The sequence below is a fragment of the Clytia hemisphaerica genome, unplaced genomic scaffold (genome assembly GCF_902728285.1).
Source record: "Clytia hemisphaerica strain Z4C2 unplaced genomic scaffold, Clytia hemisphaerica genome assembly, whole genome shotgun sequence".
In the NCBI taxonomy this organism is placed as follows: Eukaryota; Metazoa; Cnidaria; class Hydrozoa; order Leptothecata; family Clytiidae; genus Clytia; species Clytia hemisphaerica.
The window spans coordinates 514,615-780,097 of NW_027104146.1; the positions used below are offsets into that span (position 1 = coordinate 514,615).

At 36.2% G+C, this 265,483-nt stretch overlaps 19 protein-coding genes, 1 long non-coding RNA gene and 1 pseudogene across 24 annotated transcripts; 11 read left to right on the forward strand and 10 right to left on the reverse strand.

Moving 5' to 3' along the window:
* Positions 1-689: 689 nt before the first annotated feature.
* Positions 690-9,847, reverse strand: LOC136813843 (GPI mannosyltransferase 1-like). The gene is made up of 5 exons (XM_067070333.1): positions 9,342-9,847; positions 7,389-7,608; positions 6,119-6,377; positions 4,168-4,296; positions 690-918 (listed from the first exon to the last, which is right to left on the reverse strand). Exons 1-5 carry the CDS (start codon positions 9,811-9,813, stop codon positions 748-750), a joined length of 1,251 nt encoding a protein of 416 aa, XP_066926434.1. The 5' UTR covers positions 9,814-9,847; the 3' UTR covers positions 690-747.
* Positions 9,848-10,800: 953 nt separating this feature from the next.
* On the reverse strand, positions 10,801-28,515 carry LOC136813844 (tudor domain-containing protein 7B-like). Its single transcript, XM_067070334.1, has 24 exons — positions 27,498-28,515; positions 26,489-26,663; positions 25,920-25,956; positions 24,399-24,564; positions 24,049-24,112; positions 23,514-23,625; positions 22,983-23,105; positions 22,392-22,547; positions 21,963-22,050; positions 21,613-21,733; positions 21,317-21,378; positions 20,139-20,320; positions 19,571-19,747; positions 19,102-19,211; positions 18,314-18,455; positions 17,418-17,549; positions 16,797-16,919; positions 16,222-16,326; positions 15,777-15,809; positions 14,835-15,398; positions 14,300-14,365; positions 12,885-13,001; positions 12,139-12,259; positions 10,801-11,712 (listed from the first exon to the last, which is right to left on the reverse strand). The coding sequence occupies exons 1-24, from the start codon at positions 28,198-28,200 to the stop codon at positions 11,492-11,494; spliced, it is 3,900 nt and encodes a 1,299-aa protein (XP_066926435.1). The 5' UTR covers positions 28,201-28,515; the 3' UTR covers positions 10,801-11,491.
* Positions 28,516-28,774: 259 nt separating this feature from the next.
* On the forward strand, positions 28,775-32,878 carry LOC136813850 (ubiquinol-cytochrome c reductase complex assembly factor 2-like). Its single transcript, XM_067070343.1, has 4 exons — positions 28,775-28,982; positions 31,730-31,795; positions 32,036-32,105; positions 32,689-32,878. Exons 1-4 carry the CDS (start codon positions 28,833-28,835, stop codon positions 32,775-32,777), a joined length of 375 nt encoding a protein of 124 aa, XP_066926444.1. The 5' UTR covers positions 28,775-28,832; the 3' UTR covers positions 32,778-32,878.
* LOC136813847 (myotubularin-related protein 9-like) lies at positions 30,738-100,137 on the reverse strand. 4 transcript variants are annotated; one of them, XM_067070338.1, is made up of 13 exons: positions 99,959-100,137; positions 99,041-99,200; positions 98,327-98,472; positions 97,643-97,768; positions 96,896-97,052; positions 95,684-95,905; positions 95,004-95,106; positions 94,292-94,430; positions 93,682-93,766; positions 92,657-92,826; positions 92,086-92,219; positions 91,298-91,364; positions 30,738-30,804 (listed from the first exon to the last, which is right to left on the reverse strand). In XM_067070338.1, the coding sequence occupies exons 1-12, from the start codon at positions 100,112-100,114 to the stop codon at positions 91,331-91,333; spliced, it is 1,632 nt and encodes a 543-aa protein (XP_066926439.1). In that variant the 5' UTR covers positions 100,115-100,137; the 3' UTR covers positions 30,738-30,804; positions 91,298-91,330. The 4 variants fall into 4 exon arrangements, with proteins under 4 accessions (XP_066926439.1, XP_066926438.1, XP_066926440.1 ...); XM_067070337.1 differs by lacking the exon at positions 30,738-30,804 and adding an exon at positions 44,223-44,309; XM_067070339.1 differs by lacking the exon at positions 30,738-30,804 and adding an exon at positions 82,990-82,999.
* Positions 42,867-44,096, reverse strand: LOC136813849 (cephalotocin receptor 2-like). Its single transcript, XM_067070342.1, has one exon. The coding sequence runs from the start codon at positions 43,997-43,999 to the stop codon at positions 43,073-43,075; it is 927 nt and encodes a 308-aa protein (XP_066926443.1). The 5' UTR covers positions 44,000-44,096; the 3' UTR covers positions 42,867-43,072.
* Positions 49,145-76,834, forward strand: LOC136813845 (cytadherence high molecular weight protein 2-like). Its single transcript, XM_067070335.1, has 26 exons — positions 49,145-49,203; positions 50,077-50,187; positions 51,176-51,319; positions 51,615-51,757; positions 52,257-52,575; positions 53,150-53,630; positions 54,169-54,429; positions 54,973-55,645; positions 56,006-56,167; positions 56,898-57,222; positions 57,778-57,902; positions 58,459-58,982; positions 59,769-60,527; positions 61,058-61,268; positions 61,939-62,046; positions 62,277-62,519; positions 63,137-63,343; positions 64,112-64,239; positions 64,687-64,898; positions 68,580-68,835; positions 69,559-69,709; positions 70,900-71,007; positions 71,373-71,508; positions 72,213-73,745; positions 74,381-75,595; positions 76,433-76,834. Exons 2-26 carry the CDS (start codon positions 50,142-50,144, stop codon positions 76,771-76,773), a joined length of 8,811 nt encoding a protein of 2,936 aa, XP_066926436.1. The 5' UTR covers positions 49,145-49,203; positions 50,077-50,141; the 3' UTR covers positions 76,774-76,834.
* LOC136813977 (5S ribosomal RNA) lies at positions 54,779-54,897 on the reverse strand (annotated as a pseudogene).
* On the reverse strand, positions 78,001-87,398 carry LOC136813848 (uncharacterized). Its single transcript, XM_067070341.1, has 4 exons — positions 87,197-87,398; positions 81,093-81,178; positions 79,928-80,090; positions 78,001-79,164 (listed from the first exon to the last, which is right to left on the reverse strand). Exons 1-4 carry the CDS (start codon positions 87,334-87,336, stop codon positions 78,342-78,344), a joined length of 1,212 nt encoding a protein of 403 aa, XP_066926442.1. The 5' UTR covers positions 87,337-87,398; the 3' UTR covers positions 78,001-78,341.
* A 4,546-nt stretch (positions 100,138-104,683) lies between the features above and the next one.
* Positions 104,684-106,707, forward strand: LOC136813949 (uncharacterized). Its single transcript, XM_067070461.1, has 3 exons — positions 104,684-104,798; positions 105,096-105,668; positions 105,845-106,707. The coding sequence occupies exons 1-3, from the start codon at positions 104,684-104,686 to the stop codon at positions 106,705-106,707; spliced, it is 1,551 nt and encodes a 516-aa protein (XP_066926562.1).
* Positions 106,708-108,314: 1,607 nt separating this feature from the next.
* On the forward strand, positions 108,315-115,589 carry LOC136813854 (translation machinery-associated protein 16-like). The gene is made up of 7 exons (XM_067070347.1): positions 108,315-108,476; positions 112,549-112,670; positions 113,080-113,117; positions 113,953-114,037; positions 114,559-114,716; positions 115,057-115,099; positions 115,438-115,589. The coding sequence occupies exons 1-7, from the start codon at positions 108,474-108,476 to the stop codon at positions 115,538-115,540; spliced, it is 552 nt and encodes a 183-aa protein (XP_066926448.1). The 5' UTR covers positions 108,315-108,473; the 3' UTR covers positions 115,541-115,589.
* Positions 115,590-116,132: 543 nt separating this feature from the next.
* LOC136813851 (proton-coupled folate transporter-like) lies at positions 116,133-145,646 on the forward strand. Of its 2 annotated transcripts, XM_067070345.1 has the most exons (10): positions 116,134-116,636; positions 117,222-117,435; positions 118,229-118,771; positions 119,322-119,405; positions 126,493-126,655; positions 127,942-127,987; positions 128,534-128,596; positions 134,764-134,926; positions 135,864-135,909; positions 136,566-136,609. In XM_067070345.1, exons 1-7 carry the CDS (start codon positions 116,163-116,165, stop codon positions 128,552-128,554), a joined length of 1,545 nt encoding a protein of 514 aa, XP_066926446.1. In that variant the 5' UTR covers positions 116,134-116,162; the 3' UTR covers positions 128,555-128,596; positions 134,764-134,926; positions 135,864-135,909; positions 136,566-136,609. The 2 variants fall into 2 exon arrangements, with proteins under 2 accessions (XP_066926445.1, XP_066926446.1); XM_067070344.1 differs by lacking the exons at positions 127,942-127,987; positions 128,534-128,596; positions 134,764-134,926 and adding exons at positions 143,534-143,631; positions 144,581-145,646 and having other exon boundaries at positions 116,133-116,636; positions 136,566-136,612.
* LOC136813853 (uncharacterized) lies at positions 122,424-124,618 on the forward strand. Its single transcript, XM_067070346.1, has 2 exons — positions 122,424-124,211; positions 124,481-124,618. Exons 1-2 carry the CDS (start codon positions 122,915-122,917, stop codon positions 124,558-124,560), a joined length of 1,377 nt encoding a protein of 458 aa, XP_066926447.1. The 5' UTR covers positions 122,424-122,914; the 3' UTR covers positions 124,561-124,618.
* Positions 129,117-130,129, forward strand: LOC136813934 (uncharacterized). Its single transcript, XM_067070448.1, has one exon. It carries the CDS (start codon positions 129,266-129,268, stop codon positions 130,127-130,129), a length of 864 nt encoding a protein of 287 aa, XP_066926549.1. The 5' UTR covers positions 129,117-129,265.
* Positions 145,647-161,139: 15,493 nt separating the features above from the next.
* On the reverse strand, positions 161,140-162,350 carry LOC136813950 (uncharacterized). The gene is made up of 2 exons (XM_067070462.1): positions 162,312-162,350; positions 161,140-161,866 (listed from the first exon to the last, which is right to left on the reverse strand). Exons 1-2 carry the CDS (start codon positions 162,326-162,328, stop codon positions 161,140-161,142), a joined length of 744 nt encoding a protein of 247 aa, XP_066926563.1. The 5' UTR covers positions 162,329-162,350.
* Positions 162,351-187,696: 25,346 nt separating this feature from the next.
* LOC136813799 (uncharacterized) lies at positions 187,697-189,088 on the forward strand. The gene is made up of 2 exons (XR_010847553.1): positions 187,697-187,836; positions 188,219-189,088. It is a non-coding gene; the product is annotated as an uncharacterized lncRNA (long non-coding RNA).
* A 9,849-nt stretch (positions 189,089-198,937) lies between these two features.
* Positions 198,938-200,752, reverse strand: LOC136813951 (uncharacterized). The gene has a single exon (XM_067070463.1). The coding sequence runs from the start codon at positions 200,750-200,752 to the stop codon at positions 198,938-198,940; it is 1,815 nt and encodes a 604-aa protein (XP_066926564.1).
* A 522-nt stretch (positions 200,753-201,274) lies between these two features.
* LOC136813952 (uncharacterized) lies at positions 201,275-201,925 on the forward strand. The gene has a single exon (XM_067070465.1). The coding sequence runs from the start codon at positions 201,275-201,277 to the stop codon at positions 201,923-201,925; it is 651 nt and encodes a 216-aa protein (XP_066926566.1).
* Positions 201,926-213,560: 11,635 nt separating this feature from the next.
* Positions 213,561-227,301, reverse strand: LOC136813855 (LETM1 domain-containing protein 1-like). Its single transcript, XM_067070349.1, has 8 exons — positions 226,932-227,301; positions 226,270-226,419; positions 225,366-225,448; positions 222,216-222,390; positions 221,543-221,647; positions 216,196-216,354; positions 215,463-215,559; positions 213,561-214,354 (listed from the first exon to the last, which is right to left on the reverse strand). Exons 1-8 carry the CDS (start codon positions 227,265-227,267, stop codon positions 214,248-214,250), a joined length of 1,212 nt encoding a protein of 403 aa, XP_066926450.1. The 5' UTR covers positions 227,268-227,301; the 3' UTR covers positions 213,561-214,247.
* A 103-nt stretch (positions 227,302-227,404) lies between these two features.
* LOC136813856 (GTP cyclohydrolase 1 feedback regulatory protein-like) lies at positions 227,405-228,240 on the reverse strand. Its single transcript, XM_067070350.1, has 2 exons — positions 228,041-228,240; positions 227,405-227,756 (listed from the first exon to the last, which is right to left on the reverse strand). The coding sequence occupies exons 1-2, from the start codon at positions 228,150-228,152 to the stop codon at positions 227,614-227,616; spliced, it is 255 nt and encodes an 84-aa protein (XP_066926451.1). The 5' UTR covers positions 228,153-228,240; the 3' UTR covers positions 227,405-227,613.
* A 12,941-nt stretch (positions 228,241-241,181) lies between these two features.
* On the forward strand, positions 241,182-246,225 carry LOC136813857 (small ribosomal subunit protein eS8-like). The gene is made up of 7 exons (XM_067070351.1): positions 241,182-241,268; positions 241,462-241,568; positions 242,141-242,240; positions 242,517-242,640; positions 243,984-244,035; positions 245,425-245,554; positions 246,100-246,225. Exons 1-7 carry the CDS (start codon positions 241,265-241,267, stop codon positions 246,207-246,209), a joined length of 627 nt encoding a protein of 208 aa, XP_066926452.1. The 5' UTR covers positions 241,182-241,264; the 3' UTR covers positions 246,210-246,225.
* A 7,714-nt stretch (positions 246,226-253,939) lies between these two features.
* Positions 253,940-255,953, forward strand: LOC136813858 (syndecan-2-like). The gene has a single exon (XM_067070352.1). The coding sequence runs from the start codon at positions 254,168-254,170 to the stop codon at positions 254,894-254,896; it is 729 nt and encodes a 242-aa protein (XP_066926453.1). The 5' UTR covers positions 253,940-254,167; the 3' UTR covers positions 254,897-255,953.
* The last annotated feature ends 9,530 nt before the right edge of the window (positions 255,954-265,483 follow it).

Genomic DNA, 265,483 nt, shown 5'->3' on the forward strand with positions numbered 1-265,483 from the left:
TATATTTTGGCTTAAAATTTCGTAGTTTATAATTATTTAAATGAAACATACTCAACCAGTCTTTTAACATCTTTTGCGATCGAAAAACTTTGGTTACCTTTAGCATGAATTTCATTTAGCGACAGTTGGCTAAAGTGAGAGTTTTAACGTATGCTCGATTTTCTAAAATTTAGCAGATACAGTAAGAACAGTGTACAATCCTGGCCAAAATATATTGAGAATTTAGCTTATTTCCTCGTTTTTCAAAATTTGGAATTCGGGCGAGAAAGTCGTTTTTGGGCTAATTGATAAATTTATTCGAGTATTTTGATTTGGGTGGGGTTAATTGACTACCAGGCTATATTCTGAGCCCTGTTGGACCATTCTGGGACTTTTGGATCCTCAGATTCTAAGGTCCTAACTCAGAGTTAAAACTCTATTCGTTTAACCTAATTTAGAGCGCTTTCCAAAATACTTGTGGTTATAAGATTTCGTGGGAATTTCCCTTTTGTCTCAAATATTATGGCCAGGATTGTAGACCTCTGATAAACTAAATAGATACGTGGTATTTCTTACACAAAAAAACATTAAATCCATAAAATTCTATCTTAAAAAGACTTTGTTAAATTTGACGTATCATTGATTTGGCATTTTTTGCCGAATCCACTTAAAAGTATAACAGTATAAAAGTTTAACCATTTTCGTCCATATTTATGTTACTGACCCTTCAAATCTCTGTACAAGTATATAAGTATGAATAAAAGTATTTCAATCTTCTTTCTCCATTTCTTCATCACCCTTGATGATTGCAAAACTTCCCATCATGCTTTTCAACAAATATATATTCGCTCCCAGGAATACAAGAGATGCCAGCCAGACATACACTAAAACATCCAACTTTCGAAATTCGTACAAATAAGCCAACCCTAACCAAACAGCCTATAGATGAAAGAGAAAACAATCAAAATTAAAGATGCTGCAATGCACCTTTTCGACCGTAGCCGCCAATTTACGATGGCCCAGAAGGCTCAAATCACGCACTTCTAGTTTTCACGCACTTCCAGCTCTTATAAAATTTGTGAACTACTGTCTAGGGTCAATGGCTCAGAAGGCTCAAGTGACACTGCGCACTTCTTACTTTTTGTCACGGCCGGAAATTTCCATGCGAGCGGCCCGCGCAATGAAATTTTTTTTGGTCTATAAAATGAATGTCGAGTTGCGCAAAACGAGTTAATACTTCCGAGTTGTTCATTTCCGAGTTAAGTGCTAGTCAGCAAAACTTCCCCTCAGTGGCAAAAATCGGGGAATTTTTCGAGCTTAAATCGGGGAAGAAAAAAGTGACCAAATATCAATTTTGTGAAAACTAGAAGTGCGTGTTTTCGAGCCTTCTGCTGGGAACGCCAAAATAACTCGAAAATCTAAAAGAACGAAAATTGAAGTTAAGTTAAACGAGCTAGATGCTGATTGGACCTACCTGATGATGAAAGTTAGATAGCAATGCGAAAAGAAAAATGAAAAAAATCAGTCAGAAAATACAGCATTTAGCGAAAATACACAACGCAATGAATTCATCATTGATTGTTGATGGGAGGGAAGGGTTGTAGAAATAAATAAATAGGAAGTTCTGGTTGCAAAAATCAGTTTTATTGACAATTGAATCATGCTTGATGGTGAGCATTGTTATCAATAACGTTTCTCTGTGAAGAAACAAAGAAATATTAGGAAAAAGTCAAATGAAAATCTGCAAAAACGGCGATTTCCGGGATTTTTCCGGCATTTTCAGCCGGAATAGAATTTTATCAAAAATCGGACTAGGCCATGTTTTAGACATTGTTAATACGCATCTTTGTGCAAAAAATCAGAAAAAACTAATGATGAAAACTCGAGAAAATGCCAAAAAACCGGTTTTTCCGGCATTTTCGGCCGGAAAAGTACGTTAATTGAAAATCAGGCTCTGTCATATTTTAGGTATTGCCATTTTGCATCAGTGTGCAAAATTTCATGAAAAAATATAAAGTACAGCTCGAGAAATTCAAGAAATACCGTTTTTCCGGCGAAAATAGGCTGTTCCGGCGATTTTTAGAAAGTTCCGGCTTCAAAAATCACTTTTATTGACAATTAAACCATGTTAGATGGTGGGCATTGCTACAAATAATGTTTTTGTGTGAAAAAACAACGAAATATAAGGAAAAAGTCCAATGAAAATCTGCAAAAACGGCGATTTCCGGGATATCTCCGGCATTTTCAGCCTGAATAGAATTTTTCTCAAAAATCGGACTAGGCCATGTTTTAGACATTGTTAATACGCATCTTTGTGCAAAAAATCAGAAAAAACTAATGATGAAATCTCGAGAAAATGCTAATTTATAGGACCTCCACCCCACCGGGGTAGGTCCAAAAACCGAGTTACGAAATTTAGAATGACGACTTCATGAGGTAGATATAAAATGACGTCAATATTTATTTCCGAAAATAACGTCATAACTCGTTTTTTTCGTAACTCGGTTCTTTAACTCGGGATTTCCGATCCTCTTCGTTATATTATCATCAACCCATTTATTAAAACTCGGTATCTATTTTGCTGACCATTACGGATATCTTTCGAGAGGGACTTTTGCGTCTCTAAAATATTTTTAGAAGTGCGCAGTGTCGTCACAAAAAAAGTCGGAAGTGCGCAGTGTCTCGTGAGCCTTCTGGGCCATGACCCTAGACAGTTCTAGTTCACAAATTTTATAAGAACTGGAAGTGTGTGGCGAGCCTTAGGGGCCATCGTACCAATTGCCGCGCGGACATTTTTTTGTCCGTTTTACCACCCTAAAACCTGCCCAGTCATTTCTTCGCACATGTAGACAATAGAAAAAAGTGTTAAAAAAGGATTGGATCGAGTTTAGGGTGTTTCAACGGAAAAACGATTTCGATTAAAAGTAAATATTCCAGAAATTTCGCTAACAGGGGCCCTCCTAGTGGTACACACTTCTTTTTTTTTGTTGAAAAGATAATACCTTATCAGGGGAAAAAGTGACGAAAATTTTGAGGGGTTGACGAAATTTTCGCCCGACGAGTTTTTCCCCTATATTTTATCATTTTACCCGATGGGGAAAAGTGACGAAAATGCTTCTAGGTCACGAATTTTTTCCCCGACTAAATAAAACTCCGACATTATTTTCCCCGATAAGGTATAGCTCTTATACTTTTTTTATAAGAACAAGTGAATTATGACTGGACCTATGTTTTCACATCATTCACATCATACTTTAGGCGTACAGACTTTCGCGAGCAGAAACTTTCGCGAGGACGAAAAATCGCGAAATTCACGACATTTACTTTCGTGAATTTAAACGGAAAAATATTTTTCGCGAGCATAAACTTTCGCGAATTAAGACACGAAATAAGAATTTTCACATGAAAAAATGGCTTAGAGGGACAAATACTTCTTGGATTGGCTTGAAACACTTATTAGTCTTTTAGCAGACTTAAAAGTGACATAAAAGTAACATCTTATTCAAAGTTTGAAGTTTTACAGATTTTCTATTTTGTCGAGAATTTTTCGTGAGCATCAACTTTCGCGAATGACCCTTCTTAGAATTTTTAAAGACATTTACTTTCGCGGAAAGGGTCAAAATTCGTGAAAATCGCAAAAGTTTGTACGCCTAAAGTCCCCAGCGGTTTGCGTGAATTGAAGGTCTGCTGGGGGGAAGGGGTGAGCTCATAACACTTTTCTTTGAACTCTTTTAGAAAGAATTGAAATATAGATAGAGCCAAGAAGTGGATGATATTTTTTCCATATACCATAAGCAAATCCAATTTTCGGGTCCATGCTGGGGTTTCTTAGCATTATGTTGTAGCTTATTTTCTTAAAGATTGCTCTGACCACCCCTAATATTATACCCTATTATGCTTATTGGACCAAGGGATACCTTTTATATTACGAGGTAGTGCAAAAAATGGCTAATTTGAGGGAGCCTTAGCAACAACATGTACACGCTTCTTTTTCATTTTCATTATTGCTTTTCACTATCTTTGGCAGACGATAGCCCTTGACCCAATAAGCATAAATATGGCATAATATCAGAGGTGGTCAAAGCGACTTTTTCAGAAAATTAGTTAGACTGCTAAGAAAACCCAACCCTGACCCAAAAATTGGAGTTGCTTACAAAAAATCTGTATTGCTAAATAGCACTTAAATACCTGTGGCATAAGCCATATTGCAAGTTGCACAACATTCGTACGAGCAGTTCGCTTGATGTTCTTCTTTGGATCAACAATGTGCAGGTAAGGATAAGCCATTGGTAGAAGACCAATGTACCAGATGAAATACTGAAAAATGAAATTGACACTTTACAAAACATAGGTAGTGGAAATGAGGAGTAAAAAAAAAACGTTAAAAGATGGTTTAAAGTCATTTGGTTGAAAAGCCAAGTGGAAAATTCATGTGCTTTTAAAAACGTTTGGAAAATAACCTCTCCTTCTTTTGAGGTATCACAACAAAGGGAATTCAAAACATGACAAAACTGCTGGAAAGTTGCAAATACCATAGAGGTATAAAGAAAACAGGAGTTGAATGTGTCGGTAATTGGTCGTTAAAGTCTTTTGATTTCTTTTATAAAATGTATCAAAAGAAATTCTAAGCTCGCCCGATGAAATAAGACTTTTTAGTAGAACTCAAGTTTGCTCTGAACATTCTAATAATCAGTATTGAAGATTCTAGCCTTTTAATATACGAAAATTAGATAAAACTTCGTCCACGAAACAAATTTATGTTCCATTTCGCTATCCGTTCAATTTTGTTTTGAAAAGATATTTTCTCAAGCCAGAAAATGAAAAGTTCTTTATAAGCACACACGATTTCAGACTCAATTTGTAGACATAAAGTCGCTGGAGAATTTTGGAGGAAAGTATCAAGCAATAGAGTTCACCTGAAAGAAAACATTGATCGAAAAATCTTATCATTTGATGAAGGATTGCCAAGTTTACAGGCCTTTTTTTAGTCCAAATATTTTCTTACACTGATGTCAGAAACAATGAATCTCGTCTCATCTAATTTCTAAAGCTTAAATGAGCCAATAAGATTTAACCTATGGATAAAAGAGCTCATTAAAAATGCACGATATATGAGATTATGAGCATGCATACATCGTAACTTTTTTAATCGTAGGGCGAGCTTGGTTACAATAGCATACTTCTCCTGTCTTTCTTTATACCTCCATGCAAATACTGAGAAACATAAATAATAGACTACCTTAAGGGAACTTATTTTGGCGGGAACTAGTTTTGGCGAGCGGCGAAAATCTTGAAATATTTTAACTTTGGCGGGGACTTATTTTGGCGAATAGTGATTTTTTTTAATTTTGGTGGGAACTAATTTTGGCGAATGACAGCGTAAATCTGTTCCATTTTGCCTTATTTTGAGCAAATTTGATGAATTTCAGGGGTATTTAGGCAAGGGAACAAAAAATTTAATTTTGGCGGGAACTTATTTTGGCGAGTGAGCAGATTTTTTCCAACCACCCCCCCCCGCTTATTCCAAACGCCCCGGCTATTAAGTACCCGAGAGTACTTAAACTTTGATATCTATCGTCTTCGTAAACTCTCACCAGTCGTATTGTTAAGAATCTTCAAAGATATTAACTTTCGAGTAAAAATTAAAATCTGAAAGTTTGTACACCGGGGGAGGGTGTACTTAGGTAAAATGGGTGTCAGGTATGGTAAGGGTCCCTTTTTCACACCCTCAAAAGTCCCTCAAAAGGGTACAAAAACCATTAAAAAGCAAATTGAGTCTCTGAAGGGTTCCAAAATTACGAAAATCAAAATTCAACTCTCTCACAGGGTTGAAATTTGGACTAAATTTGAAAATTTTGGCTGAAATTTCAAGGAAATAGTCAAAAAATTGACAAAATTTTCGAAATTCAGTCTCAAACTTTGGCTCGGACATACCCGTCATCTTGCATCTCCCGGGTTCGTACACCTAAAGCGATTTGATAAATTAAATCGACACTAAAAAATAGCCTCCAAACGCCAAATTTCATCTTTCTAGCCACTCGCCATTACCTCTGAAAATCTTTTTCGACCATCCGCTAAAATTAAATTCCCGCCAAATTTTCTCCCTTTTAGGCAAACAACAAATTTAGTATTAGCATACCTGTGATGTACAAACTTTATTAAACGTGACAAATGCAAAAGTCTGCAAGAACAATGCCAGCGGTAATCGGTCATAAAATTTAGCCCCTATCCATAACACTGTCCCCATCTGCGGTATAAAGGCTAAGCGATTGATGACGTCACCGACCCACAATCCTTGAGTGGTCTTTAGGACGTAGAAGTACGGGGAGAAGTTGTGTTGCATATCGATACGCGAGAGATGGAAAAGATAAGTGTTCTCGATAAAGTCAAAACCATATCTGAAGAGGAAAATTACAAAATCGTGATAAGCACAAATACAATGAATCTTTCGAAGAAACTACGAAAATTAATAATTAATAACACCTTATTTAATGTAAGCAAGTGAAGGAGCGCACCATCTTAAGAGAACTATTAGCCTAATAGCCGGGGGGCCTGCTAATTAAATTTTCGAAAATTTTCCACCCAGGACATTCTTATTCCAACCCCCCCGCTTATTGATTTTTGGGAATTTTTTTTTGAAAGTTCCCTCTTTTGCCCTAATTCTGCTGTATCAGCCTCCTTTTCGAACATTTTCCACCCAGGACATTTTTATTCCAACCCCCCTGCTTATTCCAAACCCCCCGGCTATTAGGTACCCGAGAGTAGTAACGGCTAACGAACAACCAAAACTTCACAGGAAATACCTTAAAGGCTTGGGGACACAAGAAGTTTTTTTCGCGTTGATGCAATTCAACATGCTCCATACCACCAACACAAGAAAGAAAGTGCGCGTCTCATGGTTTCTTTTTTTGTTTCATGGGACAAAAAGTGAGGGAAATACCCAAAAGACACGCTGATTTTGTCCCTGGGACAAAAGTGAGAGAAGCACAAATGTTATTAAAAGAAAAATGGGGTGGAGACACGAGAAAGCGTTTCAGGTTGGTGGGATGATGCATGTTGCATTGCACCAACGCGAAAAAAACTTCTCGTGTCCCCAAGCCTATAAGTGTATATATTTTTGCGGTTATTAAATTTTAGCAAACCGCGAATTTTTTTCCGAGAAACGTGTTTTCGCGAGTACTAAATTTCGCGATCGTTTCTCTTTGGAATTTTTCGCATTTATTAAATTTCACAATTCGCTAAGTTGGATATTTTTTAAGAAGGGTTAAACGAATTTATGAAAAGCGTATTTATTTTCGCGATTTTGTGTTTTTGAAAAATACCGTAGTAAATTTCGCGAAAATTTAGTACCCGCGAAAATATATACACTTAAGGAAAACAAATTAAACAGTCGTAAAAATCAAACTAACAATGAAAACATGAATGCTCCCATTCCAAAGAAAGTTGCCAGGGAGACCAAACCAAACAAGATATTTTGCAGTGAAGTTACCATCTTGATTGTGAATTGTAAAATAGTGACGTTCCGTTGTCTTGTTTCGTCTAACGATTTTTTGGTTAAATAAAAGAGGAATGGCGCGCCATAGATGAAAGGATAGATCTTGAAGTGAACAGATAACCCAAAGAAGAAACCTGGAAGAGAAGAGAAAATAAATTCAATAAAAATCTGGAAGAGAACTTTCGATAGTGCGGTAAGGGGTCTGATACCCCTTTCTTAAATGATCTATCCTTCTTGGCATCCCCCCAACCTTTAAAAATACCTGTCCCCCAATAGTCCAGTAGAATTTAGGGTCAACCTAGAAAAAATTATTATAAAAGGGTATATACCGTTGGAAAGATACTTTTATCAGCTTTCAAATGAGGGGTAGAGTCAATTTTTTTGTCATGGGGAAAAAAAGTTATGGACCAAAGAGTGAAAGGGGGTTTTCTAAGCAAAAAGCAGTGACCCATTAAAAATGTCAATTTTAAAAGTTTTTAAACAGCTAATTTTGATGGTTCCATCTGATAGAGCTGGAAGAGTAGATGTCCAAAATGGGGTCATTTGTAAAATTTGGTCAATCAGACCCTGAAAAAATAGCCATAATGGCTGAAAAAAAGTCATTTTTAATGCTGACGTCAACACTTTAAAAATTAATTTCAGCACTCAAAACCACTTTCAACGGATGCGTCTCGAAGAGTATTATCGAATACAGGTATAGTTTGTTGAGGTACCATTGCTAGATCTTGAGATATTTGCATTTCAAATTTTGCTGATTCAGCATATTTGAGCGAGTTTGATGGTTTTTTGAAAAAGTTTCGTCCATTATTAGGGAAAACCAAATTATATAAATGAACCCAGATGACCCCTTCCTGGAGAACTATTCTTTAAGCTCTATTAGATGGAGCAACGAGTTTTGTTCAATAGGGGACTTCAAAAATTGACTTACTAAGGGACTCTAGGCCAAAATGACCTTTACCTCATTCAATGCTTCATGGAAAACTTTCTAAAGCTTTTCAAAAACTGTTCTTGGAGTCAAGATAAGAAAATAATATAAAAACCCATGTATACTACTTGCAAGGCTCAACAAAAGCCGCCTCCAGACTAAGAAGACTGAATAATTTAGCGAAAAGGGCAAAATTCGTGAAAGTTAGGCCGTTTAACTCACGTAAAATTTAATCCACTTTAATCAAATACTGTCAACCTGGCTCTAAGAGCGCATCAATACAATGACTTCAGATATCTGACGTCATATGAACAACGCCAATGTAACAAGTTTAGGACACGTCATAATGGGTTATTCCATAACAAAATTTGTGCCCCCTATGTTGAGGAGGGAAAGGTGACCCCTGGATTTATTTTTCAATCATTCAGGACCCTGTTGGATTTTTTTCTTTGACCCCATTTTATTGACCATCCCAGATTTTTACATGAAAAAATAACAGACCACCCTGGACTTTTATTTTTAAGACCACCCTGGACGTCTCACCTCCTCAACACAGTGGGGTTAAGACTATTTCTTGAATATCCCAATTAATACTTAATATCTGATATTCCGATGGCGGATTGACGGCCGCCCACGCTAAGGTTGTAAAGGAGCGGGCAAATTTCCAATCGGAGAGGAATGACAGTCGGCCTTTGATGTGCCGCATCGCATATCAGGTTCAACAACCATTGTGCGTAAGCCAGAAAATACTTCACTTAGAACCGCCAATCCCCGAAAACGAGGGCTTGGTTACCAGACCTCCCGTTGCAAAGTCCTTGACACGGCCTTACAAAATTCCGTAATGTAAACCTTCCAGATGTTGAAAGTTTTCCCGACCTTCAGAGCTTTTACTTGTCGGATGAAAACTTCACCATTTGGGTGCCAGATAAAATTAATTAATACCTGAGAGTAAGGTGTGATCACTCATCATGAAATACAGAGTCAGGACCACCAAAAGAATTTGAATAGCTTCTGCGTTTCCTCGCGAAGAAATGGTAATTGTGAACGGGTTAAAAAGCCAACAAAAACATATCACTTCGTCTACTTTCGTTGCAAAGTCTCCTTTCACGGAACCAAGTTTCATGACTTCACTCATCACCATCGCAACCACGATATCAACAATACAAAAGAGTATTTTACCGAATAGTAAGTGTAAACTAATGTTCGGGAGAAGTATGAGTGCCAATAAGGGCGTGTATTTGTAGGTGGGTGTTTGGTAGGGTGTACCGCCCATCAAGGTATGATTTGCTGCTTCTGTGAAGACTGTGTAATCAATGTCGGTGTATTTGACTTCAAAATACCGATCGTGGTGCGTCCCATAAAATATTAATAACATTCTAACAAGTAATGCCATGCAAAGGAGTTTGAAATCCATGATTATTCTGTTTGTTTTTTTAGTTTTTGCGTTAATTTCTGAAAAGAAAACATATAAAGATATGTGCATACACAAGTAGGGCATGAAAAAATAAGCGGTCGGATCTGACAGAAGTACGATCGATCTTGTCGGTAATTTAAAACATTTAATCAGAATCTCTGAAAATAAATCGATCTTTAGCATGAGCTTAAAATAGAAAATGCACGTATGTTATATCCAAATAACTCTGTTGATCTTAATATGCAAATGGAAGGTACTTCAAAATACCTTGAAAAAAGAAACGAAAACAATTGTGCGAGTTGTTATAAGAGGAGGATTATTGAATTTGGCAAATTTCCTCTAACTCCTCACCAGGATTAATCATGCCCAGCTGGCACATAACGTTGTTTCAACGTTCACTTAACGTTATGAACGTTGTGAACGTTGAAACAACGTTGTGTGCCAGCTGGGTGGGTCTTCCAGAAAAAAATCCATTCTTTTTTAATTATCTGTCTCTGAGCATTTCCATTTTCAGCTCCCCTGGACTTAAGTATTTCACCTCTACACGAGAATCAAATCCCCGGAGACTAAAATTTACCTCTGCAAATTGCAAATTCACTAAAAGGATATGGCAGTTTTTTGCATTTCCTGGTCTATAAATACCAAGTTTATGTATTTGCACTTTTGATGACGGTAGAGTGACTGAAACGTTTTGGAATAACCCGCAGTTCTGACCCGCAATATCGAGGACGGTAAAAGTGCTGATTTACCGTCTTCCTCAGTTCTTCAGGATCTGTTCAAATTAGAATCTTACCGTCTCCGTCGCTGAAAAACACACATACATAAACTCGGTAATAATCCAGCCACCCGCACCCTTTCAAAGTTTTTTTTCCTGGAAATGCCCATTAATATATCATATCATATAAAAGACTATGGAAAAACAACATCCAAACAAAAGTTTAACCAATTAAAATATTTGTTTCTAAAGAGAAATTTCAAGAAAAAGGGTTACAAAAATGTGTTTTTTGTATTTTTACCTAGATAGCCTAAAGTTTTATAACAAAAGAAAATATACAAGAATTTACATGGATTTTACATAAAGTAGTAGTAAATTTAATCTCTTTTTTCTATTTATTTGTTTGTAAAATTATACTTTAATATAGTTTATAGATGTCTTATAGACCTGACTTTCTGTAACACAAGAAAAAAACACACCTTAAAACTTTAGTCACCAGTCTCTTGATCAGACCAATTTCCGCTTATTTTCAATGGACAGATTCCGCAAATTCTTATTCATCAAGTAGTTAGCAAATTTTATAATCTTTTTTTTTCCATAAAGGTTTCACTAATACGAATTTATACTAAAATATTTAAGTATCTTTTTTTTCTCAAATAATTCCCTTTGCGCATGCGCGAAAGACAACGGAAAAGGAAACTAGAACGCAATAACAAAGTCCTCAAATCATTAATAGATCTCCAACAGATGTTAATTTGTATCATTGAATGTGTGCAATAGCTGATGCATTGTGGGCCATTCAGAGATAATACGAGCCCTCCCAAGATTCCACTCGAAGAGATTCGAATACATTGCTAGGACACGCACGTAAACTCTTTCTTTCAAAAGAAAACCATACCAAGAATAGCGACTTGCCATCTTTTTCAACAACAAATTCTCTTACAATCGCCAACTCGGTTCATCTCACACTTTCTGCTTAGCAAAACCCAGTTCAACCAGTTGGTCGTTTACCATCGAACATTTCCCGTTAATTTCACAATGTAAACGCACTTGAACCGGTTGACTTTTGTCCAAGAAATCTAAATCCTCCATAAACTCAACTTGATAGGTTTGATCGACAACCACACTTTGGAATTTCTCGACAACATTGCCATCCCATGTATCACCTCGTAAAGGCTCAATACCTAAAAAAGAGTTTAACAATGAAGTAAAAGGCCGAAGGGCTAGAAGCGAATCTCCTACGTAGGGTTTGAAGCCGCTAAAGTTGCGCGGCCTTGAGTGGCCCGCGTGGTTTTTATACAAATCCCAAACTTTGGGCTTATACTTCATTGGATTTGAAGCTTTAACTTCAACTACTTTTAATATGAGAAATTTTCACGGCAAGAAAATTTCGCGAGTGAAGCCATTCGCGAATCTTTTTGTAACAAAAAAACAAAAAACGATTACCCGTGCCTTGTTTCATTATAATTGTTCTTAAATCTCAAATCAATCTTGCAACCAAATTTGTAAATGTAAGTTAAGAGCAAGTTTAAAAATCTTACCATTTTTACCATAAAATTGACAAACGATTTTAGAAGAAAAAGACAAAAAAAACGATTATACATCCATACCGAAGAGAGAACAACAAATCGCATAAAACGGTTTCGTCTTGAATTGATCCATCAAAATACGAATATTGTTGACCGGGATGAATTCGGGTGAATTGGAAATATCGGGAAACTTGACAACCATCTAAAAATATATATTTATCAATTTAACCCATTAGAAGGACAGCCTTGGTGTTTCGAGTTACACGTTTTTTTTTAAGAAACACTTTTAAGAAACATGAGGCTCAGAATGCCTAAAAACTAAGAAACATCTAAGAAACATGCTGAGGCTGAGAATGAAAAAATAACATTTTTTAACTCGTTTTTTTTTAGAACCTTCCAATCTTTGCATGAAAAATAGGCTGATTATGTCAAAAAATTTAGAAACATGTAAGAAACATTTAAGGCTCAAAAGGCCGATTTCTTAAGAAACATTGAGGCTGCTTGGTAAAACTAGTTTCTTAAAAAAAAAACAGGCGTGTTATCAGAGTCTCAGACAGTCCATGAAATTTACATAGCGAAGTAGCTAAGAGTCTTCAAATATGACACAATCTAGGAGAATTTCGTGACGGAAGAAAGTCTTTTTAATATAATTTGCAGACACTGACGAATTTTGAACAATGTATTTGTTATCCACGCACGACTTAAGTGAATCGGAAAGGATAATTATCTTTACAATTTCTTAGAGTAATTTTTGTTTTATGACGCTTTATGTTTCAAACCATTTTGGTATCCGTTTTCAAGGAAAGACCTTCGTAATATCACGTTACCTTATTTTCGACGACGGCATAAACGACAGCTCGGTACCAGATTCCGTCAAACAAAGCGACGCAGACGTCACCGATAGCCAGGTCCGATACTTCGCGTAATGTCACGTTCGTGTTGTGCTGTAAAGGAGAAAAGAGACGGTAATTCATGAGCCCCCAGCGGTTTTCGTGATGGCGTTTTTTTCAAGTTCATGATATCGTGATTTAAGATTTTAAAGTGCGTGATTGCGTGATCGGAGGAACCAACTTGATCATCGTGATCGTGATAGAATCAAAAATTTAACTCGGGATAACGTGATTTGGAATTTTTTCTTGTGTGATTATGTGATTTGAAAGGAGACTGGGAGGGGGGCCTCATTCATGATATTTGAGCCTTGAAGCATAGTGTGCACCCCCCCCCCTAAATTAAGCGGGGTTTGTTGATTTGGGTTCAAATCTTTAGGTGGGACTTCCGATTTTTAGGATTTCAGGGGGTGAAAACAGGATTAGGTGGGACCTGATTTTTTAAGGTGGGACTAAGGTGGTTTGGTTGTAAAATTGAAACATCTCATCAACATCAATCAATGATATATAACTTTAGTAGTTACCTTTTACTATTGAAACCTAGTGGATAATCTTGTACATATGACCTGTATTATACTTGAAAGACTTAGGTTTTGCTTCCTAAATTCTGCTGCGAATTCAAATTTTTCAAAATCTTGGTGGGGGATATACTTAGTGGTGGGACCATGCATGATTGATTCTAGGTGGGGGTTTTAATGTGTGCTGGGACCTTATTTTCTTGGTGGGACATGGACCCCCCTTGCACACTATGCCTTGCAATGATTGATTTCAAAGTACCCGAAGAGGATAGACCCGAAACTCTTGAATAGGAAATGAAGCCTCTTGTTTCCCATCCAAAACGCCTGACCGGTGTGTGGTTTTCACACAAACGCTAGATTGAAAGTAAAAACCTTTTAGTAGGGGACGAAACCGCATGTGACTGGTTCGAATGAAGATGAATATTGAAGCTTTTCTGAGAGGGGACCCGCGAATTAGGCCTGGCAAAAGTTTTTATGAATAGAAAACTGACGTTGTAGGCAAAACTCCTAATCCCCAAAATGGGAAAAAAATTGACGATTTTGCAAAATTAGTCCAACAAGAAATACAGGCTTTCGAAGTTCAAAATTATGTTGGTTAGAGTACGATTGACGTCAAATTTAGTATAAAATGTAACAGATTTCACAGGATTTCGAACTTTAAATGGTCATATCTTTTTATGTTTGAGTAAAAGAGTTGTTGTAATATTTTGTATAAATTTTAGGAAAAATCTTCTCGGCTATATGTACCTATACACCGGAAATTTGCTCAGTAGGACGGGGACGACAGATAAAATCAATAACATCGACCAATAAAACAGCGCTTTTCATTTAACTTACATTATAAAACAGTTGCATACTACTGAACATGTTCATGAGCTCTTCCCAACAATCGTATGGAATAATCTGAAAAATAAATAGCCACGGAAAAGTACTGTATGTAATAAATGAATTTTATCATTAACAAAAGTCGATTGAAGCGTTGGACATATTACCAAAATCAATACATGAAGAACTCTTTGACAGAACTACCTTCAAAGGGTAGGGACAGCAATTGATTGGATAATACACGCAGTAATATAGAAACATATGCAGTTAACTCTCGAGATTCTATTTTTTGAATCTTTTATAATTCGAACTTGTTTCCGGTCCCCGTCAAGGAGAAACCCTCTTTAAAAACTTCGAATTCGAATCTCTCTGTAATTCGAACAATTTCCCGTTCGAGTTCGAATTAGCGAGAGTCAACTGTATTTGAATTCTTAGTCTTGCATAAACACCAAATAAGCAGATTCGAAACAGCTTCAATTTCTCGTTCCAGCTTCATTAGCAAGAGTTTCAGTAATAGACTCCGTAATAGACTAAAGAGAAAAGTTACCGAAAATTTGCTTGGATCGTGTACGTCTTGTACTAGCCCAGGAATGGTTCGGTCGGATATCTTCAAATCCGGAATACCCCACCGTTGAGAGAAAGTGATAGCGGGCGTGGCATGACGCGGTGAAGTAAATGTGATCGAATCGGATGACGACACACCACTGGATGATTTCTCTTCGTTGATATGACTTAAACTGGGTTTAACGGGCGAATTACCAGGCGAGATGACATCCCATTCCGAAAGAGTATTATTAGAAGCGTGTTCGGTCAAAGTGTTATTGAGAGACGAGATATTTACAAACGTCGAGTTGACAGTATCGTTAGTATTTAAATTTTCCGACGTTTCGTTCAACCCATCACCGTTATCCGCAAAATCGTCAACTGTGATAAATTCCTGGAAACCTTCTAACAAGTCTATGCTACGTCCTTGTTCCAGAACAGGTATAGAGATACGGACGACAGGTGTTCCGTTTTCAGTTCCGATGTTTTTGATTTGTAGCGGAACTTCGTCCAAACTGTATATGAATTCTCTCAATTTTGCACGCATGTTCTCATCTTCGAGTTGGAGCTAGTTAGAAAACAAATATCACTTTACTTTATAGTAGTAAGTCCGCGGCCGCAATCGGAGGCGACCCGGACTCCTCTTTCGATAGCTATATCTACCCGAAGGTGGGGGAGGTTGCCAGTCTTCCTCCCTGGATCCTTCTCTTAATTGCTGAACATCAAGCAAAGGGGCATCAAGTACCATTTGAAATAAGTACGAATTCTTTGGTATGACCTGGTCATAGGTTGAACCCACGAGCTTGCGCACCTTGGCCGGATGCTCTACCACTGCACTATGGTCGTCTTTACTTTATAAGAACCAGTAACTTTAGACTGAGGTTCGACATAAGAACTTTTAACATTAGGATAAACACGTCGATAAAAGCAACTCAAAATGAACTACCTGTTGCACACCATCCAATTTGACTTTGATCGCCTGTAAAAAAGCGAAGCGAAGACAAGTGTTAAAGCTAGGCTAGGCAAAAATGATTCTTTCAAATTGTTGTTGGTCTCTTTACCCCGCCCATCAACATTACTGTCTACTTTCAAGCATCCCGTCTAACTTAAAAATAACTTTTCTGAGACTGATTGGGCACGTATCATAATTTTGACATTGAGAAGAAACCAACAAGGATAAAAGTAGACGATTGGAATATTAACAGACGACAGAATATTTGCAGTAAATGATGCATAAAATAATAAAATAAAATTTCATCTCCAATGGCGCTTTTCAGGGGAGAAGGAAGAAGAGGGTCTAAAATTTCAAAATGATTTTCGAACTAGGGCGGAAGGGGCACCATTTAGGTACTAAAGGGGGCGGTTATGATCTCACTATGATTGTTTTATACCTGAAAAGGTAGTGTGACCACAGACTGACTGACGGCCAGCGGCTTTCTGATCAATACCATGTGGATAACTTCTGTATTCCCGTAATCAATAAACTCCACTTCCACCTACAAACGCGAAATACAGAAAAATTATTGGCGAAAAAACGTAATAGTTATCAGACAGTTGCGAGTGCAATATAAGGAATATTTTACGAGTTCCAAGATTTTTCCGTTAATTATTTTCCGAGCCTTTAGGTTAGGAAAATATTCGGAAGAAAGCCGGACCAGTTTAACACCTTCCTTGTCAGATAAGAAGTCCATCTAAAAATCTTGTAATGTATCCATTTACATTTTATCGGTAAAAAATCTAACTGGAAATTTGATAGCTTTAGGAAAAACGGGAAAGAGAGAAACCTGCTGAGGATATAAAAATGTTTATAAGAAGACTTTTTTTTCAGCGATCGCATCATCCTATTACACTTCAACAAAAGTATTAATGGTCAAAGACATCTGACGTTAGTCTAAAATTTGCAGTTTTTTGGCGAAATAAAACTGACGTCAAAAATTGTCAATAAGATAAAATATCATCCCATCACCTTTCGTTGAGGGTAGAAGATTTGTGTAACACGTGCCCGATACCAATTGGAAGCTTTGGGCCACTTGGCACAACATAATTGTCCGATATCTGGTGTAGCGATGATCTCCGCTGCACGAGAATGCTGGAAAGAGAACGAGAATGAAAATTATGAGAGAGCAAAGTAAGAGGGAATGAGAAAAGTAGAATATATGCGTGCATTGTGAGGGGAGGGGGGTCGGATCTCCTTCTTTGGGGATCTCCTTCTTTGGGGTTTTCCTGCTTTGCAGTATTGACTGCTTAAACTGGGAGCAAACCATCAAACATGGTTCTCCAAACGTCACGATGTTTGAAGAACAATGTTTGTTGGTTTGCTCCCAGCTTTACTAATCGCATACCAAACAGACATTACAATTGCATCACAAAAATATCAAGCTCCTTTTGTTAAAAATAAGAAGATTTAAAGAAGTTCAGACGGTAATTTGACAAAATTCTTCATTGTTTACAAGAGTCTATCTGCGAGTACTGCTCTCATTTTAAAATAACCTGTGAGAAATGGCCTAACCTGGACACTACACTCATCACAACAAACCTGTGAGAAATGGCCTAACCTGGCCCGACACTTCACTTATCACAAACAAACCTGTGAGAAATGGCTGCTAATGTCCTTGGTGATAGTATCCAAACGTTCCAAACCGTGTCCCATGATTTGTATAAAGAAGTCGTTGTCTTCATTAATGTGGGTCAAGAAACCTGCACATGCTTCTTCTTCAATCTGTAGAAGAAAAGTAACAAAAGTAAGTAAGTCTACGACCGTAGTCAAGGGTGACCCGTAGGCTCCCTTTTCTCTAGCTGTCTACACGAAGGTAGGGGAGGGCGTCGCTCCTTTCCCTGGATTTCTCCACTTACCCTTGATCCGTCTCTTTAGCTGCTAAGCATCAAGCAGAGAGGAATCAAGTACCATTTTGAGAATCTTTGGTATGACCCGGTTGGGGTTCGAACCCACACTGCGCACCGTAGCTGGATGCTCTACCTTAATGCTACGGTCGCTAAATTAACAAGATTTTAAAGATTTTGTTTTTTAAATTAGAGTGATATCGTTTGCTTATTCGTCAATTTTAATTTACAAGTTTTTTCATATTGAATAGACACGGATGTGAAGCAAGATTGGTCAGAAAATGGAAAAGAAAATTTTTTTGCTTATTTAGCACAATATAACAATAGGGAAACACCGTTCTTATATAAGATATGTGTTTGATGTGAAACGGGAGCAATAATCCAAAACTAAAACCTTTAACAGAAAAACTTTAAAATTTGATATTTTCACCCTGCTAAAAGTTTTAAACAGCTCCTGGCCCAATCAATTATTCTCTGTAGACAGACAAGAGTCTCAGTTATTCATTTTTGTAATTGTATCTGATTTAAAATTTTGCCTTTATGATATTAATCTGACATCTAAATGTTTTTAAATTGCTTGAAAATAAGAGTGAACTGTAAACAAAAACAAACGAAATTCTAAGCAGATAACAAAAACTTTACCTCTGGCAGCCTGGGTACTAATTTATTTTCCTCTTCGATTTTCTCGATGAGGACAGTATTGATCTCAAGTCCATCTTGCGAAAAGTCGTCATAAATACATAGGACGACTTTAGATACTGTTTCCGATGAGGTATCGACATTTCTGAAAAACAAAAAATCAAGTTGAAGGCTTCTTTATCTTGGCGTAATAATCAGAGCAAGTTTCTTTGTCTAAATTTTTTCCAAAGTCGAGATATCACAATTTTAGATTTCTAAACATGGGTTTTCTTATTGAAAGTCAAAATCTTGTTAGTAAATCCTCGAATAAGCGGCCCTTATTTGAATATTGTTATTGATTGAATAAGATATTGAGTAGATATTTGTGTCTTAAAAAGAAAGAAAGCGATTTAGAATAAAATGATAGAAATTGTCAATTGGATTATTCCAATTTTTCTTTTATTCATCCTTTTTTGAAAAATCAATCCTTTGAAACAGTTAAGTTTAAGCAGATTCCGAATTTGTTGATATACAAATTTCTGGAATAAAAAAATAAGCGCCCTGCTTGAATAAGCGCCCCCCCCCTTAGAGCCTGAGAAATTAAATAAGCGCCCGGGCGCTTATTCAAGGATTTACGGTACTTGAATATGCTGGAATATGTCGACTTTGGAAAATAGTTATGCAAAAGTATTTTGGATTTTTGAACAAAACAAGAACAAAAGAAGGAATCAACATCCTAAATATTTCAAAAATAAAAAAAAATGCGGCAAAACAATCCACGTATTACAAATTAAAAGTTATAGTAGAAGTACTTCTCGTAGATGCAACCAAGATTTGCTTTCCCCAATAATACTGCAGTCATGTATGATAAAATCTCGATATCAGATCGCTCTGGAACGTCTTTTAAATTACATTTGATTGCCTGCAAGAAAGTCAAGAGAAAATAAATCACTTAGAAAAAAGAAACAAAACTGCCAGTCTAGAAATTAGCAGATAAGGTTCTTCTATTTTCCCAATCATACAAATTTCAAAAGCAAACGGCAAACCTCTGAAACAGAATTTTGGAGTTAAAAGAACTGTTGAAAACAAGGTTTTCAAAGAGGCAGCCTCAAACAGTAGTTGTCTTACGTGTCAACTTTGGATTAGAATGAAGTACCAGTTCAAAATATATTTTCATGTTCATTCTTATACGATTAAAGAATACGTAATATCCTTGGTACTAAAATACTTGGAGAGTCAGTAAAAGAACTTTTCAGACATCTTGAATTAATTGTTTCTTACTTGGAATGGCAGCCTGAGAAATTTGGGTTGGATATTTTTGATTTCTTCTTTAGATACTATAGTCTCTTTACCACTGTCCACCAAAAACATTGTGTAATCATCATTTTCTTCATCAATAGAGAGGAGTTGAGCACGAAACCATTCATCATCATGCAGGGCTACGTAGTATTGACCAGTCTGAAGTGAAAGAAAAACAGTGAAGGGGTATACCTATAAATCATCGAGTTAAAAGCCCATCAGGCAGGCCTACATAAAATTGCCCTATCTGAAGTGAAAGAAAAGTGGAGGGGGAGGCCCATTATGCAGAGCTATGCAGTATTGCCCGATGTGGAGTGAAAGAAAAACATTGAGTTTAAAGCCCATTATGCAGAGCAATGCCCAATCTGGAGTGCAAGAAAAAATGGTGGGCGTCTGATCGTTTATTCAATTTTTTGGATTTTAAGAGGAGAGTTTTTTCTAGGGGGTGTTTATTCAAAGTAATATTAAATGTATTAGATATATTTAAAAGGTATTATTTAATGCTTGTTGGCAATAACAAGTCAGGCGAAGGCCGACAAAATAATCCTACCTCTAAAATTGCAGCTGGTTTGACAGAAGCGTTCTCAAAACTGTTATTGATGGCTGTCTCTAAGAGGTCTAATTTCTCGTGATATTCTGTGCCGACTAATTTGGCATACACAGTACAGGAGGAGACGATGTGTGTAACGCAGAGGTCAACGAATTCCTCACTAGGTGGTTTGACCCAACTTGCTAGAATGAAAACATGAAGAAATTATCATAGTGAAAGCAAATCTTTGGGATTCTTTTTGGAGTTTCAGACAGGTTTTAAGTCTGACAAAAATTAATGGCTTAAAATTTGAGCTTTGATATAGTATTTGCATAAATGTAAGTAAAACTGGGTGAAACATAAAATGTCATAAGATCTGTAACCAAATCAAAATAAAATATAACACATTTTTATACGTAGTATTTAGTGGGGTCGTTTAGCATAATTTACGGGAAAACAATAAGATCTAGCTGAAACTTTCTCCAGACCTTCTCTATAGGATGGTTATGCCTCAGGAAAAATTCCCCTAAAATCCCACTGGTGGAACATCCCTTTTTTGGGACATTTCTTTTTTCCCCAGGCAAAACCCTAAGGGCGAAATTTTTTGAAAATTTCAAACTCATTTTCAGACATTATCAAGTATACCATTCGAAAGCTCTCGAAAAACTATATAGAAGACTTTAAAACGGGTATAGCCGATTTCATTACCTAACTCAAGATAATTCACGCAGAAGATGCTATTTATAGTCAATTTAGACCAAAATGTGGCGAAAAGTGGAACTTGCACATGAAATATCTCGAGTCAGGTAAGGAAATCAGCTATAACCGTTTAAAAGTCTTTTATATAGATTTTCGAGAGCTTTCGAATGGTATACATGATATTGTCTGGAAATAAGTTTGAAATTTTCAAAAAATTTTGCACTTAGGGTTTTGCCTGGGGAAAATAGAAATGTCCCAAAAAAGGGATGTTCCACCAGTGGGATTTTAGGGGAATTTTTCCTGAGATATAAGCATCCTATAGAGAAGGTCTGGAGAAAGTATCAGCTAGATCATATTTTTTTCCTACAAACAGCCTGTATTTTTGTAACACGACCACACTAATTGAGTTCCTTTGTCATGAACTCCATTTGCAAATGTTATACTTCAGAAAATTAAAAAAACACTGAAAATCTCCACAAAATCTATAAAATCAACATTACCTTTGATTAATACATCAGTAGGTTCAAGTGAAAGGCTTCTACTTAGACGAGTCGGTAAAGTTCTAAAAAATAAAAACGATAAATTAACCTTAATGTCAGACACCTACTCAATCAACTAACTACACCATGCAATATACTGTACATAGTTCACTACTCTAGTCTATTTGAAATAAGTCAGCTTGCTCTCAAAAATCTCATTTTTATGACAAATTTGCCCTAATTCTTAGAGTTTTAGAATTTTGAGATGGTAATGACATTATTAATAATTTATTAACAAGAGCCTTGGTCATATATACCTTGTTTCAGATGGTGAGTTAGGCGCAGTTGGTTGAATTTCTTTAGCATATTCCTGTGTACATAAGTGTTGGCAAACACTTTTACCATCCCCATCAGATAAATCTACTGATAATACCGTACCTAGAAAAATTTGAGAATTTCGATATAAGAGTAATGCTAACTTATTCCTTGATTTGACTCAGCTCAGAATTTTATCAAGAATTGAGTTTCATGCAGAAAGCAAGCTTATTAAGAAGAAATAGAGTAACAATGGTTAAAATTATGTCTCACGAAAAAGATGACTGAATTTTTAACAAAATAACAACAAAATACAAATTATTCGCAAATCAAAAGCATAATGTTTCAGTACCGAGATTTTCAATAACTTTGAGATTCAATTCAATATCATCAACAAGTTCTTTGAAGTAGTTAATTGCATTTTCGTTCCAATCTGTCCCCTATTTAAATCAAGTATGAACACTTCAATTCATAATTATCAGTTTCCTTTCAAAAGATTTTAATGGAACGTGTCAAGGCTTTGTCAGAAATAATGCTACCAGTACAACTAAAATTCACATTCTAAAAATCCTACCAGCTTGCAGAGAGGATTAGAGTGTCATTCATTTTTGATTGCCTTGAAAATTTCTGTGACCCAAAGAATTTACCAGACTAACTTTCAAAAAAAAATGATGAGATTCAAAAGCTTGACTTAAAAGTGTTTTCCGCCTTGCATGGTTTTCAAGTCTAAGGTGAAAGCTCCTTTACTTCTTTAATAAACTGAAATCATTAAAATACTTACCTCTATTGGAATAATGTTATTGAGACAACATTGAATAGCTTGACATGGTAAATCACAAAAATCTTTTGTCAAGCTTTTCAATTCAGTGCTCAGTACATATTCGTCATTCCCATAATCTGGGTAGAAAACATGACAACGATATGACTTGTTGATAGTCTAAAATAAGAACAAAACTCTTGTTGTTATCAATTGAAAACTTACACAAGTAAAAAAAGCCACTCCAGAGGAAGGGGGTACACTACATCACACTGAATTTTAACACCAGTAAAGGACTAGAAGGGCCATAACACATGCACCATTTGAAAGCACTCATATAGGGGCGGCTCAATTTGGCATAGACAATTTCCACAATCTCCAGTGGTTGAAATTTTCCCAGAAAGGCCCTTGGCCCTAATGGCTTAAGGCAGTAATAGACTTGGAAAAAACTGTAACAGTTGGTTTTTATTTTTTGAAAAATAGACTTTCCTGATTGAAAAATTTATCAAATGGAAATGTTATGTATACGAACCATACTGGTCATTTACCAAAATAACAATTTTGAATAGAACCATTAAAACTTTATAAAATAAAAAGTTTGAAAAAAGCTCTTACATTGAATTGCTCTTTAACACTCAATATCTTTGCACGAAACCATGACTTATCTTGCGTAAATCGTGACACACAATATTCACCCACTTTGGGTTTTGCAATGCAGTATTGGTCTGCTGCTATTTTCTATGATAGATTATTGAGAAAAAAAAAACTGAAAACCTTGAAAACATAATTAATAATGGGGGTTAAAATAAGCAGAACAGATTTACCCTTAAATACTTCTCAACTAAAACTAAACTTAAATATGTTATAACAGGTTCTAAGGATTTTATCAGACTGAACTGTTCAGGCGTACAATAGTATGTGCACACCTCTAAGTCTCACAATAAAATTTAGACTTTACTATTAAAAATGGTTGGGAGCACACTTTAATCACACATCTAAATCAGCTGAGATTTGTGAAGTGTGATTGACAACAGGCCTAGAATTTTCAGACGACGAAGCATGTTCTATGCTTACATTGGCATTGGTATTTTTTTCTAAGAATGATAGAAAAACTTTAATATTGTAATATAATCTCATCCTACTTACATTATAGAAGTCCTGCATTTCTTGAACCAATATATGAATCGTTGAGTTTTCCAGTTGCACAAAAAATCGATTCATATCCTCAATGTGACAAACATAAACTTTCAGCTGATCTCTATGGCAAGAAAGTGTGCTAGATAATTACATTGACAATGAGTGTAGTAATAGCATACCACGATAAATCTAATAATAGTAACAAATCTGCACAAATCTACGACTTGCAATCCTATCCTCCTTTGTTCTTGCAAGTTATAAATCACTTATGATATCAAAAGAAAGGTAAACTTTCACTGTTTTTCAATCATTTCAAAATGAACTGTGGGATTGGAACTTGTACCAATTTGAATTGAAATAATTATGACCTATGCAATGGAGAGTGCTATTTAAAGTCAGTAGAATTTAGGTGACTCTTGGTTAGGGTGGATTGATCAGCCATGTTTTTTCTCAAAATTAAAGCTACCTAGTGATTTAAAATGAATTCATAATTTCTCTTGATGTATGTCTTGTTAAAAATTAGTAAAGACAGACTGTAACCTACTCTGCTTCTGGAAGTATAAGTGAGCTCATCTGCAGGACAACAGCTGGTGATGAAATATTTTGTGCTGAAAAAGTGATAAACCATTTAATCATTAAAATACAGTGCTACAGTAACCATCATAGGGGGAATACAGACAAAATGACTGTAATTATACCGTAACTTTAATAGTTTTTGCTTCATTATGACGAAAGGCTTACAATTATGGAAAGGGAATCTTTAAAACAATTTCCAATGAGACACATTTCCACGAGACTGATTTATCCATAAAAAAATGACTAAATTTTAAATCTTTTAAGACATTAGGAATAGCTATAGGAAGCTATTATTTGAACAAATCAAAGATTTCATACCGCTGATATTTTTTTCTTCAACTTGTGATGTTGGTATAGGGTGTGTGAGTGTTGAAGATGCAAAAGAATTGCGCTCTCCATTAGTTGATGATAATGATAATTGTGTGATGTTCTTCTGATTATCATCTTGTATTGGAGTCAAAGAGGGAGAGGGAAGTGGTTTATCCTGAAAATAACAAGACTCCTCATGTAATATTGCATGTCCCAAAATGCCCTATGAAAAGCGCAAAAAATGGGGGCCTCAGGCATTTATATTTACATGCCATAAATTATGCGAGTCAGGATAAAATAATGTAATTTTTAGAACCATATTGGCATTTTAGATTTAGAGAGAGACTTTCCTCTCAAAATATCAATCTCAATTTTCCAAATTCAACTCAGAACCATTATAAATGTCATATTATAGTAAAAGAAAAGGTTGAAGCAAGACTATATTATACTGGTAGAAAGAACAGGGCACTTCCTGCTGTTAATTTTCCAATTAGCCTTTATTTTACAAATGCATTCGAAGAAACAAGCAGACAGTTCTTCATGAAAACTAGCCCCATTGATTTCCTATGCATAGGATCCACCCCCCCAGAGATTTGGGGGTACCTAAAAAAGTGTTAAAAAAGCCAGGTACCTGGAAGTATTCTTAAATTTAGGGGGTACCTGATATGTTTAGGGGTACCTGATATGTTTAGGGGTACCTGCATTTTCATTAGTGGGGGCGGGGGCTGTTGTTTTTGTATGAAGTCATCACCCTTGAATTCCTTGAAACACCCTTAAAAAGTCAATATTATTTTGGGGACCCTTAAAAAGTCAATATTATTTTGGGGACCCTTGAAATGCAAGATTTATACCCTTGAAACCCTTGAAATGCCAAATTTTGTGGCCATTTTCAGGCCTTTTAACTTTCAGAAATACAAAATTTTTCCCATTGCGTGGGATACAAACATTGCAGTAACTTAAAAATGAGAAAACATACTTTTGGAATCCCTGAGACTCAAGGGTATATACCACGCTCATTCTTAGGGGGTTTACCTTTTAACCTGTTAAGTGCCACTGAAATTATATGAGATTAGCAGGTCTGGGTGATAGAATGGGTGGTTGTAAAATTATCAATTATTAGCCAATTTAAGGGCCCTCCTTTACACAAAAATTGAAAATTCAACCTTGAATTAGAAGTGCTTGCCGCCATGGAAGTATTTTCCCAGGAATGACAAAAGAGCAAAAAATCCCTTTTTGTATTTTTAGCAATAAAAAATTAAAAAGGGGGAACTCAAAGTTTGGGGGTTACTTTAGAATTCTAAAAATTTTGGGGGTACCAAAATGATTGGGGGTACCTAAATTTTTTGGGGGTACCTGAACCCTGGAGGACCCTATGCTATGGCAGAAACCTCTTAATTTGCAATCTTTAAATTTAAGAGGCTTTGTCTTCCATTGTTGAGACAAACCCAGGACTGGTTGTGTTTCACTTGGGTCAGAGACTCAAGTAGGAGTGACCAGTCTTTGTACAGAATCAGAGAGTATCAAAATTACCTGTTTATAATATAAAATTTCTTGATTTGGCATGGGACTATAAAAGCAAAAAAGAAAAAATGTTGTCAACCTCGAAAACATCTTCAAAATGTGATGTTCCTAGTCAGGCTACAAAGTATTTAGACTGTATATATTTGATGATGAAAAGGATCTGACACTGCTTTTTTTACTGTGCTGTTTTTTGTATATTTTTTAAAAATCTAGGTCATCTTAAGTTGTTGTTTGTGTTGGTGTTGTGCTTCCAAGAATAAGCCATGGGCAAGGTAAGCATTTTAACAGCAGAGAACTAATTGCCAACCTCATGTGTTTTCTATTTGACTTGAGGCTGTTTTTGCAACTGATTTTTTGCCTTTAAAAGTTTGATAAAGAGCATTTTGATGTAGCAAAAGATAACGAGGCAAAAATTACTGAATTCCCAGAACTGCATGCAAGCATAAATTTTTTTGTTAATTCTGTTTTGTCAGCATAAGAGGTTTGCCTCTAGGAAAAGTAATGAAATTAACTTAACGACCAACCAAATTACATAAGAGCTTGTAAAAACTCCAGCTTGTCCCCTAATTTTAGCTTACCTATCAATTTGAATAAAATGACTAAGGCTTTGTTGTATGGTTTGTTTGATATCAGCCGGGAGATCTTCATTGAACTTCTGTTTGTATTCTGGTCTCAATCTTGTTGCAAAAAGACCATTAGGCTTTCCTTGCAGTAACTTCTTCAAATTCTGCTCTAAACTTGCAATACTTGTAACTAAAAATGAACGTACAAACAGAAATCAAGAAATGGTTTTCCCGCCAAAATTTCATTTTTCAAAATTAATATTTTTTTCTGTCATCCCCCAAATTAAATTCCTGTCAAATTTAAATTGCTCTATTTATTTCCCAAAATGTGTGCTATTTAAGGCTTTAAAACAGGTTTTTCCTTTTTTAATGGCGTTTTTTGGACAAAAATGTCCTTTATCCACCAAATTAAATTTTTCAAGTCAACCACCATGCACCAAATTAAATTCCCTCTGAAAAAACTTTTTCAGCCATCCACCAAATCAAATTCCCTCCAAAATTTCTTCATTTAAGGTACTCTTTTTTTATAAGAAACATTAAATTTTGAATGAGGCTCTGCTTTGTCTCCTAAATTGCTTGAAATTTAGTTACCTTAAAGGAAGAAATTTTGGCGGAAATACGCCAAATTAAGTTCCCGCCAAAATTTATTTTTTCCGCCAACCGCCAAATTAAATTCCCGCCAAATTAAACATTTTGAAAATATGATCTCTTTTAAGGTGTTTTTGCTATTTTTTCGCTGTTTTGACGCCATCTTAAGGTTAATTTTTTTAAGCGACCGCCAAATTAAATTCCCGCCAAATTTAGTTTTTTCGTCCATCTGCCAAATTAAATTCCCTCTGAAAAAACTTTTGTGGCCATCCGCCAAATTAAATTCCCGCCAAAATTTCTTCCTTTAAGGTATTCTAGGCTGATCATTGTTCTTGAAAATTTTTTTTTATTTTTTGGCAATTTTGAGGACAACGGTTCTTGTAAAATTGTTCTTATATATATAAAAAAAGTGTTTTACAATTCAAAATGAAAATACCTTTCAGTGGTGCACTTGAAACTATTGGTGAACTTGCTGCAGGTTGTGTAAAAGATGATGAAAATGATGTGTTTTGTTTATGATGTGATGGTTGCATAAAAGTATTGATGGGTGGCGGCTTTATTTTCATCTGATTATCGATAACTCTTTGAAGACGAGGTGGTAAATTGTTTGTTTTTTCTTTATTCATAAATGTGTTAAAAGTCTTTGTAGGAGGCCTATTTGCTATAGCAGGACTTTTTGAAAAGAATGGTTTTGATGAGCCTACTGCACTTTGTTGAAAGTTCCTGTTGAATGTAAAACCTCCTCGACCACCACGAGTAGAAGGACGAGCAACACGAGGCCCTGAAAATCTTCGGACTGGAAAAACAACTGCTTTTCTTTTTTTCTTTCTTGTCTTTTTCTTCTGACCAGCCACTAGTCTATGAATGTGGGCTGTTTCATCTGTTGGTATAGCCTTTACATATAAATGTCCACCCATTCCTGGGCTCATCGTAAAAACATTTGAATAGTCTGTTATAAATTGTTGAATGGTTCCATATCCCATCTCCTTGATTTTTAGCTTCTCAAATACAGTCTCTTCATATTCATATGCGAGAGAATGCAAAGGTATTCCAACTTTTGCTTGAGCCGTTAAAATAGAACTTAACAAGCTAACAGTGCTTTTACGAAGCTTTTCAACATCAGGTGTTACTCCAGCCATTTTTAGCTTTGATGAAAGCGAAAGTTCTGTTCAACAGTCCAAGCCCACACACAAAGGTCAGGCAAATGCAATCCAATGCCAATCTCAAATCAAATCTCAAGGAACAAACGTCTTATAATATCTTCCCAGTTCTTATTAAAAAACAAACGAAAGGATGGAATGAAAGAAAACAACTTACTAACGATGCTTGACAGTTAAATAACCCCTACAAAAACTTTTGATCTTTTAAACAATGCAGACAATGCAAGGAATTTTCTTTCGTGTTCGCCATCGCAGAATTTCTTTCCGTCTAAACTTTTTTCATGCACGTTGGTCGGCTCCATCTGGTCTGTAATTTATTTACAAGTTTTTGGCTCATTATTTTCTTCTTCGTATGCCAAAAAGATTTTATAATTTAGGGGATAAAGTGTTTTAATCATATATAACATGTTATCCATCCTTAAAACAAGGTTTACTCTCATACTTTACATGCCTTTAAAGTTTAATAAGATTAAGTATAAAGGTTTATTCTCAAATAATTGGTCTGTGTTTTATCCTTTTTTGTTTACAGAAATTTTAAAGCTGACGCCTGCAGAAAAACACTTTCGATTTCAAAGTTCACCAAAAGTTCGAACAGAAAAAATTTAAAAAACATGAGTTCCAAAGAAGGGCTCACAAGATTCTACAGAGACTTTCAAAGAATTTGTAAACAATGGCCTGTAGATGCATCAAAGACTGGAAGAGACTTCGGGGAACATTTGAGGAATTCATTTGATCCTAAATTCAAACAAGGTGCTTTTGAGGTAGATTACGTTGGTTTTATACCAGACGATCTCAATCGAACGGAATCGACGATCGAACCAGTTGAACCAAATCGAACGCAATCGACCGATTGAAATTCGATTGTCGAACGCAATCGAATCACAATCGAATGTCAAAATTCTGGGTAATATTTGATTGGTTCGATTGTTGTTCGACTGCTGGTTTGATCGTCGATTTCGTTCGATTGAAATCGTCTGGCTTTATTCTTGCAGCTTCCCAACATCCAAGCTCTCAAACATCACAAGCCAAATGAAATTACTTTCGATTTCCAGTAGAAATTATGCGATGAACAATCTCAGAGTCAATGAATCGACGGTCGAACGCAATCGAACATAAATCGAACGCAATTGAATATCAATCGAATCTGAAAATTGCGGTAATATTCGGAGATTGAGATTTGATTGCGTTCGACAATCGAATTTCAATCGGTCGATTGCATTTGATTTGGTTCGACCGGTTCGATCATCGATTCCGTTCGATTGAGATCGTCTGGTTTATACTATTATGATATGCTTCACCAGCTAAAAATATTTTGCACAGTTGAGGCTGATATTTTTTTGGGCATAAAGAGAGGGTTAAACTCAGTGGATTGTTTCGGATTGAAATGGCAAGTATCAAATTTCTTAGCAATAAAATGTTAGTAAATCAGCTGCTTGGAAAAATCTAGCTGAGTCCCATCTTTCTTTTTCTAGCCATGACCCTGCCAACGCAATAGACTTTACGAACACCAGACTCACAAAGTCCGGTGTTGGATGAGGATACTTGACGAGACTTGAGTCCCGTGTGTCCGGTGTGCATTATTTTTGTTTTGAAGCAAACTTTGTCCGGTGCCCAGACACAGAACGTAAAAAAATTATCACCGGAACTATAACACCGGACAAAACGGTGGACGCGGTGTGGCTGAGGGATATCTTTTGGCCCCAGCAGTTTGGCTGATAGTATAAACATCATACCGTGAGTGGTCCTAAATCCGACAGCCCTGCCTAAATCCGATGGGGTCTTTCAAAGATACAAACTAAAATAAAAATAAACTTTTTGCTATAACGCAATGAAGATACCAAAGTGTCAACTAAACTGAGAGATTTGATACACTGAACCAATTGAACCAAAACATTAATTGCTTCTTATACAAAGGATAATTTTTATTACAAAATTGTCAACGTTTTAAACACGAGCAACGGATTCAGAATAATAGTTTTAATTATTTTTACAACTCATACTTTTTCTATCACATTAATTGACATCTGACATTTTAGTCATCTTGTTAGATGTTTTGTTTCAAGAGTTCTTGCAATATAGTTTATTGTTCAACTTGGAGAGGGAATGTTTGTAAACATAGAATTTTTTTTCATAGCAGTTATTTGGGGGGTCGGATTTAGGCAGGGCTGTCGGATTTAGGACCACTCATGGTATTGGGAACAAAGTTGTACAACTTTAAAAAGATCATTAGGCGAAGGGAAGCTAGGTATTAGTTTATTGTTACAATGAATTCAAAATTGGATGCGGCAAAATTTCATTATTCATTATTTTACCATAAACTCTCCCACGCAAACGATTGAATGTAAACAACAGTAGAACGTCTTCATTCTGTACCAGCGTGCGCTTGTATCCTTTATTTCACATTGGGCGCGCAAGTTGCAATGATAATCGTATCTTTTGTTTCACATTGGGCGCTTGAGTGGCGATGATACAAAGTGTGTGGATGAAATCAGTTGCGTGAAGGCTTCGGGAGACGATAACGTCACAGCTTCATGCTGTTCAGAGCCATTGGTAAGTCATGTATTGATGTTTTTCATATTTGAACTGAAAAAAATAGAAATAATGAAAAATTTTAAGCGGTAGCTCTAACACACGCGGGCGGGTAACGGTAAACTAATACCTGACTTCCCTTCGCCTTATGAAAAAAATATATATTTTGAAATTTTGCTGACGTCAACACTTTATTGCAAAATTTCGTATTTTGCTGATTTCTGTTGACGTTAGCAAGATTTGAAAAAACATTTGATTCAAAAATGATCTATTTAATGATATGCAACTTTGGTCCAGATTTCATGTTTATACCATCAGCCAAACCGGTGTTATTCAAAAAACAAGTCAGCATTTTTTAATTTTTCTTAATATCTTTTTTTGGGTGTAAAAATTAATATGACACAGCCAGTTAAGTGATCTCCACTCCAATATGCTTCTTTCAGTGTACAGGCTATCTCTAAAGCTCTAACAGCATCTAATAACATGAAAACCAGAATATGAAAGATGTTTTGGCGGATGCAACAGTCTTTTGAATAACTAATTACTCCACATACATTACTTTCCCTCAGCCAATAAAAACACAATAAATTATCTTGTCTCTAGGTAACTGCTGTGGAGTAATTAGTTATCAAAAGACCTTTGCATTTGCCAAAACAACCATTCTTCAATGGGAATCAAAGTGCACTTTAAAAACATCAATATGTCAGATCCAACAAAATTTAAAATGGCACTGTCATCATTGACTTGACAATAAAACGAAGGATTTTCTGTCAAGAGAGCCTTGCAAACATTCCAACAACTTCCATCAAAATGATCTGCCACAGCTAAGTCTACCACTTTAGCGCGGTCTTAGAATTGAGCCGAGAACGCTTGCATTTTCTAAAGCGAAGTGTACACAAAGTGATTCTAGCTTTACGATAGTGCCATCTATTCAAAATTTGCTTTTTTTAAATAAGTGAGTGCCTTGTTTTTATTTTAGGAGCTTCAAGCTGAACGAACGTTGAATGCTTTGATGAAAATCAGTACAAACTATTATAGAAACAAGGTAACTTTCTGAGAAGATAATTTATGGATGGCATATTCTTTAGATTAAATTCTAGTTCGGATTGTTAGTAGGCTGTTTCTTGGCTTTTCTTATTTTTTCAATGAATAGCAATCATAACAACTTACTGATATTATCAGGCTGTTTATATTTAATGTAGGAGAAGATTTAAAGTGATAAGTTGATAAAACCTTCATATATTTTTTAGACAAATGAAAAATATAATCTTAAATATTTCTTTAGTATCCTAGAAAAAGAGAGATTGCATATTCAGGAGAAAATCCAGATGCATACAAAGACACCCTCTCCAGCAGTAAGAGCAATATGAATAATTTTTTTTAGTGAAAATTAGCTCCCTTTTAAAACAAAGCACAAACATCCCTGTCTCAGTGATTGTATGAGAATATCTTTTGTTTTGGTAGGTAATGAAATTTCAATCACTGGGTCTGTGATACAGGGATGTTTATAAAACTAACCTTGGTTTTATGGAAGAACTATCTTGTTCACAGATTCTAATCAATCATGTCAGTCATGTTTTTTTGCCAAAGATCCATTTTATTCTTATCTTGATTTATACTGAACTAGGGAGAACAGTCAGACGTGTAAAATAAATAGTCGATTTGTTTAATTGCCTTGTGAGAAACAGATACTTAATATTTTTAAAGATGGTGTCAGCGCCTCAAAACAGTGGTTTCAAATTCCTGATTATAAAGTGCCTTCAACAAAGGGGGTTAATGTGTTATATCGTTTTGTTTTTTTCTAAGACCCTGTGAAAATAATTGAAGGACTATCTGAAACCCTAGATTGGGCTATCCACATATAAAATACCGTCTCTATTTTTGCTTGAGTGTCATCATCAGTAAAAGTGGAATTACCGTTGATAATATTTATTATAGAATATCAGTCAAATGTGGAGCCAAAGAAAACTTTATTGGAACGGTTGTTAGGAGCAAAGAAGATAGCTGAACGTGGACGAGACCAGTGAAATACAGTGTGTCCCAAAATTTCTTCTTTGTAACTTAGAAAGATGGTTTTCATGGCACAATATGTATTTATATGAGTTTGGTTTGCTGTGTGAATTAAATGAATGAGTTGTTCGTTGGCTTGAGGCATGATATTTGAATATGGCACCATGTCGGAAGAATATTTTCATTCATAAAGATGTATATATAATGGATCTTTTATTGTCTTGGATAGAACGGTCTAAACATATGCACAATATTGCATATGGTGGACTGAGGATGATCACGTGTCCAAAAAAGATTATGTTATTTTTATAAATTTTATACAATATAGTTTATGAAACTGAGCTGAACTGAGATGTATTTTGTATTATGTTTTCATTTTCCCCTCATAAAATCAACTACTTTAGGCGTACAAACTTTCGCGAGCAGAAACTTTCGCGATTTTCGCGAATTTTGGCCCTTTTCGCGAAAGTAAATGTCTTAAAAAATTCTAGAAAGGGCCATTCGCGAAAGTTTATGCTCGCAAAAAATTCTTGACAAAATAAAAAATCTGTAAAACTTCAAACTTTGAATAAAATGTAACTTTTTTGGCACTTTTTAGCCTGCTAAAAGACTAATAAGGCGAGACCAATTAAATTTGTTGTTCTACGGGCAGATCGTTAGCAAAATATGAGTCGGTCGGTCGGTAAAATAAAAATAAGATTTTCATTAATCAAGAAAGATTGTAAGTAATACTTTCAAATAATCTTGGTCGAAAATTCATCATTCATCTTTGATGGAGTTTATAATAAAATCTTTCGATTTCATGATTCTAGATTCTTTTTTCAACTTTTTTTTTAAGTGTAATTTTTTTCAATGACTACTTATTATTGGAAATTTGTGGCACAGGAAATTCAATATTATTATTTTTTCGTTTGCAGCAAATAATGTGTCGGTCGCGCCCGTAGAACAACAAATTAAATTGGTCTCGCCTAAGTCAAAGAACAAATGTTTCAAATGGATTGCCAAGAAGTATTTGTCCCTCTAAGCCGATTTTTCATGTGAGAATTCTCAATTTTACGTCTTGATTCGCGAAAGTTTATGCTCGCGAAAAATATTTTTCTGTTAAATTCGTGAAAGTAAATTTCGTGAATTTCGCGATTTTTCGTCCTCGCGAAAGTTTCTGCTCGCGAAAGTTTGTACGCCTAAAGTAGATACTAGCTAGTATTTTAGGTTCATAATTTATTCAAGCTTTTTAAATAATCGCTAATAATATTATGGCAATTGTAGGTTATGGATCGGTATCAGCAGCTTCACAACTAGCACCTATTACTGAAGGTCTTTTTAAGGTGCAATTTAAAGCCAATTCAAGAAGTAGTGCAAATTCTCAATTTTACGTCTTGATTCGCGAAAGTTTATGCTCGCGAAAGTTTGTACGCCTAAAGTAGATGGTAAACAACAAGTATTCCTTTTTTTTTTGGAAAATGTCTCCTAGAGTTTCACGTTTGATCTATTTCAGTGTTTTATATTTTCAGAGGATAACAAAGAAAAAAAGAAATAAAGAAAAAATGATTGTATGGTTAACTGGTTCAACTTCAGCCGGCAAGACATGGTTAGGAGATTTTCTGAAACATTATCATAATTTCATTCATCTTGATGGTGATGTCAAGATTGTTTTGGAGGGGGAATCAGATGCTGTCAAAGGATTGATTGATGCTTTTTACAAGTACTGGTTTGATAGCAAAGAAGCTCCTTTAGAATTATGGGTTCCTTATTACCAAGAATTATGTGAGAGAGTTATCAAGCAGTATAAAGAAACACCTGAGACAGATATTGTTTTATCTTTCTCCACTTATCCGCGCGTCGTTCGCGATTACGTGCGAGCGGAGATTAAACGTGGTACAGGTCAAGATTTAGTAATGGTTTTGTTGGATATGTCAAAAGATGATTACGCGCGGCGACAAAAAGATAAGCTCTTTGAATGGGCAAAAGCACATAATAAAACTGTACAGGAAATTTGGGAAGATCACGAGAAATTAAAAGCAATGGGCGAATATGATATGTCGAAATTAGAGGCTTACTATCGAGAGGCCAAAGAAATGAGGGGTGTGGAGCCCATACAAGAAGACGAAGAAAATAGTTTTACCATCGATACAAATGGTTTTCACGTGAAAGTTGTTCCAGAGATAACGAGAATCTTGAAATTGAAAGAATGTCCTGATCTGGATAATGACGTCATTATGAAAATGCGTAGCGAGCGATTGGAAGGGTATGCGCGTTTGAAAGAAGAGATGAAAAAGGGGAAATCCTAAACTGATTTGTGTGTTTTGTTGGAGAGTTTTATGATACTTATGATGATTTCAATGACTTCTTATTATTCATAGATAAACTATTTTGTTTTGTTATTTAGTTGTTAGTTAATCTTTATTCTTTTTTTGGGATAGCTTTTACGTTACAATAGACTCTCTCTTATTCGAACTTCCAGTATTCGAATCCTTCTATAATTCGAATCTTTCCATAATACGAACTTATTCCCAGTCCCCGTCAAAGAGAACCCTTGTAAAATGCTTTTTTACAATTCGAATATCTTTGTAATTCGAATAAATTTGATTCCCCGTTCGAGTTCGAATTAGCGAGAGTATACAATTTCGCGGTTTTGCTGATTTCATTTTTTCCTAAAATGATTTTTTGGGTAAAAACTGCTGTCTTCCATTTTTCAGTCGATTTCACACTCATTTCGTGATGATTATTTTTTGAAAAGTAATTACAAATTTCGTGCTTTAGTTATAAGGGATTCAGATTGGCTGTCATTTATCTTCTTGTGTTTTTGTTTTTAGAATCTAAACAGCCAGATAATTAGGTTTCATAATTAGGTTTCTTTCAAATCAAAATAAAAGTTTTAGCAATAAAAAACCTAAAATGAGGTTGTTGGGGGGGGGAGTTACTGTAGGTAGATTTGTAAACCGATTTTTATTATTTTCATAGATTTTTAAAAAGATATATTTTTTATAACACGCATTCTTATGATATTTGGAAAAATTTATGATAAAATCAGACACCAAAAGAATATATTCGATAAACCTTCTTGGAATAATTCTCTCGTGTGATTAGAAGGCTTTTTCTAACCAAAATGTCACTTTAAGAAGAGCTTTTGTAAAAGATAATTCTTGATGTGTAAATCAGAAAGCCCCGAAAAAAGCAGGGATTTGACCTCTCTCTGTCTCACTAAAAAAATTTTTTCGGATGCTTCCTTACACCCCCTTCTCACAGACTGACTCGGACTCCTTCCCACTGGAAAATTTGGCCAAAATATCTTTCCCGATGGAAAACTATCCTCCAATTTTTGTTCCCGTTAAAAATAATCAGATAAGCCAATCCTCACTGCAAAATATTGTGTAATTTCTTCCATCAACACTGAATTTCTGACTGAAAACAAAAGAATTGAAATCCCCAGCCATAAAGAATTTGTGTATATCAATTCCAATCGAGCTTCAGTTCGTTATTTCTATCCCGGGTGGCTGTAAAAAAATTTATCGGGTCTGTGAGAAGGGGGTGTATCCCACAGATATCTGTAAAGCCCGAAAGGCTAGATAGGCAACTTTAAGCTTTCTCCAGCAAAAATGGGCTTTTCCAGAAGTAGTCCGTGTCCCCCCTGTTGAGGATATTGGATATCCTGGGGGTTAACGATTTTTATTCAAAAGTGGATATCCAGGGGGTTAAATATCTACAAGGGAGCGGATATCCAGGGGGTTAAGTGTCTTTTCAAATAAAAAATACGATATCCAGGGGTAAGCATCTTTATAAGAGAGAATATCCAGGGGTTGAGCATATTGTTAAGAGTGTATATCCAGGGGTCTTTACTATTAAAATAGGCTATCCAGGGCGTTCGATATTTCGAAAAATCAATATCCTCAACAGTGGGGGTAAATTTTTTTCTGGAAATGGGTAGGATCTACAATACTGGCCAAAAGTAATGGAATTCCTCACCTTTTGGTATGAATTCACAAGTTCCCCTCTTTACGGGGGGGGGGGGGTTTCACTTTTACGGTATGACGGTATTGGGCCTTTTTACCCCCGGTAAATCGGTATTACGAGAAAAAAACGACGGGATTACGGTATTTCATTTTCTACCGGTATCGGTAAATTGCCTGTTTTTTTGTCGGTATTTCGATATTTTTATCAATAAAAAACGGTATTTCGGTATAAAATTATTTACCTTTTAGTTTTTTCATCAGTTTCATGCAGAAAAATTTTCAAAAAAGATAAGTCTATTCCGCTATTTTAACCAGTAAAATTTTCTTGCTCACTTCGCTCGCACAATCTTGGATTACCTATTGACATTATTGTCATGGTGAGGTTATTCAAAATAAGGAAAACTTTACGATATCTAAATAAATATTTTCGTTATTTTTCTGCGGGCGCATTTTTTTAATGACAACTTTTGTGATGCAAATACTGCATCCAACGAATGAGTCTAGCTAAAATTTCCGTCAGCACTAAATGATATGGTCGTCTCGCTCTCCGTATTCATTTATATTGCTACTACAATACAATACACTGATACTGCAGTAATTTAGAGACAGTAAAGGCGGTATTTACTCCTTCAATAATTAGTAAAAGTAGGTAGTTCTAAAAACATCTCGTGCAGCATCGAACGATAAAAAATTATTCACATCATGATGCACATGATGCGTTTTCAGGCAATCTAGGCATTCTAAATTTTAATTTTTTTCTTGGGCAAAACTCTTGGAACGCCGCACCGGGTACGGCAGGTACGTCGCTCGCCGTACCATATTTTTGCCAACAAATGGTCAGTGTTAAATAAAATCAAAAATTGTGTGACCAAACAAGGCATACTTGGCTAACAATAGCGTATTAAGGCCGTTTTTCAATAACAAAGGAGAGCAAAAATTATCGAAAAATTTTCGCGCTCGTTTCGCTCGCGTTTTTATTTTCCATTTATTTTCTTTCCTCCGATACATTTTTTTTTATAAGCATACAAAAATCCGAAAACAGGCTCAGAGATGCTTAGTTCGAAAGCTTAATAAGGCTCAAAAATGCTTGAGGGGATGAATAAATAATGGATAAATGGATAAATCCAAAGCATAAATTCAGGGAAATACTGAAATTCCAGCCAAAAAAAGCCAAAATCAGGAAAAAAACATTTTTCGTAGGCTCAAGTAATGCTTGCCATATGCTTAAATTTTCCCCATATCTGAGCCTAGATATGCTTATAAGTGCAATGCTTATAAAAAAAACATGTAGGGGGGGGGGTTCAACTTTACAATTCGCGTCCTCTAGTTGCACCACAGCAACCACTTCTATGAAGCCTGTGTTGAAGTCTACGGCAAAGCAAAATTGGTGTGTGAACGTGAAAATGTTTTTTTTCGCGCGTGAATACGTGAATTGGCAAAAATTTGTGCGTGAATACCTGAAAAAGGGTTGACTGGGGGGCCTCTTAAAGTACAATACTTGTTTGCACAGTTTTTAATTTGTTACTACACAATAGATTTGATAACTGAAAATTCATTATTTTCGAAAAAAAACATAAGTATAATATCGGTATCGGTATTAGGCTTCCTTCACCGACGGTATTACGGTATTTGACCCAAAATTTTGTCGGTATGACGGTATTTAAGACCCCTGAAAACCCCCCCCTTTACCCCCCTTATACAATGTTGAATTTCAGTCCAACTTGACTCAGCATCATTGTAGAGAAGGGGAGGGGGAGAGGAGCCATAAAAACAGTAGAATAGGTGGAATTCCATTTACTTTTGGCCAGGATTGTAGCATTTTAATTGTTTTCGGACCTCGAGATCAAAAAAAGTAGGCGGCAAACGCTATTTCGCATCTCTCAAACCAGTGAAATTGCTTGTTGTCACGTGATTTCTTTGGTAGGAAATCCTACTAAAACTTGCTTCACTTTTCGATAAAGGTAGCGGATCTAGCCCTTTGGGCTTTAAATATCTGTGGTGTATCCTTTAAAAAACATGGCGTCGTCCTGACTTACGCATGTCAAAAATTGACGCTCTCTGCGATTCCAGAGGAGAAGAATTCTGCTTTATTTTTCATTTCATTTCTCACTAACAACCGGTAATTATTGTATCAGTAGGAATTATATCCCTAATCTGAAAATCACCTTTCCTTCGTGAATCTTCTACTTTAAGGGAGAAAAATTACATAGCTTTCACAAATTTTAGATACATGCATGAAAAGATTCTTATCAACCAAAGTCTGTTTCAAAAGTTCGTGGATATTTTAGTTTTTTGGACCTACCCCGGTGGGGTAGAGGTCCTATAAATTAACCGATGTCCGTCTGTCCGTTCGTTCGTCCGTTCGTTCGTCCGTTCGTCCGTCTGTTACCAGCTTTTCTCAGGATTGGCTCATTAGTTTTTTCTGATTTTTGGCACAATGATGCAAAATGGCAATGCCCAAAATGTGACGGAGCCCGATTTTGGGAAAAAAATTTTCTCCGTCGAAAATGCCGGAAATATGCCGGAAAAACTGGTTTTTTGGCATTTTCTCGAGATTTTATCATTAGTTTTTTCTGATTTTTTGCTCAAAGATGCGTATTAACAATGCCCAAAACATGGCCGAGTCCGATTTTTGAGAAAAATTTTTTTCCGGCTTAAAATGCCGGAAATATGCCGGAAATCGCCGTTTTTGCAGATTTTCATTGGCTTTTTTCCTTATAATTGATTGTTTTTTCATTCAAAAACATTATTAATAGCTAGCAATGCCCACCATCAAGCATGTTTTAATTTTCAATAAAATTGATTTTTGAAGCCGGAACTATTTAAAAAATCGCCGGACGGACAGCCTATTTTCGCCGGAAATACAGTATTTTTTGAATTTCTCGAGCTGTACTTTATATTTTTTTATGAAATTTTGCACATTGATGCAAAATGACAATACCTAAAATGTGACGGAGCCCGATTTTCGAAAAACATTTTTTCCGGCCGAAAATGCCGGAAATATGCCGGAAAAACCGTTTTTTTGGCAATTTCTCGAGATTTCATCATTAGTTTTTTCTGATTTTTTGCACATAGATGCGTAATAGCAATGCTCAAAACATGGCTGAGTTCGATTTTTGAGAAAAATTCTATTCTTTCCGAAAATGCCAGAAATATACCGGAAATCGCCGTTTTTGCAGATTTTCATTGGACTTTTTCCTAATATTTCTTTGTTTTTGCACGCAAAATTATTATTGATAACAATGCCAACCATCAAGCATGGTTCAATTGTCAATAAAACTGATTTTTGATGCCGGACTTTCTAAAAATCGCCGGAACAGCCGAATATCGCCGGAAAAACGATTTTTCTTGAATTTCTCGAGCTGTACTTTATATTTTTTCATGAAATTTTGCAGACTGATGAAAAATGGCAATACCTAAAATGTGACGGAGTCTGATTTTTGAAGGAAAAAAATTTCGGCCAAAAATGCCGATAATATGCCGTCAAAACTGGTTTGTTGCCATTTTCTCGAGATTTCATTAATCGTTTTCCGATTTTTGCATGAAGATGTGTCCTAAGTGTGGCCGATTCGGATTTTTGAGAATCATGTTTTTCCACCTGAAAATTCCGGAAGTGTGCCGGAAGTGTGCCGGAAATCGCCGTTTTCGCAGATTTGAATTGGGCTTTTTCCATATATTTCTTTGTTTTTTCACTTAAAAAAATTATTGATAACAATGACACCATCAAGCATGATTCAATTGTCAACAAAACTTTTGCAAATTTGCAACCGGAACTTTCTATTTCTTTTTTCCCTAAACCCCTCCCCCCATCAAATATCAATGATGAAATTTAATGCATTTTCGCTAACTGCTATATTTTCTTAATGATTGTTTTTCTCCTTATTGCTATCTAAGTTTCATCATCAGGTAGGTCCATTCAGCATATTGCTTGTTGACAATTTCTTAGCACATATCAATGCTATGTTAACAGGTGATACTTTTATGAACCTACCTGGTTATGCATTTAACACATTTATAATTGATATCTACGTGACGTGACCATTAAATAATCATTCAGAACACAAATAGTGACGATCTATTAAAATTAGTCGTTTGTTTCTTATAAAAAAACGTTTAGAAACCAAAATTTCATGCTCTTGAAATATTCTTTCATATTAAAGACTTTGTGAGCAAAAGCCCGGGGGGGGGGCAGCTGGGCAAAAGAACCGACGGGTATGTGCGGGTCCTAAGGGTACCTTTTCCAATATGTTTAAAATGCACTGTAAGGGTCGGAAAAACTAGAGATGCACTGTAAGGGTAGAAATTTCAGAAAATTCTTGAAAAATCTAGATATTTTGACCAAAAATGCTATAATTTTGACCATTTTTTGCACGAAAGGGATCGAAAATTTGGGGGAAAATGCACTCTAAGGGTATGATTTTCACTGATTTTTGCTGCACTGTAAGGGTGCAATTTTAAAAGCCAATTTTTGGCCCGCACATACCGTCAGTCCGCAAACCTAGTGCCCCCCCGGGGCAAAAGCAAACATCTATCTCATCAAAAAATTTAGTAATTTGACTAAGAACATTGATGTATGCTTATTAATAGTGATTCTTATAGATAAAGATGCGTTTTTTGAGCTGAAAAATTCTTTTTTTACAAAAATCTGCTTGAGCCATCTTTTACCTACTTTCATGAAAAAAATCAGAAAAAAACAATGATCCAATATTTCACAAAGTCCAAAAAACCCTTTTTTTAGCCGTATTTTGGCCCAAATTTGCCCAAAAACATTTTTTTTCGAAAATCGGGCTCCGTCACATTTTGCCCACCACCATTTTGCACCTTTGTACCAAAAATCAAAAGATTCCTATGATTGAATCCCGAGAAAAGTTGGTAACAGACGGACGGACGAACACAGGTAAATTTACAGGAACTCCAGGTAGGTATACAGTATTTCCCAAAAAAAGAAATTTTTATATGAATAGTAAAATCCTCAAAACTCTCTAAACTGTGCTTAGAATATTGAAAGAAGATTACAATTCTCTGTTCAATCAATGGAAGGTTTTTGAAACTGAAAGATTAGGTATACGAGTCATAAAATTGGCAAAAATTATGAGGATTATGTCTGCTTTTTTTGGGACACACTGTACACCATTGCAAAGATACTTCCAAGGAGGACACATGGTTTTTTTCATAAGCATACTAAAATTCGAAAACAGGCTCCGAGATGCTTAGGTCAAAGGCTTGACAAGGCTAAAAAATGCTTCTAAGAATGCTTATATGTCTTATATCTCAAGCAAACTTTTAGGGAAATTCCGAAAATCCGTAAAATCCTAGCCAAAATCAGGAAAATTCATTTTTAGAAGGCTCAATGTAATTTCATAGATGGGCCTGTGAAATTTGATTTAGATTTAGACTTAGATTTTTTGCCAGATCTGAGCCTAGATATGCTTATAAAGGAAAAAACATCTAAAAGAAAGACTGGAGTAACTCTCGTGAAAAAAACACATTCTCTCAAAATCTACCAAATGGTCATCAGAATGTCTGTCTGTCCCCTTAAAACTTTGGGGCAGCCTGGGGAGACTTCAAAAATGGTTGGATTTGGCTGAAATTTAGCACAATTTTTATCTTTTATTTTTACAATTGGGCCTACGAGTAATTTAAAAGATAATGTTAAGATGTATAGTTGAGCCAGTGCGGTTAACACGTTCGACCACCCTCGACATCTTCGAAGGTTTCGTTTTGGGTAAAGCCACATGGTTCTGTATCCAAGGAGACAGAATCCCAAAGAAACATATGAAGAGGTTCAAACCTGACCAGACTTCCAAGTAAAGTGAAAGAATCTGTATTTTTAATGATTATACATGGAAGACAACAAAAAATGAAAATATGGTACAAAAATTACAAATGATTGCTAAAATTCTTACATCTAAAAAGATTCCATTTTTTCAATTTGAAGAAGGGTGCATTATTAAAAGTCAAGGGAATGCTAAAATTTTTATGGGATGAATGACCAAAGACTTCGAAGCAAATTGATTCTTTTCTTTCAATATCGTTTGAACCTGGAGGAGGGGAGGGGGTACTAGGTTTTGCACTGACGGGTATGTCTGAGCCAAAAATCGAAAATCGACCCTTTGAGAGACTGAATTTCGACGCTTTTGCTACCTTTTGAGAGTCTTTTGCGTCAAAAACTAGAGGAACTCGCAAAATTTGCTTCTCGCCAAAATACCCTGAAAAAGTAAGGGTAAAATTTTCAAGCCGTTTAATGAAAGACCTAGTGAGTAGTTGAAATATTCAAATCAGTATCCATAGTCACTCGTAGTGGCGAAATTAACTGTCCATGAGGTTAATCTTGAAGGTAGACTGCACTATAATGTGTATTTTCAGTAAACAACGACCGCATATTTCTTCATAAGTTCTCTCTGTCGTTTCTTTCGTTCCATCCTTTGCTTTAGCCTGTGTTTTTTCAACGTATAAACCCAAGGGTTGATGCAAGAATTCACACAGGCTAAAAAGTCCGCCACGATAAAGAAAATTTGTAAACCCGGGGGTCGTTTCAAATCCAGGCACAAATAAAACAAATTAACGACAAGCATAACGGCTATCGGTGAAAAACAAACGATATAACAGATAATAAATCCGGCAACTTTCTGTCCAACTTTGAAACGGGCTTGAGATTTACGACATGTGTGATTCGTCGATAACGTCTTTTTCACTTTATAAATCGCACGTATAATAATGACGTAGGATACGCAAACAATACCCAACGTAAGAAGATAGACCAACGCTAACATGGGTACGTAATAACGTAACGCGATTGAATACGTTGTGACGCAGAGTAACGGAGGAATAACCCACCAGCAAATAATCAATGAGTTTACGCTAACGGTCTCCAAATATTGTTCGGCGTCACATTCTTTCATCAAGATACGGCATCGGTAGAACGCGATGTACGCAATATTTATGGAAGCGACGAAATAAAAAGTACTTATCACCATAGCTTGAGCGTGGCATACGAAAAAATAATACTCGAAAAATTGTTCAAAGCCCATCATCGGGCACACAAAAAAACCAATTATCAAGTCATTTATCACTAATGATAACAAAATTTTATCCGATTTTAATTTCGCTTCTTTTTTAGGTGGTTTGACCAGGTAATATAAAGCTAAGATATTTCCACAAATAGCGGTCACACCGACGATGATGAATAAGACTCCGAACACATCACGAACAGGTTGCGGTGATCTTCTAAAGTCTAGTTCACACTTGCGCCATGTATGGTTGAAATACAATAGGTAGCGTTTCATCATATTGATATCAAGAAATCCTTCAAATAATTATCTCCTGTTTTTATTGCTTTCGGATTGTCTCGAGGCCACAATTTATTCTAACATCAGCTTCTAAATCACATTCAGAAAGGTTCAAATCTTAGTCTTGAAGCCAACTTATTTTTCTCTTCTATTTCCTTTTCTTTCAATAGGAATTTCTGTTTCGACGATAATTTGTATGGTTGACCTTTTCTATTTTTTTCGTTGACAGTTTTTCAGCACTCTGTCGATTACAGGGTGTCAAGATCTTTTGGGAGGTGATTCGTAAGATTTTAACAGTGCATTTTGAATACTGAAAGGAAAGAGAGAATGATTATGTGTCACAGATATCATAATCTTTTGCACACTAGATATTCCCCCCCCCCATTTTATGGATTTTCTTCCAGAGTACAACCCACCTGCTTATTCCACCCGCCCTACAATTACGCACAGAAGAGTAGTACTTCCACCCTACAGTAAATGTGGACCAATTCTTTTTCATAAGATTTTTTCAAAAAAAACTCATAAAACTCGAACCAATGCAAACACCAGTTTTTATCAATTTGTCCTTACCAAAACAGATGTTTCCGTTAGTCCACAAGGACAAGGACATGGTTATCATAACTTGAATGTATACTTAACTCGAACAAGTTTTATCGTCCGTATAGTTAATATTGCTTTATAAACTTTATTTCATAACTCGAAATTTCCTTAACTCGAAGAAATTTCATTTCCCCGTTCCAGTTATCGAGACTTCACTAAAGAATCAAGGGTAAAACAAAACAGAAAAGGATGAAAAGCCGAGAAACCAAACATCAGACAAAAAAACACCAAGAGATCATTACTGACTTCATACCACAGAGTCGTGACAAAAACACACTTTTGCTCTTTGCAAAAAAAATGATGGAACTCCAAACGTGAATAGAGCGAAACAGGCTTTTTGTTATGAAATCTGACCTCTCTTCCATAACGTTCTTGTATGCTGTCTAATAATGCCCTTTTACAAAAGCTTGTATGCATAGAAGATGATGATGCAAAAATTGACACTTCATATACGTTTTTTATGACAACAAACTATATAAGAACATAAGGCTTCTATGACAAAAATATTAAGAACAACTTTAAGAACATTCTAAGATTTTTCGGACTCTAAAACACCTAATTTCTTAGGGGGAATATACAAAAATTCTCACGGAAAAATGCAAATAAGAACATTTTTTGGGTTAAAAGTTCAAAACGTTAAGAACATCCATAGGACGTTCTTATAATGATCGATACTTCATACAAGCCTTCTTATACTCTGTTTCTATATTTGTCTTAACATGACTATTTCACGTGAAAGTCGTCGAATAACCTGACTGACCTAAAAACAAAATTTGAGTCACGCAATATGTAGAACTTATCGGAGTTTTAGATTTTTCTAAAAAAGCGATGCATTGTGGGGTTGTTTCTAGTGTGTTACAATAGAATTCCCTTGAGGAATTCCTATGAGATTTCTATTGTAATACACTCGAAACAATCACACAATGCATCGCTTTTTTAGAAAAATCAAAAACTCCGATAAGGTCTATTACACATGGTACCGAGAAAACCGATTAGAAACAAGGGCGTAAAAGCAACGGTCATGTACACGTTTTATTTTATAAGAACGAACTATAGTTTGGCTATGGCTAATTCGAACTTGATCGGGGGGTTAATCTTATTTGTTCAAATTTGTAGAATCCTTGACGAGGGCTGAGAAAAAATTCGAATTATAGAAAGATTCGAATGATAATAATAAGTTGTAATAAAATAGCCAGAAAATTAAAGTTATGATTCAAAAAACATTTTGACAAATATTTTTCAGTACAGGGTGTCCCTAATTAAAGTATCGAGTCGAAACACAACTATGAGTAGAAAGTTTTATGTGCGTGTTCACAAAATTGTATTTTAAGCTCTCCCTCTTTTTTCTTTGTCATTACGATTAATTTATACGTTGTAACTACCTTTTGTAATAAGCCTGTGTGATGGAGAACGTTCTTATATTTTAGCGATAACACACACAAACTTTTCTACTCAATCGCATGTTCAAACTCGATACTTTAATTAGGGACACCCTGTATAAGCTTTTCGTTTTATTAAAAAACATCATCAGTGCATATACAAGTAAAACGTTCAAAATAAAATGTTATCAAATTTATATGAAAAAGCTAAAAGTAGAGATAATTGCACTAATACTCATGAGAGTATAATAAGAACATGACGCTTCGATGGCCGAAATGTTAAGAACAATTTGTTATTGAAAATTTGTGGAGAGTATGTCTCACAATACTCAAAGTATAGTCATTAAGCAATTGCAAAATAATTATTTTGAGTTTTTTAAGGTAAGTGATTACCAAATTAAAATGGTTGCGTCGTTTGCTAATGTAGCATTTTTGGAAGTTGTCTTATAAGCTCTTAACTTTTTTGGTTTTAAGCCTAAAGAGTGTTCTTAACATATTCTTATTTTCAACATTGTGTGAGCATTTTAGATTCTAGTGTTATAAAATAAATCACCATTATATTGAGGTCAACATATTAGTGTGGAATCTAAAATGCTCACACAATGTTGAAAATAAGAATATGTTAAGAACACTCTTTAGGCTTAAAACCAAAAAAGTTAAGAGCATTCGAAAGGCTTCAAAATTTTTGGATGTTCTTATAAAATAACATACAACTTGTTTTTTTCGCTAGCCTTGTCCAGTTAACTGATTACTGTCCCAAACGACAGCCCCCCCCCCCATCACGACATCACACCAAACGCCGTGCTTTTACCACGATGAAAAAATGGTCAAGATTGGTTCAAATGAATGAAAAAAAACAAAATTTCACTCAAAAACCTCTTCTTCTCTAATAAAAAATAAAAGCCTGTTTTTCTATAGTTATGATTGCAAACTCTTCACATGTGGGATTTGCTAACTGGGTATCACTTTTCATTAAGATGATGGAACACATGTGACACGTGAATAATATACCAAAGGAATCGGAGAAAGTTACATGTTTTTTATAAGAACATCAAAAACTACTGAAGCCTTCCAATGATTTTAAAGTCTGGAGTTTTCAGCTTAATGATGTTCTTAAAATATTCGGGAAATATTCCTAATTTCACTATATTGTGATCATTTTTGTGCAATAAAGCTAAAGCCTTAGATTCCCTTAACTTGTTCGTAACATTCCGGCCATTGAAGCCCAAATAGTTTGTTTGTGTAAAAAACGTGTATTGCAATCTATCGCATTGCCTTCCACAGAAATGTCAAAATGTCAAAATCGTCATCCCTGAATTTTAATATGGAGGTACATAGAAAATCACCAGATTGAATTAAGGTGTATAAACTGGGGAGACGATTTTCAAAAGTTGGGATTTTGGCGTCTCCTATCATAAAGAAAATGTTTTTGGAAAAACTACGCGACCGAAGCGACCACAAAAATGTTGACAATAAACTGCTAATTCTATGGTGTAAAAAATGCAAGAGCGCTGAAATTAGTAACAAAGGCGCCTTTTTGCGCCCCTTGTCTGTCAGCGCTCCTCGGAAAATTGCTCGCTGGTAGGAAGGGGCAGCTGTCCCCTGTCATTATGATACTGCAATAACCGAGAAATACGATGGGGACTGTCTTCCAATCTTATAAATCAAATTGTTTTAGGGTATAAAACACCTTATTGTTTACATCAACTTGAGACTAGAGGTAGAACGCTAGGCTAGACCGTCAAATTTCATCATCAGTAATCTACTGAAGTATAAGACAAATCACGTGGTCAAAAGCAAACAGTCATGGGTTTCGATGAGGACTAACAACAGTTCAAGTGAGTTCACAAACGTGCAATCGATCACGCATTCAACAAAAATTACCTACCAACTAATGAGTATGCTTAAAAAAGTAAGACATTTTAGTATTGGAAAATTTCTCCATTTGTTTCAAGTGTTATGACGCTCTGCGAATTTCGGCATTGAGTCAGTTGTACAACTGCAAGAAAATTACCGACACCCTTGGCAGATGAACACCTGAAACCTTTTAATGATCTACTCTCGCTTATTTGAACTCTATTATTCGAATCGTTTTTTATAATTATTCGAACTTGTCTCCGTTTTGGAGAAACCCCCTTTTAATATAATTTATATAATTCGGATCTCTCTGTTATTCGAACATATAAAACGGGAAGTTCGAATTAGCGAGGTTCAACTGTAACTACTTGTTTAGAATGAGAGGCTTTTAAAGCCACCAATTTATTTTTCAATTTATGTTCAGGGTCTGAATTGACATTCATCCTACAGTGTGGTTCTTCACGTGGCCCTTACCTCGAAACCACCCACGCCCACACCCCTCACATAAGGCCTAAACTTTAGGATATTATGACCAAATAACAACAAGAAGCAGAAGCGGCATGGAGCCCAATGATATGGCAATAGTCAGCGTTTGCTACAAGGCGCCGTTTCTTCCAATATATACTTGAATGGACAATTTTTTGACCTTCTTTTTTTACTTGAATGGACAAAGGCTGCTTCTTTAACAACGGATATACAGCACCACCGACAGCAACATGCTAATAAAAGCCTCGATGGTCCGCCAAAAAGGGATGTGGGCCAAGTATTTTCAAAACAGAAAATTTTACTGAATTGTAAATTGAGCCGCATCGACCAGTGCTACCATTGGAACCACTTTTTCTAAAAACTGCAATCAAAGATGATGGATAGGATATAGTTTTGTTTGGGGTGCTAAGTGTAAGGTTTGTTTAGCTGTAGAAGATCAACATAGAAATGAATACTGTTAAGTGTAAAGCTGTAGAAAACCTTTGCTCTTGTGGTTTGGAAGTTTGTGTCCGAGGGGAATCGAAAAAAGTGTGCGATAACTTTTGACTTTTTGAATTTCTATTTACTTTTTGAAATTTCAAATCGTGTACGAAAACCTGAGTGGTTTAGCCCTCGGCTGTGTCGGGGTCAGTGTTATAGCTAAATTGTGGCAAAATGACTTTGAATCGAAAACGACGATAATAAAACAGATAAGATTTACATAGCAGAAAACTCCCTTAATATTCAGATGAAGAAAAAATCAAAGCGGTGAAAGAAGAAATTTGCGCGTCTTCAAGAGACAGGTGTGTTACAAGCGTTGAAAAAGTTTCGACATAAAAAAAGCAGCATTCAAAAAATCAAGCATTTTGGGAAGGCAACAAAGATTTTTGCTTTGAATGCAAGGTAAGATATTTATCATATTTTATGAAACTCAAGATACTTCCTGGCATTGGGAAAATCTCATTTTAGGAAGACTCATAAAAGAATTGAATGGGTTAAAGGACATTATTTCAAGTATCTCCTACCATTCGCTTACAGATCATTTTTTGAAATCTATCCCCTTTCGGCGCCGCACGAGCACAATTTTTGAGAAATTCTTTTGTATATTTTACGGTGTCAGCATCAGAGCCCGGGGAGGGGGGCACTGGGTTGGCAGACTGACGGTATGAACAAGCCAAAAATTGGCTTTTAAAATTGCACCCTTACAGTGCAGCAAAAATCGGTGAAAATCGTACCCTTATAGTGCATTTTCCCCCAAATTTTCAATCCTTTTCGTGCAAAAAATGGTCAAAATTCTAGCATTTTTGGGCAAAATATCTAGATTTTTCAAGAATTTTCTGAAATTTTTACCCTTACAGTGCATTTTAAACATCTTGGTAAAGGTACCCTTAGGGCCCACACATACCCGTCGGTCATTTTGCCCCCCCCCTCCGGTATCAGAGTCGCGCCTCTTTTCTATAATATCATGTAATAGGTATTTCAACGGGAATTTAAATGAATCTGTGAATAATCTATACTTGCGCCGAAATTCTAACAATAAAAAAATACAGCAAGAATTAAAAAGGAAAACATTATGATATCGTAAAGTGTAGACAGCACTTCCCAAAAATGTAGCGTGTTCAAATGTAAACCGACCTTTAAAAACGTTCGAAATTTCTAATTTCTAATTATGCTCAATAAGAGATAAACAATGAATTGTAAAAATCGTTTGAATGCGGTTAAGCAGCACTTTGTTTACATAATTAAGAATTAGTATTTTTCCATTGTATCTTGCAGAATATTTTGCAGACCGAACCTTCTTTTGTTTTTGTTTTCAACCTGCGGGATGATGGATTGAAAATATGTCATTGAGAAGTGGTGTGACATCACACGAAAGTTGGTGGCAAGGTATGTTGATATAGCAATGGATTTCCTGCAAAGCTCTTTGCACACAGATTTCTTGTCATAGCAGATTCTGGGGGTCAGCTTCTTTTGTGTAAAAGCTGCGTGAAAAAACTAATGTGCTACATGTTCATAATATTCATGACGTATGTAATGTTTTATATGGAAGCACTCAAAGAAGCTCGGGCGTTTTGTCACTAGTTTTATTGTTTAACCCTTTAAGTACCAATGACGAGTATACTAGACATGGGCTATATTGTCATTTTTGGTCTAACTCGTAGGAATTGGATTGGGTTTCACGGTCAAGCAAAAAAAATCAAAAGTGAGTCTTTCGAGCGAGATTTTAAGCTAAAAAGTAAAAAAAAGGTGCAAACGAGTGATTCGAGAACCTCCAAAATTGGCCCTGTTTTACTTGATTCTGTCCTCTAGCGAATTAATTTGAAGTTTTACTACTGGGCACCTTTCTATCATTCAGGCAGGTCCACGCAGCCTTTAAAGTTTGAACTAGCGATTTTTTTTTTAAACTTAGAAATAAATGACCGCGGTACTTAAAGGGTTAAATTTAAAATTAGTGGCAAACACACCGTCATTTTGGGTTCTTCCTCATAAAACATTACGTCATGTCATGAATATCACGAATTGAAACAAATATTTCTTCTCATCTTACCAATTAGAGAAAGGTCCCATTCCGAAGAGTTAAAATATCAGACTGCATTAACACGCATGCGTAACTACCACATGTAGTTAATTCCCGTAATAGGGGTTCAGTCACTTTTCGGCCGGGGTTGTGGATGGCCGAAAGTGACTTTTTCGATTTTTCCTTTTTGAACTTTTCAATATTTTCGATCTTTGATTATTTCGATCTTATCAGTTAGGTCAGGGTTGGAGCTCGAAACATTACGTCATTATTTAGCGGATCTGTAAATTGTAGAAGAGGCTTTCTAGGGAAAATTGTATACTCTTCGGAATAGGACCTTTCTCCCTCATCTTACAGAGCCATGTATGGCATACACGACCACGGACAATTATTACAACCATGGCCTCACACAACAACAAGCACAAAACCATGGACAAACATACTACAATCAAAATGGTGGATTGTACGCTCAAAGTGATTGCTACTCTAGTTCTCATTCAGGTAAGGTTAACTAGCTAACACACAACGTTGTTTCAACGTTCATCTAACGTTATTTGGACGTTATAAACGTTAGATGAACGTTGTTTGAGCGTTAGTAGCGAGTCCATGTATTTACTCTTTTGATGTCGGTGAAGATTTGGAGGAACCAAGAGTTTCGATTTAAATGTCATACAAAATACTCTCTGTAATTCGAATCTTTCTTTAATTCGAATTCACTTATTGGTCCAAATATCCTCAAACCTTGTAGGATCAGTTAAAGAAACGCTTTCTCAAACCTGAAATATTTCTTCAACAGGCTACAATGCGGTCAATTCACCACGTTCGAAGACCGAATCATCAGAAGCACCAAGGAATTGTGGATTTATTGAATTCTTTGGAGAAGAATTTGCTGGAATGGAAGAAACATTCCGGTCCGCTCTTCTTCAATACTTCTCACAGGTTTGTCATACTATTTCTGAAAAAAAATTGTACCCCCTGTGTTGAGGAGGTATTTTTGGGGTGACCCCCTTGATTTTTTTATAATTTTTTAGGACCCACTTTGGATTTTTTTTCTCATTTTTTGGACCACCCTTGATTTTCGACCCTTTTTTACTGACCACCCAGGACTTTTACACTAGAAAAACTTATTTCCCATCCAAAACGTGTGACCCGCGTGGTTTTCAAACAAACTCTAGATTGAAAGTGAAAACATATCGCCAGATTCGAAAAATATGCCGCGTGAAAACAAAGAAAGGGCTAGATTTAATCCGTCATTCTAAATACGGCGCAAATCTTAAGGCTTCGCTTTTTCTTGCTTGTGAAAGGTTAAGGATTCCTCTCTAGCCCCTTCGGAGCTTTAAACTCAATGGGTACAGACTGTTTCACGATATTTTTGGCTTGTGAAAAACAAATCGATTAAAGTATATTTTCTCCATATTTTCGAATTTCTGATTGACAGGTGGACAAAGAACGACAAGATTTAGCGGACGAGTTAGAAAAAATCCGAACAGATTTTTGTCAATATCAACGAGAAACACAAGAAAAAATCGAATCGAAAGATAAAATCATTCGGCAACTAAATGAGAAAGGTCGATCACTTGCCACACAATTCGATCAACTCAAGGACGAGTTAAACGATGGCGAGTTAACTCGACAACAACTCATTTCGGAAAATAACGAGTTACAGAAACAAGTTATGCAAGAGAATATCGTGATTCCACAACTTGAAAGTGAATTAAAAACACTGACACAGGAAAATGATTATCTTAAGCTGCTTGGTAAGGCTCTATCTACACTTTATATCATGAAAGGCTCGATATACATTAACGAGAAATTTGCAGTCATGTAAGGGGCTTCACCTTTATATTCAGTCTTTTACGGTGGTCACATAGCAAGATTTTTCGTATGACACGGAAAATAGATTCTAAATAGCGAATAGTACATATTCTTGAAATTTTGGTGGAATATGCAGAATTTTGAGACTTCTAAACCATTGACTTCCAAGCCCGAAGGACTAGACTCGAGACTCCTGAATGGAAAATGAAAATATTTATTTCTCATCCAGAATGCCCGAGCGTGGTTTTTACACAAACGCCGGATTTAAACTAAAATCTATCGCTAGATTTAAAAAAATGCAGTCCTCAAAATCAAAAGAACCGCTAGATACAATCCGTGGTCATGATTACGGCGCGTTCTAGGCTCGTTCTGGATGGGAAATAAGTGGCTTCACTTTTTCTTGTCTGGGAAAGGTTAGAAATTCTACTCTAGCCCTTCGGGCTTTAAACTCAATGACATCAACCCTCTCACAAAAATTCCACCTTCACTTACATCTTCACACAAATCACTTTTCAGCGGATGATACGAAAAAGCTGAGTCAGCAAGAAAACGAGATACGCCAATACGCAAACGATCTTTACAAACAGAAGAAAATATGTCAACAACAAAGCGAAAAGATCTCAAAACAAGCTCAAGCCTTCCAAAATTTGTCCAAAATCAACGACGAATTGTGTATTAAAATTAACCAGTTGGCACACCTACAAAATGCAGACCGGAAACTAGATGACACAACTAAACAATACAATGCTTTGGCGGGAGAATTTCACTCGCTACAATCAAAACATTCGAATTTGAGCAACAATTTTGAGGAATTAAAACAACTTGTTGATTCACTTGAGACCGAGAAAAATGACGCACGAAGAGGTGAGAAAGAAATGAAAGATCAATATGATGGATTGAATGTAGAATTTGGAAAGAAATGTAGAGAATTGGAAATTGTTTCGTTGAAACACCAAGATAAAGAGAGAACAAATAGTGACACTCAAGAACAAATCAGGTAAGTTTTCCAAATATCCATTCGTTTTCTACGCTGCGCGCATCCCCTTTGATATGTTTTGATATAGGGGATGCACATCGTGTATAAAATTCTCGTCTGAGAGTTACATCCGTCTTTGTGTTTTTGAATTTTACAAACTTCATAAGCTTGATTAGTAAGTTTTATATGGGAGATCGTTAATAACGTTTACTAATGCCCATTATGTTCAATCATTTTTGGATAAGGTTTCTAACTCTGATCTAAGACCGTCTTCACTCAAACCCGCACGCGGAAAACGCGTTAAGGAAATTTCAAGATATGAAGTAAGGGGATTGTTGTCTGAAGGGACAAGAAATCTTGTTCGAGTTAAGGAGACTTTGGAATCGAAGTGGTTCGAGCTAAGGGAACTCTACTGTAACCCTTTTCTCGATTTTTCAACTAAATTTTCCAGCCTTGTCTGAGGTTTCATGAAGTTCTTAACTTGATCGCATCTATCTTTCTCCTGGGGCTGCTAGAGAGAGTGTTTTCAATGTTCTTTTCTATTTCCAATCTATCACAGGAGACTTGAAGAGGACAACAATGAGTTACGAAAAGACAAAGAGCATTTGCATCGGGAAATCAAGAACTTACGAGGTGACTTGGACGAGTTGGTTTACGAAGATAACGCCCGTAACGAGGATTTCGATGAATTACGAGACCATAACAACGTTTTACGAATGCGATGTGAAGAGTTTACGAGCAAAGTGAAAGAACTTACGAGGGAAAATGAAGAAAATGCGGAAAGATTTGAAAGTTTGCGACTGAAAGAAGAAGGTTATAAGTAAGTCATTCGGAAAGGACTTTTTGATGAGGCTAAGTTTTCAAGACAGTATTCAGAGAGCAATTTCGACTGTTAGGAAGTCTCTCTCTCTAATCAAGTTGGAATAATCCATAACTTTTTTTACCTATTCGAAATTATCAGGACTAGATTGATCCATTGTTGACCCTTTCAGGAAAAAAAACCGAGAAGTAAAGTAATTAAACTTGAGGTTCAATTGTCGAGAATCCAGTCTTTAAGAGATCACCTTGAAACTCTGTGTTCGAAATCAGAATGAAAAACTCTCATTATAAAACTGCTCTATTAACTTACCGAAAGCTTCCAGTCTAACATGACTGAGAAATCTCACTGCGCTCCACGACACCGGGAGTTCCCAGGCGGTCCCCCATCCAAGTACTATCCCGGCCCGACGATACTTAACATCCGTGATCGGACGAGAACGGGTGTTTTCATCTAAGAAAAAAGATAAAAACTTTCAAAGGGTGTTCACCTTATAAGTTTTCCAAGCATAAACAACCTCATATTGTATAACCTCGTTTTCAACAGGCACAAGATCAAATGTATGGAATCTCATTCCACTGGATGTGACGATTCAGTTCAACGGATGCAAATCAAAGTGGATCGCTTGGTTGAACGAGAGAAGAAACTGGAGGATGAAATATTGAGTTACGTCAAAAAAGAAACTGAAAGCGAACAAAAATGCACATTGATGTATCATAACCTAGAGACCTTGAAGCGAAACAACGAGACTTGCAACCAACAGCGTGCACAACTCCAACAAGAAATCAGAAGCCTGGAATCTAAGCTACGTGAATACGAGAGGTTGGATATAGAGCGTAAAACAGAAGTCGAGTTACGTCAAGAAATTGACGTAATACGTAAGCAGTACGAGGAAAGTGAGTCGCGTAGGCTGATGTTACAAGATGAGATATTCACATTAGAAAGAGGGGGTCCGTCAACAAATCAATACAAAAATCAGTTATATCAATCAACCTCATCTATAATTTACGGTGCAAGCCAATCAAATGGCGTTTTCAATGGTACAAGCCAATCAAATGAGATCTTCAATACGAATTCAATGGAGGTATTCAACAATGGGAAACAGAGCATTGAGAATGAGGAATTTAAGATTTTTGCACAGAAAAAAGATGAAGAAATTGAGTTGTTGATTGATCAGAAACATCGTTATCAAGAAGAATGCAGACTGCTTTTGGAAGAGGTATTCCGTTTTTTGTCTTGCTTACTGTTAGGCTATTGGTGCCTTTTCATTAAGGCCGGTCTCCACTTGCGCGCGCTTTGGTCGCACCTTTTGCTTCAATCTATTTTTCTTGGAAAAAGATTACGTCATAAAAATGTAGCCCGCGCTCGAAAAAAAAGTTGATCACATTTCAACTTTTTTCAACTGTTACGTCAGATCACACCAATGGAATTGCTTAATTTTCCTTTTGACCAATAGCGTGGAAGATTTGTTCGAACAAGTGCGATCGTGGCTAGTTTTTTGTTCAAATTAGAAATTTAGCAAGAAACCTGCTGTAGCCAAATACTCCCTCAAATGAAAACTCTACCCTGTTTCCCTTAGGTACAATGTTTGAAGGGGAACTATGAGTCGATTGAAAACAAACTAGACGAACACAATTTATACATTGACGATTTAACAGCACAGTGTTCCACATTACAAGATCAAATCGCCACAAGAAACCGTTTGATTCATGAACAAGAAGAGAATATTGAGGAGCTGAAGGTATGCTTTTTCAACGTCTATATAACGTTACAAAGACGTCATGAATGGGCTTCCCCTATAGCGAAGAGGTCTTTTTTAGGGGCGATTTACTGACGATTTTTCACTTCATTTTACTGACTACCCCTGGATTTTTACACTCGAAAAACCAGACCCACTTGGATTTTTTATTTTCCAGATCACCCTGGACGTCACACCTCCTCAACATAGGGGTTGCATGAATAGCCCAATGTATCGGGACAGCCCTGTTGATCTCTAGCTACTTGACTGGGTCAGACTCCCAATATAAAAGGAAACGTGTCCAGTTTAAGAGTCCGCCATCTTGATTTTTGTTGCAGGTCTTCTAATTTGGTATGGTGTTTCCCCTCCCTCACTCTTATGCTAAATAGATCGAATAGACGATATCGGATTTAGATAAATGCAATGCATTTTGGTTTCTAGGGACTCTCAAAGGAATTATAATAGATCAATTATAATAGATTATAATTCCTTTGAGAGTCCCTAGAAACCAGAATGCATTGCATTTATCTAAATCCGATATCGTCTATTGCTGGTTATGATGCGATTGAATATATACCACGGATACGGTGATTATAGACGAGGTTTAGTACCCAGTTCAGAGGTCGAAAAAATTATAAACGGAGCATAGAGGAGCACATAAGGGTATGCTACATAAATCAAAATACTAAATCAATTATATGCGATTGACGATATATTCTTTCTGTACCCAAAGGTTGAATTAGACCAACATCAGGAGAACGGCGACTCCATCATTCTAAATCAAGAGCTTTCAACAAAAGAAGGCGAAATCAACGAACTAAAGGAACACTGCAAGAACCTTCAACAAGTTTGCAAATCACAACAAACCGAATTGATTGACATCAAAACGAGGCTGGTATCAAGTGAAGGTTGTGAAGAAACACAGAATGAGTTACTCGAGGAATTCAACTTTCTTCAACAACGTTTAGAGCAACTCGAGGAAGAGAATTTTGAGTTACAACAACAGAGGAGTACCAACAATAAAGCCGTCACAAGCTCCATTGATCCAGAGTTAAATGGTAAGGAGAAATGACTGAGTGATCTAAGGCTTATGCGCCATGAACCATAGACTAGCAAACTAGTCTGTTAATTAATCATATTAGGGGGCAGGAACATCAACAGGAAAGCGAACGTTTGTTAAAATAGAAGCAACGTAAGAGAAAAAGCAACAGTTGTTGAAAGGGTGCTGCTCAACATCCGCAGATAAAGTCTCTTCCTACGCTTACCTAACTCCTAAGCTCACTTTTCCCGCGTGATATTGTTCAAACCCGAATGGCGTGCTGCCAGTCTACATCAACCAGGGATTCTCGTTCTCATGTTCCGATCAATTCATAGATATTCGAGTCGGCTGGCTTCAGATCTCATGATGACAATCTAACCACTGTCTAATAGCCTTAGATTTGAATTATCAAGTCTACTTATCTTCTATTTAGATTCATCATTAGATTCATCATTAGATTCATATACCCTTTCAATGTTCCCATTTATTAGTCGAGTCGGCTGACTGTAAACCCCTTAATAAAAACCTAAAGAGCCATCCACGTGCATTATCAAGCCCTTTATCTTCTACTTAGATTCATTGGGCTCTCAGCCAATCACTGGAAGCCTTCAACCACTATCACGACAAAGTGAGGAATTGAAATATCGCATCAGAGAACTTGAAGACCAAATAGAGGGCTATCAAGGACAGATAAGACAGGTACAATACGCATAAAATTAACAGTCTATTCGGAAAGGGCCACATAACTTCGAGAGAAGAGATCGAAAATATAATTGTGGAACCTACAAATATTACACCTGTATGTACAGGTCAAAAAAGAGGTAGAATGAAGGACAGATAAGACATGTACAATACGCATAATATTAACAGTCTATTTGGAAAGGGCCAGTCGAAAGGCCACATAACTTCCGAGAGAAGTTGAAGCGGTTGAAGCTCTTTAGGGGATTGGATTTTCATCGAATAATAGAGGGTATTGAATAGTAAAACGTTGAATTAGAGAGCGTCATTTGTATCACATACAGGTCAGAAAATAACGAGATTCGAATGTCCAAACCTTGGCGGTTGGTATCCTGATATGGTTTTATGGCTCCTCCATTTATGATTGTTATTTGATACTGTTAGTTATACATTTAGCTAATACTCTATACCCTTAGAGGTTTGCGTAACGAGGCATTCGTGGCCGCTGGGAAGCTCCCATACGGAAAATTGCATTTCTTTATTAAGCTTAGAGTTTTACTTTCTATTTTCATTTCAGCTTCAAGGGAACCAACAACAACATCAACAATCAATCGATTATTCGTTCGAAAACGATCAAGTTATCAACAAAGAGAAATATCTAGATCTGTTGGACTGTATGAGAAACAAGGAGCTTATTATCACTGATCTACAAGAGCACATCAATCTGCTGGAACAGGAAAACTACAAGTTCAACTCGCAGGGTCGAATTGATAGCTCTGTTAAAAATGAGATGGAGCTATCCCCTGTGAAGGTGCTTAGCCTGAGGCTACCTAGCCCTGACCTAGCCGCAGCTCGCAAGGAGCCATTCAGCTTCAAGCAGAAACGAAGCTCCCTACCACCACTCCCTTCGAAGAGCAATGGAGATCAGAGCGTAAACGCGAAGGAAAAGAGAGCTCGGGACAGTGTGGGAGAAAGTGAGATTAGAGGCAAGGTTATCAAGTTGAATGCAGAGCTACTAGAGAAGAAGATGTTGATCACCAAATATGAAGAGGAATTGAAGATCTTGAAGCGAAGATATGACAGACTTCAAGAAACACACAAGTGAGTAATTGAATAAAACTAATTAATCTTCCCATAAATTCAATCAAGTGTCGTTAAGCATTTTTTATAAGAACCAATAAATTTTGGCTCAGGCTGGGCTGTTCTTATTTCTTGAAATTTTTAGGCCTAAATAAATGTTCTTACGATGTTCTTAATACGCTTAGTTTCTTTAATTAAAATCTGTTAAAATCAGTATTCTAAAGTAACTTCTGAAATCTGAAGCTTACGATTGTTCTTAATTCGTTCTTAGGTTTTACCCAATTTTCAGCTTTTATTCTTATAAAACTATGAGAGGAGGGTGCGAGAGTCAAAGAAATACTCAAAACCAAACGAGTGGTATATTCATACACCCGTGACACAGACCTGGTTGGACCCCGCCCCACTTGAAAATTTGGCCCAGACTTCGTCCCTGTTGGGAAAAATACCCTACAATATCATTCCAATTTAAATTTCAATGGAAAAAGCTGCATTCCAAAAGCCATCCCCATTAGATTTTGGTGTTTTTATAGAGCTTCTTCTTGAAGCATTTTTTTATAAGCAACCAGGTTGCTCAGGCTGATCGAGGGCTCGAAGTTGCCAAATTATTTTTAACTCGTAAGGTAAAAGCTTTTCAGATGTTCTAACAATTGCAAACGAAAGCTTGGTTCAATAATCATAAATATGGTATGATATCAGAGGTGGACAAAGCTAAATTTTCAGAAAATGAGCTAGAATTCTAAGCAGCCCCGAGGCTGACCCGAGAATTGGAGTTTTGTGAATATTATAAAGCCCTTACTTTGTTCAAAGAAGTACTATCGATAAAAACGAAACAATCGAGAACGAGATTATCGAGAATCGAAAACGAATCACAGACGTCCAAACGAAACAAAGTAAAACGAATGCAGAAAATGAATCGCAGTATCGAAAAGAGATACAAACGTATCGAGAAAGTTCGGAAAAATTACAAGACCAATGTAAGAGTTTACGACGCGAGAAAGATGATTTACTAGAGCGGTTGAGTGAGCAGAAATCGGAATGCAGAATGTTGGAAAGCAATTTTGAGCAATCTGAAAGACAACTCTCGCAATGGGATAAAAATAATAAAGTCTTAGAGGAAGAATGTTCAAGAGGAGCTTCAAAATGCGAAAAATTACAAGAGGAGATTGTCAGTTATCGAGATCAAATTTACGAGTTGAATCGCGAAAATGATATTTTACGACGTGATAACGAAACGATGCGGTTGAATTGTGAGACTCGATTGCAGAAGATAGAAGAGTTGAATGAGATTATCGATCGATTGAAACGCGAGATTAATGATCGAGTCAAATCGAATGAAGAAGCATTCGATCAGATACGAGCTATCGAACAAGATCGAAACATGCTCGAGAATAAAGTCAACAATCAATCGATAACAATCGAGAAATTAAACGATAAATGCCGATCACAACACGAAGAGATCAATCGACTGAACTCGAAACTGAAAGATTGGCGATTGCGAATCGAGAACGAATCGATGGAAAACAAAGAGTTGTTAGCAGTTAAAGAAATCAATGACCAAAACACAAAGTAAGATCCTCTATATATTTTTACTCTAAAAATACAAACCGTCAATTAATCGAGTCTCAAAAAAAGTTTAGCGTGAAATTTTCCGAATTGATCATTTATTTTGTAACCCATCGAACCTCCATAACCCGAACGATTTCTTATTCCTTTTGACACTCGAGTTATGGAAACTCAAGGAGCTAACAGGAGCTCCCACACTTCAAGTTTGCTGAAAAATCACCAGAGCTTGTTTCTCCTCCCATCTTGACTAAGCTATACCCACCTTCCTTGATAGGAGTTCTTTTGAAAGTGGTACCCGCGAAGAAGCCTTACTTTGCCTAACTCCGAACGGCGCGTTCAAGGAAAAGTAGATCTAGCGCTTTCGATGCATTACATCGCTATTGAGTAGTGATACTATTAGGGTACCACATAAAAACTTCGATAAAAGATTTTGGTTAGGCGGGATTGAGAAACTCCATGGTTTATGGAAAGTTCAGTGCTTGCACCTGCTTAAATCCGAATAAATAACTATCCCACACATCCTTCATTCACAGGTATTTAGAATCGAAGCTTGAAGAAAGCCGCTCACAACTGAAAGAGAATCACGAAGCGAACATCCATTTAAAGGATACGAACGAATCTTTACAGAACGAGATACGAAAACTGAACGAAGAATTGAGATACGCCAATATTGATGTGGACAATATCAAGGAACAATATACTAACGAAAACAAGAACGTAGAAAATCTTGAAAAATTAAACAAGGTTGGATTTCAATTTTCATATTGTTCTTCATGATTGAACCCCCAGGCCAAGCCTCATTGAAGGGTTCCACGAATTCAACCCAGCTGGCACACAACGTTGTTTCAATGTTCATTTAACATTATATGGACGTTGTGAATGTTAGATAAACGTTGAAACAACGTTATGTGTCAGCTGGGAAGATATTAAAGTCCATTCCTCGCTTTAAACATAAATTTTTCTTTGCTCCCTTCTCAAGGGAATCACTTTAATTACACGCGGACACGGTTTCCACATTACAGCCATTCCGTAAGAAAGTCACGCTCATTTTTGACTGGATACCACCAGTAGGGTCCTAGGAGCGCCGCAACCCATGTACCATTTGATAGCACGCATAGAAGCGGTTCAATCGGGCATAGATCACCTCCAATTTCACGGGATGGCCCATTATAGCAAAAAAGAGTACATAATTATGGACTATAGGATACCTTATCGGGGAAAACTTCGTCGGGGAAAATTTTCGTCGGGGAAAAATATTCGTCACTTGCTGGTAGTTGGTAAACGCATTAAGGCTTGGGAAAATTTTCGTCGGGGAAAAATATTCGTCACTTGGCCAAAATTTCGTCACTTTTCCCCGACGAAGTTAGTACTGTAGTTGTACGAAATTGAGCATGAGACGTTCTTCTTTACACAGGATATTAACCGTGAAAATAAGAAACTGATGATCGAGGTTGTGGAGTTGAAACAGAAGTTTGGCGCGTCCACTGAAGAAAGCCAGTGTTACAAACAAGTCATTGTCAAGGTGAGAATTCAACGTCCGAAAAATCTCAATCTAATTTTCAGGCAATCAATATAACTTTGAAGAGAGGTTCAGCGATCTCAAACCTTGTCCTTTCGTTGAAAAACAATCGTCTACCATTCAACCCCGTGTCACAAACTCACTTACTCATCATAGAGGCGCGTCTCCTTTCTATAATCACGAGAAAGAATCTGCGAGGTTAATTTTCTAAGGCTTAAATCTTTTTTTCGCAGGTGGAAAATGAGCAAAAAACATTGGAAAAGATGCTTGCAAATACACAACAATCAAACAGCGAGTTGTTAAACAACAACAAAACAATAAAAGACGAGTTGCGAGTTGCCAACACTCGAATTATCGAGTTGCAAGAAGAGTTAGAGGGAGGTGAAAAAGACCGAGTTGTGGCGGAGAATAAATTGTTGAGCTTGGAGAAAGAGTTTGAACATGCAACACGAGATTTACATGAAGAAAATAAAGAGGTTTGTCATATAAATAATTTGCCGTTTTCGAATTGGAATCAAGATTTATAAGAGGCTTTTCGTTCTTAGATTTCGGAAAGAAACAGAACATCGAGTTTAGCGTCTGTTATCCTTATACTACAACTGAGTTCTGAAATTTCTATCTTACCCCTATCAAAATCAAATTCAAACAGCGCACAATGTATTAAATTTTTGAAGGGTTCAAAAATTATTAAGTTATTTTCAAGTGGCTTTGAAAAGAACTCCATAAAAGTCATTATTTGAGGGAAAGTTGTGGGTGGTACTCTTAGGTGCCAAATAAACGCCCCCCCCCGCTTGTTAATTTTTATAAAAAATTTTAAACCCCAAAGGACCATATTAGGACACCCCGTTTATTAATTTTTAAGAATATTTTCAGTTAGGAAAAAGAAGTCGCCTTATTTTGCTCCAAAAACCCGATTTTAGCCTATATTTACCTTATTTTTGGTTTTTCAGAAGTACAATCTCCCCCCCCCCGGCAATAAGCCCCCACTCGTTTATTAAAATTTTCCAACCCCCCCCCGTTTATTTGGCACCTAAGAGTAAACGCCCACTTGGGAATGGAATTAAATCTCAAAAAAAATTTTCCTTTTTTTTAGTTACGTGGGGACTTGGAGAAATCACAACTTATGATCAGCGAGTTTGAAGCCATCTTGGATCAAGGACAACTTGATTTCGATGAGTTGGATAGTCAGTTGGAAAGATATCGTGTCGAAAATGTGGAATTAGACCAAAGACTGCACGATGCATTGAAATTACAAATACGTTTGCAGAGTGAAAGAGAGGAGCTTGATCGAAAAGTAGAGGTACGCTGAGGAAGATATCATTTTAAAATATGTTATTCTTTTGAAAGATCGAACCCCATGCATATCTTAATCATCTCTGAACACACATCTAGACTTCGCTGAACTATTTTCCATCATTTGATTTTTACCATTGGTTTTGTCGTTTTCCTTGGATTGATTTGGCTAGTTTTTTGTGTTCAGCTGTCATACATTTTCTTTTGAAAAAGTGGATTTTGGTCTTCATCAACACATCTGTATTGCTTTTTCATTATTATTATACAGATTTACAAGCTAGGCTCACAGTGGTCATCTAACCGATCTTATTTTATTACACTATTCTTGAATCGTATTTTGAGGGATGGTTTTCCCATGAATTGTTGAGGTTTTCTTTGAAGGTCTTGATTCGTATCACAACGAAAACAGAAGATTCTCACTAAAATGGCCAATCCAGAAGTCATGCAACTTTTATCCATGTTAAACCAAATGTTTCACTTTTCAGTGAACTTTGAACGCTTCTACCCTTTTTTAACGTACCGTTTTTTTTTCCTTTACTACAAGTCCCTCCTTGGCACGATTAATTCACTTTGTTCGCTGATTCATTTACCACGAGCAGGCTGCGATGGGAGATAGAGAAGACCTCTAGATTTCCCTTTATTAAAATCAGGACTAATGCAGAACTTTAGCATAGCCTTTCATGTGTAATAGCAACAAAGAGATAGCTTAGTTGGTTAGTCAGAACAAGCTTCTCCTCGGCACAAATCAGTTTCTCTATTTGTTTCTCACGAACAGGTTGTGATGGAAGACATGACATTGATGAAAGAGAATTTGGACAACGAACGCAAATTTTCACATAACTGGAACAAAGAAAAAGAAACGCTGGAAATTTTGGTCGATGAATTCAAAAGCAAGGAAGAACGGTAAGATGAAATAAGGCTGGAACAACCTCGCGCCCGTGTATGCCAGGTTTTATTTATGTTACTGATGGACGCCAGAAAATAATATCTGGCGCTTTTAATAAACATCAAAAAGCCAATAATACGCAGGGAACGAGGTTAGGTCCTTCCGTAAGGACCGTGGTGTAGTGGTAGAATATCCGGCTACGGTGCACTAGGTCGTGGGTTCAATCCTCGGCCGGCTCATATCAAAGACATTGCACTTAATACTAAGATGGTACTCAATGCCTCTATGCTTGATGCTCAGCAACTAAGAGAAGGGTTAATGGTAGCTTGAGCAATCCAGGGAGAAAGAGTGGCGCCTTTCTCTACCTTCGGTTAGAAAGAGGAGCCTTCTTCTTACTACTACTAGATCCTACCTAGAATTTTGCTAACGAGAATTTCTAATACGCGACTATTTCATTCTAACAGTTATGAGCAACAGATCACAAACCTACGTGAAGAATCGAACACTAAACTAGATCTGTTAGAAGATAAAGATCTGAAGATCGAAAAACTTGAAGCCAACATCGAAATCTTGACAACAGAGCTGGGTGAAGTTAAACAGAAACTGGAAACCAGTAGACGACTTTCAGATGCGGAGCTGAAGGAATCATGTGTTGATTGTGGACATGCAAATGAAGGTAGACCTCATGACATTCATGATAGTAGGGGGCCAATCCTTAGGATCCGTGACATCTTTTATGCAACGCAACCACATGTAGTTAGTTCGAAAGTAGGAAGGTTTTTAAGACTTTTTTGAGAGGAGTCCCGCAAATTAGGCCCGGCAAAAGTTTTTATGACTAAAAAACTGACGTCTACAGGCAAAACTGTGAGGGAAAAAATGAGTAAAAATTGACGTTTTTCAAAAATCAAATCCGAAAGAAATGAATGAGACCATCGGAAAGAGCATGAAATTCTGAGCAAAAAAGTATACTACAACAAGTCTCTTACTCGAACACACAAAGAAATACGGCCACTTAAAGTTCAAAATTCTGTCAGACTCCGTACGGTTTAGACAAAAGTTGACATCAATCGTACTCTAACTACATGCGGTTGCGTCGCATAAAAGATGTCACGGATCGTAAGGATCGTCCCCTACTATGACACAATGTTTTCTAATTGAAATACCAAGGTTTTTGCTAGTAGTGGTAAATTTTAAGAAATCGGGGGCACCCGATCTGAAAAAGACCACCCGGGCGGTCCAAAATCAGGCCTTTTTACTGGCGTAAACCGAGGTGTTTAAGTGAAAACATTACGACATGAACATTACGAATTTGAAAAATCTCGATACAGTAGAGTCTCTTTAACTCGAACCTTTGTAACTCGTATGTCTTCTTAACGTGAACAAATTTTCTTCGTTTGTGCCCCCCCCCCCCTGAGTACTACGTAAAATTTTCCTTTCCAAAATACAGTAGAGTCTCTTCAACTCGAACCTCTATAACTCGAATGTCTTCTTGAATCGATTAAGTTTTCTCGTCTCTTCAGTTAACAATGCCCTATAAATCTCACTCATAACTCGACATAACTCGAAATTCCTTAACTCAAACAAACTTGTGGAGACTCCACTGTACTTCCATTACATATGACTCTTTCACCCTATGTCTCCTGAACGCGAACAACTTTTCTCGTCCCTTTTGTTAATAATGCCTTATAAACCATACTCCATAACTCGAAATTCCTTAACCCAAACAAATTTGTGGAGACTCCACTGTACTTCCATTACATATGACTCTTTCACCCTATGTCTCCTGAACGCGAACAACTTTTCTCGTCCCTTTTGTTAATAATGCCTTATAAACCATACTACATAACTCGAAATTCCTTAAATCAAACAAATTTGTGGAGACTCCACTGTACTTCCATTACATATGACTCTTTTCACCCTATGTCTCCTGAACGCGAACAACTTTTCTCGTCCCTTTGTTAATAATGCCTTATAAACCATACTACATAACTCGAAATTCCTTAAATCAAACAAATTTGTGGAGACTCCACTGTACTTCCATTACATATGACTCTTTCATCCTATGTCACCTGAACGCGAACAACTTTTCTTGTCCCTTTTGTTAATAATCCTTATAAACCATACTCCATAACTCGAAATTCCTTAAATCAAACAAACTTGTGGAGACTCCACTGTACTTCCATTACATATGACTCTTTCACCCTATGTCTCCTGAACGCGAACAACTTTTCTTGTCCCTTTTGTTAATAATGCCTTATAAACCATACTCCATAACTCGAAATTCCTTAATTCAAACAAATTTGTGGAGACTCCACTGTACTTCCATTACATATGACTCTTTCACCCTATGTCTCCTGAACGCGAACAACTTTTCTCGTCCCTTTTGTTAATAATGCCTTATAAACCATACTCCATAACTCGAAATTCCTTAAATCAAACAAATTTGTGGAGACTCCACTGTACTTCCATTACATATGACTCTTTCACCCTATGTCTCCTGAACGCGAACAACTTTTCTCGTCCCTTTGTTAATAATGCCTTATAAACCATACTCCATAACTCGAAATTCCTTAAATCAAACAAATTTGTGGAGACTCCACTGTACTTCCATTACATATGACTCTTTCACCCTATGTCTCCTGAACGCGAACAACTTTTCTTGTCCCTTTTGTTAATAATGCCTTATAAACCTTACTCCATAACTCGAAATTCCTTAATTCAAACAAATTTGTGGAGACTCCACTGTACTTCCATTACATATGACTCTTTCACCCTATGTCTCCTGAACGCGAACAACTTTTCTCGTCCCTTTTGTTAATAATGCCTTATAAACCATACTCCATAACTCGAAATTCCTTAACCCAAACAAATTTGTGGAGACTCCACTGTACTTCCATTACATATGACTCTTTCACCCTATGTCTCCTGAACGCGAACAACTTTTCTTGTCCCTTTTGTTAATAATGCCTTATAAACCATACTCCATAACTCGAAATTCCTTAAATCAAACAAATTTGTGGAGACTCCACTGTACTTCCATTACATATGACTCTTTCACCCTATGTCTCCTGAACGCGAACAACTTTTCTCGTCCCTTTTGTTAATAATGCCTTATAAACCATACTACATAACTCGAAATTCCTTAAATCAAACAAATTTGTGGAGACTCCACTGTACTTCCATTACATATGACTCTTTCATCCTATGTCACCTGAACGCGAACAACTTTTCTTGTCCCTTTTGTTAATAATGCCTTATAAACCATACTCCATAACTCGAAATTCCTTAAATCAAACAAATTTGTGGAGACTCCACTGTACTTCCATTACATATGACTCTTTCACCCTATGTCTCCTGAACGCGAACAACTTTTCTCGTCCCTTTTGTTAATAATGCCTTATAAACCATACTACATAACTCGAAATTCCTTAAATCAAACAAATTTGTGGAGACTCCACTGTACTTCCATTACATATGACTCTTTCATCCTATGTCACCTGAACGCGAACAACTTTTCTTGTCCCTTTTGTTAATAATGCCTTATAAACCATACTCCATAACTCGAAATTCCTTAAATCAAACAAACTTGTGGAGACTCCACTGTACTTCCATTACATATGACTCTTTCACCCTATGTCTCCTGAACGCGAACAACTTTTCTCGTCCCTTTTGTTAATAATGCCTTATAAACCATACTACATAACTCGAAATTCCTTAAATCAAACAAATTTGTGGAGACTCCACTGTACTTCCATTACATATGACTCTTTCATCCTATGTCACCTGAACGCGAACAACTTTTCTTGTCCCTTTTGTTAATAATGCCTTATAAACCATACTCCATAACTCGAAATTCCTTAAATCAAACAAACTTGTGGAGACTCCACTGTACTTCCATTACATATGACTCTTTTCACCCTATGTCTCCTGAACGCGAACAACTTTTCTTGTCCCTTTTGTTAATAATGCCTTATAAAACCATACTCCATAACTCGAAATTCCTTAAATCAAACAAATTTGTGGAGACTCCACTGTACTTCCATTACATATGACTCTTTCACCCTATGTCTCCTGAACGCGAACAACTTTTCTTGTCCCTTTTGTTAATAATGCCTTATAAACCATACTCCATAACTCGAAATTCCTTAAATCAAACAAATTTGTGGAGACTCCACTGTACTTCCATTACATACTCTTTTCACCCTATGTCTCCTGAACGCGAACAACTTTTCTTGTCCCTTTTGTTAATAATGCCTTTATAAACCATACTCCATAACTCGAAATTCCTTAATTCAAACAAATTTGTGGAGACTCCACTGTACTTCCATTACATATGACTCTTTCACCCTATGTACAGGTTTAGAAGAGTCATGCGTTGATTGTGGTGGAAACGCATCTACCGCTACGCTCAAAGAATCATGCGTCGACTGTGGTGTTCAAGATGAGGAGATCTCTGCACTCAGGAAGCGAGCGGACGATTTGAAGAGACAATTAAAGGAAAAAGAGGAACAGGTTGACGAGTGTGTGGAGATTATGAGGAAAATGGAAGGACAGAAAGAGTTGGCGGATGACCATAAGACGGATCTGTTGATACAAATGGAATCCATAGAAAGGTTTGTTTGAGCTGTGGTTTAAAGGCCGGTCTCCACTTGCACGCGCTGCGATATCACGCTATTGGTCAACATACAAATGAAGCAATTCCATTGGCGCGATCTGACGTAACGGTTGAAAAAAATCAGAAATGTGTTCAACTTTTTTTTCGAGCGCGCACTTAATTTTTATGACGTAATCGTAAGCCAAAAAGTGCGATCGCAGCGCGCGCAAGTGTAGACCGGCCTTAAATTGCCCACTTTTTACCCTGTCTATCCTACAGTTGACTCTCGCTAATCCGAACTCGAACGGGGAATCTTATTTTTTCGAATTACAGAGAGATTTGAGTTATAGAAAGTATTTTAAGAAGGTTTCTCCTTAACGGGGACTGGAAACAAGTTCGATAATAGAAGTTCGAATTGAATTGAAGTGAGCAGAGTTAATCAATGGACTGCCCTCTTTTGATGTCAATGCGATAACATTTTTGTTCAAGCAAATATTTTAACTGTCACAACTTTCTGCCCACTTTTTACCAGGGCAGGGAAAAAAGACTTTCAGAGGCTGCTGTGGCCTTAAGTTTTGCTTCAAATTCCTACAAATTGTTCACACCAATCGACACAGAGTTTCACGTAGTATAAACCAATAAGATAGCATTATTTCGCTTATGACACAATATAAAAATAGCGTTTTCGCATGGTTTCCACCCCCTCTCAAAATATTTTATTCATTTTTTTTCAACCTCAAAGGGAACTAGAAGACGAAAAGATCAACCATGAAAAAGATGTGGAAGATTGTTTGAGAGAGATATCAGAACTTCGTGACCACATCACAGATCAAGAAGTTGCCAATGAGAAAATGGCTTTCGATAATCGAAAATATGGACACGAAATGAAAGAGGTATGGAATCTTCCATGTAATATACAAACAGGGGGTGAACGAAACTTTTCAAGCCAAAAAATACTCTTGAAAATGTGTGGATACCTTGAAAAATAGCAAAATTTGAAAAAAATCTCTTGGAAAATTCTTCTTCATATACCTTAAAGCGAGGGAAGACGAACTAAAATCTTTTTGTCCAGCCCCTGTATGAATAAAAATGGAGTCACCCATCTTCTTTTAGGAAATTCTGATACCCTATACAAATAGTTAAACTAAAAGACGCCCAACAAAGTAAAGATTACACCTCGAGGATGAGTTTCCTTTAACATCGAACTCAAAATTGTTGAAGCGATGGTTAAGGGTTTTCTAATAGCAAGCTCGTTAACAACAAACTAACAATTTTACATTCGAATTAGAGAAATATTCGAATTACAGAGAGTAATTTAGACCACTTTTTAGTTGAAGGGACCAATATTTTAGTTCGAAATACAGAAATATTCGAATAATAGAGGTTCAAATTAGAGATAGTTGATTGTACTAAAAACAAATATCGACTGAAGTACGTACGGGTTAGAGTAGACTATGCTATAGTCTAAGACGAATCACTATCTAAGAAAAATGCCCAAAGCCGAAGAAGAAAATTCGCAAACGGTTTTTTTTGCCGAAAAGAGTTTACAGTCGGTAGAGTTGCCAGTCTTATTCGAAACTCCCCCGCCGATTTTTTTTCCGTATACCGCCATAACGCCATACCGCCATTTTTCCCGCCTTAACGGACGATAACATTGTCTAGGGTTAGAGTAACGGTTAGAGCTTTTATATCAGTCATTGATAAAATTCTACTTTCTACACTGCGCTAACATTTGGCTAACACATACTTCTAGTTTTAAGGGTAGCTTATAGACGAGTACTAGTCTGTACCAGAGTGTATCTCACGTTTATCGTTTCGTAGTACACTCTGTGCGCATTGTCTACTTGATAAAAAATTACCGTACGGAGACCTCTGCGATGAGGTATGATTTATAAATAGCAAAACTTCTCTCGTCGTCTCTCCTTTCTCACCCGCACTCCATCACAGCAGTCTTTTTGAAAAATCTCAAATGAGAAAAGACAATGACAACAGACCCTCTACGAAAATGAAGTTTGAAATTAGCCGTAGATATCAGGTCTGTGTACAGACTAATAGACGAGCTTCCTACTCTTTTTTTCTTCAGGTGATCGAAAGGAACGAGTATCTCGAAGAACGTTTAGAGAACATTTTAAACGAAACAGATCTCGAACGAAATGCTATGATAGAAACCATCGCAATGCTTGAAGAAAAGGTAAGACCCTTTTTTGTAGTATTTACATTACATATCGTTTGAATGGAAAAGTTTAAAGACCATATCTTATGACCTGTAATGTTTTCAACTTTTTCGTGCTTTCCTCTAGTGCTCTAGGCTACGCGATATTTTCCTTCCTTCCTTTTAAGTGTAAAAATCCTAGGCCTAGAGGCATGACGTTTGTCTTTTATTAGTAAATGTGTTTTAGGGGACATCATTTAATTCAAAAAAACACAAACTGTATTGGAATATCAACACTTGAGTGTGTACAGAAAAGTCTGATCGCTGGCAATCTCCGACACAGCTTAAAGCTTTAATTAGGCATTTTAACAGGAATCCAACTCCAAATTCTTTCTTTTTGTTAGGTAAACAACTTCGAAGACGGCGAAGTAGACGAGCTGCAACATTTGCGATCTGCTGTTCGACAATTGGAAGGTTTGAGAGACCAAGAAGAGAAAGATTTCGAAAAAGCACTTGAAGCTTCACAAAAGTTAATTCATAGTAAGTCGGTACATGTCACCGGGAGTGATGGTTAAATGTTCAAAGGCGTCTTCGTCACAAACTCGATGTTCTCTGTTCCAATCCTTTTTCTTTCCATGTTCCGTTTAGTTCATAGAGAGCCGAGTCCGACTGGTTGAAGATTTTGTTGAAACGACCAAAAAAAAAGAAAAGAGATGAGCGAGCAGCTAGCGTATTACGAGACTAAAGTCTACTCCTGACTGAACTTTGCTTTCTGATGATTTTAATGGCGCTGAGTCCAGTGAAGTAGACTAGAGGATTTCTCCATCTTGAATCTTTTCATTTTCGTTTTCAAAAATTATATGAAAACATCAAATAATAAAATGTTTTCTAAATTTCCATCAAAATTTATGAAATTATAATAAAAACAAGAAAATACCTCTAAAATTTGAAAAAAATTGGTCTATTGGTCATGGTTTTCTGTTTTTTTTTTCTTCAAAAAGGGACTGGATCTACAAAAATTACACCGGGCCACTTTTCAGCGCCATCCAGTCTATCAAAAAGCTATAATTGCTCCCCCCCCCCCGCGGTGGGTGAAAAGTGAAAAGTTAGAAAAAGTTAAAAAGTTAGAAAATTATTCAAAGTGAAAGCTTTCCAGTATACTCAAATAAAGAACTCACTAAAAATGAAATTTTCGGGATTCTCTTCCGCCGTATACTGAAGATTTTATTGTTCATTGCATTTAGGTAAAGATATCGAGATTCAAGATTTGAGGGCTGACGTTCTACAACTGAAGACTTCATTGGATGAACACGAAAACAAAAACACGGAGCTGACCAAATCGATGACATCTCTGGAGAACCAGGAGAAGATGTCCAAAGCCAAATTACTACAAGATTTAAGGGAACAGGAACAATCATTTATGATGTTACAGGAGCGAAGTAGTATGGAAGGCGAACAGAAGAACAGCTTGAAGGTCGATGTAGAGAGACTGACTAGAGAAGTTGAAGATTACCGAGAAGAGAATAAAATGATGTTTCAAGAACATTCGAAGGAGAAACAACAAATGCAGTTGCGGATTGAGGAACTGTTGAAACATCAATACCAATGTGAGAATCTTCAACAAGAGAATGAGAATCTGAAATCTGATATCGAGTATTTCTTGAGTGACCGTAAAGACTATCAAGGAAGATACCAAGAGATTTCACAGCTCAGAGCTGAGATTGCCAACTTGAGGTTTAAGCAGAGGCGAATGGAGGAGTTGAATAGTGAGAATCTGAAGTTGAAACAAGAGGTGAAGAATTTGGCGCCCGATGTGATGGACCAATCAAAGAATGATTTCCAATTGGTGTCTGAGAATCGAAAATTGAAGCTAGATATTGAGAAATTGAGATATGAGTCTCCGAACACGGAGTTGTTGAAGGAAAATGAGAAACTGAAGATTCAATTGGAAGCTGGTAAACAGAATATGAGTGAAGTGTCCGGTAATCAACTTGTGTCCGAGAATCAGAGACTGAAGGATAGGATTTCGACTTTGGAGTCAGTTTCCGGTGGATATCCTTCGGTGAATGAGTTGATGGATGAAAATCAAGCACTGAAAGATGAATTGAAACAACGTAAAGGTCTGGAGATGAGACAAGAATCTGGCAACCAGCATTTGGTGGTTGAAAACCAACGTTTGTTGAAAGAGCTTGAAGACGCTAAAAGACATCAAGATACACCAAGAGTACCAGGAGGAGGAAGTGATTCTGGATATCAGCATCTGATAAAGGAGAACCAACGTTTGACTAGAGAGTTGGATGAATTGAAACGATCACAAAATACCCAAGGTTCTAGTCAACAAAATTTGCTTCGTGAGAACCAGAGATTGACAAGGGAACTAGAAGAAGCCAGACGGCATCAAGACACACCAAGGGCTGCGGGAGCTGACAAAAACTACCAGAATATCATCCAAGAGAACCAACGGTTGACAAGGGAACTGGAAAACGCAAAGAGATACCAAGACACACCAAGGCTTGCTGGAGGTGATTCAAACCAACAACACTTAGTGAAGGAAAACCAGAAACTGAAAAGAGACTTGGAGAATATCAAACAACAATTGGAATCCAAATCACCGTACGAATCTCAGATTCTGAACACGTTGACTAGAGAGAATCAGATTCTGAAGAATGACGTCCAGGCGTTGGAAATGTTGAGATCGGAGAATCTGAAATTGAAATCCGATTTGGATTCGGTGAACCAAAGACATCCATCAATGATGATGGGCAGACAAAACTCAGGTAGATTATATATTTCACTATCAAGTCATAACCCCTTATAAACCTCTAGTCTACTATGACAGACGATTTAACTAAGTAAGTTTGCGACCACAGTCGAGGGCGACCCCAAGGCTCCCTTTTCGTATAGCTGTCTACCCGAAGGAAGGGAAGGGCACCACTACTTTCCCTGGATTTCTCCACTTACCCTTGATCCGTCTCTTTAGTTGCTGAGTATCAAGGAGAGAGGCATCAAGTACCATTTTGGGAATCTTTGGTATAACCCGGCTGGGGATAGAGCCACAACCTTGCGCACCGTAGCTGGATGTTCTACCTTTATGATATGGTCGATACAGACGATTTAGCTTAAGACAAAAGTAGAGCTTTTAGAGGAGGCATAGAAGTAGGTCCGAAGTTATCGAGCTTTTAAAGAAATCCCTATAAGAGGTGCCCTTCCTTTCCGGTTATCGTACCCCTTTAAGTATCTGGGGATTACTGCACGTTTTTTTTTTGTTTACAAGCATAACACTTTTAAGCATAATCAGGCTAAGATTTTGGCCTAAGATAATATCATATGCCCAGCCTCAGTTCAAATGAACCCTTTGCTTGAACAAAAGAATCGTGTATTCATATATGTTCATTCTTTCTCCTCTCAACAGGCGATAATCAAGAGTTAGAAAGATTAAGACGTGAAAATCAAACAAGAAATCAAAGAGAGAGCGAGTTATCAAACGAAAACAAAATGTTGAAACAAGAACTCCGAGAAATCGAAAGTAAACATATCACAGAGAACGAGAAATTGAGAACAGAGAACAAAACATTACGTAAACAAGTCGATGATCTCTTCAAGAAGAATCAGGATTTAGAACTTTCGAATATCAGTCCAGTACCAACAAACGTCCAAAGAAATGGTTCTCTTTCCTTTAAACAAAAAGCAGCATCCTTCGACAATCTAGCACAAGCTTCATGGAATGCAAGTTCGTTGAAATCATCTCTCAGCCAATCAGCTTCCGTCGAACGTTTATCGCCAGCCAATCAGCAGAAAAGTCAACAACCGCTCAGCCAATCAAATTCATTCGAACGTCTTTCTCCAAATCCAAACAATCAGAAACCAAAACAACAGCCTCTTAGCCAATCAAATTCGTTTGATAGACCGCCATTGGTCAACATTCAACAACGTCAACAACCGCTCAGCCAATCAAATTCGTTCGAACGTCTTTCTCAAAATCCAACCAATCAGAAACCAAAACAACAGCCTCTTAACCAATCAAATTCGTTCGATAGACCGCCATTGGTCAACATTCAGCAACGTCAACAAACACTCAACCAATCAGGAATCTTTGATCGTTTCACAAAAACCACTGAGAAACTACAACAACAAAACTCTCTTAGCCAATCAAATTCATTCGAACGTCCCTCATCATCCAATCAGCAAAAACCTCAACAAACAAACAACCAATGGCAATCGTTTGATCATCTCTTACCAACCAATCAAAACACACGAAACACTAGCCCTAGTCCCCGCTTGGATTCATCTTTCTCAAGTCAAACAGGCACTCTGAAACCTATGAAAGTAAGATTCGCAAGTCAACAGGACAACAAAGATATCCAAACTTCACCACAAATAAAATCCATCTTGAATCCTTTCAATGGAACCTCAGAGCCAACTAATCAAAATAACTGGAAATCATTTCCGCCCCAATCATCGCATGATCCTTGGGAGAAAAACACCCCCCGCCAGCCATCCAAATCACCTAAGAAAAGTCCTTCTTCTAATGTGCTCAACGAGCGGCCAGACGTCAGCCAATTTTCTTTGATCGCGTTTGATGATGAGGAAATTGTTCGAGAGAATCCGAAAAGAGATATACCCTCAGGTAAGGTGACAAACCCAAATTGAAGTATACACGATTCATAGAAAATCAAAGCAAATTGATTCATTTAAAATAATTGACAAGATTGGTGAGCATACCTTATTACACAATATTACAAGGCAAGTATTCAACGGCCTTGAAATTAACACGCAAAAAAACAATTTTATTTTATTTTTCAAGGACACCACGGCTGGTTTTAATTAAGGGGGTTTTTATTAACACAAAATTTTTCAATTCGTGTTAATAAAATGACTAGTAATATTCGTGTAATAAGGTAACAGATATCTCGCTCCCAAAAGAACAATCGTGGGCGCGATAGGGCTTTTCAGTTTAACGTACCATTATGGAAAAAAAACATTCAATAAGCGCATCGATTTTAAAGCCTGAAGAGGGCTAGAGAGGAATCTTTAACCTTTCTCAATCAAGAAAAAGTGTTAAGATGTGTGCGACTTTTACAATAATGGATTGAATCTAGTGTTTTCTTTGTTTTTAAGCGGCATATTTGTCAAACTCTGGCGATGGATTTTACTTTCAATCTGCCTTTCGTGTAAAAACCACGCAGGTTTCGCGTTTTGAGTGGCTGCATTTTCCATTTAAGAGTTTCAAATCCGGGGGCCTTAAAGTCAATGAATCAGCGAAAGTTATCGCCTCTTGAAATACGAATAATGATTATTTTAATAATGTCGCAAAAAACAACACGAAGACCTCTAGAATCGCGGTAAAGTTTGAAACAAAAAAACTGATCACGACTTCGGAGAAACAAGAACGAGGGTAATGAAAAAGCTTGAATTCGAAATAATTTAGAAATTTACATGAATTCAATTTTTTATTTCGTTATAGGTACCTCGTCACTTGATGTCCCTTCCTCAAGAAGCGGAGTAAAGCGAACACCTTCCATCAAAGATAACCCGTTTTTCGAAATGGACCGATCGAATAGTCAATCAAAATCCGATCGGATTCAAAGATCCCAATCTGCAAACAGTTCGCCGACAAAATCATCGTACCAGGAGACTAGACTGCCAAAAGATATGTTGAAATTTGACATGCGCCCACAGTCTACGGAACCCACTGTTGTACCGCGTAGAGGTCTGGATACGACTGACGAAAAAGAGCGGGAAAAAGAGATAGGAAATGCGTTCGTGAAACGTTTGAAAGGGATTTTCGAGAGCAGTGGAAGGTGAATGGAAGGTGAACTGATCTATGACTATACACACCTTTTCCCCAATTGTCGCGCGGGTATTTTTTTCCGCTTTATCCCACTAAAACTGTCCCAGTCCTTTTTTCGCAACTATAGACAATAGAAAAATGTGCCAAAAAAGGACTGGGACGGTTTTAGTGGGATAAAGCGGACAAAAAATGCCCGCGCGGCAATTGGCGGCTAAGGTCGAAAAGGTGTATTGGCTACAAATTATCGATTAATCGAAATAAGTTTGAGGACTGACAGAAAAATGAAGCGATACAGAAAAAGTTGCATCAAAGAATCAAATTTTCATCATTTCAAAAAACTGTCAAATTCGCAAATTGAAAACAGAAAACAAAACGGTAGAGCTTTCGTGGAAAAATCTGTCCCCTAAGCAAAACAAACCAAATCTCAGCGTATAGCAAAAAAAAAAAATGAAGAAGCACATTTAACCAAAAAAATTATTATTAAATAATGTAAATATTAAAAAAAGAAAGAAATATATTTTAGTTCGTTTTACAAGGGGTTTTGTCAATTTATTTTGATACCCAGAGCTTACCTCATATAATTACCTTATAAACATCACGGCTGGTTGAAATTAAGAATAGCTTTTCTCATTTATCATTGTAGCGTTATTATTTATTTGATGAACCACAACACTATGTATTAGTTATCGCAAAGTGCAGAACCAAATATGAGATTTATTTTTCGAGTTCTTTTATTTTCACAAGCCTTTCAGGCGATTAAAACTCCCCACTGGATTTAAGTGATAGAATTTTCCGCTTGTATTCGCACCGTTTTCGCTTATTATTCGCACCATTTTCCTTCAATATTTGCACTCCTTTTGGTGAATAACACGTTTATGCATTCCTTCCACGTAAAGCAGGTAGTTCCGTTAAATTTCCATACATGGGAGGGGGAGTTGGACGAACCTTTTCCGACCAAAAATGATTAGAAATGTGTCGATACCCCCTGGAAAATTGCAACGTTTGCAGAAAAACTCTTGGAAAAATTCTTTACCAACTTCAAAAGTGAGGCAGAACGAATTAAAATCAGTATTTTACCATCCCCTGGAAATTTTAGCATAAACTTTACCGCCTGGAAAATGAAAATAATGTTCCTTTGTACCCCCTGGAAATGCTATGCCAATCTTTTCGCCTCATATACCGTCAGTTGGTAGACCGCTGCCCTCCCCTGGGGACTAGCACTAAAAAAATACACATTATTTTGATTAAAAACATGACCCGTAGTAGAATCTTTGCAAAATGAAGAGAAGAAGAATACAATAAACATTGTAAAAGCTTTTGTTGTAAAAATGGTGTGTAAAAAAATCCCTAAAAATATTTTAAAATAATGTCCATTGTTTAAAATTGTTCTTTTTCCTAACATTTTGGCTTCTTGAATTAGCATTTGCGGTGATGTGCAATCATGGAAAAAATATTATCAACAATGTTTTAACGGTAGCTTTCCGAAAAAAAGGTACCCAAATTGATTTGATCTTTGTTAAAGTTATCAAAAATTGGCATAAGAAAAAAAATGGTGTGTAGCTGTGAACGTGTTCTTTAAAATTTAAAAACCTGAATCCTTAACTTCTTCTCCTTTTTCCGTCACGGGATCGATTTCAAATCGCTGCTTGTGAAGCGCGCGGATAATGGAACCATACGCGACCACGTTTTTACGTCGGATGAAATTAAGATATTCACCTTCCCGTACGGACAACGCGTTATACACACGTTGGGCGGCAATTTCCTCGTTGGCGAAGAATCGGGCTCGTAAGATATGTAGCGCGACGTGATGAATGATCCCAACGATACTGAGGACAAGCCCGATGATGATTAAGAACCAGATAGCCATTAAGACGTAATGGTATAGAACGTGTTGAGAGATCTCACAAACAAGGGAGTATTCGTTAAACAAGTTATGTTTGATATCCATCCCAAGCTCCAAGACGTCGCACATTCCGAACACGGGTAAGAGACGTTGACCAGCGTGTGGCGATCGTAATCCCATATAGACGTGTTTGTCTTGGTTCTCCTGCTGGCTCCATTTCATCCATCGAGATCCGAAATTCATAAATTGGTCATTTAACAAGCTGTTCGTGAAAGTCAACACTAAGACATTCGCAATCATGTAACAAATCTTAACCAGAATATTGAGTAAAACACGCAGGGTTTGTCGTGTAGGTTGGTTGGTCTCTATGTTGAAATAATTTTTCACGATAGCGTCAACATCACATTTTTGTTTCGCGATATCCTTTTTGAGGGAACTGAGATCGTTGTTGATGATCGAGAACATGATATAAGGGATGTAATAAAACATTGCAACAAAAGCCATGTAGAAAGGAAACCATTGATATTGTAAGAAGAACAATTTCTCCATCGGTTGGCAAATGCTACGAGGGAGAAAAAATATAAAAGTATTTCTTCATTTTTTACAGTGCTCGATACATAAGTAGAGCGATTTCAGTCAGGAAGAGAAGACACTGGCAGTTTCATGCCACTAAAACTTTTTTGGTAAATTTACAGAAGCAGTGTGAGGATTTAGCGCCAGAAAGGAGACACTGGATTTTCAAAATTTTCAGCCAGGGGTTTTATTAGACCGCGTGCATGATTTAAGGGTTGCGAGAAAAAAAGGGACGAACGATCTTAATAACTAGGAAAAAACATACGGAAAACACATACCTAACATCGCACATACCTGACACTCATTTTAAAAAGGGACCCTGATTTCCGAGCTCTAGTTTAGACGGTCAACTTTCTGCCCTGCCTATTCTATTTGTTAGAGTAGGCGAAAAGTGGGCGCAAAGTTGGCAGTTAAAATCTTTGCTTCAAAAAGATTGAAAGAAGACATTGCATGGACGTCAAGAGAGGGCAATGCATTGACTTTAGACAGCCAACTCCCTGCCGACTTGAATTTTTAATTTTTTTACGCCGGCCCTAATTGGCGTAAGCCCAAAATTAGGCTGTGGCGGAATAAGGGCCGGCGTAAAAGGGACCGGCGCGTAAAAAGGCCGATAAGGTAACAATTAGAATAAGCAGGGCGAAAAGTGGGCCGTCTAAACTAGAGCTGATGGCTCGCACATACCCGAAACCTATTTTCCCTAAGTAACCCCCTCCCAGGTGTACACCAATACGATCAAACCATAAGTCACCTACCTATCAGTATCAGCTTGACTTGATGCGACACATGTGGTATATTTTTCACCGTTGGTAGACGCATAATTATCTTGATAGGTGCCATTATGACCCAATCTGTTTGGAATACCATAGTAACCATCAATATTCGGTTGGTTCATCAACTGCTTGTACACGTAAAACCCTGAGAAGAATTAAAAGATTGTAAAGTTTAGAATATACACGGCTTTTTAGAAGAACAATTTTAAAATTAAATGAAAGAGAAAGAAAGATTTATTTTTAATTTGAACAAGCTCTGATATCATCAAGCACTCTCGACAGATAGATGAAAACAGGCTTGTAAGAACAATTCTATAAGAACACGAGGTTGAAAATTAGCCGAAAACTAAGAACAAATTAAGAGCTTTCATCCTGAGCCTAGCTGAACAGTTTCAAAAATTCAGTACTACGTGTGAGATATTTTTGAAGGCTTACACAAAACTGTCACATAGAAACAGAGCACATTGTGTCTATATTTTTGATATGGTTAAGCCAGATATATTCCCTAAATAATGCATTATTTTTAACCTAAATTGACTTACTATATCTCAAGTTATACCCAGAAGTAAAGCGTGACAAAAAATGACTTATTTTAAGGATGACATATTTCAGTTTTTTTACCCATGAAGTTAGTCATTTATTGGCATAATCAACACCGAAAGTTGTTCATATTTAACTACTGGATGATATAGGAGGTATGAAAACATGGATTTATGTTTAAATTATTTTCAACAGTTGATTGTGACAGAGAATGACATACTTTGAACATAATTCATTTAGTAAGTCATTTATTGTCACAAAGAATGACTTCATAAATATATTTTTGAAAAGCTGATAAAATTTCCTATTACCTGTCAAAATTTCAAGGCTTGTAATTAATTTGAGTAGATTTTATTAACTTTAAAGATTTTTGTGTATTTTTGTGTTCTAAAAAATGTCACACAATTTTTGAAACTGTTCAGCTGAGCCTCAGATTTCAGATATTACCAAGAAAGTAGAGATATCAAGGAATCATTTAATATATTTGTATTCAAAATCTACAATGAGTTTTCCCAAAATACTTAAAAAAATAGTGCCCGCTAAAATAAGTTGATTCCCTTGATAGAAAAAAGTATTGGTTTAAGGAATTGCAATAAATCACTCTTACCGTTAATCCAGCATGACTTGGGTCCAAACCCATCAACTGATCCACTGAAAGCTTTGGGAATAATGCATTTGATCTCATCTTTATACCTGTGTGAAAAAGTAAAATCAATTGAGTTTGGCCTAGTCTTGATTCCTTAGATTTAAGTTTCAATCTGGTTGACTACTTTAAAGGTACAGTGGAACCTCTAATTAGCGGACATCATTGGGGGATCGGATTAGTGTCCAGTAATTAGAGGTGTCCGCCTTTTGGAGGGTTTTGAGTTTCAGGCTCAAATTTCGAAATTAAACCGTATTTGGGGGTCGCAAACATGAAATTATGGTTTTAGGCATTTCCCTAAAGACATGAAAAGACTCGAGAAAAGTTATTTAAACACAACAAACTACTTGTTTCAAGAAAAGTCTAAAAATACTAAAGTCAACTTCAGGGTTGGGAAAGAGCTTGAAGAGCTGTAATCGTTACTTCCATTATCTAAAAAAATGCTTGATTGTTTTTTGTTTTTTGTCTTTAATTCTAACAACCTCAAGTCTGTTTTTTTAGCGAAGATAGAGAAAACCTTTCGTCATTATTAAGTTAAGTCATTTACTATTTTACTGGCCCAGGAAAGTTTGTCAACTGGGTAAAGGAAAAACTGAATCTTGTAAACAAAATTTGGAAAAAAACAACACAACATTGCTTGAAAAAAAACAGGTTTTTGACCATTCCGTGCAAAAACTTTTGTCCGCTAAATGGAGGTGTCCGCTAATTGAGTGTCCGCCTTTTGGAGACTTTTTTATAAGGATTTGACTAGAAAACGGCCGGGGAAAAATATTTTGTCCGCTAATCAGAGGTGTCCGCCTTTTAGAGTGTCCGCTAATTGGAGGTTCTACTGTAGAAACTTTGAAAGAAGAAACTTTCACTAGGCGAAAAAGTCGCAACATTTTTGGAATTGACGAATGGCTCATTCAACTATATTTCACTCAGGCTCAAAACTCTAAAAAAAAAAGAATAATTTATTGACAATTCTTAGCCAGTCTCAGTTATTTAATTGAGGAATTTACAAAGCCTGAAATATCTGAATTCAACCTAAAGAACATAGACACCCCCTTCTCACAGACCCGTTAGGATTTTTCCAGCCAGTTCAAGTCAGAAAATTTAGTAGGGGTTGAAAAAATAGCACAATATTTTGCACTGAGGATTTGTTTATTTGATTATTTTCAGTGGGGACAAAAATTGGATTCTAATTTTCCACTGGAGACGATATTTTGACCAATTTTTGCAATGAGAGGGGGTCCTACCGGGTCTGTGAGTGGGGGTGTGCATAGGAACAATTTGAGCTCCAACTGCCAAAAAATAAGAACTTCAAAAGCTTTTGTATTTTTCTGGTATAAATATTAAATCGTTTAAAAGGAAAAACAATATCCAAAAGGAGGGATTCACGAAAACAAAATATATTTTGTCAACATATATGCTCTCGTAAAGTGGACACTTTTAATATTGTCTTTAGACTTCTAGAATCATTAAAAATAGAGCTTGGACATCCATTTCACGTTCGTTGCATGCCGTCATTAGAATGTCATTAAATGTAATTTTAAATGAGTCGGTCTGAAAGATGATTAATGGATTTCCGACAGTCTGTCAGAAAGTTAATTACGAAGAAAATGGATGTTTTGATTCAAAATTACACACAATATGTCACTTAAAAAGTAGTTTTGAAATTAGACTTTTTTGAATTTTAAACCTTGAAGATTATATCTTAAAATTAGAGGTCTGGTTTTATTTATTCACAAGACGGTCTTAAACGTAAAATAGATCTTACAAAATATGTTACCAAGATTGTCATTAGCTACAGTGATTAGTTTTTGATGACTTATTCAAAAGGGATACCACTTAAAGACGGAAATCAGTCTGAGATGGTAGAATTTTGAATACTGATTGAGTGCCTTGGTCTATCATTTTTCATTTTATTTTTTGTTTGGGAGTGGGTACATGTTTTTTTTTTATAAGCATAACGCTTATAAGCATATGAAGGCTCAGATTTGCAGAATTCCTAAGCATAACATGAGCATATATGTCAGCCTAAAATATTGTTGAAGTGGTAATTTTTATCTGATTTTGTTTCATTTTTAACTGGTTTGGTAGAGGTCAAGTAAAAAATAAGACATTCCACGGCTAGCTACATTCCACTGCTCCCAAAATCTGAACAAATTTTTTACAAAATTTCTGAAATTTCATTAAAAAACTTTGCTCGGGGTGAATCATAGAGCATAATTCTTAAGCATATAATAAGCATAAACTATGCCTGGATGCTTTGAGAACTTAAGCATACACGAGCCTGACCAAGGGGCGTACACTTGCTTATAAAAAAAAAAACATGTAGCCACAGTCCTCGAGAGAGAGTATTATTGTATATACAGTTGTAAGGTACGAGTATCAGGATTTCTGGCAATTACTCAAAAAAGGCTCAATTTTGCTTTATTTAACGAGCGGAGGAAATTATCGGTCAAACGAGGAATAATGACATTGATGACAAATTAAAAAAATTTCAAACGACCTAATTGTAAAATACCACAAAAATTTGAATCGGAAAATAATGAATAGCGAAAAATTAAGTTTTGCAAAAGGGATTTTAGGCAGGTGTACTAAATGAGCTTTAAATATATATATTAGTAGCATGAAAAAGATTTTCAAAAATTTCGAGAAAAGGTTTACTCTTTCATTTAATGACAAAGATTGCACGAAAGTTGAATGAATCATTGCAAGTCTACGTCCTTCCAAAGAAATCAATCAATTATTAAAAGAATGACAGTATTCCAACCAAGTCATGCTGACTAAGCAAAAAAGATTTTCTTAAAAAGAACAGTTTGCCATTGTAAAAAGAGCGATGAAAAACAGCACAGTATTACAATATAGATGGATTATAATGTAAATCACAGTTGTCAAAGCAAGGTTTTCATCTGAGACGTAAAATGGACTAAACATGATAAGATAGCCAAGCTTTTCAATATTTTGCTAAATTCTAAGGTGGAAATCCTTCTTAAGCATTCTTAACTTGTTCTTAACATTTTGGCAATCAAAACCTTATGTTCTTATATAGTTTGTTCTTATTAAAAACAAGTGATACTTTTTTGGTCCATTTTCCTAAGAAATTGGGTGTTTTAAGGTCCGTAAAGCCTTAAAATGTTCTTAACTTGTTCTTAAAATTTCGGCCATCAAAACCTTATGTTCTTATATAGTTTGTTCTTATTAAAAAAGAAAACGTGTATTCGCGATGAATTGGAAAAACACCCTTCTCATAAAAAGAAAGCGTGCAAATGCTCATTCAAAATCAGTTGGCAGTTGGAATATTCTTTATAAGGCTGCAAGCATATAAATACGTAAATGCAGACAAATTAGTATAAACATCTTAAAATGAGACTTTTAAGAACAAGTTAAGAACATTTAAGGCTTTGCGCACTCTAAAACACCCAATTTCTTAGGAAAATGGACCAAAATATGACTTTGGTACAGGAAATCTTTTCCCCACTAATATACCATAATTTAATCTGATTTTTTATTTTCATACAAATTAGAAAAGTAAATTTTGAATTCGATCAAATATTTGACCAGTAGGTTTCGTCTGTAATCAACGAAAAGGAATTGTTAAACTTTTCAAGGGAATTCAAGCGGGCATATTTCTCGTTGAGATAAGAATCAAAAGTGAGACATTATCTATGGGAAAGAAAAAAGACAATGTTTAAGTTTGCAGACATATTCAATACAAGCTCATTCTTTTAATATTCAATTACATGATAATCACCAAATCTACAAAAGTTGATTAAAGTTGTTGTTGTATTTTTAACAGGATTTAAGTCATCATTACTCAATTAAAGTCTAAGTTTGTGAAGTTCTAATAACATCATGTTAATTTTTATAAGCATTGCACTTATTAGCATAAACGTTTTTTTATAAGAACATCCAAAATTTTTGAAGCCTTCGGATGTTTTTAACTTTTTAAGTCTTAAGCCTAAAATTGTTCTTAATATGTTCTTATTTTCACCATTTTTTGAGCATTTTTGTACATTTTCCTAAGAAATTGGGTGTTTTAGAGTATGCGAAGCATAAAAATATTCTTACCTTGTTCTTAACATTTTGGTCATCGAAGCCTTATGTTCTTATATAGTTTGTTCTTATTAAAAAAACGTCTATCTAGGCCTCAGATATGGCGAAAAATTCAAGCATATACTAAGCATTACCTTGAGCCTTTGTTTTCCTGACTTTGGCTGTTTATAGCTTTTATGGATTTTTGGAATTTCCCTAAATTTTGCTTAGTTTATGAGTATCGTCCAAACATTTTTAAGCCTTGTCAATCTATTGGTCTAGGCCTCTCTGAACCAGTTTTTGGATTTTTGTATGCTTATAAAAACATGTGCATCGTTTGAAGACAATAATTCTAGGAAATGAAAGATTTTCAAGAAAAAAACTTTAAGACTAAAACTAAAGATAAGACATTAAGTTCGGATCGTTTTATTCACTGAAACGTAAGAGAGAGAAAATGAATGGATTTCTATTATATTTTGTTCTCTTTCGTTTTGATGTTTTCAACGATAGAGAAAAATGATTTATCTTAAGTTTAGGGAATCAGGATTATTCTTAGAAATAAGGCTGAATCATTCGACATGAAAGTTTATAAATTGCTGATGAATTAATGACATAGACATTTCTTGAAGGTTTTGTTTTTAAATAAGAGTGATAAATGAAAGTGTTTGCTTACTCATCAATTTTAATTCACAAATTTTTTCACATTGGATTGACACGGATGTGGAGCAAGATTGGTTAGAAAGAGGAAAAGAAAAACATTTTTAGCTTATATCAGCATAATATAACAATAGGCAGACACTGTCCCGATAAGGAAGATGTGTCTGATATGAAACGGGAACACTTATGTAAAAATAAAACCTTTTTAACCTTAATGACATACATAGCGAAAGTAAAAGCTCATTAGATAAAGATAAATGACAAGATTTATCTTTTTCTCTCTTCAAGTTTTTAATTTGCGGCATCAACTTGACATATAAAGGGAAGGCTTTAATGATAAAATACTTTTACTTTTATAATATGTGTTTTATTTTTAGCATTTCATCATTTTAATACCAGGTATAAATATCAATTACTTTTCAATTGAATGAGCGGAGGATAATCGCTCTTACAGAATCAAAATGATCAATGAAACGAGCTTAACTTTAATGATATGGCTCAATGTCTACCTCAAAGACAAAATAGCATGGTATATCACCACACAATAAAAAGTAAAATACAAAAAAGTCAAAATACCTGATGTAATACATGTTTTTTTTTATAAGCAAGTGTATGCCCCTTGGTCAGGCTCGTGTATGCTTAAGTTCTCAAAGCATCCAGGCATAGTTTATGCTTATTAATATGCTTAAGAATTAGGCTTATGATTCACCCCGAGCCAAGTTTTTTAATGAATTCAGAAATTTTGTAAAAAATTTGTTCCGATTTTGGGAGCAGTGGAATGTATCTAGCCGTGGAATGTCTTATTTTTTACTTGGCCTCTACCAAACCAGATAAAAATGAAACAAAAACAGATAAAAATGACCACTTGAAAAAAATTTTAGGCTGACATATATGCTCATGTTATGCTTAGGAATTCTGCAAATCTGAGCCTTCGTATGCTTATAAGCGTTATGCTTATAAAAAAAACATGTACACGTTTTTTTTTATAAGAACAAAAGGGCCAAAATCTTAGGAACAATATATTTTAAGGCTTTGTTGACTCTAGAACGCTGAATTTCATAGGAAAATGGACAATAGTACTAGAAAATGGCAAAAATAAGAACATGTTGAACATTTTAAGGCTTAAAACTCAAAAAGTTAAGAACATCCTAAGGTTTCAAAAATTTTGAATGTTCTTATAAAAAAAACGTGTAAAAAGAAATTCAAAAAAATGAAGGATAAACTGGAAAAAAAACAAAAGACTTCAAGGTAACAATAATACAACTTTTTGGGTTTAACCTTAAAATGTTCTTGTATTGTTCTAAATATTTGGCAATCGATACTTATATAGTTTATTCTCATAAAAAACGTGAAGCATCAGAATATAAGAAATAAATGAAAACGAGACTCACCATTTCATGCCAGTGAGGAAACATCCAACCAAAAGAGCTCTGGTCATAAACAATCGATGATATTGATCAGTGAAAGAATCAGACCGACTCTTGTATTTGAATTTGAATAACTTCTTGACATCTCCAATAAGCCCAGACATCTTTGCTCAATGATTGAGTGTCAGGAAAGTTAAATTGTTAGTATCTTTATAAAACAAAAATACCAAAGTCTTTATTGAAATCCCCGAATTTCTTAACTAATTAATAACAACAATACTAATTTTCCAACTATAATATATAAACAAAAACGCACACTTCAAGTTGCAGTCATTTCAATTCAAAAACTTTCTTCAATAACTTTGAACATAATAACAATTTGATAACGTTTCATCTTTTTCTGAACACACTGTACAGTACATATCAATGTCTATAATCTAAATTATAAAATTCCACTGAAGATTGCCATCCTGGATGGCATGAAACTTTGAGTATGAAATTAACTTAAATCGTTTTCTTCACTCAAACTGGTAATCTAAATTTCAAGAAGAAAGAATTATTCGCAACACTAAAAAGAAATCTTGATAACAATGCGTCGAAACTCAATACAGCCTCTTCAAAAATTCAAATATTTCAAGCATAATTAATGATCCATGTTAAGTTTTTTTCTGAACACACTGTAGATAAATCTAATATCTAAAAATTTCAAAAACCACAAAATTTCTTTACACAACATTAGAAAAAGTTGAAAACCTCTTGTTGAAAGCCTCTTCTTTCTCTTGTATGCACATCAAAACATTCTACAAATCGTGTGTTTGAACAGGCGAAACGTATAATCCAATCAAATCACAGGAGCTCTCTTCGACATCACACACAAAATGATGGAATCTACTCTCAAAAAAATCTATTTGCTGAATAAAAATTTAAATACTTTTCTGTAAATACACTCTCTCTCACTACCATACTACCATTTTTTTTCGTCGTTTGAAAAAATTGATTTAGAAATTCGTGATTGTTGGATTTGTTCAGTTGTTGTCGAGTGAATACAAATCCAGACGCACGCATATAAGGTTACGAAATAGAACAAAAGAACTTCATAATTAAATCAATTGTTCTTTTACTGAGTAGATCATTTAATTGATAAATTGACTTCTATTAAATTTCGAACAATAAAAAAGCAATTTGCTCGCTCCATAGCAACTGAATGGTTTCCAGGCCTTTTTGTTTTATCTCACTCAACAATCTATTTTTTTTAATTAATAGAAACAATTAAATCTATTGCGCTATTTTCCTTTGTGGCTTTCAGTGTAAGATCGCTGCTATTTCCTGCATAAATTGCCGAACCGTTCTGTAAACTATACTGACGCTGATGAGCGACTGCTAAGCTATAAAGTATGTAACCGTCAAGTAGGGTTGTATACACGCTTTTTTTAATAAGAATATATACAATCACGGACAAAAGGTTGTATGAAAATGCATAAAAAATTTCAAAATAAGCTCCTGAAAAGCCATTTTTACCAGAGCCAATGTTGTTTTTAATGGATTTGGAGAGTTTGGGTGACCATATTAGACCATACTTGAGATGGTCTAATCAATCATAAACAACCTTTCAGAGCTCTCTGGTGCACCCACCACATATGTGGCTGAAATTCACCCATTTTCAGTCAGTCTTTGGAAGTCCGAAAATCACAAGGACTAAAGCCACAAGAACTGCTAGCAAGCCTGTAGGTGTCTTCTGCCAAATAGCCACTTGTGGTTCATTTGGGGAATTTCCCAAGTGCCAAAAAGGCTTTTTTTGGTACTGTTGATGATTTTTTAAAAGTCTTCAGACCTTTTTTCATGATTGTACTTTATAAGAATTTTTTATGATGAAATTGGCCAAAAAATTAAGAATATGATAAGAATATATCACCATCATAAAATTTAGCAACAGAACCAAAGAATGTCATTTTTAGAGCAATTTTCAATTATTCCCCAGTAAGGGTCAAAACCTTTGAAAAAAACTGCCATTTAATGCTTCAGGTGTGTATAACATGTTAAATTCAGGTATAATTTCGATTCTAACCTAAGAATGCTGTAAGAATAATTTGAGATGATTTTTCCCAAAAAGTTAAGAATATACATCATGAAATGAAAAACACCATTCTTATAAAAAAAAACGTGTATCTAGACTGAAGTCTACTTCTGGCTTAATTTTGCTTTTTGTAATTTTTTGATGACGCTGAGTCTAAGAAATAAATTCTCGCCAAATTTAATTCTTTCAATTTAGTCTCTATTTCTCCTAAAAACCCTTTCTTTCCTTATTTTTTCAGCTAAAATATTGAGCGAAAATGGCTCGTTCGCAAAAATTAATTCTAGCAAAATTTAGAAATTTTATTAAATCGCCAAAATAAATTTCGCCAAATTGACTGCACTAAAATTGACGCATGGGCTCATTCGCCAAAATTTCCTCTCTTGGGGTATCTTGCTAAAATCTTTTATCTCAAAAGCAAATATGTGGCAAGAGAGAGAATTTGAAGAAAAAGTAAACGATTTTCTCGCAACTAATGCCATTTCAAAGGGAAGAATTTTGGATTCATTTGAATTTGATAAGGTGTGAAATTTTGATTCAAAGAAAAAAAAAGATTCTGATAAAAAAACTTGTAAAAATTTTGAAAATGATTTAATGCCTAGAAAAAATAACAACAAAAGTATAATTTTGTTTGGATTTTCATTATTATAAGATTATTCTACTACTTTTTATAAAAAGCACTTATCAATAAATTTAATTTAATAAATTCGCAAAAAATATTTACACAAAAAAAACAAAAACAATAACGAGAAAAAAAAACAATTAAATTATAAAAAATATTACCATGAAATAATTATAATAAAAAAAATTATTAAAATGGTAACCGCGTTGTAGTGTCAAGATGGCGGATGCATAGATTTATAAAGCCCGAAGGGCTAGATGGAGTGCTTTAAGCTCTTCCAAGCAACAAAAAGTAAACATCGCAAAAAAATCGCTGCTATTGTTTTCGAAAACTCGCGAAGCTTCTGATTGATTGGTCAAGCGCTGAAATTCTATTGTAATGTCACATGACTTAGGTAGGATTTTCTACCTAACCTCGTCACACTTTTCAGCAAAAGCACGACATCTAGCCCTTCGGGCTTTAAGTCTATGGGCGGATGAAGTGATTGATTGGAGTGATGATAATACATGAATGAATGAATGGGTAAATGGAATGGATGAAAAATGACCACAATCATAACAAACATTATCATATGGAAACCAGGCTCCCTGAAAGGTGTGAAAATAATGTGTCAAAATTGAAATGAAGTCAGATAAGGCTAATGAAAAACGCCAAAGTGGCATATCCCACAGGAGATCCGGTCTGGTGCCAGATGCGGTTTTCGGTCAGATCTTGATTATGAGATTTTGAGTTGAAATTTGAAGGAAATTAGAAGTGAAAAGTGTGACGTCATTTTAATCCACAATGAGCCACTTTTCAAAGAAATGGTAGACAAAATATGTACAGGGTAATTTAGTAACACCTTGATAACTCAAAATCTTCAAATATTTCTTGTTTGGACCTACGCATAGTCTTGAGCCCAACCAAAACGAGATTAGAAGACCAATGTGAAAAAACCCGCCTCCGGCGGTCGATAAAAAAAGTCGCGAGCGACAGTATAATCTTTATAAGGTTTTTGTGATGGGAAAGTCAAAGCAAGAAACCGTGTCCAGAGCACACAGGTGTATATTCAGTTGTGGCAAGGAGCCTTGCACATGTTATTTGATGTGTCCTGACATCTTAAAAGTACGTATTAATGTAAATTATCTCAAAAGCTAACCATCTCTGTCGCTGAAACACACACATTTATAAACTCGTTTGTGACACGGCGTATACGGACAGTTCGTGATATGCACCACTTTAAAAATTTTCCACCCAATACGTCACTTAAAAAATAGAAAAAGAGACGCATTGGGTAGAATTTTGTGAAAATTCTTGGAAGGCTCTCCAGTGGTGTATATCATTAATTTATCAGACACAAGACGTTGATACCAAAGAGGTTACAGGTGTGTACAGTACCTAAGCACCATATCGAAAATATATACAAGAAATCCATTGACAAATTGTAGCATACCTTTCTTCTTGATCTTCTCTTTTTAAACCCTAATCATGCTTGTTGTTTGAGCAGCTCCTCATATCTCCTGTAAGACCAAAAAATTGTGATTAGAAATACGAGAGTCAAACGAAAGAAACGGGAGATAAGAAATATTTCTTTTTCGTAGTTTGCCGAAGTTTCAACAATAATCCTTCAAAAAAATGTATTGATCACTCTTTAATCCTGCTCTTTGCCAAACAATCCAGAGATTGTCAGTATCTGACTGTCGCAAATCCTAACGATGGTTAAGGGGTGACTTTAATAATAGCTGAAGACTAGCGTTAAATCTTCTACCGGGTGCACCATAAAAAGAAATTTCAAGATATCACTATTTCTTGCTTTGGAAAGGTTGAACATTCACCTCTAGCCTTCTGTTTGAAACAAAAAAATGCATCATTCTCTGTAACCAAAAAAGGAAAACAAATCGACCAAAATCGATACAATTCCACTACTCTTAGGTTCCAAATAAACGCCCCCCCCCGCTTGTTAATTTTTCAAAAATTTTCCAACCCCCCCCCCCCGGACCTTATTAGGACCCCCCTTCCCGTTTATTAATTTTTAAGAATATTTTCAGTTGGCAAAAAGAAGTCCGCTTATTTTGCTCCAAAAAGCCTGACTTTAGCCTATATTTGCCTTATTTTTAGGTTTTCAGAAGTACAATCTCCAACTCCTCCGGCAATTAGCCCCTCCCCCGTTTAATAAAATTTCGAAAATTTTCCAACTCCCCCTTTATTTGGAACCTAAGGGTAAACGTTTTATCAACTTACTCTTTGAGCATTCTGGCTTTAATTTTCAGTTCTTCATTTTCTTTTTTGGTTTCTGTGATCACTATGTCCAATTCATTCTTTGAATCAGGACCTCTGGATAAAGTGGATTTGGCAAACATCGAGTACCATAATTGCTAGAGGATGGTGAATAAAAAAACAAATAGATGTTTACCTGACATATTTTTCCTGAAGTAACCCAGCAGAACACTCGTTAGTTACGGCTCCTTGCTTTTAAAACTGGAAAGGGACAGATATTTTGAGTAAACTGACCTTATCAGGCCCGGCGGAACAACCGTAAAAGTGGGGAGGCTGAAGGCTCAAAATGAGATGAAATTCGCTAAGAATTTGAGAAAAAAATCTCATTTGCTCAGATTCTTCCCGCTTCCGCCGGGCCTGCTTATTACCATGACTGGAAAACAAAGAATATTCTTGATTTTTAGGAATGACGCATTCCAAGTGAATTTGTGAAGTGAAACTTTTTTATGAAAGTCATAGAAAAACTATCAAAAATCTTTATTGCCAAAAACTGAGGAAACCCCCTTCACGAGGGTCTGTAAAACGCTTAACTTACCATACTTTGAGGTGCTACAGAAGGCCATAAAACCTGTTCATTGTGTTCATACAGAGGGTTTCGATATTTGGCGAGAACTCCTTCGTCGTTGAGGTATGACCATAGGGAAGTGGTCTTTTGTCGAAGTTTGCTTTGTTCACGCTGGAGCTCACAGTCGAATAAGAAAGTACCTGTGAAAAGGAGAAATAGATTTCACGGTTATATTCTTTTTCATATGTCTTGTCCCAAAACACTCGAAAAACGAAAATTCCTAGTCCTGAAAGGGTCAAAATACCGACCATCGGCCATTTAATCCAAAGCGACATAAGCTTTGTCTTTCTATAGCTTTGTTTTTTTCTTCAAAAAGTACCAAAAACGTTAGTCAAACTCTATAAAAACCTCAACCTTTAAACCCAGTTCGAAGTTAAAAATTGAAACTTCGTTTCTAAATTCTTTCTTTCAAAGACCGTATTGCAGTGGTAGAGCATCCGGCTGCGGTGCACAAGGTTATGGGTTCAACCCCCAGCCGGGTCATACCAACGATTTCCAAAATGGTACTTGATGCCTCTCTGTTTGATGCTCAGCAATTAAGATAAGAATCAAGGGTAAGTGGAGCAATCCAGGGAGAAAGAGTGGCGCCCTCCCCTACCTTCGGGTAGATAACTATCAAAAGATGAGCCTTCGGGTCGCCTCCGACTGCGGTCGCAGACTTACTTACTTACTTTTAAAGAGTCAACGTGCTAAAAAGACTAAAAGATTCGTAACCTGAGTTGTCATCACTTAAAGAAAAGTTTTCTTTCATTCATCAAAAGCTCAACTTGAATCGAAAGCATCTTTATTTTCGGCGAATTATTAAGTTAAAAGATTCTAAACTTGCCAAAAAAAGCTTCTTTGAAAGCTTGGTTGAAAGTGACGTATTGACTGATTTTACGTCACTTACACCCAATCATCTATTAGGTCCGCGATGTAATGTCAGAAGACATTTCAGTGGTGTATATCATGAATAAAAGAACGTACATTTCTAACTAAACGTCCTTTATACGTACCATATTGGGAATAATATGAATGTTCAAATAGAACCAGTAAGAAATTTTCGTTGAATTCAAACGTGGATCCATACTGGTTCATGATCTGAAAGTGAAGAGCAAATTAAAAATTAATTATTGTTGAAACATCAGAGCTATCCCCGAAAAGACTCATAATAACATTCCTTATACTTAACTTCCTTCTTCTTCTGGTTGCCAGAATATCTTTCCTATCGTAATTTTTTAACAACAAGACTTTGGTTACATATTTGACAATTAAACTTCAGTCAGTCACTTAGCTGCTTGTTATTTTCTAGGATTTCCGAATATAGAGTTTCAAAGTATTTTTAGTCGGTGTTTCGGATAGATTAAAAGGGATGATATTGCAACAGGTACATTTCGCCAAAGATGAGAAAGTTTATAGATATCTATAAATATTTAACTGGGTAGCTAAATAATTGAGGACTTTTAGACAGTCATTCGATTGTTTTACGGGGTCCACGGCCAGCCGGCTCAGCTATCTATGAACTGAACGGAACATGAGAAGGAGTGTGGATTCGAACCACCAACCCATGGTCTCAGACGCTGATGCCCTAACCATTCGGCCATCGCTCCTTATATATACCGGTACCTGGTGGACACAATCCAGAAAGAGGAGGAACGTTGCCGAGTTCTCTTTCCGTTTGTTCGTTGCAAAGCCAACACGTTGATGTCGCTTAGTGAAAGGATAACCAGCCCATATCCAATCTCGCATGATTAAACTCTCGAACCTATGAGAAAGAAAAAAGCTGTGAGAAAATAGATCGTGGCAGACTGACGTTAAAGTATTATCTGCCCAAGTTATCGGAAGTCCACAGAAGCTGCGGACAGTTCACAGAAATGTTTAGAATACCCTATCGGCCAAAACTTAGTTGGCCTTAATTATTAGTCGGTCCTAATTTTAGTCACCTCGTCAAAATTTAGTCACTAAGGGCCGACAAATAATTAAGTTTTGGCCATTTCTAAATTTTTAGTCGGCCCAAATTTTAGTCAGCCCAAATTTTTAGTCGACCCAAAATTTAGTCACTTAAGGCTATAAGGTATAGGAGAAACTCAAACTTAACCCGCCATCCTCAAGGTGCGTGATTGATTTTCCTTAACACCATTTCTGAAATACATTATTTAGAGCTTCATGTCTATTCGAACAATGGGTGACATTTTATACCACTGCATAGAGAAAAAATTCAATTTTTCCGATCAAAACGGTGGTAAGAAAAGTGCTTGAAAAATAAAAAATACCCTCATTAAAATTCCAAAATAGAGAAAAGAAAACCAATAACTAAAACAGTTCTTAACGAACTCACCCTAAAACAGTTCTGGAAGAAGGGTCCAGAAGAACTTGTGCTAATGACGTCACAACAAGAGTCATATCCTGGCCATTCTCTCCGTGCACTAATACTGGCGAATCTGAAAGAAGAGAGAAAAGAAAGATTTATAGCGAGCACCTCACCAGAAACCGGGATTTTCATTCTATTTCTTGGCGAGTTTCACTTTGACGATTTTCGAAAAAGAGAAAAAGCCTATTAAGTGTATTGATGTAAATTCGATTTTTTTGCTACTTTTGTTTAAAATGACATCAAAAAATAAAATGTTTAGAGCTCAAAAGTTAGGGCTCCAAACATTCTAAAAAGTCGCAAAATAGAATATACGTTAATTGTGTAGAAAAACTCAGTTGACGTCTAGTAGGCTAAAAGAGTTACTGATCTGACAATTTCCATAAAAATGTGGCGACGCTTAATTGAAGGCAATGATATCACAGTAATTTCAAAATTGTCTAAAATTTAGTTCTCAAAATATTTGTCAAAAAAAAAAGACCTGAGGGTTATTTTTTTAACTTTCAAAGACACTTTACGAGGCTTGCTTCAAACAGAGACGTTCCATATCGTACACCTTTCACTAGAGAAAAGCCGAAAAGAAGAATCAAAAGATAGAGAAGTCTATTTTTATTTCAAAACACAGAACAAGTTATTTTGATAGAACTTACTATCTTTGCAGACATAAACGGCAACTTTGAGTGCGGCAGTCAAACAGCTTTCAATATATCTCATCCAGCCACTGGCCTCCAGTTTAGATAACCAATTAGGTGCTTTAGTATCAGAGCATGCTTCATATAAACGAGCAATGGTGTCTGCAAGATGAGTTGCTTTTTCAATGTTATGCATGGTACGCCTCCAGTGCGTGTAATAGTCTGTTTCTATACCACCACCTGTTAGAAAGATAATACATTACTCTCGGGTACCTAATAGCCGCCCCCCCCCCCACTAATTAATTTTTGGGAAAATGTTCCTTCTTTTGTCCTAATTCAGCTGTATTAGCCTCCTTTTCAAAAATTTTCCACCCAGGACATTTTTATTCCAACCCCCTGCTTATTAAGTTTTGAGATTTTTTTTCAACCCCCCCCCCCCCGCTTATTCCAATCCCCCCGCCGGCTATTAGGTACCCGAGAGTAGAAACTCTTTTACTCGAATCTCTATAACTCGAATGTTTCCTTAACTTGAACAAGCTTGCTCGCCCCTTCAGTTAACAATGCCTTATGAATCCGCATCTCGAAATTTTCACAACACTATATACCGGGTGTGCCACGAATAAGTTACCCTCTTTGATTTGATATTGTAGGCAGTAGAAAAGAGATTTTTCAAAGATTATTTCGAAATCATTCAGAGGAAAGCGTAACTTAAAATTTGGTGTATTACTTGTTAAGCTTACTTCATTAGTTCAAAAGTTATGTTCAAAAACCTAAAAATATGTCAATATTTCTATATTTCTACAAAATCTTTTTTGATGGTGACAGAAAAGGGCATAACTTGAAATTTGATTTCAAAAAAGTCAAGCTTAGGGCTTTGCTAAATGCGAAATCAAAATTGTTTAACTCTGATAGCAGACGCACCCAATAGTAGAAAATTGAAGCAAGTTGTTACATTGACTTTAGGCGTTAACTTTTGATCAACGTTAACGAAGATGAGTCAGCAGTATGATGCTGTCACCAGCCGTTCTAATTCAGATTTATCTCAGATTTATTTCAGATTCTGGGTTCTATAGTACAGTAAGCACTTTGACGTCGGCAAAAGCCAAATTTACGTCGGCATTTATGTCGGCATAAGCCGAATCCCGACGCGAATTAGAATGGCTGCAGACCTGAGTTAGGTTAGAAAGTCAAAATTTTTAAGACAACTAAAATATTTGAAAGTACTAGTACCTTTCTTGCTTTTGTTTGAGCTGACCACCATAGAGGATCTGGTATCGACAATTGTTCCCTTATGACCAGTTGCAATAACACTGAGAAGCTTCTCATCATCTTTGCACCTTCGACCACCACTGCCTGTTAACGGTTGACTGCTTCGTAGTATGGGAATCTGAAATGGTAAGGAGTCAAACAAGTTTGTATATTTGCACTTTTGAGGACGGCGGAGTGACTGAAGCGATTTTGAATAAGTGGGTTATTCAGATTATTTTTTGACCCGCAAAATTGATTGGTAAAAAAGAGCAATCAACTGACGCTAATTTGTTTTAATGTTTTCGCAAGCTCAGTATTTTTTTCATTTGCGGCCAAGACCGAAATAGATTAATATCCTTAATCTAGCTTTTAAAGATCTCTTCAAAAAAACTTTTACTTTATCAAAATTTCAATTGCAGAGAAAAATTTGAAAGTATAGGTTCAAATCTCTTTGTCGCACTCCGCAATGCAGGGAAATTTGTAGTGTGTGATTGTCTGAAGATCGAAATACAGTATCTCAATACAGAGTCTCTTTAATTTGAACCTCTATAAAACGCGAATGTCTACACAACTTGAACAACTTTTATGGTCCCTTCAGTCAACAATGCCTTATAAACCTTAATCCACAACTCGAAATTTCCTTAAAACTTCCCTGTGCCTATGGAGACTCCATTGTAATCATATTCAATTGTTATTGACAGAAAGTAGACATTAGAAAACTATTGATACCTTATTTGTATGGAGATAAGCCAGGATTGGAAATCTTTGTATTTGTCGGAAACCTGCACTAGCTCTCAACATATCATCAGTGCAATTTGATGGAACAATCACCAAACTTGGATAGCTGCGACAAACCTAAAAAGTTGAATAGGATCTTCATTTTTCAATGTACATATCAAACCCCTCTATTATTTTAGACGAGAGCCGTTTCATACTATACATACCACACAGGTAACAATCAATGTGTAGTAACACCAGTCTGAATTCAAAAGACTACAATGTGGTGTGTCAAATGAAATACTATAGTGTGAAATTTGGTGACCTGTGACCTGCTTTTCGAACTAGCCGGAGAATCAGATGGTTTCAGATATTCGTCATACAGATTTCTTTCATAGTCCTACGTAAGCACAATTTTTAAAATCTTTTTGTCTAACTATTTTCCAAAGTTGAGATATTTATAAAGTTAGAAGTTTTTGACTTTCAGCAAAAACACAATAGAACTTTAACGTAAGTTTCGTGTAAGAGCCCACTATTAGAGATTTCAATTATCATATCTCAACTTTAAAAAAAGTTAGACAAAAATATTTGGAGGGCTTCACTCAGGACCATTGGAGGTTTCAATAAGCCATATATATCTCGTACAATCTGATTGTCATTTTAAACATTGCAAGAATAAATATCATGATGGCTTACCTTATAATCTTGGTTAACAGAAGATATTCTCCAATCAGTGGAAGCACCGATTATTTTGTTATATTCTTCTTGCATTCGAAACCTCTCCCATCCATCATCGAGTATTTCCACATTCAAGAAGAACGGGTAATAAGATGTTGCACTGCCTGAAATATTGAACAAAATAAAAATGAGAATTTCATATCCTAGTATTTTGGAAGCTGGGGGAGGTCAATTATTGACAGTCTTAGTGGCACATGTAAAAATACTTATATTCTAATTCATTTTTCATATTTTTCATATTTTTTTAGCACTCTGTCTAAAAAAGATACAAAATTTATCTTTTAGTTGTCCGAAATTGTCCTAGGTACGTTTTTTACGAACTAAAATTATAAAATCATTAACCCGTGAAGAGTAAAATGCCACTAGCATCATACGAGATTGTCTATTTTATGGGTGTTGTACGGGTAGACCTGGACCTAAAAGCTTTGTAACCTATGCTGCCCTGTTTTTTGGTCACACTCAAATAAAAGTAAAGAAAGCCATTTTTCTTTAGCTGGGGTCTGTGCTCTCATTTTAAATCAAAAAGTATTTGAAAATTTGAAGTTTAAAGTGAAGACATTCGATGGGTTGATAAAGTCTAGTACCAGATTTCTTTCTTTATTGAATAAACCCCCCTACGCGTCCCTCTACTCCTTTTTGTATTTCTGGAAATATATGCAAACCCTGGCTAACCTAGTGAAGAGAGCTTTTCCACTGAGTCTGCTACATTCAAAGCATCTTCTTGACTTGGAATTTTGAATTTGAGAAGAGTGAAATCTTTCAGCCTCAATGTAACATCTCCTGCAATTCCAGATACTTTCTTCTCCAAACATTCAATTGATGTGTATAAAATCTGAGATGAAAGGAACCTCATCATATAATACATATAATGTGGGAAAAAGAATCAAAAGTATAAAAGATCAAAATTAATAAAATCAAAAATTATAAATAATTTGATAAATTCTAAGATAAAATATGAAATATGGAGCCAGACTTATTAGTAATGTGCCTGATTTTTATCATTATAATTATAACATAAAATTTGAAATAAGAAATAGTTGTTTTGGAGAATGCGACAGCCTATTGAATAACTAATTACTCCACATCAGTTACCTAGGGACAAGATAATTTATCACGTTTTTATTGGCTGGAGGGAAAGTAATGTTTGTGGAGTAATTTATTATTCAATAGGCCCTCGCATTCTCCAAAACAACTATAGAGGTGAGACTTAATTAAAAATCACTTTATTAACGTAAAAAAAGTATGTAGTGATAAAATGGAAACATTAATTCCTGTACTTAAGCATAAAAGGAAATCAAGCTTGACTGATTCAGTTCTATTAATTAATCACATAATATGCTAACGTACATTATCATGATATTGAAAACAAAATAATTAAAAATACCTGATCAAATTAAAACAACTAAAGCTAAAAGGGGCTGCAATGGGAGTGGTTAATGCAGAGGTAAAAGTAGCAAGATATGACTGGAGCAATAAGGATCAATAATGTGCCTGTTAGGGATGTTTTTTGCTTTGAGTTTTTATTATGCAAATTGAGAATTAAAAACTAAAACTTATTAAAAATCACTTTCAATGTAAAAAAATTCATACCATAAGTTCTTCTTCAGGAGAAATTGAAGATCGATCAACAAACAAAAGATGATGGCTGGTCAAACAAAGGGTTCCTGTCACTTTCTTACGGTTAAACGAACGTACAAATACCACATTATCCACTTTTGGTGTCTTAATCAGTTCCATAAACTCCATTTTGTTATTTTTAGATACTAATAGTCTTAAAAAGGAGGTTATGAAAACATAGCATATTATAGGGAGTCAAATTGAACTCAAGAAACAAGAAGTTTTCCAATTGACAATATCTATCTTGCCTTAGGAGACAAAAGTTTTCTTTAAAAAACCTCATAAATGTGTCTCAGGAATATTTTGCAACTAAAATGAGAAAGCTTTGAGGCTGTATATACGTTACAGTAGGATACAAAAGTTTATTTTCAAAATCACATAAATTCTATCAGTATATTTGTTTGATTAATCAAACATAAAAAGCCAAAGATTGTGTGAACCAAGAAATTAAACCGTAAAAACACATTTCCTTTTATATTTTAATCTTTGCAGTTTTTTATCAACTTTATTAATAATATGTAATAGTTATCGGACAGTTGCGAGTACAATATGAGAAATATTTTACGAGTTCCGAGATTTTTCCGTACAATATTTTCCGAGCCTTTAGGCGAGGAAAATATACGGAAAATATGGAACGAGTAAAATATTTCCATATTGTACGAGCAAATGTCTGATACAAAAGTTTATTTTCAAAATCACATAAATTCTATCAGTATATTTGTTTGATTAATCAAACATAAAAAGCCAAAGATTGTGTGAACCAAGAAATTAAACCGTAAAAACACATTTCCTTTTATATTTTAATCTTTGCAGATTTTTATCAACTTTATTAATAATATGTAATAGTTATCGGACAGTTGCGAGTACAATATGAGAAATATTTTACGAGTTCCGAGATTTTTCCGTACAATATTTTCCGAGCCTTTAGGCGAGGAAAATATACGGAAAATATGGAACGAGTAAAATATTTCCATATTGTACGAGCAAATGTCTGATAACTGGTTTATCGGTGACCCAAAAAATGCACTTTTTGTGTTGGAAAAAAGCGCAGGGCACTTTTGTAGCAAAGTGACGTTAGATTGCTGCTACCGCTACAATGCAACAACATCTTTTCGTCAATTTATATTTTTACATGTAAAATACAAGATATATTGTACTCTTTTTAACCAATCAGATTGCAGATATTTTTTGGATCGCCGATAACAGATAATAACAGACCACCCATTCTGCCCATACCAGCACCAAGCCAAGTTCGCAGAGTGCAGCACGTTTGCTTGAGATCTTGAGTGCACAACTCGGAAAAAGTCGAGTGCAGGTGCAAAATCTGAGGTTTTCCAGATGCAAGTGCAGACAGTTTTTTAACTCCAAGTGCAGAGTTTCGCTATTTTCTCCTCAAGTCTAAAGGGATGTGAATAAGATCATTCCTTAGGAATCGCAACAAGTTGCGGTCAATGGTAAAACATCAAAGTTTGCTGAAGTCAAAACAGGAGTCCCACAAGGAACAGTCTATAATAATGGGTCCTAGGACCTTTTAGTATGAAATATATAGATAGATAGAACAACCCTGCTGACGCACCGTACAGTCCGGTGCCAAAAAGTATCCCTCAGCCACACCTGAAACCTTTTGTCCGGTGTTAATTTTTCGAACTTCTGGACACCATCGGGCACGTGTGTCTCAAAAATAATGCGCACCGGATGGACGACAGTCTGATGTTGAGATTTTCGGTGTTAAAAAGTATTCTCATCCGACATCGGAACTTTGCTGGTCCCGTGTTTGTCAGGCTAGCTCTAAAGCTCTGAAACAGCATTTAATAACATGAAAACCAGAATATGATTCTTCAATGGGAATCATAGTAAAGTCCGGTGTGTCAGCACGGTCGTTAGATAGATAGATGTAGCGAATATGAAGATATGACCTAGTTGTTCAGCCAAAACAATCACAGTAGTACTGGACAATCACTTGTCTGGCCTAATTTAATGATACTTTTCCAGCAACGCTAGATAAAAAATCGATGGACAGTCTGGTCAGCGGTCAGTTCGTATGTATAATAAGGAGAGAACCCCCTGGCAAACTTGGGCAAACCCTTCAATGAACCCCTTGGAAAGTCTGAAAATTGAACTAAAATCCCCTTGAGAAATCAAGGATTTACCCCTGTCCTTCTGAGCTTTGCTTAGCTAGATAAACTCCTGTTTTCTATATGTGCATCATAGTCATAAGATAGAACGGAATAAATTAAATGATTCTTTAGGCGGCAATCACAAATATCTTCGTTTCGCGTCGCCCGACCGACTCTCGAAAATTGATTAGAATTGAATCGGTAAATTTGTCGGACTTTTTCTGTCAATGACCTTTCCTTCGTTCAAAAATTTTATTAAATGCCGATTTTTTGCGAGCTATTTTTACCTACCTTTGATTACCTTTGATGTGTTTCAGCAAATTCTCTGCTCACTCAACCCGTGGGGTCCGGTGTTTGACCATTTCAACAATTGAATTCAAGTCAGCCATCCTGTAAGGGAGATAGGCAGGGAGCAGTGGCTGGTCGGGAACATCTTGCAGAAATTGATCAAGTTGTTTTTTGAAGGAATTTTTGGAACATTTGGTCATGTCACGTATTTTTGATGGTAACACATTGAATAGTCTTGGACCGGTGTCTGAAAGGCAGCTCTTCCAAATGTTCTTGTTCGTTGTATTCACTGGTTTGAGGTGGCATTTTCTTCCCAGGCGTTGGTTCGTATATGAATAAATACCGCCTTCCCCTTCACCATAGTTAAAATTTGGCACCAGTTGTTCGATTATACACCATGTATATATAATTGGTATCTTTCGCGTCTTCTCTCGAGACTGTACATATTGAGGTGTTTGAGCTTCTCCCAATAATTCAAATTGGGTGGAAGTTGGATCCCTTTTATAAAGGATTTTTGCAGATACTCCAGTTCTTGCATCAGGGATCGCTTTGTATGAGACCATAGCTGGGAGCAGTATTCCAGATGTTGAAGTACCAATGTCTTCCAAAGAGTGATCATTACTGATTTATCTCTGGACTTGAAGGTTCTGTATATCCAGGCACTTATACCCTCGACTCTGTCAGTTATCGTTTGAATGTGCATTTCATATGACAGGTTGTTTGAGAGCAGGATACCCAGGTCTTTCACTGCACTTTTTATTTCGACTGGCTGCTGTACATCTGATTTGTAGACTGAGTGTACTTTCAGTTGTTCATTTTTTCCGTATGCAATGTGTTCAAACTTTTTTCCATTGAGCTCCATATTGTTGATGGATGTCCAGTCATAGACAACGTCTAGATCATCTTGAAGCAGACTCACATCTGCAGCGCAAGATATTGACTTCATAAGTCTTGTGTCGTCAGCAAAAGATGAGAGGATGGAATGTTTAATCTTTTCGTTTATGTCACTGATCATTACCAGAAACAAGAGGGGGCCCAGAACTGAGCCTTGTGGAACTCCGCTTGTAACTTTCGCTTCATCTGATTTTTCGTGTTTATGGAAACTTTTTGGTATCTCTCAGTAAGGATAAGGATTGTATCCAGTTCAATAGTTGTCCTTTGATTCCATTGATTTTTAGCTTGTGTAGCAAGATGTGATGGTCCACCTTGTCAAAGGCGTTGCTGAAGTCAAGGTAGATTACATCAACATTTTCATTGTTTTGTAGGTGAGATATCAGTCTTTCTACATGAGCCAATAGTTGACTCAAGCAAGATCGCCCTGGTCTGAAACCATGTTGTGTTGGATTGTATAGGTTGTTTTCTTCAAGGTGGATTTGCAATTTCTCTCTGACTATTTTCTCAAATATTTTAGTGGTAATTGATGTCAGGGCAACAGGTCGATAATTCTCTGGTAAACCTTGATCTCCTTTCTTGAATATTGGTGTAATGTGGCTTGTTTTGAGAATTTCAAGTGTGATTCCTTTGTCAAAGTTATTTTGCCATATCATCTTAAGTGGCTTAGAAAGTGATTTCTTGCACATTTTGAAAAACTTTGCTGGCAAGCCATCTGGTCCGGCTGACGAGTTGGCTGGAATAGTGTCAATTTGTTGGATGAAATCATCTTCTGTGAAAGTAATGTGCTCAAGGGTTGAGGAGTCTTTTGTTTCATTTGAATTCAGAAAACTGTAGTCTGTTTTGGGAGTGGTAAATACTGAACAGTATTGCTTTTGTAAGATGTTTGCCATCTCTTGCGAGTCAGTTGTTAATTTGTTGGTGGTTGGATTTTTCAGTGGGCCAACTTTAGGTTTAGTTTTTGTGAATCTTTTTGCATAGGAGTAGAAGTATTTAGGATTGCTTTTGATTTTCAGTGAGGCATCCAGCTCTGCTTTACACGCTTTTTTTTTTTTATAAGAATAGTGTACTTTGACTAGGGTAAAGTATTCTTAAGAAATTGCCAAAATTGAGGGTGAAATATTCTTAACGTATTCTTATTATCTCAGAGAAAAACTTCTTTCCTGGACAGCTTATGTGAGTAATTCTAAAAAAAATATCAGCTGCATATTTAACTGAATCCTCATTTGCAGCACTGCCAAAACAAATATAACGGGTGGTTTTATTATCAAAGTCCTTCGTGTTTTAAAAGTCACAGTGAAAAATCTCAACTCTCTCGTTCTGGCATGTGTTTGTTTCAGTGCTGTATATGTTATAAAAATCGTTTGATGTTCAGTTGTGTAACAGAGATCACGCGTGTGTGATGGCATCTCCACCAAAGAAACAAAAAACTCTTGGGTTTTTTGGTGTGACCAAGTCAATCAAACACCGAGGAAAGTTCGCAAAAGTTCACATTCCCGACAAGCCAACGGAAACAAGTTTATTGTGTGACTACTGTGGGAAAAAACTTAAAAACCAACAAGGTCTTAGCACTCACTTGTTGACTCATGGAAAGACAAAATCCAAGTCAGCCGTTCCAAAGCAAAGCGCCCAGGACTTGTCAGAAAAACTTCGCAGAGATTTGGTTAAAAGTGTTGTTGATGGATAATTGGTTACCCAGGTTGAGAAAAACCTCAACCAAAAAGGAAAAGGAAAGGGAGCTAGGAAATCTTATTTGGCGTCGCAAAAAGCCGACATCATAACTGAAATTCGGTACACTAAATCCTCTCAAGTAGACATCTCAGAGAAGTACAAGATTTCGCAATCATTGCTGTCTAAATGGGTAAAAAACAAGGAGAAGATCTTTCAAGAAGCTGCTGAATCTCATCGAAAATTGTACAAGAAGAGTCGTCCATCAACAAAGTATAAAATTCTCTACCATCATCTATGGGATAAATTCATCAACGCACAATCAAAGGGTCATCGCGTCAACTTTCAATGGCTTATGACTAAAGCAACTTCCATCCAAAGGGAACTAACCAACGACAAGGATGCTGTCATCGGAAAACACGTCATTGTGGCCTTTCTAAATCGCCGAAACATCAAAATGAGGGCCAAACAAAGAAGCAAGAAGAAGAGCAAAAAGGAGAAAGTAAAACCGTTACAAAAATGGCACGCCACCTTTCGAGAACGATGTCTCCGCACACAGCCAAATGATCGATATGACGAAAAGTGGGGACGGTTTCTACCTTCAGAAAGACTCAACGTCGATCAGTCACCTTTGCCGTTTGTCATAGATTCAAAGAAAACGTATGAGTTCGTTGAGCCTGGTAAAGGGCATGAGCACAACACATGGATTAGCCAACCAGGTAAGCGTTTTCCCTTGCTCTTACTTTTATATCATTTATTAGACAGTATTATTATTATCATTCTGTACATGATGAAGAACTCTCCTTGTTCCTCTATTCCTTCTCTACTGTATTACCTTACTCTGAAATGTTATTTTTGTATGACTTCAAACATTGTTCTCCTCTTATCTTCATAGGAAGTGGGCTTGAGAAACGGCAGTGCTCCCTACAAGTCATGTTCCGTCCAAAAGGCAAGCAACCACCCCTTGGAATCATTTTCAGAGGGAAAGGAATTCGAATCAGTGTAGATGAGCAAAAAGCATGGCATCCAAGCACTCACGTGTTTTTCCAACCGAACGCCTGGATGGATATCAATGTCGGCGAAAAGTGGGTAGATAAAACTTTGAAGGGCTTTATCGAAAGTGAAAAACTTGAACGATTCGTTCTTCTCCTTGAAGAAAGCTTTAAGAAATCTGTTAGCGATTTAAAAGGTCTTGTGTGGTTTGGCCTAGCTGATGCCACTGATCTGTGGCAGCCCGTTGACGCCGGCTACGCACAAGTGCTGAAAAGCCTCATTGCTAAAGAGCAGCAAAATTGGCTTGACGTCGAAGAAAATTCAGATCGCTGGTTTGGCAATGAGAAGTCTTTTACCGCTAAAGAGAGAAGAATCTTGATCGCCCAATGGGCAGGAGAAGCTTGGGATAAGCTTTCGGATGAGAAATATGACAAATTCCGAGAGAATATTTGGCAGAAAACCGGATGCCTAATGACGGCTGATGGATCAGAAGATAGCAAGATCTTGCCCGAAGGTCTCGAAGAATATAGCGTACCACAACCATCCATCCTTGAGCCAGCACAACTTACTCCTAGCACTATTAATCCAGAAAGTGCTACCTCACTTGCCGAGTTCGATGCTCAACAAGACTCTGTGAAAGATATCACAGAGGACGAAGAAGTCGAATTCGTTGATCACTTGGAATCTTCTCCCGAGCAACAGGAACCACAAGAAATTGAGAACCTTAGAGAAGGAATCTTTGATATTTTTCATTTACTAGTTTAGGGTAGCATTATTTTGTAGCATTTGTTTATCTTTCATCCATCTTTCAGTTAGTCACACTAGGAAATCTAGCTTTCAGAAAAAACAACATCAGTCATCTACAGGATGTATTTGCACAACAAGGATGAGAGTTACCTGAATCAAGTTCCCAAGACAATTAATTAAAACTTGAAAGTTTGAAACAAAATAAAACGTGCAGCAGCCAAAATCAACCAACCAAAATTTGTCATTCAATTCCCGAGACAGCGCTTCGATTTTTAAGGCCTTGTTTATACGCTAAAGTAAAAATAATTCCGCACATGTAAATGGGTCATTGTTTGAGGTCTGGTAAAATTTCCGGGAAACAGTATCCGTTGGTGCGCGGATCTAGGTGGGTTCCGCCTCCCCCGTAGATCTTTTTCTTGGGAAGTTGATCTTCAAATTAGTTTTCAAGGTTGGCTTGGCTCAAATTTTTTCATCTATGGCTCAAATTTTACGCAATTTCTCAAAGTTTTTGAAAATGTTAATTTCATTAAAAAGCGCCGGGTTATTTTTTCATGAATCCCTTAAGAAGTTTTGCGGCGCATTTTTTTGCTTGAGAGTCAAGTAATCGATATAGCCCTTTCGTAGCATTAATCTTTGATGTGCATTTTGGCGGGACGCTAGTGTGACTAACTGTCTTTATTTTCACACGAAACGTAACACACACGAAAGAAAGTACAATATCTCTTTTGTTAAATTATCTGTGTCACTTTTGTTTTACCATTTTCTGAAAAATGACAGTCTTATTCTTATCAATTGACTAAAACTCACCCTGGAGGGTATTCTTAGGGTATTCTTACGATTTGGCCAATTTTCACCCTAATATTCTTATAAAAGGTATTCTTATAAAAAAAAAAGCGTGTATCGCGTTCATTTTTGTGGGATTGCTGTAGCATCAGTACAATGTCAATTAGTTCCTGATTTGTTTTATTGGTTTTGAGATTCTTTTTGGAGAGTCTTTTACGTTTTCTCATAAGAATTTCTAGCGCATTTGCAGCATCTTGACTTTGTTTATCAGTACATGCGCCATTTTGGGGTTGGAGGTCACAGTCAGTGTTCAAAGGTCATAATTTTAAACCTCCCATTACACATGGTTGTTTTGGCTGCTGGCTGGCTGGCAGTTTCCTCCAAGAATGCACTCCAAAAATGGATGGAAAAATGGAAACCCGGAAACTTTTACGACCGACCGACCGACCGACCGACCGACCGACCGACCGACCGACCGACCGACCGACCGACTCACTTTTTAGACCCAAAACGACCCAAAGAGGACGCGAAATGAAGATATTTGTGATTGCCGCCTTGAAAAATTCACATGCATAGCACTTGAAAACTTTCCTTTTAAAAAACAAGATATCTTATCTATGGCACGTCCCAGTATAACCAATATTTCATAACCATCAAAAGTAAGGTACATATGTTTAGAAGAGACAGGGCTTTACTTACCTGACTCTTCTGCTCTGCTGACTGTCAATTTATCAAATTTACATTCTTTTGAGTCTACCATTTTTGTTATGGTAAAGACATAAATACAGGGCTGTACACGTTTATAGTGACAACATTTAAGGTGACCCGTAAAGACCTGTACATAAAAAAATGAAAAATTTCCCACGAGAAAATTGAAAGCGAGCACACAAAATCGACAATATTGACAATATTAAAAATCCATCCACTGACCTTGATCAAGTCAGCTCATCAACCACCAACGTGCACAAGTCAAGAGATTATAACCTGATCCTCAAGTCATCATGGTAAAGATTTTATAATGATAATATCCCCCTCCATTGAAATGGTAACTTTCTTGTAGAGAAAGGGAAGTTTTCTCAAACGTGTTTTGAAAAAAGTATTTTTCAGTCAAAAGTGTTATGCAAACCAAAAAAACAAAAAAGCATTTTTCAGTCAAAAGTGATATGTAAACCAAAAGGTTGCCATTGTAAGTATTCAGCGCACAACATAGGTTAGGTGCTCTCAAGGACCACCTTGTATAAGGTAAACAAACATTCTTGGTGTTGAAAGGGGAACATTCTTTTGATCTGAAAACAACATTGATACTATTCAGGCCATGTTCTGGCCACAAGATTTTGGATTTTTGCCCTTGAAAAGCTGGTTCAAACATGCCCCCCCCCAAAAAAAAAAGTTCATACCATTCTGTGGGTTGTGCAAGGGCTCAGTCATCAGTTTGGAGTTTGAGAAACAGGATGGAGGTCATTAAGCTGGCTCTCCTAGTGCAACTCCACTGGTTGTCAGTTGGGTGTTTAAGATAAGAACAGCAATTATTTCTCTTTTCGGCAACTATTGCCGAAGACGGCAATTTTTTCAACGATAACATGCTGAATCAGCAAAAAAATAGACCTTTTTTCAAAGAGGCCACCCTGTTGAATAATTATGTAGTCCAGCAAAAAACAATGATAAAACCATGCATAATTATTACAATATGCATGATACATTAATCATGCATGGCTCTATCATTGTTTTTATGGCTGGACTACATAATTATTCAACAGGACGTCCTCTTTGAAAAAAGGTCTATAAAAAAAGTAAATATAAATGAAAATTGCTGTTTTTGCCAATTTTTGCCGTTTTTGGAAAGAAAAGTTGATTATTATTGAACACATGGTATTATTCGACACCCTCGCGACTAGTAGGGCCACTTTGCCTCGTTTATTTTTGTTTTCAACTGGTTTTCTGTCAGAATATAGACTAGCAAAATCGAGTCATATGTAAACGAACTTACAATACAACGGGGGTTCTGTTTCAATGAAAAATTGAAAAAATCACTTTTAAAGATCCGAAAAACCTTTCTCTCAATATAATTTTACATTTTTCAAACACCTCTGACATCTTTGCCCTTATAAGGACATCACATTTCTGCTGACTCAACATTTCATCTTTAAAAAATTGTTGTTTTCGGCAATAGTTGCCAAAAAGAGCAATAATTGCCCTTTTTATCTTAAACACCCAACTGAACTGACCCAACTGGTTGTGACAAAAGTGCCAGGATTCTCAAATTCATTCAGCTTGGCAAAAAATTCATCCCCTGGGAAATATTTAGATTGTTTAATTTTGTTCAATCACAAACACTCATGAAAGTGCCAAGAAATTGCCGTGCGATTGTTTAAAAAGAAGCATCCGATTAAATGAAGGTAAAGCACTTTCATCCAATCAGAAAGGATTCTTTGAAGAAATAACATTCACATCAAATTCCCGCTTTCATTTGAGAGCTAAAGATAAGGTTAAACAAATAAGGTTATATGACTGCTTGTCATCCAAGGAGCCAAAAAGCCATTAGCATTAGGGCAATCCAATATGTTAACCTTCATCATACATATGGCAGGCATCGAAATAAAGGACAGAAAGTGCATCGCAATTTTTTGATAAGCATGATTTTGCATCCTAAAATGGATCAATTTTCAATTTTTAGCTTGTAAGTAATCCAAAAACGCATCGCGAATTGCGAAATGCGATACGTTAATTCGATCCCTGCATGGCAATCTCAAATTGAAGTTTTTAAGAAAGACTTTCCAATGTAGTGACTTACACGGAAGCCATTGAGAAGAAGAGACCACTTTAGTTTTTATTGCAGATTTTGATATAAACCTTGCATGGGGAATACTTTTCTCAATGTGTATTATATATGTCAACTATGCGTAAGCATTCTATTGTTGGAATAGGAAAGAGTAAAGATAAGTCGAGCCTAGCCTAGTTGTCAGATGTCAGGGGGTGCGTAAAAAGAACATGAGAGCTTATTTCATATCAAAAACAAAAAACACAGATTTTGTCAAGCTGAAAGTAGCGCAAGTGTCAAGTGTCACTATCAGGATTAGAATCTAGGCTAGTATTACCCCTGTTATCTTTGCCTTTGTATAAAAATACAATGCTGACATGTTGACACAACACATTGACAAAAAATCCCTGTGTTTATATTATAGTTTATATCAAAATCTGCAACAAAAATGAAAATGGTCTCTTCTACTGATTGCTTTGCAGCGCTCCTTCACGGACTATTTGTTTAATTTCCACCAATAAGATTGCCGCATTTCACACAGCCCTTCTTTTTGGCACCTGTGGCCTTTCAGTGCCTTGCCCGCCAAGCGGCTACAAGACCCGAAATAAGGATTTCAATTGGGTCAGACAATATGTCCGATCTGGTCCGATCAGGGTTGCTTTAGCTTGAAAATAATGATTTTTAGGTCTGACATGAAGCTATTTGGGTCGGACAATGTCCAATGTCCAGAATATTTTCATTTTGGCTTTAAGAATTGGTGCAAAAAAGTGGAACATGGAAAAGTTTCATTTTTTATTGCTTTAATTGAAATGAGGGATTTGGAAAAAATTTTTACGGTATGTTTAGTTTTTTGCACAAACTCCTGTAACTATGATGGGCAAGCCCCCCCCCCCCATTGCTAAAATGTTGGCTTGAAATCGAATATGAAACTCCAATGCACTCCAAGTCCTGTAATCTTGATATAAGAGTTTTAAGTCTATACTGTCTGAACAAATGAGACCTATCAAACCCATGCTCACCAGTGCTCACAGAATGATTGAGTAAATTTAACAATTTTGCCAGCTGTCCACAATTATTAAAGGAAGAATCTACTTAAGACGTACAAACAGCAGTAACTTTTTAACAATTATTGGGAATTTTTAGCCCTTTTTGTGAAAGTAAATGTCTTTGAAAATTCTTGAATGGGTCACAAAAGATTCTCGACAAAATCGAAAATCTTTCAAACTTTTATTTTAAAATGAAATATAATAATAAATATATATCTTCAAAGTAAAATGTCCTATGTCCTTACGCAATTTTATGCCTTCTCAAAAGTTTCTGCTCACAAAAGTTTGTATATACACCTCAAGTATATAAAGAGTTGACTCAATATCTACCTTATTACACTATCTACACTTTTCAATTACTTAAGACAAAACACTTAAGCTTCTGTCTAATTTCCTAATTTCCAGTCATGTCTATAATCTACCTAGCGACAAACTTTTGCAAATTTTTGCCTTCGTTAAATTCCTAACTACTGTTAGTTTTTCTGGAAATAGTATTTTTAACTTACTATTTAAACTTACTTATCAATTATTTATTATTTACTATTTTAATATTTTAACCATTATATGTATATACATTTTAAATAAACTTTTAATTTAATAGACTTAAATTTTTTTATTTTCCTAAAATTTTTTTTGTTAAAATATAGAAAAATTTTGTGTTAAATAAAAACCCCCTTAATTAAAACCAGCCATGGTGTCCTTGAAAAAGCAATATTTTTGACGTCTCATCTCTTTTTCAGTAAATTCTTGCCTGGATAGTTAGCGATCTCAAATTTTTCAGCACAAATTGCATTGTATGGTTTCTGGAGTGAATGCTTTTGCAGCCGGTTTGCCAGGATACGGTTGGTTGACCATTTAAGTCTTTGATACGCCATACTTCAGCAGATAATGTTGTGTTATTGTGGTACCTTTCTAGTACACCTCAAGTATAACAGACCTTTCCTGTAATTTGCAAAACAGTTACTCTCATTGGTCTCTGGATGTAAACAAATATCTGTTTGACTGCATTTCCTTAGGGAAAGTTAAAGTTCTTGAGCTTTTCTTAACCCTTTGAGCATCTTGTTGGTATCATGTAATTTCCGCTTGAAATTACCCTTTTTACCAAAATCAGCCCTAGAATACTGTATCTAGTGATTGAGAAATGCTTTTAACTTCTGCTCTTAATTTTCACAAAAATGAAAGTGAAAAGTACTGAAAATGAAAGTACTGGCACTCAGACAATTACTTCAGTTAGGGAATCCAGTGGTTGATGATTTTTTTTTTATACTTCAGCCCAAAACAGAGAAGGCCAAGAAAAAGTCCACATCAGCCAAGCAGGAGAAACAGATCCACCCAAAGTCAAGAAAAGCCTCGCAACTAGCAAAAACCATTCACCACTCAGAGAAAATACAACAGTAAGTAATGCGTTTACTGGGTGGATAGTAAAAGCAAATTTCCTGAATAATTATTTTGTGTAATGAAAATTCATCTCTGTAATAATTATTTGTTGTATAATATTATAGTACCTATGATTGAAGTATCCTGCATTGCCTGAGTACAACTTTAAAAGATGAGGAAACTGGAATTGATTTTTTTTACCAGGAAGAATTACTTTAGAATGTTGTTACATTTATAAGATAACATCTCTATATACCTCTATATACCCATCCACCCTTCTGAACAAAGAATCTTTCAAGTCATTTACTTGTAAATTGATTATACCTTACTCCTCAAAACCTGACCACACTGAATGTGTATAGTAATTTTAAGTCTTCTTTCCACCATAAAAACTGTTCTCTAATTTTATTTTTACTTTCACTTTAGGCGAAAAGAAGATTTAAATTCAAAACAAAGCATACTTAGTGAGTAGGCTACTTTCATTCTTCATCAGAGATTTACCACCTAGGACTGAACTAGAGTCTGCTTGTGGCTGAACATTGCTTTTTGATAATTTTTTATGACGCTTAGTCCAGTGAAGTAGACTAGGAGCATTTGATGAGGTGGCCATTTTGAAAGAAAATGTTAAACAAATATTGAGAAACAAACATCAATAATAGATTCTCAATCCCTTCCTTATTTTCAAATAAAATATACTGCAAATTAATTAAATGCACCACTTAATTGCACCATCTGGTCTATAAAAATAGCTTTTAGTGGACCCTGGGCTATCTAGGACTGGTTACCAGTACAGTGCTCTGTGTAGCATATGTTTTTCTAATTGCTATAAAAATGAAATAAGTATTTTACCGACCTTATTTTCGTTGCCTCGTGACACTCCATATCGTGACACTATTTATCCACAAACTTTTTCATCCCCCCTGGGATTTTAAGGATTTTTAGCAATACTTTTCACATGTTTAGTTAAAACAACGAGAATTAGTGACCGTAAAGAAATGGTTAAGAGAATAATCAGAAGCTTTTACTAAACTCTTATGATGACCTCTTGTGAGTGAGGTCGAAAAATATTGTTTTTGATAAACAAAACCAAGCTTCTCGTCATTCTCTTTACCATTAAACTGTTCGCCCAAGGAAACATTTTTCTATATTGGTTGTCTTTGTATTGAATTATATTATCTTATATTATTATTATTTATGTTCTCAACTTCAGTTGAGCTAGAATCTGAGAATGCCTGTCTGTCCGTCTGTCTGTGTGTCCCAGATACTTTGTTATCTCATATTATTAATTTTTTTCTTTAGAGGAAAAGATATTATGGTTTAAAGATATTTTGGAAGAGGACAAAGATAGATATTCTCTTGCTGAAGTTTCCAATATTGTTGCACAGTAAGCTCAAATGTTTTTCAAATCGGTCAAAATTTCAAGCATGCGTAAATGAATTAAATGCAAGAATCAACCTTTAAAGAAACTTGGTTCAGAAAAAAAAGAAAAAGAAATACAATGATATTAACCTATAACCATTCAAATTTAGTGTCATTTAATAAAGTTATCTCATAAGAGCTAATCAAGTTTCTAAAACTCATAAACTCACAAAGACGGGGGAAACTTCGTCTGTATAAGTATAGTGAAAACTTTGTAAATGGATCACCCCTAGCACTCTGGCTCTAGGTGTATTTGAATTACTGAACTTTTTAAAAGTTTTATTATGTCCTAAAACCTAGGAACCTAGCTAAACAAGGTTAGTTCCTGGTACCAATTTTAAAGCAGAAGGTTTAATTCTTTTACTTGATGTTAAATCTAGACGTTTTCTGTGATCTAAAATAGCTGTTCCGTATCATATATTCAGATTAGATTTTGCACAATGCTCTTATTGTATTATGTAAAGTAAAATCTCCATTACTTCACAGATACATAAATCGATTTGATGAGCGGCTAAATGAGATAAATGAACAAAATGAATTGAATAAAGCGCGCAGCCGCCACGGACGTTATCACGCGGCTGAAGAAGAAGCCATCAAAATGGTAAAAACGAAGGAACAAGAATTATTCAGTGCTGGAAGATTTGGTAAGACTCGTTTCGTAGGATTGTACACCTCACTTCTCAATCACTTGTTTGTTTAAGGGTAGTCACAGCCAATGGGCTTAGGTCATGCAGTGTAAGGGTGGAAATTTCAGCAATTCTAGAAAAAATCGCAAGTTTTTTGCCCGAGAATTCAGATTTTTTGCTCTAAAAAAATGCACTGTAAGGGTAAGGGAATTTCACGATTTTTTTGCTGCACCTCCTCGCCCGGGTCGTCTTTAACCGAATGAATGATCGAATGAGTTGATAAAGGAAACCAATACCGTTTTACTGAGTGAGATTGATTTTATGATTTTGTAACATGTGTTTTTGTTCTTTTTTTCAGAAGCACCCGATTTAACAAACACAGCAAATGTTACATATCTCAGGTATGATTAGTTCTTCGTTTTATTTCTTAATTTTGGCTTAAAACACTACAAAAAACGTCTTTGAAAAGTCCTTGAGTCATTTTTATTTGGAACTCCGTAAAAATGTTTTCATTTTCAGCATTTTTGGTGTAGTCAGTAGATCCTTGAATTATTTTTTTAATGCTCTTGATTTACCCTGTACTCTTTCGATTCTCTACAATTTCTGAAAGTGGACGTATTGACTGATTTTACGTCACTTGCAACCAATCAGCAGTTGGATCCATGATGTAATGTCAGAAGACATTGCAATGGTGCATATCATGAATATAATTTCTGAAACCGTGTTCTTTTCTTTTTAGGAAATGGGATTGCCAAACGAAGACACTGCCGAATATCAAATTGAAAAATATAAGGGAGATAAAAGAATCGACGGAAAGTAGTAAAAATGTGATGGAGGAATGATATGATAATCAAAACTTTTTTTCACAATAAAATTTTATTAAACATCTAATGGAAATCTCTCTCGTTACATTTTTCTGCTCACTTCAGTTAACAATGCCTTATCAACCTTACTCCAAAACTCGAGATTTCTTTCTCCCACAAATTTGTATTCCCCGTACGTATTCGAGTTATAGAGACTCCACTGTTTATTATAGCTAAGCGCAGTTCAACATTTCTCCATGCTCTCGAGGGCGTTTTCTTGGCATTCGTGCTAGTGGTAATTGTTTCATGTTTTGAAATCCTCTTTTTTTTGCAACAGCTTCTATTATGATACTTTCATTCTCAAAAGATTTTTTTGCTCATCTTGTGCATTTTTGTCTTATTGAAAAAAAGATAATTGCTTTTTGAATGAATAACAATATTAGATTTAGACTGATCCATTTTGATTCGAAGTTGCATGTTTATTTCTTTGAGGTCAAACTTTCTTTTAGTCGGTCAATATTTTTTAAGTAGTAGAGTTTTGCTTTAGATAAAAAAACCTTGACTAATTCTTTCTAGAGAGTTTTTTAGGGTTCTGAGTTTTTGTTCTTGATTGAATTTTGCACTTTCTTTTTTGTTTAGAGAATAATTGAAATTCAAATAAATGAATTGTACAACCAATATGGTATCCCTCACTGCGACATCATTCAGTGATTCATTCAACGAGTATAACCAAATAAGGCAATCGTCGTTGCTCAGCCGTTCCTTCATACACGAGGAACCAACAACAGAAAAGACAAACAGAAGAAAAACAACACGTCAAGTTGCCAAACAAATCTTTAAATCAATCACCATAGAACCTGTCACGTTCTTTTACGCATGCGCACTTATCCTTCACGCACCTTTGATTCAGCAATATATTTATCATCGTCTAAGTGAAGATTTCGGTCTCCCTTCAAACATCAAAGTTGACAAAAGTTCGTGCAATGTTGACACAGAGTCTGAAACTGATTTATCAATCATTGATAAACGAAAACAAGTGCAATCGATGACGTCATATATTTATTTGGGAATTATCCTCGCAGCTGCACTACCATCTTTCTTTATGGCTTTATTATTGGGTTCCTGGTCTGACAAGGTAACTACTTCATCCAATCTTTTTCATATCCTTATTGTATAGCCTCCAGTAGCGTAGACAAGAGGGGCCCAAAATTTGTGTAGGAGAGCAGATTTTTATGACACTAATTATCTATTCATGGTATTAAAAGATTAATATAATGGCATAAAAATCTGCTCTCCCACACAAATTTTACGCCCCTCTTGGCTACACTACTGAACCCTAAACACGCTAAAAAGACTGGTTTGAGTTTACACGGGCCATTTGGAGTGGGGGGGGTCCAAATTTTTGAAATATATGTCGGCCACCATGGTTGGGTGACGAAGAAAATTTTTCACTCTTTACATCCTCAAAACACCCTAAAACGTTATTTAATTGGGGAGAAAAACAGTTTTTATGATTTGATTATGTTCTGTTTGATGTTTTTCTAATATACATAAGTATGTTCTGCAAAAACGTAAGGGGGCCATGGTTTACCAGGAATGGACGATTCCAAATGCTTTGTCTATTATGGAAATCAGTGCAACGATTTCATACATAGTGCCACCAATCCTACCTGATATGAAATATGTGTCTGATATGAAACGGGAACACTTATCTTTCTAGGTTGGTCGCAAGATTATCATCCTTCTACCAGTGATCGGTGGTTTGTTAGATTCTGTTTGTATCCTTATTACCATGGCAACTCGTGGTTCACTGTATTTATTATTCATCGGAAGTTTTTGTAATGGTGTATGTGGATTTTTCACGACTATGATTTTGGCCGTTTTTTCGTACATGGCGGATACAACGACTGAGGAAGAAAGAGCTCTACGATTAGGTGAAGAATGAACACTGATTTTTTTATCCTTGTTGATTCAATTTTGTTTGTATTTCAAGTAGAAGTAAGTCGCCAAATACAGCCGAAGGCCGGCGAAATTCTGCCGACCTAGGCTTGTTTTTAGGTCGGCAATGCCGATCTGAGATTTATTATAGGTCGGCAAAGTTGTTTAAAGGCTACGGTAATGTTGTTTTTCTATTTGAAAGCTACAATTTTCGGTTCAAAGGTCGGCTTTGCTGACCAAAAAGATCACTTATGGTCTGTTGCCGAGACAATTAATGATTATGGTCGGCAATGAGCTGCCGAATGCCGGCCTGAAATTCTAGGGCTGAAAAATGGTGATTGATGGGTGGCTCATTTTGCATTTATGTCAGCTTCTGGAGCAACTGCAGATTTTTTTCCGTCAGCGGGTGCAGACCTGAATTAACGGTTGCAGACCTGATTTAGTAGCCGAAGACCTGGAGAAAATGAACGAGTTAAACAGTGACTGTGTAGGGTTTGGTCTACGAAGTGAACTGTTATTGAGTGGGGCTTAGGCCATGAAGTGAATAGTGAATAAAAGATTTCACCTATTATAAATGTACCGCGTTAACCCGGCCTAAACCTTATTCCCTAAACGTAATATAGCCCAGTTTTCGAAGAAACATCATTTCTGAGCGCCAGATCCAAAAATGTTCCGAAAAAGTGGTTTTCGACGAATTGCTCGAGATTTTCTCATTAGCTTTTCCTGAATTTTTGTCTATTTTGAATTCATTTTTGAATGTTGTCCATAAAAGTATCACTTGTTTTGTAGGGATTGTTGAAGCGGTGGCGTTCACCAGTGGGATGATTTCTCACATTTCAAGCGGTTGGTGGATCCAACACCTTGGTTTCAAAGCACCTTATATCTTCATCACTACGCTACATCTCATCTCTCTAACATACATCATTACATATCTACCCGAATCATCAACAGTACAATTGTCGCCCAAACGGATTGCAGATTTATTTCATTATTCACATTTCCAGAAAATTTTCATTGTTTTTAAAGAGAGCTCTGAATCGATACAACTTTACGGACTTCTAGTGACGTCAGCGTTTTTGATGCTCGCATCCATTGGATTTGGTTCAGTTATCGTTCTTTATTCACTGGATGCTCCTTTTTGCCTCTCACCGATCCTGATTGGTTACTTTCTAGCTGACTGTATGTTTATGCAAGCTTTGGGTGCCATCTTTGCGTTAACTTGTTTACAAAAAGTTCTATCTGAGATTTGGTTGACACAAATGGGTATCGCTTCTATTATTTCATCGCTTATCACTATAGCGTTCATCACGAAGAAGTGGCATATGTTTATAGGTAAGACTATGCCAATTTAGTGTTATTATACCGTTCTCCGTTTCCTGGGCTGAAATTCATCAAGCTGTAAGGTCTATGAAGTTTATAATATTTTATTCACAATGCATCAGATGTTTCAATTCTCTTAATGCCAAAATTTCTACCTTTAAAAAGCCTTATCTTCTTCAAAAAAAACATTTCTTAAACCAAATATTGAACTACGTATACTAAGTCCGGGGTTACTATGGTCGGCAGATGAGGGGTATGTGCGGGTGGGAGAGAGAATAACTTTTTTACAATTTTTCACTCTAAATCAAAAAAAATTCTTAAAAGTCGTGAATTTTCTGACCTTGAGAGAGACTAATTTAAATTTTTCTGATGACCCTTACCGTCCTCACATATCCAACACCCATTTTTGCTTAAGTACCCCCCCCCCCACAGGGATGCTAGTATTCGCAAAATGGATAAAATAAATTTGCTTAATGCTAGAATCAAACCATAATTCGTTTTGAATCGATCAAATTTCAAATATAATCCAATCCAGCGTAAAATCTTGTTTCTCTTTTTTTAGTACCGATCGTCGGGTGTTTTGGCGGAGTATGCATGCCTGTCATCAGAGCTAGAATGTCCAAACTAGTCAGCGCCGATCATCAAGGTACTAAAAGTTTTTTTTAATTAAGATTCTAAATTCTTTTGCAAATTTTAGTAACGATAAATTTAATTGATATAATCAAATGGCCGTTACAGTTTGTATTATATACATATCATATGTAGAAAAATGCAGTTAAGGAATTTTGTATATCCTAACAAAAAATAACTTTCCCGCGGAACCGTTTTTCACCCTATTTTCTTTTGAAATAAAAAGATTTTGTATCCTACTGGATTGTAACTTGCCTGTGTAATTAGCGAGGATTTAAAAATAATTGTAGATGTATACGTATGAATGATTTGAATCAAATATTAGTGTGATATACGTATGAATGATTTGAATCAAATATTAGTGTGATCACACCCTTTTACAACACTTTATTCGGATAACTTTTTGCAAGTCCGTTTTTTGAATACTTTAAGGGCAGAAAGTTTCGCGGGCAGAAAGTTTTGCGAAGTCAAAAAGTCGCGAAATTTAACGAATTTAAGTTTCGCGAATTATGGTTTTAGCCGAAATTTTACAGATAGAACTTTCGCGAATTCATATAAAATTCACCTTTTTTGGTAACAAAAAGTCATAAAACACGCAAAAATTTAGCAAACAGTGCAAAACTGAGTACGAAAGTTTCTGCCCTCAAAAGTTTCTGCCCTGAAAGTAATGCTAGTGAAACTTCGGCCGTAGCTGTCGATAATCGTAATAGGATATTTTGTAATGATTCGATTGATATGCTCAACACGTCAGTGGTCGAAATAAGTTTTTTTATTCTGGTCGGTTATTTTAGTGAAGACGAAGGAATAAAGTTCGAAGTAACGAAGAAGTTATAGAGAAGAAAGTTATGTATTAGTTATCGCGTAGTACAGAGTGTAATATGAGATTTATTTTTCGAGTTCTTTTATTTTTGCTCTTTGTTTTCACGAGCCTCTTTAGTCGAGTGAAAATAACAGCAAGAATAAAAAACGAGAAATTTGAGCAGAACACAATTTTTTTTCGGACGTCCGCAGATAACAGGAAACAACGCTTTCGCTAGGCGAAATTAATAACGGTCTTAGTATAGCCTATACGAATTCGTTTTTTGTGCCAGAACATTCATCGTCTAGAATAAACTGCCGGCCAAATTTAATTGAGATATAGGTGTCCGGGTTCCAGTACCAAAAAGGGCCCAAATGATGACGTGATCACCAAAATTGACAAAATCAAATTAGGTTAATTTCTAGGCATTATTGTCAAGGTGTCACATGCCAAATTTGAAAGGAAACGGACAAGCCAATCACGAGATATAGGTGCCTGAAAAAAATCTAGAAATGACGTCATCAATCCTAAAACAATTAACTGGTGACCATAGCAAGACAATGGAGCGTCATTTTCTTGACTAAAGTACTCGTTACTTAGGTTTCCATTCAAGCACTTGTTACTTCTCGTTACTTCTTGTTACCTACCCGTTACTTCTCGTTACTTCTCGTTACTTCTCGTTACTTCTTGTTACTTCTCGTTACTTCTTGTTACTTCTCGTTACTTCTCGTTACTTCTTGTTCCTCGTTATAGTAACAACCCAAAAAATTAAGTTTAAAACATGTTTTTTTGAAAACGTTTGTCGGTAGGAGTGGAAAAAAAAGTGAAACTTTTGCATAATCACCAGGAAATGAAAAAAAAGGGTAGGGACACAGCAATGTTTTTGCTATTGAAAGTTAGCCCTATTTATCAGTAACAGATTGGCAAAGTTTCGTTTGAATTCCATATCGCTATTCTTGCATTCTGGTCCGACATCTACAAGAAAATTTCGTACAGCAAACAAGTAAATTCGGAAATTTCAGACATAGTGGGTGCTACATGATTATATATGTTTGCACGTGCCTCTACGACTGTCATAGTTAACCTCCCCCAGCTCCCGGACTATATACAAAACCGAAAGTTGTTGAGAAAACCGGGAAGTCATAGGTACTCGGGAAAGATTTGAAAAATGACTACGTGGCACAAACAGTAAATATTTGTATGGTAGTCTTCCTACTAGTTTCTTCCTTCCTTAATATTTGTCTTTCTTGTTCGCACAGACATACAAGTTGTTTAAACCTGTTATAAATTTTGTGAAATAATGAAATACGCATTAATATTCTTTCTCAAGAAGATTTGTTTTTTTCTGATATCAAGAATTTCAATGCCTTAAGCCTTTTTTATGCTTAGAAATTATGTATTTCGCTTGGAATGTAATCCGTCGTAATTTTTTTAAAGTTGATTTTTTTCTCACTATAATACTTTCAAGAGGTGAAGATTTATTAGATGTTTGAAACTCTAACCTGTATTTAATATGATTTCTAGTTTAACACACTAATGAAATTTGTCTTCGCTAACAAGTTACAGTATTGTGTATTTACTTACTTAGGGCTCTTGCTTTTTTTCGCTAGGCCGATCAAGTCTACGAAATCTTTTTGGGACTGTTTTCTATGGAATTGAATTTTTGGATGAAATATTTTTGTCTATTTTTGTCGGCCATTCATTGCTAAAGTAGGGCTGTGTGTCTGCTAGTTCTGCTTTTTTCTCTAATTATTATAGTTTCGTTTTCTAATTTTGTTCTTTTAAAAGATGACTTTAAGCTGCTTGCTCCACAAATGTGTTAAAACAAACCTGCCGCGTTTTATCTCTATTGATAGATCCTGGGTTAAATTGAAACCATCCTTTGCTTTAGCCAGAGTGAACGAACGAACGAAATATCTTTTAAGATAAGACAAATAAATGAAAAAGACAAAAAGAAAATATATCGAAAAAAATAGAGGCAAAATCTTCTGCCAAGAATATGATTATTAGAGATTTTTCTGTTATCGGAAGCAACAATCTCCTTCTCTACTTCAACTTCATGTATTTTTCTTTTGAGATACGAAAAAGAGTTTCTTGCTTTCTATGTACATCTTCAATATATTTATTTATGATAAGGCGAGCGAAATGAGGAAAAACGCATCCAGTACGCTGAAACGGTTAGTTATTTTACACGATTCAAACGATATTGCAGCCGCCCAAATATGACATACAAGTGTTTGCAATGTTCCTTAAAATTATAATATCTTATTTCTGATGTGCAAATTTTTATAGTGCGTGTAATAAACAGACGTATGCAGTTATCATATGAATCACCAAAATAACTTTATGAAACTTCATCTATTTTCTGTGGCGTTGTGGTTTAGTAATAAAATGTGCCGAGAAGCTTATTAACAGCGCAAGAGAAAAATACTATATTGATTGTTATTGAAAGTGATAACCTTTTTAATGTTCATTGTGGCTACAATTTATTGGAGATGTTCGATTCACCGCTTGATTTTTTTGTAAAGTGGATTAAATAGATAAAATCAATATTCTACGTGGATAACCTAATGATCTTGGTCTTAAAGACGATTCTTTACACGGGGTCTACGGCTAACCGTATAGGCTGTCTATGAACTTAACGTGATATTGAACGGAGTAGGAATTCGAACCGGACGCTCTGTTTTGTGGTCGTGACACCACAGACCAATCAACAATCGCCTACAATGAATTCTAAGCGGCATCTCTTATTTTTTCTGTTGGTACTTGTCTCCTATGGACTTTTGTACTTGTTCTCCGCTTACACGAATGGTGATGTAACTTTCGATCCAGTAAGGTTGAAATTCTTTATTAAACCGAAATTGTCTGGCATGCGATTGAGCAATGCAAGTGAAGTCGAAGACCCGAGTAATAATTCTTCAATTTTAAAAATCACCCGTGAACCAGCGTTGACAGTTACAGCAACATCAAAACCTTCAACACAAAGACTAAAATCGTCAACAATGTTTTCAAAAACAACAGTCAACGCTCATTCTACAACACCCGCCACGCCAACAAAAAACAAGTCCACGCCCGAAAATCCAACATCTTTGTCAACGCCCAAACCAACCACCACTGGACCGCCCGATCTTTGTCCCCATCCAACACTCCCACACAAAATTGAAATCCAAGCCAAAGACCAAATCAGTTGCAAACCTTACATGCTGACCCCAAAATCTTGTAAATACGTAGCAAAGGAATATGTTTATAAATACAAAGACCACAAATGCGGGTCACAGAATGACGGGATAGAAAACGTCAATATTTGCCAATTCGTTGAAAAAGATGTTAAATTTAAATGTAACTTTGAAGCATGCGGTGGTAACAAGGATCAACAAATTTACTTACACGTGTTTAAAGACGATACGGGGTGGTATGAAGCTGTCAAACCTGGATTGAACAACTCCAAATCACTCGAAAATGCTTTACTAGAACACGTCAACAAATTGAGAATAGCAAAAGATTTTGTATTCTTAAGTTGTGGTGAAAATAAGACTAGAACACAACTGGTACACTTTGACTCAGTGCATTTTAAAGAAACCAAGCCACAAAAAGAACGTAAAAACACGAACAGATCTGATCGTACCGCTAAAATTAACATAAATGTTGTTTGGTTAGATTCACTATCGCGTCGGCATTTCTATCGTTCATTGCCGAAGACGATACAAAGAATCACCGACATAAACAGCGACCAATCAACCAAAACTGAAATATTAGATTTTGAAATGATGCAAGCTGTCCATGGGCACACTCACGAGAATTTAATCGCATTCTTTGAAGGACATGTTTTACCTAAAAAACAGAGGAGTAGACAACCACACCTTGACAATCTTTTGAACTTCACGAGACAATCTGGATATCGGAATGTGTACCAGGAAGACATGTGTTATAAGGGAGGATGGGGATTCAACGGGATAGCAAAAGCTGGTGGAAAATGGACAAATATTGTGAAAGGGATTAGTAAATTTGCCATAGACGATACAGGTACATAATTTAGCTCTGTAAAATTAGTTGAGTCCGCTTAAACCCTTTTTCTGTCTTTCTTGTCTTCAGTATTCATCATATCCGTGCACTCTCAGCATCAATCTTATGCAATTTCAAAAAGTGGTCATTTCGGGGTTATCATAACAATATTTGAAAGTATTTAGACTGTATCCATCGTTTTCTACACCAGTACCAACCCGGATGCTGTTACCTTTAGCCAACATTCGATATTGGAACATGCTAAAATTTTCGTTGTTTTTCTGTTTCAGGTTTGACGTTCGCTTCATGCAAAATGATCGAGTCTTATTCTGATAGTCTGAACATTTTCAACGATGATAAAGACTTATAACGGGCTCAACTACAATACGTACTACGTACGTCATATCGCTAAAAAGCTGAAAACTACGGCATCGAATTTATTCTTGTTTTCAATGCTGTGTATCCCGCACGATTACGGCGGTTACCGTGTACAAGGAGCTGATCACGGTCTCGCGGACTTTATCACGGAAATGAGCCAACTTGAAAACACAATTACGTTCTTATTCGCGGATCACGGTAACACGTATACGGGATACGCTAGTACGTTAGACGGGCGTCATGAACAATATAATCCTCATTTCTTTACGATTGTACCGGGAAACGTTGTCGGGAAAATCGGGAAATCATCAATGGATGCTCTACGTCGAAATCATCTTCGAATGGTGACTTTGATAGACCTTCACCACACTGTTAAACATCTAGCTAATACCAATTACCAAAACAAAGGTCTTTTAACAGAAGTTCCTGTCAACCGAACGTGTAGTACTGTCGAGTTATCGACTCCCAGTTATTGTATATGTAAAGGTTGGCGTAAAACTGAGCAAAATGTAACCTTATTTTGGCCTTTCGTTGAATTTGCAGTTGGACAGTTGAATAATATTATTTCAGATGCGTCACCCAAGGGGCGTTGTAAACGGTTAGTCCCGTCCAGTTTCGAGAGCTTAAGTACTATTTTAGCTGGTTCGAATATAGACTTGTCTTTCGATGTGTTAGCAAAACCAGGGCCTGGATCTAGTAATACGGAAGATAAATTCTCCTTCCAAATCTTATACCAAAGAAAAATGAAACTGAAAACATTCAACACTAAACTCGTTTCTTACTCACGTATATCTCCTTACGGCGGTTGTGTATATGTGATTTGAATTTACCGTCCAATAAAAGTGCACCTAAATTATTAACACCTTACAATCTGTTACCAGCAAGGATAGACTATGTTCCCACAATCAAGCGTAAAGACTTCTTTTCAAATGAAAGCATTTCAATTATACAAAAAGAATACTTGAGTCTCATAAAGAGGGATATTTACGAGAAACCGAACCAGAAATCAAGGACTTCAACAACTTTCGAAGTTGTCAATTATTCGTCTCACAGAACCTATGAAGTTAGCATCAATGTTACCAGACTGGATAACATAAAACCGATGAGTGACCACAAATGTAAAAACACTGTTAAACCAAACTCCATCAGATATTTATGCACTTTGGGTAGAATTGAATTTTCAGGTCATGGGACATATGACTATAAAGTGAAATACAAGCTAGTTAAAATGGTCTTGAACTGACATTTTGATTTAAATTATTTTTTTTTTATATCCAAGCTTTTTTCACGATCTCCCGAAATCCGTTTTTTATTATAAAACACTTACTTATTATACCTCTCTAATATTTTTAAATAAAACTTTTTTTTTACATGCTTAACACTTTGTTGCTTTATACTAATTCTTCTTTTATAAGCATGAAATCTTTAATCCTCAGTAAGCTGAATGCAGAAACCAAGTTGTTAATAACAAAATCCACAATGGGTCAAAGGTGGTCTAACAGATTACAACGCCCCCTCCCCCCCAAACAAAAACAACATCACAACTGCTCCAATAACGGGTTTTTAAAACCCTATTTTGAAAATAAGAAAACATTATCCAATCCATTTATTACTTCTCCAAAACAATGGGAATCTGGTAGGTTGCTTTAAGATTCGCAAACAATAAAGAGTGTGACTTTACACCGGGCAACTTATCAGCGCCAACTAGTTATAAAAAAGTAATGGACCAAAGGATCCCTCAACTAAAAACGTCCGCCCTAATAGAGTGCGGAAACAACTAGGTCCCTAACAAAATAGTTTTAATTTTTGGTCAATTTTCTCCCCATTTTAAGATAGAAAACTACACTAACTAATAAATTAAATCTTCCAGACGCTTTGTTTACGTCATATTACTAATTCTCTCATTCTTTTTTACTGTTTTTAGGAGCGCTTTTCTCAGCCGTAGCAACATTGGAAACATTATGTACCCTTCTCGGTGCTGGCATTTTTAATTCGCTCTACCCGTACACTGAAAAGACGTTCAAGTTTCGTGGCTTGTGTTTTCTTCTCATGGCTACCATCTTGATTGTGCCAGCCCTTATCTTATGGTAATTATACTTTTTTCTCAACTTTAAGACCAACTAATTGTCAGCTCTACTGTGATTTGACGTCAAATCTTGTGTCTTGATCGTACTGACGTCGGTATGTTTCTGAACTTCAAGCGGCTGTATTTCTTTGTGTGTTTTAGTCAGAGAGTTGCTGTAATATATTTTTTTTGCTCAGAATTTCATGCTCTTTTAGATGGTACCAATCATTTTCGTTTATTTTGACTTTTGAAAATAAGCTATTTTCCTAACCCTTTTTTTCCCTTGCAGTTTTGCCTATGGCGTCACTATTTTCGTCACAAAAAGTTTTCCTGGGCCTAATCCGCGCCCTCTCTCTCTCAAAAATATCTAGTAATATACTATTCTTTGGAATAAACTAAAACTGGTTAGGTCGTAAAAAAGATGTCACGGGATACCGGGCTTGGCCCCCTACTATTGGGTGAATATCTGGGGGTGTTTTTTCATTTTTCAAAAATTTTGATTTTCGGGGCCTGGGGACGAGTTTTTTCGCCAAAACGAGGCTAAAACTTTGGAGCAGCTTGGAGACTTCGAAAATTGTTGGATTTAGCTGAAATTTGGCACACTTTTACCTTGGGTTAATATCTTGGGGTCTACAATTGGGCCTATGAATAATTTGAAGCCACTGGAGTTGAGCCCAGTGCGTTGCGCACGTTCGACTATATTTTGAACCACAGATATCTTATATAAAACACTAGATAGAGCTGCTCTGTATTTCCCAAGCAACGACAAATAAAGCAAAATAATGCGCCATCTTTGCTGAAAGTAGGTCACAGTAGAAACCTTGTTTTTCACTGTTGAAACTTTTTTGACACTGCGATGACTTCAAAATTTCAAGGATCTGGGAAGCTAAATTACGACGTCACTTCGTTCAAAATGGCGGTTTATTTTGCTTCAGCTAGGGACGGAGTAGCTCTATCTAGTGTTTTGTATAAGATATCTGTGACTTTGTCCACAAAAATGGAAATAATGAGAGTTGTGATTTTCCAACGTCAATACACGACTTGAAAAAGAGAGGGAGTTTGATGACTCAGTTTTGGTGGGAATTTCGCCCGAAATTGATCCTTTCCGCAAACGGTTGAAACTTGGTCACGTAAAAACTGGAAGTTTAAGTGTTCAAATATGTCCAGTAAAGCCCGTTGAGCCCATTTTGACCATCAAAAGGTAACATAAAGGTAAAATGTTGAGATGGCTTAAACTTTGGTATTTTGTAGAGGGTATTTCATTTTCTATTTATACCCTCTGGTAAAACTATTTAATTTCTTTTTCAGCTTCATTAGTTTTCAAGAGAATTCACAAAAAAGACTGCACAACAAGGTAAGCTGGGTCATTCCATTTCATATCCATACAAGAGGGTGTCCGGGCGGTGGGAGGGTGGACGAACATTTATTTCCAGGTGGTAATCGGAAAGAATTGCCTTTGGGGTATAAAGGAGTATTTTTTTCATTTTTCCAGGGGTTAAAATGGTTACTATAAAACTTCCAGGGGTTAAAATGGTTACTTTAAAACTTCCAGGGGTTAAAATGGTTACTTTAAAATTTCCAGGGGTTAAAATGGTTACTTTAAAACTTCCAGGGGGTAAAAGTCTATTTTTAGCTCATCCACCCTCACTTTTAAAGCATGAAAATAACTTTCCAAGAATTTTTTTTGCAAATTATGCCATTTTCCAGGGGGTATCCACACATTTCTAAGAATCATTTTATGCCTTGAGAAGGTTCGTCTATCCGTCTATCGTCTCACTGCATGGATTTAGTAGTGGTTCTTATGGCTTCCTTCGTCATCAAAACGAAGGGCTATATGAACTGTTTCTGATTGATAGGGATTTCTCCATGAATAGCGATCAACTTCAACAATTTCTCTTAGTTAAACACACCGTTAAAGTGATACAGACGGACGGATGGATGATGGGTTGGACAAGTTTTGTTGGTAAGTTATTAATCTAAACGAAGAAGAAAAAAACTTTTGGTACAACCAGAATCATCAATCTGAAAAGATGCGAACAAATATTTTTGTAATTTTTTTTACAGCTCTCAACTTCAGTTGAGCTAGAATCTGATAATGTCTGTATGTCACCTCAAGACTTTGGGGCAGGCTGGAGACCTCAAAAATGGTCAGACGAATCCCTTGGGGTCTTTTTTTATCTTTTCCAAATTTGCATTTTTTAGAACGCTAAACGAAAACGAGGCTAACATTTTTTGGTGGGAAATTGGCTTTTTTTATCAATTTTACAATTAGACTTTAAACATACTGAAGTTGAGCCAAAGCGGTATGCACGTTCAACAATAATGATGATTATTCTAATTGTGCTATGGTTTTACCAATAGTCATTTCTAATTTTTCTGAAACAATTTTTACATGATAATCATCTCGAGGTAGACAACTCAAAAATTAAGTAATTTAGGAAATTATTAAAGTAATTAAGGCTCATTTCCTGCCCAAAGCCAACTTGAAAACACGATCACGTTCTTATTCGCGGATCACGGTAACACGTATACGGGATACGCTAGTACGTTAGACGGACGTCATGAGCAATTTAATCCTCATTTCTTTACGATCGTACCGGGAAACGTCGTCGGGAAAATCGGGAAATCATCAATGGACGCTCTACGTCGAAATCGTCTTCGAATGGTGACTTTGATAGACCTTCATCACACTGTTAAACATCTCGCTAATACCAATTACCAAAACAAAGGTCTTTTAACAGAGGTTCCTACCAATCGAACGTGTAGTACTGTCGAGTTATCGACTCCCAGTTATTGTATTTGTAAAGGTTGGCGTAAAACTGAGCAAAATAAAACCTTATTTTGGCCTTTCGTTGAATTCGCAGTTGGACAGTTGAATAATATTATTTCAGATGCGTCACCCAAGGGGCGCTGTAAACGGTTAGTCCCGTCCGGTTTCGAGAGCTTAAGTACTATTTTAGCTGGTTCGAATATAGACTTATCTTTCGATGTGTTAGCAAAACCTGGGCCTGGATCTAGTAATGCGGAAGATAAATTCTCCTTCCAAATCTTGTACCAAAGAAAAATGAAACTGAAAACATTCAACACTAAACTCGTTTCTTACTCACGTATATCTCCTTACGGCGGATATAAAAAATGTAGTGATACTAAACCAAATGATCTTAGGTTGTGTATATGTGATTTGAATTTACCGTCCAATAAAAGTGCACCTAAATTATTAACACCTTACAATCTGTTACCAGCAAGGATAGACTATGTTCCCACAATCAAGCGTAAAGACTTCTTTTCAAATGAAAGCATTTCAATTATACAAAAAGAATACTTGAGTCTCATAAAGAGGGATATTTACGAGAAACCGAACCAGAAATCAAGGACTTCAACAACTTTCGAAGTTGTCAATTATTCGTCTCACAGAACCTATGAAGTTAGCATCAATGTTATCAGACTGGATAACATAAAACCGATGAGTGACCACAAATGTAAAAACACTGTTTAATTTCCAAATTCGTTCATCTGTTTGGAGGGGAGTAGAATAGATTGAGATATTTTCCAATTAAGTTTGGCGTTCACATATTTGGCTAACCCATAATCAGTTTTGGGGAAAATTTAGTCCCCTGCTAGTGATAAACTAACATAAACTAGAAATAGGGTTGCCGGCAACCAATATCTGTAGGGCGGGAGGGAGGTAAAAAATTTCTGAGACTTGAACACCGCCATCTTAAACGTTGTTTGTGCTTTGAGAGTATAGCCAATATCGCACGGAACCAAGTGAGAAGTAAGGCTACTTGCAGGCGGGACGCCCCGGTAGTACCGCGGGCGGAATAAGTGATTTAGACGATTTAAAATTAAACTACGATTTAACTACTTATTGTTAAATAAACATTTAATTTCCAAATTCGTTCATCTGTTTGGAGGGGAGTAGAATAGATTGAGATATTTTCCAATTAAGTTTGGCGTTCACATATTTGGCTAACCCATAATCAGTTTTGGGGAAAATTTAGTCCCAACCGAAGGTATCCCCAAAACAAGACAATGGTTGCAGACTGACCAGACAACATAACAATAAAAGGGAGGAAATAACCAATAAAAAATAAACAGTTTTAAATATGATAAATCCTAAATATGATGAAATCTAAATTGATTAAACGACTATATACAACTATCTAGCCACTGGTAGTTCTATTGATATTCTTACTTGCCAATAACCTAGTACCATTAAAAATGAAGAAGTTACAGAAAAAGAAAAACACAAAAAATAAATAACTTGTGCCTGCATCACGCCACCGAAGCACTGAGCGTTGTGAGAGGTAGTGACGAAAAACTTGCCCTGTACCACGTGAGCCAAGCAACTACCTTTCATAGTCTATTAGAAAACGAACTCAGCCTGCGATAATACAAACTATGATGATCTTGCCAGCTTTCCAGCCCACCATATTGATGACTGAAACCCAACTACCACCTAGCTATCTGGGAACCAGGTACCCCTAAATTCCTATAAAATTTCAATTAAATAATTCCAGTCTAAAGTACTACAATGAATGTAACTTAAAAAGCTTAGAAAAATCCCTAGGAAACGATAAAACATTCATCACACAATACACTCACACATCGATCTCAGAGTCACTTTTAGGGTTGAAACCAGACCGCCGTCAAGGTTTCTGAGAGAACCGAACCGCCGTTCGAAATTCCCTCAAAGAAGTGACTCCCCTTGAGTAGGACCCGACCTGAGACACTTTTAGGGTTGAAACCAGACCGCCGTCAAGGTTTCTGAGAGAACCGAACCGCCGTTCGAAATTCCCTCAAAGAAGTGACTCCCCTTGAGTAGGACCCGACCTGAGACACTTTTAGGGTTGAAACCAGACCGCCGTCAAGGTTTCTGAGAGAACCGAACCGCCGTTCGAAATTCCCTCAAAGAAGTGACTCCCCTTGAGTAGGACCCGACCTGAGACACTTTTTGGGTTGAAACCAGACCGCCGTCAAGGTTTCTGAGAGAACCGAACCGCCGTTCGAAATTCCCTCAAAGAAGTGACTCCCCTTGAGTAGGACCCGACCTGAGACACTTTTAGGGTTGAAACCAAGCCGCCGTCGAGGTAACCAGACGGCCGTCGAGGTTACCAGACGGCCGTCGAGGTTTCTGAGAGAACCGAACCGCCGTTCGAAATTCCCTCAAGAAGTGACTCCCCTTAATAGGACCCGACCTGAGACACTTTTAGGGTTGAAACCAAGCCGCCGTCGAGGTAACCAGACCACCGTCGAGGTTACCAGACGGCTGTCGAAGTTTCTGAGAGAACCGAACCGCCGTTCGAAATTCCCTCAAAGAAGTGACTCCCCTTAACGAGGACCCGGCCTGTGACATAAACCCACATAACACACTCACAAAGCTCTCGTATTTATTGTAACATCTGGAGTTCCACTGGCCTAGCCTTTGAATTAACCAAGAACTAATTTCATGATTTTCCAAGATTTAATTTTACTGCAGAAAGAAGACTGATTTTGCAGGATGCGTAAATAAACGGAACTTTCCCTTAAACTTTCATTTTATGCCTGTTAATGTTGTGTATACTTTGGTCTGGAATATTTCCAGAAAATTGTTAGCTCATCTTCTATGCCCAAGCTTTATTCAACTAAATTGTCACCCTTTAAAACAAAAACACTGATTTCCTGGTTTTCCATATATTATTCTACTTGAGTTGTATTGGCTTTTGTCAATCTTCTGCCTTGACTCGCCTTCTGTCCATTTAAACCAGCCTCTTCTGAAGAAGAAAAATCTAGTTGATCAACAAATACTCTAGATACACTACTTGTCTGTACAAAATTTTGATTACTTGTTGCTGACCCTTTATGTTAACTGGCTCTTCATTCTTGCCTCTAGATAGAAATTCATGACTATGCTATACACTCAGTCAATATAGTTAGATATAAATATAAATCAGAAACTAGCTAATATATAATCAAATAACTATAATAGTATAATATAAGTATAGTTTAACCTCTTAATGACCTTAATCCAAACCAAAAGGGGGCCTCAGTGCAAGATTATATTGTAAAATAGATGTAAAGGAGAGTATTTGAGCTCTGCCTGAGCCATGAATTCTTATCCTCTTGTCGAATCTCATAATAAAATCCACCCAGCTGAATTTGAAGTTTCAAACATGTGTTGTTTTTTTATGAGTACTTTGAAATATCTATCTCTCCTTACACAAGAACATTTGTCAAAATGTCAAAGTGAACATGCCATGCAATATTTGAGAATAAGTTAAGTGGTCAGGTGTGATAAGTTTTAGTTAGACCAAACTAAAATGTAGTTCATCAGTTCCGTCTTCAAGACAGCTATTTCTAAGTATACTCTCTCGAAACACCACCCCAGCGGCAATCACCTTGGCCAACATCCCAGCATATCCAGCGGCAATCACCTTGGCCAACATCCCAGCATATCCAGCGGCAATCACCTTGGCCAACATCCCAGCATATCCAGCGGTAATCACCTTGGCCAACATCTCAGCATCTCCAGCGACAATCTCCTAGGCCAACATCCCACCATGCCCAGCAGCGGCAATCTCCCTACTAGCCATTTCAGCATGTCATTTGGCATCTCATTGGTTGGTGTCTCATGTATTTCTAACAAAATTCCTTCTGTAACGCTTTGACAAAAGATCCGTTACAACAGGACACCACAAAGCTCATACTCAACTCGTTTCAACATGAATACGAGATTGTTAAATGCCCATTATACTGCACTACAAAACAGTGTCTTATTTTGCAAAGTAAACGGTCCAATGCACAAAATACTTTACTCTCTACGAACTTCCATGCTCAAAGTATCCACTGCTCTCAATTACATGATGTTTTCGAATCGATAGCGAAGGATATAATACGATTCTTGAAGCACAATAAAAAATTTCTGAGACTTGAACACCGCCATCTTAAACGTTGTTTGTGCTTTGAGAGTATAGCCAATATCGCACGGAACCAAGTGAGAAGTAAGGCTACTTGCAGGCGGGACGCCCCGGTAGTACCGCGGGCGGAATAAGTGATTTAGACGATTTAAAATTAAACTACGATTTAACTACTTATTGTTAAATAAACATCAAACCAAACTCCATCAGATATTTATGCACTTTGGGTAGAATTGAATTTTCAGGTCATGGGACATATGACTATAAAGTGAAATACAAGCTTGTTAAAATGGTCAACTTGAACTGACATTTTGATTTAAATTATTTATTTTTTATATCCAAGCTTTCTTCACGATCTCCCGAAATCCGCTTTTTATTATAAAACACTTACTTATTATACCTTTCTAATATTTTTAAATAAAACGTTTTTTTTACATGCTTAGCACTTTTGTTGCTTTATACTAATTCTTCTTTTTTAAGCATGAAATTCTTTAATCCTCAGTAAGCTGTATGCACCCGGGGGGGGGGGGGGGGGGGCGAAAAAATTGATTTTTAGAATCGCACCCTTACAGTGCAGAAAAAAATCAGTGAATTTCATACCCTTACAGTGCATTTTTTCAAATTTTAAACTCTTTTAGAGCAAATAAAATCAACATTTTCGAGCAAAAATTTGCAATTTTTCCCAGATTTGCTGAAATTTCCACCCTTACAGTGCATTTTTCAAAAGTCCACCCTTACAGTGCATCTCTGATATTTTGAAAAACATACCTTAACCGCCGCACATACCCGTCGGTCAATTTGCCTGACTGCCCCCCCCTCCGGGTGTATGCAGAAACCAAGTTGTTAATAACAAAATCCACAATGGGCAAAGGTAGTCTAACAGAGTACAACGTCCCCCCCCCAAAAAAAAACAAACAACATCACAGCTGCTCTAATAACGGGTTTTTAAAACCCTATTTTGAAAATAAGAAAACATTATCCAATCCATTTTTTACTTCTCCAAAACAATGGGAATCTGGTAGGTTGCTTTAAGATTCGCAAACAATGAAGAGTGTGACTTTACACCGGTCAACTTATCAACGCCAACTAGTTATCAAAAAGTAATGGACCAAAGGATCCCTCAACTAAAAACGTCCGCCCTAATAGAGTGCGGAAACAACTAATAATTTAAATCTTCCAGACGCTTTGATAACGTCATATTACTAATTCTCTCATTCTTTTTAACTGTTTTTAGGAGCGCTTTTCTCAGCCGTAGCAACATTGGAAACATTATGTACCCTTCTCGGTGCCGGCATTTTTAACTCACTCTACCCGTACACTGAAAAGACGTTCAAGTTTCGTGGCTTGTGTTTTCTTCTCATGGCTACCATCTTGATTGTGCCAGCACTTATCTTATGGTAACTATACTTTCTTCTCAACTTCAGTTGAACTAGAATCTGAGAATGTCTGAGTGTCTGTGTGTCTGGCTGTGTGTGTATGTCTCAAAACTTTGGGGCAGCCTGGAGACTTCAAAAATTGTCGGATCCTTGGGCGAATATCTGGGGTTTTATTTTTCATTTTTCAAAAATTTTGATTTTTGGGGCCTGGGGACGAGTTTTTCGCCAAAACGAGGCTAAAAATTTGGGGCAGCTTGCAGACTTCGAAAATTGTTGGATTTGGCTGAAATTTGGCACACTTTTACCTTGGGTCAATATCTTGGGGTCTACAATTGGGCCTATGAATAATTTGAAGCCACTGAAGTTGAGCCCAGTGCGTTGCGCACGTTCGACTATATTTTGAACCACAGATATCTTATATAAAACACTATTATATAAAACACTAGATAGAGCTGCTCTGTATTTCCCAAGCAACGACAGGTAAAGCAAAATAATGCGCCATCCTTGCTGAAAGTAGGTCACAGTAGAAACCTTGTTTTTTCACTGTTAAAAGAAGTTTTTTGACACTACAATGTTTTCAAAATTTAAAGGATCGCACAAGCTAAATTACAACGTCACTTCTTTCAAAATTGCGGTTTATTTTTGCTTCAGCTAGGGACGGAGTAGCTCTAGTGTTTTTTATAAGATATCTGTGATTTTGAGCACTGAGTTCGATGACTCAGTTTTGGCGGGAATTTCGCCCGAAATTGTTCCCTTCCGCACACAGTTGAAACTTGGTCATGTGAAAATTGGAAGTTTAAGTGTTCAAGTATGTCCAGTAAAGCCCGTTGAGCCCATTTTGACCATCACAAGTATAATAAAGGTAAAATTTTAAGATGGCTTAAACTTTGGTATTTTGTAGAGGGTATTTCATTTTCTATTTATACCCTCTGGTAAAACTACTTAATTTCTTTTTAAGCTTCATTAGTTTCCAAGAGAATTCACAAAAAAGACTGCACAACAAGGTAAGCTGTTATGATGGGTCATTCCATTTTATATCAATACAAGAGGGTGGCCGGGCGGTGGGAGGGGTGGACATATATTTCCAGGTGGTAATTGAAGATTACATCTTATACAGAGGAATTTTTATACCTGTTGATCGCATTAAGCGTGAAACTGGCAGTAGTGTGTTTTTAAATTTCTAAACGAATTGAAATATATATTAAATTTGTTCTTATAAAAAAAAAAAAAAACGTGTAGTGGATTTGGTGCTTCCTCTGTCATCAAAACGAAGAGACATAATATGAACTGTTTCTAAGAACTTCTTCATAGTTTCATCCCTCCTTTTTTTAGGGGGTCTTCAATTTCTCAGACAACCCTGTAGAGGGGGGTCGAAAAAATCTCAATTATTAGGGTGTTGCCCTTAGGGGGGTTTAGTCATACAGGGGGGGAGTGTTTTAAAACTTTTTTACCAAATTAATTTATAATTTTTTGTGTTTTTTGTTTGCTTCTTTTGTTTCTAGTTATTTGTTCTTTGAAGAGAAAATTCCTGTCAAAAGTTTATCCAAGGGTTTACGACCTTGGTTATAAAGGGGTGTCTGAGAATTTTATAGATAAGGGGGGGTTCGATTATACAGAGGGTTGAACCAGCCAGGAAATGTTCTTCAATTATTTCTCTTAGTTAAACACCACTTTGAAGTGATGCGGGATGTATGGATGGCAGGTTGGGTAAGTTAATCTAAATTCTTTTACAGTTCTCATCTTCAGTTGAGCTAGAATCTGAGAATGTGATGTCAGTCAGTCTGTATGTATGTCAGTCACCTCAAAACTTTTGGGCAGGCTAGAGACCTCAAAAATGGTCGGATCAATTTGGCTGAAATTTTTTTTATCAATTTTACAATTGGGCCTGCAAGTGACTTTAAAGATACTTAAGCTGAGCCAAAGCGGTATGCACGTTCGACAATAATGATATTATTCTATAAGTTTCTATGGTTTTACCAATAGTCATTTCTTATTTTGAATTTTTCTGAAACAATTTTTACATGATAATCATCTCGAGGTAGACAACTCAAAAATTAAGTAATTTAGGAAATGAAAATGCAATTAAGGCTCATTTCCTGCCCAAAGTGGATACACAAAATGGTGCTAGTTAGAAGTAGAGAAACCGCAAAACAAGCGGTGTACCATTAAATAGCATCGAGACCTTAATACACACTCGTGTGTGATAAAAGTATGAACAAAATTCTAAACAAAATGCTACAGAACGGCTCACTACACCCACAGACTAATTAATCAATTTTCGATTGGGAGAATCGAAAATTGATGGGAATAGAACTTTTTGTTATATTTAGTATTTAAAGATCAGAGCGTTGTGCCAACCTGGGCAGATTCTTTTACGGAGCCATGGCCTTTAGAATGAATACATGCCATGCGCGGAATATCAGAATCTGCTCGGAGATTAGGTTCTCACTAGTTAAAAGTATGCTAACGAGGTAGGGTTGAAAGTTTGTATTATGCAAAAGACAGCTTTGATGGGAGCCTTCAAGAATCTTCAACCTTTCATAAAAGCAAGAAAAAGTGAAGCCTTAGGGTTTGCGCTACTTATTGGGTGACGGATTGAACCTAGCCCTTTTTGTTTTTACACAGTTCATTTTTCCAGAGATAAATTCTTTTTTGAATCTGGTGTTTCCTTAAAAAACTAGCAGGTCACATGTTTTGGATGCGGAATAAGTGGTGTATTCATTTACCATTCAAGAGTTTCCTCTTTGGCTCCTCCGGGGCTTTTAAACTCAACGCGAAGCATACTCCCTTACATCGTTTGTTTCAATATAGCCTTCTTCATTTCCGTATCTAAAAGACTTGAAGCTGTGTAACCTATTCAAACGAGTAAATAATGATTTAATAGATTACCATCAGAAACCATTTTTTCCAATCCCTCAAACGGATGTTCCTGAGTATTAAGTTTCAAAAGATTTCTGATTTCCTGTTAGCACTGTGAGGCGATTTGTTCGAAGTTTTTTTGCATTAAGGGAACAGTTAATGGGTTAATAGATTGGATGATGTTTGGGACTTTAATGGCCGCTGTGTAGATGAAAGTGTGTAATTTGGCTGGTGATAATTTCTTTCTAGAAATTAGATATGGGGTTACAGTGGAGTCTCTTTTTTAGCTTGAGTCTCCATAACTCAAATGTCTCCTCAACTTGAACAAGTTTTATGGTCCCTTCAGTCAACATTAGCGAGGTTAAGCATGGGTTTATTTTGACTGTAAAGTGTGATACCCCAGGCCTGTACCCCAGGGGGGGGGGGCAGTCAGGCAAATTGACCGACGAGTATGTGCGGCGGTTAAGGGTATGTTTTTCAAAACATCAGGAATGCACTGTAAGGGTGGAAATATCAGCAAATCTGGGAAAAATTGCAAATTTTTGCTCGAAAATCTTGATTTTTTTGTGCTCTAAAAGAGTTTAAAATTTGAAAAAATGCATTGTAAGGGTATGAATTTTTTCTGCACTGTAAGGGTGCGATTCTAAAAGCCAATTTTTTCGCCGCACATACCGTCAGTTGGTAAACCCACTGCCCCCCCCCCGGGGCCTGTACATTTGCCAAAACAAACTATGCAAGTGAAATCTTATGTACAGGCCTACGATATCGCTTTGAATGGTCTAAATAAACACTTGCTTAACCTCGCTAATGCCTTATAAACCTAACTCTGTAACTCGAAATTTCCTTATAACTCGCACAAATTTGTGTCTCGCATGTGCGTTTGAGTTATGGAGACTCCACTGTATTTATTCTAGAACTTGTTTTTTTTCAGAACATTAAAAGTTCTTTGGATGTCAAAATGGTATTCGTAAAACCCAACTACTCCTAAGAATAGGACATTCAAGGAAATTTAAAGGAGTGAAAAGCAACAAGTTTTTTTATTTTAATCAGTGTGGTTGACTTTCCGAAGAAGACTTTCCACTACCGCTAATAAAAGACTTTAGAAAATAAAGCTATTTAGATTATTCTGTTTCTTTTTTAAAAGCAAATGAAACGTGTTACATTTCTCCTTGATTTCTAAGCCTCTTAAAATCAAACAGTGTGAAGCTAAGCTAATCAAAATAATTCTCCAGTGTGAATCAGTTTAGTCTAGCCCCAGGACTGCACAACACGAACGATTGTGGTTGGTTAACAGGCTTACAGGCTAATTCCATTTTCACATTCTCTGATATGCGCTTGTTTATCAAACTTGATAGCAAATTCGTGATGAATTATTTGAAGCGGTTGTCGTTACAGAGAAAGGAGTTTGGGAGCGAATTTGGAAGTTCTTGAGTATCCTTTATAGCTTAGACTTATTTAAATGAAGGGTAAAAATCAATTAGTTTGATACCATTGTATTTTACAAGTGTCCCATTTCCGCAGAAAGATTCCTTTGCTACTTTACTAGCGGAAAAAGACCAGGACTTCGGGTAGTTGAAAAATGAGCTTCGGAAAGTTAAGCAGTTTCGTGAGTAAACACAAGATTTTCCGTACCATTAGATACAAACCCTTCCCAATCTCATGCCGTTCGTCCCTGGAAAAATAGCGGAAAGATTCCAGAAAAGTGATAAGAGTGAAATGGGAAAATTATAAAAAAGATTCATGATGAAATATTTGCGAACGGTTGTCGTTACAGAGAAAAGAATTTGGGAAGTTCTTGAACATCCTTTACAAGATGTTTAGTTACGGTGCCTTGTTAATTCGTGATAGTCTGTTATATGATATAACTTAATCATATAACTCACATTGGCATAGCTCGGTTCCTTTTTTTTTCGAAACGAAATGAGGCCATTTTAATGGTTATATTTAATTTTTACGTCATTTCTAACCATTAGAATGTCTTTATTTCGTTTCGCAGTGAAACGTGCGAAGATGGTGTTTTCTCCATACTGTAACTATACCCCTGTGTCACAGACCCACTGAGAGTCCAGCCACACTAGGAAGATTGACAAAAATTTCGTCCCTGGTGGGAGAATACCTTAGAATTTCAGCCCCACTTGGAAATTAATTATTTCATTTCCATTCGAAATTCAATGTTTAAAAATTGCACTTCAAAACCATTGCCATTGAATTTTTCAACCTTGGAACAAAGGAATTCCTATATCCATTGGGATTTCAAAAGGAATTTTTATCCCCACTGAGAAAAAAAGTTCCACCGGGGCTGTGAGACAGGGGTGTGTAACTTAACTTTGGAAATGCTTTGCTGAAACACTATCATTTGACCTCTGTAAAACTGCATTTAGAGCAAATATAGACGATGTTATCGTCCGTTACAGTGATAGTAAAACTCCTTTCGGCAAATAAACCCGTTTGAGAATTTTCTTCGGCTTTGGGCTTTTTTCTTACCCAGCTGGCACACAACGTTGTTTTAACGTTCAAATAACGTTATTTGAACGTTATGAATGTCAAATGGACGTTGTTTTGACGTTGTGTGCCGGCTGGGTAGATAGTCATTTGTCTTTGTAAATATAAAATGGAAATCTTTGGAGGATGCCAGGAGCCTTTGGAAATGCTTATAAAAAGGAAAGCCGAAAAGAGGTCAAGACTTGTAGTTAGGACTCAAAAGTATGAAGGATTAAAATCAATTAGAATGATATTTTCGCAAATTCTTGTTTGATATTCCAAAACGTGGGTTTATGAATCAGAAAGGTCAACTTTGATCAGTAGCGTTCATTTTCGATGAAGAGAATCATTTAATCGCTTTTCGTTTATGATGGTTCTAAATAGCCGACCCGTGGTTATATTCATAGATTTATAAAGCCCGAAGGGCTAGATGGCGTACTTTTGCTGAAAAGTGTGCCATGGTTAGGTAGGATTCTAGCTCACGTGACATTACAATAGAATTTCAGCGCTTGACCAATCAGAAGATTTGCGGGTTTTTGAAAACAATAGTATAACAATATTTTTTCCGATATTCACTTTTTTTTGGCTGCTTTATAAATCTATGGTTATATTCAGTTTAATTATTGTTAATGGTATTCATATAAAAGGAAACAGCTTTTTGGATTTCGTCGATGAACACAGGGACAAGTGGAAGAAATCCACTTTGACCCAGCCGGCACACAACGTTGTTTCAACGTTCATCTAACGTTATATGGACGTTATGAACATTAGATAAACGTTGAAACAATGTTGTGTGCCAGCTGGGGTCATTTTTTTGGGTTGAATCCACAGTAAAAAGATGCAGACAGTCTTTCAAAAATTTGTTGTGAATTATTTTGATTTTTTTTTCGAGAAAGAAAGTCGTCTGTTCTTCTTCGAGAAAGGGTCATAGAACAGAGGCGGTGCTGAAAGTTTTGAAAATGGTAGCGTGACTCACATAACTCTTTCGTCTACAATGGTGGTCAGAATTTATGTTGGCATTTCTGGGTATTTTAGCGTTTTGCAGAATTTAAAGTTCCGGCGATAATGACGTTTTTAAGCTTTCTACTTGATTTGATCGTATTTTTTATTTGGAGGGGTACAATGGCTATATTTTCAGCCTAGTTTGGCCATTCGCAAGCTTTTTGATCCTCAGCTCCTCAGCTCCTAACTCTACTTTCCGACCCCAAGTTAAGATAAAAATTGAGATGTCCCTCTTCATTAGCCTGTCAGACCACTTTTTTATCATAAAAAAAAGAAAATTTGGTTTGTACCTCTTCATCGGACAGTTTGAAAATCGAACTACTCGGAAAGGAGAGGTGACTGTACCGGAACTTTAACAAATTCTCAAAAAAATTGCGACGAGTCAGTTCTTGCAAACTTCACTAAAAAAAGGGTTCGAAAAATTTCACATCTTGGGGTCCTTTAAGATGATATAGAAGTAATTGTCTCCATAGTTTAAAATCACCGACTCGATGAGATTGTTAAAACCTCACCATGTTGCTCTTAATGAAGTATAAATCAGACACTTTCAGTTCAATACAATTTCTATCATATACTCGAAAAGTCTTCTGGTATTAAGGAAGATATGAAATGTGTTGTTCATAAATGCGAACAAGGAAGTCAGCATTCAATAACTTCATATTATATTCTCTTAAAAGTTAAAGCTTTGATAAATAATTTTTAAGAGCAGGATGTCCTTTGAGTTTAAACTCTCTACGTCACGTTTATTTTGCAAATGACAGTTCCTGATGTTCATGATATACATTACATCATAGACCCAACAGCTGATTGGTTGTAAGTGACGTAAAATCAGTCAATACGTCACTTTCAACCAATCAGCTGTTGGGCCCCTTGATGTAATGATGCTTTTTTATAAGAACGTGACGATCAATCTCGGCTAAAACCTAAGGAAAACATTAAAAACATCCCAAGCATCAGAATTCACAAGAAAAAGTTGATTTTAAGTCAAAAGATCAAAGTGAGCATAATTAATACTTTTAGGCCTGAAAATCATGAACAATTAGAACAATATTATCAGCCAATCTTATTGGTTCTTACGAAAGAAAACGTATGACGTTATCAGGTGACCGCCGGTAGAAATTTTCATCTTTGCTGAAATATGCGGTAAAATTAAAAAGATCCCGGTATCTGTACATTTCAGATCTACCCTACGGTGCTTTTACGCATTATAGAGAAATCTTCCGTTTTATTATTCAGTTTTAGACTTGAGCAGTATAAAAATACTATATTAAGAAGTATTTTGCACAATATTTGAATTATAATTTATGTTTCATAGAGGGTGGTACACAACGTTGTTTCAACTAACGTTATATGGACTTTGTGAACATTAGATGAACGTTGAAACGACGTTGTTTGCCAGCTGGGTAAAGGGTGGTATAGGTATCTAGAGAAGTTTTCAAGTTTTTTTTTTTTTCATGTCAGCGAGTTAATTAATGAATGGATTGTTTTTGACGGCGAGAGAAAGTTTTGATCAATTAAAGACTTTGCGAAGGGTTCACTTGACTAAGCCAATTTTCATAGTTCTGATGTTTTAGATATGATTACAAAGTGACAAATAGATCAAATATAACATTTTTTCTTGTGTCTTCTTGATTTACTCCGCTTTTTGAAATGATGATTATATGAGCTAGACAGATAGCAGCTAGCCTAGTTTTATGATCTGAATTTGTTTTTGAGACCTATATCTTGCTGAGGATGAGAGCTAACTTTAACTTTACGGATTACTGCAATTTGGAATTTCATTTTAACGAAAACTTGCCTCATGGCAACTACATTTGCGAATTTCATCCTAAAAAAGTCATTTAAAAGAGATCAGTATTAAAATAGTCAAGAAGATTGGTGTCTGGGGCTTAGTTATGAAAATTCTGACAGTATGGTCAAACATATATAATCTTATAGGACTATGGCTGAACTTTTGTGATTTACTTATTTGCCGTTTGAATCTTTCTCGTTTCAATGTTTATTTTACGGGTGAGTCAGCTCATCTAAAGATTAATCGACAATCAAAGATCGAATTAGAAAGCACGCGTAGTTTGTCGTTTTAACCATATTTTAGTTATTTAGCGCAATATAAGTGGACCAAAAAAACATTATTTCGTTTTTAATGGTCAGGGATAGGAATGGCAAAATTTGCCGTTCTTTATTTGTTATTTGTCGTTCTTTAGGTGGCCTGGAATTGTTAGACAAACACTCTCTACAGACCTAAATGCAAATATTTGCGATTAAATATTTTGTTTTCTTTTCCAGCACAACAAAACACAGAAATGAAGAGCTCAATTTTGTTCGTCTTGTTGGTGGTCATTTTTGTAAACACGCTCCCCGTGGAAAATAAACCTAAAAAATCCGTGAGTATCTGTTGAAATACTTGTACGCTTGACTCTCTTCAATTCGATCTTCAAGGGACCATAGATTTTATTCGAATTAGAGAAAGATTGGAATTACAGAGAGTTTTAAACCACTTTTCAGCTGAAGGGACCAATATTTAAGCATAGTCATTATAAAAAACCCCGGTCTGGCAATGTATTTTTAGCTTTTTGTTTAGTTTTCTTTTGTTACAAACAAAAGACAAGTTGCGATTTGCATACTTTTTGATCACGTTACCAAAATCCCATCTTGGGATTGGTCTATTTTCTAATCACATGATCAAAAAGTTTGCAATATAAATCGATTTTGGTACGTAAGCTCCATCGTTTAACAATAAAAAGAGACAAAAGCCTTCCAGACCAGTGTTTTTATAATGACTATGATTCAAGAGTTCGAATTACAGAAAGATCCGAGGAATAAAGATTCGAACTAGAGAGAATTGACTGTAGTACCTTATCGGTGGAGATTTCGACGAACACTAATTTAGTCGGCCAATAATATATTCATCGGCTAGTAAAAATTTCGTCAATAAGCAGTTTATTCGTCATTTTTGTCCGACGTATTTTCCGCCAATAAGATAAATCGCTTGTAAAGTAAAAAAAGATAATTTTCAGTGGATGATTTTAAGGCTTTTCAATAAATTCAGTAAGTTTTAAGATTTCGAATCAATCCACAATCCATATATTATTCATGGTGTGATTATTTGTACGGAAGCACCCGAAATAGCCTGGGCGTTTGTTAAATTTCAAAATAATTGGCTAATAACTGGTCTTTTTTGGGTGCTTCCGTATAAAACATTATGTCATGAACATCATGAATTAAACGAAGCTTTACATAAACTGAAAATCAAAAACGAAGGGAAAAATGAAGATTTCTACTGATAGTTGAAAAAATCTTGAATAAGCCTTCCAAAAACTTTCTTATTTTCAGTGTCGCCTTATCCGGAAAAATTCCTTTTACACAGTCGCATGTGAACATCCACGAAAAATCACCAAACGTCACGAACGTACCAAAAAACGACAAAAATTCAAAATGCGGGTTGAGAAATGTGAAATCTTAAAAGGAGAAGCTGTCCGAAAATCCAACATTTTGTCCGAATTACCGACCCTGTTCAACATGAAATGTCCGAAAGCTTTTTTCATGCAGGAGATGAAGATGGTAACAGTTTTAACGGACGGTGACGAGCCTCGTCTTCAGGTCCAGTCTCAATGCTGTGCTTACACTGCTGTTGTCAAAAGTTGAAGTCGTTTTGTGTTGATGGTATTATGTATGGGAACATTTTAATGGCTTGACTTTGATGATAACATGTATTAGACTTTTGGAAGTTGGCGATGACACGCCCTCGTTTCACAGCAGACCAAGGAGGTGTGATCCATTCAAAAATACCCTAATCTCCTAATCCCCATATAAAGTCACTATAATTTTGAAAATCACTAGAGGAAACTTTGAAAAATCTTCTCCAGCGCGGTCAGATCTCTCAACAAAAGTTAAGTGGTAGGAGAAAAGGCCCTATCCTTAAAACAGCAATCAGTATATTAGATATTGAAAATATTTTTAGCGTGTCACTGAAACAGGGGTGTGGTTGCTCGCCAACTTAAAAGGAGTGCGACGTTTAGTATTTGGCATGACAAGATATTAATGACGCCATCTTAACACAGAGTATCCTACCAAGTAGACGATCCTATCGTCTACACAATATCACTAAAAAGGGAATAATTCAGGAGGCGGGCTAAATTTGAAAACGGAGTTTAGTTCGGGGTGGAGTAAGCAGTGGTGGAGGTATACCTACAAAGCTAACAGTTGCCTAATAAAATTCCAATTTCCAAGCACTGATTGATTTATTTTTCGAAAAATCACGGGTAAAGAGAATTCAGGAAAATCAATAAAGTCTTCTTTTATTTAATGAAGAAGAAAATGAAATTGTTATTTTTATGCTATATTTTATAATTTATATATAACAAATATTTATGTAGAAGAATTATTCGCTTAAAATTCACTTTTCACGGCTGTTCTTTTCATTGCAATTGTGCAGTTGAAGATTTGTAAGACAGAATGTAGCCTGGTTAAAAAGCCTTTCGGTTATATTAATTATATGTTATTTAAAGATATTTCTCTGTGTTTACGGTTTTTTAAGTCTGCCTCGGAAACTAATATAGAGAAAGAGTCAAATTCTCGTTTATTCGTCGAACTTCATGCAAGTAATCAATAAAAGACTGTGTTATAATGAAAGAAATATAATTTCGTTTTTCTTTTACGTCATTCGTTACAGTTTATGTATACCAAATATTTTACGGAAAATGAGATAATCACTTAAACGAGGGGTAAACCACTCACCGAATTCTCGTCAACTTTTTCAAAGTCAAACAGAAGTAAAAAAAAAAGTCGAAAAGTCTCTCCAATCAGTGGAAGGCGGCGGAGGAATATTCGTGGACGATAAGCGTTATAAAAACTATTTGGGGCGTAAATCTTTTTTTGACGCCCGATCAGAGCTCGGAAAAAGTCTAAATAAAATTCAAAAAAATAGGAGTGGGGCGACGATTTGCACACTTACTTCGGCGCTGCGCGTGGCTTACGCAGTTAGCGCACATATTTTACGTGTGCAAGCTTTTCGCGTGTGATGGGGGCTATTCTAAGTCTGAAATGACCTTCGCGACTTCGGCGCAGCGACGAAACATATTGCGCAGCGCGAGTCTTTCGCATATGGTATAAGTTATTTTATGTCTGGAACAGCCTTCGCGACTTTCGGCGCAGCGACGAAACATAGCGCGCAGCGCGAGTCTTTCGCATATGGTATGAGTTATTTTATGTCTGGAACAGCCTTCGCGACTTTCGGCGCAGCGACGAAACATAGCGCGCAGCGCGAGTCTTTCGCATATGGTATGAGTTATTTTATGTCTGGAACAGCCTTCGTGACTTCGGCGCAGCGACGAAACATATCGCGCAGCACGAGTCTTTCGCATATGGTATAAGTTATTTTATGTCTGGAACAGCCTTCGCGACTTCGGCGCAGCGACGAAACATATTGCGCAGCGCGAGTCTTTCGCATATGGTACGAGTTATTTTATGTCTGGATAGCCTTCGCGGCTTCGGCGCAGCGACGAAACATATCGCGCAGCACGAGTCTTTCGCATATGGTATGAGTTATTTTATGTCTGGAACAGCCTTCGCAGCTTCGGCGCAGCGGCGAAACATATTGCGCAGCACGAGTCTTTCGCATATGGTATGAGTTATTTTATATCCAGTTCAAATGTTGTCACGGAAGAAGTGTAATCATGCGAAAACTTGCGCTGCGCAATATATTTCGCCGCTGCGCCGAAGTCACGAAGCAGTATTATCCATGCTAAAATATCATTTTATATGATTAGTTTTACATCAGAAATGGCCTTCACAGCTTCGGCGCTGCGGCGAAAGATATTGCGCAGCGCAAGTCTTTTGCGTTTATAAAGAGTTATATTGTGTACTGAAATGACCTTCGCGGATTCGGCGCAGCGGCGAAACATATCGCGCAGCGCAAATCTTTGTTAACAGCAACTGAAGCTCATGCAGAGTTTCTGAGAATGAAAGTGACGTCAGATCAAATGTCGTCAGAAAAGAAAGTGTAATCAAGCGAAAGGTTGCGCTGCGCAATATGTTTCGCCGTTGCGCCGAAGCCGCGAAGGTAGACATTTTAAAGAATAAATAGGTTTATATCATGCAAAAGGGTGCGCTGCGCGTTGGGTTTTGCCGCTGCGCCGAAGTCGCGAAAGTAAAAATTTTGAATAAGAAAACACTATATCTTGCGAAAGGCTGCGCAGCGGCGAAGTAATTGTGCAAATCGCCGGCCCTTTGAAAAATAGTGGAGTCAGTTAGGTGTCAGATAGGTAACAATTGTGCAAATCATGACAAAATCGTGAAATTATGCACAGTGGTCCAGGATGGTCTATAGATGAAAATTTTAAGGGGAGACAAGTGTCAAATGTCACCTGTCACTCCCTGTCAGCATTTTTTTTTTTTTTCTTTATTGAAACAAAGACACGTGTACGCTACGAACATATATTACAAAACATTACTTAAACAAAAAATATAGTCCCTCCCCCCGCTAGGAACTTAACGTTATATCGCCAGAGGTACTAGACTATGTAAAAAATAAATAAATAAGTAAATAAAGAAAATAAAAAGAAAAAATCTTGGAGAAGGAAGCTACAGTTGTTAGGTAAAAGCCTAAAATAAAGCACCGCTAAACCTTCCAGTTTCGTTAAGAAATTCAACAACAGAACAAAGAATAGATTTATTTAGATTTGAAGTCAAACTTTCATCCCCATATAATAAAAGCCGACAGAAAAAAGGAGGGTTAAGTGGCGGATGAAAAATAATGCCTAGGATCTGAAGTTTGTCGAAAAAAGATTGTCTTGCATGGGAATATATAGAGCAGTGCAGAAGAAAGTGTTGAGTGTTTTCAACAGAGTTAGTTCGGCAACCACAGAAAGGGTCTAAAGTGTCGCGGAAGCCATGTCTAAATTTATGCTCGTTGAGATGGCTGAAACCGACCCGAAGTCGATTAAGAAAGATCACTCCTTGAATGTCAGGAACATCAAAAACATGGGATTGCTTGGGTCTCAAAAATTCATAGATTGCTTTTTTGAAAGTTTTAATTGAAGGTAGATCTCGTATATTACCTCCCAGAACATTCCACTGAGATATGCAGTACGGAAAAAAGGTGCTACGGAAACGTTCAGTTCGTATATTAAGAGGATAAATAGGATTTCTTGTTCTAAGGCCACCTGGTGCTGTAAGTCTTACTGGCAGGTAGTTACGTAAATACGAAGGGGCTAAATTGTTAATAATTCCATAGAAGAATGTCATTCTTCTAGCAAAGCGCCTGTCAGCAAGACTTTCAAGACCAAGTTCTGAATATAGTTTTTCTTGAGACGTTCCGCGAAAACAGCCTGTTATAGCAAGGCAGGCATTATATTGAATAGATTCAAGCTTCTGCACAAAGGTAGCATTTCCTGGGCGGTCATATACGATATCACCATAATCAAGATGAGGCCTAATGAAAGATTTATAAATGGTTAGTAGAGATCTCTAGGCACATGCTTGCGAAGTCGGTTAATAAGACCAATTCCTTTATTGGCCTTTTGTATCTTCTCATCTAGATGGCGATCAAAAGAAAGTTTTGAATCTAAGATTAAACCAAGATGTTTCTGGTACTCACTGGTCGCGATATTAGAGTTATTAAAGGATATTACTGGAGCATTAGGAGGAGTGAGTCTACAGGTAAAATAGACTTCAACAGCTTGCTTAGATGGGTCAGGGTTAAAAGACATCTTCCATTGGTGAGCCCAATCAGTTATCCTGGAGAGATCTCTATTAAGTACATCAAGGCTCAAGAGTTGATCAATCACAAGAGAGAATAAAGCATTTGTTGACAAACAAATATGTCACTCCAAAACATGTCATATTGTATACCATTGGAAAGATAATTGAAAACTGAACAACTTTTTTGGTTACACTAAATTCCGAAAATGTACTCAAAAAGAGTAAAATCAAAATAAAATTGGAGAAATGACGTCATCGTTTGAAATAAAATTTTGTCAAAACCGAAAGTGTTTTAAACTCCTACATATTATATATCGTTAGAAAGATAATTAAAATCTGAACAATTTTCTTCCTTACAGAAAGTACTGAAAATATACTCAATAAGAGTAAAAATAAAAATAAGTTAAAAAATTTACGTCATCGTTCTTGGTATAATTTGTTAAATTAACTGGAGTTTTGAGTTTCTAGTTTTTGTTTAAAAGTCTTACTGACAAAGACTTCCCTATTAGGCTGGTGCGAGGTGTATAATCTAAAGTTTGCACTACTTTTGCTATCACAATTTCATGGGAATTAGTCAAATTACGCTGACATGTCTTCAATTATTAAATATTTCCTATCTATATAGGAAATATTTGTTAAAACGGTAATTTTTCTTCTCCTTCTTCTCCTTCTTCTCCTCCAAGTCTAACGCTCGGTTTTGGTCAATTTCGTGAGTTTGTACATAAGTCTCTTTTTAAATCAAGCTCCGGCGGTAAAAACAGTAGGATGTTCTTTTTTCGAGGCGGAAGACGTCATTTTTTCGAGAAACGTCTGTGGTAAATATCCGTACGAAGCTGTAAAGTCGGCCGTTTCAGAAGCGTATTGTTGATCGGACCATAAAAGATGGCAGAAAATAGGCGACAACAACTTTTGCTCTTTACTTTTCTTTGCTTTGCCTTTGGTTTATATGCTTTGATGAGTTGAATTGGATCATGATTTGTGTACGATGTCACAAGGAATGGTCGATAGTGAACTTTTCTTAATATTCCTTTCTGGATTTGATGTTTCGTTTATATTCTGTTGGTTTGGCTGGAATGAGAGATGATAGTCTACAATCTCTGGGGAAAAACAGGACATTTTATCAACTATCACAACAAACTAACTTCAATTTTGTTTGTATATTTACATAAATCGTACGAAGGCAAGGAATGTTTGCACTCAACGAATGCAATGCTGACTATGCAACAATGGGAATGGTTTGGTGAACTGATTTTAGCTAAAAATTTAAACATGGAGCAAAATTGACTGGTTAATGATTGCATTTCCCTTGGTTTTTTTATCTACAATAATGAATTAACTGCTGGGGTTAGTGACAGTTAGTGAAAACTCGTTGCCGTTATAAATTTCAAATTTTAAAGCTGATAACGGGATCCGAAACACCATGGCCCCAATATGAAGAATGTTATTTTATAGAATGTTATGTTATACTGTACTTCTTAAAAGGTTTATTGCATTGAATATGGATGTAAATAATTTGAAATCACCTCACATGTACAGTTAAAATTTTTCTTGAACTTGGATATTTTCTTACCCACGTGCATTTTAAAACGTGGAAAACTTTAGTTGTGAATTTAGAGATCTTTTGCAACTTGTGCTTGTGTTTTAAACATGGAAACTTTTGTCGTGAATTTGGAGATTTTCTTACAGTCAACTGCTCCAACTTGGGACTATCTGATAAAACATGGGACGGCAATTTGGCCACCATTTCACCGAACCTCCAAAGTCATTTGATTTGAGTTAATGAACGGCATATTAAAAAATGGCAAAACGATGGAAAGTTTTACGTAACTTGCGGCAAGTTACACAGGCGTTATTTGTTAATCCCATCGGGCGATAGGCGGTTAGGCAGCGGGCGTTCTCTAATTCTCCAATCGGCGCTATCAGTGAAAGTTATCGTGACATGTTATGAAAGGAAGTATGATTGATAAACTTGGTGGAGTTATCGAAAAAAATTTGTTGTCAAAGAGATTTAACAAGTTAGTGAAAATACAGACCAGATATCAAACAGTCCCATGTTTCAACCAATCGTCCCAAGTTAAAGCAGTTGACGGTACCGTAGGTCGGGGAAACTTCGGAATGAAGGAAACTTCGGACTAAAATCTTTAACAAGTGATTACTTCGCGAGGATTTAACATTTTATCGTACTCTTTTCTTTCACAGTTCAGAAATGAAGTACACTCGACGATACATATCAAGCGACGGAACGCCGAAAGAAAAACGAAGAAGAAATTGAAGAAAACCACGATATTTTACCATCTTCCATTGTAAAGAGATTTGTTGGATATCTAAAGCGGCGACATCATAATTTTATTTACGTGATGAAAAGAGGAGACATTGAATGTCACGTTAAAAGTTATTTGGGCTAAAAATATGCATTCCTCAATCTTCAATAGCTCTTCAAAGTTGCTCCATAAATTCGCCGAGAAAGTCACTGCGAGAATAGCTTTACCGTCAGCCGAGAAAGATCTTCTTTAAAACGAATCCCAAGAGAAACATAATGTGATTTCGAAGCAATTATAAGAACTTTGTTCTGACGTCACCAGGCATTGATGATAAACGTGCAGATAATTTGGTGCTTTATTAGTATAAAGTAAGGTAAAGGGAAAACCCTTTTTTATTAGAAGTCGATGATGGTGGATTTTCTTCATTAGAACATTAGAATATGTCAAACAATTCTTGGAAAATGCTTGCTTGTAAGTCACCATCTGATCCACATAATATGTTGGATGCAAATTCTAATGATTTAAATCTAAGATTATGGTAACTAATTAAAGAGCCTCCGGTACACTTGAAGACGCGTTTGTCATGCTCTTTCCATGGTGGTGTGACAGTAGTGTATGTATTTTAGGCGTACAAACTTTCGCGAGCAGAAACTTTCACGAATCGTTGGATATAAATGAGAACTTTTGAATGAAAATTGCCTTAAAATGGAAAAATATACCTTAAATCCGATAAAGACTGTTGCTCTTCGACTATAACAGGCATTAAACTATAAAATGATGTCGAAAATTTGATATTTATTACGATTTTGAGGTTCTATAGATTTCTAATTCTTTTGAGAAATTTTTACGAGCATAAACTTGGCCTGTTCAGAATTTTCAAAGACATTTACTTTCGCCAAAAAGGCCAAAATTTGCAAAAGTCGCGAAAAATTCTGCTGGCGAAAGTTTATGCAGAAAAGAAATTTCTCTTTCAGGCCATTCGCGAAAGTTTATGCAGACGAAAAGTTTTTGACGCAATAGAAAATCTGTAAAAAGCTGTAATAAATATAAGATTCGCACGGATTCATTGCACTTTTAGCCTGAAAAAGCCTCATTCACAAGTCAAAAGACAAAGGTTGCAATCTAATTCATTCAAGAATTGTCTGTTCCTTTAATAAGCCATCATTTGTTTAAAAATTTTAAAATTAACGATTCGTGAAAGTTTGTCGTAAACTTTGCGCTATTTCGGCCTCGCAAAACTTTGCGCTCGTTTGTACGCCTAAAGTGATCAGTGATTTCGCCAGATCCAGGTGCCGAATTTCTCCAAAATAAATATAATCAATTTATTGTGGCTTTGATGTGAAAACTACCCCTAAGTTATCATCATTCAGCCCCTTAACAATAGCTAAAATAGTTTAAACATTTTTATCATCTCGGTAGTCAAGACAGGGGTGTTTCCACTTAAACATTTTGTATTGAATGGTTGTGATAGAACCTGTTTACCTGTTCCTTTTTTGCCTAATGTTAATGAATGTGTCCCCGGTGAAAAAAATACTGCAAATTGACAATCGAAATATCATTAGCAAAAAGGCCGCTTTGGTGATATGACAGCCGATGGTTCTTACAGCTGCTGGCTTACAAATCATTTTGACTCAAGAAACCTCTGTATCACTATGTTACTGGAGGGTTATAGGCGGTTATAGACCCTGTCGAACTTATTAGATCAAGAGATTTGTAATTGTAATTTCATTGTCTTTAACTATTGTTGCACTCCTTCGTATGCTTCCGACATACTTGCTCTATCGTCTTAAATCCGTAAGTGGGTGTATATAGTCGATATAATTAACAAACTAAATTTCGTAATCGTAACATTTAACCTTTAACTCAAATCAAAAGACGATAAGTTCAAAAATTTCAAAGCCGTCAAATGGTATGTGCTTATTACACCCCTGTGTCACAGATCCTCCAGCCCCACTGGAAAATTTGGCAAAAATATCAATGGGAATTTTTATCCTCTCTGTTGGAAAAAACTCCACCGGGGCCACTGTGAGATAGGGGTGTCTTATTTAAAGTAAGGTAAGACATATACAGCTGTAATGAAGCAGAATGAGATACAATATTATGTTTCTAGTCTACCATTAAAGTTCTTACTTACTCGGTAGGTATTTTGTATTTATTTCTTTTCATCTCTTTTTAATCTAATCTATAAAACCTGCATCGACGAACTTGTGAACCGCCCGTAGTCCCACTGGTAACAAAACATTTAATTAGTATTTAATGCGTGATTTACAGTACGGCGTTTCGTTCCAATTTCTTTCACTACTAAAAATTAGGCAAGCCTTGTGTAGTATATTGGGTTACTTTTAACCATGATCTTGATCGCGCTAACTTCCTCGCACGTCCACCTGGTCCATCGTCGAACAATTATCTAAATCAAAATTGTAGTCTACTGTTGAATATAAAGTCAATTTTCTATCTCTTGATAAATCGGAAACCTCATCAAAGACTGGGTTTTATTATTCCGCTGGCTGTGTAGAAAAAAGCCGTGACCTCCTAGTATATTCAAGTTGAATATGAATAAAGTCAACAGTAACTCAAGTTATTTAAAGCGATATTTTTAGCGAACATCAAATTTCACTTGAAACAGCCATTTGTCCACAGCGATGGCGATGGCTTTTTGCTGATTTGATCCTGATTTCATTGAAACCACTAAAGTGCATGTATACGTAATACGGGAATGTATAATGTAATACGGGAATCAAAACTAAATTCTCATATTGCAAAAAATAAAACTTGAAACAGTTTTTTCACAATGAACATTTAGCTCTCTCGCTTATCTCTATAATACCCATGTTTCACACTCAAAACAACACTAAAATAGGGTTGAAATTTTTATCAAAATCTATTGGGGTTGTTTTGAAGTACTTTTTTCAATTTTCTAATGCGAGGTTGAAATTGAAAAGATGTTTCCCCACCGGGTACGAAATCTCGGCCCAATTTTTCAAGTGGAGCGGGAGTCGACACAGGGGTGTTTTAAAAAGACCGTTGCTACTTTATTTGAAAGTCGGTAAAGTTTATGGGCTTCCGAAAAAAATAATACTTAGAACTTAGCATCCGAAAGTCCTGCGAAAAATAAGAAAAATATCTAATGAAATATAACGATATGATAGTAACCATAAGGAAACGAGACAGTCTAATCGAAAAAGTTCTTATAAAACGTGTTTGTTTCACCAATTCACTCTGAGGAAGACCCTCTCATCACGTGTTTAGCGTCCATAAAAAATTACGTGCAAAAACTAATGATTGGTTGATGAGTTTTATTATTCACACTTCCATCGCACGCCCAGAAAATTAATGACCAATTAAGCGCAATCCGTATCTTTATGTCGTTAATTTCTCGGCTCACGCAAATTTGTCTCTTGGTATTTTTTAACAAATAGCACTTCAAATTCAATGTTTTTGTTTTGAAATGGCGCAGCATCCAGTCATGATGGTAGATCGTTGGAGTGACGGCAATTCATTCCGAAGTTTAACATTTTACGAAGTTAACCTTTCTGAACTTGAGATGGTGTTTCTTTCATAATGACCTGGCGGATTTACTTGTAACGTTTGTTTTCTGAAAGACAATAACACAAATGTTATGTACAGTAAGTTTGGTTGATCTTTTTTTCATATTCCAGGAGAAATAAAGAAAAAACTTGAAAATCTGTCCGAAGTTTCCCCGACCTACGGTATGTACATTTAAAACGTGGAAACTTTTGTGATAAATTTGGAGATTTTCTTACACGTGCATTCAAAACGTAGAAACTTTTTTCGTGAACTTGACATTTTCTTCCACATGCATTTAAAAAATGAAGAAAACTCAAGTGATTTCCTTGCATGACAATTTATTTTATTTTATGACATTTTTTTGGAAATTTTGATTGTTTCCAAGTATGTGACATTTTTTGCTCTTGCAGCATGCTTTTGGAAATCAAAAAATGGCTTCTGTTAGGGGAATTTTTTCCTATCGACATTCTTTCAGATTATGAAATGTTTCCCAGTATATATATAAAAATGAGATTTTTTTTTTTGCATTCTGTCGGAAAATATGAAATTGTTTCCCTGTTTTGAAAGATTTTTACTTTTTAGCACGTACATTATTTCAAAAAACTCCAAAAGTTACTTTAAATTTTTACGTTTTTTACAATATTTTATACGGCAGGTACAAAATGCATAAAACGTAATGCATATTGCATAATGCATAATAGTATTGTGTAATTTACAGAACGATTTTATATTTTCTAAAACTCTCCTTTGCAGAGGCTAAAACCACGAAAACCTCTTTAGAAGAGTTTCTTGTAAACATTCCAATCAGAGGGATTTCCCCAGACATAATATTTACTTTTCGAATCCGAACGATAACAACAAAGGGTTTTCCGTCAGCATAAATAATAAGAAGATACAACAGATCAGAAAGGTTCCCCCCTTCTTCTTTCTCAAAGAAAACATAAACATTCGAATGTATAAATATTCGAAGTCTGTTTTCTTTGATCTAGCTTCCGGAAGCTCTTTAATTTATATTGGCTGGATATTGGCTTATCTAACAAAAAGCATTCACATCATGGTTAATGCTTTGTAAAAGGGAAAACCCGTTGAAATTTATTAGCAATTGTTCGAAAAGAATAAAGATCTTGCTATAAAATTTACGTTTTCGAGTTAGAAAAGTAATATACGGAGGAGATATTTTCGTTTTTTTTTCTACATTATACTACGTTCTGTAAAATACAACTAAGAAAATCAAAATGGCGACAAGCATTTTCAGTGGATCATGGATTTTCTTCATCATCCAAAATTCAAATTTACAGCTTTCTACCCTTTATTTTCTGGTAGAAAATGGTATATTTGTTTTGTTGAAAGTATTATCTTTCAAATTCTCCTTATTATAGCCTCTAAAATTGACATTTTCTAAATATTATGCATTATGCATTATGCAATATGCATTATGTTTTATGCATTTTGGACCTGCCGATATTTTATATATGAAAGTATAATGCAAAATATTTCATCTCATTTTGAAAATATATAAAATTTTCTTTGGTTTTATTACTGTGAAATATTCTCCTTTTTGTCATTCTTTCATTTTAAATATTTGCCCTTTTTGGCTATATAATATTTCTGGAAATCAGCGCTTAAAATAATAATTATATAATCAGGTCTTTTGATGTGTTCAACAACACTCTAATTGGCGGTGCGCACCTAACGAAAATTAAAGTTCCAGCCTATTTGATTACTGCATTGTTGTTCTCAGTCGGGTTCAGCTTGGATATATTCCGTGATCCGTAGCTTTGAACCTACAGTCATCTTATGAATAATCCTGTAAATACTGGCAATAACATAAATGAAATTTTGAAATTCTTAGGGACTTGTGTTGCTTGATGTTATCTGAGATTTAAAGCACTTTGAAATCTTTTGAGGACATAAATTATTATTTTAACATTTGTAAAGGAAATATTTATCCGCATCTTTGCGGCTCTTGTTTTTAATCAAAAGAATTTGCTTTGAATGAGGTGCTCCATTCACCTAAGAATTTCTTTCACATCCACGCTTTTTGCAGTAGCGTGTTGACTTGACCAAGACTGGTGAAGAAAATAGGAAAAATATTGTTTTTTTCTCTTAATGAGAGCGGACAGTAAATTGTTTCAGATATTTTTTCTCTTTTTGACTCAAAAATTTGCTATTTTGAACAAGAAAGGAAATTTTGAAAATACGGATAAAAACTGCCAGAGCCTTAAGAAAGGTTAGTACCCCAATTTGAACAGACAATACCATGATTTGTCAAACCTTAGCACCTGACCCCGACTGTCCATGATAGAGAAAGTTTCTCAACATAAGCAAATAGTCTTACTCTTCAATCAGTAAGTGAATTTACTTTTATGTAAAAAATGTATACTCCTTTTTTTACAAACTTCTCTGAAAAACTGCACCAAATTCTCAGTTTTGCAACTTTTTCGACTGAAGCAGCTAGGAGGTTAAGGCTTAAAGTATGGTATTTTTAGCCGACTGGAGTATACTTACCTGCATCATATGCTACTGACATCTTTAGATTCTGTGATTCAGACTAACTGCTAGTTTGCAACATCTTCAAGTCTTTTCCTGCAAAATATGCTTTTCTTTCGCTATTTTTCATCAAATTTCTCGAGTTTCAACTCAATATCTAACAAAAATCTCTGAAATCAAGATAAAATTCAGAAGTGACGAAATTTCATTGCGCCGGTTAATCTTGACTCTCCCTCAACAAATATTTTTCAATTTTACTATTGGGAGTTCTAAGGCTGACGATGTCCTGATAGTGCTTTTAGACTTAGTCAGTAATTCAATTACACCCCCTTCTCAAAGACATGTTAGGATATTTTTCAGCCAATGGGCTTTAAAAAAAGGGACTGAAACTCGATGGGATCGATATTTCCTTGCTTTTTATGGCTGGGAGCTGCTGGGAGACGATATCGGGCCAATTTTTCCACCGGGTCTGCGAGAACGGGGTGTAGAATTAGTTGCTATAGTATTGTAGCTACCTGGAGGGTACTAGGTTTGCGAGGTAAAGGGTATGTCTGAGCCAAAGTTGAACTCGTTGAACTCTTTGAGAGACTGATTTCGACGTTTTTGCGACCCTTTAAAGATTATTTTTCCAATATTTAGCTCAGATGACCAGATTTTAAGACCTTTTGAGGGACTCAATTTTTGATATTTTGTAAGTTTGGGACCCCTTCAGAGAACCAATTTCTAATTTATCGTTTTTTGTACCCCTTTTAGAGACTTTCGAGAAGGGATCCTTATGGCTCACACATACCTGATATCCATTTCGCCCAAGTAGTAATTTGAGGCGACTTTGCAAAATATCTAATTGTAAATAAAGTTGTAAATGAGGCTTAGTTAAAGCACCTAATCCAAACATTTTGTTGGTATTTCAAAAGATACGAGGTAGAAAGCCATCGCGTAGGCTATTCTAATAAAACGAATCCTACTTACTTTCATAACGGAACAGAACATCAACAGCTACTGTGTAAATGTCAATATACTAATAAAGCCCTGCCAACAAGTTTACGATATTTTCCCCAATACATCATAACTATGCTGGTCCAATAATAGCAGGGGTCGATTTTCGGAGGCTTAAATCCTACATTACCATCATTTTAGGATAATAGCCTTTTGTTGTGCCGATGTTGGAAAACTTTCTCTATTGTGACAGTTTCTAGTGAAAAACGATCTTTCTTCTTGGCTATTTTGTCTTGTAATCAATTTATTCACTTCTAGAAAGTGCAAATACAGGCTTTTTTACATTGAAGTCGGCTAATTAGGGAAATCATTGTCAGTAAGACTATTAAAGTCTATTCACGATAAGTGCGCACTCTTTTTTCTTTTACCTATAACTTTTGAAGGAATTCTTCAATCTTTACAAATTTGGTATCATCGGAAAGATATAAGTGAGTGGAACAATTTGAAATAAAAAAATATTTAAAAAAATTCTAAAAATGAAGATGAAAACGCAAAAGAAAAAAATGAAGATCTAGTAGAAAAGTGCTATAACTATCATTTTCACTGAAGTAAATCCTTGATTATCGAACGTTATCACTGTGAAAAAATATTTCAAAAATAATCATTCAGTCAAAAGATATCAAACAAAGTTATAAGCTGATTGACGTCTAAAAACGCTGTTTTCTGCTGTTTTTTGCTGTTTTTTGGGGTCAATCACTTATCAACTTTATATCATAACTTTATATTGAATAAACATTTTAATGAAATTTTTTCAAAGTGATGACCTCCTAAGATCAAAAAATCTCTCCAGTGAAAATGAAAGTTATAGCATTTATCTACAAGATCTTCATTTTTTTCTTCTTCATTTTCATCTTCATTTTTAGAATTGTTTTAAATATTTTTTATTTCAAATTGTTCCACTCACTAATATCTTTCCGATGATACCAAATTTGTAAAGATTGAAGAATTCCTTCAAAAGTTATAGGTAAATGAAAAAAGAGTGCACACTTATCGCGAATAGACTTTAAATACTTTTAGGGGCCGTCGACAAACGATTTTCCTTTTTTTTAACGGCTTCTGGCCGTAAGGGGTGGGAGGGGGTCACTGCAATGCTGTTAAAAAAGTTTAAAAAAAAAGGAAAGTCTCACTTACAAATTTCATCAGTCTAAAATGTAGAAACATGTAAAGAAAGGCTAAGACCAAAGCAACCACACGACATTCACCTTATTCCCGGTCACCAATTAATGCTTCGACAAGAAAAATGACTGGTCACGTGACGAAAGTCGGCAATTTTTCCCTCCGCCTCAGTTGACTCCTTGCTCCACCCATCCCGCCCTGACTTGCTGCGGGGCTTGGAGTTTCAAAATTGAAAGGTCACGGCTCAAAACCACATGTTTTTCCGTGCGAAAAGAAGAACTTTGAGGATTACGAATTGAAAGAACATGGCGGCCATGGACCAGTGAAAGTATTTACTTTTGAAGAATTTTCTTGGCCGCTAAGACGTAGGGGGGGAGGGGGTCTGAACCTTAACGGCCTCAGGCCGTTAAGAAAAAGGAAAATCGTTTGTCGACGGCCCCTTAAATCAACATCTGTGAACTCAAGACACCAGCTAATTTAACAAATTATACCAAGAATGATGACGTCAATTTTTTCACTTATTTTTATTTTACTCTTATTGAGTATATTTTCAGTAATTTTTGTAAGCAAGAAAGTTGTTCAGAATTTTAATTATCTTTTCAACGATATATAATATGTAGGAGTTTGAAACACTTTTGGTTTTGAAAAAATTTTATTTCAAACGATGACGTCATTTTTCCAACTTTATTTTGATTTTACTCTTATTGAGTACATTTTCGGAAGTTAGTGTAGGCAAAAAAGTTGTTCAGTTTTCAATTATCTTTCCAATGGTATATAATATGACATGTTTTGGAGTGACATATTTGTTTGTCAACAAATGCTGACAGGGAGTGACAGGTGACATTTGACACTTGTCTCCCCTTAAAATTTTCATCTATAGACCATTTTGGACCACTGTGCAAAATTTTACGATTTTGTCACGATTTGCACAATTGTTATCCTAACTGACTCCACAAATTATGGTACACTTTTGTTCGAGTAGTTTACTAGTACCCCTCATTCTTAAATTCTACCCCCCGCCAACACAAAAAGTTACAATCCCCATTGCACAAGTTGAAGAGTTGGAAACAAAGGGTAGAATCTTCCCAATCTACCCAACAAATTCTCTTTTCTCTTCTGCATTGTTCGAGGCACTGTTCTTCTAGTGGGTTTGAATCTACACTTTGGTGGAATGAGGGCGTTGAAAGGCGTGGTGTTGCTGTGGATGATCTTTCTTCATTTTCTGAGGTAGCTGTACTTATTGGTGATTTCGAGGACCGCCCTTTTCTTTTTGTTAACCATTCAACAAGGTTGAGCGATCGCAGTGATCCTAGCTTCTCTTGTCGGGTGTCAGATACGGAGGTAGAGATTTTTAATCGTGGAAGCTTGCCGGAAGATTGTAACGCGAGTCCCCTGACTACGGAACTAGTTCGTTTCAACATGGTAGTCGCTCGGTTACATTTTTCTTTGCAGAGATTTGAAGCTCTTACACAAATAATGGGGTCGCGATATTCAACTTCTAGACAAGAAACCTGCTCCTTTTTACACTCTGTCAAACACGTACTAAGGATTCTTTTTGTAGTCGGCTTCACGGCTGGAATTTTTTTCGCTTTACAATGATGCAAGCAAGTGTCTGAACAAGCTTGCATACACAGGAGAGTTTCTTGGAAATCTTCAGTTTTGATGTTTGTGAAGCAAATACGTTGTTTGACTTTACATCCGGTAAAACATAATTCGTCAGTTGTTTGCACATACTCATCTCCTGGAGTTGTACTTTCGTGTTCATCTGTGGTCAACGGATTATTCGTGGTGAATTTGTTCTCAAAGCCATCTCCTTTGAAATGTACCAAACAAGTTCTTTTTACATAATCTATCTTCCTCTTCACAATCGACCAATAATTCAGTTTCTGGGCCAGGGTTTTCACACCTTTTTCTTTCTACCTTACATTCTGATTCACACTTGTCAAAATCTGTTGGTTTGGGACTGGGAACGAATCTATGTGAACATTCGTATTTACATGCTTGAGCAGTCTTTCGGTTTGATGTTTTTCGAAGAATAAGACAAAATGCGACACATTCAAGCTCGTCCCTGGGAACCATCCCAGCGATTATATTTTCGGTTGTCGTCTCATTGGATGTGACTTCAGTTGATGTTATTTCAGTATATGTATTTATTTCAGTGGTAATCACTGATAAGGGTGGTGATATCGTTCCAGTGGATACATTTTCGGTAGACATCATTTCACTGGTTGTGACTTCAGTTGTTGTTGTTTCAGTAGATGCTTTTCGAGCAGGGCTTGCTTCACTGGATGTAGTTTCGGTTCTTTTGCCATCATCAATTTCGAATTCAGTTGTCATAACTCGTGTTGAGTAAGGTATAGGGACAATTTGTGATTGTGTTGGGGTTGGCATGATTCTCGACGCCATTGGGTCAGGTACATACTCTGACTTGGATGGAAGTGTCGAAGTCGAAGATGAGGGGGCTGGAACGAGTCTGCATGATATATGCTGAATCAGCAAATATGCCACCAGTAACGATGCTAAAATACTAAACGTTTGAATAGTACATTAAGAACATGGAGTTTTATTTGCAGGTTTCTTTAAGAGCCCAGTTGGCACACAACGTTGTTTCAACGTTAATCTAACGTTATATGGACGTTGTGAACGTTAGATGAACGTCGAAAAAACGTTGTGTGCCAGCTGGGAGAGCAAAAACTCAATACTCTCGCCCTTAAAGAAGAATAGAACCTTTCCCTAATCAAGATGTCTGGCGGTAAACATTTTACCATCCTATTGAGTTTTTTCACGTCATTAAAAGTAAGTACCCGATGAAATTCTTTTATTTTCCTTCACTGAGACAGGGGTGTTTCCCTTCTTCAACGAGTTCTTCAATACAGAATTTATACCGTATAAAATAGATAAAAGGCTCTAAGTCGAAGGTAGGTCGAAGTTTTGAAAATTTTTCTAAGACTGAAATATAGTAGACTCATTACCTTAGCTTGAGTGCCATTTTTTTCTTCTCCTTGGTCCCAGCAACAGTAGTACTTTTTGTAAAATAGGGTGTAAAATCATAGAAATTTATATCCTAAAGACCTGTTTACACGGTAAACGAAAGTGTGGAGAATAATGTTATTTTTCTTTGTTTATAAAGAGCCTTAAAAAAATCATGAAATGCGTCACGGACTGTGAACTAACAACATTCCAAGTTTTCCAACAGAGTCAAAAATTTGCAAGAAAACGAAAAAATTTCCGCGTATGCGCTTTTTTATACGAACAATTTTATAAGAACAAAAGCCTGAAAATTGACCAAAACCTATGAACAAATTAAGAACAATCTTGAGCCCCAGATTTCAGAAATTACTAAGGGAGTACCGATTTTAATTCAACAGAATTTAAACCCATGTTAAGTTTTTAAATAAAGAAATTAAGAACATTGTAAGAAGTCTGAAAATTTTCAAAAAATTAAACCAGCTCGGCCTCAACCAAAATTTACTGGTTCTTATAAAAAAGGCGTGTATGATAATATAAATATAGAAAAATCTAGGGAACAAAAAATAAAAGGTCAATCTTTTTCCAAAAATGAAATTTTAAGAAAATTATATCCAACAAAGTTTACACCGAAAGATGAAGTGAAGCATTTATTATGATTCATGGCTAAAAGTTTTTGTAATTTTTACACTTCTGTGTTGAAAGTTTCCTCCACTTTTTGCTGAAATTCTTTAATTGTGTCGAAATCTTAGGTTAAAACTTCGTCTTACATTGGGATTGACACCGAGCGCGTCCTTTCTAAACATGATTCCATCTCAGCAACAAGAAGGTGGTTCTTATTGATGTGTATTTTCGTGCATTGCTGATCACAATTTTACCTTCTCCACCGGGGGGGGGGGAGGGGTTGGGGCGGTACTCAACAAATCAATGTGAGGAAACTTGTAAAGGAAAGAAACAGAACGCAAATACCAGAATTAGGAGCGAATTAATCTCAGTGAATAGATTCCATTCTTGAAATTCGAAAACTTTGCTTCTGCAAAATAGAAAAATGTTATCTTAAAGATTCAAAAAAGCCTCAAGTCGTCACTCTCTAACAGTGGATTTTTCATTTTTTTGTTGCAATTTTTCGATATAGTTCAATATATTTCAAAATTCTTAATACATACATTTAACATTTTTACTATAAGTAAAAACCATAAAAATTAAGCAGAACAAAAAACTTCTATAGAAAAATTACAAAAGTTAAACTGTTAAAGATATTCTTTTTCATGCTGAAAAAGCAGAATTATCAAAAGAAATTTTGCATTGAGTCTTTTTGAAAGTGGTACCCGCATCGAGAGCGCTAGATCTACTTTGCTCTTGCAGACTACTGATTTAGCCCCGTTTGTCAACGGGCAAAGTTTCAACATTACAATGGCTTTACGGGTATGACTTAAAAAATTCCAAAGATGGCGGATATAGCTTGGTCAGGGGCACTGAAGGGCACTGATCTAACTACTTGATTGGATTGGGCTACCCGTATATAGGAAGCTTGCCCGAATTTAGAGCTAACTAGTCTGCCATTATGTTTTCAATTTTGGTCGTCAACAGCACAATTCAAATGTTTGAAATTCTTACGTTCGAAAATCCAAGATAAATTTGAAAACAACATGTTGAACTAGTCGACTTCAAAACTGGACACACTTCCACGAGAAATCTGTAAGTAGTGTAGTCATTTCTAGTGTGTAAAAGGGTATGATATCTGAGGTCCGGTGTTTTTAATGGTCAGTGATTTTAACCCAGACTTAAACCCAGTCGTTTTACTTCGCTGTTTTATGATTTTGATAACGCTTATCAAAAGTACGGTATCACGCAATGAAGATAAGCCCAAAGGGCTAGAAGCGAATCTCTAACCTTTCTCAAGTAAGAAAAAGTGAAGCCTTAAAATATGAATCGTATCTTTGACAACGGATTGAATCTAACCATTTCTTTGTTTTGGAGTGATATTTTTTTTCGAAATTATGGACTAGGTCCGAGTTATGGACCATGAGCCATTCTGGTCTGTAAAATACTCCCATGGCTTATAACTCGAACCCAGTCCATTTTGAGATGCGTGTTGTGATGTTTTTTGGAATCAGTGTAAAAATACCTTTCCAATGGTATATGGTATGCCATGGTTTGGAGATAAAAATATTTTTTTGTATGCGCGGGAGCCGTTCTGGTCTGTAAATTACTCCTATGGCTTATTTCACGGACCCAGTCCATTTTGAGATACATATCATGATGATTTTTATAATCAGTGTGAAAAAACCTTTCCAACGGTATATGATATGAAATGTTTTGGAACAAAAATAAAAAATTTTTTCGGGCATGCAGACTGGTCTGTAAATTACTTCAGTAGCCCATAACTCGGACCCAGTCCATTTGTTTTTTAGAATCAGTGTGAGAAAAACCTTTCCAACGATATATCATATGACATGCTTTGAAGATAAAAATTTTTTTTCTTCCCTGGGAGGCATTCTGGTCTGTAAAATACACAAACAGGTGTTCCCGAAGTGGGTCAGAGGCTTAAAATATTTCTTACCCCCTAAGGTACCACTGTACCAAATTTCATGCTTTCTAGTCAAAAATGCACAATTGTATTCATTTTTAGCACACTCTCCCCCTGGACTATTCGGAAACATAAACTTCTGTTTTGAAAACAAGAATATTCCAATATTGGAATTGACACTTTTTTTAAAAATGTTGATGGCATTGTAAAATATAATGGTTCTCAGGTCATTTTATTAAGAATTATATTTATACTCAATGTGATGCAGGAAATCTAAATGGATATGAATTGACGGTGGAAATGGCTTTTCATGCTCTCAGCGCACGTGTTTAAGGGAAATAAGGTGTTATATGTATTATATGTGTTATATGTGTTATACATTACTCTCATATTACATTTACTTTCAAAATCGTACTTTTGATGTATGTTTATTCTTTTTTCGGTTGCCAGTAATTTTTTCAATATCTCAACTAAAGCTACTTGCCACTTCCCAACTCCAACGAAGCAAGTAACAACTCCTCGACCAGAATTGTTCCCTAACTCCTTCCCCTTCAAGTGCTTTTTACCAACATTCCAACGGATCGAATTTTTTCTGATATTTGACCCTTTTTTCATCAAGATCGCGCGTCTTTTAGATGACGGTGTCGGCGTCGGCGTCGGTGTCAGAATTTGATCAAACACTTTAGGGCATTCATCTTTACATTTACCGAAAGCATTCCAACATTTCGAATTTCTCTCACTTTCATCTTGAAAGGGACCAGTAGTACATTTCACTTGAGCGTCGTTGCACTTTTTTATACATTTGTTGATGTTTGCTGATGATACAATGTGCTGAGTCAGCAGTATGAAGAATACCAGTAATAAGGCACTATAACACAAAAAGATGACAATCATTAGAACTTAAGCTAAATGAGAGCATTCCCCTCCTCCCTTTGCCAAGATGACTGCCGTTTAAGCATGTAAAATTAAAAGACTGTCATTCCAATGGCTATCATATGGGCAACCGGCAATGACCCATTGTCCACAAATACAGCAAATTTTCAATGTGAAAGCAGTGACTTACGGTAAGTTCTAGCCTGGATACCCAGACCGTAAACTATTTCATCATCTAGTTTTTTTATAATCTTGTCTCTGGTTTACGGTCTGGTCCAACCAACTCCTCTGCAGGGATATTTGTCCCTGCATATGCGAGTGTATCTAATTGGTCAGTACGCGCCCAGTCACTGAGCGGAATTTTTGCAGGGTTTTCGATATTTCTCGATGCGCGCGCATAATTTATGGAAAAAGCTGACAAAAAAAAAAGATAAACAAATGAAATTGAAAACACAGGTTTATTTCTAAACAAAATGGCTGATGGAATGAGCCTTTATGATTGTGGCTGACGTTTGGATATAGTTTAAGTAGTTTTGAAAGTTTATTGAGTTTGTAAAAGGTTTTATGGTAAGTTATTATGTGTGTCTGCCTGGGTTTCCAAAGTTTTGAGATTCTGTCAACAAGGGTTCACTCACAGACTGTGTCATTCAAAATTGTATCAGACTTTTTTAGTTGCACCAGACTCTAAAATTTTAGAATAAACTTTGTATGTTGAGGTAAGAGTTTTTTTCTGAAATTTTGAGTCTGGGATACCCAGGCTAGGTAAGTTAAGGTAAGTTCCCAAGTCAAAAAGCTCTTCACGTTAATTGAAACAGGGATATGTAATAGCGGAGCTGGATAACGCACATTTGAAAAAGCCTTGTTCTGTCTCTGTACCCTGACATCAAAATTTGAAATGAAAATTAACTTTTTCAATTACAAACTCGTGAAATTTGGATTTTGCTTCTGTATTTATCCTTCACGATTAAAAACTTTTGATTATCAAGAGGGTCTGTAAAACATTGGCGAATGACAGTTAAAAAAAAAATAATATTGTTTTCATTAGTAAAGTTATAAGAAATTTCTTCTGTAAGATTATAAATATCACTTTTTCATTTGAAATACCGCGCTACACCGCGGGGTGCATCACTTTCTAGCTGATATTTTCAGATAGCGAGTCGGTATGTCTGATTATGGAAAAAAGTCAATTGAAACAATATTTGTAAAAATATTTACATCCAAAATTTTAAAGAGGAATCATGAAAGCTTCTCAAATTTATAACACACACTGATAAAATTAGATTTCATTTACAAGGAAGCTTTTGGGGTATCTTCTGCAAATATTATTTTGATGAAAAGTGGGAACATCATAGCAAAATATGTACAGACGTACTGCATGAATACTTTGTCTGCTTCATTTTTCTTATAAAATTTTCTTATAAACACTCAAGGGGACAGAGATGGATTTCTATTATGAACAGTTTACAATAGAAAAGACAAAGAAGCAATCCGCTAAGGAATTCTCGTCCTTCATCCAGCTTCGCTATTACATATCCTGATTGAAATAAGTATTCTTACCTGCTTTTCGAGATCATTTTAACCTTATCAACACGCGTGCTTTATATAAAAATCATATAAATCAACCACTACATCTCATACCTTCACTAGTTTAACATGTCGATAATCAAGTCAATTCGTATATTCGTAAACTTTCTTATTATCACAACAACCAAGACCAAACAAAGGCTTTATACTATTTATTTGGACTCGATGGAGATGTCGACCAAAGGAAATGCGTAACAGACAAAATACACACGGAAAATGAAACATTATGAGACATTATATCATGTAGGCTTGAAAGTCTTTTGCCAACAGTGCCGAAAGACCTAGATTACACCACATGATCCTTTCTCATACAAGCGAGCATGTATTCGAAATAAATCGAAGGAGACGGTGTAGAGCAAAGTTGACATGCCGTCCAAATCACCGTCCACTTTTCTTGACGACGGCAAAAACATCAAAATAGCGAGGTTAAGCAAGTGTTTATTTAACCGTTCAATGTGATATCGTAGGCCTGTACATAACTTGACAAAGCAAACCATGCAAGTGAAATCTTATGTACAGGCCAACGATATCGCATTGAACGGTCTAGATAAACACTTGCTTAACCTCGCTAATACCGTCGTCTGTGTAGGTGAGCAAAGGCGAGTCATACATCAAGTATCGACTTTGCTTTGCGTCGAATTCTCCTACCGTTGCCTTTGATATCCTCCGGTATATAAACTCAAATTTGTCTGGAAAAGGGTTAAAGAATTTGTTTTTAGATAAAAGTGATATCATTTTTAATTTACAAGCTTTTTAATTTTCAAAAATTACAACAAAGATACGATAAAATGTGGCACAGTATAGTAGTGTTCTCGTCGGGGGAGGACAATCATCTTAAACCTCTCCTCTCCAAAAAGAGAAAATATACAGTTGATTCTCGCTAATCCAAACTCAAACGGGAAATTGTTTGTTCGAATCTCAGAGAGAACCGAGTTATGGAATGTACATTATAAAAGTTTCTCCTTTACGAGGACTGGGAATAAGTTCGAATTATAGAAAGATTCGAATATAATAAAAGTCCTACAATGAGTGTAAAGGTGGGAAAATATGGCGGGGTGGTGTTATGGCGGTATACGGAAAAAAAACGGGGGAGAGTTTCGACTGGCAAACTCTACCGACTGTAAACTCTTTTCGGCAAAAAGCCCGTTTGCGAAATTTCTTTGGCTTTGGGCTTATTTCTTAGATGGTGATTTGTCTTAGACTATAGCATATTCTATTTGAGTAAAAAAAGGTAAAGATTTTCAGAAGAAAGAAGAACAGGTGTTAGCATTTTCTTGAATTAGACAAGATTGACCATTGGTTAACTTCATTAGACATAATACAACCCGTATCACACAACAAGTGGGACCCCCACCCCCACCTAAAATGAAAAATTTTTGCCAAAACTTAGTCCCCGGTGAGAAACTAACTTCAAAACTCAAGGAAAAGAATTGCATTTTAAAACAATCGCCATTGAGATTTCGAAAGAAATTTTCATCCCAACTGTGAGAAAAAGCCCCTCTTAGCGGGGCTGTGAGACAGAGGCGTCAAAATGAACCCTTTTCGAGGGTAAATGGTATAGTAGGAAAAAGACCTATTGACCTACAATGCAAAGCTCTTCGAAACCATCTCACTTCGCGTCAAACTCAACCTATGACACCTAGACTGGGTATAGAATACACCTAAACTGGGCGGATTACAATTTCTTTGTATTGTCAATAGATATTCAATTCCCAAGATTATTGAGTAGGTTTTTGAGATAAAAATATTAAGTATACAAGTCATAAAATTTGGCATAAATGATAAGGATTTTACTTTATACAAAAATTTGTCCGCTTTTTTCGGGATAGACTGTATTTTTTTAAACAATTACAATCAATCAAGCAGAGCAGAAAAGCATCTACAAAAATTATATTAAGTTAAACAGTTTTTTCATACTCTTTTTCGACCGTAGTCTACTTAATTATTTAATTTTTTTTGACACATTTTTCTATTGTCTATAGGTGGGGAAAAAGGACTGGGACGGTTTTAGTGGGATAAAGTGGACAAAAAAATGCCCGCGTGGCAATTGGTGGCTACGGTCGAAAAGGTGTATTGGTTTCCATGTCTGTCAAATTTATTAACAAAAATATTAGTGGAGTCTCCATAACTCGAACATTGATAGGAGTATGGTTTATACGGCATTTCAAACTTCCAGCCCAGAAATCTTGTTCGAATTAAGGAGACATTCGAATTATCGAGGTTCGATTTAAAGAGACTCCACTGTAACAAGACTATTTGAAAAAAAACTGGACTCCGATGTTTTGAATATCGTATTTTCTTTCAAGATTCATTATTTTTAGTCAATCCCAGCCAGCGCCTCATTCAAAAGCTTAATAAAAATATTCAATGTTTTCAAAATTGTACCTTTTCAACTTTTCAATTCGTCATTCTCTGCATCCCATTAGCCCCTAGAGCCGGGATACTTGCAAAATGGGCGACCTGTTATGAGATTTATGATATCACAACTTTTGATATAATTTGGGATTTTACATTTTCTGAAACAAAATCTTCTCCTTCGAAAACAAGACATGCGATCACCGAATGATTGTGAGAAGGCTAGACATTGATCTTGATTTGCGCTACATTTCTTTCGACAAGGATTGTTTCGTTTCAATGATTTACCCCAAAAACTGAACGGACTACTGTTTCTAATATCGTACCATTTGAACATAGGCGGGAGTCTTCTTAGTGTCGTTGACGGCGTCGGCGTCGGTGTCGGAATTTGATCAAACACTTTAGGACATTCGTCTTTACATTTACAGAAAGCATTCCAACATTTCGAATTTCTCTCATTTTCATCTTCAAAGAGACCAGTGGTACATTTTACTTGAGCGTCATTGCACCTTTTTATACATTTGTTGATGTTGGCTGATGACGTAATGTGCTGAGTCAGCAGAACGAAGAATACCAGTAAAAATGCACTATATAAAACAATAAAGAAAATTTCTTATTTCTATTTCAAACTTTGTAGTAGGTACACGTTCCGGGGTACTACCCTTGCCGACTGACGGGATCACACCCCTGTGCCCCTTTTTGCCCAAGTACCTACGGACTCTAAGAAAAATACTCACAAAGCAGTGAAAATAAGAACATCTTAAGAACATTTTAACCTTCAAAAATCGATGTTTTTGCTAAAAATGTCCCTATTCCCTTTGCAAAGATGATACCTTAATCAAATTAAAAGAATGTCATGGCTATTACATCCTTAATTATACGACCTCTATGATTATAATACCTACTACTAAAATCTCGCAAAAAAACTCTAGATGTAAAATGAAAAAAATTATTTTTACCCGCTTTTCAGCATCATTTTAACCTTATTACCACGCGTGCTTTATAAATATTCAAATCAAAAATTTATTTTTCATCAAATCATTACGCTACCTTCGCTACATAGTGTTACAAGATGATAATCAAGCCAATTTATATTAATAAACTTTCTTATTTTCTCAACAAACAAGACCAAACAAAAGCTCTTTCCTATTTTATTTGGACTCGATGGATGTCGATCAAAGGAAATGCGTAAGAGACAAAATATACACGGAAACTGAAATAAAACGAGACAGTAATTTTTAGTTCTGGCAATTGTTTGCCAACAGGCCAGATTCAGTGTGTCCGGGAAAAAGGAGAAAATAATTCATATAATATTGGAAGGTAATGTCTAAGACAAAGCTATCTCACTTCCAGGCAAAGGTAGCTATTAGGTTCCATTGGCTTGAATTTCTTTCCCGAAATGGAAACAATGTTTACTGTCAGTCATTTTACACCCAGTTAGTTTAAGGAATGGTTGGGAGACATTTATTCGAGGTGCTGGCATAGCATGAAGGTAGAGCATCCAGCTACGGTGGACGAGCTCGTGTGTTCAATTCCCAAGCCGATCAAAACCAAAAACTTCGTACTTAAAGTATGTCTCAAAAGTATGTGGACACTTAATAGTTTTTGAGCTTTTCTCAGCACCCATCCATGCTATGTTAGATAGTTAAACACCGTTGGAAAGATATATGCAAGTAGACTAATCTAAAAGATAAAAGATTTTTTAAAAATTGAAAAATGAAGAAGAAGAAGATAAACAAAATGAAGATTTTTCCTATTTTTTTTTAAATCATGACATGAATTTTTTTACATATTTAAACCTAGAGCATCCAGCTACGGTGCACGAGCTCGTGTGTTCAATTCCCAAGCCGATCAAAACCAAAAATTTCTTACTTAAAGTCTTTCTCAAAAGTATGTGGACGCTTAATAGTTTTTGACATTTTCTCAGCACCCATCCAGGCTTTGTTAGATAATTAAACACCGTTGGAAAGATATATGCAAGTAGAGTAATGGCGAATCTCGCAAGGAAAATGGAGGAAAAAATCGATGAAAATGACCAAGAATTGCCGCTTGAAAATGAGGTTTGCACCCCAACAAAATGCATTATTAGAGGAGAAACAACACCAAAAGACACTCTGACCTGCAGGAAGTGCCATAGAGATGTTCATTATAACTGTTCCCCAGCTACCAATCTACCAAATACAGATTTGCTTAACGTTTAAATCTAGAAGTTTCCAATGTCAAAGTTGCGTTAAGATCTCACCAGAGCTGATGGAACGAGTTGAAACATGCAGAAACACCAAAATCGAAGGACTTCAAACGGAAATTAAAGCATGTGAAAACATCATGAAAGCTCAAAATGAAGAAATCTCCCAACTGAAATCAAATGACCTCAACGTTATTACAAAAGAAATCAAAAAAAACCTGGGAACAAAGATGAGCATACTCGAGAAGAAGATAGAAACAAAGATCGAGAACATCATAATCGAAAAGAAGCAAGAGCTGAAAGAGGTTAGTTATGCTGAAGCTGTATCCAAACAGATGAATCAACAATCAAATAAGGTGGAGAAAATGGCTCGAAGTGAAACAGTCGGCAAACAACGATCCACAGCATGCAATCTAATTCTCCATGGAATCAAAGAAAATTTGGAGGATCCCGAAAATACAACGAAAATCTACGACGAGAAATTCATAAAGTACAGAATCCTTGGATTACAACTGGGTATCAAGGACATAAAAATTGTAAACACACAGAGGATTGGAGTATTCACGAAAGAGAGAGAGGAGGAAGGGAGGTATCGACCAATCAAGGTAGTTTTCGAAAATGAAGAAGACAAGAACAAAGTCTTGAGAACCATCACGACATAAAAAGGCCCTCCTTCATCCTATCGAGCAACAGAAGACCTTACAATTATTGAACGATTGACAATCAAAGAATTTAGCAAGAGAGCACGCGAGCTTAATGCTCAAATGAAAGACAAAACTATTCAATTTAAAGTCAGGGGAAGCCCCAGAACAAAATTATACTTAAAGAAAACTGTAACAACAAGCGTTTGTAAAAAGATAGGTTCTTAGAGGCCCACGGCGCGCCTTGAACCTCAATCCTTTGATAAATAAATAAATAAATAATCTAAAAGATGAAAGATTTTTTAAAAATTGAAAAATGAAGAAGAAGATAAACAAAGATTTTTCCTTCCTATTTTTTTAAAAATCATGACATGAATTTTTTTACATATTTAAACCTACCTTGCTGATTTCAAATATGTGTTCAGATTTTTCGTATCTTTTTTTAGATAAAAACTTACAGCCGGGGGGGGAGGGGGTACTTAGGCAAAAATGGATGATGGGTATGTGCGGACGGTAAGGGTCGGTTTGTCAACTTTCAAAGTCTCTCTAAGGGTCGGAAAAAACAGAAAGTTTTAAATTAGTCTCTTTAAGGGTCGGAAAATTCAGGATTTTTAGGAAATGTTTTGATTTCCAGAGAAAAAATTGTAATAAAGTCTCTCTAAGGGTATGACTTTTTTCAAAAATCGAAAAAAACATTTCAAAAAGTCTCTCTAAGGGTCACCTTTTCAGCAAAAATCAGTCTCTCTAAGGGTCGGTTTTCGGAGGTTCCGTCCGCACATACCCCTCATTATTCGCCAACCCTAGTACCCCCCCCCCCGGGAGCTCCTAAAAATAAATTTTCTAACACCCCTGTTTCACACAAAAAATGTAAACATTACAAAAGCAGTTGAGGGATAATACGAGTGATGAAAGTCAAAAAGGCTGCAGCCAAAGAACAGATAAGTGCTTGAGAAGAAATTGGTCGAATGATATTTTGTATTGTCTTCAGCAGCAAAGAGCATACATTGAACAGTGCAGGAAATAAAATTTCTCCTCTATCTCACAAAACGATTCTTTCTCTGTGGTAACAGGAATGAAAAAGGGGAGCTAGTAGGTGTGAACACCAGAGCTGCCAGGGAAAACAAGTTACGTGTTCGAAAAACAAGAAACAAATATGACTCTAAAACGTTTCTTCATAATGGTACTGAAGTCTGGAATAATCTACCCAACGATCTCCGTCAATCCCAATCTATCGTTATTTTCAAGTCTAAAGCTAAATGTCATTTCTTTCAATAATTAAATATTATCTTTCTGTTTTTCATTCTCGTTTCGAATTTTGTTAAGTTACCATTCTGTTTTGTTTGTGGCCCTTTGTGGAAACAATTCCTCAGTTGTCTAAAAGCAGTTGAATTTTTCGGAGCATGCCACGTCAAAAAATAATTTCTGAGAGCGCGCGCGAATAGATTGTATCACGTCCATATATCAGTAAATTCACAAAAAGTGTTGCAAGTGGCTTTGGGAATTAGACTCCAGAATAGCATTAGAATTCGAGTAATTGATTATTAGAGTACAAGGTACAAAATTTATTTCCGAATGGCTAAACCTATTCTTCTCTCAACGTTTGTGAAAACCCAGCTGGCACATAACGTTGTTTCAACGTTTATCTAATGTTCACAACGTCCATATAACGTTAGAAGAACGTTGAAGCAACGTTTGTGAAAGTGCATAGCTCTGGATGTTTTATTGGTCAAGACAGATTCAATAATGTTGAAAAAGAAAACAAATGATGTTATGGGAGTGACAAATCAAAACAACTTAAAAATTTGAAAATATCTTGCTTGTTATCGTCAATTTATCTTCAAAAACATAATGTTTCTTATAACACAGTGTCTTATCCTGTTTTCAAAGCTATTTGGAGCATCTTTTAGGTCAAATGTTTCAAATATAGTTCAATATTGCGTATATAAAACGTCAATGTATATCTTTAATAGATTGCAAACGTCTTTGCTGCAAAAACACCTGGAAAACTTTTTTTCGACGTTTTTCAAAGAGTTCATAACTCTTGAAAATGACATTTGCCTGGTCATTTTGCCAGTGACGCCTTTGTCAAAATTCAAACTTTCTTCTTCTCGAAAACTGGTCCATATCATGACTCCAATAGAAGTATCCAACACCTTAGCCAAGGAATAGATATTGGTCATATTAGTCACTATTTCCATTTCGATCATGTCTTATGTTTGAATTATAATTCAAAATCATGCAAAAGACGAGATCAATCAAGGGCTTTTAGATCTCTTCGTATTGTACCACTAGTGAGGATCCATGGTCATTGTAATGTTACGTTTGATAAACCTGATGTGGGTCATTTTCTCTTCGTATTTGTACCACCACTGAGGATCCATGGTCATTGTAATATTACGTTTGATAAACCTGATGTGGGTCATTTTCACGGTCCATTTCTCGTGCAGTACAACTATGCTGACACAGCGAATTTTGTTGCATACATAAAATCATTTGCTGGTTACTCTTGTGCGAAGTCTCCATACATTGATTATCGGCTATTTCACACTTTCGCATACAGCACAGGTAGTCTTTACATTTTAAAGCTTCACAGAAAGTCCTTTTCTGGACGCATTCGTCCAGCTTCTTAGCTCGATATACGGGATTGAAAGCAGCGCGATATTTTATAACGCATTGTTCGTAATATGTTCCGCATTCTTTGAAGCACGGAAAGGTCCGATCGATGACCGGTTTCTCGTAATGATGCCCGCTGGATGGGAAAGCAGAAACGAAAGATCCGGCGATTGCCATCAACAACATAAACTTGCAGAATCTATAAAAGGAAATATACGAGAAATGTTTACAAGTTGTGCCAGACAAAACTAGGTTCCCATCACTTTTTGTTATACAGCTTTTTTTACAAAGCTTTAAACACACGTCTACTCTAAAACTGGACGTTTGATTAACAGACCCTATTACCCCATTATGTCCTATTTAGTAATAAGCAGACTAACCTTTTCTTTTATATTATTTTTCAAAAGAGTATTATATAGGAAATTCTTAGAGTACTGTTGCCTCTCTAATTCGATCTTCAAGGAACAAAATTCGAGTTATTGAGAGCATTTCGATCTACTTTCAAGCTCAGAGGAGCAATACTTTGGTTATTATAGAGGTTCAAGTTGAGAGAGTTTATTGCATGCATATTGAAATGTGTGGACCTATAAGTTGTAGTACAGTTAGGAAAATAATCCTAATGCCCTAATGCAATGAAAAAGCAGTTGATGCAGACTTTGTAAAAGACTGAAGCTAACCGATCTAAGCAAGTAACTAAAAGCATTTTTCTCATAAGATATTGTTTAAAATTTACGCATATATTTACCTCGTGAAACAAGCCATTCTAAAGTACAATCACAAAGCTCGACGTATATATCCAATCTCTATTAAAAACCACTAAACAAGTTGTACAATTTGCAAAACCCTTGACACAACTCCTCTTATATAGGTGTTTACCCCTCAAATTCCGTCATATTTGTCAACAAAATAATCTCCTACCAAGCAACAACAATATGTTGAAAAAACGTTCAAAAAACGTTGAAAAGACCTTAACAACAATAATGAATTATTTTCTCAACAAATAGTACCTTTACTCATTCAAAATCCTTTCGTGATAGATACAGCATTCCCTGATGAAGGAAAATACTTCAAATGTGTACGACTTTAAAAGGTTTCTGTCTAATAAGAAAGCAAGCTATAAGTCAAATTCCCAGAGCTCACCCACTCTCCTTGACCGTAGTGCAAAGGTAGAGCATTCGGCTGCGGTTCGCAAGGTCGTGGGTTCAATCCCTGACCAAGACATACCAAAGACTTCGTAATTAGTACGAAATTGGTACTTGATACTACTCAGCTTGATACCCAACAACCAACAGCAGACACACAAGAGATGATAAACTTTGTTATTGTTAAGAATTTGCTTATGAACATAATAAAGATGTTATTGGCGTGTCTTATCTCGCGTTCCCCTAACAAGCTGGCACACAACGTTTTTTCAACGTTCATTTAACGTTGTATGGACATTGTGAACATTAGATGAACGTTGAAACAACGTTGTGTGCCAGCTGGGTAACCAGCAATAGAATCCGTTATTCAAATATTATCTCCGTGGAATTCTTACTGAGATTCAAAATATTTGCATTTTGGAAAATATTTGCCATTACATAATCATAAGAAAATAAGTTTTGCGCTGGTGCTAGTACTCATCAGCGGTTTGCGTGAATGCGTGATTGGGCTTTTTCAGAAAAAAATTTTACACCCATTGTTGAGGATATTGATTTTCCGAAGTATCGAATCCCCTGCGGGATATCCTACTTTATTAGTAAAGACTAAAGACTCCACTTTTTAAAAATATGCTCAACCCCCTGGATATCCTCTCTTATAAAGATGCTTACCCCTGGATATCGTATTTTTTACTTGAAAAGACACTTTACCCCCTGGATACATATCCGCTCCCTTGTAGATATTTAACCCCCTTGATATCCACTTTTGAACAAAAATCGTTAACCCCCTGGATATACGATATCCTCAACAGGGGGGGGGGCACGAACTATTTCTGGAAAAGCCCAATGGGATAGAATGAGTTTGGAGGGTTTTGCTTTATACGAATCTGTAGACTAAATAGACTTTCTATTGCGTTATTTCACACACTTTCAACCGTCATTCAAAATTCACTGATTTAGGACCTAGAAACACTTGAAAATTTTAGGCTTAAACGCGTCATCGATTAATTCATAAGCCTTAGTTTCAACTTCAAAGTCTCTTAAAAGATTATCCCTTTTAAACAAATTTCCTTCCTAGCGATTGAGTTGTAGCAAAATAATTCAGATATCTTAGATTGACATTTTGTCATTACGGTTCGTTTTGCATATGAATGTGACTATATTTCCCGGCTGTTAAGCATTCATAAAATGGGAACCACAACTCGAACCTCGTAGCTACAACTACCATTTCTAATACACATTTTCGACCCTAACCGCCAATTGCTGCGCGGGTGTTTTTGTCCGTTTTACCACCCTAAAACCGTCCCAGTCCTTTTTTCGCACCTAAAGATAATAGAAAAAAGTGTAAAAAAAAGGATTGGATCGAGTTTAGGGTGGTAAATTAAATAAAAGTGGCACGCGCCTGACCGTGCGACTACGGTCGAAAAGGTGTATAGCCCGGTGAAAGTTTTTCCTACCGTGGGTCGAAATTCCAATGGAGTTAGAAATTTTATTGTTCTTAAACTCGAAAAACCCAGTGGGGATGGTTTTAGAAATTTTTTCCTTGAATTTCAAATAGGGATGAACTTAAAGTTATCATGGCCCTGAAATTGTAGGGTATTACCATTGGGCTTTTCCAAAAGAAAACCGTATACCCCTGCTGAGGAGATTCGACCCTTTGTTGCTGGAAATGCTGTAACCCCCTAGGATTCTAGGTAATTCTAGGTTTAAATACCTCTGGAATTTTTGTAGGATTTTAAAAAGTTACCCCCCCCCCATGGAATTCCAGTTACTTTTGACAGATTTTCGTATCATCCTATGGAATTTCACGACATACTTAAACCTTATCTTCTTGGAACGGAAATTGACCTCCTCAACAGGGATATATGTTTTTTTTCTGGAAAAGCTCATTTTCCTTTTGATGAGATATACTGAATTCTCGAACATTTTAAGGTGGCTAGTACTAAAGACTAAATGAGGGGTAAATGAAAGTAACGGAGAAAAAAATCACTATCCACTGGGCTAAAAGAATTGGTTTCTATCATGATGTTCTAAGATGTGGTTTCTATTGATATTATGATAGAATTATCTTCTAGAGAGAAACATTTAAGCCAACCTTGTCCCCCATATATGAGGCCCCACAGCGGTAACTCTGATCATGATATCACGCAATTTTTTGTTTTCAATCACGATCACGAAAATCAGCCAAAAAATGGCTAATCACACACCCTGTGAAAAAGTCCAAATTTTGTATCACGGCTCAAAATGTTTTCAAATCACGATTACGTTTCAACTTCTCATCACGCAATTACGGAAAAAAATTCCAAATCACGTAATCACGCTTCAAAAAAGTCCCTATCACGTCATTACGCAAACCGCTTAGGGGGCCTCATACATCCTTGGCTTAAATTATGCGACTGATGGAAGCAATTGAAAAAAGGAAATCTCAGGGTAATATCTGGTTCTATCAGTAAGCAGAAAAAAACCGTTAGTAGACCGCCATTTTCACCCATGATCAGCCATTTTTCTAAGAGATGGCAGAAATAATATGTACAGGATGGTTTAGTATCATCTTGCTTAGCTCCAAGGCTTTTGGTGGTCCCGTTTGGACCAGTGTATAGTTTCAAGCTTGTTTTTGTTTCGTGGGTTAAAGTGAGTTAAAATTATGTGAGTTAGGAGCAGGCAGCTTGCTTGAGATTTGGTTGAAGATAGTGTCTGACTGGATTTTGCTGAATCAGTCTATACGCAGGAAATGAGGCTTATTTTAAGCAAAAATAGCGGTAAACAAATACATCTATGTAGTAGGAGGGGGGATTTTTTAAACCCAAGCATCATTCGCAAATAGGGGGAATAAACTTAAGAGCATTGCTGTGGGGAGGGGGTGAATTTTTGGCCAATCTTACAGGAGATTAGGAGCCCCATCTGACACATGTCATATTTACTAGACTACAATCCCCACCGTAATATTTGGCACAAAAGCGGAAATTCCCTCACATTTGAAAACCACAAGTGATTTTTAAGTGCTTCAAAGTACGGTTGGAAAGCAGAGTTTTAATATGAAATATAACACTTAGGACCTTTTAGGATCTCAGGATCTAAAAGCTCAAAAATGTTCCAATAAGGCTGAGAATATAGCCTAGAAGCCACTTAACCCCTCCCAAATCGAAAAAACCAATGAAACAAAGTGGAAGTACTGAAACTGCAATTCTCGCCCGATCTTTAAATTCTGAAAAACGTTAAAATACCCAAAAATGCCCATATATTTCGGCGCCAATTGTAGTCGCATCAAGGGTTAATTTTTCATATTTGTTTTCTGCAAAAAAAACCACGAGGAGGTGACTCAATATGATCATCCTTTAGAATCAAAACACACAGTGATTAAGTATTGCACAATCACCAGACATGATCGGTGATTTGGTTTTCTAACGTTGATGGAATATTGTTCTTAGAGAAGAGAGGCGCTAACACACCCGGAAAGTTTGTTTTTCAATTAGAGAAGGGATTTTCTAATATTTAGAGGTCAAGTTTGTAAGAGTTAAAACTAGCCGAGAGATAATAGCTCGATCTTGTACCCATAACTAAGGGACTGGATATGAGCTTAACTTACTTGTCCTGTAGAGGAACGAGGCCTATATAGAATAGGAGGCACCACAATATATGAGGATTTTTAGAATCCAGACGTTAATATTTTCTAAAGTAATCTTGAAAATAATAAACTTTGTGTGTCCTGATTTTTTCTTTCTTATAATTTCTTTGCTGTGGTGTGGGAGGTCCAAGGCCAACCAATACCTGTGTCAAATATCGATCACCAATACACCGATACTTTCATCTTATCTAGACCGTGGACAAGATGAAACTGTAATGACCCCGTTCCCATACTCAGTTGACCATATTGAAGCTTATCGGTGACTGGAGTAGGATTTTTATCCGACACGCTAAAGCTCTGAAGAATGGGAAATTTTAAACATCTGGAAAGTTTGAGTTATGGAATTTTGCCAGACTGCGTCAAGAAACTAGAATCGGGAGGCCTGAACTTAGCCCTTGTTTTTGGGATTGTCAGGTCGAATCACAGAATCTTCTTGCTTACGCACAAGAAAAATTGGGCCGAATGGGGATGTGGCACATCAAAAGCTCAACAATCCCTCTCCAATAAGCCCACTCTGAGCAAGGGTGGCCGCCAATCCACCACTAGAATATTAGATAGCATTAAATACATATACTGTGCGCCAGTGATTAAACTAATGGTTCTAATAATTGAGTTTAAAGTCCCGAAGGGGGTGTAGAGGAATCTACAACCTTTCTCAAGCAAGAAAAAAAGAAAATTTGAAATTTGCACCGCATTTAAAATGACGGATTGAATCTAGTACTTTCATATTTTTCAGAATCTGGCGAAGGGTTTTACTTTCAGATTGGCGTTTGTGTGGCGTTTGGATGGAAAATAAGTGGCTTCATTTCCAACCCAACACTGGGCGAAATAAGAGATTTCCAATCCTGGAAATATCTTGAAAATATGATATTTCCATATACTTTTGTAGATATGGAAATATGACTTTTTTATATTTCCAAAGTTGTGGAAATACCATATTTCATGATATTTCCAATTCTAAAACTTGAAAATATGATATCTCAGATTTGGAAATATCATGAAATATGGTATTTCCACAACTTTGGAAATATAGAAAAGTCATATTTCCATATTTACATCACATTTTCAAGATATTTCCAGGATTGGAAATCTCTTATTTCACCCAGTGCAAGAATTTCAAATCTAACCCTGCTCAATGACTCTAATCCAAGGGGAAGGAAGTTGAAAGTAGTGACTCAAGAAGATTCCAAAAAAGTATTACGTCATGTCCAAAAAAGTTTTTTATTACAGATTAACTGAAAATTTGAAACCAAAATAAAAGTTTATTTCCTTATTATGAATTCAAATAACAATAAATTTTGAAGCAAAATATTGCGTGTTTTGTATACTAATTGACCAAAACATATGTCAAATTATATTCCTTAAATGGAAAATTGCGATGAAAAGAATCATCAACGAATGAAATTTCTAGTAGCTTATATCAGCAGAAATATTGAGTAATGAATGAAAAGGGAAGGGCTAACATAGGTAGCTTGAAGCTGTAAAGGGGAAGGGCTATACAATGGAGTTTTTATAAGTCAAACACGCACAGGGAACACAAATTTGTTCGAGTTATGGAAATTTGAGTTACCGGGTGGGCAAAAAAAAACAAGTCCATATTTCATTCTTAATTGACGATAGATCGAAAAAAGATGTGCAATCACGATTTTGCACTTTTATTCTATAAGTATTTTCCCGATTTTTTGCCAAGTTTTAGCATCGAAAAATTTCATGGTATTGTTTAGTTTCTCCCCTGTTCTGATAATATTTTCACTTGACGTCAATTTTTAAACAATTTAAAAATAGATAGGTCCCTGAAATATCTTCTAACTCTCTTTTGAATGCGTGAAACTTTCTCAAACTTTCACAGAATTAATATAATATCTTTATTTTTTTCTATCCAAAGATGCCAGCTAAAAAAACGAATAGTGCGTCAAACATCCTAATTTGAAATTTGGACTTGTTTTTTTTAGCCCACCCGGTATAGAGTAAAATTAACTGAAAGGACCTGAAAACTTGTTCGAGTTAAGGAGTTATTCAAGTAACAGAGAGGTTCGAGTTAGACTCCTCTGTATTAGCTAATTACTGACTGGTTGTCATCGAGTTTTTTTGTAAAACCTAGATTGAATTACGATAAGGCTACTTTTCCTGGCGGCGAAGCATTGCATTGTACTCAGTTTTATTGAGATCGAATATTCTATTTTTCGGCCTATTTGGAGCAGAACATATAGTGGCAATAAAAACGCCGGACGATAGTGATCGTTAGCTTGATAGCGCTATGTGGGCGGTACTAAAAGGCAAATGATGTTTGAACAGGCAGCCAATAGCTTTGGTGAACAGGTTGACTATGTTATAGTCTAAGACGAACCACTATCTAAGAAAAAATCCCAAAACCGAAGAAAATTCACAAACGGTTTTTTGCCAAAAAAGGTTTACAGCCGGTAAAGTTTGCCAGTCGTCTCTTCGAACCTCTACCACCGATTTTTTCTGTATGCCACCATAACGGCTGTAAACTATACCGCGCGTATAATATTTTAAAGTCTTTACTATCAATGTACGGACGATAACATCGTCTAGTGATGAGTAGGTTGAGAGCGAACGGCCAGGCAGATGGGCGGAAGAAAGTGTGACAGAAATGGAAAATTCCGAAATACAAAGCTTAAGCGTATCTGCAACTGGTGCTGGATTTGCTCTTGACTTAATTTGAACTGAATGACTCATAGTCGAGTAAATACATTTAAAACATCACGAAGGAGGTACCATAGCTACTGAATATCTCAATATTCACCAACTTGGCACGCGTTGGCCTCGATATGCCAGTATACATAAAAGCGAAATCAAAAGAATAAACGGGATATACAAACAGAAAAAAGGATGAACTACAGATTCTATTTACGTGACCGTCAAGGAAGTAGAACTATTTGCTGATAAAAGACAGGCCCGCCTTACAAGCTTAAAGTTACGGTCCCTTACTAACTTAAAAACGGATTTTTCGGATTAAAAAGAATACCCCTCCTTCTAGTTATTGATTATTCAATTCATTAATCAATTTAATTTTTTTAGAGTCGATATTTTACGTGGATAACCCAGTAATTTAGGACTTTTAGACAGTTTTTCGATTGTTTTCACGGGGTCTAAGGCCAGCCGACTCGGCTATCTATGAACTGAACGGAACATTGAAAAAAGTGGGGATTCGAACCAAGAATCCCTGTTTTGAGGCGCTGAAGCCTTTGACCGCTTGGCCTTCTGCCCCTTCTTTTCAACGACCTTATTTTTTGTCCATTTTAAGGCAAAAAAAAGGGCTTTTCCGTGTCCATGTCAAATATACTTGACATGGGCACGCAAAGGGTTAAGATATAGGAATACAAAGTCGCAACATTCAGTTCGCCCTTAACCCCTTATTAGTACGAATTTAGCACGGCGAGTCAGAACCCTTATCATCAAGTAGACTAGCAAGCTCATCGTCTGCGTTTCCTTGAACAGCTTATAAAATGTTTGGAAAGTTTTATTCAGTGAACGTAGTGAGTTCATTGAATAGGTAAGCTGTAGCGAAATACAACGACGTGGTTTACTACCGTAGTCTAATCATCAAGTGAATTTCAAGCTGATATAGCCTCAACTCTATCCTACACAAGCCTTTCTCTTTTGTGCTTAATTGTAGGGGTAGGTGGAATAAGCAGGGGGGGCTGATACACCGGGAGAAAATCCATAAAATGGGGGCGGGTCAATATTAAGTGATTTCGGGGTGACTTCCCCCAAAAAACCCTAGGAAAATGAAGGTTTTGGCACTTTTTGGCACTTTTTCAGGAAAATTTCATAAAATGGGTGAGGTTATTATAAAATGCTATTGGGGTGATTTTTTCCGAAAAACTACAAAGTTAAGCACAAAAGTGTAGTCTACATTCTTATATGGTTTTCAAGCTAAGTAACGTATGACGGACCCTAGAGAGCCTACCTATTTCCATAAAAGGCTTTCTCATAAAATAAGGAGGTTACAACAGCCATAATTATAATTTAATTCAAGGATTAAAAATTGAAAGAATGAGAAACTACAATCCAATACTCCTTTTATGAAAGATGCCCGCCTTCCCGACATAACGGAGTGGTCGTTAAAATAGCGGATTATGCAATTCTCGAAAACCTAAATTATTTTAACCAAGCAACTCAAAGAGAACTATAGCTTCATAGAGCGTTAAGGCGTACCCGAGGGAGAAAAAATGTCTGGTAATGAAAATCTATTTTATCTCTGAGTCGTCAGGCCGACTAAAATAAACGCTTTGGTTTGAGCCAACCCCTAGAACATACCGTATCTAATAGGTAACGGTCCCCTTAATAAAACAGATTTTACAACGACATTTAAGCAAAGCACGAGACCAGCATTGAAAAGAAAAACAAATGAGTGGGCTTGAGTACATCCTACTTTCGACACATTTTTTTTATAAGCAACCAAGTCGTTAAATGCTCCAGGGCTCAAATTAGCCAATTTTTTCACCATCTCGTAAAGTAAAAGCTTTTTGGATATTATAACCATGGCAAACGATAGCTATTGTTCCAATAAGAATATATGGTATAAAATCAAGAGTGGTCAAAGCAAATTTTTCACAAAATGAGCTAGAATGCTAAGTAACCCCAGCCCTGGCCCAAAAACTGGAGTTGCTTATAAAACAAAATGTGCGCCGTACAGCAAGCTCATTTTCATTCATTTGTTCAATTTTTAATCGTCCGTCCTTTTTTTGCTGCCATAACTAGCCTACATAATAGAAAGCTTCAGGATTTTAACCCTTACACGCAACAAGTGTTTTACGCTCGAATCGAAGTTAGATATGGCGTAGCCAATTCAAAACTAGTCAAATATCTTAAGGCATCTAAGTCCTTAAAACAAATTGAAGCAACATTAAAGGTCGTAAAGAAGGCGATATTTGGGCGAAGGACATTCGGCTACGGCGGGTAAGATTGTGGGTTCAACCCTTCTTTAGTCTGAATCACAGAACCTCTGTGAACCACAGGTAAGTAAGTCTGCGACCGCAGTCGGAGGCGACCCGAAGGCTCCTCTTTCGATAGCTATCTACCCGAAGGTAGGGGAGAGCGTCACTCTTTCTCCCTGGATTTCTCCACTTACCCTTGATCCTTCTCTTAGTTGCTGGGCATCAAGCAAAGAGGCATCAAGTACCATTTTGGGAATCTTTGGTATGACCCGGCTGGGGGTTGAACCCACAACCTTGCGAACCGTAGCCGGATGCTCTACCACTGTACTACGGTCGCTATTAACCACAGATAGTATGGGAGCACAAATCTGAATGTCAGCACCTAACCCTAATTTGGGTCTTACAAAGAAAAGTAAGTGCAGAAATCAGTACCGTGGTGGCTGGAGAATCAGAGGGGGAACTGTCCCCTCCAATAAGCGGCCGATTTTTTGGGTGGCACCGAAAAGCAAGGGGTGGAATAAGGCGCCTTCGACAAATAATTTCGGCACCTTTTGCTTTTTGCACCTTAGTAATAGCAGTTTTTAGCCAAATAGAGAAAAATATCCAACAATTTTCCTTTTCGTATCGCTTGCATCATTTTTAAAAAGATACTTTACTTTTAAAAGGGGGGGCAAAAATCCCAACTTTCAAAAAGTGCTTCCTCAGTTTCGGTAGACCTATGCAACACTACTATACTAAATCTACCATTGGATAGACAACTACTCTCGGGTACCTAATAGCCGGGGGATTGGAATAAGCGGGGGGGGGGGGGGGGTTTGGAAAAAATCTCAAAACTTAATAAGCGAAAATTTTTGAAAAGGAGGCTAATACAGCAGAATTAGGGCAAAAGAAGGAACTTTCAAAAACATTTTCCCAAAAATTAATAAGCAGGGGGAGGGGGTTGGAATAAGAATGTCCTGGAAAAATTAATTAGCGGGGGGGGGCGGCTATTAGGTACCCGAGAGTAATGAAAGAGAGTGCCTTCGGGTCGCCTTCGAATACAGTCGCAAATTGGAAGGACTATATTTTCCTTTGCATACGTGTCAAATAAATCTGATTAATCAAATACTTTGTATCCTTGTATGGAAGTGTAACAAGCGTTATTTATTCCAGTGGTAAAGACTTAAGTGATAAGAAATCCCTAGAAGAACAATGTCGGCTTTTATTGAGACTAATAAAGGTTAGATAAATCTTTCGAAAATGGTAGAAAACACACCAATTTGCATGACATTTTGATAAGGTCATAGTACTGTTTTAGACCAATTTCTCAAAAGATAGTAAAATTTATGTACATTGATGACGTAGGAGACCAATTAGCATAACATAACTTTTCAATAAGGTCATCCATCCCTAAAATACAAATTCTTGTATCATCTTTGGAAATGTTTTTTGAACCAGATGCCATCGATGAGAATGGAGTTTGGTCAATACGAGTCACATGACCAAATATGGAACAATCAAAGCATCTCTTCCTAAAGGTCAAACTGATTCTACTAAAATACAAACTTGCAAATATATACCTTATTAAGCCTGCATAGAACTCGAACTCGAAGCAACCTAATCCGTCAGATTATCACTTTGATGCTAATTCGACATTCTGTGAGATCTCCCGTCTGTAACTTTTAATCCCTTTTAATGTGTTGACTATAAGAACAGTTGTGCTTATGCTTAATTCGAATGTCGCCAAAAGAAAAGCAAATAAAAGTCAGTACCCAGCTGGCACACAACGTTGTTTCAACGTTAATCTAACGTTCACAACGTCCATCTAACGTTAGATTAACGTTGAAACAAGGTTGTGTGCCAGCTGGGTATCAATTAAAATGTACATCAACAATGCTAACAAAAACGCTATCAGCGATTGATAACAATGATAGTGCTCAAAAATCTATACTATCTTGTTTATATAGTGCAGTCTCTTTAACTGGAACCTCTATAACTCGAATATCTCCTTAACTGGTGGAACATTTTTTTCGTTCTTTCAAGTCAATGCCATAAACCTTACTCGATAACTCGAAATTTCCTTAACTCGGACAATTTTGTGCCCCCTCCCTGAGTGGAGATTATGAGAATTATTGTACTATACTATTATGAGAAGCAGGTAAATCAAAGTACAGCCGAAAAAAAGTTTCAAAGCCACCTTAACACGCTCAAGGGACTATCACTTATTACCTCTAGTTGGAAAGGATCATTGTACATATACCATATCAATACTACATCCTTCTAAAAATTTATAAGGAAGTAGTACAGTAGGTTTACGTCCGCGTTCGAGGGTTAACTTCTATTTAGATGTCTACACGAAGGTAGGAGTCACTTCTTTCCCTGGATTTCTCCACTTACTCTTGCTCCGTAATCTTTAGTTTTAGAGATACATCAAATGACATTTTAAAATTTTTGATATGACGTGGTTGGGGGTCTAGTATAGGCTACGCACGGAATATAATGAAAGAAATTTAGAATGCATCGCAAGATCGATTCCTCGATTCCTTTGATCGATTTCTTTGGTGAGATCCACTTTCATGATTTTCGGAAAATAGAAGCCTTTGAAGCAAATTCGATTTTCTTGCTACTGCGGGAGCTTCGAAAGTTTAAGTGATGTCAAAAAATTGAATGTTTGGAGCTCAAAAACCTGGGCTCAAAACATTCGAAAAAGTCGCAAAGTGGAATAGACGTTAGTTGCGTAGAAAAACGCGGGTGACGTCTAATATAGGCTACGTACGGAGTATAATGAAAGAAATTTGGAATGAATCGCAAGACACTTCGATTTCTTATAAACTCAACCCTTTGCCTTATCAAGTTATCTCCTTAATATCCAGCTTAGTAATATCCATTGTCTCTCTGATTAAGTACTTTATGACTTTTATCTATACCTTTTATCTTTTACCTATACATGGGGTAGCGAGAGGGGAGATTGTTATAAAAGAGAGCTGAGACCTGAGATTGCTATTCATTTACTAGAAACTCTCTACTGCGCACAGTGTTAACCAAAGGACGAACAAGAGAAAACTGAGAGAACGGAACTTTGCAACATAACAATTTCGCAAGGTAAGGATATGTCAATCTTCAATATTGTGAGAAAGGAAACATCTTCAAAGGAGACAAGTTTTTTTCGATTCAACGTGACATTTTGACGGAGCGCTCTTTGTTATAGTAGGAAATAATGAGAATCCATTTAACCTACATAGCTATATCAGAGGAATTCCTCTGGCTATATGAAATGTTTTCTTGTGTATGGTCTGAGCCTAAAACTCTAACACCTCTAAGAGATTCTTCTTTTATTCTTCTCTTGATGCTTTGGGAATTATGTCGACGATTCCTTGCGTAGAAAACATTCAGGGTGACTAAAGTCAAAGTAGCTTTCTCATTTCCCCTTGGTATTAGTATCAAATACAAATCTTCTAAATATTTCTCATTTTCCATTTTCCAGAATCAACAAACAAACACGCCAACAAGATGAACACGTATACAACAATCTCAATCCTGGCCACCATATGCTGTATGGTCACACTCACTCAATCAAAACCCATGATGGATGATTCACTTTTCCTATTGGAAGAAACATACCCACAATGCTTTGGGGAGCAAGGAGCTAAAGATTGTCAATGTATCTGTCAAGGTGCTTTCACTAAGTGTCTGGCAAAGAAAGCGAAAGGCACAAAAGAATTTATCCCGAACGCTTTGTTTTGCGTGCGAAATCAAATGGTATGTAATCAACCGAACGTTTGTAAACCAGTCGAATTACTGAAGCTCAAAAGATGGGCACAAAATGTTAGCAAATCACTGATCTAAAGAAAAATGGGCTGGATATGTCACGCTGGAGTCTAAACCCCTCGATTGCTATGAAGCAGAGAAATGTCACGAAACGTCAGACAGTATCCTGGATGACTCCAAAACACACTATTGACAAATGTTTGAAGATCAGATAAAACTCCAATAAAAACTATAATGATATCGTGCTGCACATGCGTGCCAAAGGAGCGTAAAATCACAAACGATCAACTTTCTAAAGTCAGTCAAAAGTGGTAAAAATGCAAGAACTGTAAAAATATCTTTCTGTCCTACGTCCTCTCGGATCTAGATTGACGAGGTGATGATGATGAAAAATATCGTATCTAATTTAATAGATAGCTAATTATTATTCTACAATAGTTGATTTAAATTCAATTTTTCCTTTGTAAATAACAAAATTCAAATTTTATATATCATAGTTTAACAATGTAAATAGACCCTAAAAACGAAAAGTTTATATCTATGAGCCAAAAAAAAGATGAAAAATAAATAAATACTATAATTACAACCTAAAAAGTTTTAGACTGTTGATTTGAATTTAACCTAAGATGAACCCAATGTGTAGAAAGGTAGTTTTATACTACATCAACAAAAACAATCGAGAAACTCGAATCTAACCTAAAAGTCCCGGCCAAAGTCAAACAGCTTCGATCATTGTCAAACATTAGGAAATTCTTCGCAACACAGAACTATTCGAGAAAAAGGAAATCTGCCAGAGCGAATAAGGAAAAGCGGAAAATGGTAAGGGCTTAGATTGTAGTTAAATGAAATTTTGAGTAACAGGGAACTCTATAGAGTGAGCTTTCTGTATTTCTAGGTTATGTGATTTAGATAAACAGGATATTTGCCCACGATTAGTTAGCCTGTACCAACCCTCACACCGCATATTTGCTTTTTTGAGTTACTGTGGGATTTCTTCCTGCGAAGAAGAGTTTGGTACAGGCTAACGATTACTCCCGGGTACCTAATAAACGGGGGGCTTGGAACTTAGTAAGCAAAACTTAAAGTGTTCTGGGTGAAACATTTTTGAAAATAAGGCTAATACAGAGCATAATTTGGGCAAAAGCATTTTCCTAAAAATTGATAAGGGGGGTGTCTGGAATAAGAATGTCCTTTGTTGACGTCAAATGCACGTGAGAAAAACGTTAAATGAACGTTAAAAAGATCTGTTTTGGATGTTGTTATGGACGTTCGGTCGTTGGTTGATGAATAGAATAAACGTATACACATAATTATTGACTCTCTAATGAGTGCAACAAAAGATATCTGGAATGACGTCAATATCACTGGTAAATGACGTCATCAGATGTGAAGTTTTCCCATGATTCAAAGTAACATAAAAGGAACTGACGTCATCTGAAATACCTCGAGCATTTGAGCATGCATTACTGAACATTGCAGTTTAGCATAGCTTCAGAGGCCAGTGGATGGGTCCATCAAATGCAAAGCCTTAAATTTTAAGCACCCCTGTCTGTATATGACGTGGCAGTTGATTTTCAACGTTCACTTGGGCAAGTCATAAATAATAATTTTAGTTGTCTATTTCAGTTCAAACGAGATGATCAAATTGATCGCCCAGTATGCTAGACTTATTTCCTGAAAGCCTCGTTAAGGTCTCGTGAATGATTTTATGCCCGAGGTTCAAAGACGAATGGATTATTTTTCAATGAAGTAGGTCTGCATGTACTGAGCAAAGATACAAAAAAGTTTTCGAGAGCAGAGTATCAACTCGATTGACTTTAGATGGGCGATTAGATGGGTGAAGTATCGCTGGTCTATATTGGGGCTAGGTTATTCGAGAGCTGAACATCAAATCAATTAACGTTAGATGGACAAACATATCAAGGCACAGTTTTCAATTACTTCTGACTGCGAAAGAAAATTCCTGAAACAGTGCTCCAGCTGATCACAGGTGGTTGAAACTTGTTATTTACAATTCATGAAATGGATATAACAGTTTCTCGCTCAGTCAGTTTAGGAGCGAATGGAATAGTTTCATAGAGATGGCAGGAAAACTTCTAGATACAGTTACTCTGAGATCTCTAGCTTAGAGATGTCTGCTTTGAATACAATGCATTATTTATGCCCAATTTCTAAACGACGGCATGTGCCGCTAAAAAATGGCGTTCAAAATCGGACCCGTGCAGTACAGCTCTTGAGTAGTGAAAAGGTACTCTTCAAGTGCATTTTACCGAACGTTTCTGACCCCCTTTCTGAAAATGTAGTTTGGTTGCATGACTTATTTTGCTAGAGCCATCTGAAAATGAGCCTGAGAAGTGGACACAATGTGAAAAACAAATCAAAAACAAATCAAGATTTTTACTACCAGAATTGCGATAAAAACCGTAAAAAATGGTGTCACCGGAAAAACCTTTTTGAGAATATTTGTAATGGTAGTTGAATTTGAAATGACATAATTCTGCAAGTTTATCAGTAAGCAGTGATAAGAGTTTGAGTCAGATTTTGAATTGAGATCTTAAATTGAGATTTGGATATAAGATTTTGAATTCAGATTATCATTTTTTGATCAGCTCTATTGGTCATGAACAGAAAATGGAAAATGAAGAAATCATTCGATCGATAAGAGGTATAATGATTTCACAGTGATAATGACAGAAAATGGAAAATGACCAACGCCAGCATCAAGCATGAAGTCGGTATAATCAAGGACTTTTGGACAGTCTTTCGATATCATTAATTAGCAGGTTTCACGGCCAGTCGATTCATACCACCCTCATTAGTCTGGTATAGAATTAGTTGAAATTTCGCTTAAATCTGGTCAAAATTCCGAACAACTTGAAGTTGTTAATGAAATTGAAAAATATGCTTGTTGGGGTCGAAAAAGGGAGAGTCATCCTCAAATATCACCACATCAACTAAATAAGCGTTCTGACATCAGTACTATGCACTTATCTTAGCCTCCATGGCTACCCTTCATGGATAGACGGAGCGTATGTTGATTTTGAAGACTTTGAATAGCTTTGAAAATGTCAGAATTAGCAAAAAGGCTTTTTCTTATTCACGTATCCCCTGATTTGAGGCATTGCTCCACCACTCTCAAAGAAAGCGGGTGTAGAAAGATACTCAGCAGCTTATCTTATGGCAAGGAAACTAAACCTCACAAACTCCATAGGAAATCGAAGGTAGTTTTTTATAAAATCCTTCCATGCGGAAATCTTAAAAAAGTAGAAAAAAACATCAACAGAATTAACAAGATCAATCAAAAGCATTTAAATGAAGGTATAAGATGTAAGGAAAAGACTAATACATAAATAAATAGGTTATTAGCTACCAATTATAAACATCAGTTATATTTTCCGACCTTTGTAGACAGCAATTGCACAGTCAAAGCGGTAAACTTGAACCAAACCTCTCCACGGAGGAGATACTTTATGTCCTTTTAAGGAGATTCGAGAGGTTTTAGATCTCTTCTTCTCAGGAGTTGGGAAGATTGTCCTGCTGGTTTTAAGGTGCGACTGGCGACATGATACGTGAAAGTGCCTCAATATCAAAACAAATTTTTTCCTTCTTTCCAGAATGAATTCATTGACCAAAGATATACCAATGAACAGTCTATTGTATGTCCCCAGCGGGCACAAAACGTTGTTTCAACGTTCATCTAACGTAGTGAACGTTAGATAAACGTTGAAACAACGTTGTGTGTCATTTGGGTCGGTATAATGGAGAAATCGACTAATCTAGGTGGGAAAGTGGATTTTGACTTTTAAAAAACCACTAATTTGCATACACAATAGGCTTCAAAGAGCGGTATTTTGAATAGAAGTAGATGGATGGTAGATTATTGGCAATTGGCCATACACGACGTAAACAAGGCCTCAGCTCACGTGCAGAAATCTTTAGCAGAGCAAATTTTTGAATGACAGAGGATTGACTTGAGACATAAAATCAATTATGACAAGGAGATCTCCCAAGCTCCCCAAAAATGTAGACAAAGAAGCTTTTTTCATGATTCCTTAACCATGATAAGAATTTTTCACTTGTGACGAGTCTGTTATTTTAGGATATAATTTGAGTGAATACATATGAGGTGAGAGTGCGTTGACCCATAGTGGCTCACATCGGATTACCGCACTTGATCTAAAAACTGTTAGTGTTGTTAGTGTCTCGCAATCTAGCAGGCAGTATAAACTACAGCGTAAGATGGTTTTAACGAGACGACTCCTAGACCACTTACAAAACCGGGCATCCTCTGTAAGGAGAAGCCAGTCCTCATCATAAGGTATAAGATTATGGCTGCTAAATAAACAACAACAACAACAACAACAACAACAAAGAAATTGACAAAAATGACTGAATTCAAGATCACAATACGGTCCATTTTTGAATATCGTAGGAAGATCATATAATTCAAGACTGATGGTATCTATTTTCAGGACGTCAGGATTGGTTACCAAGCAACGAAATCGATGATGTCATCATGTTCGGACGAAGTGGTGGGAACGGAAATACCAAGACTTAATAAAAAAGGCTGCTTTACAGACTAAAGAACAAGGAAATGCCATGCCAGATTCATCAACAATAAGTATCTAGAGGCAATACCTCATTGCATTTACATGAGGGCAAACAAGGCTTTACTAACCAATATCCAACTTGAATATTATTTACACTCTGAATATCCAGGCTAGTTAACACATCCAAATCTTTAGGTTTGTTTAGCATTCCCATAATAGCGAGTTTTGACCCACAAAGTTGAGGACAATAAGAGTATTATTTATTGCTAACATTCGGCAGTAATGATCTAGCCCAAATCAAAGCCTCAGTAAACAGAGCACACATACATAATGAGCTCGACTAGCAAACTAGTCTGTTAATTAATCATGTCAGAGGGCGGGAACATAAAAGCGGCGGGCGTTTGCTTACTTTTCCCGCGTGATACCATTCCAGCCCGACTGGCGTGCCAGTCTAATAATGAGCTCTCTAATATCGTTTAAAAAACAAGGGAATAAGTTCTAAAAATGTGACGTAACGTTCAGACCATGTTGTTCTCACAGAAATATCACAAAAACGAGTACAAATAAAAAGCCGAAAGCCGAAGCACAGTAGTAGTAAACAATACTAAAGAATAACCAAAATAAAAACCCCCATAGGGCCAAGGGAGACAGACACGTGTGGATTATACAATTGTCGGTGAAAACTTACACATGATTCAGGAAATGGATCAACTTCCTGAACCAGGGTTTGTATTTTATAGGTGATTTTAAAATCAATGGTTGACTTGAACGGCTAATTACTACTTGCCGAGCTTTGTCGGTGTTGATTTTAAATAGAATATTGATTGTTAAAACCATTTAATAAACTTTTCAGTATTATAACCGATATCTATTTCTATACAGCTCATAATGTCAACACTTTCCGCTTCCTGTTGCATGCTGAGTACTTACTAAAAAACACTAAAGTAGGCTCAATTAAGTTAGGAAAAAATAAGAAGAAAGGTGTTTCTTCATTATACAAAGTTGCATTGAAAAATGCAGGGTGAATAATAACTACGGACGAGAATGTATAAAAGAAAGACCAGAAAAATCCAGTAATTTCAATATATATTACTTTTACTCTGAAAGCCAAAAAGTCTCTCCTGTAATCTTTTATGGCGCGCCGAATTACTTTTTATTACCAACTTTTTTTTCGACACCAACTTTTTTTTTCGACACCAACTTTTTTTTTTTCGACACCAACTTTTTTTTTCGATATCACACTTTTTTTTTGATACCATTTTTTTCCTTCCTACCAACTTTTATTTTCTTGTCTCGATTACCTGCTAACGTTGATTACTCAAAGTGTAAAAAGGCCTTTACGTTTATATAGCGGTAAATACATGCACATGCGCATCTGATCACAGATTTCTGTAAAGCCCGAAGGGCTAAGTGGAGTGCTTTAAGCTCTTCCAAGTAAAAAAAGTGAACATTGGAAAAAAAGTAGGGTTGAAGTTAAAAAAAACAGAAAGCTCACAAACCAAATTTGAAATAAAACACAAAGTACTTAACTATAAGGAATGACTTCAAGTTCAACCAAAACAAACTTCCAGACTTTGTCCTAAAGTCAGTCAGTATTCATGCTGGTGTTTCAGCTTTTTATTTTTTCAATTCCATCTCGAAAAGTTTCACTTCATGGCGCGCAATTTGTTAAAGCCCCTTACACACATTATATTAATCAGGTTGGGTGGGCGAGACAATAACCAAAAAGGTTGACTTCGTAAAAAAGAAGTTTCGTATCCGGGTCTCGAAAAAAAGTTGGTATCGGAAAAAAGTTGATGGTGTTGGAAAAAAAGTTGGTGTCAGAAAAAAAAAGTTGGTGTCGGAGAAAAGATGGTATGAAAAAAACATGAGGTTTGTCCACTTAGGCACGTATTTTGATTAATTCGTCTCAGACGTCTGAGATCATCTAAATTTCATCTCAAATCTTGACTATTTTTTCCTTAAAAATAGCGTCTCAGACGTCTCAGATCATCTGGGATCTTTCGAGATCATCATTCTGAGATTCGTCTCAAATTTTGACTATTTTTTTCCTTGAAAACAGCGTCTCAGACGTCTCAGATCATCTGAGATCTTTCGAGATCATCTGAGGTTCGTCTCAAATTTTGACTATGTATTTCCTTAAAAACAACATCTCAGATCATCTGAGATCTTTCGAGATCATCTGAGGTTTATTTCAAATTTTGACTATTTCTTTCCTTGAAAGCAGCGTCTCAGATCGTCAGAGATCTTTTTTCATTGTAGATTTAACAGGTTTTATTGGTAAAAAATGAAATTAAATGTTATGATTTGACTGTACAATTTAGTGATCATGTATCTTCACAAACAGTTGATATAATATAGGCTAATCACAATTTTTGGAAAAACTTCATTTAAAAGAAAGAAATGACCATAAGACTGAGACGTACATCAGATAATCTCGTAAGACAATAAAATTGAGACGAACCTCAGATAATCTCGAAAAGTCTGAGGGCCCTGAGACGTCTCAGATGCACATTTTAAGGAAAGGAGGACAATAAAATTGAGACGAACATCAGATAATCTCGAAAAGTCAAAGGGCCCTGAGACGTCTCAGATGCACATTTTAAGGACAGAAAGACTTTAAAATTGAAACCAACCTCAGATAATCTCGAAAAGTCTGAGGGCCCTGAGACGTCTCAGATGCACATTTTAAGGAAAGGAGGACAATAAAATTGAGACGAACATCAGATAATCTCGAAAAGTCAAAGGGCCCTGAGACGTCTCAGATGCACATTTTAAGGACAGAAAGACTTTAAAATTGAAACCAACCTCAGATAATCTCGAAAAGTCTGAGGGCCCTGAGACGTCTCAGATGCACATTTTAAGGAAAGGAGGACAATAAAATTGAGACGAACATCAGATAATCTCGAAAAGTTAAAGGGCCCTGAGACGTCTCAGATGCACATTTTAAGGACAGAAAGACTTTAAAATTGAAACCAACCTCAGATAATCTCGAAAAGTCTGAGGGCCCTGAGACGTCTCAGATGCACATTTTAAGGACAGAAAGACTTTAAAATTGAGACGAACCTCAGATAATCTCGAAAAGTCTGAGGGACCTGAGACGTCTCAGATGCACATTTTTAAGGACAGAAAGACTTTAAAATTGAGACGAACCTCAGATAATCTCGAAAAGTCTGAGGGCCCTGAGACGTCTCAGATGCACATTTATAAGAACAGAAAGACTTTAAAATTGAGACGAACCTCAGATAATCTCGAAAAGTCTGAGGGCCCTGAGACGTCTCAGATGCACATTTTAAGGACAGAAAGACTTTAAAATTGAGAGGAACCTTAGATAATCTCGAAAAGTCTGAGGGGCCCTGAGACGTCTCAGATGCACATTTCAAGGACAGAAAGACCAGAAAATACATCAGTATAAAGGTATAACAAATGCATAAACAATCTATTATTGAGACGAACCTCAGATCATCTCAGACGAATTGTGCAAAATCCGTGCTACACTCGGTTTGTCGCAAAAAACGAAAAGTTGGTTTCAGAAAAAAAAATTGATGTCAAAAAACAAAAGTTGGTGTCGAAAAAAAAAGTTGGTAATAAAAAGTAATTCGGCGAGCCATAATCTTTGTTGCAAACGACTTTGGAATCTTTCTAAAAGTGAACCCCAATAAGGTGATTCTCATCGTCAAACAAGGATGCGAACCTATTCTTTAAAAGAAAGACCGGGAAATAAGAAAGAGTACGTTTATTTCAACTAGCATTCAAATTTTTCTTTAATTCAAGCTTCACGGTTGTTAAAGTTAGATCCTTATAAAAGATTTCAAACTTCTCGAATTGTAAATCGAACATAATACATCCATTGAGTTTGAAGCCCCGAAGGGGCTAGAGGTCAATCTTCAACCTTTTTAAAGCAAGAAAAAGTGAAGCCCTGCATTTAGAAATTTTGTTTGAAAAACACCACGGGTCCCGTATCCAAAATGGGAAATAAATGGCTTCATTTCCCATCCTAGAGTCTTGGATCTAGTTCCTTCGGGGCTTTGAAATCAATAAATATATTCCTCACTCAAGTTCGAATTAGAGAGTTTAACTGTTTTCTGAATGGGCTTTTAAAGATAATGCATAGAGGTCTGGCTATGATTACTTCCGTTAAGCCATCAAAAATAAGTATTTTTATAACCATGTTGGACAGAGTTCAATCATAATAATTCATGAAATCAATAAGTATACAATTGAAATTCTCAGTTTGAATTATATGTTCATTTTCCCACGAGTAGTACAACACTATAAAGAGATTATTTATTTTGACTGCCGAAATGTTGATATGAATTAATGAGTTTTGGTTCATAGAATGAATGAGCAAATAAAAAAAATTAGAATGAGATTGATACGGTACAAAAGCGTCAGTGAGGACCAAGGAATTATAAGAGACACTGGATAAATGACTCATAAAACGGAGTAGAGCGACCATTGTATTTCCTTTGTTTCAGAAACAATTGATGTTCTAGCTATGTCCGTAAAGGACAACTGTCATGGCGTCTCAAATGTATCGATTTTGAAAAATGTTTATTAATCTCATTTTAAAAAAGTTCTCTAGCGTTTTCATTTCGTACCTTTGCAGGGAAAAAACTTTGAAAGTAAGGCTAGAATACCAAACCGGATACATTTGTGAAATCTAATGTGAGAAAAACATCATTAGACAAGAAAAATCAAACAAAATGCTTATAGTAACACGAGATTTTCAATTGGGAATATCTTTCCAAACTTGTTACCACAAGAGCTAAAAGTAACAAACACTAAACTTGAGTGTCTTGGCGTCACTGTGATATGAAAATCTTTAGGAGGCACATGGTGGCAAGGTGGTTTTCTTGTGGTTGAAGTTTGAAAATTTCCGGTGTCAACATTCAATTTCTTATACACAACACGTCTTTTGGATCTTTCTCAGAGCTTGAAACGTCATAACGACATATAATTGGCAATTAAATAGAAGAATCTGACTCTCACAGGAAAGTTTTAAGTCTCTTTTGGGAATTGGATGAGTTATTTTTTATATAAAACGCAATTAAAATGTATCGAAAAATCATTTAATCAGAGAAGGAGAGTGAACAATAATATCATTACTGCGGACATAGCTAGAACATGAGAAATCAGCAAAAACCAGGTACTTGTATATCCAGTGTACAATAAATCCTTGTGAGGACAAAGTCCTATTTTAGAAGAACGAATTAACGTCTCTCCCCCGTTTGTCAATTTTTTTAAAATTCCCGGACCCCCGTTTATGAGAATATTTTCAGCTATCATAAGCTGAATTGCTTTATAAGCAGCTTGGTCTTAGTGTATAATTCCCTTATTTTGGTGGTTTTCAGAGGAAATTTTCAACCCCCCCCCCAGAAATTAGGCACCCCTGTTTATTAGATTTTGAAGATCCCCCCCCTTCCACTACCTTGTGAAAGAAAGACAAAACTGATTCTAAATTGTAACAAGATTCATTTAAATAATCCAGATCCAGCTGACAATTTCAAATAATACAATATAAAAGAAAGTCCGAAAATGTTCATTTTGACTTTTCAATACATGAAAAACAACAAAGTGAGTTTTTTAAAATTACAATATTTCGTACTCAAAACTAGTACATCATTCAGGTAAAAGTTCTCTTACAAACGTGTCGATGACTTTTATGTAAAAATCTTGCTAATTAAAATTAAAATTAGAAAATGTTCACTAGAGGATAAAACAATTAATCAATAAAATGTGGTGAATAGTAAACAATAGAAAAATATAAGACATGAGAACATAATTAGTCAAAATCCCAATGGAAAAAGAAAGGCTAAAACAAAGAGGCCTGAATAGGAGGCAAGACGATAGAAACGACTCAAGAGACAAAAATTAGACAAAACCTAGGAAAAAAGATATAAATCTCTTGAGGCTTTGAGGCCGTGGTTCAAAATAGGTGATTTTCTTTTAATGTATAATGCTTCTTTTATAAGAAGAATGTTCCAGTTTGAGGCTGAATCAATGATCTTTGTATTGTTCTCTACGCAGTTTAGGTAGTAGTCTCTCGTTTCAGACTTTGTCAATTCACCAAGTCCATGATGTAGAAGATTGGTCATGTAACGCATTTCTTGGCAACTGGTCAGATGATCATAAATTGCAGTATTACATGACTTATTCTTATTAGAGGTGGCATGCTCCACACAACGCTCGTGAAGATTTCTATCTGTTTTACCAATATAGTCGGCACTACATCCAGGACAAGTAAAGTGGTAGACGACACTTGATTTTAAAAGACTTGGTGTTTTATCTTTCATATTTGTAAAAAATGATAACTTGTTTGTAGAATATATCACTTTAAACTTTATTTTCTTGTCGGGCTGTACTGACCTTTTCAGCTTCTTTTCAAGTCTGTCAAGAAGTTGTTCACATTGGGTCCCATGATAGGTGGTCTTGATCCAAATGGTGGTTTCAGTTTCACGATCTGTATCAGGTTCCTTTGATACAGTGTTTTGGAGAGTTCGGAAAATCAAACTTTTGCACACGTGTTGTGGGAAACCATTCCAAGATGCGAACTTCTTAATTAGAGTAAGTTCGTGTGGAAGTTTATTATCAGAACATAAACGATTTGCCCTTGTGATTAAACTCCGTATCCATGAGGTTTTGTATCTCCATGGGGTGTGACTTTGAAAATTGATATACTGTCCAGTGTTTGTATCTTTTCGGTAGACAGACAGACCATCAGGAGAAATTTCGATATCAAGAAAATGTGGTGTTTCATTATCAAATCTATCAACAGTAAATTGAATGCTTTTATCGAAAGTGTTTAATTTTTGATGAATTCGATCGACGTCATTTGGTTTCACAAGGAGAAGCGTATCGTCTACATAGCGTCCGTAGAACTTAATTAATCCTTCATTTACAAGTGGCACAACAATAGACTTTTCAAGTTCGGTCATGATAATATTGGCAAGAAGAGGACCCATCGAACTGCCCATACTTACACCGTCAGTCTGCTCGTAGAGTTGACCATTACAGGAGAAAACGGTTTTCGTGCAGGTGTCTTTAATTAGTTTTTTGAGAGTTGATCTTTTAAGGGTGGTAGCTATCTCTTCATCTTTGTAAACCCGGTCGAGAATGATTTTTATGGTGCGTTGAAGGGGGACGTTTGTAAAAAGCGATACGACATCAAACGATACTAGCACATAGCCTTGTTCAAAAAGTTCATTAGGTATGTTTCGAATCCTTGTTGTTGTTTCAAAAGAATCTTTCAAGGTAAATTCATTAATTGTCAATGGATTGAGAAGATTTGCAAGATACTTCCCAACATTGTAATGAGTCGATCCGGTCGTATCAATGATGGGTCGAAATTTTGGGATTCGTTGGTAAGTTTTGTGTGTTTTAGGTAATCCGTGTGCGCGGGCCGGTTTAGCGTGTTTTGGTCTCATGGTTTTGTAGTCATCATCAGAAAGTTCATCACGACCGTTGAGAGTTTTTAAATATCGCTGTATTGTTTTCAGACGTGTATAGGTAGGATCAGTATCAATCTTTTTGAATTTTTTGGAATCAGAAAATAAAGAGTCCATAGACTTTTTGTAGTCAGCTATGTCGATTAGGACAACTCCATTACCTTTATCTGGTTTGAGGATTGCGACATTGCGACGTAGTTCTTTTACGATTTTGATAGATTTTAGATCCTGGAAAATTCTTTTGTCTTCCATATCAATAATATTGAACGAGAAAGCGCGAATCGAGTTTTTGGCTCTTTCAACACTGCGAGGATCTGTTTTCAGTACTTTTGAACGGTAAAGTTGCGACCAGACATCTTCAGCAAGGGCAAATGTGTCGATTTCGTTTGGAAAGGTAGCTAAGCCATGTGATAGACCAAAACGTAACAGTTTGTGTTCGTCGTTCGTAAGAATATGCGAAGATAGATTGGTGATAATAACATTTGGATTTTGTGTGATTTTATTCAGTTTGTCTCGAGCAGCAAAAAGAATGTCAATTTTACGGTTTAGTTTTTCGTTTATTGGTTTGGAAAAGTTGTAGTGTGAACACAACACAAACTGTTACGTTTTGGTCTATCACATGGCTTAGCTACCTTTCCAAACGAAATCGACACATTTGCCCTTGCTGAAGATGTCTGGTCGCAACTTTACCGTTCAAAAGTACTGAAAACAGATCCTCGCAGTGTTGAAAGAGCCAAAAACTCGATTCGCGCTTTCTCGTTCAATATTATTGATATGGAAGACAAAAGAATTTTCCAGGATCTAAAATCTATCAAAATCGTAAAAGAACTACGTCGCAATGTCGCAATCCTCAAACCAGATAAAGGTAATGGAGTTGTCCTAATCGACATAGCTGACTACGAAAAGTCTATGGACTCTTTATTTTCTGATTCCAAAAAATTCAAAAAGATTGATACTGATCCTACCTATACACGTCTGAAAACAATACAGCGATATTTAAAAACTCTCAACGGTCGTGATGAACTTTCTGATGATGACTACAAAACCATGAGACCAAAACACGCTAAACCGGCCCACGCACACGGATTACCTAAAACACACAAAACTTACCAACGAATCCCAAAATTTCGACCCATCATTGATACGACCGGATCGACTCATTACAATGTTGGGAAGTATCTTGCAAATCTTCTCAATCCATTGACAATTAATGAATTTACCTTGAAAGATTCTTTTGAAACAACAACAAGGATTCGAAACATACCTAATGAACTTTTTGAACAAGGCTATGTGCTAGTATCGTTTGATGTCGTATCGCTTTTTACAAACGTCCCCCTTCAACGCACCATAAAAATCATTCTCGACCGGGTTTACAAAGATGAAGAGATAGCTACCACCCTTAAAAGATCAACTCTCAAAAACTAATTAAAGACACCTGCACGAAAACCGTTTTCTCCTGTAATGGTCAACTCTACGAGCAGACTGACGGTGTAAGTATGGGCAGTTCGATGGGTCCTCTTCTTGCCAATATTATCATGACCGAACTTGAAAAGTCTATTGTTGTGCCACTTGTAAATGAAGGATTAATTAAGTTCTACGGACGCTATGTAGACGATACGCTTCTCCTTGTGAAACCAAATGACGTCGATCGAATTCATCAAAAATTAAACACTTTCGATAAAAGCATTCAATTTACTGTTGATAGATTTGATAATGAAACACCACATTTTCTTGATATCGAAATTTCTCCTGATGGTCTGTCTGTCTACCGAAAAGATACAAACACTGGACAGTATATCAATTTTCAAAGTCACACCCCATGGAGATACAAAACCTCATGGATACGGAGTTTAATCACAAGGGCAAATCGTTTATGTTCTGATAATAAACTTCCACACGAACTTACTCTAATTAAGAAGTTCGCATCTTGGAATGGTTTCCCACAACACGTGTGCAAAAGTTTGATTTTCCGAACTCTCCAAAACACTGTATCAAAGGAACCTGATACAGATCGTGAAACTGAAACCACCATTTGGATCAAGACCACCTATCATGGGACCCAATGTGAACAACTTCTTGACAGACTTGAAAAGAAGCTGAAAAGGTCAGTACAGCCCGACAAGAAAATAAAGTTTAAAGTGATATATTCTACAAACAAGTTATCATTTTTTACAAATATGAAAGATAAAACACCAAGTCTTTTAAAATCAAGTGTCGTCTACCACTTTACTTGTCCTGGATGTAGTGCCGACTATATTGGTAAAACAGATAGAAATCTTCACGAGCGTTGTGTGGAGCATGCCACCTCTAATAAGAATAAGTCATGTAATACTGCAATTTATGATCATCTGACCAGTTGCCAAGAAATGCGTTACATGACCAATCTTCTACATCATGGACTTGGTGAATTGACAAAGTCTGAAACGAGAGACTACTACCTAAACTGCGTAGAGAACAATACAAAGATCATTGATTCAGCCTCAAACTGGAACATTCTTCTTATAAAAGAAGCATTATACATTAAAAGAAAATCACCTATTTTGAACCACGGCCTCAAAGCCTCAAAAGATTTATATCTTTTTTCCTAGGTTTTGTCTAATTTTTGTCTCTTGAGTCGTTTCTATCGGCTTGCCTCCTATTCAGGCCTCTTTGTTTCAGCCTTTCTTTTTCCATTGGGATTTTGACTAATTATGTTCTCATGTCTTATATTTTTCTATTGTTTACTATTCACCACATTTTATTGATTAATTGTTTTATCCTCTAGTGAACATTTTCTAATTTTAATTTTAATTAGCAAGATTTTTACATAAAACTCATCGACACGTTTGTAAGAGAACTTTTACCTGAATGATGTACTAGTTTTGAGTACGAAATATTGTAATTTTAAAAAACTCACTTTGTTGTTTTTCATGTATTGAAAAGTCAAAATGAACATTTTCGGACTTTCTTTTATATTGTATTATTTGAAATTGTCAGCTGGATCTGGATTCTGGAAAAACCTCCGAAATGCTGATGTTTGTCTCTACAATCGTGTTGTTGTTGTTGAGAGATTGAACAAGAGATTGAAAAAGTGTCAATTGAATCTAAACTTTCTGATCAAATGTAGAGATGGGGATGTTTACCCAAAATTTGTACAATGGAAGAATACTCGCTACCTCGATAGGGACCAGAAGAAAAAGACTTTTCGAAAGAATTTACTTAATGAGATTACATCGAAACATAAAACAATCCGAACTATACAAGCCGAGCTGAAGTTGAAAGAATGTGATCTCTACAAAGATTTGACCTGGATTAAAGGGAAAGCAATTCGCCACTCGATCAATTGTAGTGTGAACAACTTTTCCAAACCAATAAACGAAAAACTAAACCGTAAAATTGACATTCTTTTTGCTGCTCGAGACAAACTGAATAAAATCACACAAAATCCAAATGTTATTATCACCAATCTATCTTCGCATATTCTTACGAACGACGAACACAAACTGTTACGTTTTGGTCTATCAAATGGCTTAGCTACCTTTCCAAACGAAATCGACACATTTGCCCTTGCTGAAGATGTCTGGTTGCAACTTTACCGTTCAAAAGTACTGAAAACAGATCCTCGCAGTGTTGAAAGAGCCAAAAACTCGATTCGCGCTTTCTCGTTCAATATTATTGATATGGAAGACAAAAGAATTTTCCAGGATCTAAAATCTATCAAAATCGTAAAAGAACTACGTCGCAATGTCGCAATCCTCAAACCAGATAAAGGTAATGGAGTTGTCCTAATCGACATAGCTGACTACAAAAAGTCTATAGACTCTTTATTTTCTGATTCCAAAAAATTCAAAAAGATTGATACTGGTCCTACCTATACACGTCTGAAAACAATACAGCGATATTTAAAAACTCTCAACGGTCGTGATGAACTTTCTGATGATGACTACAAAACCATGAGACCAAAACACGCTAAACCGGCCCGCGCACACGGATTACCTAAAACACACAAAACTTACCAACGAATCCCAAAATTTCGACCCATCATTGATACGACCGGATCGACTCATTACAATGTTGGGAAGTATCTTGCAAATCTTCTCAATCCATTGACAATTAATGAATTTACCTTGAAAGATTCTTTTGAAACAACAACAAGGATTCGAAACATACCTAATGAACTTTTTGAACAAGGCTATGTGCTAGTATCGTTTGATGTCGTATCGCTTTTTACAAACGTCCCCCTTCAACGCACCATAAAAATCATTCTCGACCGGGTTTACAAAGATGAAGAGATAGCTACCACCCTTAAAAGATCAACTCTCAAAAAACTAATTAAAGACACCTGCACGAAAACCGTTTTCTCCTGTAATGGTCAACTCTACGAGCAGACTGACGGTGTAAGTATGGGCAGTTCGATGGGTCCTCTTCTTGCCAATATTATCATGACCGAACTTGAAAAGTCTATTTGTTAGGCGCACGCGTCCCTAATGACTGCAAAAAGTCATCTCATTTTAATTGCATACGTCATTTTATTTAAACGCACAAAACAATTAAAAATATTTATTCATTTCTTTGTATCATTTATATCATTTATACCTTAGGGATTTTTCTAGCATTTCAAAATTACATTCAGATTTTTTCGTATCAGTTCAATTTTTCATAATCAATTAAGTGTCTGTTGAGGCATCATATGAGGAAAATGTGAACTCATCTCAAAATCAAACTTTCAAAGTTAACCTTCAAATTCAAGTCAAGTCAACTTTCACAATCAATTTTCAATTTTAATTTATTGGACAGAATTTACACCACATTTATTTCTGGCAAGTTGGTAAGAATTTATTTAATTTATTAACTTAGATTTCTTTTATTTTCCTCTAAAATACTTTGTCAATATTTTCATTATTCTTCATTTTTCTCACTTTGTCACATAGATTAAATCTTGTCATTTTTTTTATTCATTCAGTTTGAACTCTATCATCAATCGTGTTACGAACACTTGTGTCCATTCATTTTCTGTCCGGCTACATTCAAACAACAAGAAATTCACAACGTCATGGATACCAAACCTCAATTAATTGACGAAATCAGTGCAGATTGCATGATTGATGAGATTGACGATTTCATCGCAGAGCATCCGATCATCGCAAGCACACCCAACAATGTAATCGAGAATAACCGCAAGCATGCAGAATATCTTCGATCATTCTACCGAACAAAATTTGGCAGAGAAGCCCCCAGATACAAAGCAGTCATGAAATCTATCAGTGCGTACGTTCTCAATGCTCAAACCGTCATGTCCGCACGTCAGAGTGTCGCATCTTCCCGCCACATTGTCGCAGATCAACAATGGTTCAGCTTCGAGCTCACAGACGTACAAGGAAAACTCAAGGAGTTGAAATCGAAAATCCAACCAAACATCCAGGAACCCAACGGTACGAACCTTGAGGAAGTTAAAACAAACATCACTGAATCAACTAATGAGGAACTCGAAGAGATGAAAAAATGCATCACGTCAATGTCGAAGGACTTTGAGAGACTTTCTACTCGCACTGCTACTCTCATCTCGAAATGCCCTACCGGAAAACTTGATGACGTCACTAAGCTCAAAGAAGGGTATGAACTTACTTTCAAACATTTTATCTCATTTGAGAAATTTATCGATGCCGAGATCAAAGGGCGTGACCTCAATAAAGTCAAGACCTTTAACAAATCCCAGCTTTCAATCAAACTTCCTCAATTCAGTGGCTACTCTTCATCCATCAACTTCTACAAGTTTAAAAGTGACTTTGATAAACTCTATTCAACTACCGTTCCAAAGCATATGATGCCAGACTTTCTGAAAAATAATTTCCTTGAGGGTACAGCATTATCTATTGTGAAACATGAGTCAGACATCAACGAAATCTGGAGCATTCTTAAAAAAAGCTTTGGTGACGTCAAACGTTTATTATCTAACAAACATTTTGAGCTTACCCAATTAGATAAACTGTCGAAAATTAGAGAGCCAACCAAATTCGTCGAAGCTCTTGGAAAGATTATCAATCTAATGAAAGAATTGATGAGTCTGGCAAGTGAGCATCAAATCGAACCACATCTCTACTATGGTGACGGTATCAATCAAATTTACAATGTGATGGGCAATCAAATCACCATGAAGTGGCTGACCTCGTGTGCAGAAGAAGACGAGACACCTGATGGTAAAGAGTTGTGGGCTAAACTTCTCACCTTCCTGGAACGAGAAATCAAAATCTACCAACAGAAAGAGCTTATCAACTTCGCCAATGGCCAACAGAATCAACAGGACAACCCACCGAAAGGAGGAAAGGTTGGTCGTTCCAATTTTTTCAATAAACCTAACGCCTGTCAAATCTGTGGTGCCACTGATCATTTCTCAACTACTGGTCCTAGTAACTCCAAACTCACTCAATACTATGTCTGCGAGAAATTCTCAAAAATGTCTCCTCGTCAAAGATTTAAGCACCTATCCAGTAATAACTTATGTTTTCAATGCTTATTTCCGGGAGCACTTGCCAACACAGGACGACACCGTGATGGACGTTGCCAACACGACTTTGTATGCCCACACGAAAGTCATGATCAATATCCAATCAAGAAACACGTTTTGGTGTGCGAGGAACACAAGACGAATCCTCAAAACGAACAACTTCTCACTGACTTCAAGGCAAGGTTCATTCGAAACCCCAATCTTCCAGACTGTGCAAAGAACATCCAACTGGTCCATCACGTCGACATTCAACCTGGTGACTATCATGCAAACGCCAACAATCAATCTGAGATAGCCATCTACATGCTACAACAAATATCAATCAACAATCAAACATATCTCGTCTTCTACGATACAGGGTGCAGCGACTTCGTCATCCGCTCAGAGGCAGCCAAACGCCTTAAAGACAACGCAACACTCGAATCCAACGAATCAATCAATATTGGTGGAGTCGGTGGTGTGTCAGCCAAAACACGTGGAGATTACACTGTACGCATTCCAACAGCCGATGGCCCACCAGCAACCTTCTTTGGACCATCCCTGGACCGAATCACCCACAAATTTCCCACGTACCCACTTCAAGAGGCTTACAACGATCTGAAAGCATCTTTTTTGAAAGATGGGAGGAGTATAGCCAACCTTCCAACAATCCCAACATCAATTGGTGGTGAAGTCGACCTGATGATCGGCATCAGATTTCTACGTTACCATCCCGAACCAATCTTCAAAATGCCTTCTGGATTGACGATTTATAAATCTGCATTCAAGAATCCAGATGGAAGTCGGGGTGTTATTGGTGGACCTCATCAAATCTTCTCATCAATCAACAAGCAAGGTATACACTTCACTTCGTTCTTTTCTAACCAACTTCGATCTTATCAATTAGGATATCAAGTCAATCCTGATGTTCGATTATTGGGATACAGCTCCAACCACGTCAACGTCGAATCACATGTCAAACGTGAAAGCATCTTCAACATGGCAGAGGACGCAGGAAGTGACATCTCATACCGTTGCATCAAATGTCGATCATGCTCCGACTGCAAAGATCACGACTTCAACCAGACCAGCAGCATTCGTGAAGAATTCGAACAGCACCTCATCAACAAATCAGTTCACGTCGACATCGAAAATAAAATCACGACTGCTACTCTACCATTCACAAAAGACCCAACAATTCGTCTTGAACCAAATCGAAAGAAGGCGATGAAAGTTTACCTTCAACAAGTCAACCGACTCAACAAGTACGAACAAGACAAACAAGATGTTATCAAGTCTGAACGTAAACTCCAAGACCTCGGTCACGTTGACTTTGTTCGCAATCTCCCAATCAAATCACAGCAAGCACTTCAAGCCAACGTCACAAAGAACTACATCCCCTGGAGGGCGGTGTGGAAACCGAATTCGTTATCAACTCCGTGTCGTATAGTCTTCGACGCCTCACAGCCAACTGGAAGCGGCCACTCACTCAATTCAATTCTCGCCAAAGGCTCCAACGGCATGAACAGACTCGTCGACATCTTCATTCGTTGGTTTGCTCAAAGAATCGCCTTCCACACAGACATTGCAAAGATGTACAACTCGATTAAGCTTGCCGAATCCGACTGGTGTTACCAACGCTATCTCTGGAACGATTCCCTCAACGTTGGATCATCTCCCGAAGAAAAGATTATAAAAACACTAATCTACGGTGTTAAATCGTCAGGGAATCAATCGGAACGTGGACTCCGCCAAACCGCCCACCTTATGAAAGAGCAATATCCAGACGTATCCAAGATAATCGAAAGAGATGTGTATGTCGATGACTGCGTCACCGGTGAGGAATCCATCGACCTTGCCATGCAAAGAGCCGATGAAATGGAGATTGTCTGCTCAAAAGGAGGATTTGGACTTAAAGGATTCACCTTTTCAGGAAAAGATCCAATCGACAAACTTTCTGCTGACGGTAAAAGTATCCACGTTGGAGGTATTCAATGGTTCTCCAAAGATGACGTTATTTCAATCGATTTCGCTGAACTCAACTTCGCGAAGAAGGTCAGAGGAAAGAAGCCAACTACTCAAAAGGAAATCCCAGCTAAACTCACTCGTCGACACTGTGTATCGAAAGCAGCGGAAATCTTCGACATCACTGGGAAGTTGACCCCATTTACAGCAGCATTGAAGCTCGACCTCCATGACTTAGTTGAACGTAAGCTAGGTTGGGATGATATCATTCCAGATTCATTTCGTCCAATATGGCAATCACACTTCGAGATGATGGAGGAAATCAAAAATGTAACATTCAACCGATGCATCATTCCTGAGGACGCCGTCGACGTCAAAATTTCTACCCTCAATTTTGGAGATGCCAGCAAATCGATCGCATCTTCAGCCATCTATGGAAGAGTTCTTCGTAAAAACGGGCTCTACTCATGTCAATTGATCTTTGCTCGCTCGAAAATCATCCAAAATCCTTCATCACAGCCAAGAGGAGAGCTTTCGGCAGCCGTCCTGAACACTCACACTGGAGAAGTTGTTAAGCAAGCTCTGCAATCAAAACATGATGGTTGGACAAATCTCACAGACAGCCAAATCGTCCTTCACTGGATTCACAACGATGAAATCAAACTGAAACCATTCGTTCACAATCGAGTGATTGAAGTCCAACGATTTACAAACCCAAACGATTGGTTCTACATCAAGACAGATCAAATGCTAGCCGACATCGCAACAAGAAGAGGAGCTTCACTGCAAGATGTTGACAGCCAATCAAGATGGATCAATGGAGACAAGTGGATGACTCAAAAGGATCTTCCCATTAAATCGGTAAGAGATATTATTCTTAACCTTACTGAAATCAACGAAATCAAGAAAGAGACTTCAACTGTGGTATCAACAAGTTGCAATTTTGCATCAAGGCAAGGAACTGGTCTTCCAGACGAAGTGAAGAAGAGATATCTGTTCTCCTCTTATCTATTGGATCCGAACAAGTTTCCATTCAAGAAAGTGGTTAGGATCCTAGCAATTGTTTATAAATATTACTATGCACTCAAGTCTTTAGCAAAGGTTAAAGGTCCAAAGAAGTTCCCCGACATTTCAATGGTCGACAAATCAATGATCATCCTATCGAGTGACGAGATCAAACGTGCTGAACACTACTACTGGTGGAAAGGTTCAGCAGAAGTTCGTCATTTCATCAAAGCTGAGAAGTACAAACGTTTCACCAAAGACATCAACGGCATACTCACCTACACTGGACGAATACTCGACAGCGACGAAGTTCAAATCACCACACCAATGACGAAAGCTATGACAGATCTCCAATCAACAACCTTCTGTGTGCCTATCCTCGACAAGCACTCGCCTATCTCCTACGCCATCGTCAACGAAGTTCATTGGGATAACAACGTGGTCAAACACAGCGGCGTCGAATCAACTTGGCGTTACGTACTCAAACGAGCATTTATCATTGAAGGACGAGACATCGTGAAGATGGTACGTCGATCTTGTCAGCTCTGTCGTTACATCTTAAAGAAAAAAGTCGAAGTCGAAATGGGAAAGACATCTAACAGATCACTCACCATTGCACCTGCCTTCTACAACAGTCAAGTGGATTTGGCAGGACCATTTCTGTCTTACACCAATCACAACAAACGCAAGACGATCAAAATCTGGCTAGTCGTTTTCGTCTGCTCCACAACATCAACAACCTCAATCAAAGTAATGGACGATTACAGCAGCCCAGCTTTCTTCGAAGCATTCACACGCTTCGCCTGCGACACTGGCTATCCGAAACCAGTATTCGTAGACCGTGGTTCGCAGATTCTCAAAACCTACAACAACACAACGATCAACTTCCACGACACAAAGTACAAGCTTCACTACCATGTTGATGTAGAATTCGAATTGTGTCCAGTCGATGGACATAATTACAATGGTAAAGTCGAACGACGAATTCGTGAAATCAAGCAATCACTGACGAAAAGTTATAACGATCAACGTTTATCTGTTCTCCAGTGGGAGACAGTTGCATCAGAGACATCGAATTGTATCAACGACCTTCCAATCTCACTCGGTAATTATGTTTCTGATTTTGAATCAATGGACTTGATAACCCCGAATAGACTGAAACTTGGGCGCAATAACGAACGAAGTCCTGTAGGTCCATTTGAATTGTCCAATGACTCTTCAAGAATCATCCAAACCAACTCGTTAATCTATCAATCTTGGTTTGATAGTTGGCTTATCAATCATGTGCCTAAGCTCATCAATCAACCAAAGTGGTTTAAATCTGATACTGATATTCGTATTGGAGATGTTGTTTTGTTCTTGAAAAATAGCCCATTGAAATTAACATACCAGTATGGTATGGTTGAAAATACTGTTATGAGCAAGGATAACAAAATTCGTCAAGTTAAAGTATGTTATCGAAATCACTCTGAGAACTGTAACAGGACTACCGTCCGACATGTTCGGGAGCTAATTGTTATTCATTACGTTAATGAGAAGTCAATTGTTGAACAATTGAACGATATGGCAGATCAATGCTGATTCATTAGTGTATAAAAAAAAAAATTAGAAAACACACACACCTTTCACTTAGGGTGACTTTTTGCATCTCAGTTGGGGCAGTGTTAGGCGCACGCGTCCCTAATGACTGCAAAAAGTCATCTCATTTTAATTGCATACGTCATTTTATTTAAACGCACAAAACAATTAAAAATATTTATTCATTTCTTTGTATCATTTATATCATTTATACCTTAGGGATTTTTCTAGCATTTCAAAATTACATTCAGATTTTTTCGTATCAGTTCAATTTTTCATAATCAATTAAGTGTCTGTTGAGGCATCATATGAGGAAAATGTGAACTCATCTCAAAATCAAACTTTCAAAGTTAACCTTCAAATTCAAGTCAAGTCAACTTTCACAATCAATTTTCAATTTTAATTTATTGGACAGAATTTACACCACATTTATTTCCGGCAAGTTGGTAAGAATTTATTTAATTTATTAACTTAGATTTCTTTTATTTTCCTCTAAAATACTTTGTCAATATTTTCATTATTCTTCATTTTTCTCACTTTGTCACATAGATTAAATCTTGTCATTTTTTTTATTCATTCAGTTTGAACTCTATCATCAATCGTGTTACGAACACTTGTGTCCATTCATTTTCTGTCCGGCTACACTATTGTTGTGCCACTTGTAAATGAAGGATTAATTAAGTTCTACGGACGCTATGTAGACGATACGCTTCTCCTTGTGAAACCAAATGACGTCGATCGAATTCATCAAAAATTAAACACTTTCGATAAAAGCATTCAATTTACTGTTGATAGATTTGATAATGAAACACCACATTTTCTTGATATCGAAATTTCTCCTGATGGTCTGTCTGTCTACCGAAAAGATACAAACACTGGACAGTATATCAATTTTCAAAGTCACACCCCATGGAGATACAAAACCTCATGGATACGGAGTTTAATCACAAGGGCAAATCGTTTATGTTCTGATAATAAACTTCCACACGAACTTACTCTAATTAAGAAGTTCGCATCTTGGAATGGTTTCCCACAACACGTGTGCAAAAGTTTGATTTTCCGAACTCTCCAAAACACTGTATCAAAGGAACCTGATACAGATCGTGAAACTGAAACCACCATTTGGATCAAGACCACCTATCATGGGACCCAATGTGAACAACTTCTTGACAGACTTGAAAAGAAGCTGAAAAGGTCAGTACAGCCCGACAAGAAAATAAAGTTTAAAGTGATATATTCTACAAACAAGTTATCATTTTTTACAAATATGAAAGATAAAACACCAAGTCTTTTAAAATCAAGTGTCGTCTACCACTTTACTTGTCCTGGATGTAGTGCCGACTATATTGGTAAAACAGATAGAAATCTTCACGAGCGTTGTGTGGAGCATGCCACCTCTAATAAGAATAAGTCATGTAATACTGCAATTTATGATCATCTGACCAGTTGCCAAGAAATGCGTTACATGACCAATCTTCTACATCATGGACTTGGTGAATTGACAAAGTCTGAAACGAGAGACTACTACCTAAACTGCGTAGAGAACAATACAAAGATCATTGATTCAGCCTCAAACTGGAACATTCTTCTTATAAAAGAAGCATTATACATTAAAAGAAAATCACCTATTTTGAACCACGGCCTCAAAGCCTCAAGAGATTTATATCTTTTTTCCTAGGTTTTGTCTAATTTTTGTCTCTTGAGTCGTTTCTATCGTCTTGCCTCCTATTCAGGCCTCTTTGTTTTAGCCTTTCTTTTTCCATTGGGATTTTGACTAATTATGTTCTCATGTCTTATATTTTTCTATTGTTTACTATTCACCACATTTTATTGATTAATTGTTTTATCCTCTAGTGAACATTTTCTAATTTTAATTTTAATTAGCAAGATTTTTACATAAAACTCATCGACACGTTTGTAAGAGAACTTTTACCTGAATGATGTACTAGTTTTGAGTACGAAATATTGTAATTTTAAAAAACTCACTTTGTTGTTTTTCATGTATTGAAAAGTCAAAATGAACATTTTCGGACTTTCTTTTATATTGTATCATTTAAATAATATATTTCGAACTTAACAAAAAATAGACAATTTGTTTAAAAAAAATGCATGTATAGAATGGTCTAATGTACAAATCTTGATTATAGAGCCCCCCAGTCACCTTTCAAATCACGAAATCACGCAAAAATATATTTCCAAATCACGTTATCACGAGTTGAATTTTCTTTTTATCACGATCACGTTGATCACGTTGGTTCCTCCGATCATGAGATCACGCACTTTAAAATCTTAAATCACGCCATCACGAAAACCGCTGGGGGCCTCATTATGGATAAAATGGTAGCATTGGCTAATGATTCTTGGTTTAGTTTCTTTTTGTCGACCCGAAACAAATCTTCACTTCACGGTATGGGAGCTCTTAGAAGCTTCTCTCCAAATAAAAACAACATTCTCAACCATGAAACAAAGAAATGTTCCTTTTTAGGAACATCTTCTTTACCATCTAGTTCACAAACACAACACCATAAGCTCTGTCATTCCCTTTACCAACATCGTCTAAGAGCAAGTATAGCTTGATGAAATTTTTCATACAGACTAAAGGTTTGTTCCTGCTTTATTGCCCTGTTCTGTATTTTCTTGATATGTCAATAGAATCAGTCGACTACAACTTCTATTCATGGACAGACACATCCAATTTGATACCTGCACGACATCAAAACACACAACTCTTTGACTTCAACGTGATTCCACTTGATCCACTACTTTGCTACCATTTTGTTGCAACATTTCAAAGTTGGCCGCTTTGAAGACCGCACTGTGTGCCAAGAAAGAGATATCTTTGCCTGAACAAAAGAAAAAACAAAAATAACGGAAGACCAATTAAGTTTCTAGACTAGAATATCTGATGTGAGAAACTTAGATGAAAACATCTACTATAATTACTTTCGGAATAACATAGTGTCCTCCTGGGTTGGATCGGGGGGGGGTACTAGGGTTGCGAGCTGACGGGGGGGTGTCGCCCGACATTCGAACTTTGGACTTTTACCGGGACTAAAAAGGAGAAAACAAAGGAAAATTTTGGGAATTTTACGACCCTTAGCGGGACAAATTTGACCAATTTTGACCAAATTTCGATCTTTCAGGGAGTAAAAAGTTGAAATTTTCCTATTTTTCCGACCCTTAGTGGGATGAAATTAGATTTTCTGATTTTTCCGACCCTTAGCGGGACTTTGGAAGTCCAAAAAAGGTACCCTTAAGGGCGGCACATACCGTACCCTCCATTTGCCTAAGTACCCCCCAACCCCCCTCTTTTTTATCCCTCACCATATTTAAAAATTTTTCGGTTCCCCCCTCTTTTTTGCTTTCCCCAGTTATTTGACTATTATGCAGTTCCCCCATATGGTTAACATAAAAATGCCTTAAATCAAGTTTAAAGTTTTGGAAAGCTTGAAATTATAGCCTGGAAACTGCTTGAAAATGAAGTTTTATTGAAAAATTGGTTTGGTTCAAGTAAGGTTTGCTGATTTTATTGCTTAAACTGGTCTTCTATGAGATTACCTTGGGATCAGTGAAGTTCCCCCAATCAAAATTTATGGTTTCCCCCCCTTTTTATTTCCCCCATAAATTTTTCATTTCCCCCCATAACTTAAAAAATGGGGCAAAATCAGAATCCCCCTTTATAAAGGGGGGAACACTATGAATAATGTTTTGAAGCTCATGGCGCTGATGTTACCCTCCATTAGAACATCCCTTTGTCCTTGGACTGAGTAGATAGGTGAAGACATACTTAAAAAGTTTTTAAGGCTTTGGAATTTCTTAAAAGTAAATTTTAAATTTCTCAACCCTTACTGAAGCAAATTCAAAAATTGTTCTTACGTCAAACCAAAAAAAAAAAAAAAAAAAACGAAAAAAGAATTTTGTAAAAACCCAGTTCGCTGCAGGTATAATCACCTTTAACGTTAGAGGAAAGTTCGATCCAATCTTTCAACCAAAACTTCTTCGATTCATCATTCAACGAAGCTTCGTCTAAGCCTCGAACATGAACTGCCTGCAAAATAAAATGAAATTGCAAGTGAACAACCTGAACAATCGAGTCAACAAGTTGGAGAGGAGGAACTTGGGTCATCGAGCCCAACCAAGAATTTGTAAGAAAAGAGTTTTTTATTCGATGCAGGGTCAAAACCAAGTTGTTCGTCCGAGACGGAAAATGAAAATGAAAGTTTTACTTCGTTCAGACATAAATATGTGTTCAGATGTACTTTTAGCACTGCAATGGAGTATTGCTGAAGAAAACGTACACAATCCCTATATTCGATCCTTTTGCGAGAGATTATTCTCCTATCAGAGGGCAAGAAAGGGATTAATGGAAATCTTTTTACTCCTGAATCTTTGATAAAAAATTCTCTTGAAATTTGCAAACAAACTTTTTTTGCAGAGTATTCTCAAAAACATGATGCCTTTAAAGAGGTAACATTATATAGTTTACGCTCTCTAATTCGATTTTCAAGGGGAATCAGATTTTCATTAAAAAAGGGAGCGTCACGAATAGTAGAGCGTCGTTTTTAAAGTTTCTTGTTGACGGTGGCTTTTAATATCGAAATATGGAGCTATCGAATAGTAGAACGGCGAATTAAAGAGCGTAAACTATATAATGTATTTTCAATTTCTTTAGACTTTATATTACCTGTTCAATACACTCAGGTGTGAGAGTATCAATCCCATCCCTCAAAATGAGGACATCATCCTCGTGTAATTTGAGGATCCGCTTATTCAAAACATTGATCAGATACCAGCGTGGTAGGTACCAGCCGGTCGGAATCAACCAACACTTGCAAATCTTCACCTTAAAAAAGATGAGTGAAAAGATGATGAAAAATTGTGCATTGATTTGCATAAATTTGCTCATAGAAATACACCTTTTCGACCGTAGTCACGCGGTCAGCGCGCGTGCCATTTTTAATTATTTAACAAGATTCGCACAAATGCGACTAAATATTTCCCCTTACACTTGCAGATGGACTGCTAGGCTTGCTTCTGTTCATCCTCTAGCGAAAAAAGTTTCTTATAGAGGCTGCTTAATACTTAGCCTGTACCAGACGACCACGGCTTTTTCCTCGACACCGTATCAACAACAGAGTGATAAAAAAATCGCGTGTTGGGATAGATATAGGCTACTTAATACTCGGTAAATCTTCTTTCCAACAAAATGCCGCTTCTCGCCGAAATTCGGCGAGAGGGCTATTTTTGCTGGCGAGTGCTTATGATGATTAATTTGCAAAGGTACTCTACCTGTTACGAAGTAGCATAGCTTTCGCTGTTCAAATTCAAGATGGCCGTCGAAGCGGGAAGTGGTTTTCGTCAAGCTCGAGTACTTGTTTTTAATTTGGGGTAGTTTGTTTAAGGCGAAAGAAGTTTTGTTAATACAATTACAAGATTTAGAGTATATAATATGTGTACCAATAAAATAAATTACCGTCTAGAACATTTGTTATCAAGCTTATAATGTGGAATTTTGATTTGTTTTGGTGGACATTTTGTTCGTTTTGAACGAATGTAGAAAAGATACAGTAACAGGTCTTGACAGGTATGTGGTTATTTTAGAAGCTTATGATAGGGAAAGATTGTTGTTGTAAGTAATATCATTTTGTGGCTTTATCTCTTTCCAGAGAACCTTCTTCCCTTTTACTTTGTGTCTACTTAAAGTTGTTTGAAAAAGTGCAGCAGCAGATTCTGTTATTCTTTGTTTTGTTAAACTTTGACAGGGACGGGAAGAATGCTGGAATCAGTTTTATTGATGAAACCCAATATGTCTCATTTAACTAGCCTGAAGAGGGTTCTTTAGAAACAAATAGTTATAGTGAAATTTTCTTTCAAAGTTTTTGAGAAATTCAAATTCGTTGACTTAAAGCTCCTAATATCAAAACATTCGAAAATAAAAAAACATTCGAAAATAAAAGAAACATTCGAAAAGGCGTGCCAGTGGCAAAATGGAATCCGTCTGACACTGGAATGTCTTCACTTTGATTTCTTTTGTTTATCTTTTAACTCGCATTCGAGTTCCCATAAAATTTAGCAACTCGCCAAATAGCACGAGTCGGCCACCATAAGAGCCACCGTACCGGGAAACCAATCCATACACTATTAAGCAGACCTATAGAAAGTATAGGTCTGCGAATCAGACTAATGGACTGCCTGATCGAAAAAAAAAACGTTTCAACTTGAGGCCGTCCAGGCTTGCGCACCGCACTGGGCTCGACTTCAGTAACTTTCGAATTATTTATTATTTAAAGGTCTGATTGTAGTAGTTTAAGATTTTGAAAAAAATGAAAACTCGACCCCAGGCCCAAAAATCAAAATTTTCAAAAAAGAAATATGGTTTGTCTCTTAGCCAATCAGATTGCTTATATATTTTTCAAGTTCAGGAAAGGAAAACAAAATTCGAGTTATGGAGCCAAAAAAGGGGAACATTCGATATATGGAGGTTTTTTTATAAGAGTTTATTAGGAGATTTTCATGCTGCCAACGAATTTGTTCGAGTTAAGGAGACGTTCGAGTAATAGAGGTTCGAGTTATTGAGACTCTACTGTATTTAAAAAAGTAAGCTCATCTCCAGGATAAGGAGATGCCTTGGAGTTTTTACAACATGCTTAACTGATTGGTTATTTTCAAACAATAGGGATGACATTTAACGACCAACAGAGTCATCAAAGAACTTGTAAAAACTTCAGCTTGACCCAGGATAAGATGATAAAAACTTCGGGCATTACGATACGCTTATAAAAAAAAGTGTAGGCTAAAAAAATAGAAAAAAGGGCTCGGTACTGAAAGGGTTAACAGCATACACTCTTTTTTTATGAGAACAATCAGGCTTACTGAAACAATAGGTCTATTATTCTAGACAATAGAAAAAATAAGAACAAGCCTAGGCTTAACTCAAATTTCATGGTTCTTTTATAAAAAAAGAGCGTAATGAGAGTTCATAACAAGAAAATGTCAAAGTGAGGAACGTTGCATATTGTAGTCATGTGTTTTAAAAATTACACTTAATGTAAACCTCAGATTAAGCACAAAATGTATATTATTATATAATGTATATTAAAAAATGTATAAATGTTCGGCAATCGAATCGCAATCATTTGATCGCGTTCGATTGGTTCGATTGCGATTTCCGTTCGAAGTTGTTCGATTGACACCGTCTGGTTATGATTATGAAGATAATTAATTCCGGCAACTTTCTGAAAACAGTTTAGAAATTATCTGCCTGAGCAAGCCGTAGCGAAATTAAAGATGGCTGACGACGAAACAACAATGAAAGTAGTCTGAATCGCAGACCTCTACAAAACCACAGGTAGTATAGGTCTGCTTAATGATCTACCAACCGCTTTCCGGTTCGCAAAGGAAATCTTGGCGAGTAATTTGATTGACATTGATGTGCGCGCAAAAACGATCCTTTCGAACGTTTTCAATGGAATGTTTACATTTGAAATTCGAATCCCAGACCAGAAAAACAAAACAGAAAAAAGATAAAAAACAATCTGATGCGCGCATTATGTAGAGTCTGTAGATTTATTTTTGACTTTTGCTATTATAAGATATCTGGTCTGTAAATTTATCAAAACTTTTCCATCAGCTCTTCGGTCGAAGCTCAAAAAATACAAATATGAACACAAAAGTGAAAGAAAACAACCAGAAACACTCCAATCTCTTCAAAGAATTGAAGCTAAGTACCTGAAAAGATACAAAGGCCACACAGTATTAAAAAGTGAAATGCCAAAGCTGAAGAAAAGTTCTTTGTTTGTTTTAACATTTAAAGGCCCTTGTTGAAGGAACAACAACACTCCCTTTTGTAGAATCATAAAGAAGTAATGTCAGAAATATTCAATATGACCCCAAAAATGTACTGTATATACATGACTAGAATACCTTGAAATAATCTGCCACATATCTGTAGAAGTTAGAACTGAAAAAACAATTATCTGGAGCCAAAGTGATCAACGAATCCAGTGTGGTAAAAAATTATACACTCATGCAAGTCCAAATTAAAGCATCAAAATGTAGTTTTATGAAGCAAAATTTTGTTGGTGCACACAGAAGATACATCAGGGCACTTAAATTCAATAAATCTAATTTCTCATCTTTTACAAAATCTCCACATTAAACAAGAAAGGAGGAAGAAAAACAAGCAAACTTCCTTCCGCCTACTTTTTTTTCAAAATCCAAATATATTTTCCAATCCATGATTTGGTGCCTCACAGAAAATTTAAACATTACGTAATGTTATATTTGTAGACACTCGCCAGCTAAAAATGTCTTTAGCCGTATATCGGCTAAAGGCGGCAAATCTCTGGACAAAGGAAATGTAGCTTATTAAGCATCCTCTATAAGGAGCACGAATCCGTTAGTGGATGCCAGCAGCCTACAATGAAAGTGAAGGAGAAAATTTTCATCGATTTTTGATAATTTTTAACTTTGACGTTAAGAGGTGGGGGTGGGGGGTTTTCAAATTAGCGTCAATTTGACGTTAGTCGTGGGAAGAATCGATTTGTGAGTGACCCCTCTAAAAGATAACACTACAACAATCCAAACAAGAAATGACGTCGCCGTTAAAACATTCAAAAATATCTCTAAGCCAAGATGCAATATGTTTATTAAATACACGCTCACAGTATCTCTAGTCAGGGAAAACAATCACACATTCAAAAGTGTCTTTAGTCAGGAAAACAACCAAAACAATCACACAAGTTTCAAAAGTTTAGAAAATCCACAAAACCTCTGACCTCATGAATGTAAGAACCAAGCATTAAAGACTTTCTTTTGGGGTCACTCGGTAAACAAATCTCATATAACTTGTTCCAGAGATATTGTCGTCCATATAAGAGTTTGTATTTCAAAGCAAAAATATTTCTCGTACTGCCCATTTTTCTCATCAATTCTTCAACTTGAACCAGTTTCACATCTCAATAGAATGTTAATACCATTTTCCCAACCATTTAATGTCCAAAGTTATGGGGATGTAGCGTTTTCTTCATGTCAAGCAAATGTCTCTGAAATCTTTAAGTTGGTTGGTTTGATATTCGGAAGAGGTAATCCATGCATATCTTTGTAATCAATGATGAAAAACTCTAGAAATTACTGACGATTACAGTTGAAGTGTTGGCCTCACATTTCATGTAATTATTGGTCGCCAATTAGATGAAAATTGTATGTTTTTTGTTCGTCAGAAAAGAGTTATAACTTTTAAAAAGCCAAGAGTGAATTTTCGTCCATTTCGTACATCTTGTATTTTGATCTGAATTATTCGTGTCTTGATTACTCAAAGACATGCGCGTAACATCAAGGTAAATCCGTTCGATTTTGTCTGAATAACTAAGGCAAATGAAAACAAAAAATAACTTCGCAATGTGGTGGCGGATTGCCCCTTTAAGGGCGCAAAAAGGGCGTAAGTAGCCAAGGATCGGAGAAATGCCTTTTTAACTAATATTTCCCCTTATAGCGGGGAAATATTCAATTATCCCCCTAAACTAGATCCAATCCTTTTTTGACACCTTCTTCTATTGTCTAAAGGTGCGAAAAAAGGATTGGGACGGTATTAGTGGGATAAAGCGGACAAAAAAATGTCCGCGCGGCAATTGGCGGCTATGGTCGAAAAGGTGTATACACGGGTTTCATATGATTCAATGATGATGATTTGTTTAACTGATATTATTTCGTGCTAATTACATGGAATTAAAATGAACTACTTAGAAATCCGTGCATTATCATTATTCCTTTCAATTAGCGGAAATAAACTAAAATAAACGACCCTGTAACCTTTAAGTCGTAATGACAAAACTTTGTTTGTCGAGCTTTCATCCAGTATTGGGACAGGTCACTTTTTACAAAGTAAAACTCTTTGGTTGCGCCTCCTTAGACTCCATTTCATGGCGTGGGCCTTGCAGGGACAGCCAAAACATAAAACCGGCCGTCTGACAGTCTTAAATATAAATTTTGTCCAAAAAAGAAAAAACAATGGAGACCGATCAGTTTCTTACAAGATGATATCGTGGCATTTTTTGTAAGGAAAAATCTTCGTGCTGCGAGAATACATTTTCGAAGTGCAATAATTCTTCGTTCTCAGGGTATGAACCGTCTATTGTCTGAAAGATAGAAACATATGAAAATCTCTAGTAGAGCGGTTATTTGGCAAAACATGTCAGGTTAGTCCAACAATTAGAAAAATGGTTGTAAGAAGAGGTTCCAAGGAAAATATACGGAAAAAATCTGGAACGAGTGAAATATTTCCATATTGTACGAGCAAAGGTCTGATAACTGGTTTATCGGTGACCCAAAAAATGCACTTTTTGTGTTGGAAAAAAGCGCAGGGCACTTTTGTACTAAAGTGACGTTAGATTGCTGCTACCGCTACAATGCAAAAACATCTTTTCGTCAATTTATATTTTTACATGTAAAATACAAGATATATTGTACTCTTTTTAGCCAATCAGATTGCAGATATTTTTTGGGTCACCGATAAAAAGTTGTTCCAGAGTAATCATGACCCATGAAGTTATTCATTATTTGTCAATCAGGGTCAATTCTTGGATCGTCAATCGTCACAAACCAAGACAGAAATTCAACAAGTCTTTATTGACAATCTCTTTAGCAGTGATGCCACACTCTTTGATCAACGGTAAATAGTCTTAACCCCCTCCCGTCATCACAAACCTTGAGACAGAAATTCAACAAGTCTTTATTGACAATCTCTTTAGCAGTGATGCCACACTCTTTGATCAACGGTAAATAGTATTGACTTCTCTTCTCGTATTCTTCCAAAACAAACTCTTTCTTTTGGTCAGGATGCCAGAATTGTTGCGACAAAAGCTGCCGAGGGTAGAAATAGCTGAAGAATCAAAACAAAGTAAGTAAGTACATTAATCTGGTGGCTGTCGGCGGGGCCGGGAGTGAGAGTCAATGTTTTTCAAGAGTTGGGCTAGACCTAGACGATGTTATCGTCCGTTACAGTGATAGTAAAGGCGGGGAAAAATGGCGGTATGGCGTTATGGCGGTATACGGAAAAAAATCGGCGGGAGAGTTTCGAAGAAACGGACGATAACTCTTTGGCATAAAAAAGATTCTGCGGTTTTGCTTGGACTAACCAGTGAGACTGGTTAGTCGCTCCGTGGTGAAAACCGCCTAAGTTTAAAGGCCGAGCTTGGTTCAAACGATCAAAAACACGCTGGTCATTGGAAAGAAGACACAAGGACAAGATGGATCTGTGGTTTTTCTGTGAAAATCCAGCTCATTATGGAATTTTTCTTCTTGGTTCATTTTTGTTTTATTGAGACTACAAGATGACTTAGTTTAAGGGAGTACTTATTCCTCAAGTATGCTTCTGTAGAATACTGTTTTAAAATGATTTTTCAACAAGTCTACATACAACAGCAAAAAGACACAGAGTCAGAGAAACTAAGTAGGTAAGTCAGTTTGTATATTTCTTACGAATCCTATGAATCACAGGCAGTGTTTCATTAGATATGTGAATACCCTCATATCTCCACTCTTAAAAAGTTATTTTCATCTGGTGTTAGCAGTTCTTTGACAACTTTGAAAAGCTTTGAAAAATAGTACTTACTTAAACAAAGTACTTATTGTCAATTGTGGGCTTTAAAAGACTGCTTTTAATATACTTCTTGTTCGAAAACTTTCACATTTGTCGAGAAGTTCAGTTACCTAGTCGTACCTGTAAATATTATCAGATTATTATTCTAAATTTTCTAGGTAAGAATCAGAAATTCAGAAATTGGATGCATGGGAAAATATGGCAGTAATTTGCAGAGAGCACAATACCGAAATGAAATATTTGGCACATCATCCTGGTTTATTATTGAGATTAAGACTTGCAATATTTCACGACGTCCTGGTATAATCTGAGATTATAACTTGCAATATTTCACTTGACGTTTTGGTACAACAGAGATTATGACTTGCAATATTTCACTTTACGTCCTGGTACAATCTGAGATTATAACTTGGAATATTTCACTTCACATCGTGGTTTAATTTGGGATTATAACTTGGAATATTTCACTTGACGTTCTGGTACAATTTGAGATTATGACTTGCAATATTTCACTTCACGTCCTGGTTTAATTTGAGATTATAACTTATTTCACTTGACGTTCTGGTACAATTTGAGATTATGACTTGGAATATTTTACTTGACGTCCTGGTACAATTTGAGATTATAACTTGGAATATTTTACCAATGCTCTGGTATAAATTGAGACTGTTTTACTGAAATATGTTATCATGACTTGCAATTTTTCACTTGACGTCCTGGTACAATTTGAGATTATGACTTGGAATATTTTACCATGATGCCCTGGTTAATCATAAATTGAGACTGTTTTACTGAAATATGTTATCATGACTTGCATTTTTTCACTTGACGCTCTGATATAATTTGAGATTATGACCTGGAAAAATTTACACCAGACTTCTGGAGTTATCATAAGATTTTTCATCCACTACTGTATATTTTTTTATCAAAAAGGAAAGTCACAAATTGCAAGTATTTGAACTGTCAATAATTTTTATACGTTTCCTTTGTCTTTGAGCAATGGTGGTGGGGAGAAGATACTATAGCTTTTTATTTACATGGAATTTTATATATAAAAGGGGTAAATATAAGGATATAATCCTCAGGCAAAAAGAAAAAACAAACTTACATGATTTGATGTTTTTTAAGAAATTTATAACGTGAAAGTTTAGATAGATATCCTTGTTGCAAAGAAATTACAAACTTATTTAAAAAATGACTGTTCATAAAAATTTGTTTTCTAAGAAAAGAGAGTGTAGTTCCAAGAATATATAAAGGGAATAAAAGGGAGAGGGTCTCCAAAGAAAACTATGATATTTCTTGGAACCACACTCTCTTTTTTATCTCAGTTTCTCTCCCGCCTCTTTTTTTTTGTTTTGATTTTTTCGAATACCGAACACAGTTGGCCTCGCATACGAAAACTCGAATTTGTACGATTTGGGCTGTTTTTGTATTTTGTGCCAAAATCGTATAGTCTAAGACTGGCAACTCTACCGACTGTAAACTCTTTTCGGCAAAAAAAACCCGTTTCCGAATTTTCTTCGGCTTTGGGCTTTTTTCTTAGATAGTGATTCGTCTTAGACTATAACATAGTCTAGGCTAGACCTGGCAGGGCGAATGCTGATGTGAAGCGCCATACCTTACTCACAGCACCAGCTCCCGGTATCTTATCGTCTGAATCTCATTGGCTGAGTTAGCGGCAAGATCAAATAAATCCATACAACCAAGGAACATTAATGAAATCTTTGCCATAAAAGTACTTTGATTAAACCAGAGAAGTGAGTAAACCTAGAATCTTGATTCCTGTCATTTTTCATCTTCAAAGTTGTTTACTCGAAGTGAATTTTTCTTATAAAAGGATGTTGTTTGTTGACAAGATTCATTTCGAAAACAAAACTATACCCAAGTCAAAAAAAGCCTTCGGATGTTCTTAACGTATTGAGCTTTAAGCCTAAGCATGATCTTAAAATGTTCTTAATTTCACCATTTTGTGGGTACTTTTGTACAACTTCCTGAGAAATTCGATTATTTAGGGTCTATGTTCATCCAGTTGACGCTCTCTAATTCGATCTTCAAGGGGAATTGGATTTTCGTCGAATAAGGGAACTTATCGAATAAGGTAGAGTCGTTTATGAGAGTTTCTTGTTGACGGGGACTTAGAGAGCGTCAACTGTATGTTCTTTGTTCTTACTATTTTGGCTATCGAAGCTTTACGTACTCATATAGTTTGTTCTTATAACCAACGTGTAATCGACAAAGCCAATGACAATACTTACGCGAGTATAGGAGCAGTGTAGCCAATGAAAGGTACCATGAACAATAACGCAACTGGGAATGTCTTCACTACATCTTGCCTTGTCTATTGGAAGAAAAGTGTAAGAATGTGTAATCAAAATTCCAAACCTCATCACTGCGTATCCCAGGTGACAGGAAAATTGCCCCCGTTACAATTGCCCCGTTACAATTGCCCCGTGACATTTGCATGAATAAAGAGTTAACCTAAAAATATGTAATGAATTTTCTTATAAAAGTATTAACCATAAAATTCAAGATACAAGAATAATCAAATTGCCTAGGACAATAGTCTGGGGGTAATTGTCTGGGGGTAATTGTCCTGGGAGCGATTGTCTGGGGGTTATTGTCCCGGGGCAATTATCTGGGGGATATATATAAATGACTCTTTGTAATTTGAATCTTTCTACAACGCAGGGAATTCATGATCCCTTGAAGATCAAAATTAGAGAGAAGCTACTGCAGTAGAACATTTGAAGAATCTGGAGAGAGGGGAAGGTCCAAATCTTGATTCGAATTTCTACGAGCTGCTACTTTCAAGACCGTTGTTATTGAGACCGGAATAAATTCTTGATACAAACAGGAAAAGTTTCGCAACATTGGGTAAAGCATTCAAACTCTATAGTGTCAATAGATTAAAAAATCCATGAAATTTTTTTCCTCTGAAAAATCTGGACCACCCTGGATTTTCCTCCTCAACATATGGTAAGCACCCTGGATTTTTGCACTCAAAAAACCGGACCCCCCTGGATTTTTTCCCTCTGAAAAACTGGACCACCCTGGATTTTTTATTCCCATACCACCCTGGACGTCACACCTCTTCAACATAGGGGGTACAGACTATTTCTGGAATAACCCAATGTGTCAATTAAAGAAATTCATTTAAACCTGTCTGAGATGCCTCAATTCTTCTCTGGTCAATCTTGAATAATCACGAACGTGATACAAGCCAAGTTTCCGCCTCGTTTTCAATGCCAAACGTACATCTCTAAATAAGGCTTTGCATCCTGCCCAAAAGATATCCACCATGTATCGGACCTACAAATCAAAAATATATTGAAAGTTTACCATTGATTAGATAGGCTGTATATTCCTCCCAATAACTACAACGACTAATGTCTATAACTGGGTCGATAAATCTACAGATATGAAATAAATAGTCACTGAAAGACACAATTGCAACTGCAACTAATAGTGAATTATCTTCGTCAAAAAAGGCTAAGGTATCCCTTAGCCATATCGAGGTATTATATTGGGTGTGTTTAAAAAAGCACTTATTAGACACATTTCTATACAATACTGAGATTTTCCCAAAACATCTTTAAAAAAAGATAAATTTTCTCTGAGTTACATCAATTCTTTCATTGTCCACATATATTTAGCGTCAATTTTCCCGTATGGAATAATAATTGTAAGTGATTCGATTACAATCTTCTTTATGTCTCTCGAGTGCAATTTTATGTGAATTACCCGGCGTATTATAAACCACTATTCCCAAAATTGATTACAAAGAGACCTTTTAAAGTAAAATTAAAAGGAAATTAAAAAACCTTTTGAAACGTGGTAATTCTCTTTGGCCTTTGTTTCTGAACGTTCTGATCATCTTTTCCATCATTCAGGCTTTGACTGTAACACCTGATTGACGACCATGTTGTAGAAACACTCAATGAACTGGTTCTAAGCTGGAAGCTAATTGGTTGATAAACTGAAAGCTGATTTCTTATTGGTTGAAAATTTGAGTGGCGGCTTTTGATTGGCTGAGAAGTAGATATGTGAGATCTGATTGGTTGTTTAGGATATCCATAGTTTTGTGATTGCAGGAGAGAGCAACAACATCTTGTACTGTGGAAGGTGTTAATTGACCTTCTCTGTAAGGTTGATAACATTGAAAATCTTAATTTTAATATTTTTATTGATTTTTCCTGAAAGATGAAATGAACTAGTTATTAGCAAGTGATGACAGCCGAGTAGCTTATTTCTAATCTCAATTTCAAGGATTTTATGAAGTAAAACAGTAAATGCCATGTTATTCAAAAAAATTGTTATTTTTCTAAATAATCATAAACCTTACAAATAGTAAAAAATATTTAGACGCATGATATCATTATTATTTCAAGAAAACATGACAAGATCATTCAATCTATCAACCAATGAAAGAAATAACCATTGGACTAAAGTATTAAGTACAATGCAATTTTGATGCAATTTCCTCAATTTTCTCGGCGTCTCTGTTCAATCTTCCTTGAATAGTGTCCATAAGACACATTGACCACAACCAGTCATGCCCATGAATTTGAACCCAAGTTTATTTAAACGATCCAATACAACTCTCGGCGGGTCAGGACACTCATAATGTTTAAAATTGGCACCCAGCTCTGAAAAAATTGAAAGGCATTTAATGAGAATGTGGTGTAACTTTTGTAGCTACCAATTAACTATTGCTGGTTTAAAGCAGTTGAAAGTCCTATTTTTCCATTTGAAAAAAATAGTTCAAGAGAAATAAAGTTTTACTGAGCAGTGCAGTAAGTAGAGAGTGACCAAAATCTTACTTTAGAATTTAGTAATATCCAAATCAATTTCAATCTATTGTTGAATACACCATTAAAAAATACAACTTGTAATATATATGGTGTAAAATCAGGGATTAGAAATTTAGTACCTTCAGTGAGTTTGGCACCAATTGCTTCCATTACTTTAGTGTCTGACCATTCATCACCACATCGTGTTGGGCCATTTTCATACCGTATTTGAACACTTATTATAACATACATTTATGTCTATATTATGCCGATCTTTGTTAACCGTAAATTTTATTCCTTCATTCACCCTATCGATAAAAAGTTGTCACCCAAATTTGAAATTCTTATAGACGAAAGAAATAAAATTATGATCCTATCACGAACAACCCGAATGCTATTATCACCAATCTTTCTTCGCTTGTTTGTTTGGGCTTGAATCATGGATTGGCATCTCGACCCAAAGAAATTGAAATGTTTGCTCTTGCTGAGGATGTCTGGCAGCAAATCTACAAATCCCACACACTTAAACATAATCCTCAATTGATTGAAAAGGCTAAAAACTCTATTCGAGCCTTCATTTTTAAGGTTCTAGAAATTGATGATCCTCGTTTCTACGAAGACTCTTAAAGTATCAAACTGATCCAGAATTTAAAAAACGATGTAGTAATACCCAAACCAAACAAAGGGTTGTCTTAATCAATATGAATGATTACCACCACGCATTATGTCACTAAAAACAGATCCTACCTTCACACATTTAAGAGAACTTTACGCAAATACCTTACAACTATCAACAAACGAGAAGACATAACAGGCGAACAATATAATTCAACAAGACCAAAGGACCCGCGCACATGGCTTACCTAAAATCCACAAGAAGTACGAAACCTTACGCAAATTTTGTCCAATTATCGACACCATCAACTCCAAGCACTACAACGTTGGGAAATCTCTAACCAATCTCTAAACCCACTCACCATGAATGATTACATTTGGTATCTAATATAAAAGATATCCCTAAACACCTGTTCTACGAAGGGTATATCCTTGTTTCCTATGTCATTCTAAATCGTGTCTACAACTCAAGTCTTATTCAAATGGATCTAAAGAAATCTACATTAAAGAAACTGATTAAAGGCACTTGTACAAAAACTGTCTTTTCGTCCAATGGGCAATTGTACAAACAAGCTAATGGTGTTAGTATGGGCAGTTCTATGGGACCAGTGCTTGCTAACATAATAATGACTGAACTAGAACAGAAATTCATCACTAAACTCATTAATGATGGCACAATTAAATTTTAGTTATACACTCATCAAACTCAATCAAACTTAATCGAACAAAATAGGTGTTCGATTACCGAACCAAATCGAACAGTAATCGAACTTTACAACGGAAATATATTGATTAGTTTGATTACTTCGATTAAAAATATAGTTTGATGTTGTTCAATGTTAGGATGTGCACTCGTCTGGATTTTTGGCACGAAACAAGGAAGAATTCACCAAAATCATTCAAATCTTTTCATTCTTTTTTAAAATCAATGAGAAATCATCACACATCAGGGAAACAAATTAAAAAACTGCATCTAAATATCTCTTTTCTTTCCAAAGAAAAGGTGAAAACACAACTTAGCGCTGATTTATGGCACTGGAAAATTTTGGACCCACATGGAAACAAACAGGGGAGAAACAAACAGACAAAGGGTACTGACCCATAGCCAGGTGGTGGTGTCTATTTTTGCATTTAAAAAAAGTTAGTACCCGGTACTACTTTGGGGGTGGGGGTGTGTATTTTTCACTCTTCAAGCAAGTACAGGATACTATTTGGGTACTTTTTCACAGAATTTAGCTGTTTTTCAATAAACAAAGTAGTTTGTTGTAATATTTTGACAAATTTCTTTTACTCTTTTGAGAAATTTTTTGATTTTTTTGAAGACAAAACTTCCAAAATGGTCAAGAAGTGTTGATGAAAATCAAAGGACAAAAGCTTCTGACTCCATCATTGATAGTTTGTTTGAATTATCTGTCAATTTTCAGTCTGAAAAATTAACAATAGTACCCCTCTCTTGGTCTAATCTGTAAAATTTAAGATTTTAGGGGTGGTGTCCCTATTTTTTACAGCAAAAATGAAGTAGTACCCGGTACTAAATATGGGTGGGTGGTACTAAACAAAATTTTAGTAAAAAATCAAGTTAGTACCCTATGGGTTAGTACCCTGCCTCTGTACCCCCCCCCCCTGAAACAAATGGTCGCTAATGAGCTGGTTCATCTTTTCAATTGCAGTTTTTTATTAAACCCAGGGTAAGATTAGGCTACAATCTATCACATGCTGCTTTATATGAAAATCTACAGACAGTCTGAAATTTCGAAAAATAGAAGAAATTGTGATTTTTCGACAAGATTGTGGATTTCTTCATGTAACCAGACGGTACTAATCAATAAATTAACAATCGACTTTCGAGTATCAAGATTTCAAAAATATTGTGAGTATTCAATCACTTTCTTAAACCCTTCAAAGACTTGATAACTGTTTGAGTACTTTGATTGTTATTGATTACTTTCGATAACTTCAATAACCAATTGATCACTTCAATAACCAATTACTACCGTGAGATCGGGTAACATGTATAGCACTTAAATGAATGACCTGGCTGGTTATTAAAATACAAAGTTAAATCAAAACAAAAATGGTAAAGTAAAGCTGCGGTTTATTTGATTTAATAGTAAGATAAGAGATCTTTTGAAATTAGCTGAACAGCCCCCAGAGTCTCAGTCAGATCATCTAGGCCCCCCAACAATCTAGGTCCCCCCCAATATATTTTGGTAATTTTAGCCCCTAGGTCCTTTAAAGGCCAAAATATTTCTTAGCCCCCCCCCCCCCCAAAAGTAAGGGAGGCTGAAGCTATGAATATCCTAGAAAAAAGTGAGACACTTATTGAATGAATGTCTAACTACAATTGAACCTGTCGAAATAGATCAATATCGAACCTATTGGACTACCGCGCTAAGCGTGTTTTTATTCACGTGACCGAAGTGTCTACTAAAACAATCCGGGGGTAAGTGGCGAAGCAACACAGCAGATTATTCGTAAAATAAAGAAATATCTTTTGGCATTGACAATCAAATATCATATATTACATTATATTTCCTTAATTCAAAAATAAAAAATTCATTTTGCATTCGCGAAAATTAAAAATGAAAAAATAATGAATTAATATTACATACTAAAACGCCCCCGTCTTTTACTCTCGTCTAATTTCCGATCTCGGAACGTGCAAAACGCTTGTCCGCCCAATATCCACCCAATCATCTTAAATTCACTTTAATTGTCCTTTAACTTTCAAAAAATAGTATTTTAAAACTATGAATTTATATTAATTACAAAAAACAAAAAGTTTGATACTTCATTAGTGAAATATTCAATAAATTCCTAGTTTCAATTTTCAGTGAGCGTTTTTCTAGTAGCGCTTCGTTTATCGTGCAATTTTTGCGTCACAAACTTTCTCGGCCGCTTGTAATATATGCATTGCCAAATTTGGTTCTCCATTGTTAAGTCAGGATCGATGGTGACGTCACCTAAGCATAAAAAAGAAAGGCTTTTACCAAAAAATAGCACTTTAGGATCAGAAACAGTCAAAAACCAGCTTTTTCCAATTTTAATGAGTTACAGGAATTAATTCCTTGTTTGTTTTGATCTGAAATTTTCAGTAGGGGTGGCCAACATGGTTCCCTTGCTCATATCAGGGGGAACCGGGACAGGGGTAACAAAATTAAAGTTTCTAAGTATATACCGTCAACTGCTCTAACTTTGGATGATTGGTCGAAACATGGGACTGTTGCATATCTGGTCTGTATTTTCACTTACTGTAAAATCGAAAGAGAAATCGTGTATTTTTTAATATGCCGTTCATTAACTCAAATAAAATGACTTTGGAGGTTTGGTGAAATGGTGGCCGAATTGCCGTCCCATGTTTTGTCAGATAGTCCAGGCTTCGGCATAAGAAAAAAGAAGGCGTGTGATCGTCGCACGCCTACATAGTAATTTTTAGTAATTTAGGCGTGCGAATCATGGCACGCCTCATTTTCTTTAGACGTGCGATCGCGTGCGATCGTTTTTTTATTTTATTTTATAAACATCATTAACAATGATGAGGCACAAACTTTTGAACAATTCCTAAGAATGATCTTTCTTTTATCTACATAAAAACTAGTCAACAGGAAAGAAGAAAGTGTATATTCAATCTTCATATTTGAAAAACAAAAACAGAAACCAAAAGAGCACTGAATAATCAAGAAGGAAAATACTTTACTTTAGGAAAACAAATGAGAAGAAGAATCATACAGCAAAAGTAACTTTTAAGAAGAGCTAGTTTATTGTCATAAACCAACGACCTCATAAACGTAGCATGCGAGAGGGAAGGAAAAAGATTTGAGAGAGGAAAAATCATACAGCAAAAGTGATTTTTTTTAAAAGGTTTTAGAGAGACGAAAAATCGTGCAGCAAAAGTTATTTTTGAGAAAGGCTTGTTTATTGAAGACCAAAGCATAGTATGAGAGAAAGAGGAGAGAGAAGATGTGTAACCATTAGAGTAACTTTTTTATAAGAAATTTTGTATACATATAGCAGTTTGAAAGAGTAAAGGAAAGTTTATCTTTCATCTATTTGGTTCTTATGATTAAAGTAGAAAATATATATATTTGATCTTCTTATTTGATCTTCTTTCAACAAGCAGAAAAAATATTTCTAGAATAAATTTTTGCATGTGCGATTGATCGCACGCCTCGCTAGGTTTTCATGATTTATGGCGTGTGATAAATTGCACGCCTAAAAGGCTTTTAGGCGTGTGCGGAGGCGTGCGCGTGCGATCGCACGCCTAATATGCCGAAGCCTGATAGTCCCAAGTTAGAGCAGTTGACGGTAAAACCTTAATTATCACCCAAAAAAGTGCCTTTTTTTGTCCATATCTTTTAAATAGATAGTCCCAGCCTTATCCCTCCTTCAATAAAGCTTCCTATACCTTTTGTCCTTCAGAAAAACCAAAAATATTGGCCTTAATTGTTTGCTTTCAGTTCCTGTAGCCAGTAGTGTGACCCCCTGTATTTCTATTTTATTTCGGGCGGGTTTTTCAATAGAGATGTCACATGACTCAAATCCCGCAGTCTTATTGGACTAGAGAAAGCGAAAGTGAAATGGCGCGATCTGATTGGATGAAAAAAATTACCATGTGAAATGACACGAAAATAATTCTCATTCTAAAACAAGATGGCGGCGAGAAAAGCAAGTCTTTTGCTTTGGACGAAAGGTTGTAAATTCTGGTTGATTTTAAGGTTTTATCTTATCTTATCTTATCTCATTTACTTTAAAAATTAGTAGAGTCTTCTTCAATGTTTGGGGGGTAAGCCTATAAAAGTTATTTGTTTTTTGGTGGAAAAAAGTGTTTAAAAAACCATTTTTTGTGCTCAAGGTTTATTTTTCTTCGCAAATTTTCGTGTTCCCAAACGTAACGCACGTGTGGGGGTTCTAGTCTTGACCCCTAAGCCTACGCGATGAGATTGAAGCGTTTGGGTAAACGAGACAAAACTCGAAAAAAGCTGGTTTTTTGAAGTGTTTCTGTGAGATCAAAATATCGCTCATAAATCCCGAGTCGGACAAGATGGAAAAATGTCGGAAAAAGTTTTTGATAGCTAAGACTTCTTTGAATCATCATTCGCTACGAGTTTTTGTTTACTTAACCCACATTGAGTCCCGTTTGAGTTTTTTCATGTACCCTTATTGAAATTTTCAAGTCGAAATTTGGCGACGCGGTAGGGCCAATACCCCCGAGAGCCGAAATAAGGTTCACTTCTAAGGTTCACTTCTAAGGTTCACACATGCGCACGCACATTTAATTCGGTAAATCAAAGATGGCGGCAAGATATTTTATTGATTGCCGACTTGATTCTTCGGGATTTATTAGATTTAAAAAACTCGACAAAATTTACTACCGACCGACCGACCGACTGGATTTGAAGATGTTTTATGACGCGAACAGAACATATTTAAAATTGTCGCCAAGAGGGATGTCGACATTAGGCGAACCCGAAAAAATTTTTTGTTTCCGGTCCACCGGCCGGGTGAAAATTTATTTCGTCGGCACCCGGCCGCATTTTTTTTTCGTACATCATCGTTAGGGTTAGGGTTAGTTTGTTTGTTTAGAAAACTTTCGTGAATCAGTTTTTGAGGCGTGTGATTTATCGCACGTGATATTTTATATTCTACTGTAAAATGCACGCCGATCATTGTTCTAGAAATGAAATTTTATTCATCTCAAACTAAACCCTGCATTGTTTTTGTTAATTCTTGCTTGCAACTCAACCTTTAAGAATGTTTTTTTTTATATACAACTTGGTTTTTATAAAAGAATCATGCTGATTTGTGAGTAAAATAAATAGAAACATTCACAAAGTGGGGAATTTTCAGTAAGTAAACAGCTTTGTTTTTATAAAAGGAATCATGCTGACTTGTGATTAAAATAAAAAGAAACATTCATAAAGTGAGGATTTAAAAAATTGGGGAAATGTTTCTCAAAAAAGTTCACAGTTTGGAGCCTTTAGCAATTGAAGATAAATATTCAAAATGAAAGAGAGTGTCCAGCTCTTAGAGATATTGTAACACAGTTGAAAATATAAACGATGAAAATTAAGTATTTGAATAATCGCACGCCTAGACCACTATAAATCAAAATCTAGGCGTGCGATGATCACACGTGAATTTTTCTTATGCCGAAGCCTGTAGCGGTGTCAAGTTACTACAGATTTAAGGTAAAGAAGACCATCATTTTAACTTTTACGAGTGCTTTAAAAAATCAAGTTTTGGGATCGAAATTTAGCAAAAAAAATTTTTTTGCGGCCGGCCGGGTGAGTGTTTTTTTCGTCACCCGGTGGACCGGAAACAAAAATATTTTTAGGGTTCGCCTTAGACTAACTTCAGTGCTGCAAATAACGGCCGGTGACCGGTAAATACCGGTCATTTTGTAGTTTCTACCGGTCATTCTGAAGCTCAGTTTTTCATTTTGTCCGGTTAAAATTTTAGATTAGAGGCTTCTTAAATAGCGCTTCTAATTAAAAGAGGAGCAGTTTTTAAATCAAAATAGGTGTTTAGCCAATCTAAAGGTCATTACAGACTACAAAATTTTCTAATATGGTTCCGCCAGACCCCCTGCTCGTTACACTCGAAAATTTACCGGCCAACTGAAATTTCCCTATTTGCAGCACTGAACTTACGGTATAACCAAATCGCTATCAAACTTTAAAAGATCAATCAAACAACAGTCATCAAACTTTAATGAAATTTCTTGGCTCGATTACTGTTTGATTTGGTTCAATAATCGTACACCTATTGTTCGATTATAAAAAGTTTGATTTTAGTTCGGTATGTATATCATTGATAGGGAGGTCGGGCCTTACCCGTGCGGCAGTAACAAAACATAGATTTTCGAAAAAAAATATTCAAGCTTACATATCTCAAGGAAGGAAACCTCTTTTAACATAAGTGTAGAGAATTTATTCAGCTTTCTTTTGTAGAAAAAATCAGCACATCATGTCTTCATGTTCCTTCAAAATTTGAAAATGAGTACTCGCTGGTGAGTTTTTTCAAACTTCTTGTTCGCGGCACGGCAAAATATTTTATCTGGGGGTTCTAAAATCCAAAGCGCTAGCCACCCGAAACAGCTATCGACCTGGAATGCCGTAAGCGCGCAATTGCACGGTTATCAAAATGGCAGAATTTTTATACACGCTTATCGAAATTGTTCTGAAACGGGCGGTAAGCGTTAAGCAAGATTGACGGGTGACAGCTTTTGCAGTAAGCGTGCAATTGCACGCTTTAAAATTTCCTATATTTTTGACACGCAATTCCTTCAGAAAGCTCTGTTGAATTTCAAAAGCCTAGGGCAGTTTTACTCAAAATTTATCGTAGAAGAAGATTCCGTAAAAATGGATTGCCCATTAAACCATGCCTTCGCCCAAATTAGAGAATTCTGAACCCCTTGAAATCCCTAAGCAATTTCAACCGGGGCGGGAGCGGGCGTAAATTATAACCATGCAATTGCGCGCTTACGCCCTCGGAACATAAGCGTGCAATTGAGAGGATTTCCCAGACTGATAGTTTAGCTTTTGAGTGAGACGTACCACGTTCGTTGGTTGGAGCAACGTATATTTTTCAGGAAGTCAAATTATGTATTTAAAATGCGTTTTTTTCATTGAAAAAATCAAGTTTTTTTATCGAACGTGAATTTTTTAGAAAGAACAATGTTTTTTCTTTCCAAATATGAAAAAAGTAAGAATCAAGCTGTTTCCGGTGGCAAGCGCTAAGGGAGAAAGATTATGGTGTAATTACCCCCGTTTCAGCTACATCTACGGAAAATAAAACTCGCACCAAGCCTCTCGCGCGGAATTTTTAATAAAACACTTTCGCTTTTTTTGGTGCCGTAATGAAGGTACAAAATGGCGGGAGAAGACATAACTTGGACCCCCCTATATGGACCCCAATATGGACCTCATTATGGACCCCAATATGGACCACATTATGGACCCCCTCAAAAATGGCGGGAAAGCATTTTGGTTGATTAAAGAAGCTTTATATTTGACCATCTGATCATTATTTTGTAAAAATAAGTCATTTTGTCAACATAAGGACAATAGAATAATTGATGAGAGTTGTATCTCTAAAACTGCGCTTCCCAGTGTTTGCCTCTTGACAATATTTATCTATTTATATCAAAGGCATCTCATTCGGTACAATTAAAATATTTGATGTAAATAAAGCTTGCAGGTATCCCACTTAAGAACCCTGTCAATATTTTTGTCGAAAAGTGTCACTTTGTCAGGAAAATGACAGGTAACGTCTTTCTCGTGGAAGAAACACGTCCTTTCAAAACTTGAAGTTATGTAATGCTCTGTTCATACGAAAATAAAAATAATAATAAAAGTACTATTTTCATATCTCTAAAACAGCTCTCTTGGAGCATTTAATGTTTTCATTGAATCACAATCTATATCCATTTGCACCGCCAGCATCCTATTGAGCATGAGAAAAACACTTGTTGTAAATTGGTGTATACACCTCATTTTTTTTGATAATGTCCTTATTTACATAACTTAAGTGTCATTTTTTGTCAATATTTGGGATTGATGATTTGTCATTGAAATCTTCTAAATAGCATATTTTGTATACATCATTTCCATTGCATATATTATTTTCATGTTATATATAAATTATATGATACGAGCGCGTTACAATTTTTCTGGTCTGTAATTTGTATGATCTGTGCCCTGTGTCTAAGACACGTGTGACCTTATGTTCTAAAGCATAATTTCAAAGCTATTTTTGATAATGAAATGATTTTATTTCAAGAAATACAAATAAATAGCCGGTCTATGAAATTAAACATGTGGTAACCATGATACAATTTGACTGCGTGGTGTCGTGATGCAATTTGCAATTTTTGAGGGGGTCCATATTGGGGTCCATATTGGGGTCCATAATGGGGTCCATATTGGGGTCCATATTGGGGGGTCCAAGTTATGTCTTCTCCCACAAAATGGCTGGCGATGCGTGCACGAAAATGCTTGAAAAATTGAGCTTCAAAATGTAATATCTTTGGAACTTTAAAGAATTGGAATGTAAATGACCCCTCATTTTTCTTCTGATGGTTATGGTTTCCATTAAACTTGGTTTGGTATTCTGCAAGTAAGTTTGAAATTTCCTCTGACCACCCTAATATCATCAAACAGTTCGATTGACACACATCAGCCTCTACTAATGTTAAATTTCGTTTCCGCGCAAATTCGTCACATTTTGTCTCGATAACCTCATAACTACGGAACTTATCGTTAGAGGCAATCAGGCAAGAACAATAGAAAAAATCTTTAATTGGCTCTGTAGAAAAATTGCAAAATAGAAACTCGCTTAAATTCACAATACTGATTCTTTACCCCAAAACGAAACTTTTCTATTTTGTAAATCTTTCTTACACTTCTACATACGTAAAATATAGAGTACTTTCGTTTTCCCCCCAAACTTGCGAGGGAAAAATGTTAAGACCGCATGTTGTCCGCGCGGACTTTCCCAGCGTAATTTATTTGTGTGATGTCATAATGTTATTGTAGAGTCCCCTGCCCAGTTGGCGACCGGTCTAGTTGGCGACCGAACGTCTTTGAACCCAGAAAAGTCATGCAAAAACAAACCTCTTGAGAATTTCTTTTGGTAGTAATCTGCCTTGACCTATTTCCCGTACTGTGTAAAAAAAGTTCTAGAAAAGAGCGAGTAGAATCCGAGAGATCCAACTTTGCACGGAAGCACATGAAAAACCCGGATTTTTCGAAAAAAATAAAAAATGGCTACCTGTGGACAAAAAAGCTTCGTAAGAAAAAACGCTTCAACTCCCACTCCAAAAAATACTTGTCCAAAACGATGAATATGTTAGAAAGCATTTCTGTAAAAATCAGCTCGATACAGTTTCCTTCGTTTGAAATATTGATAAAAAAGTTGATGCAATCAGCTTCGAAATTTGACGTCCAGTCTGCGACCGACCAAACTCAAAAAATGAAAAAGAAGACTCTACATTGCGATCAAAACATTCCAGACGCGAAGAGAAAAAAACAGACATAAAAAATTCCCGCGTTTTTATCAAATGAAGACTCTCCATAGACCGCCACTATTAAAACAAACCAAAAACAAACTTTAGAAAAAAATGGCGACTTGAAGAAAAATTCTGAAAAAACATGCCGAAGGGAAATGTAAGTAAGCTATTTTAAAACAAAAGAACGAGTGTAAATAGATGTAATACGGGAAAGCTTATGAGTTTTTTTATCATCCTGATCAATTAATACGACCTTACCTGTAAGTAGAGCACTGATTTTTTCCTTCTTGCGATCGGTCGCAGACTGGTACGTCGGTCGGGAACTGGGCACTAGTACCGCTCGCTTCGAAAGCTTTTTATTCTAAGAAGATCGCCTCAAATAAAAAATCAAAACAAACACGAAGAGCATGTTAAAAGTTGTCTAACCGTTGGTTGAAAAGGATTTTCAAAAAAGTAAAAAGTAAGTGAAAAATTTGAATCAAAAAAATTTCGGTCGCCAACTGGGCAGGGTACTCTATCTCTTCTCAGATTATTACTGACGGCACTTCAATCGCTTACGGGATTGGACAATGGTTGACAATAGATCGTGACGTATACAACAATTCGATGACACGGACAAATGAAAGTTCATTTTGGGTGGCTTGATAACACTCGTAATTTCTTTATTTTTCTAGTGTATTTTGTTTTTTCGTTTTAGAAGAAATACTATACGGTAGAAAATAAGGTTTTATACTATTATTTTTAAATTTGGTATTTTAAATGCCTATTATTGAAGAAAAATTCGTAAGTGGGCGGAAAAATAAAAACGCCTTTGTTTTGAACGCCCGACTGCAAAAATCTCGGGATTCTGGGACTTCTTTTGAGACGGGGGTTAGACATGGAAACAAAGAGCTAAGTAGAATAGTAGAATCGACTTTTTCAAACTTTAAATACAGTGTAAAGTATTTTTGTAATCAAACATTATATTTAGCAAATATATTGAAAAGTAATATTTCGTTTTAAGAAGCAAAGATAACTTGTTCGGAAATAAAAAGTCTTCATTCTTCGACCCCCGGATTTTCCATTGTATAATTTCTACGGGAAATCGAAAGTAATTTCATTCGGCTTGTGATGTTTGAGAGCTTGGATGTTGGGAAGCTGCAGGAATAAAGGTAAACAAATTATAGTCTTTTTTCTGAAAGAAAAATTAACATTAGTCTAGGCTGCACATCCCCTGGGAAATGTCAATCAATAGACCTTTTTTCAAAGAGGACGTCCTGTTGAATAATTATGTAGTCCAGCCATAAAAACAATGATAGAGCCATGCATAATTACTGTATCATGCATATTGGGCCATTCCAGAAAATTTTTGTTACCCCCCGTCGGACGACGTGCATTTTTTAATTTTCTCTAGCAGTGTAGACCTAAAGCTCTAAAACAGCATCTAATAACATGAAAACCAGAATATGATTCTTCAATGGGAATCAAAACTATAAAGTGCACTTACAAACATCAATTTGTCAGATCTAACAAAATTAATAACCGCACTGTCATCATTAACAATAAAACAAACGATTTTCTGTCAAGAGCCTTGTAAACATTCCAACAACTTCCATCGAAATGATCTATCACTGCTCAGTCTACCATTTTTAGCGCGGTCCGAGGATTGAGCAGAGCGCCCGAGCTCCCGCGTGGCGCGCACCGCGGGGATGAAAAACTTCAATCTGTCAATCATTTTCTCAAGCGAAGAGTACGCGAAGCGATTCTAGCTTTACGATAGTGCCGCGGATCATCAATGGATAGTATTCAATTATCATTATCCCTTTATTTTCATTCCTAGAACTTTTGCAAAAAAAAGGAAAAATAGAAAAGTTGTATTTTTTACTGCTCTATTCACATACTGAATTTGAAAGATCTTCTATGTGGCGTTTTTTTGCAAATTTCAAAAAACTGATTTTTGTCCCGCCTTTGCGGGACTTTGGCTTAAGTGCTTGAGTGCAGCATAGGGTACAAAGTCCAAACATGCGTTTCCCGTAATTTTTGTGTGAAGAGTTAGGTCTATACTGTCTAGCCTCGGAAATAATTTTTCTTTTCCAGTGGTGGTCGGAAATTCCGATAAAAATCCATGTACTTTTGCAAAATGCATCGGAAATTCCACTCTTTTTTGCCTTTTTTAATTCAATTGCCTTGGAAATTCATACATTTTCTTCTCTCGCCTTGGAAATTTCAAATTTTGGTGAAAACTTTTGCCCTCGGAAATCCTGTGTCGTCCGCCCCCTGTTACAGACAAATTCTGGAATGGCCCATTGTAATAATTATGTATGGTTTTATCATTGTTTTTCTGCTGGACTACATAATTATTCGACAGGGTGGCCTCTTAGAAAAAAGGTCTATACTTTTTGCGATACTGGTACCATTTTATCTCCAGTTAAAAAATTATTTTTAATAAAGATAACAACAGGAATGAATTAGAATATAATATACTATAGTATCTCCAGTCACCAACAAACACCAAACCCAACAAACATCCAACCTTCGACAATCGGAGAAAAGTGATGCAAGTTTCCAGGCAAAGATACTTTCACTTTTAGAATTTCATTGCCATGTGAAATATCACGAAAATTGTATTTTTCGGAACGCTATCTTCTTTATGCGGGGGAGAAGCTTGTTACCATAAAAACACGTTCCTGAAAATAGACTCACCGAATCAACATCAAAACAGAACTTCAGGCAAGAAGTCTTTTTACTATCCAGCTCCAAGATGGGTAGGTTTACAATATTATACTACACTTTATCAGCAAGAATCTGCCCAATCGAGTGGCTTGGCACTTCCTAAACAACGCAATTGCCTGGTAAAGTTATCATTGTATCGATTTTTACTGGTATTGCCCTACTTGTTTTGAGAATGACAATTTAAACTTGGATGTTATTGACCACCTTCATCGGTTTGACTTTTAGGTATCTCGAGAGATAGCTGGCATAAACGCCGACACACTGGAGGTCGCAAGAAGCCTCTTACCAAAAAGAGGAAGCACTGTCTTGGACGTCCTGCTGCCAACACCAAGGTAAACAAATACTGGTTTGGCTTCAACCATTAAAGTTGTTCAAGTGGAAATGATTATCATATTCACATTTTGATGATTGTCATAATTTTGTTAGTCTGTGCTTTGATGTTGAATAGCAGATTAATTGGTCAAACTACTGACATGAAAACAGATATGTTTGAGTTTAATTATTGGTGAAGGCAATAGCTAATCATTATAGAGATCTCATCATTTATGTCATTGCCATCTTGTTAATTGTTCTTTTACTATTATTTTTATTTAGTCTGCCTTTGTGTGGCTAATTCTTATAAGGCAAGGAAGGAAAAATAAGGACCCTCCCGGCGCTCCGGTGCACGCTTTAAAGAGCCGTTTAGACAGGGTCACAAAAAAATAAATGTGATTAGCCAGTACCAACCAAACTTTTTATTTGATCACTGCGCAGCGAAAGCTATCGCATTTGCATTTATATCACGAAAAAAACGCACTTTTTGCACCAGAGGTTTCTGGAGCGCCGGGAGGGTCCTGAAAAATATTATAGCAACTGAAAAATGTCTCTTCACAATTATAATTTATAAATTTAATTGTAAATTCAGATTGGTGTAAAGCGAATCCACCCAGTGAGATGTCGAGGTGGAAACTTGAAATTCAGAGCCATGCGATTGGATGCTGGAAATTACTCCTGGGGATCAGAGAGTATGTTATATTTTTGATAATGTAATACTCGAGTAAGAAATTTTCACACAAGTTACAAACAAGTACTGTTACAAAATATTGGAGAAATGATGAAATTTGATATTGAGGGATATGTGATCGTTTTGATCAAATCATACTCCGTTGATCCTGTTTTGTCATAGTTACACTGATCTCCAAATGAACCAGACTAGGAGTTAATAAACTTGACTAGGGAAAGCTTTATTTTGAGAAGGATTTAAAAATTGAGAATGATAAATATTGATTACTTTGCTTCAGGTATCACACGAAAGACCAGAGTCCTTGATGTTGTCTACAATGCTAGCAACAATGAACTTGTACGTACCAAAACTTTGGTCAAGAACGCCATTATCCTTATTGATGCTACACCATTTAAGCAATGGTAAGAGAATTGCTGGGATTAAGCAGACCGTATCAATCTAACTCCATGCAATAATTTAAGTTCCATTAAAATTCATTGAACTCTCACATTATCAGATGTTAGAATGAGTTTGATTAATGGATTGCAGTTGGATCACTTTAACCTCATTTGTTTGAAAATTCATAAAACTCTACAGAATATTAGCTTCTGTTTTTAAAAGCCTAATTCAGAATGTTGATTGGGAATTACTTTTTTTTAATTTGATCTTTTCGCTGGATAGTGCTAGTGAACGTGCGTGCCTGAAAAAAAATTTTGAGGTCTGCCGACATTTTTTTCTGGCGTTATCCGGCTCTTTATAAAACGGAGAGAAAGTCTAGCATTTTTAAGCCGAAACCCTCACTAACAAATCACACACTTTTCTTCATCCTATCAATTTGGCCCGCAAAAATTAAAGGGTGTGCAAATTAGTAATTGTTGTGAACATGTAGAAATCTCCTTTTAGGGCTAGGGCTCTTTTAATGAAATAGGACCTCGATTCATGTTAAATATGCCTCTGGGATGTAAAATCTAGCTGAAATGCACACTTAAAATGAGTTAAACTTTGTTGCTTCCTAAATTGTTTGTTTGGTTTGACAAGTTTGATATGTCTGGTTTAGTGGGAACATGGATTACCAAGGTAATAGGCTAGTTGACAATGATGTTTTAAATCAAAATCTCTTACTATTTTGGATGATTACAAAAGTTTCTGAGTCACTAGCAAAATTTAATTGAAAGTTACTATAATCTTTATCTAATCAACTTGTCGAATTTGTTAGTCTTAAGAAGAACAAGTATACCAAATTCTGAATGGTGTACATCAAGTTCTTGCTGTAATTTCTGGCATTGTAATATTGAAAGATGAAAATGTACTACAGTTATGATACCTTAAACAAAATATTTGTTCCTTTACTTAAGATTTTTCTAAATATGAACAAGACTTCAAGTAATAACCCATCCTCGCTGATTCAGCATTCAAATATTTTTATTCAATATTTTGCCATAATGACGTACAGTGGTGTGAAATCTTGACATCTAATGTGCACATTTCTTAAGACCACTCTCCGAGTAATACACCAATACTCACTACCTTTATTGGTAGCCATGGATTGTGATTGAGTCATAGGTGTGCAAGATTATCAACTTTTTGTGCTTTGTTACGGTGCTGTTAAACTTTTGAAGCTTCTGTTTCAAAATGTTGCCCTACCATAACTTCACCAAAACTTGTACAATGAACATTCCATTTAACTTTGTTTTCAAGTTATTTGGAAAAGCTAACCATATATGAATATTTTACATGTAAAACATGTTCTTCCTCTTAATTTCAGGTTTGAAGCACATTATGGAGTTGCTGTTGGACGCAAGAAGGGACACAAAATAGTAAGCATATGTTATATATAGACTTGATGGTTTTATATTGCTCAATTTATTGAATTGTGTTAATGGTTATTCTAGTTCATGGTGAAATATAGGCACGTTAAAGCTAATGAACAGAAGCCTTTGGTATCTGTCCATTCGTTCCCAAGTGCCAATATTATCAAAAGGAAGGATAAATGCATTTGAGATTTTAATTCTTCATCTGCTGGAAGCCTCCTTACATTCAAACTCACACCTGATAAATCTTTGAAAATGTATTCGTGATATCCATGGCGTAATGTTTCCAACGGAAAGACCCCAGTTTTTGCCAGTAGTGGCAAGTTTTATACAACTTTTGTCTCGTATAAATTTGCCACTACTGGCTAAAACCAGGGTTTTTTCGTAGAAAACACACGTCGTGTATATAATGAATACTGTATGGTCTTTAAACAGCTTTAAAACAACCTAAAATGCAATGAAATGAAATTTTTGTCGGGCACGTTAAAGCTAATGAGCAGAAGATTTCGGTAACTGTCCATTCGTTCCCAAGTGCCAAAATAGTCAATTAGGAAGGATAAATGCATTTGAGATATTGATTCTTCATCTGCTGGAAGCCTCCTGACATTTCTTTCAGTGTATTTTATTGGTGAATTGAACTTCATCTAACTAGAAAAGGTAGCTTAAAGATGCAATGATGATTATTAACCTAAGGACACCTTCGGAGATCAGATTGATCTGTGAGAGTAATGTTGGTAACTGAAGTATCTTAATATAAAAAACATTTTACAGTTCTGTCGGTTTGATAGATATGCAATATGATAACTTCAAATGTGTTGTTGGGAACAGCCAAGGGTGTCTCCCATTGCCCTGCATTAGTCCCTGTTGTAAGCCCTCAATATTTTGATTTGATGATTAACTAGAACCATGAATGCAATGATGATTAGCAACCTTAGGACACCTTCGGAGATCAGATTGATCAGTGAGAGTAATCTTGGTAACTGAAGCATTCATTCCATGAATTTTCACTGGTCATGCTTTCTAAGAGAGAACTTGAGTCCCAAAATTTGGTTGTAATTTTAGTAAGTGAGGACAGCCCTAAATTCAAAATTCCTACAGTCCTGTACAGCCTGTCCTGTATATATCAGATTAAGAATGTAGTGCTGGTCTCCTGTCTAGCTGGAGTATTACTTGAAGAGCCCATGTGTTATAATTCCCAAATCTGCATGTGTTTTGAATGTCCAACAGTAAAATCTTGGATGCAATGATGATTAGTAACCTTAGGACACCTTCGGAGATCAGATTGATCGTTGAGAGTAACCTTGGTAACTGATGCATCCATGAAATTTCAGTTAATTTATTATTTTTGCTAATGTTATTATGTCCCTAACTAAAACATCCATTTTAACCATTCAGCCCGAAGGTGAAGAAGATCCTTTAAACAAAACAAGGTCCAAACACGCCAAAGCTAAAATTGCAGCACGAAAACCAGACTCTAAAATCGATCACCATTTAGAAGAACAATTCACCAGTGGACGTGTTATGGGTAAGTCTAACTTCAGTATCTCATGACTGTCGAGATGCAATGATGATTAGTAACCTTAGGACACCTTCGGAGATCTGATTGATCGATGAGAGTAATCTTGGTAACTGAAGCATCTTAATTGAAAAAACATTTTACTACTTTTGCCGACTGGAGAAATTTTAACTTCAATTTTTGTCCCCAACAAGTCTTTGCGAAAAAAATTTATCTCGCCTCCCTAGTATTTCGAAAGTAAAACTCCTTCTCGCAGCCCAGTAAAAATCAGTGCAATAGACTTTACCGGAGTTTTTTATTTTCCTAAAAAAGCGATACATTGTGGGATTGTTTCGGGATTGTGATCAGTAGAATTTCCTCGAGGAATTCCTAAGAGAATTCTATTGTAATACTCCCGAAACAATCCCACACTGTACCGTCTTTTAGGAAAATCAGAAACTCTGATAATGTCTATTTGAAGAGTTTAGCCAGGCTTGGTTTGCAAAACTTCATTCCATTCTAAGAGTGTCTGCTAATGATGAACTGCCTTAGTTTAAATTCGTCTTTTTTTCCAGCATGCATTTCATCTCGACCTGGACAATCTGGACGATGTGATGGTTACATCTTAGAAGGAAAAGAACTCGATTTCTATTTGAAAAAATTAAAAACAAAGAAAGGCAAATAGATCCCTTCACTATAAATGTTATCGTGTCATTTACTACCCCTTAGTTTCCAATGGGTTGCTGCCCGATTTCAAGCTTTTATCATTATTTGTTTGAGGCATTTTTGTGCTATAATTGTTTTTCAATCATTATGGACCTACCCCGGTAGGGTGGAGGTCCTATAAATTAACCTGTGTTAGTTCGTTCGTTCGTCCGTCCGTTCGTCTGTTACCAACTTTTCTCAGGATTGAATCATAGGAATCTTTTTGGACCTACCCCGGTGGGGTAGAGGTCCTATAAATTAACCGATGTCCGTTCGTCCGTCTGTTACCAGCTTTTCTCAGGATTGGCTCATTAGTTTTTTCTAATTTTTGGCACAATGATGCAAAATGGCAATGCCCAAAATGTCAAAAAAAAATTTGCCGGAAAAACTGTTTTTTGGCATTTTCTTGAGATTTTATCATTAGTTTTTTCTGATTTTTTGCTCAAAGATACGTATTAACAATGCCCAAAACATGGCTGAGTCCAATTTTTGAGAAATTTTTTTTTCTGGATTGTCATTGGACTTTTTCCTTATAATTGATTGTTATACCTAAAATGTGACGGAGCCCGATTTTCGAAAAACATTTTTCCCGGCCGAAAATGCCGGAAAAACCGTTTTTTTGGCATTTTATCGAGATTTCATCATTAGTTTTTTCTGATAAAAATAATAATTTTCTGACCCGGTCGCAGACTATGAGTTCATCTATATACTGTAGTTCATCATAAAAAAATCAAGTTGGAGCATTCAAGCTATCAAAGTAGTTTGGTCAGATATTCCCACTTGTAAATCAAGATTTGTTCTTTAGTAGTTGATACATTAGTATATTCATAGGGCTTTACTTCATACTGATTGTACATAAAAGTTATCTTTAAAGTTCTATTTCAGTGATCTTATTACTTAAATATACTTAAAAAAATAAAAAATTTCTGGCCGGCCGCATGAAAGCTTTTTTCCTTCACCCACATTCCGGAAGCACTACATTTATTTTTATTTTTGCCTGACAGCAAAACTTTTCTACATTATATATTTAAATGCATGTGGAAGAAAATGTCAAGTTCACGACAAAAGTTTTCCACATTTTAAACGCACATGGAAGAAAATGTCCAAATTCACAACCAAAGGTTTTCCACGTTTAAAACGCACGTGGAAGAAAATGTCCAGATTCACAGCAAAAATGTCCACGTTTTAAACGCACGAGGAAGAAAATGTCCAAATTCACAGCAACAATTTCCAAGTTTTAAACGCACGTGGAAGAAAATGTCCAAATTCACAGCAACAATTTCCAAGTTTTAAACGCACGTGGAAGAAAATGTCCAAATTCACAGAAACAATTTCCAAGTTTTAAACGCACGTGGAAGAAAATGTCCAAATTCACAGCAAAAATTTCCACGTTTTAAACGCATATGTGCAAGAAAATGACCAAATTCACAACCAAAATTTTTCCACGTTTGAATCGCACGTGACTTGGAAGAAAATGTCCAATTATATATAATTCACAGCAAAAATTTCCACGTTTTAAACGCATATGTGCAAGAAAATGACCAAATTCACAACCAAAATTTTTCCACGTTTGAATCGCACGTGACTTGGAAGAAAATGTCCAATTATATATAATTCACAGCAAAAATTTCCACGTTTTAAACGAATGTGCAAGAAAAAGTCCAAATTCAAAACCAAAAGTTTTCCACCACGTTTAAAATGCATTTTAAAAAACCAAGGGAAATTCAATCATTAATCAGTAAATTTTGCTCTGGGTTTAAATTTTTACTTCAAAGCTAACCAGTTCATATCCAACCACAACCATTTGGCTTGGGTGCTGCATCTAACCACCATCCATGGTGGCCGCATCTAGCCACCATCAGATGGCCATCTTACCATCATAAAAAAGTGAGTTCAAACTTTTTTGATGTTGCAAGTATTTAATTTTTCAAATATAGCATGCTCAGATTAATCCACAAATATTTAATATCTGTATTTAATATCTATAAATATCTGCCTTGTTAGAATTTGTGTAGATATACGGGCAAAATTGAAGTTAGTTTGTTGTGAAAGTTGATAAAATGTCCTGTTTTTCAAGAGATTGCATCTCTCATGCCAAACCAAACGAAACATCAAATCCAGGAAGGAATAATAAGAAAACTTCATCATCAACCATTTCTTGTAACAATCACACAAAAAGCATGATCCAATTCAACTCATTAAAGCATAAAAACCAAAGAAAAATAGCGAAAGAGCAGTAGCAACCAGTTGTTTATTTTTGCCGCCATCTTTATTTTGACTGTTAGAAAGCAGTATGGTCCGATCAACAATACGCTCTCGAACCGGGCAACGTTTCCCGATCGGCAAGGAGGATTGAGCGCCGTGCCCTTATTTTCCCGCGACGTTTCTTGAAGAAATGACGTCTTCATCCTCCTATAAAAATACTCTACTTTTTTTGAGCCGGAGCTTGATTTACAAAGAGATTTGGAAAAAATCCATTACGTAATGCTTCTAACAGACAGTCGGGTTCAGGCGACAATTCTCCATATTGGGACCTAAGACAGTGCACACGACGACGAAAGTCCTGAATGGAAAACGAGGCTAAAAAGCTGAAAAAATCGATTTTTATCGACACCCCGCATATCAGCTTTTTTCCCGCGCTTTTGCCAAAAGAATCGCACTTGCTCGCTGCGCTCGCTCAATTTTTTTTTCATCCAGTTTTGTCTGAGCTCTACTGTTGCTTATAAAAAATAAGGCACTGAATGGTTAAAGTAAACAAGAAAAATCTTACACTAACACAAACATTTAAAGTATGCATTTGTTTTTTTATCTCAAATTTCTCAAAGTCTGTTCTGGACTCATAAATTTGATAGTACTTGGTTTGATCGTGAGTATCTTTTTGTTTTGGGCGAATTTTATAATAGCGTTTCTTAGAGGAAGGTATGGGTCAGCAACATAACACACATGTAGCCAATGATACTTCTGAAGAAATCCGATTTGTGATAACTGATAATAACAGCAGAAATACTTCAAGAACTCTAAAAAGTAAAGATTTTTGTTGCATTCCAACCGTTAAAGGACAGGTGACCATATCAGTTTTTCCGAAATTGCAGGAGATTCTTGCAATTCAAAGACAGTACGGAAACTCAACGAACAACTGATCGAAGTTTGTCATAAAAAACGATACAAAGGGTTTTCGAATTGGAAGAGTAAAATATGGCACTGTTTGGATGGAAGAAACTGGTCTACAATAAAAGTAGTGATTTGATAAAAAATTGTAATTCTTTGGATGTCTTTATTTTGAGTGTAATGAAAAAAATAATGTGTAAATGTTTGGAAAATGTTTTCTTAAACTCTGGCTCTCTTCTATTATTCTTTCAAAAATACTCTTGTGCTTAATTGTAGGGGGATGAAAATTCCAAGTCAATACCTTTTTTCAATCCTGAGATATAGATTGTCCTAAGGGATATCACATACAAAATTTGAGCAAAAAATATATATTGAAGTGAAAAAAGTTAGAAGGGGTGCTATTTTCGATGACGTCAGCACTTTACGACGTCATTGTGATGTAGTGACGTAATATCATACCGAAACTGAAAGTGGTTCAAAAATTATCAAAAATTTTCGTTCACAGAGCGGGGGGGGAGGGGCTCACTTAATATCCAACTTCAGCATATTTCACATTCTGGTCTATAAAATATACACCACACAGGTGGTCCACCAGAAATTTTGCCAACTATCTACAATTTTTTATATCGACAAATGGTCCAAATTTCAAGTTTTTAGCATTTCCCAATACTGAGATCTTAGGGGAGAGGAGGAGGGCTTTTCGGCGTCCCTCAAGATGTATATAATATAGAAGGAAGATGTGCAAGGGGTTAAGGGTAATTAAGCAAAACTTTAAGCTTTTAGAAGCTTGTACTCCAAAAAATAAAATCAAAACTAACTTTGAAATATATTTTCTCTTTAAGTGATTAAAAATAAAAGTTGCGAAATGGTTCATTATACTGAACAGTACGTCACAAACAGCCATATAAACAAAACTCAACATTCTCACAAAAGTTGTCTTTTTGATTTCCCAAACATTCGTCTCAAGCGTTCCCTTCCACAATAATTTATGTAATTGCAATTGCGGTCAGTCCACAGTCGGCTTCAACATATACACGTGTTTTTATTTACGTGACCGAAGTGCCTACTAAAACAATCCGGGGGTAAATAGCGAAGCAACACAGCAGATTATTCGTAAGTATCTTTTGGCATTGACCATAGTTTGCACCCCCCCCCCTTTTTAATAGGGGGGGATGCCAACTTTCTGGAGGGCCTTTGTAGGGGGGGGGTACCGAGATCTGCCGAAAAAACTAGGGGGGATGGGAATGTAGGGGGGGGGGGGGGTCAAATAAAAAAGGGGGGACCTGAAGAACTTTCAACAGAACACACACATTTTAGATTAGATTTTAAAATGATCAAGATTAATGAAAAACGCTAGTTATATTCTGTCATTGTTGGCTCGTGACTATAATACTTCATACTCTTTCTTGTTGATAATTTTGCTGGTAGGTGGGAAAGCGAGTTTCCTTCGAAACGGATTTTCTGTAAAAAAAAAGGGGGGATAAGATTTCATTACAAAAGGGGGGGATGGGTATATAGGGGGGGATGAAATAAAACTAGGGGGGTTCATACCCCTCTGCAAACTAATCAAATACAATATATTATACTATATTTCCGTAATTCAAAAATCAAAAATTCATTTTTCATTCGCGAAAAATAAAAATAAAAGAATAATAAATTAATATTACATACTAAGACGCCCCCGTCTTTTACTCTCATTTAATTTCCAATCTCGGCACGTGCAAAACGCCCGTCCGCCCAATATCCACCCAATCAGCTTAAATTCACTTTAATTGTCCTTTGACATTCAAAAAATAGTATTTAAAAATTATGAATTTATAATAATTACAAAAAACAAAAAGTTTGATACTTCATTAGTGAAATATTCAATAAATTCCTGGTTTCAATTTTCAGTGGGCGTTCTTCTAGGGCTTCGTTTATCGCGCAATTTTTGCGTCACACAAACTTTCCCGGCCGCTCGTAATAATTATACATTATATTTATACATTGCCAGATTTGGTTCTCCATTGTCGAGTCAGGATCGATGGTGACGTCACCTAAGCATAAAAAAGAAAGGATTTCGTCAGTTTTATGCATATATTAATTTGCGAGATATTCTATTCGCCGCGCGAGCGCACTTTTCGTAGACTAGTCGGAGTACTTTCTTTTACTCGCGGGATTGATGGTAACTTTTCATCTTCGTTATTTTTAAAATGAAGCACAACCGAAAAAAAACGAAACTTCAGAAAGTTGCGTATTTCCAGTGAGTAAACGACTCTGACAATTAACAAAATTGATGATGATGATTTTTTTTCGGTCAGGCCAATGTCTCGTATACACCCCTGTCTCAGTGCCCCGGTGGCCTGATTTCAGTACATGATTTTTTTCAGTACATGGTTTCAGTACATGATTTTTTCCTACGTCACTGCAGTAATCAAATTTTTATTGCACTCATTTGTGAATTGAGATATAAATATAAATAAGACAGCGACAATAAAAAACAGTTCTTGAATTCCCAAGCCATTTAGGATGATTACAAATGAGTGCAATAAAAATTTGATTACTGCAGTGACGTAGGAAAAAATCATGTACTGAAACCATGTACTGAAAAAAATCATGTACTGAAATCAGGCCACCGGGGCACTGAGACAGGGGTGTTCGTATTGGGGGTTCTAGTCTTGAGCCCAAAGCCTACGCAGGATTGCAGCGTTTGGGTAAACGAGACAAAACTCTAAAAAAGCTGGTGTTTTGACGCGCTTCCGTGCTCTCGAAATATCGCGGTTTGAGACGCACTGCTGAAGTGAAGCACAAGCATGGCCATAGATGCCTTCTTCGGCTTGAAGATGAAGGTATAAGTTTGGAAGACTTTTTGAAAGGAATTGGTGAAAAAGGTGCCATATCTGGAAGTGCTGTCCCAGCTGCATACAAAAGTACATCTACTTATGTCTATCGCAAAATGGGCCAAACGGAATTTGAACTAACGATGAAAAATCAAAAACTCCAGTGGCCTTACATAACAAACCCAAGAAACAAGTATAATGGTGAAAAATGGATGACAGAATCTGTTCAACATACCAGAGAGTTTAAACAGCAAACACAATCTTGTCCTAATGTCGTTGAAATTCAAGTAAATAAATTTGGATATAAAAATATCAAAAAAGACGCTATACCTCAGAAAGGGTCATTCAGTGTTCAACCAAAAGGAAAAGAAGTTGTAAAATTTAATATCACAAACAAAGAAAGATTAGCTGGGACAGAAAAAATCAATTTAGGGTTAAAAGGTGGTGCTAACGTGGATAAATTCAATGAAAGTGTGATCAGTGTTTCCAAGGTGAACCCAGAAAGGGGGGTCCACCGGGTCTGTGACACAAGGGTGTTTATATATCGAACTAAAATACCTAGTCTTTAGAAAAACCTGCACAAAAAAATCTCATGATTGTTCACTGTTTATAGATTCTCAATAAAACAGTTTCACGTTTCACAAAGTCTTCAAAGGTTCCATAGTTGCTCCACCCCTATTTTGGTAAAAAACTGTTCAGTTCACAGTTTCGTACCCAGGAGGAGCCACTTGCACCATTTTTCTCTAATTTTATCAATGGACATGATTCCGACGTAGTTAAAACCTTTCGTGAGTACTATCAAAGTCATAAAAAGTGAAATAAGGGACTGGGTTCGAGTTTGAAATTTCCAAACACATTATTTAGACCATAGACAAATCCGGAGACAAGTTGAAGTTTTATGAACTTGAACAGCCCCCTGTATCACTGAATAGAGTGTAACATAAACGGCTTTTTAAATTCTAAATGTTGGCTAACATACAGGCTGGCTTCAGGTTATCCTTTAACTTTGTATCCAGCAATATCAAAGTAGAGAAATTATGTCTCAGGAATTCTCTACAGCTACGGTTAAAGTGACAAGAGAGATGGCAAGTAAGGAAATTAATGGCGGGTGAAAGCAACTTCGATATTTGACGAACAGCATTATGTCAACTTTGCTTAAACGGTGTTTTGGTGTTTTTCCCCTAACAGAGCAAAGCAGACAACGACATGTCGCCTTTGGTGATGACCCGCATCAGTAGCCCCACAACCGTAGCTGTAGAATATCTCGGATACATAATCTCTCTAGTATTTTTTCTATGACATTCTGACGTCACAATACGGTTTGATCGGGAGGATCGGTGTAGCTTATGACGTTTCACGAAAAATGAATCAAGGAGATCTTTTTTCTCTCATCCTTCATTCCTTTGAGATCCTGTCGACGCTATAAGCTTTATGTGTTACATGGAGTTGACATGGAAAAGATAATATGAAAAAAACGGGGTTCTATTTTGAGTCACTCTTTTGTCAAAACGATATTATTCAAATCAATCAAAGAGCAGAAAAAAAACGATACTCAGAGAAAATGGAGGGGAGGAGAGCCCTGGTTATCTATTCTTGTGATGTCATAATAGCGAACCAATTCATTCTATTTTGCATAAATTAAAAATTGATTACATAATTAGTGAATGAACCAATCACAAGGGAGTATCTAATTGAGATCCATTGTGTTAGTTTTTGTATCGCATAACTCGAAGACACTGAAGTGTAAAACACTTTTTTTACATTCTTTTAGAGCGGTTAGAGAGAAAGGACAACATGTAGGCGAGAGAAAAATTTTCTCAAATCGCGCTCGATTCATAACATAACATAAGAAAAAATCGTTTTGAGTGTAAAAAGCTATCAACATTGAGTTTTTATCACTTAGTTGACTACATCGTAAATAATTTACTTGATCGTTTTTACTTTTTTCTTTATTTTTCAGTTCAAAACTTATTACAGTGAATCTTAAAAAGAATATCAAAAGAAAAGGAGAATGTTGAGTTTACGGTCTTTGGTATTCGTGTTTTGTTGCGCGCTAGTTTTCGGCGCCGTAGAAGATTCTAAAGATGGCGTTGAATTTGAAGTTGGTGGAAAACCTGATCAAGCGAACATCAAAAGATTGTTTACCAAACTAAAAACTGTTCCAGCTTTCGATGATACTGAGAGCTCTGGCGATTCTGATGATACTGAAAAAGGCTCTGGAGAAGAGGGTGATTCTGAGGAAGGTTCCGGCTCTGGAAGCGGCGTCGGTGACGGTAACGAGCCAAGCATTGTAGTTGTTCAAACAGTAAAACCAACTACTAAAGCCAAGACAACAAAGGCTATTGAAAAATCAACAGTCGTCGATATCAACGAAGTTACAACAGACGAACCTAAACAAAAAACAACCCAAGGAAACGACATTATCATCGATGCCGGCAAACCGACAATTCTTTACGGCGGAGATGAAGAAAACAACGACGTTGATGATGAATTACCGACAAGCCGTCAACAACAAAAACAACAGAAGCAAAACGACGAACCGACAGGAGTTAACTTCACTGTCGGAATTATTGTCGGTGTTGTCGTAGGGGCTATCTTAGCTATCCTTGTTATTGTTTTCTTGGTATACAGGCTAAGGAAGAAAGATGAAGGGAGCTATTCTCTTGACGAACCCTCGTCCCAGGCTTTTATAAGGGACGAAAAAAGTAACCCAGGACAAGGCAAAGAATATTATGCATAATTAATTTAAGACTCGGGATTCTTTGATGGAAACCGAATACTCTTTCTGATAAAGATGAGAGTATAACATGCATATATGGTGGGTTGGATATGAAGGAAAAATAGTAAGCTACCCGTTACGGTTTAGACACAATAAAATTTTGTGAAGAAAAATTAATATAATGCATACAACACTCTTCCATGGATTTTAGGTTTAGAGAGATATTATTTATATGAAAAAGTTGTATGGAATTTTCATAACAAGGTATTGGTAAAAGAAAAGGAGCAAAAAATGTACATAACTATTGAGATGGTGCTAAATCGTATCTAGCGAGTGTACTTTATTGGTAGGCGGACCGCGTGGACAAATGATATGTATAAATAAGCAAAAAACAACAAGTTCATCTACGGTACATTTAAAACAAATAAGGCAGTACAAAAAATCAAGAAGATTTTTTTCAAAATTGTAAATTATTATTATATAGAGGTTAGTTATCATTTTAGTATTCATTATAGTTTGAGACAAAAGCAAAGTGGATATTTGTTTGAAAAAAGTCATCAAAATATTTACGAAAAATGTTAAAATTGTCATTTTTTTACACGAAAAATTACTTAACTGTGAACTGTGTTTTGTCCTCTTGTTTTTTCTTTGACATGTTTTGTCGATAAAACACAAAGTTTAATTTTTGAACTTTTTTAATAATATTTTTTATTTTATAATTTTTTTTTGTCTGTAAAATAAACAACGAATCTAAATGACAATTTTTTTTTATTCTAATACCGTTTATTTGTTGTCTTACATGATGTCCTGACCTATTAATGAAAAAAGTATTTTTAAGATGAATTTCACAACAAATACTTTGGTATAATTTTATGCAGTTCGATACATGCTGGTTAGGAAGAAAAGATTCTCAAATCACTCATATCAGGCCAAAAAAAGCGATAAGAAATTTTAAAAATTTTCCATTGTAAATAAACTCAGAAAATCTTTTTGTCTTTGCTAAAATATTTTTTTTGTATTTTTTATTACCCTATTCAACGATTAAAAAAAAATAGTAAATAATTGATCGTTTTGAAAATTTCCCTTTTTTTCTCGTAATTTCGCAATCATTTTTAAAAAGAGTATTGATAGTTTTCTCTGATTGTCCCAACTCAAGGGTATAAACTTTATTTCGAAAAAAAACGAAAAAGAAATGAAATTAATCTCATCTCCGAGACTTGCAATCCAAAAATTTTCACCCAAACAGAAAGAACCAGGGCAACAAAAAAGATATGAAGTTTATCTCATTGAGACTTGCAATCCATGAATTTTCACCCACACAGAAAGTTTTCAAATTAAAAACTAGTAAATAGTTGTCTAATTGTTCACCAGGGCACTTTATTATTTTTATTCTTCATTTATTTCCAAGTATCATTTCATACCCCCCCCAATAATTTGCAAAGGTTGAAAAATTGAACACCGGGTACCATGCATTTGAAAGAACTGTCTTAAACACTTTTCTTGAATTATATTGAGATCACAATATCTATAAATTAAAACACAATTTTAAACTTTAACACGATACAGTAGTAAAAGTAGAGGAATATTTCAAAGGAAAAATAACTTAACTCAAATCAAATCAAAAAAATCTTTAGTGTTTTAATTAGGAATGACACTGTAGTCAAATCGTCAAAGAGTAACTTGATTCTCAAAACAAAAAATTTCGTGAATCAAGCGGCTTTTTCCCGAAACCTTCATGCTCGTCAAGAAGCCTTTCTCTTTCTTTCTATCCCCTTGTTATTTTTTATGAACTGTTTTATTTTGTTTCGTAAGGATTCTAATGTCAACATCATGCGAACTTTGACGACAAAAAATGACGAAAATATTTCTCTTGTTAGAATCAGAGTTTCTATGATTGCACTTTTGAGAACGCTGTAGTGACTGAAACGATTTGGAAAAAGCCCGCAAAATCTATGACGAAAAAGGTGCTGGTTTACCGTCGTCCTCAGTTGATCAGGATCTAAATAAATCAGAAGCTATGCATCTCTGTCACTGGAAAACACAGATAAATAAACTCAGTAATGATAATGAGATTTGGTATTTTGTAATCAAACCACCCGTTAGAAGCCGTTAGAAGCCATTAGAAGTAAGATTTTTCAAGGCTTGAAATTGCAATGTCCATATATCATTTGTGACATTTTACCCAGCTGGCACACAACGTTGTTTCAACGTTTATCTAACGTTCACAGCGTCCATATAACGTTAGGTGAACGTTGAAACAACGTTGTGTGCCAGCTGGGTAGGCTTTCTTATTAAAAAATGATACAATTTTGAACAATTTTGAAGTCGGTCTCTTCATCTCAAGACTTTAAAGACGAAGTAACGTTGTTTTATAAGAACATACTAAAAGAGAGCCTCCAATAGCTAAAATATTAAGTAAGAACATTTTAAGGCTTTGCAGACTCTAAAACACCTGACTTCTTAGAGAAAATAGACAAAATGGTGGAGACAAGAACAAGCTAAGAACATTTTAAAGCTTAGAACTAAAAAAGAACATCTGAAGGCTAAAAAGATTTTGAACGTTCTTGTAGAAAAAATGAAGGAGTCTTCATCAAATATACCTCTTGACAGTAAATAAGGATAAAACCCTTCAAAAGTACTTCAGAAAGAAGATAAAATGATACCCTTAACTTTTCCATTTTCCCTCTGCCTGTTTGGGAACAAAAAGATGATTCATGTAAGAAGTCAAGTAGGAAAATTGTCAATAAATATAATCATATGGTCAGCGTATGGGTAGAACTCGATGTCCACATCATCGATGAGTAGAGCTTAGTATTGAAATATCCCTTGTACCTTTCATTCCCTTTTCTCTCTTGCCTGTTAGGAAAAAATTGATCTACGTAAAAATTTAAATAGAGAGATTTGTCAATAAATCTAATCATATAGTCGGCGAATGGGTAAGAATTTGGAAAAGAGCTTGGCATTAGATGAATAGACCTTAGGAAGTATTGAAATATCCCTTGAACCTTTTATAGTACTACAGTGAGAGGGGAATCTTGAAGATGTCTTAGAATTGATTTCTTCAAAACTCTTGTCCCGTTTTATAAAATATGGTGGCTACTGGGAAGAATCATGACGTATGCTTTTTGTCAAACCACGTTCCAGACAGTGACGTCATGACACATAAAGGGGATAGTACCAATTTAGAATGCCTATAACTAACTATATTTGTGGTGTGGGAATTTTCAAAAGTGATCACTTAAATTTCATGACTTTTTTCTGATAGCATGAGGTAATTTATTGCGAAAATTCTCACATAAATTCAATAAATTGAACTCTTTTTCTACAATATAATTCAATATGGGAGACTACGAACAGAATACAAGGGGTACTAATTAAGTTTCGGGAAAAGAAGCTTAACGACTAATTACAGGCTTCATAATGAAGCTCCTTTTGTTTCTTTGTAAAGCTGAACCTAATTAAGGTTTTCCTGTTTTTCTCCTGTTGTGCTACACAAAAACCTTTTTATGACGTCAGTAACAAAAGATGCAAGGATACCTGACGCTTAGCGCTATGCTCTTATTGACGGGAACCGGATCAACGCGCGTTCACGCCGGACATGAAAGGCGGATATCATAGAAAGCGGAAATAATCCAAGGGTTTAAAATAAGTTTTGTTCAAACGGGAAATTTAAGACATAACTTTTGATTTTAAGTGACACTATGACATATTCATGACATAGAAATTTGTAGTTTTTAAGCTTTCGAGTACCCCTCCTCCACTTCGCATTGAAAAATTAGTTTGGATTAAAACTTTGAGTTGTTGCCCACAGTCCAAGAATAAGGATTTAAAAGTCTTCGTAAACGTATTTATGTAGTAAACTATAAGTGTTCGTTCGCTATACCCGAGAATCCACTACAGTGATTTTACCGCTGATTCTTTTGTTTCTATTTGCTTCACGTACCAAAGCAATGGATACTATCTGCTGTGTATATAAAACTTACAACCTGAACCTAAATACTGACTTTAGCCATGACTCAAGTTTGAACAAGTAAACACACCTAACAAATCTCTGACGTATTACGTTTTGAAAACCATTTTACGTGGAATGTTTATGTTACGTTCTTTCAAAACAGTGAAAGAAAAAGTTCTTATCGTTTCGTTGTGTTTTTCATTACATCATTCGATGGTCATTTTCTTTGTGATTGTTTCGTTCTAAGGTACATTATGCTATGATAGTTTCGTGCAAACCTACACAAACTAGTTTCCCAATAACAGGGTATGAGGGGCCCCCTATGAGTGGACCATACCGATTTAAAGGAATCTTGAAACACCCCTGTCTCACTCGAATATGCTTCTACGAAGAAAGGTTTTAACGGTTTGTCACAGGTTATGTTTTCACCACATTGCAAGTTGCCAGAACAGAAATATTTTATGTGGAATGATACACGTTTTTCTTTTTATAAGAACAAACTATATAAGAACATAAGGCTTCGAGGCCCAAAAATTTAAGAACATTCTAAGAACATACTAAGGCTTTGGAGATTTAAAAACATGCAATTTCTTAAGAAATTACATCAAAATGCTCAAAAAATGCTGAAAATAAGAACATTTTAAGAACATATTTAGGCTTCAAATCCAAAAAACTAAGAACATCCGAAGGCTTCGAAAATTTTTGACGTTCTTATAAAAAAAAAACGTGTAGAGCATTGAGTTTGAAAGGGAGCCCACGAAGGCGCTAGAGAGGAATCTTCAACTTTTCTCAAGCAGAAAAAAGTGAAGCCTTAAGATTTGCGCTGCATTTAGAAATTTTATTTCTACTTTTTTGGGTGAGAAACAAGTGGCCTTCATTTCCCATCCAGGAGGTTCGGATCTAGCCTCTTCGGGGCTTTGAAATCAATATTATAGAGCCATAGCGTCCAGCCTAATATGAAGCCTGAGACATTAATGGAGATCTTGCGTAGAAGAAATGTTGTCAATATCCGAAAATAACTACTGTAAAAGCTCCAATGGCGTATGTTACAAAAAAGTTCCTTATTAAAGATCATCGTGATTGTTTCTGATATTATTTAACGTTGATATCACTTTATAACGTTAATATTTGATTGATATATTCCAAAGATAAAATCAGTTGAACCTAGAATGTGAAGAAATTCTTTTATCAAAATATAAATAATTTAAATTTTACAAATGAAGAAATATATCAAAATTTAACTATCAATTTAATATTTAATTTGATTTTAAAATTTGATCAATAAGGAGATCGCTATCCCGTCTTGTGATCCTCAGCACAGTATCATCACCGAACTTTAGACAAGATCTCCTAAAGAGGCCGTATTTTTGAAAGATTTATAAAACGCTGAATATTTCATCGCATTCTCAGCCCGATTTAGATTCATTTTCTCTATTTTGGGACAACCAATCACTAAAGTTGAAACTTCTCTGATTATGCTCGATACATTCTAAGTTCAATGTTGCCCAGCCGGCACACAACGTCAAAACAACGTCCATTTGACATTCATAACGTCCAAATAACGTTATTTGAACGTTAAAACAACGTTGTGTGCCAGCTGGGTGTCTTTCGTGTTTCCGAGGCATTTTCTCTCGTTAAGGTTAAACGCTTCTCCGGCTCAAACGTGTCTATCTGAATTAATGTAGTAGTTTAAGGGCTCTGACCATAGTGAATTTTTCATAATTGCCGTGTTTAAAATGTGTTTTCTGACTGATGTAACCAACAAAACTATGGCATGTTATACATTTTCTATTAGACAAACTATTCCTGAATCTGAAAATTCAAAAATTGCATTGAAAAAGTTGATGAAGAAGAAAATGAAGACTTTTGCGAGGAAGAGTATTTCAACTTTGAAGAGCTTAGTTTCGGCGAAGAAAAGACATTTTGAAATTTTTTTCGCAGTAAATGGTGTATCTTTTACCGAACAAAAAATTTTTGCGGAAAATTTTTTGTAAATGCTTCTTTGTCTCGAAATCTTCAAAATATGGGTTTTTCATCAATTTTTCATCTGGATTTGCTTTAAAAAAACAGTCATAACTTTTGACACATCTTTTTAGAAATTTTCCGCAAAGTTAAAATAGTTCATTCTTCGGACAGTTTGAAAAAGTCGAACAAAAAGGTTAATTACCGCATAAAACTTAGCACTTTTTATAAAGAAGGTGATGCAAACATATTATTAACGTCTTTTTAAGTCATAACGTCATTTTTGCAATCAAGTTCTTAATTACTCTTAAGGGATTTGATTAAAAAGCAATTTATAAAGGCAATTCTTTGTTAAAAGTGTTAAAGAATCTAAAACATAACTTTTATGTTTCAGATACTAAAATCAATTTTCTGACTATGGTCAGAGCCCTTAAGCAGAATGTTTTACTTAACATGGCCAAGAATATATTTTGACTCCTCTTGTTGTTTTTCTTTCCTCAGAAAATCAAAACAAATCTTAATTATGCGTTGGAATTTCTCGCATATTGATGCTAATTGAAATTTTTCGTTTAAAAGTACATTTTTCAAAGTGGCAGAAAAATGCAAAAATGCCGTGAAAGAAAAATGTCTCCATAAAGAAAAAATACCTGAATTCTCTAGTGAAGGGTGCTTTGATTTTCCAACGGAAATAGTTTTGGTGTCTCTGGTTTGCGTCTGTATTTCTTTGAAATTTTAAATGTAGCGCCTTGTTGACAAACTTGCGAGATATACCGCCCAAGTACACCCATGGCACCCCTCACCTATGAGAATTTTTTATTTGATCAAATTTAGGAGACGTAATCTTAACTCGCTGTACATCAAAGTCAATTCCTTTTGAAATTGACTCTCTAAAGATATCAAGTGTTGATAAGATTTTTTCCTGGTTTTGGTTTTGAGTGTGTAGGTGTATCTTAAAAATGTACAAATTTAGATATTTTATCCTGAACATACGAAAAAAGAATTATCTTATCAACCGCAATCTTTAAACCTCGAAAAATATCCATCTGTTTCACCTCTATCATCAAAGTATCAGTGTACAGAAACCATGACGACACGAGAAAGTAACCTCTTCCTCAAACGAGATCTATCAGAAAAGCTATGTGAAGGACCCTTTGAGTCATTAGACCGGTGGGTGGATAGCTTATATCCAATTCCTCAAAAACCATGAATATCATACCATTTTGCGGCTAATTTTGATGTTTTTGTTATATGTCCGAACCGAATTTATGGAAAGGATCCTATTCTAATGATTATATTGGAAAGACGACTCCACGTCTCTACTAATTGTTGGCAATGGAATACTAGCAAGTTCCAGTAAGTTAAAAATTGAGCACCCAGAGCATTTGGCTACAGTGTGCAAGTTCTTGTTTTCAATCCCCATCCAGATTGTCTTCGTACTTTCAAAATGGTGATTCCTTACACAAATCGAATATTTGCTTTCATATGTAGGAAGTTACGTTAAACTTAACATTAAAACTTATATATTTTCAGTCAAAACTTAGTCGGCGTTAATTTTAGTCGGCCTTAATTATTAGTCGGCCCTGATAATTTTAGTCACCTCGTCAAAATTTAGTCACTAAGGGCCGACTAATAATTAAGACCGACAAAAAAGGAAAGCAGATTGAAAATAGGAGAAAGCTTAAAATACTGGAAAATAAGGAAAGCTTAATTATAAACTTTTAATTTGGCCCAAATTTTTAGTCGGCCCAAATTTTAGTCGGCCCAAATTTTAGTCGGCCCAAATTTTTAGTCAGCCTTAATTTTAGTCACCAAGCCAAAAAATTTAATCACTTAGGGTCGACTAATTTTTGGCCGATAAGGTATCTAGTGTTTCGAAGGTTTGAAGGATATCAGTGTGGTGATTAAGGTTTTCCCTTCAATTACAACCCGGTGGGCGTTTGCAAGAAAAACAAACACCACGTGCTAAGCGACAATCGGCGTGTGTGGCAAAAAAGACTGGCCTGATAATTATCTTGACGTCATCTTCAGATATATTGGATATTCCGAAAAAGACGAATCGGGGATAATCGAAAATCATAAATCACTCACGCATCATTAAAAACAAATACGGTATCTGATATTGCACCTAAACATTTTATCTACATTCCGGGCATTCAGGGCAGATTATAAGTTTGATTTTGTCGCAGATGGACGAGGGCTATACTTACACGTTCTTCATGTACCTAGGCTCTTAGTTCGCTTCTTTGTGTATGAGATTGATTTTCACCTTACAACTTGAATACAGCATGCTGGTTTTGTCGGTATGAATTAGGATAACTCTTTTCGAAACACATTTTATCGCACAATGTTTAAGATATCTTTGAAAAAAAAATCAATGAAAATGTTTGACGTTTCCTTTCTCTCTGTTGTTTACATTCATCGCATAGTCTAGATATACCTACATCGTTGACGTCATACCAAACTGTCCGGCTGTTTTGTTTGTCCGGTAATTATGTTCCGCTGTCAAACGTTCATCACATCAAACTATAAATGTTCTTCGAGTTGTTAAAGATATTGGTTATTTATGGAACAGCATGTACAACCACCTTATTAGCTTAAATGATCGAAAATCAAGGGGTTTGGCGAGAAATGGTTATTTTGTAAAGTCGTCTCTCGGGTGAGGATACTAAATCGAGAAGTTGTAATTTTAGGGAAAAATCTACAAATTCGAGTGTTGTGGGATTAGGAATGTGAAATGATAATATGATAGCGCTTCAATCACGCATCAAGTGTAGTCCTCTACACAATAGACCTTATCGGGGAAAAATTCGTCACTTGCTGGTACCTTAAGGGAACTTATTTTGGCGGGAACTAATTTTGGCGAATTTAGACGAAATTCGCCGAATTTGGTTCCCGCCAAAATTAAATATTTTGCGCACTCGCCAAAATAAGTTCCCGCCAAAATTAAATTTTTTGTTTCCTTGCCTAAATTACCCCTGAAATTCATCAAAATTGCTCAAAATAAGGCAAAATAGATCAGATTTACGCTGTCATTCGCCAAAATTAGTTCCCGCCAAAATTAAAAAAATTTACTATACGCCAAAATTAGTTCCCGCCAAAATTAAAATTTTTTAAGATTTTCGCCGCTCGCCAAAATTAGTTCCCGCCAAAATAAGTTCCCTTAAGGTAGTTGGTAAACACATTAAGGCCGGGGAAAATTTTCGTCGGGGAAAATATTCGTCACTTGTCCAAAATTTCGTCACTTTTCCCCGACGAAGTTTTCCCCGATAAGGTACGTGCTTTTTGCCTTCTTCTTGAAGAAGAGTAAGATTTTTACGCTCGGAGCAAAGGAAGGTAGCCTTACCAAGAGCTACTAGACTGGAGTCGTTTATATTTCCAAAAAGGAGGCCAAGAAGAATTATCGATGAACGATAGACCTTTTCATAAATTACGCCACGAACATCACTTGCCTCGTATTCAAACAATTACCATGGTGATTATGTCTCTTGAGACATTAAATGGGTTTTTTATGAATAGGAAGTAGTTTTGATAAAATCTGCTGGGAGTTAATCACCATGGCAATAATTTCAAAACAAGGCAAGTGATGTTCGTGACGTAATTTATGAAAAGGTCTATTATCAAACAAAATCATGATAAGGGGTTTTGCTATGTTTTTGGTAGGCTGGCGGATGAAAAATTAACTCCGGCGATTTCTAGTATCCAGGCCAGCGAATTCTTAGCCAGCGCAGTGTATTGATTAGCGTAAATATGTACTTGAGGTGGCGAACCGAACTTTTCGAACGGCAAATCGTAATTTTTTTTCGTGTCATGGAACGGTGAAATTCGCCATTCGCCGGGTCTAAATGAGACCCCTGTGCTGTATGATAAAGCCGAACCAAGGAGCTGGGAACGAACTTTGCGTTCTGTTTTTTTTTCAGCAGGTAATAAACACAAATATTATGGTCTTATTTTGTCTGCTTCCAATAATAAAAATTGTGGTTTAGAGTTGTCAAGACGAGTGACGTCATTTGGCAAGGGAATGTCCCTTTTTTGTCACATGTTCAATAATCAAATGCGTCATTTTAGACATTTTAAACAGACCGTACATACCGGGCTAAGAGAGTCCGTAGCATTGACTTCCAAGGAGCGCTAGACTCGAGAGTCCTTGATGGCAACTGAAGTCATTTATTTCCCATCTAGAACGTCCGCGAGTGGTTTTTATACAAACGCCGGATTGAAAGTAAAATCTATCTCTAGATTTCAAGAAATGCAGCTCTCAAAAACAAAAGAACTGCTAGATACAATCCGTCGTCATGATTGTGGCGTGTTCTAGGCGTTCTGGATGGGAAATAAGTGGAATCACTTTTTTTAGCCTGGGAAAGGTAAGAGATTCTACTCTAGCCCTTCGGGCTTTAAAGTCAATGGTCCGTATGGAATTATATGATGAAAATCTTCTATCCAGAGGCACTTGCATGAGAGTTGGGACGAAAAATGGCTTACCTGTGGAGACTATTAGAATTCTATTGTTTACAGCTTATCAAAGATCAGTAATTTCCCAATGTTGATAAGATCTGATCCTTTACCGAGGAGAATTTTCCAAGGTAGGGGACCCACCCAGTAGCGTAGACGGGAGGAGCGCAAAATTTGTGTAGGAGAGCAGATTTTTATGACATTGTAGTTATCTTTTTATATTATGAATAGATGATAACCGTGTC

Bases quoted from the DNA above. Each gene is read 5' to 3' on its own strand.
- LOC136813843 (XM_067070333.1), bottom strand. From the start codon at position 9,813: ATGGATTTCAAACTCCTTTGCATGGCATTACTTGTTAGAATGTTATTA. The intron at 4,297-6,118 runs GTATGCTAATAC...TTCATTTTTCAG, and splicing joins ATAAAGTTTGTACATCACAG to TATTTCATCTGGTACATTGG. The intron at 919-4,167 runs GTATTTAAGTGC...TTTCATCTATAG, and splicing joins CAATATGGCTTATGCCACAG to GCTGTTTGGTTAGGGTTGGC.
- LOC136813844 (XM_067070334.1), bottom strand. From the start codon at position 28,200: ATGGCTGGAGTAACACCTGATGTTGAAAAGCTTCGTAAAAGCACTGTT. The intron at 19,748-20,138 runs GTAGGATTATTT...CTTTCACTTCAG, and splicing joins AACCAGCTGCAATTTTAGAG to ACTGGTCAATACTACGTAGC. The intron at 16,327-16,796 runs GTGATGGGATGA...TCGCGTTTGTAG, and splicing joins TCTTCTACCCTCAACGAAAG to GTGGAAGTGGAGTTTATTGA.
- LOC136813850 (XM_067070343.1), top strand. From the start codon at position 28,833: ATGAGTTCCAAAGAAGGGCTCACAAGATTCTACAGAGACTTTCAAAGA. The intron at 28,983-31,729 runs GTAGATTACGTT...TTTTTATTTTAG, and splicing joins TCAAACAAGGTGCTTTTGAG to GAGCTTCAAGCTGAACGAAC. The intron at 32,106-32,688 runs GTAAGAGCAATA...TATTTATTATAG, and splicing joins CAAAGACACCCTCTCCAGCA to AATATCAGTCAAATGTGGAG.
- LOC136813849 (XM_067070342.1), bottom strand. From the start codon at position 43,999: ATGATGAAACGCTACCTATTGTATTTCAACCATACATGGCGCAAGTGT.
- LOC136813845 (XM_067070335.1), top strand. From the start codon at position 50,142: ATGTCATTGAGAAGTGGTGTGACATCACACGAAAGTTGGTGGCAAG. The intron at 56,168-56,897 runs GTATGCTTTTTC...CTGTACCCAAAG, and splicing joins AGAATATTGAGGAGCTGAAG to GTTGAATTAGACCAACATCA. The intron at 62,520-63,136 runs GTTTGTCATATA...CCTTTTTTTTAG, and splicing joins TACATGAAGAAAATAAAGAG to TTACGTGGGGACTTGGAGAA.
- LOC136813848 (XM_067070341.1), bottom strand. From the start codon at position 87,336: ATGTCTGGGCTTATTGGAGATGTCAAGAAGTTATTCAAATTCAAATAC. The intron at 81,179-87,196 runs GTGAGTCTCGTT...TTTTTCACACAG, and splicing joins TTCCTCACTGGCATGAAATG to GTATAAAGATGAGATCAAAT. The intron at 79,165-79,927 runs GTAGGTGACTTA...TCTCCCTCGTAG, and splicing joins AGTCAAGCTGATACTGATAG to CATTTGCCAACCGATGGAGA.
- LOC136813847 (XM_067070338.1), bottom strand. From the start codon at position 100,114: ATGGAGTTTATGGAACTGATTAAGACACCAAAAGTGGATAATGTGGTA. The intron at 97,769-98,326 runs GTAAGCCATCAT...TCAACTTTTTAG, and splicing joins CTGTTAACCAAGATTATAAG to GTTTGTCGCAGCTATCCAAG. The intron at 97,053-97,642 runs GTATCAATAGTT...TTACCATTTCAG, and splicing joins CTTATCTCCATACAAATAAG to ATTCCCATACTACGAAGCAG.
- LOC136813949 (XM_067070461.1), top strand. From the start codon at position 104,684: ATGGCATCTCCACCAAAGAAACAAAAAACTCTTGGGTTTTTTGGTGTG. The intron at 104,799-105,095 runs GTTTATTGTGTG...CCTCTCAAGTAG, and splicing joins CGACAAGCCAACGGAAACAA to ACATCTCAGAGAAGTACAAG. The intron at 105,669-105,844 runs GTAAGCGTTTTC...TTATCTTCATAG, and splicing joins CACATGGATTAGCCAACCAG to GAAGTGGGCTTGAGAAACGG.
- LOC136813854 (XM_067070347.1), top strand. The intron at 114,038-114,558 runs GTAAGCTCAAAT...ATTACTTCACAG, and splicing joins GTTTCCAATATTGTTGCACA to ATACATAAATCGATTTGATG. The intron at 115,100-115,437 runs GTATGATTAGTT...TTTTCTTTTTAG, and splicing joins GCAAATGTTACATATCTCAG to GAAATGGGATTGCCAAACGA.
- LOC136813851 (XM_067070344.1), top strand. From the start codon at position 116,163: ATGAATTGTACAACCAATATGGTATCCCTCACTGCGACATCATTCAGT. The intron at 118,772-119,321 runs GTAAGACTATGC...CTCTTTTTTTAG, and splicing joins GAAGTGGCATATGTTTATAG to TACCGATCGTCGGGTGTTTT. The intron at 119,406-126,492 runs GTACTAAAAGTT...TACTGTTTTTAG, and splicing joins AGTCAGCGCCGATCATCAAG to GAGCGCTTTTCTCAGCCGTA.
- LOC136813853 (XM_067070346.1), top strand. From the start codon at position 122,915: ATGAATTCTAAGCGGCATCTCTTATTTTTTCTGTTGGTACTTGTCTCC. The intron at 124,212-124,480 runs GTACATAATTTA...TTTCTGTTTCAG, and splicing joins ATTTGCCATAGACGATACAG to GTTTGACGTTCGCTTCATGC.
- LOC136813934 (XM_067070448.1), top strand. From the start codon at position 129,266: ATGGACGCTCTACGTCGAAATCGTCTTCGAATGGTGACTTTGATAGAC.
- LOC136813951 (XM_067070463.1), bottom strand. From the start codon at position 200,752: ATGGAAGACAAAAGAATTTTCCAGGATCTAAAATCTATCAAAATCGTA.
- LOC136813952 (XM_067070465.1), top strand. From the start codon at position 201,275: ATGGAAGACAAAAGAATTTTCCAGGATCTAAAATCTATCAAAATCGTA.
- LOC136813855 (XM_067070349.1), bottom strand. From the start codon at position 227,267: ATGTTATCAACCTTACAGAGAAGGTCAATTAACACCTTCCACAGTACA. The intron at 226,420-226,931 runs GTTTTTTAATTT...TTTGATTTGTAG, and splicing joins GAATTACCACGTTTCAAAAG to GTCCGATACATGGTGGATAT. The intron at 214,355-215,462 runs GTGATTATACCT...TCTTTTGTTCAG, and splicing joins ACTTTCCTCTAACGTTAAAG to GCAAAGATATCTCTTTCTTG.
- LOC136813856 (XM_067070350.1), bottom strand. From the start codon at position 228,152: ATGTATGTTATAATAAGTGTTCAAATACGGTATGAAAATGGCCCAACA. The intron at 227,757-228,040 runs GTACTAAATTTC...CAATTTTTTCAG, and splicing joins TGGTGCCAAACTCACTGAAG to AGCTGGGTGCCAATTTTAAA.
- LOC136813857 (XM_067070351.1), top strand. The intron at 242,241-242,516 runs GTATGTTATATT...ACTTTGCTTCAG, and splicing joins TTACTCCTGGGGATCAGAGA to GTATCACACGAAAGACCAGA. The intron at 242,641-243,983 runs GTAAGAGAATTG...TCTTAATTTCAG, and splicing joins GCTACACCATTTAAGCAATG to GTTTGAAGCACATTATGGAG.
- LOC136813858 (XM_067070352.1), top strand. From the start codon at position 254,168: ATGTTGAGTTTACGGTCTTTGGTATTCGTGTTTTGTTGCGCGCTAGTT.